Source organism: Artibeus jamaicensis, unplaced genomic scaffold, assembly GCF_021234435.1.
Source record: "Artibeus jamaicensis isolate MK-2021 breed Jamaican fruit bat unplaced genomic scaffold, CSHL_Jam_final contig_519, whole genome shotgun sequence".
Classification (NCBI taxonomy): domain Eukaryota; kingdom Metazoa; phylum Chordata; class Mammalia; order Chiroptera; family Phyllostomidae; genus Artibeus; species Artibeus jamaicensis.
The window spans coordinates 30,938,629-31,226,986 of record NW_026521871.1 but is presented as its reverse complement, the minus strand read 5'-3'; the positions used below and the strand labels follow the sequence as shown (position 1 = coordinate 31,226,986).

At 41.3% G+C, this 288,358-nt stretch overlaps 3 protein-coding genes across 10 annotated transcripts in view; 2 read left to right on the top strand and 1 right to left on the bottom strand.

The window, feature by feature from the left end:
- Nucleotides 1–35,370, top strand: part of COL6A5 (collagen type VI alpha 5 chain) — a 117,033-nt gene extending 81,663 nt beyond the window's left edge. The window contains exons 34-41 of the mRNA XM_037143925.2: nt 2,417–2,510; nt 3,052–3,711; nt 6,250–6,340; nt 11,201–11,412; nt 21,455–22,144; nt 24,053–24,149; nt 24,889–25,112; nt 34,265–35,370. Of these exons, the coding sequence (XP_036999820.2) occupies nt 2,417–2,510; nt 3,052–3,711; nt 6,250–6,340; nt 11,201–11,412; nt 21,455–22,144; nt 24,053–24,149; nt 24,889–25,112; nt 34,265–34,284 (2,088 nt within the window). The 3' untranslated portion in view covers nt 34,285–35,370. The remainder of the gene's footprint in view (nt 1–2,416; nt 2,511–3,051; nt 3,712–6,249; nt 6,341–11,200; nt 11,413–21,454; nt 22,145–24,052; nt 24,150–24,888; nt 25,113–34,264) is intronic.
- Nucleotides 35,371–70,747: 35,377 nt separating this feature from the next.
- On the top strand, nt 70,748–214,294 carry COL6A6 (collagen type VI alpha 6 chain). The gene is made up of 38 exons (XM_037144044.2): nt 70,748–70,793; nt 106,615–106,693; nt 106,817–106,914; nt 109,442–110,038; nt 111,298–111,918; nt 113,040–113,600; nt 114,399–114,956; nt 117,961–118,536; nt 120,692–121,261; nt 130,527–130,870; nt 130,955–131,033; nt 134,726–134,880; nt 138,452–138,544; nt 140,803–140,856; nt 142,579–142,650; nt 142,735–142,761; nt 143,087–143,131; nt 143,224–143,277; nt 144,302–144,364; nt 148,332–148,397; nt 149,669–149,722; nt 157,227–157,262; nt 159,059–159,121; nt 161,073–161,135; nt 168,952–169,014; nt 171,774–171,836; nt 172,666–172,716; nt 174,389–174,424; nt 175,641–175,703; nt 182,178–182,240; nt 183,698–183,733; nt 183,851–183,887; nt 185,692–185,703; nt 191,794–192,287; nt 199,370–199,466; nt 202,305–202,976; nt 205,674–205,770; nt 213,518–214,294. Exons 3-38 carry the CDS (start codon nt 106,848–106,850, stop codon nt 213,732–213,734), a joined length of 6,819 nt encoding a protein of 2,272 aa, XP_036999939.2. The 5' UTR covers nt 70,748–70,793; nt 106,615–106,693; nt 106,817–106,847; the 3' UTR covers nt 213,735–214,294.
- A 7,894-nt stretch (nt 214,295–222,188) lies between these two features.
- PIK3R4 (phosphoinositide-3-kinase regulatory subunit 4) lies at nt 222,189–287,893 on the bottom strand. Of its 8 annotated transcripts, none has more exons than XM_037143922.2 (22): nt 287,767–287,876; nt 287,395–287,514; nt 286,789–286,917; nt 285,894–286,670; nt 279,401–279,534; nt 275,888–276,470; nt 272,288–272,422; nt 270,439–270,660; nt 262,343–262,516; nt 257,950–258,095; nt 255,708–255,911; nt 247,024–247,225; nt 244,876–245,063; nt 243,692–243,902; nt 241,705–241,870; nt 232,443–232,607; nt 229,330–229,541; nt 227,601–227,732; nt 224,834–224,934; nt 223,959–224,047; nt 223,554–223,662; nt 222,189–222,757 (listed from the first exon to the last, which is right to left on the bottom strand). In XM_037143922.2, the coding sequence occupies exons 4-22, from the start codon at nt 286,624–286,626 to the stop codon at nt 222,587–222,589; spliced, it is 4,077 nt and encodes a 1,358-aa protein (XP_036999817.2). In that variant the 5' UTR covers nt 286,627–286,670; nt 286,789–286,917; nt 287,395–287,514; nt 287,767–287,876; the 3' UTR covers nt 222,189–222,586. The 8 variants fall into 8 exon arrangements, with proteins under 8 accessions (XP_036999817.2, XP_036999818.2, XP_053525320.1 ...); XM_037143923.2 differs by having other exon boundaries at nt 287,395–287,510; XM_053669345.1 differs by having other exon boundaries at nt 287,395–287,876.
- Between the last annotated feature and the right edge of the window lie 465 nt (nt 287,894–288,358).

Here is a 288,358-nt window from a genome sequence, read left to right as displayed (position 1 = left end):
GAGTAGGGGGAGATATATGGCCTCTTCCATCCCTCTGCAGTGTACATGGCTGCATTGTTGGCCTGCGAAATCTAGTATCAAATAGCAACAGAGTCAACAGTAATTGCAACCACGTTTGCTCAGCTCTTGCTATGTGCCAGGCACTGTCCCTAGAGATGGACATGCACACTCATACATTGTCATAACTCTCTGAAGTCAATGCCGTTGTTATCACCATTTTAAAATGAGGAGACTTATGCTGAGTGAAATAGGCCAGGTGTTGAAAGACAAATACCATATGATCTCACCTTTAACAGGAAGCTAAACGACAAAACAAACAAGCAAGCAGAATAAAAATAAAGACACCGACAGAGAGGACAAGGGAACAGTGACCAGAGGGAAGAGGGAAGGGAATTTAAGGGGGAAAAAATGGAGGGATTTGGAGGAACAAATAGGAAGGACACAGGGACGAGAACTAAGGGGGGTGGCAATGGGAGGGAGGTGGGAGCACAGGGCGAGGGGGGGGGCTGGGATGGGAGAAATAGACAAAAAACTGTACTTGAAAAATAACTAAATAAAATTATTTTAAAAAAATGAGGAGACTGAGACCCAGACAGTTTGAGTGACTTCTCCAATTTTGTACAGCTACTAAACGGCTACACAAGGTTCGACCTCAGGTCTGTCTGATTGAAAGAGCTGAGAATACGGTGTTCTACCAGCCCTCTGCTGATCTGTGTCTCCAACCTGTCATCTGCTCCCTGTATCTCATTGAACAGCTGGTCTTAACCTGTGGTGGATGGAGTTTAGGGAATCTTTGAACCTCCAATGTATGAACATGATTCCCAGGAGAGGCTCTTTCCCTTCTGGAGCCACAGATTCTTATGCAATCTATGCTTCCTCTCCCTACTCACCACACTGAAGAACTTCTCCATGTATTGTTCTACTATTTTTAAATATGTTCAAATTATCCATGAAATACATGATTCTGGACTTGTGTGAAGCCATCATGTCACACAAGAGATTATAAAGCTCTATTTTCATACAAATACTCATATTTCTACTGTAAAAAATAATGGTGATAATCAATCTGCTCATATCACATCCAAGAATTTTTTAGAAATAGGAGCCACTGGGAGAATCACAGTAGATCCTGACGGAAAGGACTTTAGGAAGTCAGTTTTTTCCCTGAATATAATTATCTTCCTATATAATAGATAATTGACTTATTTGTTATGTTATAGTATATGACCCCAAACAACCATGTAAGGTAGAGATTTTATCTGTTTTGTTCATCTCTGTGCCCCTGGCACCTAGAACAGTACCTATAATATTATAGGCATTCAATAAACATTTGTGCATAAATGAACTGTGGTTCACTCCTATGGATAAACCTCCTTGATTTACCAAGGCAGCATTCAGTCTTTACATGGGGGACCAAGAAGGTCAAATACAAAGCAACACCCAAAGCATCCAACTTCATAAAATTACTTTTATGAAATGTAGTAAATACTGTCTAACCATAGGGTGAAATGATTATTATATTTCCAAATGCTCATTTCACACTTCACAGAAAAACAGAGAATGTGCCTTTCCTAACCCTTTACTTCCCCAGTGGAGATGGAGAAAGAGCATGAGCATGTTTGTGGGTTGAGAGATACCTTCCTCACTGTCTGGGAATGATAGATTTATTTTACTGCAATAAAAGCTTCTGTCTTGCATCGTGCCTCACACAGTAAATGCCCAATAAATAGTTCTTGACTCAAGGAATGAGTGAATTAATTAATTAATGTTACATATTGTCCATTCCAGTGAGTATTCAAGCACAAAATGTAATCAAGAAACACAAAATCAGGCAGTGTACTAACAAGAATTTTGCATAGACTTAGTATCTGCTGTCAACTGCCTTTTGAAATACACTTAACTGGAATTTGTGAGTGGGAATTCCACTGGCCGTATAGAGTGGGATTGGGGTGGAAATGGTTGGAATCACTACTTTAAAAGGCCAAAGAAAACTTAGGAGTGTAAAATTTCCGTAGGACCCAACTTCAGAAGCTGGTATGTGGTACTCGATCAGCTGGCACATAATCAGAAGCATGCAGAAATTCAGTGCAGAGTCGCAGGCCTGGAAATAGGAGTGAGATCTTAATACCTGCCGCATCTGATGGACCTGGTGGTTATCCTGTGGCAGTTTTCTCATCATAAAATAGGGATGCTGACGCCTGCTTTACATTCTTCTTTGTGTTATGTTCAGGATAGTAGGGGGATTGTGTACATACGTGTAAACATGCACTGGATAGAGCAAAGGCTATAATACAGGATCATGGTAACTAGTGGGGTGTTTTTCAAATTAGTCCTTAAAGTGGGTGCACAATGGCTTCCCGATAATGACTAAAGAAAACGAACAAAGCAGCACATGCTTTTTGTTTTTTCAATACAGTTCGACGACACTGGGACATTTCAGGTGATTCCACCTCCTCCGGATGGGCAACATAGATCATCAGAAAGACTTTGGCGCTGCACCCTTTGCTATGGTGAGTCCAGTGGAAGAATTTACTGTGCTGACACACTTAAATGTCCCCTGGATGAGTTATTGAAGCTGGCTTTATCAGAGATTTCTCCTTTTCATTGCAAGTTTTGTCTTAAGTTTTCCTGCTTTCTAATACCATACATCAGGGTTTCAATCTCTGTAATGTTTGCAGTTTCCACAGAATGTGAAAATTGGCTTAGAAGCTTATTTCAACTGATGTGGGTTTTCTTGGAGCCAGTTGGGTAGTTTGTATCAAAAGCCTCTAAAAATTGAAAATATTTTCTGAGTTGGGACATGACTCAAATTTTAAGTGCATATGCTGCCCACATCTGCTTCGAACAAAGGCCTTCTCAAATTGTCTACCCATTGCTACAGAAGTGTTGGGAGGTGGAAAATTCCTCATTAAATCAAATGATGTGAGATCGAAGAAGTATTGGTCAGATTATTAATTCTTGGTAACCGGTCACTGAATCACTTGAAGATTTCCAACAACAGTCTTGTGCCAACATTAAACCAATGATGCCTCTCTCTCTATGTATTTTCAGATAAATGCTCTCCAAATACTTGCATCAAAGAGGTGCTTTTACCTGAAAATTCCCACATGGATGTAGCTTTCGTCTTAGACAATTCTCAGAATATAGCAAAGGATGAGTTTAAGGCTATAAAAGACCTGGTGAGCTCAATGCTTGACAACTTCAACATTGCTTCGGACCCTTTAATCCCAGACTCTGGGGACAGGATTGCCTTGGTGAGCTATTCTCCTTGGGATGGCTCTAGGAGAAAGAAGGGTGCAGTAAAAACAGAGTTTGAATTTACAACTTACAACAACCAAGTCCTAATGAAGAACCACATCCAGAATTCTCTCCAGCAGCTAAATGGAGAAGCCACCATGGGCCATGCCCTACTGTGGACCCTAGAGAATCTCTTCCCAGAAGCACCCAACCTGAGAAAACATAAGATCATCTTCGTGGTCTCAGCTGGAGAAAACCACGAGAGGAGGGAATTATTACAGAAGGTGGCCCTGAGGGCCAAGTGCCAAGGCTATGTCATGTTTGTGATTTCCCTGCGCTCTCCACATAAGGACAACTTGGAGGAGCTGGCCAGCTACCCACTGGATCACCATCTGATACAGCTTGGGAGAATTCATAAACCAGATCTGGATTATATTGTGAAGTTTTTAAAGCCATTTGTATACACAGTCAGACGTGAGTTGCTATTTTGTTTTTCCTGTTGGTTTGAATGAATTAGTTTGTTAATAATAGTGATAACCTAACTTGTTTTTGTATCTGTAGCTAGCCCAAATATATGAATTAGCCTGCCGGTGAGTTGGGGAAAGGGGTGGGGCTTATTTGATTATGCCTGTTTATACCTTGATCAACATGTGGTCAGGCCTTCCTTTTTCATGACAGGATGTCTCTTAGCCAAAAGCTTGGCACTTTAGAAAGCACAGGATCACTTGGAGGTCTCCTGAGCCACAGGTGCTCAACTAAAGGAATTTTAGCCGCTCTTAGGTGGTCTTCAGGATGAGCACTTAAATAAGAGTTTTCTCTGCTACAGCAGGATTTTTTTCTAGCCTTGGCCCACCCTGGAGACGTATGTGAGGGTGTAAGGACAGCCCAGGCCTGTGCTGCTCCCAAAGAGTGTGAGCATACAACACGTAGCTGTTGGAAGGCGGGTTCTGATGCAGTATGTCCAGGGTGGAGGCTGAGATTCTGCATCTAACAGTTTCCTGAGGGGTGTCAATACTCTTGTCCAAGAAGGACACTGAGTAGCAAGGCACTCCAATGTCACCAATAAATAGGTGCTAGTTCACAAACTGAGCTACGAAGAGAGAAATACAGAAATGGAGAGTAAGCATCTAGAAACTTTTAAAGCAGCAGGATTTGTCTTATTGAGTCGGATAACAAAATGTATCAGACTGCAAAGGATTAGAAATAAAAATACCTTGTCCTTCACCACAAGTGGCTTGAGAAACACTCTTTCTACAGCCGTGGTTTTCACCTGGGGATAGTTTTGCCTCTCAGAATGAGTTTGTAAAGGTCTAGAGACATGTTTGGTTGTTACAGTTGAGAGAGAGGATACCACTGGTACCTAGTGGGTACAGGCCAAGGATTTGCTAAACATCCTACAGGGCACAGTACACCCTCCCAGCCCCCACAGCAAAGAAGGATCCAGCCCAAAATTGCAACAGCAGTGAGGTTGAGAAACCTTGATCTAGAGGATCCCAAAGAATCTGAACCGAACCTGCTCTTTCTGGAGACCTGCCAGGTTTAGCATTATGTCCTGTTGAAACCAGTCCCACCCCCTAGAATTCCAAAGTTGCCCTGGGGTTTAAGGAATCTCCTACACCTCCATAGTGACTGTATCTTGGGACTTCATTCTTCATTGCAGAGAGAGCTCTACCTTTCTTCTTTAGCTCATATTCGATTGAAGAAGCAAATAATTGCCCACTTGGGAGTATCATGTTATTTCTTTAAATCTAAATGCCTTCAATTGTATGATGTATCATTACATTATGTAAAAAGAAAGCAAAATGCTTCCGATTAAATGTTGACAGTAACTTTCCTTTTAGAGCATTTTATTTTATAGTAATTAGAAGAGTTCTTTTAGACAGACCATCATAAATCACTTGTGCCGTGAAATAGGCAGCCCTGGAACTTCTTATTCAGAATTTGAGTCTTGTGAGCTGTTTCTTGACTCAGAGTCATTGCTGTTCACCCTTTCCCATTCATTATTGTTCTTTGTGCCATTAAGATTGATGTTGATGCAGCACTTTCAAAGGCTATAAAATAACTCAAAGCTGGGCTTGCTGGCCTCTTACGTGGCTTTGCAATTATGTAGCACTTGCTTACTTTTGATTTCCACCTGAATGGCATTGCTAAAACATCCAGTTCACTGCCCTCCCATAACCATTTGGTTTGCAGGGGTTAGAAGATTCCTTTCCTAATACTTCCGGGAATTTTTTAAATCACTGACACCAGTGCTGCAAGATTTGGTGCTGGCACGTTTGCCGGTCCCGCACACAGACAACTGCCTCATAACTCCTAACTCACTAACCGTAACTGACAAATGCAACTGATTAAAAGGCATAGTCTCATTTTAAGGAAATAGAGAAAAAACTGTTCGTCTTAGAACCAGGAAAATATGATTATTATAAAACTATAAACAAGGCTTCCTTTAACTAAAAAGTATTTGTTTCCCTGAATGTGGGGTGAAATGGTACACTCCTCAGTAGTTCACGGATTGTAGAACAACAATGGCAAGGCGTAAAGGGATGCATTTAGGTCAGTAAGCCAAAACCCTTTCTGTGTTTCTTTTCTTCTTTGAAATCAGAGTTAATTGGCACAGAAGTAGAATCATGTAATAAAAAAAAATACCTTTTCTGTATTTGATTCGTTAGCATATGTCTGAGTGGAAAAACTTTGCAGAGTCGGAGCCAGATCTACCCTAGATTCTGTTAGCCTGAGTGTGCAGAAGCCGTAGATCTCCACATCACAGTCAACTCTTGAATGAACAGTTTGAGGAGGTCCCTTCCCCTGATCCTGGTCACTCTAGCTTGCAAAACACTCTAAAATCAAGTTCTAAATGCTGTTTCTAGTTGCTGCTATTTTCTGTTTTCGCCCCAGCCAAATTTTGCTGAAATGTTTTAGTGACAATTGAAGAGGATTCCTGCTGGGGTTCTCTTTACCTAGCTTACACAATTTCTAGTTTAAAACTCTAACTATAACTTTGCTCTCTGCTAGGAGGATTCAATCAGTACCCGCCACCCATGCTTGAGAACGCCTGTAGACTCATCAATTCACAAGAAGAGCAAGGTCAAAATCTCCGTTTCCTGTGAGTTAGAAAGCTCTTGCATTTACAAATGAGGGTTAATGGACTGCTGGGCGTGTGACTGGCAGTTGGCAGGTTATTAGGTTAAGGAAGCTGATATAGTCTCTGAAGTAAAGGCTCTGCGTGCATTTCATTTTCTGTAGCAGAAGTTAAATATCAAGCACGCTTTCTGGATTGATGTTTTTAAAACAGCCTCGTGAGCCTTATTACAATGTTGCCTCTAAATTCATGGTTTCCTCAGAAATTCCCATGTTGAAATGTATCTGAGAATTTAGAAAGCCCAGTGTAGCCTCAACCCACCTCAACCTCACTTCCCATCTCTCCCACCATGAGCACTGAGTTTCAGCCACGCTGGACTCTGGTTTGCCTTGTGTGAACTATGGACTCACCTCCTGGGCCTCTGGTCCTGCTCCCTAGGACCCTGTCCCTTCCAGTGGAAAACCACCCATCTTTTATGGCCCCGACTGAAGCTGTCTCCACCTTGAGGCCTGTCTTTACTTTCAAACAAAATGCATAATTTCTCCTTGTTTGTGCCTTTTTAAAAAAAATCCTCACCTAAGGATATGTTTATTGATTTTAGAGAGAGAGGGAGGGGGGTGGAGAGGGAAGAAGAGAGAGTGAGTGAGACAGAGAGAAACTACAATGTGGGATCCCGTAAGCACCCCCAACCGGGGATTGGACCGCAGCCTTTCCATGTACGGGACATACTCCAACCAACTGAGCCACCCGGCCAGGGCTGTTTGCACCTTTTTTTTTTTTTTTTTTTTTAAGATTTTATTTATTTATCTTTAGAGGGGAAGGGAAGGAGAGAGGGAGAGAAACATCAATGTATGGTTGCCTTTCATGCATCCCCTGCTGGGAATTGGCCTGCAGGGAACTGGTCTGCAACCCAGGCATGTGCCCTGACTGGGAATCGAACCGCGATTGTCTGGTTCGCAGGCCCGTGCTCAATCCACTGTGTTTGTACCTTTTCATAAATGTGTTAAGCTTATTATTACAATTTATCCCAATGTCTTGTCTGACTAAAGTCTGGGGCTACAGGATTCAGTTTCATCCCCAACACAGAGCAAAAAAAAAAAAACCCAACCCACAATAGAGTTGTACATGTACATAATTTTCCTTAAAACTAGATCCTAAATACAAATAGAAATAACTAATCTGAATGACTCTTGAACCTCAAACAGAATGAGAGTGGCCCATCGGGCTGCTCTCTGCTTCTCTCTGTACTTCCCTGATCTTGGATGCCAGACTGGAGGCTTCTGAAAGTCCCAGGTTAGGGCCCTGACTCCTCCAGCCTCTCAGATGGCAGGCAAGCTAGAGCTTCTCAGAACAGACAAGGTCTCTAGCAGCCAGAAGCAAAAAAAACAAAAAAAAAACCGGCAGGATGAAAGTGCCTCTGAATTCCTGTGAGTCCACGTTCCTGTAATGCTTCCCTGTAATATTGTAATGCATTCCTGTAATATTTCATTTACTTGGCGGTTTAGCAAGGAAGTGTCTGACAGCCATCACCTTCTGAGGGACAATGTAACACTGGTGTCAAGTGAAGCATGATGTCACCTTTCCCAGCATCGGATAAGTCGTAAACCATTTAAAAGAAAATCAAGTCCTGCAGAACTCCCAACAAAATATTTATAATGTTATTTAAACATATACAAATAAACTACCCTATGCCTATAGTTCTTATGCAACTATTGGACCAAAACAATTTGTGCATCAAATCCAAGCCAATGCAAGAAGACACAATTTTTTTGTCTTTGTCTTATTTTAAAAATTGTTTTGTTGTTCTTCATTGATAGTTTTCCCCATTTTCCTCCATCAATCTCCCCTGCCCTGCCCACCCCCCAGCTCCCATGTTCAATCCTCCCCCACCCCATTCATTGTACAGGGGTCCTTTTTTTTTCTTTTTTTAAAATACATTTTATTAATTATGCCATTACAGTTGTTCTATTTCCCCCCTTCATTCCCCTCCATCCTGCACACCCCCATCCCCACCATTCCCCCCCTTTAGTTTATGACCACGTGTCTCAAGTTCTTTAGATTCTATATTTCCCATGCTATTCTTGCCCCCCCCATGCTACTTATTTTCTGTACCTTCTCCCCCCTTCTCCTTCTCCCACCCCCCTCTTACCCTCCATGTGATCTTCATTTCTATAGTTCTGCTCCTGATCTAGCTGTCCTCTTAGTTTGCTTTTGTTTTAGGTGTGGTTCTTAGTAACTGTGAGTTTGCTGTCCTTTCACTGGTCATCTTTTTTATCTTCTTTTTCTTAGGTAAGTCCTTTTAACATTTCATATAATAAGGGCTTGGTGATGATGAACTCCTGGAATTTGATCTTATCTGAGAAGCACTTTATCTGCCCTTCCATTCTAAATGAAAGCTTTGCTGGATAGATCAGTCTTGGATGTAGGTCTTTGGATTTCATGACTTGGAATACTTCTTTCCAGCCCCTTCTTGCCTGTAAGGTCTCTTCTGAGAAATCAGCTGATAGTCTGATGGGAACTTCTTTGTAGGTGACTGTCCCCTTAGCTCTTGCTGCTTCTAGGATTCTCTCTTTCATTTTAATCTTGGCTAATGTAATGATGATGTGCCTTGGTGTGTTCCTTCTTGGGTCCAACTTCTTTGGGACTCTCTGAGCTTCCTGGAATTCCTGGAAGTCTATTTCCTTTGCCAGATTGGGGAAGTTCTCCTTCATTATTTGTTCAAATAAGTTTTCACTTGTGGCTGTTCCTCTTCCCCTTCTGGTACCCCTATAATTCAGATGTTGGAACTTTTAAAGGTGTCCTGGAGATTCCTAAGCCTCTCCTCATTTTCTTTTGAATTCTTGTTTCTTCATCCTTTTCTGTTTGATCATTTTTTTTCTCCTTCTGGTCCACTCCATTGATTTGAGTCCCAGTTTCCTTTCCATTACTATTGGTTTCCTGTGTATTTCCATTCATTTCATTTAGTTTAGCCTTCATATGTTCCTCTAATTTGTGGCTAAAATCAGCCAGTTCTGTGAGCATCCTGATCACCAGTGTTTTGAACTGTGCATCTGAAAGCTTGGCTATTTCTTCATCACTTACAGTTATCGGCTTTGGGGCTCTGAGTTGTTCTTGAGCCATGTTTTGATCTGTTCTTGCCTGTTAGGTAGGAGGAGCGGAGCCTTAGATTTTCACCAGGGCGGGGCCACCCAGGTCACTGGTTTCTGATGCTGTATGTGGGGGCGGGGCCAGAGAGGACAATGGTGGCTCCCTCTGCCTCTTCCTGCCACTGGGGCCTGCACAGTCCATCTCACTGCTAGCTCCTTCACTGGTTTATCTGCACACGAATGTGTGACCGGGATCAGCCCTCAGTGGGTCCCACACCTTGCAGTGGGTCCAACACCTTGCGCTCTCAGTGGGTCTGCCCGCTTCTCCACACCTGGGATCCGTGCCCAGCTGCTGGTGCACCTGGGTCTCGCAACCGGGTGAGTCTGGTGGATCTTTCCTGCATGGCCCCGCTCTGCTGCTGGCTCTGCCCCTCATACCGGTTTGGCTGAAGGTTTCATTATTGTCGGACTTCCATGTAGTTCAATTTTCTGTGGTTTGGCTGTGTTTTTGTTGCTAAAACTTTGTTGTTTTAAACTTGGTTTTGGGAGAAGGCGCAGTGCTTCCACCTACGCCTCCATCTTGGTGGAATCCAGGGGTCCTTTATTTAGAAAGTTTTTAGTATTTTTATTTTTAATTTTTTTAATTGTTGTTCCATTACAGTTGTCCCACCTTTCCCCCCATTGCTCTCCCCTACTCCATGGATCCGTTATACACATGTTCCTTGACTTGACCCTTCCCCTTCTTTCCCCAATTTTTTTCCTCCCCCCACCATCACTGTCAGTTTGTTCTTTATTTCCATGTCTCTGCAAATTTAAAACCCTAGTTGAATGTAATGGATGATTCTACTTTGCCAGAATAGAATTCCTGAAAACTAAAAAATACGATATGGGTACAATGACGCATGCTGTGGAGGTACGTGTGCTTTTGGGTTGCCCACCTCTCTTGGGGAGGACTCAGCTCCTCCCCATCTGTCTTCACCTGCACTGCTGTGCAGTGACCGTTCAGCCTGGGTGTCCTAGAATCATTTGGCTTTTACTTGGTGTGAATGTGTTATTCATATACGTGTATTACACCTGACTTTTCTCCTTTCTTTGTTAACTCTGAAGAGTTAAAGTAATACTAGTGGGTGACATACACCAGTATCAAATACAAATGTAAACATGGACATTGAAATGTATAGCTTATTTACATGAATTAAATAACAGTAAGCTTATATTGAATATGGTTTCTATCATCATCTAAATAAAAAGTATTCTCAAATTATCATGGTGAACACTTAAATGCCTAAGAATATAAACATAGGGACTATGAGTATTTTAAGAGGTGTGATGTCAGTGAGATATATTTTACATAGTCTTATGCCTCTCAGAGCAGTTCTTGGTAAATTACGTGACTGTTTTTTACATGATGATTATTATCAACCTGAGACATTATTTGCTTGCTACAAATAACCTATCATTGACTTTCTTGTCATGTACCTAAAACTCTGTGGCAAATCAAACTTGGTTTATTCTGAAGAAGCACTTCATAGGCTATAAGCTGTTCATAGCCTATGAAGGATAAGCTATAGGATAGAAAAGGAAGGATAAATGGGAACTTTTAAATTTACCAGTTTATACTTTTAAAATGATAACTATAATCAATATTCATGAACTACTTGATGGAAATAAGTTTAGACTTTTACCAATCATTTTTCTAAGATATAACTAAACAGCTGCATTAATTTTGATGTGATATTGTATTTGTATTCTCCAAAGTTATCTACACTTATCTAAAGCTTTCCTTCTTATCTCCTAGAGTCACTCCGGAGCCACACCAGATTTTTCTAGAAGAGGAGAACATCTACACTGACCAGGAATTAAATGCTGAGGCAGACTCATCTTTCATGCTGGATGGCAATGGAGATGACCATGTGGTTCCCACTCCAAGCCAGGTGTTAATGCCACCAAAAGTAATGGTTAAATATGAAAAAGATCAGGATTCTGAAGAAATTGGAAGTCTCACTTCTGGTAAGAAAATGAAAAGTTACCATGGAAATTTTTAGATAACCAGGTCCTTGTCTTTTAACACTAGTAAAGAAACAAATACATTAAGGCTGGTCTCTAAAGCAACTATTTTCAGGTTCAAAGTGGTAGCTGCAACCACTCCTTTTATTGAAAGTGAACATTTAAATGGTGATATAAGCTCTAAGAAATGTCCCTGACATTTCTTATCAAGTTTAAAGTTTATCTGGATCCCATAAGCATTGATAAGAACATTAGGAGGTTAGTGGGACACAGAAGAAGGTAAAGTGAGAACATTAAATGACTTTAAAATTTGGCCTGGCCAGCGCCCCAGAATTCATGATTGTGTGATTTCATATGAGTTACTTTTGAGAGACCTGGCAATGACAAAGCATCAACTCTCCCACCGCCTCCTCTGCACACCTGAATGGCAAAGCAGTAGCACCTTTTGTCAGGATTCAATAGTCTAAAGCAAGTCGGATACGTAGGGTATTAGTATTTCTATGAAAAAGAATGACATACTAAGCAGACTATTCAGCCATTCCATCTATGCAAGCGGAATCTCCCAAAATGCTCCTTAGACCAGAAGGCCAGCATGTGAAGTACCGTGTCATCAGTGCCGTGCGTGCTGTTAGAATATGCAGGTTAAAAAGAAAGAAGGGCCACTTTCTTGCCCATTAGTCATAAGAATGAATAGTGTTTATTCTCAGTAGCTCCTGAGATAAATTTTCTTTTCCTTGGGTTCAACAGCAGGAAATATCCCTACTTGTCCCCCTATTTCTGAAGTATAAACATTTGAACTTTATCTTTAAAACAGTCAAACTTTCTGTAAAGAAATACATCTCTATAAAAGAAGCTAGAATTAAGAATTAAAAACTCAATCATTAGTTTAAAAATCAACCTTAAAAAAGAGGTAATGCAGTAAAACTGAGTGTATGTAGTACCGTGGCGTTAAGGTACTCCAGTGTGTATATTTTTTGTTAAAACGGCTTTTATTGTCATATAGACATAGTTTAAAGGAGAAAATAAAATATTTGTTTTTTTAATGGGTGTAGTTAATGCAGGTTGTTTATTTTAATGATATGGAAATAATGACAGGCCTGAAGGGACAGGAATTTGCAATGGTTCGGTTTAAAAGAAAGAGAGAAGTTGCTTTTGGCTGTGTTACAATAACAAACTGTCGTTTGTGATAGTTTTATTAGAGGTAAGCATTCTAAAGTCTAACCATCCAGAAATGTGAACCTTTTTAGGAAACGCAGATATGACTGGATATTTCACGAACTGTAGAAATGATCCCCGAAAGCACAGTCCTATGACTGGATATTTAAGAAAGTCATAGGACTATGCTTTAGTCAAAAAAACCCCCACAAAAAACAAAACAAAAACTCATCTTTGCAACCATCTTTAATGACCATTGTTCAGTAATAATAGAAAGACTTTTTATTTGGTTTTTCAGATGTCTGGGAATCAAGATACCCGTAGCTATCATAAGATCCAATTTGGCTGAAGAAGTAATTGTTCGTGGCTCTAATAAGAAAAAAATGTACATTATCAGTTACTCCCACCCCGCCCAGTTCCTTCTGGGTTGAAGTGTGCTGGGAGTTCCGTGAGGATTATGTCAGGTTGTGGCAGCCTGGAAACAGTGAGTCTCAGACCTAAGGATAATATATATTTTTTATCCTTTAAAATAAACCTTAGTCTCTGATCATAAGTATTGTCTAGGGACTTTGTGTTATTCCCCCTTTTTCCCCTTAAAATCACCTTTAGCCAACAGCCAAAATCTACTGAGAACTTTCTATATAATGTGCCATTCTCATGGAGGGTAAATTGTGGCTCTAATATTTTACTCAGTTGCTAACAGTTGAGCATTGATAAGTTCCAGATGTACTGCACAAATAAAAAGTTGTTAATCTGCATAAGTGCCTCCATATGTTCTGCTTACTACTCATTTATAATGTGATTCTTTTGGCTGATGGCTGATATTTCTGCCCTTGAACTGAAAATCTAGAGGGAAAGTCAAGAATTATAACCATTTAAGAAACCCAGAGTCCTGTGGGCTGGCAATGAGTTGGGTACCACCCTCTTTTACAAGAAACACAACTACTGTTTTTATGCCAATGCCCCATCTTCTTCTCTGCTCCGTTTCCCAAGTTCATCTTCAATGCCATCGCCTTTTCTACCTATTCAAACTCTTTACAGGAGCTCAAGGACAATCTCTGTCTAAATCACTTAGAATAGAAGTCTTTCATTAGCAGAGATTTCTAAGCCTTCCACAGAACTACTGCTTCACATTTAGAAGTGTGAGGGGGCAGGAAAAGCTACAAGCTTTAAAACCACCATGGGTAATTTCTGTATGTCCTCAAGTTCGAGATCCACTATCCCAGTGATTCACAAGGTGTGGTCCCTAAACCATCAACATCAGCATCTCCTGGGAACTCATTAGAACTGCAGGTTCTCATCCCAGACCTACTGAACCAGAAACTTGGGCTGAGGCTCAACAATCTGATTTAGCAGGCAGCACAAGTGATTCTGACACATGGGAGTCACTACTCATTCCACCACTTTGGTGTGCCGGGTTTGCTCTGTGTTCTCAATGGAGCTGAAAGCAGTTGGTATTTAGCATCACAAAACAGAAGAGAGAATTTGTTGCCCAAGGGTTCCAGATGCACTGCGTTACAATATCATTTTGCTCATCGAAGACCACTGAACATTTCATCCATCCATCCATCCATCCATCCATCCATCCAAATGTCTCACTCATAGTTTTAAGCAGTTGGAGGCCTTAGGATGACTTCAGCTGATATTCTTTTCAATGAATTTTATTGAGAACCAATTTTAAATTAGAAGCAACAACACTTCCCTCTTTGAGTGAAGCTGGGATTGAACTCAAGGCAATTTGCACAGGCTTTATTTTACATTTTTGTCTACCTTTAATCTGATTCTCATCCACAAATTAGCTCTTTTCTAAAAGCCAATATGTCTTTTGACTTTGAATGAATCATCGGGTATCAGAGTTGGAATGGTATTTAGTGACCACCTCTTGCAAATTCATCGAGGGGCACCTGCCCTAAGAGACACTTTGCAATGTCTAGAGACAGTTTTGTTGTCACAATTGGAGGGTGCCACTGGCTTCTAGTGGGCAGAGACCACGGATGCTGATAAGCATTTTGCAGTGCACAGGACAGCTCTCACAACAAAGAATTACCCAGTCCAACTGTCAATAGTGAGAGAAACCCTGTTTTGTTTTTTATTTAGAAGAAACTTCATGCCCCCACGGTAATGGAACTAGAATTGCAAGGGCGGAAGTGGTGGGTCCTACACCCTGTGGACTGTCTCTCTGTTATACTCTCAAAATTTGCTAATTTAAAAAAAATTATGAAAGTACCATTACACCATATAAAATTTTGGTATGCTGAGTCCCAAATCAAACAACTTAGCCAGCTGAGCTATTTGTGTGGTATGGAATATATGCTTTGCTTTTTCCCTTGGCATATAGGTTTACCTAGTTTTATTCAACTGCATATTGTGCTTTTCATATATAATATTGTCATACATTTTACATATTGCTTCAAGCTTCATACTGATTCTTCTGTGTGTTTATAATTTACTTTTAATAAATGTGTGTATTTAGCTATTTGCCTCTTGTTGAACCCATAGCTGGCTTCTAATTTTGCTGTCATGCAGTGAACTGGAATCTATAGTTTTACTTCTGCTAAATTTAAACCTGTACTGGAATTAAAGGCAGCAGAATTGGTGTCTGAGTCATCCATGGAACACCAGCCGAATGTCCTGCTCTCGCATCACCAGTGCACATTGAGAAGAGGTCAGCAATGGAAGTGCGGTCATGTCTAAGCTTTGATGACATGTGCCAAGAACTGTCTAAGAAGTCTCAACCCTCTCGATGATCTTTGGGAATAAACTGAGTTTCCTGTTCATTGTAAACTGTGGCCTGAAGTTGTCCCATTTACTTTTGTTGGGAATTTATTATATTGGGGGTTTGGGGGAAAGAGGGGTGGGCCTTAAGATTTTTGCTCTGTGTTTCTACTTCAGGGACGCCTCTCTGTTTGCTAATTTAAAAATAAGACATTGAGCCCTGGCTGGTGTAGCTCAGTGGCTTGAGCACGGGCCTACGAAGCAAAGGGTCGCTGGTTCGATTCCCAGTCAGGGCACATGCCTGGGTTGCAGGCCAGGTGCCCAGTAGGGGGCACAGGAGAGGCAACCACACATTGATGTTTCTCTCCCACTCTTTCTCCTTCCCTTCCCCTCTCTCTAAAAATAAATAAATAAAAGTATTTTTTTAAAAAGACATTGATAGGAATATAACCTAAAGTTTTTAATGGAAGTGACATTTTGTCATCTCATGCTTATATTTTTCTACCTTACTTCATAAAGCATGGAATTACCTCTGGGAGAAGTGGGCCTAGAAATCAGTGCCTTTGCCGTGTTTGCCCTCGAGCCTCTGGAAGTGTTGACTCCTCAGTACAGTGAGCATTGGTCACCTGGTTTTATTTGTAACAGCTGGGGTCATGTGGTCATTCCAGGATTGTTACATATTTACCATGTACAGGTTATATGATGCAGTTCTAATTTAATAGCAAAAGCTGTTTCCATTCCGCAAAGGGCTGTTAAAATCAGAGGAATCAGGAAAATCAGATTTATTTGGGCTTCTGCTTCTGCCCGAATTACCTTGTGGCAAGATAAATGCCAGATAATTTTTTATTGCTGGACTATTGCTATAGTTTATTTAGAAACTACTAAAAGTGTGGCATACCCTAAAAAACTGTTACAGAGATATAGTTCAATTCAGACTCCAAAAAAGGCGTCACTACTGAGTCTCCTCCCCTCCCGAACACTGCTGGGCCTTCCGTCTTCCCCTCCAACCCCTGTGCTCTTGCCGGGCCACTCACATTTTATTGCATATCTCATTATTAAATCAAAACTTATAGCTAAGTTTTATCATCCTAATAGTCCTTTATTGTTTGGGTTAGATTCTTTTTGGTTTGTTGTTGCTCATTAATGCAACTTATTTATGGATGAGCCTGTCTAGAAAAAGTCCAACCATTGTTAATATAATAAGAACGATTTGCACAACATCAATATAATCTGATAGCCAAGGAGAGTGGACTGGAATGTGCATGTGTGAACAGTGATTACTTCACTGTACTAGTCAGTGGCGGTGGTAGATGCCATTGAGTGAGCATGTGTGCTGTGTGGCCATCACATTCAAAATGACTGAGTGAGTAGAGCAACAAATCTGCATCAGATTTTGCATTAGGCTTCAATATTCCTCCATGGAAACTATTTGGATGAATCAGAAGGCTGCAGCTATTGACAACTGGTGACTGGCAGCTTCAGCACAACAATGTGCCCCCTCATGCATCATGTCTCCTACAGAGTTGTTTGGTGAAACATCAAATCACCCAGGTGACTCAGACCACCATAACCCAGATTTGGCATCTTCAACTTCTGGCTTTTCCCAAAACTAAAATCACCTTTGAAAGGAAAGAGATTCCAGACCATCAGTCAGATTCAGGAAAATATGATGGGACAGCTGATGGCAATCGGAAGAACTGCGTGAGGTCCCAAGGTGCCTACTTTGAAGAGAACTGAAGTGTCATTGTCCTATGTACAATGTTTGTTGTATCTTGTATCTTCTTCAATAAATGTCTCTATTTTTCATATTACATGGCTGGATACCTTCAGGACAGACCTCGTATTTATGTATGTATTTATTTATTTTACCTTATGACCCTCTTCTCTCATTCTTCCACTCCCAGTCCCCACCTCTGGCAACCACCATTGTATTCTCTATATCTGTGAGCTTGTTTGATTTTTTTTTTAAACTTAGATTCCACATACAAGGAAGATCATACAGTATTTGTTCTCTGACTTATTTCCCTTAGCATAATGCCCACAAGGTCCACCCATGTTGTTGCAAATGGCAAGAATGCATTTTTTATGGCTAAACATGGATGTTAACTGTTTCCGTATCTTGGCTATTGTGAATAATGTTACAAAAAATGTGGGGATGCAAATGGTTTTTTGAGTTAGTGTTTCTGGCTTCTCTGAATAAATACCCAGAAGTGGAATTGCTGTATCATATGTTTCTATTTTTAACTTTTTGAGGATTTTATTACACTGTTATTATAGTTTTGATTATCTTCCTTGAAGGGTTTACATGCGGACAAAACTAATATGAACAGAGAGTTCAAGGTATGTGGACTATTTGCATTCAAATCCACACTGCAGTTGCTTCTGTGTGTCTCATGCAATCATTTGTTGCAATTAATAAAGCCCTGTTCTACACTATTCAAGACATTTAATCATGTGGACCACTTCTACTGGGTGAAAGTTGGATACTTGAAGTAGTAAGTTGGTGATAGTAGCAATGGTGATGCTGGTGGATGGTAGTGGTGATACTGTTGGTCTGGTCACTGGATCGGTGAGGACAATGGTGGTGAAGGTGTTTGCTGCCACTGCTGGTGGCGGTGGGGCGGCAGGTGGTAGAGATGTTGGTAGCAATGATGTTGGTGTTGGAGACAGAGGTAGAGTTGTGAGGGTGGGTGGCAATGGTGGTCATGATAAAGGTCATGGGGGGGAGGTGATTGTGGTGGTGATAGTGTAACAATGGGGATGGGAGAGTGGGACGGTAGTGGCAGTGGTGGTAGAGGTGACAGTGGCGGCCCTTGCTGAGTGCGTATAATGTGAAAGGGCTCTACTAAGCATTCACATGGACTTTCCCGTGATTATTCCAATATCTTTTATGCAGGAAATATGTGTTTGACTCCTATTCTGAGTTAACCCATAAGTTAGCCTCTTAGGGGAGGTTAGAGAAGGTTTTTGTTTGTTGCTTGGGTGGTTGGTTGGTTTTGAAAGAATCAGGGGCCCTGTCCTCAAGGAGATTGTATTCTGACAGGAGTATATTTTGTATGTACAAAAAAAGCATCTAATACAAGTTAGAAAGTAATCAGTTCAATAAAAAGTACTGATGGAATGCTTCGGGGGCCAGTATTTATTTCATGCTGTCCAATTCTCAAAGCATTGCCGACTCTGTCTTGTTTGCTGATCGAACAGTGTAGGAGGGATCATTGTAACCACAGGAGCTGCTGCTTATTGAGTGCAACTGTGTGTCAGGTACACCGACAGGCACTTCATTACACAATTTCATTTCATCTTTACCCCCAAACCTATTATTATTATTATTACTACATTTTATATTTTACAGGTGAGGACACCGATGCAAAAGTTAAGAACCACAAGCAAAGCCACGTAGCTTGTAGTGGGCAGAGCCAGGATTCAAACCCACACACAAATACTAACTTTTAACTATATGCCATATTCCGTGGTGATGGCTTTGGCAGCATTTACAAATGAGGACATGTTTTCAATTGCCAAATTTGAGAATAGTTTGGGAGAGTTACTTTAAAATGATTCTGGCAGTACAATTTATTTTTATTTTATTTCATTTCATTTTTTTAAAAATCCTTGCTTATAAACTCATTCAGAGGCCAAAGCACAGAATAACACCATAAAACCAAAGTTCAAATCCAGGTGTTGGGTAGAAATAACCCCCAGCATGCACCACTCTTCCTCTGTACACTGGTGCCTCCTGCAGACTGCTGCTTCAGAGTGTGAAGTACACACTCTGAAAGGTGAGCATGTGGCAAGGTGAGTCTTACAGACTTCAGTGCCATGTGGAAAAGTCTAGATCAAGAAAGACATTCAAGTTTTGAGGGACAAGGATAAAAATCTATTTTACAATAGTTACTCCTACTTTTTCTGGCAAATGGGGGAAAGAGGACCCCATACAATAAAACAAGAGTCTAAATGTGTCTTTATTTCCCTTTGGCCTAAAATCAATGACATGCTGTCAGATACACACTCCCGTGCCTGCCTACCTTGCTGGCTGGCCTTAGAGCTTGACTGGTGACCTCACCAGACGGGAGAACAGGCCTGGGATGGCAGTGTTAAGTGGAGAGCTGTGAAGGTTATCGCCCACCCCCTGCAGTTATGCATAAACACAACAGAATGGGCTTCCTCGTTTCTGAGAGCGTGTGCGTGCTTGTACCTGTGCATGGAAGTTCTGTTCCGCTAATACCAGTTGTCTTTGTATATTTTCTTATGGAAATTCGGATTTTCAAAATATAGTATCACAGGCAGGATTTTCAGATGTCTGAGACTCATTGGAAGTACTTGGGATGCTCTAGGTACTGTGCAAACTTTATTTAATTCCCTAAAAGACATTATACGGTTGCGGTATATTACTACTATTTTTTAGGTAACAAAACAGGTAAGGAGCAGACTTTGGGTGACAGAGCCAACAAATAGCAGACAGGACTCAAACACTCTGTAGGTTCTGCTAATAACCATTGCTCTATAATCCCTACAGAAGAAAAATTACAAATTTAATTCATATAAACGGTCTACTTTTGGAAGAAAACTTCCTCTAGTGGTTTCAATCAGAAGTAACAGCAACTGACCAAGATACTCATTCTCCAAACAAGATTCCAGAGTCTTTGGTGAGGTGGTTAATGTGCCCCTTTTTGTATCTGTTCTACCCTCATATATGATGACAAATTCTTCTGAAGGTGTTCATATCCTATCTCTTCCACCAAGTGGTCATTTCTTAGCCAGGTCATTTACCCTCTCCAAGCCTCAGTTTGTTCATCTGTAAAATAGGAATGATGATAATTCCACCCTCATAGTGCTGCATGGAAGATTAGATGACAGAAGACATGCGTAGAGCTGAGCATAAGACCTGAAGTGAACTGAATGCCCAATGAAATACTCAGAACATGGAAAAGTGAAAAAGAAAGCATCATCAACCTCATGAGATGTCTTATTATAAAGATCAACTTGAAAAATATCTACTCATGTGGAAAGAAACATGCATATAATATAGCCTCAGTTGTACATGTGGCTTACCTAGGGCGACCACATGGATAATCTTGGCCTATGGACTAATTCCAAGGCAGATTGGAATTTGCATATCCTGAGGTTTCCCACAAATGCCATGAAAGGCAGCATAGCTACTTAACAGCATACTTAATCCCAATCCAAATGGTTTAGGTCCTGTAGACTCTATCTTCTCCCTAAATTCCCTTTCCACCCTGATTCTCCCTAAAGATAGTAGAGTGCCCTTGGCATTGTGGCTTCAATCTGGGCCAAAGTTAGGCTAATCTCTTGGGGTGCTTCCCTGGAAATTCAGCTGGAAATTCCTCATTTCTTCCAAGCCTTGTCAATAATAAAGGGAGCCAGCCCTTTCTCCTCTGCCATTCTGAGGAAATTCTTCCATAAGCTTGAAGACAGGAATTTGGCTCAGTGACATTTCCAGAAAATACACAGCAGGGCTGTGTACATTTTATCCACACTTCTGCCAGTTTTTTTGAAGGAAATATTTTTGAAGGCCCAGTCTCCTCAAATAAAGTGAATTTAGACTCAAAGTAAAATAATCACACCCAATGTTTCACTAGATTTTAGAGTTTTCAAGAAATAAACACCTACAGGTAGCTTCTTGGATTCTCATGCTAATCCTATAAGTAGGTAGAGAACCTATATTTAGATATTTTGTGGGTGAAATACACCTCTTTAGAAAATAGTTATGTTGGGTCCTTTGGAAAAGAATTAAGATGTTTCTCATATATAAAGAGAAAACTGGGGGAAAAACAATATTTCTGGTATGGGCATGCATGAAGAAGTATGTCACTAAATGGTAAGTCAACCCTCTCTAATAGGACACTTATGAAATACCCTTTCTTGTGTTTTAACAAAGTGTGTGGATCAGCCTTTGACAAAGATCTGGTGTGGGGTAGCAAATTTTTTTTTCACGTAACAACGCCTGTGAAATGGTAACGACTCTCCATGCACTGTATGAAGACGTAATTGGAGAGTGAATCTGGGAACATGTACTGAAATTGATTGGTGATGTCTGCCATGGGTGTGGGAGTGAAGCATGGCAACCGCATACTGTGTATTTATCTTCCTTGGCTAGGAGTTCTGAGTTTATTCTTTTACTAAAAGAACAGTGATTTGGGTTACTCTGTTGCAGGACATGAAAACCATGGCAGAAAAGAAGAACTAAATCCTGCCAACAAACCTGGAGATGCCTCTCTTCAAGACTATTACATGGATGTAGCTTTCCTCATTGACTCTTCCCAAAGAGTAGGAAATGATGACTTTAGGGAAGTGAAAGCTTTCATAACCTCAGTGCTTGATTACTTTCACATTGCCCCAGATCCACTGACTTCCACCTTAGGAGACAGAGTGGCGATCCTGACCTACTCTCCCCCAGGCTACACTCCCAACACTGAAGAATGCCCTGTTTACCTGGAATTTGATTTGCTTACTTATAACACTATATACCAAATGAAACATCATCTCCAAGACTCTCTTCAGCATCTCAATGGAAATGTTTTTATTGGCCATGCCCTGCAGTGGACAATTGACAATGTCTTTGCAGGAACCCCCAATCTACGGAAAAACAAAGTTATTTTTGTCATATCTGCTGGAGAAACTGACCCCCTAGATAAGGAAGTCTTAAGGAATGCATCTCTGAGAGCCAAATGTCAGGGCTACTCCATATTTGTGTTTTCATTTGGTCCTGTACACAATGACAAGGAATTAGAAGAATTAGCCAGCCACCCACTGGATCATCACTTAGTCCAGCTTGGTCGAGCCCACAAGCCGGACTTGAACTATATCATCAAGTTTGTCAAGCCATTTGTCTATTCGATCAGACGTAAGTCATAAAACTTTTACTCTTCTGATTTTTTTTACATTTTATTTATCTATCTGTTTATTTTTATTGAACTTATTAGGGTGTCATTATTTCATAAAATTATATAGGTTTCAGGTGTAAATTCTATAATAAATACATCATCAGTATATTGTATTGTGTGTCCGCCACCCCAAGTCAAGTTCCTTCCATCACCACTGATCCGCAGTTCACCCTCCTCTCCTCCTTCCCTCTACTGTTGTCTGCCTCTGAGGTTTGTTTCTCCTTTTGCTTAATCTCTTCACCTTCTTTCACCTAGCCTCCAACCCCCACTCCTCTGACAGCTGTCAGTTTGTTTTCTATATCTGTGAGTCTGTTTATATTTTGTTGTTAACTTATTCTGTTCATTAGATTTCACATATTAGTGAAATCATATGGTATTTCTCTTTCTCTGACTGGTTTATTTCACTTAGCATAATACTCTCCAGGTCCATCCTTGCTCCATGCTGTCGCGAAAGGTAAGATTTCTCTCTTTTTTATGGCTAAGTAGTATCCCTTTGTGTAAATGTACAACAGGTTTTTTTTATCCACTCATCCACTGACCGGCACTTGGGCTGCTTCCTTCAATTGCTTTTGTAATACACTTAATGTCTCTATGTACACTCTACCATATGGCATAGTAACAGGATCTTCACTTCCATCAAGTGTGGTAGAGTCTGAGATCTGAGTAAGAAGCTGTAAAAAAACCACAGAAAAAAATCTCAGCCTTATTGACCTTGAACTTTGCTGGTACATTATCAAGATATTTGTCAGAAAAGCCCTATTTGGATAAAAAGTGTCTTTTAAACCTAACCTATGAGTGTCTACTATATACAATGTTCTTTCAATGGATTTTATCCTTAGTACAGCCCTCAAAGAACAGTATCGTTTTCCAACTTTGAAAACTAAGGTTCAGAGACATTGAATAAATTGCTCAAAAGCTGACAATTAATAGTTGGCAAATTCTAGATGGAACTCCATGCATTCTGACCCAAGATTTGTGCTCTTGTTCACTAAACTATACTTCGGTTCCTAAACCCTTAACAAGAGATACTGCTGTAATAAATAATATTCCACTAGCACCACCTTCCACCTACTCCAAGGACTTTAATCTTACCTTGTCATTATGAATTACTTCTGGTTCTGACTTGAATTCTTATAAGCCGTGGGCACAAATCTCTTCTAGAGCCTCTGCCCCACACAGCAGGCTTGGGCACAGCCAGGCAGGAGAGTTAAGGGTGTCTTCACAGTAAGGCTTCAAGAGTGGCTGCCCCAGCCTCTGTCCATGTGTTATCATTTTAGACTTGTGCATAGGACAGTAGCATACCTAAGAACTTGCAGCAGCAAGCAAGTGCTGGCCGGTGCTGGGGATTAGGAGTGGGTTGGAGGCATTGTACGGTTGTCTGTAGCTCCTGCAAGTTTATGAGGGACTCTCAGGACTGCAGATTTTCTAGCACTCAGAAAGTCCTAGGAATCTTGGCATTCATGATTTATATTTACCAGCAGGCTTATCATTGGCAAAATATGGTGCCTCCTTCCAACCCTAAGATAAATAGGCCAGGCAATTTCAATAGCTTATGATGTTTTCTAGAAAGATCCTCCTTTTGTAGGGAGAGAAACAGATGACTGAAGAGCTTAGGAGCTGTCCTTGAATTGTACCACAAGCCTGTGACACACAGAGCCTGAGAATGTTTGACTCAATCACCGCTGTACCTCATTGACTTTGCCAATGAGGTATTGCCATGTCAGAGAGTGCCCACTTTGCTGAGTCCTTAATAAAATGAATTTGCCCTTGAAAACACGTCCAATCGCAGGGAGAGATGAACTGACCTTGGGTAATGCCCAGAACATGGAAGAGTAAGATTTAGATTGACCAGCCCACTCTCTTTCCAGGTGCCATCAATAACTACCCTCCTGCAGATCTGAGACCCAAGTGTGTGAACGTCACCTCTCCCAACCCAGAGGCCGCAGGCACAGGAAACACTGTCTTGTGAGTTGACAAATTCACAGTTTGGGTAACACTGCAGCTGGAAACAGCCCTACAGAAAGTAATTTGAAATGAAGGGCATTTGGTTTTCAGGATGCAAGAAGTCTGGTTGTGGGTTGTGCACATGTGCGCATGCGTGTGCAGTTAGTGCTCCTGCTTCGCGATGACAGCACAGATCTGACAGCACAGAAATCACATCTGACCCACGTCAGCAAGAACCGTGTTTCCATTTCTTTTGCTTTTACAAAAAAGAAGAGGCCCTTAAAATATCTTACTAGTAACCGGATATTACCAATGTAGGTTACTAGGGTTGGGTTTTACCAAACAAAAATGATCATATCCAAGGATTGGTGTGACAGCCTTAGAGCTGCAGGAGAACATGAAAAAGGCAAAGTCACAAAAGGTACAAAAACATTTGCCGTTTGATGAACAGAACCCCTGTGAAGACTGGCAGGAGTCTTTTAAGTTTGATTTCATGAAGTAAAACCCTAAGTGCTCAATAGAAATCCAGTGATAGCATAATATTGGCTTGGAGTCCTCAGTCACTGACACAAATGTCTAATTTTCCTTCAGAATATTAAAAAAATTACCCCATTGCCAAATTTCATCCACAAACTGCATTTGATCCATCCCAATCACATGTGTAAAATTGGTTCCTGTTGTGTTATCTGGCTGTATTGACATTAAATCTTGCAAGGGACTTGGCTAATGTATTTTTCATCTCTTTTCCCTGTTGCTTCAGCCTTATTCCTGAGGTGTATGAAATAGAGGCAGAGAGCGGTGAGCCGTCTGGTGAGTTTGGTTCCCAGGAGCAGCACCTCTTTGTATTAGGGAGCAATCACAGTAGCGGTTCTGGGATGGCTGCTGATTGGATTCAGAAGTTGTACATGCTCTTGTCAACGGGGGAACTGATGGTGAAAGACGAGGAAGAGGCACATTCTGAAGAAATTACAGCTCCAGAAAATGGTAAATAGTGAGATTTGAAAAAGGTAACCTTGAATACAATAGAACTGAACACCCTGAAGTATCTTTTTTGTGTGTTTGGATTTTTCCCTGGTGAAGGCGCGCAAAGGGGAACTCACAGACAGGTAGAGATGGTGGGATAAAGGGGCTTATTACCCAGGGCTACAAGGGGTCTCCTGAAATAAGAGGGCAAAGGAAGTAAAATTTCAGAAAGGCAAAAAGGGAGTCAGTGGTGCTGACAAAATTAGAACTCGAAGAGGTATAAATGTTTGGTGGGGGGTCAGGGGTCAGGAAATGGAGACGTAAAAGGAGCAAGATCAAGGACCGCGGGTGCTGAAGGAGGAGGAGACCTTCTGCCAGATGGATGCAGAGAAAGACTACGCAATGAGCCTCCAGCATTTGAACACTCAGGGTCTGCCTTCTACCCTAGCAACCAGGGCTTCCCTGGTCAGACATGCAGGCCCCTAGCTGACCCCCAACCTCAGTGGCATCTGGAGAGAACAAGGCTGCTATGGTTCTGAGATCTCTGTGGTGGCTGAGGGCATGAAGAAATGGTTATGGACCTACAGCTAAACAGAAATTGGAAATGGAGAACAGGAAGCTCCAGTAGGCTCTAGGGTAGCCACCTTTAGTCTTAAAATAGGGTAAGCCCACACTGCCTAGGTCTCCCCTGGATTAATTACAAAGAAAAATTCTGGACAAAACACAAAATGCAACTATTATACCTGAGGCCTCTGCAAAGTACACCAAAGCAAGTACATTGTGAGGGGGTTTGAGTTTCCCACTTTTCTTTTTTCTTTTGGAGTTTTGTGCAGATGGCAGGCCCCAGCAAAACTCATCACTGACCCCTTATCTCCGGGCAAAAGAACTAGGAACAGGGGCCCCTGTTTGTCTAAGACAGTGAAAGAAATTCCCAATTTTCCTCCTTTTCTCTCATGGTGTTGCACTGAAGGTGGGCAGTTTGGAGCCGAGTGAAAGACCAGGCAGAGAAACTGTCCTTCTGGCCAGAGGAACCAGGAAGAGAGGCCCTGTCGGTCAGCATGTGGGAGGAACCTCAGAGAGAAGGGAACATGAGAAGGGGACCCTCTAATTCTAATTACGGGAACTCTGGGAGTCCTGCACTCTCTCCTAAGTTGTACGTGGGTGGGAAAGACCCGAAACAGGATAGCAAAGGCTTCGGATGGTGAATCGAGATTGAAACACTGGCCCTAGAAGTGAGTCAGCACCTGAATTCTGAACCTATGTGGTTGATTTCCTGCTTAAACTTTTTTTTTATATTCTATAGAGAATTATAACAGGACTTAGAGCAGGGAAGTCAAACTCATTTTCACCAGGGGCTACATCAGCCTCACAGTTGCCTTCAAAGGGCCGAATGCAGAACTCCTTGACCCTAGTTAAGGGGTAGTTACATTTACACAGTCCCAAAATCACATTCGGCCCTTTGAAGGCAACCATGAGGCTGACGTGGCCCCTGTGAAGATGAGTTTGACACCCCTGACTTAGAATCTATACAACATAATATTCAAAATGTTCAGGATAAAATCCAAAAGTACGCAGCTTACAGTGAAGCAGGAGATGTGAACTATTTTCAAAGGAAAAGACAACAGATGCCAACCTCAAGCTGACTCAGAAGTTGCAATTATCCAAGATATTAAAGCAGCTATATAACTATCCTCCATGAGATAAAAATAAAGAACTTGACTTGAACGAGAGATAGACGTCCTCAGAAGAGAAATAGAGATAATGGTAAAGAATCAAAAGGAAATTTTAGAAGTAAGAAAATACAATATCTGAAATTAAAAAATTCACTGGATGGGTTCAATAGCAGAGTGAAGATGTCAGAGGAAAGTCATGAACTTAAAAATCGACTAATTATATAATCTGAAGCGAGAAGAGTTCTTTGAAAAATGAACAGAGCCTTAGGAACTTGTGGAACAATACCAAAAGGTCTAACATATGTTTCATTTGCATTCTAGAAAGAAAGTAGAAAGTTAAATTCATTCAGAAAAAAAAATATTTAAGGAAATACCAAACACCACATTGGTAAAAGATGTAACAACTTCCCAGATTTTAAAACTTAACACATCATAAACTGCTAAAATCAAAAGATAAAGAAAAATATTGAAGCATTGGAGAAAGACTACATGTACAAAAGAAGGGAACAAATACTCAAGTGACTATTGATTTATTATTTGAAATCATGGAGGCTAGAAGACAGATATAGATATAGATATAGATATAGATAGATATTTTAGTGCTTAAAGAAAAGAATGATGAACACAGGGTTTTATATCCAGTGAAAATAGCCCTCTGGAATAAAGGCAAATGAAGGAATTCTCAGCTAAAGGAGTATTAAGAGAATGTGTTTCCAACAGACATATTCTAAAGAATTATAATGGACAATCAGGGAATTGGATTAAGGGGGGTTAAATGACTGGGGACTGGAAGGGTAAGAAAACTGAGGAAGGCACTCAAATGAGACATGAAGTAGGGGATTGGAAGGGAGGCTGATGGAGTAAGAAAAAGCATCAGGCACCAGATACAGCTTACCTGTGTACAGAGTGGTACTGTTTGTAAGTAATTTCACACACATGAGCACATTAGGTTCCCACCAAAACCCTGTGTCGGGGACAGGAACTGATATACTTCATATGCAGATGGAGAAACTGAAGCTCAAAGAGGTTTAGTGCCTTACTGGGACTTCCTACACCTGTAGGAAGGAATCGGGGTAGATCAGAGACAGAGCAGCTGAGTATAAGAGTGGATGTCTTAGTGAGCTCAGGCTGCTGTAACAAATGCTATAGACGGGGTGGTTTAAACAGTAGTAACTTATTTTCTCACAGTTCTGAATGATGGAATGTCCAAGATCGGGGCACCAGTCAATTTGATTCCTGGTGTGGCTCTCTTCCTGGCTTGCAGACAGCCACCTTCTTGCTGTGTCCTTCATGGTGAAGAATCTTGATGTTTCTTCCCTTTTTTTTTTTTATAACGGCACCACCTTAATTAGGTCAGGGCTCCATCCTTATGACCTAATTTAACCTTAGTCACCTCCTTAAAGGCCCTCCATCCAATACACTCACAGGAGGGTTAGGGCTTCAAGATAGAAATTGTGTGTTTGGTGTAATCACAGGATAGAGCCCCATTAATTAGCATTTCCCAAACTTGTTTATACATTATAATTACCTAGATATTTGTTGACATTTCCATTGTCCAGCCCACACTTCACATCAAGTAAATCACATTCACTAAGGGGTGAGACACAGGCATTCATATTTTTTTGAAGCTCTACAGGTGATTCCAGTGTGCAAGTAGGTTTGGAAAACTGCTATAAATCCCATTGAATCGGTCCTCTGATCTATGTTAAGGTGGTTTGCTACTGAAATAAGATTGATAGAATCAAAAGGATTATTATCAAGTGAGCACTACCACTACTTCTCTGTTTAATATAATTCCTCATAATTCCTTTCCTTCAAACGCTTTCTCCATTTTCCTATCGATGTATCATACATCTCGAAGTGAACAATGTCTTTAATCATTCCCGGAGAGAGTGGTATTTGGTGACATGTGGCTGGCCCCACTCCATGAAGGCAGTCTGAGTATTTTCAGAAAATATCAGTGTGGCTTTTTTCTTGAAACCATGGAAGATTAGAATCTGAAAACTGGAATGCCTTTAGAAATCAGTGAGTTTTACTGTATCTTTTTACAGATAAAGAAATGGGAGCTAAAGACATCTGAAGTGTCTTAGCAAAGAATACTCACATCACCGGGTCCATGGCTCTTTTGTCACAACGATTCATTCTCTGTAATTATGTTTGTCGAACACAAGTTCACCTCGAAGTGGGGCCACAGGAAGGTGACAATAAAACCTATCTCTGGGTTGTAGAAAGGTTGGAGATGATGCATGGGAAACTCGAAATACACACTGTAAATATATGCCTGGCATATAATTAACCAGTGTTATTTCTATATAAATTAACCAAGGCTGGTAATTTATTTGACAATTAAAATAAAAATACATTTTGAAGAATTATAAGCCTTTATATTACTTTGCTTATCTTTTATTTTCCAAAAGAGAGTGTGCTGTTCTTGCCATCTGATAATTTTTTTAATATTTTCACTTTACCCATCTACTTAACATGCAGATTTTCTGTTTGGTTATTATAATGTACATTTGTAAGGTTTCAATGAGGATTTTTTAAAAGCGCAGCTGTATTTATTTCCCCATTATGCCCACCCCGGGCTTGTTTCCTAGTCTTTATTTCTCCAACATCAAGTGCATTGTCTCTCTAAGCGTGGTCATGGGACCAGCAAAACCAGCATTAATGAGGGATTCTTTGGAAATGCAGACTCTTACTCACTTAGTCTAAAAGGTATTAAATTTAAAGGATGTTTGTAAAATTCTACTATATAAATAAACAGATATTGCCTCCAAATACCAAGAGCTTTTGCAGGTAAGTATTAGGAGCTAGAAAGTACTGTGTTTGGAATAATAATACCTGTCAAACATGTATAAACATGTCCATTGGTGACATCCTTCAGAAAGGCTTTTAAAAAAATTTTTTAACTGGGTATTGTCATCTGCCCATTTACTTTGGAAAGAAATGCATGGTATAATTTATTGAGCAGAAATCTTTAATTTGATGTAGTCAGATCAATAAATAAAAAGTTTTGCAGTATGTTTTTGAGTTTGCTTAAAAAGAACCCTCTCATTTTGCATTGACTTTATGGTTTTGCTTTTCCCATTTAGATCTTTAATCTATCTGGTGCCCAACTCACCGTACAGTTTTTAGGAATTAATCTGCCTTTATTTCTATATGATAACAGCGAGTCAATCTATCACAGTGTCAGTAACTTTATAAATTTAGAGGCTCGAGTGTTTTGTGATGAATATTTTAACTTTTCTAAAAATCTTACCAGGTCATAACACCCACCTTCCTTTGTCTCATATCTTTTTTTTTCTTGGCATGTCTTTCAGATTTTTTTAAGTATATTTTATTGATTATTCTATTACAGTTTTCCCAATTTTTCCTCCTTTATCCCCCCTCTGTTCTGCCCCCTCAACCCTGCAGCATTACCTCCAGCTTAGTTCATGTTCATGGGTTGTACATATAAGTTCTTTGAATTCTTTGTTTCCTATGCCATTCTTAACCTCTCCCCATCTATTTTATGCCTGTCAATTATGCCTCTTATTCCCTGTACCTTCCCCTGCACTCCTCCCCTCCCCCTCTCCCCTGAAAACCCTCCATGTAATGTCCATTTCTCTGATTCTGTTCCTGTTCTATTGTTTGCTTAGTTTATGTTGTTTTTTCTTTTTTTTTTTTAGGTTCAGTTGTTGATAGTTGTGAGTTTGTTGTCATTTTGCTGTTCATAGTTTTTGATCTTCTTCAATTTCTTCAATAAGTCTCTTTAACATTTCATATAATAAGGGCTCACTGATGATGAACTCCTTGACTTGACATTATCTGCCCTTCCTTTCTAAATGAGAGTTTTGCTGGATAGAGTCATCTTGGATATAGGTCCTTGTCTTTCATGACTTTGAATACATCTTTCCAGCCCCTTCTTGCATGTAAGGTTTCTTTTGAGAAATCAGCTGATAGTCTTATGGGCACTCAAAAAGGCTTTTTTCTGTATGTGTGTTTTAAAGGAAAGATGGTATAAATGTAAGACAACTTGCACTAGGCTATCAAATAAAAAAACTAGTCTTCATTTTCTCTCTAGCTTCACTAACTTAATTAAAACCATAGATATTCAATAGAGAGAAAAGAAATACAGATTCTTGGATCCCACCAAAGACCTACTGAATCAGAATCAGAAACTCTGGGGTTTCAGCCCTCCAGGTGATTCTGAGGCTAGAGTTTTAGAACTACTGGCCAAGAAAGCTAAATTAGATTTCTTTAATGGGGGTTGTTATCTTGATATTAATAAATATTTGGGAAAATATAATTTTCCTGTAAAGCACTAATAAGCATGTGTCCTTTTTACAGGACATCTCAATTCCTTTGATAGGCTAATATGCATTGTGATTCTGAGAGAGGGACTCTGGTCAAAACAATTTGCAGATTCTTATACCAGGGAGCATCTTACCGAGTTAGTGTTGTATAGAAACCACTTTGAGAAATAGTAGTTGAAAGAGTGAATCCAGGGGTCAGACATGGATTTGAATCCTATTTCTGCAGTTACTGATCATGTGATCTTGGGCACATCACTTGGCTTCTCTGAGCTTCCATTTCCTCATCTGTAAAAGGGGGATAATAACAGAGTCTACATCATAGGGTAGTGTGAACAATAAATCAATATAAAGTGCTTCCAACAGCACTTTGAATAGAATAAAAGTTTAATACATGTTAGCTATTATTTAAAATGACGATTGTGAGGAAGAGGAGATGTTGATGATGACAGTGATGATGACAAATGATATATTAGAGCCTATGACCATGGTGGAAAGAATGCCAGACTGGGAATGAGGAAATCCAGATGCTGGTTTGGTTCTGTCACTAACTCTGTGATGTCCAAAAGTCATCAGGTTGCCCTGGTCCTCAACTTTCTTATTTGTATAATGAGAGCTTGGGCAAAGCCAGTGATATTCATACTGAGGCACACTGTGGGGGGCCGGGGGGTGGGGGGTGTCACACACAAAGACTTTCCAGTGCACAGATTTCTAAAAACTAACCTTAAAGGAGTCTATCTACCTGAGAATAGTTTGTATCTGAGGAATCATGGTCTCCTTTCTTGTATCCCCTTGTCCGGATGCCCCCCACCCCACTTCACACAAATATTGGCCCATTTTTCAATTACTCTGAATCCATTTATGGTACTTTGCCCAGGTGTAAATCCCTCCTAGGGAGGTGCAGGGTGGGGGTGGGACCTATTGTCAAACAAGGAGTCGGTTTAGACAATGGATCTCAGTCCTTTCTTAAGCCAGGTAAGACTTTAAGTCTTTCCTGTCCCCTGGTTCTGTTAAGGAAGAAGTCTGTTGCTAGAAATGGAGTATTAGAATTCATGTTTGAATGTTATAAATTCAGATATATTTATAGAGTAAGGATAATGGGAGTGGTGATGAATTTCACTTAGTAATCTGGCCTATTCTATTTTCTATTTCTCAATTCTTGTCAAAGGATGCATCTCTCCTGAGTGAGAATTCCATGGGAACAAAGCAAAGAGCATATAGGAGATATACTGATGGAGAGCAAGCATTGTTGCATGAGGCCCCCAGAAATCATAGCAAGAGCCTTAATCACTTCCCTATCTTGGAATAGAATCATAAGTAAGACATCATCACAGAGACCTTCAGTAACATGCTAATTTCAGTAGGAAGATGAAATCAGACTCTAAGGCAGAGGTGTTGATTAGTTTTACAGTAAGGACTAGTTCTGCCAATTAGGCTATATGGAGGGCATGTCCCAGAAAGCAAACAAGCTAAACTGCAGCTTCAAAATTCTCAAGAAAAAGTATATAACACAGACTATAAGAAATATTATTTGATCAAAAAAGATAGTGATGATTCACATGTCAAGTATGCTTAATTTAGCAATATTAAAATTTTCCAACCGTATTTTATTTTCTCCAGTTGAACACCACATCTGTGACTGAAAGAGTGCTATGATTAATGGCCACTTGATAAGAATGGTAAAGCATTTTTGGGTACATTTTTCAGAAAGGGGAAAATATCATCTAATTACTGGGTAACAGTATCTTTTGTAAAACTTTTTGAAAGGCCACTGGGTAGTTTTTCACACATGACTCAAAAAGGATTCAAAGAATTATTTGATATTGCTATAATAAAATTCCTTCAAAAACTATCTATAGTAAACAATATTTGTCAGTGCTTAAATCTGTGATAATATTTATTAATAGAATTGATAGTAAGCTTTGCCTTACTCTAGAATTAAGTAGGTAAACAATAAAAGATTGTAAAGCATATAAAAACATTACAGTTAGAGTTAAATTCCATGAGGGAATTACAATGGAAATAGATGTTTAAGGAAAGAAAGAAAACTACAAAATATCTGGTTTTTAACTGTGAGCATGTTTACATGGATTTTAAATGGATAATGACAATCTCAAACCACCATAATGTTTGGATTCCATTGGGTAAATCAAAAGATAAATGTGGAATTTTTATTTTTATATGTCACTTTTTGCAATATGTCAGAAACTACATCCTTTTCAACCACTTCAACTCATAATTTAAAAAAATTTAGATGTTAACTTTAAAATACGCAAGGCAAGAAGAGTACATGCTTTTTTTCCTTTGATGTGGATATATAAGGAAAAGTGTTTGAAGAGTAGATAGGTAGGAGCATCTCTAAGGTTCTGTGTGGACCAGGTTCCCCACCCACCAACCCTGAGGTAAGGATTTGTGTGCCCATCACTTATTGGAGGAACCGCTCATGGGGAACCAGGAAGGGAATGTAGGAAGAAAGACAGGGAAGGATGGGAAGCCAGACAGGGTGTTATCTGGGGCAAAGTGCCACAGAGGGCAGCTTTAGATTGCGCCTTTCAGCACTCAGGCATTTGAGTTTTGCCATAGAATCATCCTGCCCCAAGGCAAGGAAGTTGGGCGTTCTTACTCATAGATGTCTGATTGGTCACCGGGCAGGCTGCACCCTCCCAGGCACTCATGCTCAGTGATTAAAGCTTCTCCAGTGGCTCGACAGTGGCCCTGTGAAGAATAGCAGGTGTTGATGCTGAAGCAAAAGCTCACAGGAGAGTGGGAGTGGGGGGTTTGAGGGTGGGGGTGGCAGGGAGGAGAGAGGGATAAGAGGAGAAGGAATGTTGTCTAGAAGTTAATACTAAAAAAAGATCAGATGGATTCTGATCCATCAGAATCAGGGCTTTGCCCACTGCACATGTCTTCTAGCTTCAATTCAGTGATACCAGTTACTAAATGTGCTAAGCATGGAGTTTCAGATCATGGGCATATTGTACCAATATTCTTCAAGAAAGAAGTATATCTATACTAGTTGTATTCATGAGTTGCTCATTTATATCTATTATGTCATCACCCTGCACTGGACTTTTATTTTGACTATTGAAAATGGCAAAAAAAAATGTGTGTTTGTTTCATACGTAGCATATGAAGGGATAGGCTATAAAGATAATGTTCAAAACAAGTCTAGCAACATTAAGAGTGATCGTGTTTTGATGTGTTGCAGATGGTGAGGACACAAGATGATCATAGCAGAAAAGAAGAGCTCCATTGACATGTGTGATTCCCTGCGGTTCTAACCAGAAAGTATAAATAAATTATCTATTGAAGGTGTGGAGGGGTGAATTGCAGAAATTTTTTAAATCTTACAACTGGCTAACTACATGCTACATTTGCTGTTTCAAATCTGTGGGAAAGACTTTTTGAGTGGAGACATCAGCGAGCAGAATTGAGAAACTAGGGATGATTTAATTTCTCCTGAGAACTGAGACAACTGACCTTGAAGAGTTAGCTAACTGAATCTTTCCTTTGACAACTCTGTAGCATTCAGGACTCAATTCCGATGATATATTGGCCTAAAGAAGATTTTTGTCATAATTTTCATCACATCTATATCTCGCATTGGGCTCTTGAGTAAAAAGCAGTTAGAATTAGAATTTCCTATTGAATAGGAATGTCTTCTATTTATTCACAGAACTGGAAACCCATGTCCATGTCTTTGGTTCTGCTACGACCCTACTGTTGCCTCTCTTACTGGTTGCCCTGTGAAATCCACCCCCTTAGTCAATGCTTGCTCTTTCCCTGGGCATTTGCAAAAGAATGGAATTTGTGAGAAAGCAAAAGGTGAGATGAGGCTAATTTGATGAACTGCTATCTTGCATTCTAATCATTTGCTTTGCGTTTTAGCGTGCTTTGTGTGTACTTGACTTTGCTGCAATAAAACATTATGGAAAAGCATGAATAGTCTACAAGACCAGAGCTTATTCTGTTCACTTTTATTTAACTGTAGGCTAACTCAGACCCATGGGGACACCACTGCAGGATTAAACATATTTGGAAAATAATACATGAATGTAAAATAAATAAGTCCATAGTGAATTCATTTCAAAAATCATTCAATTTGGCTAAGGCAGCAAGTAATGACCAAGTTAATGAGTATATATATTTCATATTTTACAAGTGACTGTGTTAATGAGGTAAAACTATAAGGAGTTATGTACTTTTTCTATGTAATTTTCCTTAACATTACTCTAGCTGTTTGAACAATTTAAAAATAATCTAATCAATTATTTCTAGGCTGTCGAAATTTTTAAAGTAGCCATTGTATTGCTCTCTGGGAAGTTCAATTAATAAATTAAAGTTCTGTTTTTCTCTAAGAATCCTGGTGTGTGTGTGTGTGTGTGTGTGTGTGTGTTAATATATGCAAGAGGAATATATCAGATCTCTAAATTTGGAAGTAACACAGGTTATCAAAAATGTGAAGCCAGAATAATTCACACTCTGTGGATGGGGGTATAAACTGTTCCACTGTGAATTGAGCAATATCTAGCTAGCTTGAGAATGCACACACCCTCCAGCCCAGGAATTCCACCAGCGATCTCTGTGCCTACAGAGGCTGCCACATGTGTGCACAAGGAAGCAAGGGCAAACTTGTTCACTGCAGCACCCTGGGTTTTAGTGGAAACTCGAAACCAACCTAAATGTTCTAAGCAGGGTATATTTATACAATGGAAGATGATACAGCAGTTCAATTGATAAAAGAGAGCTACGTCTATAAATATGGACAAATCTCAAAAATAATCTTGAACTAAAGAGTTGCAAAAAGATACTTCATGCTATCATTTACACATTTTCAACCCTGAGAAGCAATTCCACGGATTGTTTATGAATATCCTCAATTACAGTAAAAACATAAATGGGATGATAAACACCAAATTCATGCCAGTGATCATCTGTCAGTGGGGAGGGGTAGAACACGTCATTACAGCGTTGCATTTCATATGCTGGGTGATGAAAATGGGTGTTTCTTATTTTTAATTTAATTTTTAAATACATTTCTGGGTGCTGACATATTTCAAAATTTACCTGCAGGTGAACAACAATACAAAAATAAAAAATAAACCAAGTCATGAAAATAAATGTAAAATTCAAGTAAATTCTTATGCTACATCAAGAAAAAAAGGAACAACGATATAATGAAAGCCTTAGAATGATATGATTATAAGTCATTTTAACAGTATATTAAAAAAAAGAATTGTGAGGAATTTAAAAATATATATATAACTATTCTCGCCTTTGAGTTTTCATTAACTCAAGGTCTCTAGAGTTAGGTAACATTCTAGAATAATGTTTCTTAAACCCCAGGCACCAGGGAAACTTGTCCCCTACTCTGGTATGTCACATGATTTTGATCAGTGCATAAAATTAGTGTATGTTACCACTGAGTGTACGTTTACTTTGAATGTAAATGTTCTGTCTCAGTGGTCACTTGAGGTCATACAGCAGTTTCATGCATAAGAGGTAAGGGGGGGTGGTATTAAGTGACGTTTCACTTGAAGAAATAATGATACTGTAAATATAGGGAACTTTTAAATAAATGTATTACATATTTAGAACATTCAAGCCCAAAATACAAAGCTTGAATGTTTGCTGTGGGTGTAAAAAAGTTGAGAACCAACTGCAGAGATGGAGCATAGGATGACAAAGTATGATAAAAATACTGTGCAGGAATTCGGAATAAGGCTGCTAAGTAGAGCCAGTAATTACTTTGGAAATCAAAGAAGAAGGGCAGGGAGGCACATGATGTTTACATAATTGGAGAAGACTTCAAAGAATAAATGAGATTCATGCCAGGTCCCTCCTTCCAGATCCTTAATACTCTCCTGCCACTTTTTTTTGAGATTATTCCTTCCATGCCTTACAACACCCTGCAAAATCTGATCTTTGCTCACCTTTCCAGGCTAATCTCTCCCCATTGCAAAAAACCTCTTCTCCTCTCTGCCTCTTACTCATTCTTTTAGGCTGGTTCTCATCTGCTCGGGGACTTCTTCCATAAACTTCCCAAAAGTGGGCAAGGTAACCCTCACCCCCCTATATGTTCTCCTAGTACTGTATCTTTTCCTCTGGGTCCTCACTAGGCAGGCTTATAGTGATTTGGTACATTCGCTTATCTATGTCCCCAAAAGGCACTGAAATAAGCATCCCTATTTTTTTTGTCACTCTATCCCCATTCCCCAGGATGGTGTCTGCCACTTACAAGGCACTCACCACCAAAGATTTGATAAATTAATGCACAAACTCACCTTGAAAGATAGATGTGCTTCAGTAGGGTGGAGAGGAGAGGAAGTGGCGAGGAAACAAAAGCAAGCTAGACCTGTGTGTGTGTTTGTGCACTGAGGGGAGTGGAGAGATCCAGAGTACATGATGGGCTTGGAAGGCTAGTTGGGGCTGGATTGGAAATCGAGGGCTTAGTGGAAGCTGAGTCCACGGCAAGTGTAGTGAGTTGCTGAAGACCCATCTTTTTAAAAAAAAAAACTTAAAGAAAACCCAGCAACTTGAAAAATAATCTCAAACTATTCCACAACAGCCAATCTATGACTGTGAAGTGATCTGTAAGCAAAATTTCACGACTCCCAAAGGGAGCCGTGGCACGGGCAGCAAGTGCTCATTGTTCCCAGGGCTCTGTGAAGAAATGGTCCATAGCTGAGCCACCGCCGTCCCACGGGACTTGGACAGTGCACTGCAGAACAGCTGGGCAGAATTACAGATGACTAAGAACCCTGTGACTTCCTGGAGAACGTCATCTGTCATTTTAAATCAGATTCCTCAATCTTCAATCTGAGTGTGGGGGGGCAGTGGTTGAGAATTTGAATAGTCACAGTTGAAAATTTGAACAGCCCCTATTGAACTTCCTAAATTGGAAACGTTTTAAAATCTCTAACCCAGAATCCTGGAATTTTCTTTTGACTAAATTCTTCTCCAGTTTCTCATTATCCACCTTGCCAACCCCAGTGCCTGTCACCGATAGTACTCTGGGAACTTAATAGGTGCTCAATACCTATTTTCCTTTGTGCACAAAGGAATGAATGAATAAGCCCCACCTCGCTGAGCTTGGCTGCTACCCTGTTGGCCTTCCTCTCTTCTCTCAACACAGAATCCAAAAGTGAATTTGGATTCTGTGTTGAGAAAAAGCCCTGTGACAGCTAGAAGTTGTCCCCTACACAAATGCTGCTGCTAAGGAAGTTTTCACCTCCTGCGGTGAGGACACCAGCTGGGTGGAGGAGACCTGGTTCATTAGACAACTGTTTGCAAATCTCTTACGAAAGACTGTATTAGACTCCAGGATGATGGACTTTATGAGACCAGTCTAGTTAGCTGCATAAATCATCTCTTATCCAGTTGTTAGCACTTCTGCAAAGCAAAAACATCTTTTCTAGTAAAATCAAATTGATCTGCAGGTGCCCTGTATTTTCTGGCTTTTGGAGGTAACAAGCACAGCTACTTGAGATGTAGCTGATGGACCATTTACTAGCAGTACCAGCATCACCTGAGCGCCAGTTAGAAATGCAGAAAGCTCCCCTCCCCTCCCCCACCCCCCTAGTCAATTGGATCAAAATCTACATTTTAATTATCTCCAGGTGATTCCTATGCACACGTCAGTTTCAGAAGTGCTGGCCTAGGATTCGCTCGCTTGAAACTCTGCAATTGAATAGATGCATTTTGCAGGTTTTCAGTTCAGCTTGGCACTGTACATTGAGCATCTACCATGTAGCGTGTATTATGCCAGACAGGGGGAATATAAAGACGCATAAAAGGTAGCATATGCCTTGAGCTCATGGTCCAGCTGGGAAGAGTGACTCAGAAAGAGATCATTCCAATTTACTGTAGCCGTGCGAAGGTGAAGGCATGCAGAGAGCAAGGTGGGAATACGGAAGGGGACTCCTTCCCCGAGACTGAGGTCCCAGAGAAGATGTCTTCAAAAAGAGGTCTTCTGATCTGAATGAAAATGATTGGATCCAATGTAGCCGGGCTAAAAATTGGGTAAGTAATCCAGCACAAAGTAGTTTTCTTGCCTGATTCTTTGTCCTTAAAATGAGTTTTTGTTTGCACCATAAACCCATCACGTTCACAGGGAGTGGGGGGTTAACTGAATGATTTGTATTGTGAATTGAGTGTAGGAGTGATGAGATGAGAGAGGTCAGTACAGCCAGCCACACAGGACCTTGTGCCAGGAAAAGGCGTGTGGTTAAAATTTCTTTATGGCTGCTCAGGAAAAAGCAAATTGAGAGGCAGCAGGGCCGGGGAAACTAGTCTAACAGTGTAGTTACCCAGGCAAGAATGGATAGTGGTGCTCAGATTGGAGATGAGCGGACATAAAGGGGTTCTATGAAAAAGGTAAAATGAACAGGACATAACTGATTATTTCACACAGAATAAGGGCGAGGACTGGATACCTACAACAGTGGTTCTCAGATCTGTGTGTGCTTAAAAACTTCCTAGGGGACCCAAACCCCCAAATTTCTAGTCTAGCAGGTCTGGTGTGAAGCCTGAGAATGTGCATCTGTAACGGGTTTCCTGTTGATGCCAATGCTGCTGGTCCTGGCAGCAGACTTGGAGAATCACTGCTCCATTGTAGCTCAGTGGTTCTCATTCATGATGGCTGGTTGGGAGCACCTGAGGAGTCTTTAAACTACTGATGCCTGACCCTGTAAGCCCAGAATTGCTGATTGAATTGGTATGAGGTGCAGCCTGGACACGGGACATTTTTAAAGCTCCAGGTGATTTTACTGTGCATCAGCTGAGTATCAGCTAAATACCACCTAATTATATCAGAAACACAGGGAAAGCTGCCATTTTGGTGTTTCTTAAATTTATACAAATTATGTCTTCATAGTCTTATTTTCTTGTTCCATCCAAATACTTCATTCCATGCGTCCTCAAATGTGTGCAAACATATAGTGGATACATTAGGAAGATCATTATATTTGGTGATTAATATCTAAAAGGGCAGACACTGTCCTGGAAGGGTGGCTCCATTGGTTGGAGTGGCGTGTGCCATGCACCAAAAGGTTACAGGTTCATTTCCTGGTCAGGGCACATACCTAGGTTACAGGTTTGATTCCCTGTCGGGGCACAATGGGAAGCAACTGATAAATGTTTCTTTCTTTCTTTCTCTCTCTCCCCCACCCTTTCCCTCTCCCTCTTACTCTCAAAAATCAATAAACATATCCTCAAGTGAGGATTTTTTAAAAATTTAAAAGGCAGATACTGAAAAGGCCAAATAAACAATATTTTCACACCTAAGGCAGGAGGAAGAGGGAGAAAACACCATTTGTTGAGTCCTGACTGTGTACCAGATGCTGTAATGAGTACTAGATATACATCATTTCATTTAGTCTGACAGCAAAAGGAAGAGTAAGATATCATTATCTCCGTTTAATAAATGAGGGATCCAAAACTCAGAAAAGGTCACACAGTCCCAGGTACAGAGGGATTTAGATCTGGATTTGTCTGGTTCTTCCAAAGACCAATTACTTCACACACATTCCACGGGAAGAGAAATTGGCTATAAGGCACAGAGAAAATTAGCCAGAATTAGGCATCAGGCTTCATTAGGCTTGAATTCTAGTCCTAATTCTACCCCTAACTATTTGTACTGCTTTAAGCCAGTCCCCACACATCTGGGCCTTGGTTTTCTATCAATAAAATGGGCGTAAATATTTGTATCTAGGTCATTAAATGAAATACCAATACTCAGCACAATGCCTGGCATATGGAAGATAAATAATTTTAATTCTTATTATCTTCCTCCTCTTTATCATCATGATCAGTAAAATAGGGCAACTGAGATAATGTTTCCTAAAAATACCCTCAGCATTTTATAAAATCTGTGATAAAGAATTTGCTACTTTCTTTGATATCTGGACCTTTTTTTTCTGAAATTCTTCAACCAGTGAGCTTGTCTTAAGAACTGATCTTTGCTCGAAAATCAGCCACTTCTTTCCTGTAACCCTCTTGCTCTGCTTGGTCCCTGGGATATCTAGCCTGCAGTGGGTTTCATTTATAACTGTGACAGAGGGCTGTGTCCCTGGTTTGGTGACTTTTGCAGGATCCCCTGTCGTGTCTTGCATGCTGCGTGGTTGTGTCCACCTCCCCCTGCAGCACCTGCGTGAGAGTTCCTCAGGCCGGAGCAGCAGGTTTTCTGTCCAGTGAACACCTTTGCAGTGATAAATGGGTCTCCCTCCAGAGCTTCAGTGCAATGATCTCATCCTGTTAACTGAAATACCGTAGGCCATTTGATGGTCCAGGATGCAATTGGGAGTCGTGGAGAGAATAAGACTCGTTCTACCACTGCTGGTTATGTGATGCTGGGCTTGTGGCTTAAGTTCTGGAAATTCCATCGTTCTCAGCTGTGAAACTGGTTTGGTGAGACTTGGCATGTGTCATGTGTATTACACAGTGTCTGGTTTGGGGCTGCTACTCAATAAAAGTGAGGGACCATCCCTAATGACTGTACTCGGGATGCTGGTGATAACTCTCAAAGTAAAGGTTAATGGGGTTGTATGGAACTTTCAAGAGGCCTAGTCATGGCTCTATAAGCCTTTGATAGTGGATTTGCTGTCACTGTGACACCACTGTCACTGTTTAAATAGCAAATTTCACAACAGCTCTCACTTCAGCATTTCCACTGGATACCTTTGTAAGATTCTTCTTGACACTGGCTGGGATGTGTCCTCAGATACCTTTGCACTCACAGCTCTTCCATAGCAATGTGCTGACTGCATGATGGGGATTAGAATCGATGGCCTTCCTTTTTGTATTCACCTTCCAGTACCCAGCAGGCTGAGTCAGCCTCCTCTAAATATGGGCCGGACTGGCCTCGGGGCTTCTGCCAATGTTTGCAACCTGCCTGGTTGGAAGATTGGTACCAACTGCCTGAAAACATCCCCTGACCTCAGCATCTAGGTCTGTCGTTTTTTCACGTACTCTGAGTTAGAGTAATTTTCTATCAAGTAGGGTTTAACATGCAGCGTAGTTTTATCCCAACACTAACAGGGAATGGGCACACCTCACGTAGGATCGCATTTGCTTAGTTTTTACCAAAAACAAATTGGAACTGATGTGCCAGCAATATTGCGACTGTTTCTCAGATGAGTGTTTCTCACACTAGGGTCCAGGGACCGCTTCCATCAGAATTTAAAGGCCTTGTAAAATGCAGAGTTCCAGGCCCCCAATCCTACTAAGTTAAAATCTCTGGGTGTAAACACAAAAGATGCATTTTTACATACCTGTTAGGTGATTTTTATGCTTATTGTATCCTACTTTTAAAATTTGAGCAAGTAATACTTTTACAGAAATTGTATGGTATTTGTCTTCTCTGACTGACTTATTTTACTTAGCATAATGTTCTCCAGGTCCATTGATACTGTTGCAAAGAGTAAAATAAAAAGACAATCAACCCTCAGAATGAGAGAACATATTAGCTAATACATCTGATAAGGGGTTAATATCCAAAATGTATAAAGAATTTACAAAACTCAACACCAAAAAACAAACAACCCAGTTAAAAAATGGGCAAAGGACCTGTGTAGACACTTCTACAAGGAGGATGTACAGATGGCCAGTAGACGTATGAAAAGATGTTTGACGTTACTAATCATCAGAGAAATGCAAATTAAAACCGCAAGATACCATCTCACACCTATCAGAATGGCCTTCATCAATAAATCAAAAAACCACAAGTACTATCAAGGATGTAGAGAAAGGGGAACTCTTTTGCACTGTTGGTGGCAGTATAGAGATACCTCAAAAAATTAAAAATGGATCTGCTTTTTGACCCAGTGGCCCCACTTCTGGGAATACATCCAAAGAAATCTAAAACACTAATTCAAAGAAACATAAGTACCCCTATATTCATTGCAATGCTATTTAGAATCACCAAGATGTGGAAGCAGCCCAATGTTCATTAATAGATGAGTGAATCAAACAACTGTGGTACATTTACACAATGGAATACTAGTCAGCCACAAAAAAAGAATATGTCTTTATTCCTGGTGTTCTAAAATTCATAAAGATCTTTCTTAGTGTGATTCTTTTTGTTTTTAATCAATTGAGATGGGCGTACAGAGAGCCTTTTCAATCTGGCAAGTCAAGTCCCTCAATTCTGGTGATTTTTTTTCTTTGAAATCTTTCTCTTCTCTATTTGTTGAATGTGAAAATTTCCAGATTGATGTTCCCAATTTCTTAATCCTGTTTCCTATTCTCTGCTTCTCTTTTGTCTTACTTTTCTGAGATTTTCTTGGCTATAGCTATGTCCTCTGTTAGCTCCATGTTGCATTTTCTATTTGTCTGGGTCTTTCTCATGCTGCAAACTCTCCTCATATGCCCAGTGATGCTTGACTTTCTGTATTTCTTTAATCAAATTTATTGGAGTGACATTGGTTCATAAAGTAATATACATTTTAAATGTACCATGAAGAGTGGGGCAGCAAATAGCTGGATGAAAGCTCTGTGTGAAGGATAGTGTTCTCAGTCGATGCTGGAGGAAGGAAGAAAATTAAAGCCCCGACCACCTGACATAAAAGATTTCTGTCGTCCCCCTGTGGCCTCTCACCTCATCCACATCTTTTGCTGCACTTGCTGCTTTAAATCCTGAGCTTTTCCAAGGTTCAGATTGCTTCTTGTACGTCCCTCTCAAAACCTAGTTTACAATTTTTCTCCACTCTGCTGCGAAAGTCCTTACTCTCTTTGAGAGATTTCTCTCTTTAAAAAATTGTGTCCATTCTCGATTGTTGCTGTATGTTCTCTGATTCTCTTTGTTCTTACATGTTAATATCCCCCCCTCTTTCTCTCTCCTTCTCTCTCTCTGCCATTTCAAAGGTTTTCAAGAAAAAGAAAGAGATGTGTGTGGTCATCCACCATGTTGAATAGGCAGTTTCCTTTATTTTCTAATATACGACACACAGCAAATATTTCTTATATTATTTTTTAAAAATAATTTTAATTACATTTATTGGGATGATATTGGTTAACAAAATTGTATTAATTTCTGGTGTACAACTCTGTAACAATTCTATACATCATTGGTATATTACATTGTGTTCCTCACCCCAAAAATGTTTCTGTGATAACACTTTGTTTAGTGATACCCCTTCAGTTCAACAAGAGTACTGACATTGAAATTAAAGAGATGAGTAGACTCCAGTTCTGACATTTATTACACACGTAATGTTTCTGAAACTCAGCTTCCTGTTTTTAAAGAGAGGTCGAAATACATATCTTTGAGTAGTTAGGGCTAATCCATAAAGGTCCAAGATACTCACATTGGGGATTAGAGTTAACTAAATGACAAGTAGGAAGAGAGCCACAAAGAGTTTAGGCTAATTCCTGCTATCCCTCCAGATCCTCAGCTTTTTGCCTTGTGGTGTGGAATAAGAGTGATAATGGGGAGTCATCATTTAATTAATTTAACACAATCATTTTGTTTCAGAAATCTTCTGATAGAGAAAATAAACTTACCCTGGTTGGCATGGCTTGGTTCTTTGGAGCATCATCCTGTAAACTTAAAGGTTGCAGGTTCGATTCCTGGTCAGGACACATACCTAGGTTGCAAGTTTGGTCCCCAGTGGGGGTGTGTACAAAAGGCGACCTATCTATGTTTCTCATATTGATGTTTCTTTCCCTTTCTTTCTTCCTCCCCTCTCTCTAAAATCAATAAGCATGCCTTCAGGTGAAGATAAACATAAAAAACAAAGAAAATATACTCAGAGATAACTTCACACAGTTACATCCCAAAAGAAAAGTAGAAAAATGTTGAAAATAGAAAGCTCTCTCTTCCTTTGTTGAAAGTGTGACTTCTCCACAAGAATAGAACTGATCAGAAAGTAGGGCTTTGGAAACTTTTACACGGTTTCCAAAGACAGTGTTTCCGTTTCAAAACTTAACTGTAAGCCCCTCAGGAATAAGAAAACATGAACTCACAGCCAGAATTCATAAAGACAGGGACATGATGTTTATGGCTCCAGAAAAGAGCTCTCAGAGAATGTTTTGAATAGTTCCATTTTATGTATCCGCAAGTGTTCTCAGATTCCCACACATAGATCCAGACTGTCTGATTCCCTCAAATTTTAGGTGCTGCTTAAGGAAATGTTATTTCCCCAACAGCCTAGAGGGTATTATTCATGAAAAGCATAATATGAATGTCATAAAAGGCATATTTTGAAATGTTTTAATTATTTCTTGCTGCTCAAGATGACATATTTTCTTTTTTAAAAGGATCTTTTTAAAAATATTTTATTTATTTATCTTTAGAGGGGAAGGGAAGAAGAGAGGGAGATAAATATCAATGTGTGGTTGCCTCTCGTACGTCCCCTGCTGGGGAACTGGTCTGCAACCCAGGCATGTGCCCTGACTGGGAATCGAACCGCGATTGTCTGGTTCTCAGGCCCGTGCTCAATCCACTGAGCTACACCAGCCAGGGCTCATAGTTTCTTTTTGAATGGATATGATTCTCCTTATAAAAATAATGGTTTCCAACATAGAAAACTTCAAATAAGAAGTTCACACTAATATCTGACATTATAGTTAAAGCTTATCTCAATTTAGATGTTCCACATTCATAAAAAATACTTCATCTGTATTTAGATTTCATAAAATTAAAGTTAAAAAAAGTAGATTGAGGAGGGGAATAGGCACGAGAGATTTATAGGACAGTGAAAATATTCTGTGTGATACCACAATGGTGAATATATATTACACATTAGTTCAAACCTATGGAATGTACAATATTAAGGGTGAATTTTAAATGTAAACTCTGGACTCTGGGTGATAATGATGTGTCAGTGTGGATTCATCGAGTATAAAAACTGTGTCACTCTAGGGATATCAGGAATGGGAAGTCTCTGTACTTTTATCTTAATTTTGCTGTGAACCTAAAACTACTCTTATAAATAAAAGTCTTAATAAGATAGAAGTAGACTGAAATACCCAAGTTGTTCCTAAACACATTTAAAAAGTTTTAATAACTGAATTGGGCCTAATTCAATACAATGTTATATTAGTTTCAGGTATACTTTTGATTAGGCATTTATGTGACTTATGAGTGATCACCCCAATAAATCTAGTGCCCAACTATCACGATACATAGTTATTATAATATTATTGACTGTGTTCCATATTCTGTACTTTACATCCCCATGACTATTTTTATAACTGACAGTTTGTATATCTTAATTCCTTCCCCTTTCATCCATGCCCCCAGGGCCCCTCCCATCTGGCAACCATCAATTTGTTCTCTGTGTCTATGAGTTTGTTTCTGTTTTGTTTCTTTATTTTGTTCTTTAGATTCCTCATACAGGGTGGAATAAAAGTAGGTTTATAGTTATTCAAATGGAAAATAATACAGTAATTAATAAATAATAACAGAAGAACAAACTTTCACATACAATTGTAAACCTGCTTTTGCCCCACCCTGTATAAGATAAATATATGGTGTTTTCTTTGTCTGACTTATTTTATCTGGCATAATACTCTTTAGGTCCATACATGTTGTTGCAAATGGTGAGATTTCATCCTTTTTTGTTGCTGAGTAACATTCCATTGTATATGTATCACATCTTCTTTATTCATTTATCTCTTGATGGACACTTAGATTACTTCCATATCTTGGCTATTGTAACTAACACTGCTGTGAACAGAGAGGTACACATATGTTTTTGAATTACTGTTTTGGATTCTTAAAATAAATACCCAGAATGGGATTGCTGAGTCTTGTGGTAGTTCTATTTGTAATTTTGTGAAGAACCTTCACACTGTTTTCCATAGTGACTACTACCAATTTACAATCCCACCAACAATGTGCAAGCGGTCTTTTTCTTCACATTCTTGTTGACACTTGTTGTTCGTTCATTAACTGATAGCAACCGTTGTGACAAGTATGAGATGAGACCTCATTGTAGTTTTGATTGCATTTCCCAGATGATGACGGATGTTGAGAAACGTTTCATCTGTCTTGCCATCTGTGTGTCTTCTTCGGAGAAGTGTCTGTTCAGGTTCTCTGCCCATTTTTTCAATCAAATTGATTTGTTTGTTGTTTTTTAACCCCTTATTGGATATATTATTGGTGAATATCTTCTCCCATGCAGTAGGTCATCCTCTCATTTTGTGGATGGTTTCCTTTGCTGTGCACAAAACTGTTTAGTTCGATGTAGTCCAGTTTGTTTATTTTTTTTTTCTGTTTCCCTGGTGCAAGGAGACATATCCAAAAGTTTTTGCTAGGAGTGATGTCAAAGATTTTACTGCCTATATTTTCTTCTAGGAGTTTTATGGTTTGGGGTCTTATAAGTAAGTATTTAATCAATGTTGAGTTTATTCTTTTTTGGTGATTTCAGAGAGAAAGGAAAGGGGAAAGAGACAGAAAGAGATATCTTTATTCCTTCCTTCCTTGTGCTCATTTTGGGGTTTCTTCTTCTTTTTCTAGTCCTTTAGGTATAAGGTAAGATTGCTTGAGATTTTTCTTGTTTCTTGAAGTAGGCTGGTATTGCTATGAACTTCTGTCTTAGAACTGCTTTGGCTTTGTCCCATAGACTCTGGGTCACTGTGTTTTCATTTTCATTTGCCTCAGGGCACTTTCTGATTTCTCCCTTGATCTCACTGTTAACCCATTCATTTAGTAGCACATCGTTTAGCCTTCACATGTTTGTGTTTTTCAGATTTTTGTCTTGGAATTGGTTTCTAGGTTCCTATCATTGTGATTAGAGAAGATGATTGGTATGATTTCAGTGTTCTTAAATTTACTAAGACTTGTTTTGTGGCCAAACATGTGGTCTATCTTGAAAAATGTTCCATGTGCACTTAAAAAAAAGTACATTTTTCTGTTTTTAGGTCCTAAAAATATGAATTAAGTCCATCTGGTCTAATGTGTCATTTAAGGTCACTGTTTATTTGCTGATTTTCTGTCTAAATGATTTATCTATTAATGTCAGTGGGATAGTAAGTCCCTTACTAGTATTGTTACTCTCTTTTATGTCTGTCAATATTTGCTTTACGTGCTTCAACTTTGGGAGTGTAGATGTTTGTGAGAATTATATCCTCTTGTTGGAATGATCCCTTTTTCATTTCTTGTCACAGCCTTTGGTTTAATGTCTATTTTGTCTAATATAAGCATTGCTAGCCCAGACTTTTTTCATTTTTATTTTCATGAAATACCTTTTATCATCCCCTCACCTTCAGTCTGTATATGTCTTTCTGTGTTTTTATTTTTTATCTGAAGTGGGTCTTTCCTGGCAGCATATGTATAGGGAACCATTTTGCATGGTGCTGGGAATGTGGCCCGGCCCTATCGGAAAACTGACAGGTGCGAGTCGGCATGCAGAAAGGCAAACCCACGGGTCAGTTTTCCCATGGGGAATCAGCCCTACATTGTACCTAGGCTGCTTTGAGGCTTGCTTTTTGCTAAAACTCCCTCACTCTGAATTGAGGCAGCAAATGTTTACTGCATATCTTTAAAATAATTTTCTAAAATCTGTGCTAAACCTCCCAAGGACTAGTGTAACCGCTTTTTCCTTTGCATTTGCAGATTTCTTTTTTTCTCTGTAATAATTAGCAACTTCCTGTTTTGTTATCTGGTTAAGTCAACCACCTAGAGCAAACCTGTGCATAGTAATTGAGGACCATCCTCAATGTAATATGCCCAGAAAAGCAGTAAAAACCTCTCCAGGCAGGGGTCAGGCCCTCTCTCACTCAGAGAGAGGCCATGTTGTCCCTTTTTCTACATAGGACTTGTGTAGTCCATGCGAATTTGTTTCTCACAGCCACAACACATGGACCCCTTCAGCCGGAGTCCACGTCACATATGTATGATCTTGTTTTTTTTATTCCATTCAGCCACTCCATCTTTTGATTGGAGCATTTTAATCCATTTACATTTAAAGTAATTAGGAATAGTTATGTAGTTATTGCTACTTTATGAACTGTTTTCTGATTGTTTTTGTAGTTCTCCTCTGTTCCTTTTCTATTGTCTTGCTTCTCTTTTTTGCATTTTTTAAATTTATTGATTTGAGAGAGAGGGATTTCTTGTCCACTTATGTATGCATTGATTGGTTGATTCTTGTATATGCTCTGATTGGGGATCAAACCCACAGCCTTGGTGTATTGGGACGATGTTTTAACCAACTGCGCTACCTGGCCAGGTCTCTTGCTGTCTTCTTTTATATGTTGATGACTTTCTATAGTGTTGTATTTGGATTCCTTTCTCCTTATTTCTTGTATATCTTTTGTAGATTTTTGGTTTGTGGTAACCATGTGCTTTCTATATGCCAAGCTATGTTTATAGCAGTTTATTTTAGGTTAATGGTCACTTAAGTTTGAACACAGTTTAAAATTACTACAGTTTTTACTCACCCCTCGTTGTGAGGGTATGTTTGTGTGTATCCCTTGATTTATTATTGTATTATGTGTGATCTTCCTACTTTTGTCTTTTAACCTTTGTAGTAGTTTTATTGTTGCTTGATCCACTGCTTTTACTGTGTTTGCCTTTGTCAGGGAGTGTTTTTTCTTTCCTATATTTTCTTATTCATATTTTAATTTTTTCTTCTTCACTTACAGAAGTGCTTTTAACATTTCTTATAATTCTGGGTTAGTTATAAAATTCTTTAGTTTGTTCTTGTTTGGGAAACTATTTATCTCTCCTTTGATTCTAAATGATAACCTTGTGGGTAGAGTGGTCTTAGTTGTAGGTCTTTGCTTTTTTCATCCCTTTGAATATTTTATGCAAATTCCTCTAGCCTGCAAAGTTTCCGTGGAGAAATCAGCTGACAGTCTTATAGGAGCTCCCTTGTAGGTAACTAACTACATTTCTGTTGCTACTGTTAAGATTCTTTCTTTATCTTTAACCCTTGGTATTGGAATTATGATGTGTCTTGGATTGGGACTCTCTGTGCTTCCTGGACTTGTATATCTATTTCCTTCACCAAGTTAAGAAAGTTTTTAGTCATTATTTTTTTCAGATATTTTTCAATTCCTAGCTCTCTTTGCTCTTCCTGATACCTCTGTGATGCTGCCTCAAAGGTCCTTTAAACCATCCTCATTTTTAAATTCTTCTTTCTTTTTGCTTTTTGGATTGGGAGTTTTCTGCTACCTTCTCTTTCAGATTTTTTTATTTGATCCTCTGCTTCATCTAGTTTATTGTTAATACCCTGTAAAGTATTATTACCCCAGTTACTATATTCTTCATTTATGACTGGTTCTTTTTTTTTTTTTCATGATTTCTGTCTTCTCATTGAAGCTGTCACTGAGTTTATCTATTTATCCCCTAAGTCTATTGAGCATTCTCACAACCAGTGTTTGGAATTTTGTATCAATAGATTGTTGCCATTACATTTAGTTATTTTTCTGGAGTTTTGTCTTTTGCTTTCATTTGGGAGATGTTCCTTTGTCTCTTTATTTTGGCTGTTTCCCTCCTTTTGTTTCTATATATTAGGTAGAGCCACTATGTCTCCCAGTCTCGGCAGAGTGACCTTATGTAGTAGGTGTCCTGTGAGGCCCAGTGGTTCTATCCCTCTATTTACCTGAGCCAAGTGCTCCAAGGGTGTCCCTTGTTTGTGTCCGTCTGTTGTGGTTGTACCTTGATTTCTGTTGGCACATCAGTGGATGTGGTTGACCCTCAGGCTGATTGGCTGTGAGGGCTGGGGTGTGAGTACAGTATACTATTGTATAGAAGTTGACCCCACGATATACGAGCCACTCTGGTGGGGCTTTGGTGTCAGTCAAGTCTGCCCTTTGGGTGTGTCATTTATGGAGCTGTTTGGTTGGTACTTCAGAAGGTCTAAAGTTAGGCACTGGGCATGTTGGTTCTGGAGCCTCTTAGGAGAGTCATTATGGCAAGTCACTACTGGTGCCTGGCTGCTTGGAAAATGCTACAAAATGATCTGCTATTGGTTGCCATTTGTGCTGGGCTTGGAAGCACTTGAGAGAGGCTATGCTGTGAACCAAGGCTGGATGCCACTAGTGCTGGTCTTAGAACACTTTTATGGGCTCCACAATGCACCGAGGCCACCCACCACTTGTGCCAGGCTTGTGGTCATCTAGTTGAAGTTATGTTCCAAGCTATTAATGCCACAGCTTATGCTAGGCTTAGGGCCTCCTGAAAGGAGTTACTATCCAAGGTGAGAATGGTCATCACTTGTGCTGTTTCAAGTTTGTGGATGGACCTTTGAGAGATTTTAGGGAAGTCTGCATTTGAGCCAAGGTAGGCAGCTGGTATGGAAAAGAGGTCGAAAGGGCTTGGGTAGGGTGGGACAGGGCCTCAGGGAATTACCAGGGTGGGGCAAATGGTGTTAACCAGGTTAACACAGAGCTCAGATTTGGCACCAGCCTGTGCCTGTTGGTTGGGTGGAGGAAGAGCTTAGCAAAGGAGCAATGGTGCCTTCCAGTACTTCTGTCCCCAGAGAAAGCAGCCCTGACCCTGTGTCCTGCAGCTAGTGGATTCAGTTCCTTCCAGAATGTCCCTGGCACTTTTCCAATAGCTTCCTGAGAGTGAGTTTGTGAGAAAGCAAATTTGTGGCACCCCTCAGTTGGTGCATCTGAGTTTCCAGCAGCTGTTTGTCTCACTTGGATGGAATTCCCACTGGTTTTCACAGCCAGATGTCATGGGGACTCCTCTTCCTGGCACTGACGCTCCAGGCTGAGAAACCCGGTATGGAGCTGGCACCCATTGCTCCTCAGGGGGGACCTCTGGAGCCGAGATATTCCTCCTGATTCTTAATAACTACACAGTGGGTGTGAGGCCTGCCTGTCCCACATCTCCATCATTCCTGCCAGTCTCCTAGTGGCTTCTTTATGTCCTTAGTTATAGGACTTCTGTTCAGCGAGCCTTCAGGTGATTGTCCACAGTGGTTGTGCTATAATTTAGTTGTAATTTTGATGTGGTCATGAGAGAAGGTGAGTACAGCATTCACCTACTTTGCTGTCTTGACCAAAAGTCTTATTCTAAATTCAATTAAAAGAAAATAAAGTTAAAAACTCAGTTCCTCATTATAACTAGCCACATTTCAAGTGCTCAACAGCCACATGTGGTTAGTGGCTACTGTACTGGACAGTAGATGGATAGGTACATACACACATATGTACATACGAGGATAAGAATATAATGTCACATGTGAGCATTTCCCCATATCAACAAACACTGTTCCAAAACATGGTTTTCAGTGACTTCACACTATATCATTTCTTTTATGAGTGTATACGGTATAATATACCTATTTAATGATAAGATTTTAGACATTTGTTTTTACTATTTTTTCTATCATTGCTATATAAATTTGTACTATTATTTATGATTATTTTCTTCAGATAGATTCTTAGAAATGGTATCACTAAGTTTAACTTAAGTATTACTAAGTATATTAGTCAGAGTTCTCCATAGAAACCAAACTAATAAGATCTATATATAAAGAAAAGATGTATATTAAGGATTTGGCTCATGTGATGGTGGAGTCTGGCAAGTCTAAAAATCTGCAGGGTAGGTCCGAGAACTGTTGACACCACAGTTTGAGTCCAAAGGCAGAGTAGGGAAGAATTCTCTCTTCAAGAAAGGTCAGTTTTTTATTTTGAATTAAAGCCACCCACTGCTTGGATGAGGTCAACTCACATTATGGAGCACAATCTGCTTTATTTAAAGTCCATTGATTTAAATGTTAATTTCACCTAAAAAAGTCTTCACAGAAACATCTAGAATAATGTACTGTGGCCTACTAATGTTGACACATGAAATTAACCCCTGAGTTTAATATTAAGTTTTAGATTCTTGATATGGGTTGCTGAATCTTTGGAAATGGTTTACATTTCCATCTGCACTATATGAGCTCATCGTATCACACCCTAACAAATAACCATTATTGTCCTTTTTTCTACTTGTTCCAGTTCCATGTGCAAAGCAACTCCTATCACTTTAAATCACATATTTTCGATGACTATGAGGTAAAACAGTCTCTTGTATATATTTACCATTTATGCTTCTTAGTCTGTTAATTGTTTATTCATTATTTTTTACTCATAAAATAAAGAAGTCACAAAGGAAAATGTATTATATTCAGTTCCACAAAATTTAATAAGACTCCTATAAAAATTAAAAACAAATGGTAGATTAGAGAGCCTATTTAAATAAATATGACATACTTATGATTGATATATTAGTGTTAAGTTTCCCTAGTCCAATAAGGTTTTGCAACTCAGTGAGTCTTCTTGCAGACAAGCTATTTAAGTCAAGACAGGGTGACCAATGTCAAGGCTAATCCCAAATGGGTTCCTAAATTATGAATCTCACACCAAAATATGAGACTACTCTTATTCTTTTTCTAACACTTGCCTGCTGTGCAAAGAACCATGTGTAGAACTGTGGTTATTTCCTAAAATATCCATTTAATATGGTTCTTTAGCACAAAACCTTTCCAATAATAATAGCCAGGCACTGTCCTAAGCTGTTTCCATACTCACTGAATGCTCACACGACAGCCTTGTGAGTGGGCACTACTATAATCTCCCTTTCTGAGAAGAGAAAACCGAAGTCCAGCAAGGCTAAATGATTTATCAGTCAGTTCCAGAGTAGTGACACATTACTGGCATTCACTGATGTATTATTTCCATCCAGTTGGCTGGTTATGTGTTTGTTTATGTTCAGACTACTTCTCAGAAAGGTCTGGGATGATTTTTACAAGTAAACATCCAAGAAGGATGTTTAAGAGCAAAATTTGACATCATTCCAATGGCCTGAAATGAGCACAAAGAAGTAAGAGGGAGCGGAGGGGTGCTGGGTAAGAGCTCAGATTAGAGTGGTGCCAACGACATACCTCAAACTGCAGGGATGTTTTTCAAGATACAGTGGAACTTCAGATCAGGTTCCAAGAAGAACCAGCACTGAATTTCCTTTCTCAAGAAACAAAAGGGAAAAAAATCTGGCAGCAGCAACCTCAGAGGGACAAATACTGAGGGTGAGGGGGAGATGGGATCATCAAATGTGAGTGCTTCCCATTCCATGGGTCAGTGCATGCCAAGTTGTTAGAGGTGGTGGATCTCAAAGGGCAAGCTTCTACGCCACCAATCTTGCCTGGCAGCTCTAACTTCCCATGATGTGAGCACTGAAGGGAATCACTCCAATTCTTGAAAGTTAATAAATAAAACACTCAAAAAGTTCATGAAGTTCTATAGTGAAACACCAGTAGAAAAATAGACAAAATGCAATAGAATCTGCAATAGAAAAATGAGCGTCATCATGCTTAATGATAAGATGCTAGAGTTGATGAACTCGGTATATACTTGTCACACAGGAACCAGGACAGTCCTTTACTAAGTGCTGCATATACCATTGTGAGAAAAAAAATCACACACGTTTCCAGATTTCCTGAAGTTTACAGGTGAGTGAGGGAGACAGTCATTAGTTACATAACCACACAAATAACCCTGAAATGACTACTTGATACTCTGACAAAATATAATAAGGATGCCTGGTCTGGTTAGGACCATCAGGGTTGGTAATCCTGGAAGAAGTGGTGAATTGAAATCTGAAGAAGTGGAAATTAGTGGGGGAAGGTGAGGAGGTGAGCTGGAGAGAAAGAGTAGTATCTGAGAAGACAGGGAAAGAGTGTCTTCTTATTAAAGTCAGAAATGAGTGCTAGTGACTGTCAATGCCAGTATTACCAAATCCCATGCAGAAAATACTAACAAATATAATGGTGCAATAAAACAAGTGGGGAAGGAAGAGGTAAAATTATTATTTTAATTAATTATCTACCTACAAAACCCAAGAACACTGTAATGAAATTATTATATTGGAAATGATGTTCAGTATGTTGATTGGTTATACACATACACAAAAATCTATAACTTTTTATGTAGCAATAATGAAGGAATAGTTTTATAATAACAACAACAATGTAAAATATCGAGGCATAAACATAATAAGAAATGTGGAGGAACTATAAAATTCCACTGAGCGATATGAAATAAAGCAGATACATAACCATATTCCTAAAAGTGAGAATAGGTAAAGATGTCATTTCTCCCCAAAGCATTATATAATTTAACATGTTGGGGAGGGTGGGCATAGAACTTGAGAAAATTGTTATAAATTTCACCTGGAAGAATTTTTTAAAATTCTAATAGCAGGTGATTTGCTTTATCATATATTAAAACATACCATGAAGCCATAACTGTTTCAACTGGGAACAAAAAAGACAGAGGTGAATCAATGGAGTGACACAAAGTTCCAGAAACTGACTCAAATAAATATGAGATTTTAATATACAAGCATTTCTAACGATGGAACTGGGTTCTGTTGTTTGGATGCACTCTGTGGTACCACCCCCCGACCCCCAGCTCACTGGTGTGTGAGGTGGCTATGATCACCCCTATTTGACTGAAGCAGGCCTGGTTTATGACTTTTGTCTTGGCATAATTATTAATAGGGCCCTCTTCCACTCTGAAAAGAGTTTTCTTTTGGGTGATACATTATATAGTCACCCCAGTAATACATATTATTTCTAATTTTTTCCCAATTATAAACAACACTCTAATAAATATCCTAGCAGCTCAGTCTTGATACAAAATTTTTATCAAAGTGTGTGTGCATTCTCAGTTTTTTAAATACATACTGCCTTGCCTTCTAGAAAGATTGTGCCAATTTACATTTTCACCAGCAATTATGAGCAAAGTCATTTTTCCCAAACCTGAGCAAAACTGGGCTGCGCCATTCATTTTTAGACTTTGCCAGTGTAAAAAGTAAAATTGTCTCTCATTGCTTTAATGTATATTTATTTCATGACTGTTGTAGCTGAACATTTGTATAAACCAGCATTCTTTCATTGCAAGCAACACAATTCTGGGTGGATTAAATCAAGAGGAAGGCAGGGGAAGGACATCAGAAGCCAACAGAATTGATGGGAGCTGGAAAATGAGGCATCGGTTGGGTAAGAAGCAGGCGTTTCTGGAGGAGAGGAAGCAGGTACCCAAGCAATGGAATCAGTATAGAAGGACATCGTTGGATTGGGTTGGCTCAGGACACCATCACAGAAACAAAGTGGAACCCCAATAGTTTGATCTCTATTCCTTGCATTAGATTCAAGTTCCAGCTGACTTAGTTTGAGCCACATGCCTGACCTCAGGCTGGGAATGCGCAGTGTCCTGATTGCAACTGCTGAATCACAGTTAGAGGGAAACCAATAACTTCTCCAGGGAAATCGGTGTTGATATCACAGGGAAGTGGATCTTGGGCAGCTAATTGCCGCATGACTCTGACAGTGTTTTTCTGTATTAGCTGTTCATTTCCCCTTCTGCAAACCCTCTATTCACAGTCCTGGTTCATTTTTATTCTGCAGTAATTTTTGTTTGTTTTCATTTATTTTTGTTGACTTACAAGAGATCTGCAAGTACATTTTTATCCTTCATTTCTTTTGTCCACTTTCAGAAATGGAATCAGACAGGAGGCTTATTTGGTACCCTAATAATTTCCAAAGGGTTGTTTAAACAGCATGTCTAAGCATGAACTAAACTACGAGCTAAATACCTCTTATTATTTTAAGTTAAATGTTTTGGGGGTGACATTGGTTAATAAGATTATATAGGTTTCGAGCCTGCAATTCTGATACATCATCTGCATGCTGGCATTGTGCGCCCATGATCCAAAGTCAAATCTTCTTCCGTCACCATGTAGTTGGCCCCCTTTACCCTCTACCCCCTGACCCCCCCCCTCTCTGGTAACCACCATAACGTTTTCTGTGTGTATGAGTTTTTGTTTGTTTTTCTTGTTTGTTCATTTGTTTTGTACATATATAAAATGGAATACAATATCAGCCACTAGAAAAGATGAGAGACTGCCATTTGTGACAACATGGATGGACCTTGAGAACATCATGCTAAGCAAAATAGGTCAGACTGACAAAAGTCAAGGATTATATGTAAGAACCTTATACATTTTAAAGCTAAACTCAGTTGGACTTTACAGAAACTCCTAAATATCTCTTCCTTTTGTAATTCATAAAAGTTAAAGGCCCCTCTCTGCAGGTTTTATTGTTGTCTGTTGGATGTTGACCTACAAAGGACAACATGTAAGACTGTTAAGAAGTTGGCACATTTTCTTCTCTCTCAGTGAAGCAATTGTAACACTAGTTGCCTCACCGTAAACAGCACAAAATCACAGTTTTTGAGGGATGATTTTAGAACAGGCCTGCAAAATTCTTTGACGTGCTTCCCCCTGAAAAGTCAGATCTGTGTTCTGAGAGATTCATTCCGAGTTTTATGACTATTTGATCAATAAATTGTGGTTTAAAGAACATGGCATCAGTTTCTGGGTGTAAACTTTACAGAAAGTGTCAGCTTCTATAATCTGCCTCTTGGGACACTTGCTCTTGGAATCACTACGCCTTGAGAAAGGCAAGCATCCAGTGGAAAGTCTGGCATGGAGAGAAATGGGAGGCCTGCATCCATTGGCCCCCGCTGAGCTCCTGGTTGACACCCAGCAGCTCTTACAAACCATGTGACCAGCCCATCTTGAAATAGGTCCTCCAGAAGCTCTGTCCCAGCCCCTGTATGAAGCAAGGGACAGATGTCCCAACAGAGCTGTATCCAAATTAGTTTTGTGAGTAAAATAAATGATTGCTGTTATTTTAAGCCTCTAAGTTTCGGAATGGCTTGTTGCATAGTAATAGAAGCCTGATAGAGTGTAACACATCAGGAGTGTGTTTCAGTATGGGACTACAAATGTCCCATACTGATGTTATGGTTAGCAAGCAGCCTTCTGGGTAATTTTGAGGCTTCAGGAAAGCATGCTCCCTCCTATCTGATTCCATGCTCCCCTTATGGATTCAGCTACTCTACGAGGAAAATGTAAGGGAGAAAGTCAGTGGGGAAGGCAAGTTTGTTTCCTAAGTTCTCTGGTCTGAAAATAACCTATCACCTTCACTTGAATTCTATTGGCCCAAACCAGTCATGTGCCCATGTACAGATGCAAAGGAGTCTGGAAATTTGTTTTTTTAGCTTCCCAGTAAAACGTTCACACTATGGAAGGAAGAACACAGATCTCTGGTGGAATAACCGGTTGCCTGACACTCTCACTTATCAAAGAAATTGAACCTTATTCTTCCTGAGACAGCAAAGGAAGAAGAGAACCAGGTGTTTTTCTTAGAAGAATCCCATTGTTTGCCCTGTGTGTTAATCTCCTGCAGAAGCGTATTGCTGGAAAAAAATGTGTAAAAACATAGAAGCCTGGTTGTAAATTGTGGTCTTTAAAATAAATAACAAAAATCTACACTTTTCTGGACTATGAATTTCTTTATGGGAAATTAGGGAATTTCCCAATAAGGAGTCAATGATAGGAAATGTAAGGGGAGATTTCCTAGGAAAGACAAACTGGTTTTGGTTTATACTTCTTTTTTTTTTTTTTTTTAAGTTTCAGTTTTAAATTTTTCTGCAGAGGCATTACCTAATATTTCAATAGATAAGGACATGATATAAGCTGTTCATATAACCACTGAGCCCATAAAGCTTTCCTTTTGTATAATTTCTAATAATACATGATTATGAAAATAAAGAAAAGCAATAATAAAAGGAGCTCTTGTCTATCACACTTTGAATACAGTGAATACTGTTCTAAGGGATAGAATGTACTTATTCAATTTTCACAATTCTAAGAAATATAGTAGTAGTATTAATAATTTATAAATGAGGAAATTTAGACATAGTTAAGTAATTTGCCCTATAAGGACTGAGGTAGAGTGAGGAAGGCAAATAAAGACTAAATACTGGTTAAATCCTTTCCCATTCTAACTCAGTTCAGGTTAATTTTAAAGAATTAGCTTGCAAATATTAACTGGATTTGGGCAAGATAGAAGAATTTGCTACAATTTTAGCATTAATGTAGCCTTTCTCAAGTATGAATGATTAAATGAATAACTTTTTAGCTAAATCAGATTGGTGTCCCATATACCAGTATATGACATTAATACTATGAATTCTCTGATTTCTCCTAAGGGCTAAAGGCCCCGATGTTGAGAAAGGTTTGAATGATTGTCTCTAACACATTCACCGCCATCCTAAGCCTTCCCACTTTCTTTACATTCCTGGAGATTTTCCACTTTTTACCCATTGAACTCTGATGTCAAATGAATTCTGAAACACAGCTCTCCCAATTCCTAACATTTATAAGTTTTCTTAGAAGTAACAAATGACGAATGCTGGTAAATTCTGACTCTTAAATAAAAGCTTTATATCCACCGTATTAAGTTGTTAACCTCAAACCGTTCCCCACATTCCTTAGTATCAGAGGAGTTTGATCCCAGGTGTTGAGTGCATTCTGAACCTCCCCACAGGTCTTCATTCACTCCTCCATCCTGTGTGAATTTTTGGATGTTGACTAAGTTCTTTGCACATTCTTTACCCTCTCCAGGTGTTTCACCCCTATGGCTCCTCTTGTGAAGGTCAGAAAGGAAGTTCTGACCTTCGAACGAAGGCCCTCTGACCTTTCGTACACATATGGGGTCTCCCACTCGTGTGAGCGCTATGAGGCTAAGTTCTGAGCTATGACAAATGGACTTCCCACATTCCTTACATTTAGATGATTTCTTACCAGTATAAACACTGACCACTGACGTCAAAGAAGATGTGAGTCAGAGATAAAGGCTTTCCCACGTTGCTTACGTTTATGAGGTTTCTCACCAGTATAAATTCTTGGATGCGGACTCAGTTGTGAGGCACAACTACATGCCGTCCCACATTCCTTACCTTCAGAGCGTCTCTCACCAGCGTGAATTATTTGACCGAGACAGTGTTTTATGTCCCAACAAAAAGCTTCACCACATCCTTACCTTTATAGGGTTTCTTGCCAGTATGGATTTTCTCTGATGTCAGAAAGGGTGCGAGAGACAGGTGAAGGCCTTCTGCACTCCCTCCATTCACGCACGGTACATCTCATCTGTGTTACTTCTCTGCTGTAAATTCTATTGTCCAGTGGATGGTCTATTGTCTTTCATACTCCTTACATTTATAGTTTCTCACCAATGCAGATCCTTCGATGTTTAATAAGTTGTAGGCAAGAATAAAAGGTTTTCCCACATTCCTTACATTTATGAAGTCTCTCACCAGCATTCATGCTCTGAAGTCTAGTAATTTAACAGTCACAAACAAAGGCACATTTCTTATTTTCATTAACTTTCTTGCTCCCATGCATCTTCTGATGCTTTCCCCCTTTCTCCACATTTAGAGTCTTGTTTCTGTTAGGACTGCTTTCATGGTGAATGTGGTGGGTACCTGAAAGCTTCCTTACATTCCTTGCACTCACGATTTCACTCCAGGGTGAATTATCGAGGTACTCTAGGAACTGTGTCCTGAATCCAAGCAGACCTTTCTTCCAAGGTTATTACTGCTGGTCTGACATGCACATCCTGTTGTCTCTCCAGCAGCATTTGATTTCACTCTTACCTCTGACCCTAGTGCATTCAGTGTTAGAGTTTATAGGGCTTTTCATCATCTTGGGTTGCGATGATTTAATTTCATAACTGTCCTCCTTTGGAGATAAATTCTTAAGTTCTCTTCTGAACTCCCAATCTGGGCACCATTCTTTTGTCTCCTTCCTTTTCACAATCCGGGGCTCCTTCCCTGCTCCAGTAAGGAGATTGCATCTGGCTCAGAATCAGAACGTCCCAGTGAGATCAGGTTGTTATAATTCCCCAACATGATATCTCAGTACAAATTCTTCTGAGCCAAGCACAAGCCTTCCCACTCCTTGTGAGGAAAGTAAATAGCCACGTCTTTGAACTTCAAGCCCTGGGTCTTTTTATTTCCTGAGGACAGAGAAGCCTGTCCATAGAGAGAAAAGCAGTAATAACCAGTCTAGCTCTGCCATGGAATGGGAGGCAATTGAGGGTTGTATGTTTCAAAGCATAGCACGTCTCAGAGTAAGAAGCAGCAGGTCATAGAAAAGAGAACGGTGGAATAGTAGTTTGGGGCTCAGCTCTGCCACCGACTGCTGCGTGACCTTGCTTGCCTCTCTGCACTTCCACTATTCAGGCAAAAAAGGAAGAGGTTGGACTTGATAAAGTTTAAGTTAATTATCTGTGGTTCTGAGCACCACTATAGGAAAAACTTCACTCTTGGAAACATGGAAATAATGCCATGATATATATATATATATATATATATATATATATATATATATATATATATATATATATATATTTCTGATTGCTAATTAATATCCCCCCTATTAAATAATCCACTCCTCAAAAAAGTTAGAGTGGGAACCATGGATTTTTCACCTTTGCATGGTGTTCCCTTAGCAACAATAGCAACAGAACTGCTCTGAACCTTAGTAACAATAAATGAAGAGGTATGTCTTAGAGTTCTTTCCCAGGAACAGAAATTACTCCCAGCTCAGGATTCACGAGTCCACAGTTTCAGTAGGAACCGTGTACCTGTACCATTTCCTCCTCTCTCCCAGGTTTTCACTTGAAGAGATCAGCTAAAAAGGTGAGAACAGAGTGTGCAGGAAGGGAGGAAGTTCTGCGAGCGGATTCTGTTCCCAAAGTTATAATTAAGAAGAGCTATTGCTCTGGGGCTCTGCTCTCAGGAAAATGTCGACCAGACAAAACCCACGCTTATGTCATAGGAAATAAATCTTTGAACCTTGGGAGCATTTACTGAGTATTTCAATCCTTTAAGAAAATTTTGATTTCGTACATAGCCATGATTATTTTTGCCATTGTTTTTGCAACTACTTTATAGAGGAATTCTGGCTTTTGTCTCCAGAAACTACAGCCTCAGCAAATTGGAAGAGTGCACATATGAATTTCTGCATGGTGTGTGTGCATGTATGTGTATTCACGTAGTGTGTGTATATGCATGTTCATGTGTGTGTGTGTGAATACATGTGACCCTGCACCACAGATCCCAGAGGATAGATTATTAATCACATAAATCTAAAATTCTTCTAAGTTTTGAAGGAAACGAGTGGGAGAAGAACACCATTTCCCAGAACACTACATCACACACTAACTCAGGCCCACGATGTTCAGTAACAAAGTCCAACATGAGACCTTGGAATAGAAATATATACAAGATGGGGTCTGTTTTGTGAGACTTTTGGAAAGAAATGCAAATTTTTCCTTAAAAGGGCTTTCCTGAAATAAATAAAAAACTAAAATGTTTATTCATATTTATTCAATAATCTTTCTTACAGAAAAAAATTAGCATTTGGAGTGATGTCAACTGCTCTGGCTTCCATAAAAAAAAGTTTATTGAAGTTTTCGGTTTATTAACTTTCTTCTTGGTCTTATTCCAATCTATTATTAGAGCATTCAAATTGCTAGAAACATAGATTTGCAATTTATATGTTACACCAAAAGACTCAAAATTTACACCAACACAAACTACAGTTAATTGTTCTTAAGAGGTTGAATCCCTCTTTTGGGAGAAATCCTGACTTATTATCATGTTTTCACAGCAGAGATGGGCCACTTCTACAGATGCCTAAACAAGGCTTTTGTTCAGGCAGTTTAGATAACAGGACCTGTCCTGCCGAATAGGAGTCCTTCAGGGCAGCATGTCCACCCCCCAACTCCATGAAAACCCAAGACAATATTTTAGTAAAACTTATCGGAACTCTTCTTACCACGTGCCTACCACAACAAGCTTCCTTCCAAACGTAACATTCTTTTCACTTGCCTCTTTAAAAAATGCAAGGTGAGCCCTGGCCAGGCAAGTCAGTTGGCTGGTGCATCATCCCCGGCACCAAAAGGTTGCAGGTTCAATTCCTGGTCAGGGACATACAGGAAGAAACCAATTGATGTTTCCCTCTCACATTCTCTATCTCTTCTTTTCTCTTTCTCTCTCTCTCTACTCCCACTGACTTTTCTCTCTCTCTCTAAAATCAGTAAAAACATATCTTTGGGTGAAGATTTAAAAACTAATAATAATAAAATGCAACGTGCCTGTGAATGTGCACGGGAACACGACTTCCCTACAATCGGCGATGCAGCCTACATCCTGCATCCCAGCTGCTGTCCCTCGCTTCCTTAAACGATGGTTCAAAGGCCCGTCTGCAGGCTGGGAGGCGAATCTCCCTGGCTGTTCAGTATTTAAGCCTGAAATTTAAATCCATTATCACTTATGTGAAACTGTAGCCTTGGAAAATTCAATATTTGTGGGACACTTTATAAAAACACAATCTGCCTCAGTTTAAACTCATAATGGAGAAAGGGATAAGAAACCTCGCATGAAGTTTGCTTCCAAAGAGTGTCGCGTATCTTCTTGAGGGGTTGCTTCAGACTCTTGAGGACCTCAGAATCACGTCATAAAATTTAAATAGAATAACATCGTCAGTGTTTTCACTTAAAAATAAAAAAGTTTGCAAAATGCACTGTGATAGATCAATCTACCTCTTTGTGAAAAGAAAAAATACATACTTTATATATAAATATAAACATATGTAAAATATATATCTAATGGCACTCAGAGTATGAGTTCAAGCCTTTCTCAAAGCTTTTAGGTAATTTCCAATTTGGACATATTTGGTCATCTGGGTTGGGCACTCAGCCAATGAACTGAATTATTTTACATGTAACCAAGAAAGCAGTTCTCATAAGGTAAAGGAAAATCACAATCTTGACTAGCTTTAGGTGTGTGCTTTTTCCATAATTTCCCACCAAGCACACCAGCAGCTAGAGTTCACCCTGACAAGCCCCTTTGTGCACAAAGTACATGATGGCCCCTCTGAACAACTCAGAGACACTTCTTCCACACAGGTGTTCCCCCCAGAAAGGTATAGATGCTTCTAAAGTGACACCTGTGCAGGCAGACAGGCGTTTGCCCTCCTCCACCGTGAGCCCCAGGAGACCAGCAGGGCAGATGGGAATCAAGTGAGAGAACACTCTGGGGCAGACAAAAACAGGGCAAAGTGACAGGAGCCAGTGGGGGAGCGTGCCTGCCCCCACCCTCAGAGCAGTTAACCTTGTATTCAAGCTGGGCGCTGCGAACCTTCGTCACATCTTCATTTTCTTAGCCGTTGCTGTTCTGCTCTTCTCTGAGTTTACAGGCTGACCCAGGCACACAGACTCAATGGGTCTCTCCAGCCCCAGGGCGTGGTGGTCTCTGTCTGTATGCTGATGGCTGCTCTGTGAGTTCCCAGGATGAGCCAGATGGGCTAGAGTGTTCATCCTTCTGAGATCACCTCTCAGCCAGCAAGACATAGGGATTTGGCGGATAAATAACTGAGGCATGTTTCTGTGCGATTTCCCAGCATGCCCCTGTGGGACTGAGCTCTAGTTGTCCACAGTGATCACTTGCCTGATAACATTTCTTCCACTGGCAGCCTTCCCTTTCCTGGCTCACTTTTGTTTGCAGTGTTTTCTAGGGTCACCTCCCCAATAAACTACTTGCATGTGAATCCTTGTCTCAGGGGTCTGCTCTCGCATGGGAGTGGGAGAACACACTAGCACGGTTTCCATGCCTAGCACAGGGGAGACAATGAAACTATGTATAGTCAAACTGTAGAGAGAGAAGCATGAAAGATATTGCTGCAGCCATTGTCAGAAACACAATCTGCCATCCACACCTTGTGTGACAGATTGCTTGGTTGGTTGTGTCCTACCCTGTGTTCACTTTGTGGTTTATTTCCTGAGTTTCAATCTCAGCTTCAATAATTAGTAGTTGTGCGGCTAAGCTGGGGCAGCATCCGTGAGTTTTTGTGTCTGGCTCCTCATCTGTGAAACATACCTTCCTCATGGGGTTGACTTATTGCTGTTGTAGCTGCTGCTGCTGCTGTTGCTGTTATTATTATTTCTCTGTTATTTTCCTGAGTTATGAGACAGCCCTTCAGCACTGTCTTGGCCTTTCTTGACTGTGAGCCTAAAATTAAGGGAAAGCTTGTGAGCCTCCTCTGGGGCCAAAGGGTTAAGGTGAAATACTTGGGAGTGATAACAACATCTATGAGGAAAAGTTCCCACAAAGAAGACAAATCTTGGGGTCAGGGGTCAGACTGACAAAGTCCAGCTGCCTCTCCCTTGATGTCCTTGGAGGATTATGGTTGGCTTGGTTATAGGACCTAGTGGGTTTCCTTATAGAACATGAGAAAAATTTCACTTCATTATGGGCTTCATTTGTTTTCCCTGTCTTTAAAATGGAGTATACACCATTCAGTCTTGAGAAGAGGGTTTTGGAAATTTCTGTTGAATTCTAATTACACCCTAATGGCCTATAAGAGTGAATTGACCTTTTACAGAACTGTACCAGAGGAGTGAATCTCACAATGAGAGCATCTGGCTCAATGTCTCTAGCTTTTTAACATTTATTCATGTGAATGGGGGAAGTGTTCCTCTACTCTGACGTCACAGCTGAATCAAACCCTCAGGATTTGAAAGAAGACATCTCTGATCGATTCAACATGGTCCCTAAGTAAGTAACTGTACCAGTAAACACCTGCCACAGTACAGGAAGCAAGGTCTGGAAATCAACTGCATAAAATTCTGGATAACATTATTGCAAGATTAATGAAAACCAATGTTGCTGGACATCCTTTAAGGTCACAGAGGACACAAAAGCAAAGATAGTGAAGTTTATACAGCCTGCAACTGACCATGTAACTGGCAAGTTTCCCAGTGACAACCAAACAGTCATGTCCTACCTGGCCTCTGTCTCCCTATCATCCATGGCAAGAACTTGTGCCTGCTTTGTCTGAGGATGAAGATGGTGGGGAACAAGAACTAATCACCAATGATGATAGATCCAAATTTACTTACTCAGCTTAGGGTTTTACTCTACTACTTTAGAATCCCTGAGGTACAGTTAGAGATTGTCCTATAATTCTCCCCACTTCCCAACCACAGGCTATAAGCCTATTTATTGTGCCCTTACAAAGTGCGGACTCAGAACTCCTGCGACGTGGACATCTGCATGTTCCTTTTCCCATTTCCAGTCTATTTAACGAGCACAAAAGTTCTCTTTCATTTGTCTCCAAGAAAGAAAACCTCTGCTATCAGCAGTAAAATGAACATCCCCTCAATACCAGGCCTTGGTGAAGTTCCAACCCTACTTCTTCTTTCTCTGCTGTATGTCTTAAAAGAGTCTGCTCTCTTGTGACTCCTTCATCTGCCGTTCACTCAGTGGGCCACTGAGTTCTGGCTCCCACATTCTCCTACTCATTGGTGTAGCAGCCGTCACGGAGCTCTCTGCACTGCCAAATCCCAAAATGCTCCCCAAGCCCTATCCTCCCTGACCTCTCAGTGACCCATGGCTCATTCATGGGTCTCTTCCTACACAGCTGTCTTCTCCTGGCTTCATGACAGGGTTCTTCCCTGGTCTCCTCTTGCCTCGCTGGCCATTCTTTCACAACTAGTCAGCATGTCCTGGAGTGTCTTAAGATCTTAATATCCTTAAGTTCACCTGGATATGACCTTTCAGCTGTATATTCCCATTGTCCTGAACAACCTCTTCTTCTGTTCATCCTTTAAACATCCACTATTTTCCAGGACACTGCTCTCTATCCCTGCCCCCATATAGTCTATTATCCTTTATGAACATGACTCATATCATGTCACTCTGTCTGCACAAAACCCTCCCTTGCTCCCCATGACCTGTCCACCTTCCCATTACCTCTCTGATTTCGTGTCCTTTTACTCCTTCCTTCACTTGCCCTGTTTCAGTCACACTGGCCTCTTCTCTTTGCTCCAATGTACCCGTCATGTACCTGCTTCAGGGCCTTTTGCACTGACTGTTCCTTCTTCATGGAACACTGTTTCTTTACATATCTCTCAGGACTTACTTTTCACCTCTACTCAAGACTTTGCCCAAAATCATGTGCTCGCTGCATTAAAATTATAATCTTCCCCTGCCACCCAAAAATGTGCTCCCAATCCTCTTTCCTCAAGCACCAGAAGAGCAGGAATCTTATTTGTTTCGTACCTTGATGTGTTCCTAAGGTCTAGAACAGTGCCTCCCACATAGCAGGTGCTCAATGAATATTTCAATAAATGAATGCTCCCTGTATTGCCTCACACACTCCTGAGGCTCCAACTATTAATTTTATGATGAACACAAATCCATGTCCCCAGCTGAGGCCTCACTTCCAAGCCCCAGACCTATAGTTCTTGATCTGAGTATCACCATCTGAACGACTCCCAGTCATTTCAAACTCAAAATATCCAAAATAGAGTTATTTTCTTCCACCTGCCTCCTCAGGTCCCCTTCTACTCCTCTGTTCACTGTCTCAGTAAATGGTGTCGCCCCCACATAGCTGCAAGCCAGAAACCTGAGAGTCATCTTAGACTCCTTTTTACTCACTCACTCACATTCACTTCGTCACCTACCCCACCTACTTCCCTCACCTCATGCCATTCCACGTCGTCCTGCCACCATCGACTCCCATGCTATCACATATGCTGCTCCCTCTGTCTCACTGTTTCTTCTGTCTCCCAACAGTCTTCACTCAACCCCAGGCCCAACATTTATCCCAAGTGTCATCTTCTTTCCAGAGCTCCTCCCATAGTGCCCAGGGCATGCACATCCCTAGCACATTTGTAACTTACTTACTTACCCATCTTCAACACTAGACTCTGAGGTCCTAAGGGCAGAGACTGTGGCTGATTGCATCCTGGTGTCTAATATAGTACCTATCACATATTAGGTGTTTAACACATTTGATAATCAAATGGATCTGAGTAAACAAAGTAATATTCCTGAATTAAATACATTATTTTAATTCATGATGATATATATATTTGTATATTATCATTATAAAAATGATTTCAATTTTTCATAGTGCCAGGTCCACAGTATTTAATATGTATTTTGCAGAATGAATAAATGAATGAATGAATAGCTTTAACATGTTATGAAAGCAGCAAGAGATCAGTCAGTGTGGGTCATCATTGGGCACGGGAGCTCACATTTAGTGGTGGGAATGGGATAGGTGGGAGTGGTGGAAGGCAAGAAGGAAGGATGGGCAGAGAGAAAAAGGGCATTGAGTTTGGGCTCTGCTCTGCAGGCAGTGGGGAGCCCTTTATAGTATTAAGTAAGCAGAGTGATTGGTTAGATGTTTGAGTGCAAAGATCACTCTGTGAGAAGAATGAAGAATGAATGCCCAGGAGTTGGGTAGGGTAGAGTGCGTAAAAGAGAAGACTGGACTTTGAAAGATCAAATAGAAAGTAACTTTTCTAGCTTAAGGTCTAAACCAGAAGGTCTAGCTTGCTAATGGTAGTTGACTTTTCCCAAAGACTGAATTATGAATGGACATGGCTCCAGAGCCCCAACACTGTCACAGTTGGCCAGCTCATGTGTATAGCTTAGGTTCAGGGTTGCCTTTGTCTTCTGCTGTAGTTCATGACTAGTTTCATGAGCTCCAGAAAAGCCATTCAAGCACATACAGCATCCACACTTCCACTTGAGTTACAGATGTCCTTTTACATGTCCCAGAAGTACAGCAAAGAACACTGGCTATGTGCCCATCATTTCTCTGGTCCAGAAATCAAGAATTGCTTAATGGGAAAAACTGAGGTCACTTTAGGCAACCACCTGTATTTACAAAATCCATGGACCCATCTTCTTTCTCTGCCGTTTTTGCTTTAGTCTGAGTGAAAGGAAGTGTAATTTTTTTGAGTGCCGGTCAAGTTTGATCCAGTGGTAAAAATTAGTTTGAACAGCAAAAATTGGTTTAAACAGCATAATAGAGTGTTTTGAGATGTCCTGAAACAATATGGCAAGAAGACTTGGCTTGTTGTTAAGGCAGTGATATTGGGCCTGCCAAAGCTGAACTGACGCGATCACTGGTGGCCAGTCTATGGGTCACAGGCTCATGACTCCCAGAAACCCTTCTGTCGGACAGGCATTCTCTATGGGGCTACCAAACAAATGCGCACTGTTTGTATGCGTGCTTCACTTTTAAAACCAGCTTTGGGTCAGCCGGCAATTGACTAGAAACCCTGTTACTGGGAATCGCCACTGATCCTGGGATGAGGAATGTATATTTATGTTTGAGGTATGCTCTTTAAAATTCTCATATTCTATGAGACTTGAAGTATATTTTTAAAATTCTCATACTATGCGAGACTATGAAAACATGAATGAGTTCATTTTAATCATTTTATATGAAAGCAATCATAATTTGAAATGTTCTGGCATTTGCTATTTTCCCTCCAATATTCTCTCAGCCTCCCTTGCACCGAAGCTAGTGGCCTCTGGGGGAGTCACCATTTCAAAGCCACCTGTCCGAGTGCTGCTGTGCCAGGTCTGTGAACATTAAGTCTCCTGATTCAAAACACTCAATGAGGGACATGAGAAAGTGTCTTTATTGCTTACACTCCACTGGGGGAGAAGCGGAGGTTAATGACCTGGTGACAGAAGCAGCTGGTGATTGACAGTCTAGCTGAGACTTGAAGTTATGCCCCATATTTCAGAGAAATTCTCATTCCACAGGAACCATCTTGGTTTTGAGCTCGCCATTGGCCAGGTTGACACCGTATGCTATAAAAGCCATCTCTAGGGCCATACAGCCGCATTCAGATCCTAGTCCTACCACCTACAAGTTTATCTTTCTTCAGATTTCAAATTTCTTTCTTTACTTGAGATGAGAGTAAATAGCAAAATTTTAAAAAAAACCACTTTTGATTCCGCTGAAAGGGGACAGTGCTCCCCGAGACTTCCCAGACTTTGCAGCTGCTGTTCCCCTCATCGGAGACACTCTTTGCCCTGATTTTATGCCTGGCTCGCTCTTCAGATTTCAGTTGGGACTTATCTTCCTCGGGGAAGCTTCTTTTGGCCTTCAAGTTGTAGTCAGAACTCTTCTCTGTGTTCCCATTGCAGCCCTTACCCAATCCAGCAACTACCCTCCTGTTGCCCGTGTCTATCAAGTCTCTCTAGTGAGACTTTAGGCTGAGAGCCCCACTTGGTTCTGGATCTCCAGCATCTCATAGTAGCACATAGTAGGTGCTCAGTATCTGTGAAATGAGTAAATGGATAGATTCATGAATGGAAAGTCAGCCAGAAAAGGTAAAAAAAAGAGTCAAGGATATTCCCCTAGGGACCCCTGCCATCAATGGCACTTGACCTCAATCATGAGGCGCGCAGTGGGTGTTCTCCCTTCATGGGCAAGAGGAAGGAGTTCCCAGCACCCGAAGACTCTCAAGTTCTGTTGTAGCCCCTGCCTTCTGCAAGGAGACTCCGGAACACAGACAAAACCGCCCAGCAACAACGGTTCGAACCCTCCCGTTACGGCGCGCACGTGCCCTGTGAGTCTGCTGGGTGCCAAGGAGGTGCGCCCTGAGGACACCCACATTTCTCTGTGGTCAACAGCCTCCCATGGTTGAGCTGAGGGTAGACGTTCCACGTCGGGGAGAAGCCGGTGGGGCAGTTTCAGCCCTCGTAATACCCCCAGCTCCCACTTTCATCACCTCCCTTCCGCGGCGCCCCCTTCCTGGTCGGGGGCCACCAGGGCGGGGAAGGGTCGGCTGGGGCGGGGAGAAGCCTTTATATAGCGTCAAGGAGGGGCGTGGGAGCTGCCGCCAGCCGTTAGGACGCGGAGAGGAGGAAGGCTGCCAGCGCTGCCTTCCGTCTGTCCCTTCCACGGTTCCACAGGTTCCGTGCGGTCTCCCTGCAGTCTGAGGCGTTTTGCGCTGCGCTCCAGGCGGTGCGCTCAGTCCGCTCAGTCCGCTCAGTGAGCCTCTGGAGGAAACCGGTCCAGGGCTCGGGAAGTGCAGGGCTGGGGTCCGCGTGGAAGTTTTCCCTAGGTAAGTCCTGGAGCTGAAGTCCCCTGGCACCGCAAGAGCCAGAACTAGGTTTCCAAGTGGTATTTGCATGAGAGGGACTGGCCAGAGAGAGGGGGCTGCGTGGGGACTGCGATGAAGGAGACAAGTGAATTTCAGAAGCTCAAAATCGCTCCTATTTCTCACCTCCCCAGGCTGAGTTAGTGGCTCTCACCCCATTCGTCCTTCTTTTACTTTTCTGCATCCCTCTGTGGGAGAATCTACAGTGCACACCGTTGTCATTCTCTGCTCCCTGCTCCACCTCCCCCCGCCGCACACCGCGGAGTGCCTTAAAAACTGAGAGGTGCCTTACCCAATAGTGTGTCCCCATGCCCAGCACAGGGACTGAGGTGTGTCAGGAACTCAGGACTACGCAGGGGACAGGGGACAGATGAATGAAGTTCACCAGCCTGGGTCAGGAAGGGTCACTCCCAAGCCTGTGCAGACCCAGCCTGTACATTTGCTCCTGCACCTCACCCAAATGTATTAAACATGGTTGGGATTTTATTGTTATTTGGGAGAAGGGGAGAAGACAGAAAAAAACGTGCCCTTTTATGAATGCCCAGGAACGTTCTGCAATGCGAGGAACCCCAGCTACCTGGCTCAGTATCACCTGTGCAGATAATTTTGATGAGGGGTGGAGGTGGGCTGCAAGAGGGAGAAACACTGAAACTAGGAAGTGGTTTCTTCTGTGTTCTGTGATAAAGAGTTCTCATGTCTCTTTTAGAAGTCTACGCCCAGGTGGTATTCAAAAATGACGGCTGCCTGGGGGGGGAGGGGAGTTTAGGTAGGGGAGACAGGTGGTGATATTGACTAGAAATATCTGAGGTGTTGGTGAAATCCTAAGACTTGAGGTAGAAAGGATATTAGAGGTCTTTTGTCAAGAATTTCTATAGTAACAGAAATAGCAGTCACATTGCTGTTTTCAAGACAGAACTGTCTGATGTATTTTTAATATAAAGTTTTTAAGTCTACTGTGTGAAGTTATACCATCCAGCTTATTTTGCAGCATCTGCACAGATAGGATCACCTACATAAGAGTCCTGTGGAGCCTAAAGGAAGTGTTTTAAAACACATGGTCTTAAAAGTTCTTTTTTCCTATGAAAGAAGTCATTGAATTCCTTTCTCCTCCCTCACTTTATTCCAAGCTATTGTAAGTGCAGAGGCGGACCTGAGAAAAAAGCTTGTCTTCCACTCAAAAGCAAAGCACATGTGAAGTCCAATTTTACGATGTACATAAAAGACTTTATGTTAAAACTCATTGGGGAGTCATTTTCTTAGTTTAAGTAATAAAAACTTTTCAAAAAAAATCTTTACCCAAGGACATGCTTGTTGGTTTCAGAGAGAAGGGAAGGGTTTGGGGGGGGGGGGGAGAAACAACCAGCACAGACCTGCAAACTTTCTCGGATGACGGTCCAACCGCCTGAGCCATACTGGCCAGGGCTGACGAAAACCTTTTCATTTGACTAAGAGTCTTGTAAAACAATTCTCTAAGAAAGACATTGTTACACATACTATACTTACGACTTCTACTTCTCCCATTCCATTCAGATAGTCCGAATTTCAGAACACTTTGAATAGTTGAAATGTTTGCAAAAGAAAGATTTATGTGTTTATTTGCAGACATTGTCAAGAACAGCTAATTAAGCCACCAAATGAAGGTCAGATTACACGAATGGCAAATAAAAAGTTGTTGCATTATTTATTCATCTATATGCACAGTATGCTACAAAGTCCTGCTAATATAGTGATCTTTAAAATGACTGGAAAAAATCTCCCATCAGTAAATATCACCTACCTCTGCAATGTCCCAAAAGTGTGCAACTGCTGCCTCTGCAGACAGATAAAAATGGTCTAGACTGGTGAGGATGTCTTTGCAACCAAAGACCGCCAACTCCTACCATCCCAAGAAATAAGTATGAAGATTAGATTTTCTATACTTCTACTTTTATGTGTCATGAATATAAAACCATTGTAGGGTGATCACATGTTGACCAGAATCTTTTCCCTTTCTTCCTGACCTTTTTGTTGTTGTCGTTTAAAGTAGGAAGTGGTTTAGTTTTGCTCTGAAACAGGTCTAGGTTCAAGTTAGAGACTAGTTTGGACAGTCACTTAACCCCAGTGAGTCTTTTCTCACCTGCCACATGGAGCAGCGATACCCACCTACTTCACAGGGATGGCGAGAAAAAAAATCCTTATAAAATGATAAAGGCTCAATACATAGGGCAATGGTGATGGCAGGGGTAAATTTTAAGCCTCAAGGCCAATAGAAGTGTTCCCAAAATTCAGTTAATGTTGAGCCCAGTTTTATTCTGTGTTTTGACCTCACTGAGATACCTTGTTTCCATGGAGTGTCGCACATGATCAACAATAATGCATGACTTGCCAAACATTTGTAATCTCCCTGTTTCCCTGGGAGTGTTCCAACTTGCAGAGATTGTTTAAGGAAAGACCTACCATGCGGGTACGCTGAGGTTCTAGAACAGATGCTTGGGCGTCGTGGCTGTGTATTTCGTGACATGTCTCTTCACATCTTATGCTTTACATTTTGGGGCAACTTTTCCTGGAGAAGTCAAAAGTGCACTCAGTGTTTTGGTCTCTTTGGATAATGGTTTTGTGATAACAAAGGTGTGTTTTCCTACTTTCAGCAGAAAGTTATTCTATTTGAATTTTCGGAATTTTAATAGAAAGGCTTCCAAAATAACCTTAAATTCTTCAAGGGAATAGAGAGTTAAAATTTTTTTTTAAAAGGAGCCTTTATAAAACAATGACTCATTAAAGGCTTGATTTTGTAAAAGAAAAAAATCATCCTTAGAGAGACTTGGTCTCACTGCCTCCCCTCATTCTTCACCCTTTAAACCTGTCTTTTCTTGGGGTGACCCCAAGGCCATGGCAGGGAATTTGGAAGAGATTGCTTGAATAAAAATGAGAACTGTTTGGTTAACATGAACCAGGAGCAGAAGAAAAGATCTCTTGTCTCTCACATCCCTGACACTTCCCTCAGTGCCTGGTACTTAGTAGGCAGTTAATACACACTGGATACGCGAATGATTTAAAATGTCAAGTCTGGCTGAAGTATGCTTCTCAGGTAAACCTGGAGGAGTTTCACTCAGAGCATCCACCTAGGTGCCAACTCTCAGGAAGAAAAAGGAGATTGTGTCTCCTCTACTTCTGTCACAACCTCTGACCTTCCGTTTGCTAAAGCGAGAAACAGCTGATCTGCCATTTACTGGCTCCGAATCTTACCTTTATGTGTTTGTTGTCTAAGTGGACTGAGATCATCTTATAGGCTAATACTTTGTGTGGTTCCAAATAACACGTCTAAGGAAATTTACAAATTTAATTTTACTATGAGTAGAAAGTTTTTTCCTAAATGATCTAATGGTAGAGGGGATAGGAATGTAAGCCTCAACATTCATCAAAAGTCACAAATACATATAAAATATATATTTGACCACTCTTTAACCACTTACAGTTGAGGACTGGACATTGATTTGACTCAGAAGGTTTTTGGCACGCTCTGAGGATGGTATCCCAGACTTTGGAGGGACAGACACTGCCAAGAGTGAGTTGCCAACGGCATTTGTGTTGGCTTGAAAAACACCATAAGCTAATCACTTAACAAGTCCTTTAAAAACAACTTGATTAAAGTTTGCAAAAAAATTCTGATGGAAAATCTCCAGTGCCTGAGTCCAAACACATTAAAACTTCGAAGATCATGAGTAAGTCATAGTCACTTTTGGCAATTATTGCTTGGTGGCCAAAATCCCAGTGTCAAGTGGTACAGGCACCATCTTTTGGCAGCTGGGTCTCACCACAAACCATGCATAGTCAACTCCATAACCACATTTACTTCCACCTTTCTCTGGGGCAGTTAAAATCTGTAACACCGAGAAGACGATGTTATATATTATAGCAGATTGCCCTTATGTCTAGGCTTTTCTCTTCTCTGCTGGCTAGCAGGTGATGCCAGAGCTCCGCCCACCTTCCCTGTGAATTCACTGTTTCAGTACACGATGGAACCTTCTTACTTCAAGCACCTGTGAAGGTCTGGGAACTTCCCTTGGCCTTGGGAACATGCCTGACTCATGTGAAATGGGCCTGAAGGGCCTGAGAGTTAACACCCCTGGGAGTAACCCTCATCCACTTACACGTGGAAGTTGGTGAATTAACAGCCCAGCTTTCTCCCAGTTTGTGGGAGGCAACTTTTGAGGTGGTCTTCCAAGAGTACCCAGGGTAATGAGTTCAGCTGCCCAGAAGGGTCATTGCCCTGCTCATTAATGATTCCCTGCCTCACTTCCCTGCTCTTCCGCCAGTGATCCCTGGGGTCACTGCCTAAATATACTAACCTCACAAATCCCTGCCCAGAGTCTGCTTTGGGGGAGACCCAGCCTACCTAAAGTTTGTTAGCTATTTCAGTAAATGCAGTGTTTTTGCTGTAATGGAAGTATGCTGTAGATTCCATTCCGGGCAAAAACCGAATCAGGAATGGAACTCTTGCTTCGCTCTCTGGAGAAGAGAGTTTTGTCCCCAGCCAGTGCTGTTTTCGTTGTGCCTGCGTCAGTTCGTTGGTTGGTTGTTGTGACCTGATCCTGAATTCCCATCAGCGGTTTGAGAGCTGTGTCATGGGGACATGGAGGGATATGTCAGCAAGGACTCAGGGTGACCTCAGCAGAGTGAGAGCTCGGTGCGACCCCATCATTAGAGAAAGAACACATTCTGCTGGTTATGGGAAGTGGCTCAAATATGTGCTCTTAAGGATGGAACTGGCCTCTCTGTATTTTTATTGGGTGTTCCTACCTCCTCCACTGGTTAGGTCACCATTCGCCTACTGTGTTCAGGTTCTGCAGAAAAAGAGAACCAATAGAGTGCACATGGAGGTATGTAAGAGGACATTTATCGTAGGAATTGGCTCACGCGATTAAGGAGACCTGTGATCCGCCATTGGCAAACCGGAGAACAGGAAAGCCAGTGGTATAATTCAGTCGGAATCTGAAGGCCTGAGAGCCAAGTGCCAAGGTCCGAGGGCAGAAGGAAACGGGTGCTCCAGCAGAAGCACTGAAAGCTAACTTGCCACCCTTCTTCTGCTCCTTCGTTCCGTTCGGGCCCTCCATGGATTGGCTGATGCCCACGTACTTACTGATCTCTTTCGAAACACCCTCACAGGCACACCCAGAAATAATGTTTTATTACTTAGCTCAGTCAAGTTGACACATAAAATCAACCATCACATTTACCAATTACTTTCTAATTTATCCCCCAACTCTCTGCCCAGGCCAGGTCTCTTCTGGGAACTCTGAACCCAGACATCTAACTGCGTACAAGGCACTTGAACATCTTCCATCACAAACCCAGCATGGCATTATCTATCCTCCCTGCAACCTTGCCCTGGTCCTGTGAATGGCACAGCTCAGTGGTCCCACTAGAAAACTCCTGAGTAGCCTTTAAGTCCTGTCCTTCCCCCCAGCCCTCATCAATAGTCCCATCTAATCAGACCCCAAATCTTAATGATTTTATTTGCTAACATTCTCTGCAAGCTCCTCTCCATCCTTCCTGTCACCTCGGCTCCTAGTTCCCAAGCACCATCCTTCCTTTTGTCCAGACAGCACTGCCTCCTGGTCTGCTCCCTGTCTCTGGTCCTCTCCTTGTCCAGCACCCTGCATGTTTCAGCCTTACTGGGCCTCCTAAAGCCTGGACCTTCCTTGGCTTAAAATGCTCCCAGGCCTTTGGATGATCTTCAGAATCCTTTCTGTGGTTGATAATCCTCCTGCCACCCACGTTTGCTTTACCCCTTCTGCCTTGTGCCTTCCTATTCCTGTCACCACTCCCAATCCTCCCGTTTTTGAAGGAGACCTTGGTCTCTCCTGCCATCTGACATTTGCATTTGGAGTTTCCTCTACCTAGAACAGTATTCTCTAGACTCTAACTCTGGCTAACCAACCCCTTATCTCCCATGAGGGCTAAGCTAATATGTCCATTATTTGGGGAAGCATTATTAAGCTACCCTACCCTGAGTCCCCACAATGCCCTGGGCTTCCCTCGCCACATTGCTCTCCTGCTAAACTGTGATGACTTTGCCTTTCATGTTTACTGGGCTATCTTCAGTGCTAGCCATTTAGGAGATGTTTGATACTTATCTGTGGTGCAAATAAGGGAGCTGAAATCAGGTTCCTCACTAGCTGATGACCATGAGAAGGTCACATAAGCTCTCTGAGTTTTAGTTTCCCCCTTTAAAGGAGAAACCGTAGGCACAGTGGGGGTTGAGAGGATTTGATGAAATAATGGATTTTGAGTTCCTGGTACATAGTTGGTACTCAATAAATGATAGTTCCTATGGATTTAGGAAGGGAAGTACTATGCTTGACTTGACCCTGTGATGTTTGAGATAATAAACGCCACTTACCAGGGCATATAAGTGAAGTGGGCCCTTTGATATAGGAGCTTGGGGTGGAGCCCAGAGGAGGAGTGTTGTTTAGCTAAGAATATCCTGATTTTCTGATGTCCTTCTGAACGGTGCATAGTGGGCGTTTTGGGGAATGTAAGCGACATAATGACGTATAATGGCATCTAGTTCCCTTGCACAGCTTCCTCCAAACAGTCCTCCTTCTTTTTCAAGCTTCAGCATCTGCATTTCCTGGATCAGTGCCACAATTCCAGTTTCTAAACTGAGGCACTTTTCCCCAAGAATTTGGCAGTAATAAGTTGTTCCCAACTGCCATTTCTCCTTGACTCCTCCCCTACTCCAGGACTACTGTGGTCATCTTGAAACAGCAGCATTAGTGCCTAATGATTGGGCCGTAAGGGCCTGTCACGAAAATGCTCACCAACATTTGTTGGTGATTTAACTGCATAGAGGAAAGCACCCAGCCAATTAACAGACTTACATGGGTCAGTGATGAAGGCAAGGCATGCTTTAGATTTTAACAGTGGGGAGTGAATCAAGCACATAATTGGGGTGGATATTAGGATATTAGCACCTCAGAGAGCTGTCACTTTGAAGACTTTTAGGTATTATTCAGTAAATTCGTGCTTTGGTGCATTGGCCTGAATCTGTGATAGTGTAGTCATCAAGCCGACAGGGCCAGGGATGCCCCCCCTACTTCAACACCCAAAGTCTGTAAACCCCCTTTTTTCTATATACCCCAATGTGGGCGCACATAGTCGTCTATACTTAACAGTCATTATACTAAGAGAAATAAGTAAGTGGGTGGTTGGTGGTGGTGCCTGTGTTAGAGACCCACCTCATACATCCACTAAATGTACTCCTAGGTGCATAGTGCTTTAGACAGATGCCCATTTTCTCCCAAAGGCTTGAGGGTTTCCATTTATCTGTTCACTTGTTTTGTTTCTCAATCCATCGTTTCCCTCCATTTCTTCATGCAATTAGGCACCGGTGTTCCATTGCCACCTCGGTACACAGCTATAGGCGTGGTTGATGGGGGAGGTGCACTGGACACTGAAGGAGAGGTTGTGATCTCATGCGTTGCACATCCGCTGAGCTCCCCACTGAATCTGCGTTCCGGGCTGTGGCCATGCCACTGGCTTCAGCCAGGAGGCAGGAGGTGACTAGTCAAGGACACCCCTGGCAGAAGGAGATGGCTGAGCCCAGGTCTCTTCACACGGTGGATCTTTGAATACTCTAATCCAGGGGCTTATGTCAATTAGTCAATTAGCTGAGCATTTATTAAGCCCTTAGTTCATATGATCACACTTAACCCTCCCAACAACTCTGTGAGCAAGGGACCATCATTATCGCCCCCTCCACATATGAGGGCCTGAGGTTTCCAGGAGCACCAGCTGCCGACCGGTGGAGGGATGTGAATTCAGGATGTAGTATCATCCAGGCTTTGACCCTGCTGCTCCTCCATTCTGCTGCGTACGTAAGCTGGAAAATGTGTGCTTCAAGGTCCAGAAATTCCCAATGCTGATGCTCAACTTAGATCCTCACATGGTTGTAATAATAGTTCAGAAGTCATATTTTTCCTATTAAGAGGAAATCAGGACAATATTTTTAGGGGAGGGAAGAAAGGGAGAGTGTTGAACTCAACATGAACATCAAGTCCCAAAGTGGTGATGCAGCTTAAACTGACTAAGGTTAGTATTTTCAAAAGTCTATTCTCATTTTGTATTGGATGTTTCATGGAATTCTAGAATTTCAGCGCAAAAAATGGGTCTTACAAATTATTTCAAGTAATTTTTGTAAACAACAGTGATTGGTTCTTCCCCTACCTTTCACCACAGCTAAAACCCTTTGACGAGCCCTGGCTGATGTAGCTCAGTGGATTGAGCACCAGCCTGCGAACCAAAAGATTGTGTGGTTCAATTCCCAGTCAGGGCACATGCCTGGGTTGCAGGCCAGTTCCCAGGAGAGGACAGTTCCCAGCAGAGGACACACAAGAAGCAACCATACATTGATATTTCTCTCTCCCTCTCTCCTTCCCTTCTAAAGATAAATAAATAAAATATATTAAAAAAAAAAAAAACCTTTGATGACTTCCCACTGATCTTGGCATAAGGACAGACATTATTAATAGACTGTGCAAAGCTGTGTACGGCCTGGCCACGTCCTTTCCGGCTTCACTGAGCATCAAGCTCCCCTTTGCTCTGACTGCCATTCATACTAGACTTCCTTTGGTTCCTTGACCACTCTGCCGGCCTTCCTGCCACAGGACCTTTGCACATGCTCCCGTCTCTCACCATTCCTCCAGACCCTTGTTTAAATAGTGGTCCCTTAAGGAAGCCTTCCCTGACCTCTCTGAGCTAATCAGTTCTTATTATATATCATTTTAGTATATAATAATTCAACAAATATTTATTAAGCCCCTTCTAGATATAAGCCTTATTTTAGGTGCCAGAAAACATCACGGACCAAGTCCCCTCTCCAGGGAGGATATGAACAGTAGAGAAGCCAACAGATAACTTCCGGGTGGTCAGTGTTAAATGCCAGGAAAAAAAATGGTTGTTTAAGGGGTAAGTGACTCAAGGAAAGTGACTCTAAGGAAATTTTTGAGGGTGTGATCTGGAAGGCTTCTCTGAGGAGGTGACATTTAAGCAGAGACCTGAGTGCACATGGTAGCAAAATGAGGCTCCCTGGGGAGAAGATGTTTCCCAGAAGGAACAGCTTTGGCATGTTCCAGCAGAGCAAAGAGGCCAGTATGGCTGCAGTAGAAGGAATGAGAGAGAGGATGGGATCACAGGTCATGAACATGGCCGGTAACATGTACATGTACCTTATAGGCTTGCTTAGGGTATTATAATTTAATCAGAACCTGATGAAAAGTCCCTACAGAGTTGGAACATGGGGATACTGATCTAATGTATGCCTTCAACGATCTAGCTCGTGTCTGAAGGGTACGTGAAGGAGGGCAGGAGTCCAGCATGGGGATCTGTTAGTGTACGAGTGCAAGGCAGCCGTGGTAGGGACGTGGTAGGGACGTGGGTGGGAGGTGGTGGGATGTGGTTAAATTTGAAACCTATTTTAAAGGCACTGCTGACCCGACTTACTAACAGATTGGCAGTGGGGTCTTAGGGAAAACTCTTCTTTATAGTATGTAACACATTTATAACTTTATGCTTATTAATACAATTCTTTCAAAAATACCTTGTCCCTCAAAGGACTATAGGACCAAGGCCACGTCTGGTTTTCCTGGCCACGGCCGGCCTGCTGCCCAACACAGTGGCTGGCACACAGAAACAAGTGGATAAGTAAGTGGACTAAAATCACCTTATTTTATAGACGAGGAAAATGAACTGCTGAGAGTCTAAGTTAAAGGACTGGCCTAAGGCCTCTCAACTTGAACTAGAACCCCTGTCTCCACACTCCTCACGCAGGCTACTTTCCCACGGACAGCGGAACCCCTTCCAAACACTTTTAATTTGGGGCAAGGGGGGTGCCGTGCCGCCGTTCGAGGCCGGGCAGGTTCACGTGGGGTTTGGGAAGATGGAGGAAAATTCACAGAGCCGTCAGGATACCTGACATGCCCTTATTCTCGGGTGGGACGATCCACGCACCCAACTAGCTGTGTGTTGCACTGAGGGAAGTCCCAACTCCCAGATAAACTAAGCGCACACGAAGCTGGCAGGGTGCCAAGATATCATATAAAATATTGTGATTCTGTGCATGCAGGCCCATACTCAAGGTTGTATGAGCAGTAGTACTACACTGGTTGGGCACCCAGGTGAGGGAGCCTGACTTCATTTTCCCTACAGGGGGCTACCGAAATGTACTTGAAACACCCCTAGTGGGGGACTGTACTGTTGAGCCAGGCACCCTGGCAGCAAGCATGGTTCCAGTCACCTAACTGGGGCACCTTGAGACCCTTACCTTCCTTCTTTGACTTTGTTTTCTTCCCCAGTAGAATTGTTGATCTCCGCTCACTGTTGGTGTTGGCCTCGGCCATCGGACTTGGATTCTGTTTGGGGAGACATCACAGCTTTAGACAAGAGCAGCTGGTGTGTTTCATCTTCCTATAAGAAGTCAGCCATTCAAAAATGCTCACTCCCCAGGGGCATTTTTGGAAAAAATAAAATAAAAACCCCACACCCAGTTGAGGCAAGTTGTGATTAAGAGGGGAAAAAAAGGATAGAATGCAGTTCAGAGTTTCCTGGTTTCCTTGGAAGGGAAAAGAGAGCCTGAAATGTAGCTTTCTCAAGCAGTGATCACATCCTTGGAGCGCTGCCTTTGTAATTAAACTCCCGATTTATATACGTGGATATTTCACATAAGGAACAGCTGGTGAAATTGGATTCTTGCTCTGCAGAGGGTCACCAGAGTGCTCCAACGTTTCTGTGATCAAATACTATTTAACCCTGAAAGGCAAAAAGAGAAAAATCTGAACGAGCGCTCATCCTCCAGGACCGTCTAGGCTGCGCCCTCCCTGCTCTGCATAGGCGTCGGCCATGTTCTTTCCCATCAAGTGACTCCCAACTAACCTTTCTCCCCTCTTCCCACAGCCCCTCCCGGAAGCAGCTCCCAGTGTGCTTTACACCTTATGCCTTGAGACGTGGTGTCCACCCTCCTGAGGTGTGCAGTCTAGTGGGCGGGCAGACATGAGTGAGATTGACACTCCAATGAAGGTTTAATCACAGATCGGAGATGAGCTATGAAGGAAAACAATAAGAGAAAAATCACAAAGTAGATCCCATTAATGAGGAACAGGAGAGGAACTCGGTGAGGAAGGAGCGTTGCAACGATGCCCTGAGCAGGGGAAGAGGGCAGAAAAGTGGCTGCAGTCAGAGGGGCACAGGGCAGGACCCCTCAAAGTTGGCTGTACACACAAACCTTCTGGGGGTGATGCTCCCTGCAGACCGATTGGTTTACTAGGGTTGGGATTCTGCGTTTCCAACGGGCTCCCAGTAGGGCTGAGCCAAGAACCACACTTGCGGTAGCAAAGGGATAGCACACCTTTTCTGGAGAGAGCCAGATAAACGTTCCAGACTTTCGGTCACACTGTGTCTGCTGCAGCTACTCCACTGTGCCGTGGTGATGAATATGTACTAGATAGTATAGTATGTACTCTGTGGGTGTGGTCGTGGCCCAGTGACACTGTATTTAGCAAAAAGGAGAATCAAACAAATTTGGCTCCCAGGTGGTAGTTTGCTGGCCCCAGCGATAGGGTCAGGTGGTATCAATTCTCAACCTTGGCTGTACATCAGAATTACCTGGGTTTCAAAAAGAAAAAAGAAAAAGTGCCCACCAGGTCCCTACTCCAGATTAATGGAACCAGAATCTCTGGGGAAGGGGCCGAGGCATTGGGAGAACTGAAAAGCTCCCAGGGCGATGCCAGGTTGCAGCCTGCATTGAGAACCACTGAGGGTCGTGATCTCAGTGAGAGCCCCGTATTCTCTTAGCCCTGGGAGACAGGTGAGGCAAAATGACTCCACCTTTCTTTAGTCCTGTGACACCATCAGTTGGCCTATAGCTTTCCAGAAAGAGGGGAAAAAAACAGCAAGAAATGTACAAGTCTGTAGTAACACCCATCCAGATTTTATGAATGTTAAATTGGGGGAAACGGGAGCTTTAAATCCAGGAAGTGTGGTATTTTCATACCTACTTCACAAGTGAGGAAAAATGAAGCACAGATGTATTGTACAGATTCTATGACGATGTACCAAGGAGATAGAAGAAAATGCGGTGACAACGCTCTAAACCGCCTTCAGGCCCCCAGTGTGCAAGCACTTCCTTCCCCTTCGGACCTCTGCGGGTGTCTGCCAGTCTCGCCGCCTTGGATGCCCTTCACTTCCCCCCTTAGAATCGTCCCGTGTCCAATTCCAGCTTCTCCCTCTGCTCTCAGTTTGGCCATTCACTCTTTCTGGGGTGTCTTCCCTGACCCCACACCCAGGGGAGGGCCCCCTGCTGGGAGCACCTCCTACCCTCTGGGAGGTTCCCCAGCAAAGCTAGACCTCTCTCTTGTTTGCAGACTAAGTCCTGAGGGCAGGGACCTTGCCTGCTTGTCATCAGTTTATCTCTATCACCTAGTGTGATACTCTGATTTATAATATATAAAGTTCTTGGTCTTTGCCCAGGGTTCCTGGCTCACAGCTCCCCAAACCCTTGGAATTTCCTAAAAATATCAGAGCAGCGACAGGATCTTTTGTTATCCTATTTTGCTTCTTGTCTTCGGTTCCTGAAAGAGTTTCAGGACCATAAAGGTGAAATTGTGTCTCGTCATTCACAATGAGCCCCTATTTACTGCACCTGGGTTTGTTAATGAGGTGACTTTTGAAAACATGTAAGGGTGGGACTGGTTGCCAGGGGAACCAACTGTTAATAGAGGGTTGGAAGTTCAGTCCCACCTTCTGATTTCCGGGGAGGGAAAAGGCTGGAGGTTACTCAATCGCCAGTGGCCAGTGATTCAATCAATCACGCCTATGTAATGAAGCTTGTATAAAACCCCCAAAGGCCTGGGTTTGGCAAGCTTCTGAGTTCTTCACCGTCTTGAGATGCTTTGTGGCGTGCTTGGAGAGGTCATGGAAGCTCTGTGTCCTTTCCCCACTCCTTGACCAATGCATCTCTTCCATTTGACTGTTCTGGAGTTGTATCCTTTTATAATAAGTTAGCAACATAGTAAGTAAAACCTTTCTCTGAGTTCTGAGCCACTCTGGTGAACAAATCAAAGACGAGGGGGCTGTGAGAACCTCTGACCTACATACAGCCTTTAGGTTAGAAGCACAGGTGACAACTTGGACTTGGGCTTGGCATCTGAAGTGGAGGCAGTGTGGGGGTCTTGTGCAGCTGAGTCCTTAGCCTGTGGGATTTGACACTGTCTCCAAGTAGTGTCAGAACTGAGTTGGATTATAGGACACCCAGCTGGTGTTAGAGAATTTTTTTGAAGGTGTGGACTCCCCACCCCCTGCCACACACAAGCCGGAGTTGATGACCAGACGCACTATACCTGGCGTGTCGCAAGGGCTCAGGAATATTTGTGGGATGCATGCTCTTTGGTGTAGTCTTGCTTATTGTTACTTACAGCAGAGTGATTGAGAGCGAGGGTTAGCAAAGTGTGCCCGGGCCTGCCCATTCGCATCACCTGGGAGGCTGTTAGAAACGCAAGTCTTTACCTCTAGCATTTGCTTCAACTAAGCCTCCTGGTGATTCCGTAGGAGGATCGAAGGTTAGGGTGTGGGCTCTGGGCTAAACTTTCTTGTTTTAAATCTGGATTCTGCTCTCTAAAAACTGTTTGGCTCTGGGAATTAACATTGCCTTTCTGCCTCTGTTCTTATCTATAAAGTGGAGATAAGAATAATAGCCACCTCAGTCGGATTAAGGACATAGTGTTGTTAGCACAGCACCTGCTCACCACTAAGTTCTCAAAATATATGAACCGTTAGTAGTATGAGTTGTGCAACTTTTCTCAATTTTACTTTCTTTAAAATGAGGATGAACTCTTGGCCTCACCTGGTTTTGAAGGTTAAATGTGCATCATGATTAATTTTATGTGTCAGCTGGGCTAGGCTGCCCAGTTATTTGGTCGAACAGCAACTCTGTGTTGCTGTGAAGGGGTTTTTGAGAAGTGGCTGACATTTAGACCAGTGGACTTTTTAAAAAGATTTTAATTTATTTATCTTTAGAGGGGAAGGGAAAGAGAGAGGGAGAGAAACATCAATGTATGGTTGCTTCTTGTGAGTTCCCTGCTGGGAACTGGCCTGCAACCCAGGCATGTGCCCTGACTGGGAATCGAACTGCGATCCTTTGTTTCACAGGCCCGTGCTCAATCCACTGAGCTACACCAGCCAGGGCAGACCAGTGGACTTTAAGTAAAGCAGATGACCCTTTTTTCTGTGGGTGGGCCTAGCCATCAGTTGGCAACTTTGAGAGAAGACTGAGGTGTCCCAAGTCTACAGGGGGAACTGCCTCTGGGCAAAACTGTGACGTCAACTCCTGCCTGCAGAGTTAAGAGTTGCCAGTCTCCACAACCACGGGAGCCAGTTCCTTCAAACTCCTGCTCCACAGGTCTATGGAGATTAGCCATAGATATGGTCTACATAGAGATATAGTATAGCTATAGTATAGATCTCTATATGTAGTCTATAGGTTTAGTGTATACACATAGCCTATAGATATATAGCAAAGGCTATAGATCCATCTATACATATAGTTTGTAGGAATATGGATATAGTCTATATATAACTCCTCCATATGTCTATATAGATACAGGTATAGATAGATATACAGATCTCTATAGAGAAGTCCATGTAGTGTGTATATGTATGTTTTTATGTAGGCATGTATATGTATGTATAGATACACACCCTGTTGGCTCTCTTTCTCTCGAAAGCCCTCACACAATGTGTTACAAATGTGCAGATTGTTATTTCTCAACCTATATAGTTTCCCAACTGTTGACGTCCTGAGCCAGACAATCCTTTGTTGTGGAGAGCAGTCCTGTGCATTGCGGGAGGTCAGCAGCATCCCTGATCTCGACCCGCTAGATGCCAGTAGCACTCACCTCGCCCCTTCCCCAGCACTAAAAATAAAAAACCTCTCCAGACATTGCCTGCTGTCCCCAGGGAACAAAACCTCCACTGAGAACGGTGAAAATGCACGAGCCTTTTCTCTCTAGCTCACGCTCATGAAACCAGTGCCACCCACGTGGCCCATACCCTTCCCTTCCCCCATCAAAACCAGCTTATCACTTTCCACAAATTCTGGCTCAAAACCCAGTGGCACCAACGCTGGTCCTGATAGTCCCGTCTCCCCTGGCCCAGGCCCGACTCCACTGCCTCTCGCTCTCTGCCAGTGGTCCTTTCACAGCCTCACCTCAGGTGTGTTCTCTGCCCACTCCCGCCGGGCCCCCTGCGGGGAAGGGCAGTCCTCGGGAGAGTAGATTATTTTATCTGGGTCCAAATCTCTTGTTTACCAGCTGGTGTCCTTTGGGTAGTTATTCATTCCTCCTGAATTTCTGTATTATCTAAAAAATGGCATCAGATGAGTTTATTTCATAGAGTGGTAGTGAAGTACACTTTTTTGACCTATAAATATAAGATTCCCCCCCCCAAAGCAAAATCATGGCTTTTACTTCTTTTGTCAGAGGATAGTAAGTACAGGGTGGTTTAGAATGAAGTATGACCTTGGGAAACGCCAAATAAACAAGTGAGTTTGCATATTTTGCATTTTGTTCTACTTTCTTCTAATATCTTTTAAAGTAATGTAGGCAGGATCCTTTCTAAGTCCTTCTGAGATTAATATATAAATTACCTAATGGGGTAGTTGCCAAGGCAAGGGAATTTGCTTAGTTATTAACTTTGAGTTCCCAGAAATGACAGCCCGCATCAGTAATTCTACCTACCTGCATTGTCTTTGCCTTTATTTCCTTGGGAGCAGCCATGCTTGAGACCAAGAATTTGTCCTTCAGACCTAGCTGGAGCAGACCTCTTCAAAAAAAATTATCTCTGAACCCCCCCCCCCCCGCCAAGGCATCAAGATGCCTTTCTCCTGATTTCCCGCAGCTTTGGGGGCTTCCCCCGCCCTCCAGCCTCATACACAGACTTCCCCACCCAAGAGACGGTGAGTTCACGAGGCCCAGGGCCATGTTTACTGGGTTTTGTGTTCCCAGGGGCTGGTGCACTATTTGGCCAAAGCAGGTGACTCCACTCATGAGGATGATGACTCACTAGGGCTCAGATGCTGTTTTTCTGGCTACAAGATGTCTCCACTGTTATGTCACGTGGACACCTCAGACACAGCATTTCAGAAAAGACTAGGTCTGAATCTTCCTTACTCTATCAGGTATCTGATATTGAAAAACAAACCATTCCAAAACAGTGAACTAAAAATAGCCATTTAGCTCTCTCATGGTTCCGTAGTTTGACTGAATTTTTCTGGACAGTTCTTGGTTGGGATCTCAGTCACATGGTCGATGGGGTCCAGAGTCATCAGAAAACTTTTTCAATTACGTGTCTGGTACCTCGGCTTGGATGGCTGAGTCATCCAAAGGCCAGCCAGGTATCTCTCTCTGTTTGTCCACATAGCCCCTTCTTGGGGCTCTCCCAGGTGTCTTCATAACATGGTGGTCCTGGAATAGTTACATGGCAATTAGCTCTTGCTTCTCATGCTCCAAGAGTTCCATGAGCCTCAGTAGAAACTGAGGCTCATGTTACATTGCGCTTAGCTCTTGCTTCTCATGCTCCAAGAGTTCCATGAGCCTCAGTGGAAACCACAAGATTTCTAATGACATAGTACTACAGGTCTCACAACATGGCTTCTGCCACGTTCTATTGATCAAGTCTTAAGGCCTCTCTGGGCTCAAGAAAAGGGAAGTTAGATGCCCCTCCCAGTGGAAGCAGTAGCAAAGAATTCATGGCCATATTTAATCTGCCACATTTTCTAGCAAGTGCAGTTTCTTGCTTTTAAAGAGAACACATTGGAATGATTCAGAAATTAACTTATTCACTTTCGGGAAATTTAATTTCCTTACCAAGTTGGTTTTCGTAAGGCGTGAACATCCCCTTTTTAAGAGTCTCTGTGGGTTCTTTTTAGTTCCTGTATTATATTGTCTAGCATTCTTGTTTCTTCCCTTATTCACGACTCCTTTAAAGTATATGGAAAACTACAAAGAATAATGTAATAAGTATCCCCTACCCAAATTTAACACTAACATCTTGCAATGTTTGTTTGAAATAAATATTAAGGGTAGGGCTGAAGTCTCCTTGATTCCCCTCTCTGGTCCTGTTTTCCATTTTGCCTTCCCAGAGGGGACCACTGCTCTTAAATTGATTTGTGTTTTTCCTGGCCAGACTCTAATATCCCTGTGCTTTGAAAGACAGCATCTTGGTGTGTTTTAATAGTTTTGCATGGAAGATATCATACTTTTGGGGGACATCTTTGATCCTCTCACACAGGAATGGGAGCCCTACTGTAGGTAAGTCATATCAACCCACTGTCAATTCTCTCAGTCTGTTTTGAGATTTCCCTGTGTTTTTCAGTGTAGAATGCATGCTTTTTTGCCCAAATTTTTTAGGGAAAAATAAGGCTGTGCATTATACATGGGCATAATGATCCCATGTATAATGCGTGTAAAATATGGGTACACATTATACATGGCGAAATACAGTACTCCTTTCAAGGCAACTACAATAAATCATTCATTTAATGCTTGAATAATATCTCCATCTATGTGTATGCACCAGATTTATTACTCCTTTTTCCTCTTCATGAACCTTTAGGTGATTTGCAAGTTTTATAAATGTTCATAGAAGTCATCTTGTGCACACGTACCTGAGTTTCTCTAGGGCATTTACATTAAATTAAATTTCTGGGTCATCTTTAATTTTACTAAGTATTGCCAAATTGCCCTCCAAAGTGAGTATATCAAATTATACTCCCACCAGCCTTGTACATGGCTGAGCTTCAATTTTCCTATATCCTTGTCAGCCTTTGGCATTGTCAGTCTCTTTAAATTTGCCAGTGTAATAGTAGGGAAGTGATACCTCATTATTGTTTTAATGTGCATTTCCCTGTAACTGGTAAGGTTAAGGATCTTTTCACGTGTCTGCTGACCACTCAGGTTACCTCTGCTGTGAATTGCCTATCTATGGCCACTGTCCATTTTTCTATTGAGTTTAATATTTCCTCATCGATTTGTAGAAATACTTCCCATATTCCGGGTGTTAATCTGTTGTTGGTTAAATATGTCTTATCTCTAGGCTGGTTGCTTATTTCTTATTTGTGATGTCTTGTCCACATCTAACATTTTAATGTACTTGCATGTATTCCTTTATGGTCTGTACTCTATTCTGTCTTCCTTAAGAATGTCTTCCAAAGTCAATGATTTTGGTTTCCATTCTGTCATACTGCTATTGTAGTCTTTGGTTTTTATCAGAGTTTAACCTTAATAAATATCTATGTGTTTCTTGAATAATCTCTCTCACCGTTCATGCTATTGTTGCTGAATATTTTAGCAGCACTGTATCTTAAAATGCCCCAAATTATTTTGTTTTTCCACAGTCAGTGCTGTCATGGGGATGGGAGAAGTATGTAAGGTGAAATTATTTTCAGTAGGGTGTCAACCAAAAGTCTAATGAAGACATGATATATAAACAGCTAAGCAGAGTGAGGAAGCAGATAACTCAAAGGCTCTGGGGTTGAGCAAGCTTGTCCTGTTCAAGGAACAGCAAGGTGGCTAGAGCAGAAATAATTTGGAGACAGGGAGAGAGGAAGGAGATGAGGTCAGAGAATTAAAGGAGCCAGACCACATCAGGCCTTCATGGACATGATAAGGAATTTTGAGTAGATGTGGGATATGATCTCATTTTTTAGTTTAAAATAAAATACATGAGGAAAATCCATAGTTGGGCAAGAGAGGGAAGCAGGGAGTCCAATTAATTAGTAGGCTTTTGCTAAAATCCCAGGTAAGATGATGGTGTCTTAGATTGGGGTGGAGGTAAAAACGGTATTGAGAAATGGCTGGATCTGAGATCTACTTTTAAAAATAAAACCAATGGTCTTTGCTATGGGCATGAAAAGAAAGAGAGGAAGCAGTGATAATGCCTATGTTTCTAGCCCGGGCAACATCGTAGTAGCCATGCCATTTACTGAGAGGGTAGCTGTAATTGGCTGTGCCTAATTTAACAGTTAATTGTAGACTTACACTTAATAAGCGAAACACAGGGTTTATTATTGAAGTATTGTACTATTTTTTGTACTACAACGGTAAACTTACTTTTGCCCACTCCTGTATTTGTTACAGCTCCGTAATTAGAGGGTGGGTTGAAGTCCCTCAACACAGGCCAACGTAGCTGGGCACACTATATTCACATTTGACTGATTAGTTGATTCCACTTCTAGCAATTAATGTGACTTCTGGCAAGCTGCTTAACTCTCTGAATTAATCTCATCTGTAAAATGAGTCCAGTATTTGTTCATACTCACCGGGTTGTTAAGGGGATTATGTAGCCCTTCGAACAATGCCTGGCACATGTGCTCAGTGAGTATTGGCTGTTCTTACTCATTTCGGCAACTCCTTCCCCAGCCATGGCCAGTCAAACCAGAGGTCTTCTGAGGAACTCTCTACTTCATTTGCTTCCTGCAAAGTCAGAATGTTTTTTTAAAACCAATAGAGAAAAATCCATGCCAACTTCAGAATGTCATTCCGTGTCCGAATCTCTTCAGTCACGTCTTGCTTTTCCAAGCCTGAAACTTAGGAGACCAACAATTAGTAGATATTTGTTAAATGTCTACTTTGGGCTTACCTGCCAGGATATTAAAGAGGACTGGTTACATCTGATTCCTATTTCCTGCCATCCTAAGCCATGTATGCTTTTGATTTAGCTGTAATGAATAAATATTTTATCAGAAAGCCAACATATTTTATTGCATCTCTGGTCCTTCTGGGTATTGCTGGACACATCTCAGACTAGCTGATGTCATTGTTGGCTTGGTAAATTGTGTCAGTATGGCTGCCTTTTTGTATTGTAGCTCTAGCCAAATAGAGAAAAACAGCATCTTGAAGGTGAGGAGCCTTTATTCAGACTTAGTGGGATCATCCTGCAAACAAATTCACAGCAGTTGATACTCATTGAAAAAGAAAGCAATTTAAAGAATCATTTCCATTAAAATATAATTACACGTATAACTTACCCACTGCATTCTAACCTGTTAGATAGATCTCCTTCATCCTCAGAGAACTGGATAGCATGCAAGGTTTTGCCTCAAGGAAAGCAATATGATGGAACTGAAAAAGCCATGAACTCAGAAAACCAGGGCGAGCTGGGACCTGGGGAAATGCCCTGTCTTGCTAAAGCCTCAGATGTTTCCTTTTGTAAAACAGGAATAGCAATTCCTACTTACCTCACAGGGGTGTTACCCAGATTCAGGGAGATGATGGCTGTAGAGGGACTTATGGAAAGGTGCAGAATGTTACACCTAAGCAAAATGTTATGCCTCGTTTCCCTGTTCTCATTCCATTAATATAAAGCTTGCCACAGAGGACTCTCATGGGGACATAACTGTCCCATATCTGCCCTCAACCTGTCACTGGGCTCTTGGGCTTAATTGCCTGATGTTTTTCCCTTTTCTCAACTGTATTTAATTAATCAAAAATGTAAGGCTTGGAAATATGTAGGGGAAAGACTTTAGGAGAGGACATAATCATAGTTCCTTTCCAGGGTATTTATTAGCCAGGGCCTTTTCTAGATTGCCCTCCTCACACGCTGTCCCCTTATAGAGGTGGAAATAACAAGAATGAAAATAACATCTGTTTACTATCTACTCCAAAGCAGATGCTGTGCCACCCCCTTTTTGTATATCAGTTCTTGTGAACCCTACAACACTTCCTCGAAGTGGGGATGGTTACTGACATCATTTTATAGCTGAGAAACAGGTTCAAAAACATTAAATTATCCACCCTGGTCACTCAGTTTGTGGGCCAACAGCCAGGATTTAATCAGGCCTGATGCCAGAACCAATGATTTAACCACTAGGCTACACAGTCTACTGCAGGATCCTAGTGTGATTGGGGTATGACTTCACTACTGGGGGTTGCCAAGTCATTTTCAGAGCAGTGATTCCCACTGAGCCTCAGAAATGTATTCGATTTCTCCTACATCCAGATTACAGTTCCTCCCCATCTCCACTATTTCATGCTCTCCTACCAACACAGGTGTTGGGTGGGATGCTTGCTGCTGTAGCAAGTGTGTACTGGAAACCCAAAAATGTACACTGGAAAATGCAATAGTACCATTGTTACTAAGTTAACAGCAGTAGGTGGATAAGCACCTGGGGCAGCCCCTCTCCACACCATTGTTCAGGTCCCCAGGTTGAGAGTAGCTCTACCATCTTCAACATTTGGCTCTTGAGGTTGTGTCCACTGTAGCCACATGGAGAGGGAAAGAGCTGCAGGAGCACCAGGTGGGAAGTGTGAGGCCAGGCCTGGAAGTGTGTGACAACAGTTCTGTGCATGTTTTACTGGCTGGAACTACTTATTCAGCCACTGCAAGTGCGTCTGGGACATGTAGTCCCCAGCCGGTAGCCACAGCTCAAGGACAGCTCTGAAGTGTGGAGGAGGCAGCACAACTTTTCGTGAGCAGCTAGAGATGTCTGGTACTGGAATCATGATGGCAGGAGGTGATGTATCATGGGTGAAATTTGATTTGAGTGCCTTTAATTGGGTTCTGCAGCATGCCAGGAGGGGTCATGAACTTGGGGAAAGTTCTTGACCAAAATACATTCTTGCATCCCTATTTCCCATCCCATTAATACAAAACTTATCACAGACGAGTGTCAGAAGACAAATTTCTCCCTGTGAATGTTCCATACCTGCCCTCAACATGTCACTTAATTAGCTGATTTTTCCCTCTTATTATATTTAATCAATCAAAAAAACTTTTTTCCTGTACATTTATTGGATCTCAGGTACACAGAATTGGATTCATCCTAACCCTTGGTCCATTACATACTCTCATCCATGGGTCCTTGCAAGACTTTCCTAAATATTAGTTTTCTTGCTTATTAATAATAAACCTATAAACTTCCCATATTAAAACTGGAAGATTAATAACATATTTATAATATGTTCTCTTCTAATGCCATGCCCCTGCCTCCCACATCCTATGTAACCACGATCCTGGATCCTGTGTTAATTATCCCTTTGCTTTTTAAAAAAAAACAGATTTCATTTTTTAGAGAAGTTTTATGCTCACAGCAAAAGCGAGGAGAAGACACAGGGCTTCCCCATATGCCCGCTGCCCCTGCCCAGCCTCCCCCATCATCAGCATCTTCCAGTACAGTGTACATTTGTTGCAATTAATGGACCTCCACTGACATGATTACCAACTAAAGTCCATAGTTTGCATTGGCATTGTACATTCCACAGGTTTGGATAAATCTATAATGACATGTATCCACCATTGCAGTAACTATTAACAGAATGCCGTTACGGTATCATACACAGTAATGTTACTGCCGCAGAAATAATCTGTGCTCTATTTACCCCTCCTTCCCCCCAACCCTGGCAACCAGGGATCTCTTTACTGCGCCCATAGTTTTGCCTTTTCAGAATGTTATAAGGTTAGAATCATATAGTCTGAAGCCTTTTCAGATTGCATCATTTACTTAGTAATAGGCATCTAAGTCTCCTCCATGTCTTTCCATGGTTTGATGGCTCATTTTTACTGTATATATTCATCTTACTGAATGTATTCCATCATCTGGATGCCCCACCGTTTCCTCATTCACCAGCTGAAGAACATCTTGGTTGCTTCCAGGTTATGACAATTATGAATAAAGCTGCTGTAATAAACCTATTTGCAGGTTTTTTGTGTGTGAAAATAAGTTTTCAACTTTTCTGAATAAGAACCAAGGAGTGCAGTTGCTGGACCATTTGGTGGAGTGTGTTTAGTTTTGTCAGAAACCGCCAAGCTGTCTTCCCAAGCGGCTGTGCCGTTCTGCATTCCCCCAGCAGTTTGGGAGGCTTCGGTTGCTCCGTGTCCTCCCCATCAGTTGTTGGAGTCAGTGTTTTTGGATTTTCGCCATTCTGATGTATGTGTAGTGGCCTCTAGTTGTTTTCACGTGCAATTCCCTGACGATATGCGATGTGGAATATGCCTTCATGTGCTTATTTGTCTAATGTAAGTCTCCTTTAAGGTGCCTGCTGAGGTCTTTGGCTCATTTTTAAACCAGGCAGTTGGTTTTCTTATTGTTGAGTTTTGACATTTTCCGTATATATCAGAAGTTTTTAATTTTAATGAAGTGCAGTTTATCCAAAATTTCTTTCATGGGTTGTGTCTTTGCTATTATGCCTAAAAAAAGCCATAGCCAGACTTGAGGTCATCTAAATTTTATTCTATGTTGTCTTCAAGTGTTTTATAGTTTCGCATTTTATATTTAGGTTTGTGATTCATTCTGAGTTACTTGTTGGGCATGGTGTAAAATCTGTTTAGATCTTGTTTTTGGCATGTGAATGTTCGGTGGTTCCAGCACCGTTTGTTGAGAAAGATTCTCTTTTTTCCATTGTACTGCTTTTGCTCCTTTGCTAATTATTTCCAATCCTCACCCCAGCCTCTGGCAACTGCCAATCTGTTCTCTGTATCTATAAGCCTGAGTTGCTTTTTTTGTGGTTTTTTTTAGATTCCAAATATCAGAGAGATCATATGGTACTTGTCGCTGTCTGACTTAGTTCAGTTAGCATAATGCCTTCAAACTCCATTCGTATGGTTGCAAATGGTAGGATTTCCTTGTTGTTTTTTATGGCTGCACAATCTTCCATTGTATCTATACACCACAATTTTTTTATTCATTCATCTATTGATGGACATTTAAATACATAAAAATATATGTATGTATTATTAACCCCTTATCAGATATGTGATTTGCAATTTTTTTTAAATATTAAAGATATTAGTTACTCATTTTTAGAGAGGGTGAGGAAGGAAGAAAGAGAGGGAGAGAAACATCAATGTGTGGTTGCCTCTTGCACCACCCCCACTAGGGACCTGGCCCACAACCCAGGTATGTGCCCTGACTGGGAATCAAACCAGCGACCCTTTGGTTCTCAGGCCAGCACTCTCAATCCACTGAGCCACAGCAGCCAGGGCTGATGTGCAAATATTGTCTCCCATTCAGGAGGTTGCCTTTATTTTGTTGATGGTTTTGTTTGCTTTACAGACGATCTTTAGTTTGATGTAGCTCCACCTGTTTATTTTTGCTTTTGTTGTCATTTTTGATGTAGGGTTCAAAAAACCATTGCCAAGACCTGTGTTTACTTCTAGGAGTTTGATTGTTTCGGGTCTTATGTTCAAGCTTTAATCCATTTTGAGTTAACTTTTGGGTGCAGTGTAAGTCAGTGGTCCAGCTTCATTCTTTGGCATTCAACTATCCAGTTTTCCCAAAACCATTTATTAAAAGGATCATCCCTTTCCTTTGTTATAAATTAATTGACTATGTATCCATGGGTTGACTTCTGGACTCTTTATTCTGTACCATTTATCTATCTGTCTGTTTTTATGCCAGTATGATACTGTTTTAACTATAATACCCCTGTAATAGTTTGAAATCAGGGAGCACAACACCTGCAGCTTTGTTCTTTTTCTCAAGATTGCTTTGGCTGTTTGGGTCTTTTGTTGTTCCAAAATATTTTTAGAATCATTTCTTCTGTTTCTGTGAAAATGCCACGGGGACCTCGATAGGGATCACATGGATATCAGGTAGTTTTTGTCTCACTGCAGTAGCCAGGGCGGGGGTGTCAAACTCATTTTCACCGGGGGCCACATCAGCCTGGCAGTTGCCTTCAAAGGACCGAATGTAATTTCAACTCCTTAACAGTTAAGGAGTGGGTTACATTTATACAGTCCTAAGATTCTTTTGGCCCTTTGAAGGCAACCGTGAGGGTGATGCAGCCTCCGGTGAAAAAGTTTGACACCCCCGAGCTAGGGCTTTTGGGGTGATGCTGAAAGACAGCAGTGAGAATGGACTTCCTCGCTTTATTCCTTGTCTTAGTGGGAAAGTTTTGAGTTTCCCGTCATAAAGTATAATGCTAGCTGTAGGTTTTTGCAGATAGTCTTTGTCAAGTCAAAGAAGTATCCCTCTGTGCCTAGTTTACTGAGAACTTTCATCATGTATAGGTGTTAAGTTTTGTCAAACGATTTTTTTCTGTATTTATTGATACAATGATGTGATTTTTCCTTTTTTAGCCCATTGATGTGATGGATTACAGTAAGTGATTTTCCAGGATTGCACTAGCCTTGCATACTTGGAATAAATGTAATTTGGTCATGGTGGATAATTCTTTTTATACATTACCAGTCTGGATTTATTAACATTTTATTGAGGATTTTTGCATCTATGAGTGCTACTGTTTTATAGTTTTCTTGTAATATGTTTGTTAGATTTTGGTGTTAGGGGAACACTAGCTTTGCAAAATGAGTTAGAAATTATTTTTTGCCTCTGTATTCTTAAAGAAATTATAGAGCATTGGTATTATTTCTTCCTTAAATGTTTGGTTAAATTCCCCCAGTGAACCCATCTGGTCCTGGTGTTTTCTATTGGAGAAGGTAATTAATTATCGGTTTAATTTCCTCATTAAATATAGGCCTACTGAGGTTGCGTATTTCTTTGTGTGAGTTTGACAGATTGTGCTGTTCAGGGAATTGGCCCATTTCATCTAGGCTATGGAATTCGAGGGCATAGTGTTGTTCATAGTACTCTCTGATTGTCCTTTTAGCATCTGCGGGATCCATGGTGATGTCTGCTCTTTCATTTCTGTTGTCGGAAATCTGCGTCCTCTCTCTTTTTGCCTTATTTAGCCTGGGTAGAGGATTATCAATTTGATTGACCTCAAAGAACCGACTTTTGGTTTTTTGACTCTCAGAATTGATTTCCTGGTTTTAATTTTATTGATTTCTGTTCTAATTTCTTCTGCCTACTTTGAATTTAATTTACTCTTTTTTCCTGATGTATACATTCAGTGCTCTAAATTTACCTCTAAGCCTTGCTGTTGCATGCCACAAATTTTGATAAGTTATGTGTTTATTTTTTTTAAGATTTTATTTATTTATTTTTAGAGAGAGGGGAAGAGGAGGAGAGAAATATCAATGTGTGGTTGCCTCAGTTGCCTCTCCCATGCCCCATATCGGGGACCTGGTCCACAACCCAGGCATGCGCCCTGACTGGGAATCAAACTGGTGACCCTTTGGTTTACAACCCGCGCTCAATCCACTGAGCTACGCCAGGCAGGGCTTGGGTTTATTTTCATTTAGTTCCAATTTTTTTTCAGTTTCACTTGCTGCGTCTTCTTTGACCATGTATTATTTAGGAGTGTCTTGTTTAATTTTCAACATTTGGGGAATATTACAGTGATCTTTCTGTTCAATTCCATTGTGGTTTGAGAGCAGACATTGTATATACGATTTCTGTTCTTTTAAATTTAAGGTGTGTTTTATGGTTGAAAACGTGGGCTATCTTGGTGAATGATTCATGTGAGCTTGAGAAAAATGTGTGTTCTGCTGTTGTTGAGCGAAGCAGTCTATAGATGCCCATTATACCCAGTTGATTGATAGTGGTGTTGAGTTCAACCATACCCTTACTGATTTTCTGCCTGCTGGGTCTGTCCATTTTTGATAGAGGAGTGTTGAATTCTCCAGTTCTAATAATAGATTTGTCTATTTCTCCTTGCATTTCTCTCCATTTTTCCCTTGTGTATTTTGAAGCTCTGTTGATAGGTACATATATGTTAAAGAATGTTATGATTTCCCAGAGAATTGGTCGATTCAGCATTACGCGATGACTTTCTTTATTCCTGATAACTCTCCTTGCTGTGCAGTCTGCTCTTTCTGAAATTAATACAGCTACTCCTGCTTTCTTATCATTAGTGTTAACATGGTATATTTTTCTCTGTCAATTTACTTTTAATCTATATGTGTCTCTATTTCAAGTGGGTTTCTCATAGACAATGCAGAGTTCAGATCACCTCTGAACTCTGATCCACCCTGATAACCTCTGTCTTTTAATTAGTGCATCAGGACCATTGATATCCTATTTCTGTATTCCACTCATTTTATGGTTTTTGATGTTTTGAACATTTTATATGATTGCATTTTCTTTCCTTTCTTAACATATCAGGTATACTTATTTTTTGTACTATTTTTAGTATTTACACTAGAATCTACAACATATCTTTACAAGTCCACTTTTAAATAACACTGTACCACTTCACTGTAGTGTAAATACCTTCTAATAAAACAATCCCAATTTCTCCCTCTCATCCATTGTAACATTAGTGTCATTCATTTCACATATAGACAAGTCTATGTAAGCCCATATATAAAGTATATGTATAAAATATATAATGAATATATTGTTCCTCTTATTTTGAACAAACTTAGATCAAGAATAACAATAAGTTTTTATTTTATCTTTACTTATTTCTTCTCCAGTGTTTTTTCTTTCTGTATAAATTAGTTTCTATCACTTTCCTTCTCTCTAAAGAACTTCTTTTTAATATATTTTTTGAAAAAAAATATTTTTTTGCAAGGCAAGTATACTGGCAACAAAATTTCTCAATTTTTATATGTCTCTGAAAGTCTTTATTTCTCCTTCATGTTTAAAGGAAAATTTCATAAGATAAAACAGGTTGTTGAATTTGCCTCTCAATATTTTAAATATTTCACACCATTCTCTTCCTCCTTGCATGGTTTCTGAGAAGTCAGATGTAATTCTTAACTTTGCTTTTCTATAGATAAGCTATTTATTTTTCTGACTTATTTCAGAATTTTTCCTTATCTTTGGTTTTCTGTAGTTTGAAAATTAAATGCCTAGGTTTAGTTTTTTGTTTGTGTGTGTGTGTTTATCTTGCTTGGTGGTTTTTGAGCTTCCTGAATTTGTGGTTTGGTGTCTCACATTAATTTGGGAAAATTCTCGGTCATTATTGTTTCAAATATTTTTCCTTTTCTCCTTCTTCAGGCATTCCCAGCACACATACGTCACACCTTTTGTAGTTGTCCCACAGTTCTTGGATATTTTGGTGTGGTGGTATTTTTTTTTTTTTATTTTTTTCAATTTTTCCATTTGGTTTTCAGCTTCGGAGTTTTCTATTAAGCTATCCTTAAGCTGATAGATTCTTTTTCATCTGTGCCTACTCTAATAAGTCTGTTGAAGTCATTCTTTATTATTATTACACAACTTTGTTATCTTTAATCTTTTCCTGATTCTTTCTTAGAATTTCCATCTCTCCCTACATTACCAGTCTGTTCTTTCATACTGTCTACTTTACCCATTCAGCCTTTAGCATATTAATCACGATAGTTTCAAAATCATAGTCTGATAATTCTAATATCTGTCATATTTTAGTTCTTGCTACCACTTCAAACACTGTTTTTTTTTGTTTGCTTTTTAGTATGTTTTGTGATTTTTCTTGATAGCCAGACATGAGGTACTGGGTGAAAAAAAAAATACCTGCTATAAATAAGTCTTTAGTAACGTGGTGGTAAGGTATGGGGGGAAGAGAAGTGTTGTCTGTGATTGGGTCTCAGTCTTTTAGTGAGCCTGTGCCCTTGGGCTGTGACCCTTACAAGTACTTCTTAGCTCCCCATTCTTAAATGGCTAGAGTGGGCTGGAGTTGCATATTTCCTTTCCCCCAGGTTAGTTAGGCTCTGGTTAAATAGACTTCTTAAGAGGGCAAACCTTGCTAAGAAGGACAGAATGTTCTGATGTCTCAACATCTCAAATTGGTTCCTTTTCCCTTTTTCCTGGCTGAAAAGAAAGGTAAATTCACAGAAGTGAGCCCTCCTGGAGTTTTTTAGGTCTCAGAACTGTCCACATGAAGCCTCCAGCAATTTGTCAATCGTGGCTCAGGTTTTCCTGCCACAGCACTGGTTCCTGCAGAGGTTCAGCGCATCAGTTTTTGTTCCTGTAAATTGTGATTCTCTGTATTCGTCTGTCTCTCAAACTTGGGGGGCAGCAATTTGCCTGGTGACCTCACTTCTCTTCGATATAAGAAGAGTTGTTGATTTTTCAGTTTTCTCAGTGTTTACCAGTGGCAACTTACAGGCTTCTTACATGTTGAACTGGAACATGTTGAACTTTTTGCTTTTTAGAATATAGCTTTGGCCTCAGCCTGTGTGGTTTAGTTGGTGGGAGCATCATCATGTGACTGAAGGGTTGCAGGTTTGCTTCCTGGTTGGGGCACATGCTTGGGTTGCTGGTTCCATCCTTGATCCACAATCCCTGATCCCTCATCTGGGCACGTAGGCAAACAATAAATCAAAGCTTCTCTCTTGCATCTCTTCCTCTCTCCTTTCCTCTCTCTCTCTTTTTTTTTTTTTTAAGATTTTATTTATCTTCAGAGGGGAAGAGAAGGAGAGAGGGAGAGAAACATCAATGTGTGGTTGCCTCTCATGTGTCCCCTGCTGGGAACTGGCCTGCAACCCAGGCATGTGCCCTGACTGGGAATCAAACTGCGATACTCTGGTTCACAGGCCCACACTCAATCCACTGAGCTACACTAGCCAGGGCACCTCTCTCTCTTAAAAAAAAAAAAGAAAAAAGAAAGAAATCCTTGGGTGAGGATAAAAAAACATTTTAAAAATACAGTTTGTCACATTTACACTTCGTTAAAACTATAACACTGACTTTTAGTTTTAATTTAAAGGAATATCATATCATATCTAGTTTTCTGGAACTTACTTTTTTACTCATTATATTGCTGTCATTCACATTTTTGTACCTAGCTATAGTTAATTCAACTGATGATGCAAGTGTGCCTTTGGGTCATCGTGCTACATTGATTTACTCAGTTTTCCTATCAATAACAAACTTTTGGGTTGCTTCCAGGTCTGTGTTATTGCAATCAGTGTTGCTGTGAAAATTCTTGAACATATCGCCTGGCATACATGTGAAAGAGCTTCCCCAGAAGTACAATAGAATTACCAAGTCAGAGGGCATGAAAATATTTAGTTTTATAAGATAATGCCAAACTATTTTCCAGAGTGTTAAGTACCAATTTACACTTCCACCCACCATGTGTAGGAGGCCGTGTGATCCACATCCTCTTCAATACCTGATTTTTTTCAGACTTTTTCATTTTTGCCAATGGGATGAATATAAAATACCTTGATGTGATCTTGATCTGTATTTATTTGATCATAATTTAATTTTAGCATTTTTTATATGCACAGTGCTCAGATGATTTTCAGTTTTATAAAACACCTGTTCATGGTTTTTTGGTCCATTTTCTTTTGGTTATTTAGTCCTAGAAATTCTAGGAATTATTTATGTCTTTTTAAAAGATTTTATTTATTTATTTTAGCCAGAGGAGAAAGAGAGGGAGAGAAACATCAGTGTGTGGTTGTTATTTGCACACCCTGTACCAGGGACCTGACATGGCCTACAACCCAGGCATGTGCCTTGACTGGGAATGGAACCGGTGAACCTTTGGTTCACAGGCCTAGTGCTCAGTCCGCTGAGCCATGCCAGCCAGGGCCATTTATGAATCTTTGATACTAATCTTTTGTCAATATTTTGAATATATTTTTCAAAATGTAACCTGTCTTTACACTGTCTTTAAGATACCTTTAAACTTTGAAAAGAAGTTCTCATGCTAATACAGGAAAATTTGTTGATTATTTTGTTGGCACTTTCAGTGTCTTGTTTCATAAATTCTTCCCTAAACTTAACCAAGGTCAGAAATAAATCTACCTTTGGTTTTGCTTAATACTTTAAAGTTTTTCTTTCAGTATTTAAGAATTGTATCCCTCCATAGATGACTTCTGTGTATGATGTAGAGGAGAGATCTGATTTCATCCATTTCTATAGGAGTAACCATCGCCTCACGCCCAGCCTGCTGGTCTACCATGGGAACAAGGCACAGCTATTTCTGGCTCTGCTCTCCATTCCTTTGGTCACTTCAGTAAAGTTTTATGAATTATTGCTATCATTCTTTTATATATTTAATGTTTATTTCTTGGCATCTGATATGACGATGTTACTTTAACTTGACCCTTCTAAAAATGCTTGATTTTTTGAGCTGCTTATTGCAGAAATGTGGAACTATGTTGACTTTTGTATCTTGGTATTATATGATGATACCCTGAATACTTGTCATTTTTAATAATTGGCCTGTAGAGGTAAGTAATGTCACTTGCAAATAATGGTGATTTTATTTTTTCTTGTTCTTTTTTTATTCTTTGTGGCTTGAATTTTGCTAGAACCTAGGAGTAAAAGGGCTACCTTTTCTGGTTCCTCATTTTAAAGAGAGTACTTCTAATAGTTCCCCATTTGAATGACATATATTAGAGATTTTAAAACTATATTCTGTGTCAGGTTAAGTAAGTTGCCTTTATTTCCAGTTTGCTAGGCTTTTTAAAAATTATAAATTAGCCCTGGCTGGTGTAGCTCAGTGGACTGAGTGTGGGCCTGCAAACCAGATGATCATGGTTTGATTCCAAGTCAGGGCACATGCCTAGGTTGCAAACCAGTTCCCAGCAAGGGGACTCATGAAAGACAACCATATATTGATATTTCTCTCCCTGTCTCCTTCCCTTCCCCTCTAAAGCTAAATAAATAAAATATTTTAAAAATGATGAACTAATGGGGTGGTTTTTCTTTTGGGCTTATAGTTTATCTCCTTCAGTCTGTTAAGTTATGTAGTAAGTTATATTTATGTGTTTTCTAATTTTGAAACATCTTTGCATTCCTGAGACAATACAGAGTTATCAAGATGAATTTATTTTTTTATACACCGAGGAAGTTCATTTTCTAATGTTTTATTTAGGACTTTTTGTATTTATATTCATGAGTAAGATGGGCCCTCGATTTTCCTTTCTTATCCTCTTTTTACCTGGTTTGCATATCAACATCGTACTGACCCTATAAAACTGAAATGGCTGGTGTTCATCTTTTCTAGTTGCTGAGATAATTTGTAGAAGATTCAAATGATCTACTTCCTGAAAATTTGATGGAACTTGCCAATAAAACCGTCTAGGCCGGGAACCTTCTTTCTGTGAATACTTTTTATAAAGATTTTTAACTTATTGTTTACAGAGAGGGAAGGGAGGGAGAAAGAGAGAGGAACATTCATCAGTAGCCTATCTCACACCCGCAACTGGAGACCTGGCCCCAGGCCCACACATGTACCCTGACTGGGAATTGAACTGGCAACCTTTCGGTTCACAGGCCAGACCTCAATCCACTGAGCCGCACCAGCCAGGGCTCTTTCTGTGAATATTTTTTAACTATAGCACTTATTTTTTTTTAAGTGTTTGGCTTTTTTATGGTTATGTCTCCTCCATTCATACAACTACCTACTTGTGTTTCTCCCTCTGATCAGTTTATTGTGAGGTTGATGTTTTAAAACTTAATTTTCTTTGTTTTTGTTTTTTGGTTTGCTAATTTCTGCCCAAATTTTTAGTATTTTAGCATCTCTATGTTTCTTCTGGATTTATTCTGTACTTTTTCTAATTTCTAAGTTGGGCACTTAATTCCTAGTGGGTCTGACTTTGGGCAGGTTTAGCCCCCTTAGGTTTGTGTAGTTGGGTCTGGACGGATTCCATCAAAGCTTCTGACCCAGAAAAGACTAATAGTCAAGACGTGCTCTTCCTTTTGCTGTTGTTCACCCCTCCAGCGGAAGACTCACCCAGGTGGTGGTCTGAGGGACAGTTTCCTTTATTGGACTGTTTCAAAGCATGTGCTCAGTATTTCAGTGTGTCCTTGGCTTAATTGTGCACACGCGTTTCCTCTTTTAGCACTGTCTTGTTATGTGAAAGCACACTAATGTGCAGAGCTGATAAAATTTAAAGAGAATATAACCCTTTGTGCTATAGATTAGGAACCCACCAAAATGAGGTGGTATTGTCTAAAGACACAGCATTTTCAGAATGAAGTGAAAACCAGGTCATGAGACTTTGTAGCTCGTTCTCTTTCCACTGCACACAGCACACCTCAACGCCAAAGAGTGTTCTGTTGATAACGTGGCAAGGTCACCTCCATGACCTCGTTCAATGTGATCAACAGAAACAGCGGCTGGGGTGAGTTGCAACATTAACAATGAAACAGCGTGCCTTGCGTGCACGCGAGCGCTTGTGTGTGTTGTGCTCACCATGACTGATTCAGTGTTTACTGGTTGCAGTTGTGCGCCACAGATTCATCCTGCAGCGTTTCAACATGAACTTAAGTCTGTCTTTGAATCTTGTTCTTTCCACCTGTTGACTTCTGACAAGCGGAAAGGGTTCGAGGAGGGAAACTAGTGAGGGATCAGAGGTTAAACAACCACTTATTTGAACTGTGCAGCACAGACCCAGTGTTGTTTATTCCAGTGTGGCAGCTGACAATATCCTTGTTTCTGAGGAAAAATAAAATTAGTATTTAGACATGATGTATCTTGCACGCTCATTTCAAAGGAAAGAAATGGCATTCGTTTTTAATTCTGCTGAAGTGTCTTTTATATTCCTTCTGGGCTCTAAATGTTTTTCTTGGAACATATGTACTAGATTATGAATTGGCTTCTTTGAGGCAGAGGTCTTCTTGAACAACTGGTCCTTGATAGCCTCGAGAGAGGTGTTGCACAAGTTCCAAATATTCTGATTTGAAGCCAAGGGTTGGTTGACTATGTCACTTTTGCAGCTGTAGTTTAAATGAGAAACATCCTACCTTCTCAACAGAAAGTTTACAGAGATCCATATTTTTCAAAAGGCTTTTTTTAACATAAAACTTCCAAAAGAGGTGTATTAGCTTTAGCTTGCTCGATTTAGAATAAATGCAGTAGAACAAATTGAGATTAGAGGTTCGTACCTTTGAGAATATTTCCTTAATGAGAAGCAAACACTCTTCCTGTTGTTCCATTGAGATGGAGTATAGTGTGAATTTAAATTTTATGTTACTTTAAGTAAATTTCTCCTTCATTCTCCCCTCATGTCTTCAAGAATTTTTAACATTTATTTTCAAAATTCCGTAAATCCCGGTGAGATCTAGTGGTAAAACTACATACAGGTTATAGGCAACTCATCCATCTTTTGATGTGCTAAAAATAAACCCAAGCCTCCCAAGCATGAACTTGGAGGTTTAGTCCCACCACTGATCCTACCACGCACACAAATCAGGCACCTGAGCACACGAACAGAAGCTTTCACTGGGTTTCCAGAATGTTGCACAGCCTTATAGCATTGCCACATATTGGATTCTGTTAATAGACTGCAAGAAAGCTGTTTTGCTAGATGCAGTCCCCTAGAACTCAACTTCTAAGGTACCAGTGGTATTGACCCTCTGCATGGGGGAGCTTCCCAGATGCTAACTGCTGCTTTGGCAGTGTCCTGGCCTTACCTAAAATCCTCACTTTCCTATTCAGCTTTTAACTTCCGTTCAGTGCTCCTTCCTTTCCATCTCTGACATTTCTCCTGCAGACTCTTCCTGAAGCATTCACTCCTTCTCCCACTTATAACTCCTAAAAATAGCATTTATAAAACATAATATAAACAGAAAAGTAAGTGACTAACATAAAGTCTTAGTTTTGAAAAGTAAAACTAAAAGGCCATGAAAACAAATATCAGTATTTCCTGATACTCAGAAAAAAAGAACAAAGAAACCTGGAGCCCCTTGCCGTGTTTATAAGACTGAGTTTAGGATGCAGAGTAACTGAGTTTGAAAACACAGACATTTGAGTCAGACAGATCTCGGCTGTCGTCTGAACTGCGGCCCGTGGTATCAATGTGCCCTTGAGTCAGTTGTGTCTCCTTTATGAATATCCTTTCTTATCTGTACAACTGGAGCAATAATATCACCTGCTACTAGGTTTGTTGTCAGTTTCAAGTAGGAGAACAAATGTCAAGCCATCTGCACAGGACATGGCACATGTCCTGTGTGCCACGTCCTTCACTGAAGGCACAGTGAAGGTCGAGCGTATCATTATTGTTACACACATTGGGGGAAACTTGTACAGACCTGTTTTTTCCTTGGAATGACAGACTTTGGAACTAAAATTCCTCTAAAATGATAGGGTTGAACTTAAAAAAAGACAAAAACAAAAACCCACCCACTTAAAGAGTCCCTTCCAGCTCACTGACTACCTCTGGACTAGGATTGATAAATTGATTTACAGCCTGAAAAATTTATCTCATCGAGGCTTCTTATGAAGGAATAAGAGTCACAAATTCCAAAATGTCAAGAGGGCTGATGAAGTAGGTGAGGAAACGGGGATGGGATTTCTTGGCAAAGGCACCTTTTCTGAAGGGGTGAAATATTAAGCACCAGGATCCTGCCTGACAAAGGAATGAGACGGTCATGTGTAACATTGCAAATACACATTTGGGTAAAAATAAAGTAAGAAACAGACACTAGTGTATTCATATGGATCAATTTTCTTTCATTCAATGGATGAATGAGCAAATGAATGAGCCCAACATGTAATTAAAATATTTATTTTCAATATCTTTAATATCCTGTTTTATTCCATGAAATGAAACATTGAAGGCCGCTGAAAATGCCTTTCAATTATTATGGAAAAACTCTTACCTCATGCAGTTCTGGGTAGCTGGAAGCGGAACAGTACAAATTGAGTCATTCTGAGGAGCAAGACATCAAATGGAATATGGAGGGTCACTACTTATTTTTTTGTCTTCTTTCATCAAGGATAAAGGGAAATGGTCACCTTTCTAATTAATTATGTAGGGAAAAAAAGAATTTTTCAAAAAGGACCACATCTACAAACACTTACAGATTCAGGTCTTAGACTATCTTGGCCATGAACTCTGAATTGTCTCGGTAAATGAGTAGACACAGGTTGATACTAGGGTACCGAGAAAATGACTGATAGAACACATACTCTTGTTGGAAGTGGAATGCTTCTGACCACCCCTATTGACAATCTAAAATCTTGTGTTTCTACAGGGTTCGGGGACCAGGAGAAACTGTACTTCTGTAAATGTTGCTGGTTCACTTTTCTCTAAGACACTTCACAGATCAGAAGGTCAGAGAACCATAAAGATTCCTTATCCCCTGTTGCACCCAACTTATTATATTCTTTCATGTATGTCTTTTTCCCAAATAATACCCAAAATAATTGTAGATGGTTTTCTTTTTACCTTTTCAGATTTCAAGTTGGAGGTTTTTCAGTTCATAATATGAAAATGCTGCTGATCTTGTTCTTCATAATAATTTACACCCATGTTTCTATAAACCAAGATTCTGGTAAGAAAAAGAGTGGAAAGAATTCTTAATTATCATTTTGGAAAATAGATAATATGTGATTTTGACTGACTTAAAAGTTGAGTTTTGTTTCACTTTGTTTTGACTTTGATAGTGGTCAGGGTAGGGATTTTAGCTCCATTTCTTTTGAAGATTATTTATTCCTTGTAAATTATAGAAAGATACAAGAGCTGTTATTTTGTCCTCAGTTTCAACCCCTTTTAAGTCTTCTGGGAGGCTGCAGAAAATTCTGTCTCTTACTATTAGGCTCAGTCCTGAAAATTTTGGAAGGTCTCTTCCTAACTCACTTGTGCCAAAACATTATCGGGGTTAAGCATCCAGATTTGACTCCAATTTAAACTGTTTATCCATTATTATTTTAAAAAGTACTTTTACTCTGAGGAGAAAGCACCATAGCTGCCTACTGTCTGTCAGCAATATACATCCCACGGACTTGAACTCAAAATACTGGCCTACCCCTATCTGCTTCAACCTCTTCTTAAATTATTCTCAGACTGATCACTTTATGTTCAGGGCTACCTACGTTGTTTTTTAGAGCTTTCTCAAGGACTCTGACCTTGGTGGCAAGTTTTCCGAAGAGCTAAACTAAGACTTTGCAGACATCTTCCTTTGATGTCTCAGTGGATTTGATATTAAGCTTTTTAAAGCTTAATATCACTTTCCCCGAATTGTTCCACAGTTCAGACATAGTGATGGCGTTTAGCAGAATCTGAATACAGCTCATGTGCCAATTGTCTACACTTCCTTTCTCCACACAAGATGTGGCATCTATCCATGAACAGGTCGAACTGTCCTGGGCAGGGCCTGCCTGACAGTCCTCAGAGGGGCTCCAGCCTTCTCTTCGAGGAAGATATTAAGTCACCTTCTCTTATTTCTTCCCTTACAATGCTGCAGACTATGTGACCATCAAAGGAAGCTCAAGCTGGTTGAAATTAGGTGACTTAGAAGGCAAGAAAGAGTGGTTTTATCTACTATGCCTCAGACTGATATAAAGAGAATGAAATAAGAGGCAGGGGTGCCCAAGCTGGTTGCCTAGCAGCTGTAGATAGAAAAAGATTGAAGTTATTTCCCTGTGTTAGAATCTATCTAGTAATCATTTCAGATAATCAGAATCTTAGAACAAGGAGGGACCTTAGATATTTTCTCATTAAATCTACTTGTGTTAAAGGTGAGGAAACTGAGGCCCAAGCGTATTGAATGGCTTGGCAGAACTGGCAGAGTTAGTCAGGACTTCTTTTACTTGTCCAGTTGCACCATATTTTCCTAAATATACACCACCCAGACTCACACAGACATTTCCCTTCCTTCCCCGAGTGAGAAACGGATCATATACTAAAGCGGTGAGACCTGTGAATTCAAACCAACAGATCACCCATAAACAGCATTTTGTGCTTGAACGGAGTGATTCCCTATCCCATTATATGTAGAAAATATAATTCTACATACCTGGCATTGAACTTGGCATCAAATGAAGCCTTAAAAGTTCAGCAAAGTGTTGTATTCCTATAGGAAAAGTATATGTTTAGTATCAATAGAAACTAAAACCATAACTGTTTTCCCATCTTAAGGTATATTGGTTTCTATCACATGTTACATATGTGAGAGTAAATTTACCAGTTGTAGTGCTCACTTACTCATATGATTTATCAAGAACTATTGTAAAGCCCTGGCTGGTGTAGCTCAGTGGATTGTGAACCAGACCTGGTATAGCGCAGGTCTGTGAACCAGAGGATCTCGGTTCAATTCCCAGTCGGGGCACATGCCTGGGTTGCAAGCCAGTTCCCTGCAGGCCAGTTCCCAGCAGGGGACACACTAGAGGCAACCATACATTGATATTTCTCTCCCCCTCTCCTCCCCCTCTAAAGATAAATAAATAAATAATTTTTTTTTGAAAAAAGAACTATCGTAAGTAACTTTAAAATAGAGTAAGGCAACCTCATATTTTTATGACTTTTGAGTGCTTTTTACACTTCATCCATTGGACACTGACACACAGAACTAATGTGTCTGTGACATAACCGGGTTATTTTGTTATGGAGTTTACACTGGAATCATACTGAGGGATTATCTTCCAGATACCTCCATTCAAAAAAACTTGAAGCAGTTTAGTTCTCAATTAAAATTTTCATCCTCTTGATATAAATTGAGGTCAAATTCTGAAAGCAAAAAAAAAAATGATACAAGGGTAAATTATCTACTAACAATACAAAAACTCAGGAGTTTTTACTCTTAATTCACCTATTTCTAATTAACTAATTCCTTACCAAAGTGATGCTTAATTTTGTAATTGGTTTAAGTGAGAGGATCTATAAAAGAATTAGCCTAAGAAACAAATATTTTTTCTTGAGAGGAAGTGTAATTCCAGACTATTATTTTCAGTTCATTGGGAAGGTATTTATGAAAAATACAGATAAAATAGGAAAATACATTTTTCCCCCTATGGTTCACATTAAACATGGTAGTCTGTTTTTAAAGTTTATGCTTCATTTGTTTGTGTGTGGGTTTGCAGACCCCGAGTATGCAGATGTCGTGTTCCTGGTGGACAGCTCTGATCACCTGGGAAATAAGTCCTTCCCTCTTGTGAGAACATTTATCAACAAGATGATTAACAGTCTCCCCATAGAGGCCAACAAATACCGCGTGGCCCTGGCCCAGTACAGCGACAGGCTCCACAGTGAGTTCCAGCTGAACACCTTCAAGAGCAAGAACCCCATGCTGAGCCACCTCAAGAAGAACTTCGCGTTCATGGGCGGCTCCCTGCGGGTAGGGAATGCTCTCCAGGAGGCTCACAGGACCTACTTCTCCGGCCCGGCCAACGGGAGAGACAAGAAACTGTTTCCCCCGATTCTGGTGGTGCTGGCTTCGGCCGAATCCGAGGACGACGTGGAAGAGGCTTCCAAGGCTCTGCGGCAAGACGGGGTGAGAATCATCTCTGTGGGGCTGCAGACAGCCTCTGAGGAGAACCTGAAGGCCATGGCCACGGGTCAGTTTCATTTCAGCCTCCGGACGGTCAGGGACCTCAGCGCGTTCTCCCAGAACATGACGCAGATCATCAAGGATGCGGCTCAGTACGAGGAAGGAGCAGCCGATGATATTCTTGTTGAAGGTGGGCTTAGGGTGCTGTATAGAAATTATAATAAAATGCTTTGTTAAAAAATTAACTTGGAGGGAGAATTAAGACTCGGTAACCATCCCTTTCCCCAAAACAGCCCGGCCGTATTTTTAGCTATTAGCTAAATGTGCAATGGGGCCCATTGATTGTGGCCGTTTTAAGTTTAGCGAACACCCCACATGCCTTGGTGGTGCATCTTTCTCTTCGTCCACGTTGTTTGTAATTTACAGGCTTCTTAAAATTCAGGGACGCTTTCTCCCGGCCACCAGCTGATCTCTGAGCTATCTCCCCCTGGGCTTTGCTTGCTATGTGGTTTTATTACCGGTTCCTTTAAAAGGTGAATTTTATTTCTGGAGAAATCCTTGACAACAGAACATCAGAGCTGGAAACAACTTTAAGTAGTCTAAACTTCCTAATCTGCAGGAAGGAGTCTGCAGGCATCCTCAGAGGTGGAGACATAACCTGGGCGGGGCAGACGGCAATTTGACCTCAGAGCTAGGTCGGGCCTATGTCGCTTCACCCCCACGCTGCCTCCCCTCCTGCCTCTCTGTTCTGAAAGAACTGCTCCACCTCCATCCTGCTGTCTGGGGACTTCAAACTATCCTATTAATTAACACAGGACAAGGGTTTATGAACATCATTTAAGTAAGGGACAGGGGTGAGCCAGTCAATACCAATTTGTTCAAAGTGTACAAGCAACATAGGAAACGCCCATTATTTCTGGTTAAATTGAATGACATGATATATAAAATGATCTATTGTTAATGGAGAATGCTTTCCTTGTGCTAATCTCTGAAACTATAGATCCTATTACTAGTCTCTTTGCCAAATAGATTAATGGAAAAGGTACAGTTGGTGTCCCCATACCATCCCTTAGGAATATTTGGATTATGCTGATTTGAACAGCGCTGATATTTAATGACTTTAATATGACAGTAGTAGCTGCTGTTCACTGAATGACTCTTCTACACCAGGCTCCACACTATCTCATTTAACTCCCATAACAACTCTGTGAGGTAAATATCACTATTACCTCCAATTCATAGAGGAGGACATGGAAGCTCAGAGTTTAGCTCAGGTTTAATATTTGCACCCAGGACCCTCTGATATCAGCATCGAAATCACTGTGTGTATCTTCTTCTTTCTTTAAGAGCAAAACAAGCTCTGGTAGATGTTCCCCACACTTTGTAATGCCGAGCAGAGATGCCGAGCCTCCAGCTAAATTTGTGCTCCTTCCTTCCTTGCCCACACAGTGTGCCAAGGCCCTTCAGTGGCTGATGTTGTCTTCCTGTTGGATATGTCCATCAACGGCAGCGAGGAGAACTTAGACTATCTTAAGGAGTTCCTCGAAGAAAGTGTATCTGCTCTTGACATAAAGGAAAATTGCATGAGGGTTGGCCTCGTGGCCTACAGCGATGAGACGCAGGTGATAAACTCACTGAGCAGGGGCATAAATAAGTCGGAGGTTCTCCAGTCTATCCAGAGCCTCTTTCTTCAGGATGGGAAGGCCTACACCGGGGCCGCCCTCAGAAAGGTAAGGGAGGAAGTGTTCAGCGCATACAACGGCAGTCGGAGGAATCAGGGGGTGCCCCAGATTGCCGTGCTGGTGACCCACCAGCCATCAGAAGACAACGTGACCGAGGAGGCTGTCAACCTCCGGCGCCAGGGTGTGGCCGTCTTCACCCTGGGCATGGAGGGGGCCAGCGAGAGCCAGCTGGAGAAGATCGCGTCGCACCCTGCTGAGCTGTATGTCTCCAAACTGAAGACCTTCTCCGATCTGGCCGCTCACAACCAGACATTTCTGAAGAAGCTGCGGAACCAGATAACACACACAGTCTCTGTGTTTTCCGAACAAACCGAAACTCTCAAAGGAGGTACAGTGTTTTGCTGAGAGAAGTACTATTCAATCCTTTTTCTTTTGTCTTGTCTTTTATATATTCTGTCTACAAAAGCAATTGATGGCCTATAAGATGGGGAGTTAGAATAAGTTCCTACTTTTTTACTTGAGCTTGATCACATGAAATGTAAGTGGGGAAAATAAAAGCTATTGTGCTGTTGGAATGGGTCACGAGGATTTCCCTTTTTACCTCCTCTTTGAGCAGCTTTGATTGGAATCTTTTCTGCTTACAAAACACCCCAGAAAATTCTACCCTTTGCTATTTTTCTCCCTTCACTTTTCCCTTCTCCTTTGCCTCTCATGTTCCCCTCCTCTTTCCTTCATTTCTTTTTTTGTACCTTTTCTCTCCTTTCTCCTCTCCCCTCATCTTCAAATTCCAATTTAGAGAATGAACAGGGGGTATAATTTGGGTTAAGGACATTGTAAGTAATTTGTTGTGAAGTACTATTCTAGTTTCTGTGAGTTTAGAGAGACAGATAATATATTTTATATACTTCATGTATATACACATGTATGCTCTAAATATTTTGTGTACGTATATACACATACAAGTATATTCTTCAACAAATATTTATAGTATGTTCAGGATAAAAGTGCCATTGTCTGCACATATAAGCCACTTGCAATACCCCTAGTTTTGTTAACTGACCAGGAGTGAATGAGGAGTAACTGGTTCAGGATTTCAAGAAAGAGAGCTCATGGGTCCACATGTTCAGTTAAAGACTTTCTCCATCTCACATCACACTGCTTGTCTTTTTTGTGAAGCAGTTACTCACTAATGAGAGGAGTGACTTCTCATTCTTCATTCATTGAAGGAGAAAAGTCACCTTCAAATTTTCATTCTAATCTTTTACTATGTCCCAGTTCACCTTGGTTCATGGCAGAGAATTATCAAAATAGTCTTAACCCATCAAAAAAATTCTTTTGGCTGAACTGATGCTACGATTCTCCTAGGAGAGCATGCGTTTCACTCCTAGGAGCTCTTCTTCCCCCTTTTTTTTGTTGGAAGATGCTCATATTTATTGTTATTACCATCTGCTCCCATTTCTTCTTCACACTTGTCCCGGTGCCACCCTCAACTTCTTGGTTCCCTTTCAGGTTGTGTGGACACTGAAGAAGCAGACATCTATCTGCTCATTGATGGATCCTGGAACATCCAGGCCACAGACTTCCAAGAAATGAAGACGTTCCTATCAGAGGTTGTAAAGATGTTCACCATCGCTCCCCAGAACGTGCGGGTTGGGGCTGTTCAGTACGCTGACAGCTGGGATTTAGAATTTGAGATCAATAAATACTCTAACAAGCACGACTTGGGAAAGGCCATTGAGAACATCAGGCAGATGGGCGGGGGTACGCACACAGGCGCAGCCCTGAATTTCACCCTGGGGCTGTTGCAAAAAGCAAAGCAGCAGCGAGGAAACCGAGTGCCCTGCCATCTTGTCGTCCTGACAAACGGCGTGTCGGAGGATAGCATCCTGGAGCCTGCAAACAGGCTAAGGGAGGAGCTCATCCACGTTCACGCCATCGGGGTCAAGGAGGCCAACCAAACACAGCTGCGAGAGATCACGGGCGAGGAGAAGAGGGTGTACTACGTGCATGACTTTGACGCTTTGAAAGACATAAGAAACCAAGTTGTTCAAGAAATCTGTGCTGAAGAAGGTAGGAGAATGGTGGCTTTCCCTGTGGACTGCCTGCAGCTCACAGGTTGCCTTCCTGCAATACTTGGCATGGCAGGTTTGGAGAGACAAATTTCCAGGTTGAAATTTGTTGACTTGTGTAGCTGTGTTTGTTTTCAGAATAAAGCTGAGGGCCCATTATAGTGCTGTTCTAACTTGTACCCGAGGCAAAAAGATACTTGGTGCCATTTGCCTTTATGAGTATTAAATAGCATCTTCCTACAAATCCCTACTAGCACAGACATTTGCTTAGGTACTGAATGTTTAAATGATCAAATGATTTCTTATTTTAAGGAGTACTTCAGGCTTATTTAAATTGATTTTTAACAAAACTTTTATGAATTCTTGTAGAGCTGTAGCAGTAGTTTCAAACCTGGGGCCGGGGGGATTTTGCCCCCTGAGGGAACATTTGGCGACGTCTAGCGACATTTCTTGTTGTCATAACTAAGCGAATGCTATTGGCATCTCAGGGGTAAAGGTCAGGGATACCGCTAAACATTTCACAGTATCCTGCAATGCAGACTACCCTCCATGATGAAAATAATCCATCCCAAAATGTCTAGTCTTGAGGTTGACAAACCCTGAATAATGCTCTACAGCAAATTACTAAATTACTAAATAACAAACAGAATAGTTTCACTTTACTACTGCCTCTACTGCTTTATTTATCTGCTACCAATGTTACCAATCCTTATCTTCAATATAGAATTTTTTGGGTTGGATTTCGCTGTTCACTCTTATTTTTTTTACACAAGTAAACATTTCACTTTTTTCCATGCAGCCTGCAAAGAGATGAAAGCTGACATCATGTTTCTGGTGGACAGTTCTGGCAGTATAGGAGATGTTAACTTTGAGAAAATGAAAACCTTCATGAAAAACCTGGTGAGCAAATCTCAGATTGGCGCAGATCGTGTGCAAATCGGCGTAGTCCAGTTCAGTGACATCAATGAGGAGGAGTTTCAGCTCAACAAATACATGTCCCAGAGTGAAATTTCAGATGCCATAGACCAAATGCAACAGATGAAACAAACTACAATGACGGGCAGTGCCCTGGCCTTTGTGTCTCAGTACTTCAGCCCCGCCAAGGGGGCCCGACCCAACGTCAGGAAGTTTCTCATCCTCATCACTGATGGCGAAGCTCATGACATAGTCAAGGACCCAGCAGAAGCACTTCGGCAAGATGGCATCATTATCTACTCTGTGGGGGTGTTTGGCTCCAATGTCACCCAGCTGGAGGAGATCAGCGGGAGGCGGGAGATGGTTTTTTATATTGAGAATTTCGACATTCTGCAGAGCATTGAAGACAATCTCATTTTTGGAATATGCAGCCCCCGGGAAGGTAGGCCTGGGCTTGTTCACTAGTGGGGCTATGCAGGTACCATATGTCCCTGTGCGTCATTATTTCTTGAGTTAAGTAGACTACTATTTGAACATTGGAAACTTTTTGTTTGATTGGAATGCTTATCCTAGGGGCTTTTGATTTCCATAGGAAATGTGACTTTCCTCAACTGAAATGTTGAAGTAGAGTCACTACGGAGCAATTTTGATCCACCTAGATTCTTTCCCACCTAGATTCGTTCATTTGTAGATGAAGAGCCCTGGGGTGATGGGGCTTCCATTGAAGAGAAGTGGTATCACAGTGGGTCTTAGGTCAAGTTTCCTAGAGGTGGAAGCTGAGTCAGGGATTCTCATGGAAGTGGTTTATTGAGGGTACGTTTTTGGAAAGCAAGGAAGGAAAGCAGGACAGAGCATGAGTAAACTTAGCCAGAAGGTGGTCTTCGTGGAATCAAGCTTCAGCTGGATCACGTGGGAAACTTTAGAGCATGAATTACAGCACGGAATCTGTTCCACTTTGAGATGAAAGGCCCCGGCTGAGTCCTTGGGCCGTGTGTGGGCGACCCAGGCAGGCATAGAGGGGCATGACCTGTTGGCAAGGTGGCTGCCCTTTGACCTAACATCTACTATGTGTTAGCATATTTTACAGTTTTTAAAAATTATTACTTATATGAAATGAGATGATGTTTGTGAAAATACTTTGAGGCTTCTTAAATCCTATAGAGGGGAACTCGAGCATGGGATGCTTCAAAGAAGTAAATAGTAGAGTCTCTGCCCTCCTCCCATGCAACTTCAGAGGAGTGAAAGTGACAAAACACAAGTTCTGTAAACATAAGGAATTTATTCATACTGTGACTCCTGGGGCTGAAGACAGAAGCATTCTGGAAAAATCTCTGTGAAGGAGATGGTCTCAATGGAGTTTTGAGGGAAAGGGAGAAACACTGTTCCATTCAAGTAACAGTTCTGTTCAGCGCCCACCGGAAGGTTGATTGTGGTCTGCATTTTGTGGTAAAAGGAATATGCCTGCAGTGTTTTTGCTGGTAGCTTCACTGAGATTAAATACATATTCTTTGAAGGGCGCTTAACGCCCAGGAATCTGCCCCCAGTCCTCCGGGTAATCCAGACTCCCCAGGGCAGCTGAAGGCCAGAAGGATGTAGTTTTTTTCTTTTGTGGCAGCAGCCTATCAAGAAAAACCTCGATTTTTTTCCTATATAGGAAAAATCCCAGTTCTTCCCTACTGTGTTTCTTTCCCATTGTCCTCTTTACTGTTCACATGGCACACTTCTGACACTTGTGGTCACCATATGTATAGAGGTTTTTTTCCCCATATCGACAAGCAGTTTTCAGATATCAGCAGGGTGTCCAAGACTTCAACTCAACTCAGACACCATCTAGCTGGAGACAGCATCAGGCCCCACAGACCGAGGGCCCAGTTCCATAAAACTGCCCCCAACCCCGCTTCAGACACCCGTCATAAGCTCAGGTCATCACCGGGGCTTCAGACCGACCTGCTATAGATGGGAGGCTCAACGACCCTCTCCTTGGGCTCACAGAACTTAGGAAAATGGTTACATATCAGTTACAGGATATGATAAAGGATACAGATGAACATCCAGAAGAAATGCGCAGGGCAGGTTACGAGGGAAGGGATGCAGAGCTATCGCGTGCGTGCACCACATCCCACGCCCTCTCCGAGCACCCCTCTCTCCCAACACCTTCCTGTGGTCACCAAACCCCAAAGCTCTCTGAACCCCAGGGAGGATCCATCATTAACTCCATTTTCAGCCCTTCTCCCTTCTCAAGAAAGTGGGGGCTGAGGCTGAAAACTCCAAGCCTGGTCTTTCTGGGGACCAACCCTCATGCAGGAGCCATTCCTTCCAGGAGACAACAGGAAGGAAACACACAGCAGGGTCCCATCCAGAGTCATGGCATTAAAACAAATGGCACTCTCATCACCTAGAAAATTACAAGCCTTTCAGGAGCTCTGTGTCAGCAACTGCAGAGACCAGTACATATTTTCTATCATCTTATTCAGCCTTTCTTGAAGTCAGGGGGGTGAGGGTAAATATACTGGCCCTTGGGTTTTCAACAGCCCTACCACACAGCAAGCAAATGGCTGGCAAATGAAGGAAAAGTGGTGAACCTCTGGTGGAGGTGTGGGCAAATACTCTCTCACTGTTCCATTTCTCCCGAGTGGATGGGCTAGCATTTGGAACCTACCTTGGGGAGGCCTGCAGAGACACAATACTACACAAGGGCTAAATCATTAAACACCTGACAATTCCACTTCTCCAGAACCTGTGAGTTGGCGTTAGACCTCTGCCCTTGTAGACAGAATACACGACGTACACGTGGATTTAAGTATTAGCTGGGTCTTTTCTGTTTTACTTTCCCATGGCTTGACCCAAGAAAGAAAAAGTCAATGGGAGTGTCATGCTAGGACAGCTTAGTTGGTCCAAGTGCAAAATTAGGTTATTTCTATGAGGAGGCCCGATAATGAGAACAGATAATGTTTCCAGAATGCCAAACAGGGAGAAAATGTAACCTTGAAAAGTCAGCCATCATATAACCATGAAAAAAATAAACAGTGTTGCCAAATTCATTTTCACTTGGTCATTTCCCCAAGGTTTATCTTAAGTATAAAATCTCATGAACCCTGTGGCTTAAACAGACAAATCTGTATAAATGAAAGCACATGTTGAAGGAACTGTTTATACAGGAAAATTTCCATAGTATTGTGATTTTCTCTTTCCATCCAGAAGCATGTTCTCCTTCCCACCCCAACAGAAGGCTTCACTTTACATCAGAGTTGTCCTAAAAACACACCCGAGTATTATTACATACAGGAGACAGATATATGTGTACTGTGTATGTTATCTAAGGAGTGGACATTCTAATATATGGCTTGATGCCATGGAGAGGAGACACAACTAAAAAGCAGGTGAGGGCAGGTGAGTCTCCCATGATGTCCAACGCTAATCTCATGGTTTGCCTTTTCTCCTCTTAGATTGCAAGCGATACGAAGTTTTAGACGTTGTATTTGTGATTGATAGCTCTGGCAGCATTGACAATAATGAATATAATATCATGAAGGATTTCATGATAGACTTGGTGAAAAAAGCTAACGTTGGCAAGAACCAGGTCCGATTTGGGGCTATGAAGTACGCTGATGACCCGGAGGTGCTGTTTTACCTGGATAACCTCGACACAAAATCGAAGGTGATTTCAGTGCTCCGGAATGACCAGCCCATGGGGGGCAACACCTACACTGCCGAGGCTCTGGGCTTCTCAGACCACATGTTCACCGAAGCCCGGGGCAGCCGCATGCACCAAGGGGTCCCCCAAGTCCTCATCGTGATCACCGATGGGGAATCCCATGATGCAGAAAAGCTCAATGCCACCGCCAAGGCCTTGCGAGACAAAGGCATTCTTGTCCTGGCCGTGGGGATCGCTGGTGCTAATCCCGTGGAGCTGCTAGCCATGGCAGGGTCGAGTGACAAATACTTCTTCGTGGAGACTTTTGGAGGCCTGAAGGGGATATTTTCAGACGTGTCAGCCAGTGTGTGTAACTCTTCACAAGTAGGTAAGGTTTGTCAATTAGATTTTTCTTAATTGTCAGCAGAGGTCCCAATGAGGGAGAAAGCAATGCCCCTCCGGAACAAGCTCTCCAAATGGGAGAAGCAGCGCCAATTGTTTGGTAGAACAGCGCATGCGCCCTGCTCCTCGAAGAGGAATGCATTGCCCTGTTTCCAAAAGAAGAGGGCATTCTACAGCATTCCTACCCACTTCTGCCTACACTCTCCTAACAATGGGGAATTCGTTGTTCTTTGAATAAGCTTTGTTTATTGGAGCACAAATTTGTTTCCATGTCATTTTCATCCATTAGTTTTTCTTCCTGCTCTTCACACAAGAGGTCAAATTCCATCTCTTCCTAATAATCAGTGATCATTTCCTGAAGTCTTCCCTCCTCCAGGTTGTAAGTCTCCAGTTCCTTCATCTATTTCTGTTATGACACAAGCTTATTTAGGACACAGAGCCCAATAACAAACCTTCTGTTCCAACCCCGGATGTTTCCAGGACAGAGTACAGCAGGACTTCCTTTGCCCCAGATGCTGTGTTTCTATTCCAGCATCTGGAGATTACATTGACACATGCATGTATGTATGTATGCATGCATGTATGTATGTATTCATTTAGTGTCATTTCACACCATTTCAAAAGGAGATTGTGATGTATTAAAATTCCTTATATTGCCCTGGCTGGTATAGCTCAGTGGATTGAGCGCGGGCCTGTGAACCACACGATCGCGGTTCGATTCCCAGTCAGGGCACATGCCTGGGTTGCAGGCCGGTTCCCTGAAGGCCAGTTCCCAGCAGGGGACGTACAAAAGGCAACCATACATTGATGTTTCTCTCCCTCTCTCCTTCCCCCTCTTCCCCTCTAAAGATAAATAAATAATAAAATATTTTTAAAAAAATTCCTTATATTTATTAAGAGTATTATACTAAAAATACCTAGTATTTTTATTAGATGAATTGCTATTAATCTAGGATTCCACCATCTTGGTACAATTCTTTTTAAAAATTAACTTTTCTGGTTTTCATATGCATGACCTCCCAAGAATGCAGCTACTGTCTTTCTCTTCCATGACACTAACAATCTTTGTGGGTCTTACCAAAGACTAGGACAGATTTCCTGTCTTCTGGTGGCCAATGCCTAAAATTTGATTTGTCCTTTTAAAGTTCACTGTAGAAGTTGATACTGCATTTTTTAGTGAGAAGTATTCCCTTGAGCAGGAAAAAAGTACTTTATTTCCTTTACTTGAATCTAAAACAAATTTAGTAAGTTACCCAATTCCTGAAGAACCTAGTTATCATATTTCTTATTCTCTCTCTCCTGCATATCTCAGCCATGGGGTTCCCAGACACCTTTACTTTTTCATGAGGCTGACATGAGATGTAAGTGAGCTAGGTCAGTGACGAGGGCTCCGGAGACTTCAGGGAAATGTTGATGCTTACCAGAAGGCTAAAGAAGACCCGTGCCAAGTGTGGCTCGTTCACCGGCCATGGTCTTTCATAGTCTTTCTTTTTCATATTTTCTGTGTCAATACCAAGGAAGCATCTCTAAACTATCCTGCATTATTTGTTCAAAAACATTATTCTCAAGTGGCTATTTTTACTGAAAGGAAGCTGATAAAGTGGAAAATGAGATATAGGTCAGAAGGCAGGATTTTAAAACTTCAGTTTGTCTTGATAAACAAGAAAGTATTTATTGGCTCCACCGGCCAGGGAGGCCAGGTCAATACTCCAGACCGTCTGTGTCTTGGTCTGAGGCTCTAAGTGGATGTGTGCTCTTTAGTTTTTCCTTGCTATACCACTGCTCTCACTGGGTTTTCCAGAAGGTTAGATTGCAGGTAAGGACAAATTTTCTGTAGCATGCTCCCCCTCCCCCCAGTTCTCTGGCACCTTGGGAAAGAAAAATTGTGGAATAAGGCAAAATGAAAAAGCTAAGAGCAGCACAGAGAGCTGGGCGAGCCGTTCATGCCTGGTGCCACCTTTATGAACTTATTGCTTTTATTTCTTTTCCAATTAATATGACCACAGGGTGGCATAAGATAAGAAATCCCTTTCAGAAATACCGTTTCTATATAACTATACACATTTCATTTACTCTGGTTGAGTGAAATAAAGAACAACAATCTAATCTCTTTTTGTTGGTCCCTTTCCTCGTCCTTACAGATTGTGAAATTGAAAAAGTAGATCTCGTTTTCCTCCTGGATGGTTCCACTAGCATCCAGCAGGAAGACTTCAAGAAGATGAAGGCGTTCTTGGTGTCCATTGTTCAAGACTTTGACGTCAGCATCAACAGAGTACACATAGGAGCCGCCCAGTTTAGCCATGACTATCGTCCAGAGTTCCTACTGGGGAAGTTCACAGGCAAAAAGGAGATTTCATTTCAGATTGAAAACATCGAGCAGATTTTTGGAAACACACATATCGGTGCTGCACTCCAGAATGTGGGGCGTTACTTCCAGCCCCACATGGGCAGCCGGATAAACACAGGTACCCCACAGGTGCTGCTGGTCCTCACAGATGGCCAGTCCCAAGACGAGGTGGCTCAGGCCGCCGAAGACCTGAGACACAAAGGCATCGACATCTACACTGTGGGCATTGGGAAGGTGGATGACCAGCAGCTTATTCAGATCACCGGGACTGCGAGTAAAAAACTCACAGTTCATAACTTCGATGAACTGCGTAAGGTCAAGAAGAGGATAATTCGCAACATCTGCACCTCGGGCGGTGAGAGCAGTAAGTATTTAAATGTGTCCTTCACATTCACTCCTCCCCTGTCTTCATTCACAGTGTCCTCAAGCTCTGTTTGCAGCTGGTGGGAGACTTCAGACTGGTGCCTCCGGCTTTCAAGTTGAACTTTTCTCAGTTACTAAGTGGGGTTTTTTTTGAGACTTGTGAATTGAGAAACAGGGCTTCTGAGAGACTTGTCTTTTTTCTCCTGCTGGGAGATCACATCCCCTTTGTGAATGGGGAATCTTTCCATTTCGGAAGGTGTGAGGAAAAAGCCTTTGTTTACAATATGGTTGGTTACAGAGGCTGGTTACCAAAGAAATAAACTATCTGACAGATTTCAGTTGCCTCGCAATGGGGCCTGAGTGCTGTGGTACAGGATGCAGGGGATGAGTTTAGAGGTTTATATCTTTACTATGAAACTCTACTGCAGAAGGTAGTAACTGTTTGAAAATCCACACATTGTGATTTTTCTTTTCCAACAGATGGGAAGAAAGGTTTTGAAGGAAAGATAACTTTTTCTGTTCTTATAAATGCACCCAGAATGTTGGCCATGATTCTGTGTAATTACCCATAGTACAGACTCTCCCTGGATTCTCGCCAGGGAGAGAAAAGCTTATACAGTTGCTAAGAGGAGGCTCCAGAGACAGACATTCTGCTCCAAACACCTGCTTGATGGCCACTTTTTCTTGGACAGGTTTCTTACCTTCTGTAAGTTTCATTTTCTCATCTGTATGATGTGAACAGTAGCAGCACCTAGTTCAAAAGATCATTGTGAAGCTTAAATGAGAAAAATGCCTATTTCAACTTTACAAGGGAGGACCCCAAAACCCCCAGGAATTTATTTATAAAAAATTGTGCATTTATTCTTGCATGTTAAACTCCAGTCACCTCCAACGTATTCTCCATTTGATGCAATACACCTATTGAGACGTTTTTTCCACTGCTCAAAAACAGTTTTGAACTTGTTGATTTTGATGCCTTTTAGTGCTTCTGCCATTTTTTGTTTCCCCTCTTCTACAGTGGTAACACATTTCCTTTTGAGGACTTTTTCATCCAGGGGAAACCAAAAATAAAAGTCGCTCAGGGTGAGATCGGGTGAATAGGGAGGGTGCGGCATGGGGGTCATGCTGGTTTTGTTTTTTTGTCAAAAACTGCTGAACACTCAGTGCAGTGTGGGCAGGTACTCATCTAAGTCACCCATCAGGAAATGGGCAAACGCATTGAAAGAGTCTTCAAAAGAAATCCACCAAAGCTACATGCCACCTCTCACAACAATGCCGAGTGGTCCACTGATACAGATGGGTTCCTAGAACACTCAAGGGACCCACCCTCCAGAAGATAATTCCAGTTTGGGGGAGGTTTCCCCCTCATAATTTGAATAAGCATGACACCAGAGGTATAATTATAAAGTACTCTATTTTTGTCTACCACTGACTCATTAAGTTTATTTATGGGGGCCAGTTTTCTCTTGCCCCCACTTACTTTTCGGAGATAAGTGAACCTCTTCTTGCTGGTTAATGTGTCCATCCCATTATAACTGTTGTAACTCTAAACTTCATTCAAGGTCACTCTGCTTTCCCAACCTGCCACAAGCTGCTCCTCTGTCACAGAGACAAGGTCACATGTAATTGGTGTTTTTCCATTGTCCCCACCTACCTCTTCTCCTAGACCCCGCCCTCTTCTTGCTCACCATGCTTTCTGGCCTCCCCAGAATGGGTTGGGGAAGGGAGAAGAGCTAAAGAGCAACAGGGAAGTTGGTGCTTGACGGTACTTGTCAGGAGTTCGTTTTCTTTGGTGATAGCCCATGTTTAAATCTGGGTCCATCCCTGGGTCCTTCTAAGATTTTCCCACCTGCCCACCATCACCTCCACCCTCACCAAAGCACATTTCTCATGGGATCTTTCCACCATAGTTTCCTCGAGGAACGTAAGCATGCCTCAATTCCAGATGTTCCCTTAGGCCTTTCTCAGCCTCTGGTCTTCTGGTGATGCCTTCAGCTTTATTCTGCCCCTCCAGGAATAGCCTTCCTGGACAGGAAATCAAGGAGCCCACAACAGCTTTTTCTTACACATAACCACAGCAGTTCCAAAGGAAATAATAGCACCAATTTCTCTGATAAACACTGGAAGTTATGTGCCCCCGACCCCCAGGGTGGCCACCTCTCCTTTGCAGAGAGAACAGCATGCCATCCTGTGTCTCGTTCTTTAGAATGTCAAGGCTTGTATCATCTCCAAGTTATCTCTTAAAGCTCCTCTCTATTGACTTAGAGGAAATGACCCCCTTTCCTTGAGTATGTGTATATGTGGTGGGAGAGCTCACTGCACATCAACGGCTCTCTCCAAAAAGACTCTTTTGAACTTCAAGTCTTTTATAAGACCCAATGTGTAGGCTAAAGCTTAAGAGTCCCATAATTGGCCAGGGATGATTGTCTTTCTAAATCCTGCTTTATGATCTCCTCATCCTTTGGAGTGTATCCGATGATCTCAGCCAAACCTACCACATTAACTTCCAGTTTCACATGCAGTACCCATTTGCAACTATTAGGGAGGGAAAAATTATCTTGGATCCATCTACTTAGTCTCTACTTGGGAGACTAAAAGAAAACCATGTGGAAAGTCAAAGCCAGGGGTCTATGCTCCAAGTAGTAAGTGAGTGAGCTTTAAAGGGAATAGTCATGAGTGCAAAAATAAATAAATAAGAAAAGTACTCTGAGATAAACTTGAAGTCATTACTGCAGCAAGCAAGAATGCGAGGCCTTTGTAGCCAAGCTGTGGGCTGAGGACTGATGAGGCCGGAATGAACACTGATAAAGCTTCAAAGGCATGTGAAATACATTAGAGGATGCCTGTTCTTCTTAAACTGTAAACTCTGAACTCAAGGAAATCAGATGGTAACTTGGTGTGGCTCAAAGTGAACCAGACTCACAGCCTGAACATCTATCTAGCTTTGCTGCTTATTAAAATATGCATAACTTTGGAGATGTCACTATCCCTTTTTAGTTTTTCTTATGATGGAGATAGGAGGAAAGTGACTAAGGATCAATATTTCTTGAGCATCTATGAAGGGTCAGGCATGGTGCTCTAAGCATTTTAAGTGCATTATCTCATTAGTCTCCCCAAACCTTATATGGTTTATATTTTTATTTTCAATTATAAATGAGGAAAATGGGATTCAAAGGAATACTGCTAACTTGACCCAGAACATACAGGAAATAACAGACTAAACAAATGTTGAAAGCTAGGTCTGTCTGACTCCAATCCAGTTTTTTGTTGTTAAACACGCTGCCCGTTTTCTTGATATGGTGGTTGTCTAGAGTGTCTGATGCCAGTGTTCTGAAGAAGTGCTTCAGTGTTCGGCCTCACCAGTTTATATCAGGAACTTGAGACATCATGGGTTTCTACCTTGACATTGTTTCCATGAGCTGCTGCTCCCTGAGGAAGCCACCCACTGTTAAGTTGTCACTTCCAAACTCACAATCTAGTAGCAGAACTAGGAACCTACCTAACCTATCATCACTGGCTACCCAGAAAGTGGTAAAGTCAGGTGGTCTGGCATATGGACTCTAGACAAACCTCCACACTTGGAATTCAGATCTAGTAATAACTGTGAGGCAGTAGTAATAACAACGGCGGGCAAGCTGTTCTGTCACAGCTGCCTCTTCAGCAGAAGAGTTCCTACTAAGTCTGTGTTTCATAAGGGTATGTGAGATCATGAACAGAAAGTATGTGGCAAGTGTTTAATGAGCATTAGTAGCTATCATAGAATTTGCAGAAGGCATACTGAAAGTGATCTTATAAATGAAAAATACATGGAGTGATGAGGTTAGTTCACAGGGCAATTGACCACGAGTCCCTTTATTTAGGAGCTTTAATGTTTTAGCAACATTTTAGAGCCATATTCAAATGTAATGTCTTAAGATCCGCCAAACTCCCCCAAGCAACTAAACTCCAAAGTCTGGGGGTTTTTCTGTTTGGTTTTTTAACCTTCATTCATGCTTCTGTTCCTGACTTATCTTTGAGCCTGGCTGTTCTGACTACCTAGAGCAAGCAGTTCTCAGGATGTTAAAGTCCTGGCGGGGGAGGAGGGTGTGGGCATGGAGACATAATTAGATAGCCAAAGAATCAAGACTACCTCTTGTCGGTTTGATCTCCAAAGTATATAAAGAACTCACATGACTCCACTCCAGGAAGACAAACAACCCAATTAAAAAATGGGCAAAGGACCTGAATGGACACTGCTCCAAGGAGGACATACCAAGGGCCCAGAGACATATGAAAAGATGCTCAACATCACTAGCCATCAAAGAGATGCAAATTAAAACCACAATGAGATGCCACTTCACACTGATCAGAATGATGGTGATTAACAAATCAACAAACAAGTGTTGGAGAGGATGTGGAGAAAAGGGAACCCTAGCGCACTGTTGGTGGGAATGCTGACAGGTGCAGCCACTGCGGAAAACAGAATGGAATTTCCTCAGAAAACTAAAAATGAAACTGCCTTTTGACCCAGCAATTCCACTGCTAGAATTATATCCCAAGAATCCTAAAACATCAATTCAAAAGAACCTATGCACCCCAGTGTTCATAGCAGCACAATTTATAGTAGCCAGGTGCTGGAAGCCACCTCAGTGCCCATCAGTAAATGAGAGGATAAAAAATCTGTGGTACATTTACATGATGGAATACTACACAACAGAAAGAAAGGAGCTCCTACCCTTTGCAACAGCATGGATGGAAGTGGAGAGCATTATGCTAAGTGAAGTGAGCCAGGCAGTGAAATACAAACACCGTATGATCTCACCTATAAGTGGAACCTAATCAACAAAACAAGCAAGCAGAACATTGAGATAAAAAACAAACTGACAGTAACCAGCAGGGAGTGGGGAGGGGGTTACATGGGGAGAAGGAGAAGGGTCATCAAGAAACATGTATAGAGGACCCTTGGGCAAAGCCTAAGGGAGGAAGGATTGAGGGGGGATGAGAGGGGGGTGTGGCAGGGGGAAGTGGTGGTGGGAGAATGGAGACAACTGTATTTGAACAACAAAAAAATCTGTCTTCTAATCTTATTAATATAGCCTACCCTTTTGACAATAAGCAACTGCCATCATCTCCAGTTAAGGACTTTCTTTGTAAGTCAGTTAATTAAAGTGAGCTTTTGGGTCTGGCAGTGAACCGTGAGACTGTAACTGTCACTCCAATCCATTCTTTTCTTTTGTATTTTTATTTTGAAATATGTAATCTAATTTTCATAGGAAAGAAAATTAGTGTCCAGAGAAGTTAAGAGAACTTGCCAAGTTATTTAGCAATAGCAGAGTCGTGACTACCACATCCCTAACATTGAACTTTGTGCCTTCCCACTCAAGGACCTCTCTCCCCCAGGCTTCCACATGCTGTTCGCAAAGATGAGTCGATTGCTTAGAACACTGGTTTTCCTTCTCCTTTTTATCATCTTCTAGAGACAGTTCTGTGGATTACCTTCCTAATTTCCCTTGTCCTTGTGACTACTATTCTCACTCCTGCGCTCCTCATTTAATCCTTCCTTTCTTTTGGACATCTAATTTTAGCCTGCAAACTCAATTCCTGAATGATCCCTGCCTCTTATTCACTTTGAAGGCTCCTAATTTCAGAGCAGATGTCTCTGTAGAGTTTGCAGGGCCATTATGTGGGAGTCCATATGTTTAGTATGGCCTCATCCATCCAAATGTATTTAGCATGCATAGCTGCTCACTCTGGACTTGCTCCCCAAATTCTATTCTTTGGATCACATTATTATGGAATTGTTTGTCAACTGGAATTAGTTAAAGAAACACAAGGAACTAGAGTTTGTCCTTTCAGTAATCCAGACAAAAAAAAAATTGAAATACTCAATTTCTATAGGGGACAGTCTCCAAGATTACTCAGTGATATTTTGGCATTCCTGTCAATGTTTTTTTTGCAAGAGGCTGTTTTCCTGGAAGGCAAGACATTTTGGTAAAACAATGCTCATTTGAGAGGGAAATTTTCAGTCTCAAGATAGGAACAAAAGGATCTAGATTCAAGAGGAATTTTGGAAAGGAGATGTTCTGATGCTTCCTCCTGACTAGTTTCTTTCTCTTCACCTTACTGCCTGAATTTTGGAGAAGAGATGTTTTCCAGTAAAGTAAGTACAGTAAAATAGGAAAATCTACCTTTCAGGTTTTCTTGATAACATATTGATTCACTTCAAATGTCATGGTGGAAATTGATTATCAATTATGGCTTTTATTTTCCCTCATCGGACCCCTTTTCCATTAAAAATGAGTCAGGTAACTGGCCCTTGTTTTAAGAATTGAAACTGACATTTTCATATCAAAGATTTGTGGATGTTCCACTGGCCAGTGTGTCTGGAGGTAGCCAAGGCAGCCATTTGTCCATACAACAAGTATCTGGAAAATTGCTTATCTAAACAAAGCAAATTAAAAATACACACTCTTCATCTTTAACTTACCCAGTTAACTTACCTTTAACTTATGGTGTTGAATTGATTGAAAAAAGGTTGAAGATTTTAGCCAAGCTACAAGTTCTTTTTTTTTTTTAATTTAATTTATTTTTTTAAATTTGATTATGCTGTTACAGTTGTTCTATTCCCCCCTTCATTCCCCTCCACCCTGCCCCCCATCCCCACCATTACCCCCCTTTAGTTTATGTCCATGTGTCTCAAGTCCTTTAGGTTCTATATTTCCCATGCTATTCTTGCCCCCCCCCCATCTATTTTCTATCTACTGTTTATGCTACTTATTTCCTGTACCTTCTCCCCCCATCTCCTCCCTCCCACTCCCCTGTTGCTAACCCTCCTTGAGATCTTCTTTTCTATGTTTCCACTCCTGATCTAGCTGTCCTTTTAGTTTGCTTTCGTTTTAGGTGTGGTTGTTAATAACTGTGAGCTTGTTGTTCTTTCACTGTTCATGTTTCTTTAACTTCTTTTTCTTAGATAAGTCCCTTTAACATTTCATATAATAAGGGCTTGGTGATGATGAACTCCTTGAATTTGATCTTATCTGAGAAGCACCTTATCTGTCCTTCCATTCTAAATGAAAGTTTTGCTGGATAGAGCAATCTTGGTTGTAGGTCTTTAGATTTCATGACTTGGAATATTTCTTTCCAGCCCCTTCTTGCCTGTAAGGTCTCTTTTGAGAAATCTGCTGACAGTCTGATGGGGACTCCTTTGTAGGTGATTGTCCCCTTAGCTCTTGCTGCTTCTAGGATTCTCTCCTTCATTTTAATTTTGGCTAATGTAATTATGATGTGCCTTGGTGTGTTTCTTCTTGAGTCCAACTTTTTTGGTACTCTCTGAGCTTCTTGGATTTCTTGGAAGTCTATTTCCTTTGCCAGATTGGGGAAATTTTCTTTTATTATTTGTTCAAATAAGTTTTCCACTGGTGGTTGTGCCTTTCCCCCTTCTGGTACCCCTATAATTCAGATATTGGAGCGTTTAAAGATGTCCTGGAGGTTCCTAAGACTCTCCTCATTTCTTTGAATTCTTGCTCCTTGACTCTTTTCTGTTTGGCCATTATTTGGTTTCTTCTGGTCCACTCCATTGATTTGAGTCCCAGTTTCCTTTTCATCGCTATGGGTTTCCTGTGGAATTCCATTCATTTCCATTAGTTTAGCCTTCATATGTTTCTCTAATTTGTGGCTATAATCAACCAGTTCTGTGAGGATCCTGATGACCAGTGTTTTAAACTGTGCGTCTGAGAGTTTTACTATTTCTTCGTCGCTTAGATTTATCTCTGGGGCTTTGAGGTCTTCCTGCGACATTTTTGGTCTGTTCTGGCCCTTTAAGTGGGAGAAGCGGCGCCTTGGACTCCCAGGTCGCTGGGTTGTGACGCTGTATGTGGAGGCGTGGTCAGAGCGGGGAAATGGCGGCGCCCTCTACCCGCCGCGGCCGGTCCAACCGCCCACTCCCTCACCTGTCCGCTCGCCCGCAGATAGGCGACCGCAGTCAACACGCAGCACCGCCTCCCCACTGTCTCCTCTGCAGTCGCTCACCTGGTGGGTTGCTCGGTCGCTCACTAGGTCCAATCCTGCGTTTGGAACCCGTGCGTGGATTCGCGCATCTGGATTCTGCACGTGGGTCCGTCCGACCGGAGTCCTCCTGTGCAACCCCTCACCAGACTCCGGTTTTGCCCCTTACCGGTCGGGCTGAAGAATTTGTTGTTAACGGACTTCCGAAAAGTTCAATTTTCCGTGTTCTGGTTGTGTTTTCTGATGCTAATATTTAGTTGTCCCTAAACTTGGTTGTGTGAGAAGGCACGGCACATCTACCTATACCTCCATCTTGGCGGAAGTCCGCAAAGCTATTCTTAAAAATTCACTGATGAGTATTCTGCGCCCGAGGGGAAGCTCCAAGCTACAAGTTCTTGAAAGAAGAGTGTATGCGATGAGCCACAAGACTTGATTCTTCTTTAATTATCTTCCCTTTATGCGGCTCAACTTAAAATATCAAGTCCCTTCTAGTTTCTGCAGTGCTTAAATGTCCCTGGAGTTAATAAGTATAGGAGCAAAGCATTTTAAATGTAATACCCTCTTTGAGTAGTTCTTGAACCCCAGAAGGCATTGGCTTTGCCTTTGCGAGTGGCTGAGCACTGAAGGCAGCACCTTCTTTGACAGGGTAAGTGAGGGTAATTGGGTGCCAGGGTCTTTACCTGTAGGACTTAAACCAAGCAAGATCTCAAAGGATCTGTTGGAGCACTTGTTTCTCTTTGTACTTTTTCTTTTCTGAGTGGATTTCAGAGCACAGAAAAAGGAAACAAATGCCTTTTGGCAAGATAAATCATCAAAATCATTCCTTAGACAAGTTTTTTGTGACTTCTATTCTAAATGACTTTCTCTATGCAAATATTTTTATATTTCTCTTATAACACAGTATTTGTTAAATGACCTGAATCTTGATAAGTAGCATGATATGAATTTGCTTTTTTAAATTAACATTTCCACAATATAATTTAGATATTTAAATGACTCTGCATAGCTTTTCCTATAACTACAAGAAAAAATTTCAGAACCTTGTTATAGAATCATCTAGATTTTCTACCAGTGAAAAATAATACTATATACTTTACACTTTTACAGGTTATGAAAGAGTGATTATGAGCCTCTTCCATGACTCCCTCATGTTCTTATTTTCCAACTTAGTAACTGGAATAGAAATAAGAATTCCAAATCCCTTGATTCAGACATGGCATCTAAGTTGAACATGGTGATTATTCATTCGATCTAACAACATATGCTTTTCCCTTGAACCCTAGATTGTTTCGTGGATGTTGTGGTAGGATTTGACATCTCAACTCAGCAGAAGGGGCAGACTTTGCTTGACGGTCAGCCTTGGGTGGAAACCTACCTGCAAGACATCTTACTCGCCATCAGCTCCCTTAATGGGGTCAGCTGTGAGGTGGGCACGGAGACCCAGGTTAGCGTGGCTTTTCAAGTGACCAACGCCATGGAAAAATACTCACCCAAGTTCGAGATCTACAGTGAAAACATACTGAATAGCTTGAAGAATGTAACAGTTAAAGGACCGTCTGTTCTCAATGCAAACTTCTTGAGTTCCCTGTGGGATGCATTTCAGAATAAATCGGCTGCCCGCGGCAAGGTGACTTGGTTTTATTTTTTGTGTTGTTCTGTGGCTGCAATGACCTCCTTTTCACTCACATGTCCTTTCTGAATACTTTCCTAGGTGGTTCTCTTATTTTCAGATGGATTGGATGATGATGTTGAAACCCTCGAACAAAAATCTGATGAGCTTAGAAAAGAAGGTATTGAACATGGGGGAGGTGTCGGGAAGGGATGTTTATTAACTTTTGAGTCTCAGAACTCAACTCTGGCTCTCCAATGTCCAGGCACTCAATCCTGAATTTCCCAACCTTTCCACTCCATTTACTTGACAGAGTAAATGAGTTCTCAGAACATGCTGGCGGCATCTTTCTTCCTCAGGTCCTAGGTACATGAAACAGCACTGAATACAAAGTCCTATTCTTTCTCTTGTATTACTATGTTTGTTCTTCCTAAGCTTTTTCGGAGAATGTTCCTGCCTGACCTTGCCTCATATTGTCTAATATTACTACTTCTTCAGTATCAGCAGAATGGAACCATGTGTTTCTCTTTGACCAAAGAACGAGAGAGTGGGATTATTTTTTTCTAACACTCCTAAACTGTTTAGAGTTGCACGCATTCTTGAATGAGTCGACTCATGTTTTGGGACTTTCTAATTACTTCCTTTCCTTAGACTACAGAGACACCAACACCATGGTGTTTATGAGTTTGTAAAGCTCTGGCGTGACTCTTTAGGCTTTAAGAACTGGTGTCCAATCTAGGTTATTATCATTCCTACTGAAATTTATGGGTCAGTGAAAAAAAAATGCACCCAAATGTTTGGGTCTGATGAGGAGGAGAAAATCTTTCCTTATAAGTGGGTGCTGTTGGTGCCTCACCCAGTCTCCCCCTTCCAACCAGGACCTCCCAACCTCCAGCTATGAGTGTCTCCTGCTAACAATTCCCAGGTGCCCCTTCTCTGAGGACTTGCCCTTGGCCAATGGGAGCCCCCTCACCTGGAAGGTTACTCCCTGTCCCTCCCCTGGGGAGCAGGTGGAATACAAAGGGTTGGATCTTTGCCTCTGTATAGCAGCATATGGTGCAATTTGTGCTCCAAGCTCCTCATGGAATCAGGCTGATGCTAGCTAGACTGCAGCTGAAACACTGTCTTGCTCAGCTCCCTCCCTGCCCTGCTTCCCTCGCCCCTTTGTTCTGAGAGTGTTTCTCAATAACTTATGTGCAGCCAAATTGCTATCTCGGGTTCTGTTTCTAGAGAATCTGACCTAAGACATCTGCCTCCGAGGTTATTGATTAGAGACTGAGTGGGTTTTGTCTTTGCTATTTGGTTCTCTCTCTCCAATCTTAAACAAATTGCAAAGTTCACTGAATTTACAGCTAGAGAATGAGAGTTTTTATTTTGCCCTTTATTTCCTAAAGCTGCTTTCTCTGTAGTCTATCAAGTCTTGGCATTTCTTTCATGAGCTGTAGTGGAAATTTTAATTAACAAAACCTTAGAGTGCTTAGTTTGGGTGGGTAGGGTTTTTTTTTTTAATTTCATCTTTTCTTTTGTGAAGAAAGATGTCTTTTCTCTTATAGATCCCATCAGTTTTCTCCAAGAAGTTTTTCTTAGAACACCTAGGTTTCTAATACCAATCTTTATTCTTCCAACTCCCAAGGAAAATTTAATAAATAGATTTCAACTTCAGAAACTAGATTTCTCGTAGCCTCAGAAATTCAGAATGTTTGGGGAGAGATAAAGGGATGATGGCCATAATGTTCTTTGGAAAGAGGAGAACAAGCCATAATGTCCTTGTTTTTTTTTTTGAACAAGGAATATCTCTGGCTCTGGCTTCCCATTTTTGAACACACATGATTTCAGGTGACGCTGGGACCTATGACTGATTGAGCTCAGAGCGCCTCCCTAACTTTAGGCCCTATAAACTGCTATATTTTACACATGTTAACTCTTTAATCACCATGAAACTGGAAGAGACCAGGAGAAAAAGATCCTCCATGGTGGATGTGGTTTTATAACTAATCCATGTGGATTGGGGGTTGAATTAGTCTCTTAATTTTTAAAGATCCAGCACTCTCGAATCTACTCAGTGATGATGTATCTTAGCAGTTTTTGAAGTCTTTTCTTCCTTAATATATTTTTAGGAATTGAAGACACTGTATTTAAGATCATATGGTTCATTTACTGGGTGACTCTGAAAGGAGCAGGATTGGAATCCCTATCCTGAAAAAAGCAGTTACAAATGATAGTTCTGTGAACATTTCCTGCAAATCAACAATTCCACGGTTCTCCTAACTTTTAAGTTTCCTTGGAACTTATAAATAGATGTGAGATCTGCCCCCCACCCCCGCCCCGCCCGCTTATAAATAAATTCACTAGCCCGCCTTCTCTTAATCATTTACTGCAGTTGACGAGCTCAGTATTCCCCATTGCCTCTCCCAGCCCTCCCCATCGTCCCTTTTCTCCTCATCTTCCTTTTTGGGACGGTAACGAACTGTCCCTGTTTGCTTGAGACAAGCCAGAGGCTATCAGCACAAAACCCAGGAAAGTCCATGCAAACCAGGACAGTTTGGTCACCCCCTTCTCTGGTGCTGCTTCCTTTATTTCACCCCAGCCGACCACTCTGTTAGCCTCTCCTAGCACTTGAGCCTCCTCAGTATGTCCCTGAAACTTTATTCTTTGCATTCTCCTCTTCATCTACCCCTCACTCCATTCAGAATCACGGGTGAACTTATGTCAGAAGGCATTCTTAGCTCTCAGTCAAGTCTTGAACGTTTCTTTATTCCAGTCCATTGGTTTCCATGTCCCATCCAAAGACTCTCTTACCCATCTGTCAGAAAAATGAGAAAACTTACACCAGTGGGATCAGGTTTTCATAAAGCTAAGTTTATTCAATTTTAGGACTGATGTTTATGATTATGCCCTTAGTACATTTTTGTTATTAAAATGTCCTTTGGGTCTAGGCTTTGCAGTGGGTTCTCTGGGTGTAAACCTAAAAATACCGTCTGACCCAGTCATTTAACCTCTGCAATCCTCAATTGATTGTAAAATAGAGCTATAATCATACACACCTATACAATTGTATTTGTTTCAAATAAGATAATGTATGTAAAGCACTAAAGTAACTTCTAGGTACATAGTAGCTGTTAATGAATGAGAGCACAGCTGTTGCTATGGTTACCACCACCATAATGATTGCCAGCTTTATTACTATCATTACGTAATGTTCCTACTTTGCAAAACACATCAGCCCTGCCAGTCCCTAAAAGTCATCTTTGAACTCTCCTGGTCTATACAATCCCAAAGCCTGCGAGCTGCAGGCTTTGATGCTTATGTGTCATTTGTTTCTAATTACCGGACAAGAGGTCTTTTACTGTCTTTTGCTACCTGCAATTTATTATCTGTTCCTTATGAGGTCATTTAGGTCTGTGCTCCTCCAACTTTAATGTGCCCATCAATCACCTAGGGGTTTTATTAAAACACAGATTCTGATTCCGTAGGAGTGACACTGGGCCTGAGATTCTGCATTTCCGATGCGCTCCAAGAGGGTGCCAGTCTACTGCTCCATGGACCCCCTCTGAGTGGCAAATATTCAGAATACTTTCTCGATACATAAGTTCCCCTGTATTCGAGCATATTCTGTGGACCCTTATAAACTCCCTACCCCACGGTTACCATTTCCCATCTCCAATTTAATTCGTTCTGAACAACATAATTCCTTTTGTGCTCTGATTGGTCTCATTACTTGTCAGTTTTACAGTGTGTGGTCAGGGGAAGTGGACAGTGAAAAGAGGGTTCCTCTTGTGACCATTTTCCTAGAATAACAGTTTGGGTATGTGTGCACAAAGATTAAAATAACAAGCCCTCCTCACCTGGAGAATTGTACATTGTGTTGGATAGGCCTGAATGCCCTCATAACTGTCGCTCTGGATGGAGCCCCAGATTCAGGTGACCTGGCTGATCTTCCCTACATTGAATTTGGGAAAGGATTTGAGTACAAGACCCAGTTCACTATTGGAATGGGGAATCTTGGAAGCCAACTGTCAAAGCAGCTGGTAAGTTGTTCAGAAAAGATAGGTGAGTTTACATTTTATATTTCTTTTGTGTCGGCTTGATATTGATGATTATGAATTTGAACTGATTTGTTCATTTGGGACTGAAGAAAGACTTTTCTGAATTAGTGGGCAGCTGAAATAAGAGGGTATTTTGAAAGAACTGTAAGATAGTAGAGGTGTGTCAGAGCATGTTTAATTTATCTACTTGGCTGAAAAGGAAGGAGAAAAAAGAAATTCAACAGCACCTACATTTGACTTTGGGTGATGGGCAGACAATGCAACATACAGATCATGTATCATGGAAATGTACCCTTAAACCTACATGATCCCACTCACCCATGTCACCCCAATAAGTTTAATTTAAAAAAATAGCAGCTACACTCCTCTCAAATTACAGTCAAGGAATATAAGTGCCAAAGGGAATCTGAGACTTGGGGGGCAATCGGAAACTCCCAGCCAGTTTTCACATCCCTTGTGGATCCTCAGAGCCACAGGTCGCCACCCAAATACGGTTCCAATGTCCTCAATGTATATGTTCCCCACAACGAGACCTGTACGTGAGAGCCAGCTACATTTAGGGTGTGATTATAGGAAGAGCAGTCTGCTCCAGTGTTGAGGGAAAACTAATGATGGAATGATAGACCTCTGTTGTACTTTGTGAGTGATCAAAAAATTTTGCTGTCTTGACTAACCTAGATTTTTGCCTTTATCACCTAATGTCTGCATGAGATGCCTTTCAATCATATTTCTTTTAGAAATGTACGAGAATTCAAACTAGAATGGTTAAGTGTTACCAGGTCATGTGGCACTACTTTCACCTTAATAAATGGCTAATAATTTATAATTTGCTTATAATTTATAAAACCCATAATCTGCACATTGGGACACTTTCCAATAAAGTACAAGCTCCTGCTATTTTGCACCTATAGAATTTCTGTATAAGTAGATGTTTGAACACAATTTATTCAGTGGAGTAATTATGTAAAAACAATTGATTAAAGAATATGGAAGTTTTGTTTGAATTTCTTTGTACATAGGAAAATTCTGTCTATTTTTTTAAATGTATTTTTCTGTCTACTGCTCTTTAAAATTTGTAGGGATAGGTTACAGAGGGAGGAAGTTAGTCCTCAAAACAAGACTGTCAGTTTTTAAATATTACATAAATAAAGCACTATACAAGAGAAACTTAATTTTAGATATATATTCATTTTAACATTAATCATAGGAGATTTGATACTGTTGGATTTTGGTGATCCAAAGAAAATTGATATCTAATATGAACTCAGTGAATCTGTTCATTGCTATTATTATTTATTCTTATATATTTCAAGTGTTATTGATTTCAGAAAAACAAGCGGTTTTCAGAAAAACAAAAATTTTCTGATGTCAGAACAGAAGCATTATATAAGAAACAAAGAGGAGAAATTGCTAAATAGTTACAACAGAAAATTTCATTTTCATCACACTTTAATTTTGATGGGAAACTTCTCAACGCAAAGATTAATTCTATCCCACTAAGGCAAATCATGGCATTTACTATAAATAGAATTTTCCTAAGAATAAATTTTGTGGGTTAATTATAAAACTGCTATGGAATCTGTCTATTATTTTTGGGATGATTAATTATGTCCAGGATGAAATTCACTCACATTTTAAAATATAGAATATGATTAGAATATGATTTGGGGGGCCAGAGTAGATAGAGGAATATTCTCCTCATGCCCCCACCTCTATGAAGCGAGTGCTTCTGAAGTGCTGACCATGCAACTGGTGTTTTTGAAATCCTGTTGCACGCAGACTGTTCTGGAAGTGTGTATCGGTGGACTCGGTTCCAAATGGTGTGACACTGGGCATCATCTAAATCCTTTAGCATACAAAGATTTCACAAGACAGGAAACAAAGCAACATGCATTCATTTTATTGGACAGAACACTGGCGGCAGAATTATACAGGGTGATCAGCAACACCATGGTCAATGCTGGGATGGTGGAAACAGGAAGTCACATAAATCAATTATTGGCTTGGCCAAAAAGTCTGCATGGTTTGTTCCATAAAAGACATATTTTTTATTTTCATCAATAACTTTATTGATTTGGATATTTTTGAGTATGTCGGCTGTCTCCTATGTGGTATAATGTTGATCGTTCTATTTTATTTATTCTTTATTCTTGTTTATTCTTTTACAGTTTTCCCAATTTTCCCACTTTGCCCTCCTCTGTCCTGCTCACCCCCAGCTCCCACAATCAATCCCCACACCATTGTTCATGTCCATGGGTCATTCATTCGTGGTTCATTGACTAATTTCTTTGCCTTCTTTCCATCATTCCCTCCTTTCCTCTGGCAGCTGTCAGTCTGTTCCATGTTTCCAAGTCTCTGGTTCTATTAATTTATTTTGTTCATTAGGTTCCTCTTATAAGTGAAATTATATGGCATTTGTTATTCACCAACTGGTTTCTTTCACTTAGCACAATAGTCTCCAGTTTCATCCATGCTGTCACAAAGGGTAGGAGTTCCCTCTTTCAGCTGTGTAGTATTCCATTGTGTATGTATCACAGTTTTTTAATCCACTGATGGGCACTTAGGCTGTTTCCAGCATTTGGCTATTGTAAACAGTGCTGCTCTGAACATAGGGATGCATAGGTTCTTTTCAGTTAATGTCTTGATTTTTTTTGAAGATTTTATTTATTTATCTTTAGAGGGGAAGGGAAGGAGAGAGGGAGGGAAATATCAATGTATGGTTGCCTCTAGTGCATCCCCTGCAGGTAACTGGCCTGCAGGGAACCTGCCTGCAACCCAGGCATGTGCCCTGACTGGGAATCGAACCGCGATCCTCTGGTTCACAGGCCTGTGCTCAATCCACTGAGCTACACCAGCCAGGGCTTTAATGTCTTGATTTGATCGCTCTCAGTTTCAACTAGTCTACCCAACCATGGAGCACCGTCCAGCAAGAAATTTCCAACACTGAACTTTACAAACTATTTTCAACACGTTTCATCAGTCACAGCACCTTCTCCATACTGCACAAATCTTTTTTGCATTTTGGTTGTATTTTTACCTCTCTTGAAATAATAAAGCATAGCATGCCATAAATGTTGCATATTTTTCTCCATCTCAATATTAAAATGACTATACAAAAATTCACCAATTTTGATGCTTTTTAAATGCATGCTGATATGACAGCTGTCACAATACAACTAAAAAAATTGTTTTGAATGAAGTTAAAGACAACTAAGCACTACTAGAGCCATCATATGGAAAAAAACAAATGATGTTTTTGGCCAGTAGTATACAATGAGTTGGCCATCACTAGACTGAAAACACTTTGGGAACACAAAAACACCTTTAAGTTGATTCTGAATCCCTCATGGTCCTCACGTGGTGGAGAATGCAGATCACAGAAGGAAAGATGGACAATAAAGAATGTCTCATGCATTCTGTTTAGAACACAGTCACTTTAATGGTGAATAGGCTTCTGAAACCAATAGAAATCTGAACTGCAGTGGTGAGCTTGTGTGTGTGTGATTGAGAAGCAATGCCACCTAATGTGAAGTATTTCCTACCCTCTCTCAAGGTCAATGTTGCCGAAAGAACATGCTGCTGTTTATTCTGCAAGTGCATTGGAGAAGATGGCACAAGAGGAGATCCTGGACCTCCTGGGAATAAGGCAATTTTCAGATTTATCACTCACTTTATTTGAATGTAGCATGGCTTTCAGCCATGAGTTTAGGTAGAAATAAGGGGTGATTTTAACTTCTAGGTAGAGCCTCTCAGATAACCTATTATTATACATCTCTTTGCATATGCCAAACTGGACAGTCACAGCTTGTCTTTGGTGTTCTAAATTGGAATCTTTCTAAAAAGTTTTGTTCAAGTCTCAGGAGAATCAACTGCTGAGCTCCTTGCTTACCCAGGGTTTCAGCATTGATGACGGTGATGTGGAAAAGTCGATTGTCATCTCTCATGTTGAATAATGAAAACCTCCCAAATCCCATTGTTCTTTCAATTTCCATTTTTAATGACTACAGTCATTTAAATCAGGTAGAAAACATTTTGTGTAGTCTGCTAAAATCAAGCTCGCTCAGCTCACCCTATCTTAGCAAAAGATGCCAAAATATTTCATTCAACTCTAACCAAACCAAAATGTTATCACAGATGTGTGGGGGCAACTTTCCTCGCAAGTCCCCCCATGTGTCACAGATGAGAGTAAACATGACTGAGACATGATGTGAGTGCAGGAGAGATTCAAGGTGTGGTAAAAAGTAACCTTTCACTTATTTCCAACACACCCGGGGGCTTTACCCACGGAGCTCCTGATCCCTCAGGGGATGAAGTGTTGATTTCTGTTTCACTTAAGCGTGCATCCGTGGCAATGGCTCCAAGCCTCTGGATCTAAGGAGGTCCCAAATTCGTTGGGTCCCTGATCTGGGCACCAGATGTGGGGGTGACTTTCCTCGAAAGTCCCCCCGTGTGCCACGGATGAGAGTAAACATGACAGAGACATGATGTGATGTGCTTGGGGAGGAGAGGTAGCCAGTTTCCCAGAGGAAAAAGGCTTGAGCAGTGGCCAGTTTCTCAGGGGAAAAAGGCGTTGAGCCCTTTCCTGCAAGGGCTTTTATTGGGATGTAATACCCAGGAATACAGGGCAGCAAGGATCAAACAGTAGATAACATTTCAAAGAAATCTGAGGGCTTAGTCTGAGTCAGTGTCTGTCAGGAAGATAATTTCAGGGTTTCTGGCTTGAATCCTTAACATATGAAAGCACTTTTAGCAGAGCAGATTTCACAGGTTTATCAGGAAGTCTTTGTGATACCAGATTTTTCCTCAGGACAGGCTCTAGCAAAGTAAGGAGCTACACCCCTCCCCAACAGGTATTCAGGCTTAAGGGGATTAGAGCCAGGAAGTACTTCTCCCAGAGGTCATGGGGACTCAGGCTTTGTCAAAGCCGGGGGTGGGGATGGGGTGGGGGTGAGAGTCCATTGCTCTTAGTTGCAGCCCCCAAGTCCTTCCATGATGGCCTCCCAAGTGATCGAGTCTGGCTTAGGTTGCTTCCTGCTGTGAGGGGTCTTACCTGTCATTGACTTCCAACCGTGCTTTTAGGGCAAGGGGAGAAAACTGAGGCAACATTTGCTACCAGAGACAAGCTTTGTCTCCTGCAGCTCACATTCCAAAGGTCACTGACTCATCCTTAGCCACAGAGGGTAGAGTTACAGTTGCTGAAACCAGTCAGAGTGGTCCACTACACAGATGCATAGACAAGAACAGGCAAATTATGCAAATGGTAACCAAGAGCAGGTACAGATGTTTCCTGACCAGAAGAAGTTTATGTACCCATATGTAAAACTATGATTTGGGAATTTAGAAAATGTTCAAATATGTAGAACATACTATGGATGTGTTTAATAATAATTTCAATACTGCTTGCATCCATTTTGACCCTAAAATAATTTATAGATAGAACTGTCATTCCCAAATCACCATGATTGTGTATGTAAAGGTTTTTGAACGAATTATTTTTTGATTATTTCAATTTCATGTAAAAAGAGTGGTAGAATTTTTTCTAAAACAGACAGTGCTCAGAAAGAATGGGAAGGAATGTAGATGGTCTACTTTTTTACATGTAGCATCAATCCTAGAGCTCATTTGAACATCTGTATTCACAAACACTCCAGCACTATGTATAACACCAGAGAGACTTGCGGACAATGGTTGTGATTCACCCCCACACCCCTGAGTTATCTGTATACTTGTCTCAAAATTTCAGCTATTTTTATGTGCATAAATGCAGCCTAGGTTGTGGCAGAGAAGTAATTTTTTCAAACTCTTTTATAAATTAAGTAAAACTGATGCTGAATATTTTTGCTTGGTTACCTCTGGATTTTGCTCTGTGGAGTGCTAATGGACTCCACCTTTCCTTATTTTCAGGGATCCACAGGTTTTAAAGGCAGTGAAGGCTACCTGGGAGAGGAGGGCGTTGCTGTAAGTCAAAGGTTTTTCTGTTTTGTTTGTTTGTTTTTTGTAGCCTCAATTTTTCCTAAGGACATCTCTACAATATAAAGTCGTGGTGTCAAATCAGAGACATGGGAAAGGTCAGATTCTCAGGATTTGTGTGCAGAATGAAAGGTCTTTCCTAATTGTCCTCAGGCTTTGCTTCTGGTGATCATTAGTGGTCTATTAACCTAATGTCTCCTCTTTCACGATCCACCAACACTGCACAATGAATCCAATGTGAAAGTTATCTTCCTCACCAGGAGAGTCAAATTGCTGCCATTTTCCCCTTCCTGATCCATTTTGCAGAGGTAAATGAACTTGACATATTGTTTATCAAGGATCTCACTGTTTCTTGCATCCATCTATCCCCTCTTTTCCTCTCTCTTTCCCTCACTTTTACCCTCCTTCCCATTTATCTATCAATCCAACCATCCAGCCAGCCAGCCAGCCAGCTAGCAATTATATATTACCACTTACCACAGTATTTACCACAGCCTTCACAAATTCATTTATTCATTTAAGATGTATATTAAAGCATCTTACCATGTGTCAGGCAGAGTGCTAGGCTCTAGAAATGAAAATAGATAAAAGACAAATATGGTTCCCATCTCAGGTAACTTCCAGACAAGTGGAAAGGCAGATGAGACAACCATGGTCCCAGCTATTATACACAAGGACTATAGTGGAGGAATAGATGCAGTGTGACAGGGTGTAGCAGAACAAACACCTAACGATCTCAAGTAACAGCCTTGGTGGCAGTTAGGGCTTGGAAGAAGAGTACATACACATACAGGCTAATGCTTGGGCAGATGCCTGTAGGACAAATAGAAACTTCTCCAGAAAGACCAGGGTGTTCAAGAGCATGTAACTGAGTCAGAGACTTGTGTGTTTGCAGAATAGCAAAGGCACCCAGGACACAGTGAAAGGTTATATGTCAAGCAAGACCTAGATTGTTGGAAGCCTTGAATACCCTGTGAATGGTTTGAATGGTGTCTTCCAGCTGGTGGGCAGTCATTGAATGATGTCATCGATAGAAGTAAAAATGATGGGGGTATGTATTTAGAAAGCATGCCCAGGCACTATTATGGATGATGATAAGGCTGTAATTACAGGTGGAAATCATGCACCTTCCACTTCTACAGGTGGAAGACAAAGTGGTCCTAATCTTAGTTTCAGACAGTAAGAATGGAGGTGGAATGAACATAACTTATTGACCACTTGGGAAGAGAGAAGCTGAGGATGACACCTTTGTTTCCAGCTCACAAGACGTATAGATGGGTAGGGTCATTGTGAAGAGGACTGTAGGAGTATTTATTTAAGAACAGTGGATTTTGGTCCTATAAATCATGCCTCTTGCTTAGATCATACCTAGAGCATCCTTTTCTGATGTCTCACCAATCTTCTGTTGTCTTTTCCTGCAGTACCTACTGAAATCTTGAGAATGCAGCTTAGCTGCCAGTTCTTTGTACGCCTGTTTTATTTAGATACTATACCACCCATGGCAGAGTGCACACAGGATCTGAAGCAAAGCAAGGTTGTCAACAGAGTAGCTCTGATTCACTTCCATTCTTAGTTTTTATAAGCATGAATTCTGGATTGTCTACTGTGAGCAGTCACACATTTGTTTTCCAACTTAACACTTGTCAAATTTCCAAGACAGATCCCAGATTGCCACAGAAAAAGTTCACCCAGTTCTGTGCTCTTTCTCAGGGGGAAAGAGGAGCCTCTGGACCAATGGGAGAGCAAGGTACTAAGGGATGCAATGGTGCCAAAGGTCCTAAGGTAAGGGTCGCATAAGACATTGTGGAGTCTTCCCAACATGAATTGTTTTCTTATACTAACTGCCACTGTCCTTTCTATTTTCAGGGAAGCAGAGGACTAAATGGACATCAGGTATGGTACCAAACATATCCATCTATCTCCTCAGTTGCTGTCTAAAAATATTTTATTCATGAGATTATTGGCCAGCAGATTGTGGGAACAAAGTTTCTGTTGACCTTTTTTGCTGTCAGTAATTGAATTTTGTTTATTTTTATATTTTATTGCAGGCAATGTGTACTATTTGATGACAGTTCCTATTACTAAGTAAACTTTGATATAACCCAAGGCCAGCCTAAGCAAGAAGCTGTATAAGGAACAAAAAGTTAGATGTCTTGTTTGATGCCTTCTTTCCACATAAATGTAACGCACTCCGTTCTGATTGCATATGTTTTTTTAGGGAGAAGCTGGGGAGAGTGGAATTGACGGATTGAGTGGCATACAGGTAGAGCGTTCTCTCTGTGCCATAAAGACCCTACTGAGCTATTTTCTCGTTTAAAAAATGGCGATTTGAATTTTTTCTTCTCTGTTTCTTAGGGTGACAGTGGTCTTCCTGGAAGAAAAGGAGAAAAAGGTGACGAAGGATCACAGGTAGGGACTCAATAAATAGACGACACGGAACCTGTACCGGGAATAAAAGGTGTAACTAAGGGTAGAAGAGCTGTCCTGGGTGTGTCTGTCGGCCAGTGCCTCAGGTTGCTTTGTGACAAACCATCACAAAACCTCAGTCACATGCAGCAGGAACCTTGTTCTTATGTGTCTGAGAGGCTCACCTGATCTAGGCCGAGCATGGCTACCCTTGGCTCCTGTGTGTCTGTGGGTTGTCTGGGGCTTTGTACCACATGTCTCTTATCCTACTCCTGGGCCCAGAAAGCTGCCTGTCCATGTTGACCATGACCTCTTCAAGGCCATGGCAGAAGCAGAAGAGAAGAAGTAGAAGCACACCAGGCCCCAAGTCTTCTTGAGGCCTAGGCTTTGAGCTTTCTCAGTGACATTTCTATTTCTTTCTGTTGGCCCCACTGAGTCATGGCCAAACTCAGGGGAGGGAATCTTACCTCCCCCTCGCCAGTGCGCACACACACACACAGTTGAAAGGCAGTGCACAGTTACATGGCAAAAAGCATAGATTCAGAGGGGAGTGAAGAACTGGGGTCACTAATGAAAAGCAGCCTATTCCCATCTAGAACAAATACCAACAACAGTTGTACTTCCGTCATCTACTTTATCCGTCTTTAGTGTGTGGACGGAGGAGTCAGAAACCCACTTTCTAGCTGATGCAACCACCTAGGGGAAAATGGATAATCCCTCTGAATCTCAGTGGCCTCGTTAAAAGCAAGATAGTAAACAATACCCAGTGTATAAGGTAGTGGTAAAAACTAAACAGGATGATAAATGTGTCTGGAACAGAGTTCACCACTGTAGCAAATAATTGGGGTCACTCTTAAATTATTCATATGATGCCTGAAACTCTTTCTTGGTTGTTTCCCTTTCTGGTTTAAAAATAACTTTGGAAAAAATTTAATTATTCAAATCAGGGAGGAGATAAACTCTTTGATTCTATTAATGTTATTAAAACTCCTTGTCTTGTCCCTCTTCTTATTTTCATTAACTTTAGGGAAGCCCGGGAAAGAAAGGGATTCCTGGAGACCGTGGAGCAAAGGGCCTGCGAGGAGACCCTGTGAGTGCCGGCTGCATGGGTCGTGAACTGGCGTCAGGGTTCAGCTCCCATCGGCACTTTCAACAGGGAAAGGCCTCCCCACTTTGAGGTCCTACAACAGCAATCCTGAGTTCAAATCACCACAGGCACAATTGTAGAATTTTAAAAGCAAGTTCATTACATTAGATCCTCATCACATAAGAGATGAGCATGGACAGTGAGAAGCCCTTGCACTTGACTCACACATGTATCTTTTGAGAGTACACATGCAGAATTGTCCTTGCACTTCAGAGCTGGGAAGGGATTCCAGTCTACTTCCTTTTCTTTCTCTGGCTGACTCAAAATATGGACAGAGGGGAAGAAACAATGCCATATCTTCTTTTTCTATTCTCCAAAAGCCTTTCTCAATTGAGAACATTATTTTCATTTTTTTTAATCCAAGGCAGCTGAGATTATATTAGTCCAAACATAGGACACACAGGTGCCTGCTCTCACGAGACCTACACCCAAAAGGCAGGGCCACACCAACAGGGAACCTGCCAAGTCAAATGAGATGTTCATATTGGACAACTTGCTTTCAGTACCGTGCTCACACATAAGGAAGTCTCCAAAACCTTGATGAGTTAGGATTTAGGTTTGTTTTTAAACATTTATTAAACATTTTTAGTGAGATATAATTGACATGTAACATTGTGTAAGTTTGAAGTATACAAAGAGTTGATATGATACATTTGTATTTTGCAATGTGATTAACCACGACAGCGTTAGCTAATTCCTCTATCATGGCACATGGTTGCCACTTATATTTTGTGGTGAGAACATTTACTATTTAGGCTTTTAGTATCTTTGAAGTATATGATAACATAGTATCATTGTCTAGGATCACTATCCTGTGCATTAGGTCTCCAAAGTTTATTGAACTGTAAATACATCAGAAAAGTGCACAAACATAAATACACCTGTGTATTCACCACCCAGGTGGAAAAAATAGAACATTAGATAAGAACAGAGCACCTAAGAAACCCCCTCCTGTCCACTGCAGTCACTGCCAACCCTCCCAAAGGTAATCACTGTCCTAGGATCATGAATTAGTTTTACCTGTTCTTGAGCTCTAAGTAAGTGAACCATTTATGATTCGCCCTTCTGTCCCTGGCCTCTTTTGCTCAAGTGTATGCTTGTGAGATTCATTTATGTTGTTGTGGATAATGATAGTTCATGCTATCTCACTGCTACATAGTGTTCCGCTGTGTGGCTATGCCATGATTTACATATCAGTTCTGCTGTTGGTAGGTATGTGGATTGTTCCTGATTTTTGCTCTTATAAATAGTACTTCTACGAACATTCTTGTATGTGTCTTTGGGTGCACTTTTGCACACATTTCTATTGGGTCTATACTTAGAAATAGGATGCCTAGGTGATCACTGAAATACCTATATTCAGATTAACTTTTTAGAGCCAAACATTTTGCAATTTTTTTTTTACTGATTTACACCCCCACTGGAATGTGCCCGAGCAGAATGACTAAAGTTGATAAACACTGACAGTATCAAGTGCCCATAAGGCTGTGGGCAGCTGGGAATCTCACGGGACTCTGCCTTTAAAAACTTCCCCCGCAGGACACATGGGTCGATCCAAGAAAGAATTTGGTGCAATACATGCTGACAAACGTAAATGTCAGGCATGCATTGAAGACAACTCCGTTTGTAAAGCAGTGGAATTTGCACTTGCTGACAGCATTGTTTACTAACTGTCATCTCCTGACAAGTCTGGTGACCTGAGGATTTTCAAACAACTTCAGACTAGCTAACTGAAAACAAAACAAAAAAAACTGTCCACCAATACAAATAATTCAGAAATAGTAGTTCAAATACAAAGGCATTTCAGTCATCTGGATACGACAGCTAAAAACCCACTTGGGGCATTACTATAAAACTGCCATTCACCATGGTCAGAGTTAACCCTAATTGTCTGCTAAATTGTTTGTGTGATTATGTAACACCTTTAAAGAATCTCAATAATGTAAAAGGATTTTTATTTAGAAAGAAATGTTCTGTGGTTTCAAGAGATGGCTGAAAATTCCATCCACTAGAGCTTTTCTGAGTTGAGTGGTTTGTTGTTATACTAACTTCAGATGGTTTTTCAACACATAATAATTCTTCCTAGCCACTTGGGAACATATATCTCATATTGAAGATAATTCCGTGGTTTTTGTGGCTGACTATTTTAGAAAAAAATGTTTTAAATGTTGTAAAAAGATTGACAAAATAAATAGAACACACAGAATCAGGTTATTTACAGGGACACGTGCAGATGACTCAAATTCTGGAAAAACCTATGTTTATTCAGCAAGAAGGTCCAATCATGTGAAAGCCAGCATTGCTGTTTGAAATTCCCCATTTGGACTGAAATATTTTTTTCAAATCTCATGTAACTTTGAGGGAAAGCTGAGCTAGATCATTTATCTGAGCTACAGAGTTTACCATTCCAAAACATGCCATTGTTAGAAGCCCATGTTTAGTCATAAATTTGAGTTATATGATGCTCTTATGTTGTTTCACAGAATTTGAAAGACTTGACCAGATACTACATTCAGACTAACCAAACATGAGAATTAGGATGTTCTAGTCTACAGAATGTGCTGGAATATGATTTTTTAATGTCATCTCTTGAATCAAATAGTTTAGAAGTTGGACCACAATAAGAAGTTTATACAGGCAGTGGAATAAAATTTTGGGCTTTACATTACCTCATTACCTTCCTTTCCCTTACGTACCTTTCTCACCAAATATAATTACATAATACTGTAATTTAAGTATATCCTGCTTGGAGAACTTAACAGAAAAATGTTTAAAGAATAAAACAGGAAATGCAGAAAACAATCTTTGGCTTCCGTATATGGAAGAGAGGAATAATTTTTATTTGTCTTAATAACATTGGTTATAAAGTAAATTCCAAGCCCATCTTTTTCACTCTTGTTAGCCTATAAACCCTGTAAGTGGACAAACTACTTGTTTAAAAAGCTTACTGACTCTCTGGAACAATCACATGTCCCTGTTGGTGATCACAAATTGCTTATTGATTGATGAAGGTAATTGGGCGGCTGTCAGCCAAACAGCCAGCAGCTGGCACTCAGTAGGGCTGGGTAATTGCTTTCTTTCCCTTCTCGATGTATTGAAGCACTGACTGTGCTGTCTGTCCCCCGCCCCCCACCGCCCATCGATCAATCAATCGTCAGGCACCGGCACCGAGTACTCTGTTTACGGTCCAAAACCATCCTCCCGCCCCCGCCCCGGAGGTAGAGAGCTCTCGGCTTGGCGCGCGTGGGGCAACACCCCACTATGTGTGCCTGTTTGGAACGAGTTTCTGTGGGAACGTCCATGTGACTGTTGGGAAAAATGCCCGGCTTTTTTGAAAACCAAAAAAGTAGGGGTGAGCATATGTGAGAAGAAAGCAGCCGGGCGCCCGTGCGCAGAAAGAGGGAGTTGGTGGCAGACGCTGCCCTCCGCTGCTCAGCGCGCTTGTGTTCTTGCAGTAGAGCGCGCTGCAAACATCTGCCTTTCCCAGTGGTCGGGGAGAGTCACGTCTACCAACCCTCCAGGTTAAACTTGCCTAGGCCCCAAGAAAGGAGAGCAAATGGTAAGAGAAAGGATTGCAGTAGCCAGAAAGGGGTACCCCAGACCCAGGATGAGTTCTTGTAAACAGGTCCTGCCACCCTTGCTTCCCTTGGCTCCGCCTTCTATGCTGACTTTGCTCCATATTCCACCCCACCCCCCATCCTGTCCCCTGCGCACACCTTGGGTTTCCACTCCCTTCTGATAATACAAATCACAGAAAGAAAAGAAAACACCTTCTTAACTCATTTCTGCTTTTCACCGAGTTGAACCTTTGTCTACTTTTGGGAGTAACTAAGTATGTTACATACAAGCCACATTTTTAAGGAGAAATGTTTGAAATCTATTAATTTTTCTTTTTATTTCCTATTTTCAGGGAGTTCCTGGACTTGACAATATCATAGAAGGACCCAAGGGCTTGAAAGGAGGACGTGGACAACAGGTAGTTACGGGAACATTTGAAAGTCAGCTTGTGAGGCTCAAGTCTTAGTGGCAGAATGTGAAATGCATAGAAAGAATTTCGAATCAGAGTGGATATACTTCATACAAAAGTTATTTTTAGGAACAAAAGGGTCTTGTAATCATTATCTGCTACTACAGGATTCTGGGAACATTCTCTTCTTCTGAACTTGGGGTGATGTGCTTCATTAAGCCATAACCTTGAGGTCATCATTTATGTATGTAAACACCCAAACTCCAACCTAAATGTAGGGCTAGCTAATGAGAAGAACCATCAGAAGGGTTGCTGGTTTTCCCAGGATCCAGAGGACACGCACCCTAAAAAGCCAGCGTATTCTTCATGGTACACGATACAAAAAGTACCAAATCTGGCACGATGGACTTGCCTCTAGTCCCCTGGGACTGTTCTCGTGAAGCTTCCCAAGTAGCAATTGCATCATCTGAAGTTATTTGTTTAGAATTTAAAAAAATTATTATCTGGCTAATGCTGGATCTTCTGGCCGAGGAAGTGTCCTCGGCCACCCCCACCTGGTGGGGTCTGATATGGTGGAAGGACTTTGTTTTGGGGACAGGATGGGCCCTGTTTCAGGACCTGTCCCTTACCATCCTGTGGCCTTGGGCCACTTTCTGTAAACCTTAATTTTCTCATCTGCAAAATAAGACAGAAAGCCTACTTTTGACAGTTATGGTGAGAATTCAGTGACTGACCCTGCTGTATGAGAACCCTTTGTAGGAAATGTCACCTACAATTTTTATTAAATGATAAACGTAAGTTTCACTGTAGACTCATAATTATTTCTTCCTTTTCTATCTTGGGAAGACTTGTGAGTACTGTGAGATACTCACATTTTTATTCACACCAGGGCATAATCTGCGTAGGTTAGCTAAACGGAACAAGAAGTCCAAAGGTAGAAATCTAAACCAGCACTGTCTGTACTAGGCATGTGGCATGCTTCAATTATCCACTCTGTGGGGATAGTTTGATTTAAATATTCTAACTGCACCGTAATTGCACATCAGGCAGCGGTGATGAACAGATGAAGCCATGTCATTAGCATTTTGTCCTGCAGTTGCTCATTAGCCACATTGAGATGATTTATGGCCAGTGGAAGCAGAGCTCCATTCCAAAAGGAGAATAATTCTCCAGTTGGTGGGTACCCATCCCGCCTCCCTGGAGCAAACCGGCTGAGGTTGAGGAGAAATGCGTCTGTGCTGTGTAATGACTGGCACACATCTGTTTTGTTCATTCGACAGGGTAGAAGAGGCGTGCCGGGCCCCCCTGGAACACCGGGCTCCCGAAGTGACACAGTAAGAGCCTTTCTAGACAAGGAGACCCACTGCTCCAGGAGGAGCCCATCTTGTGACGAAGATGGCTGAGTGGGGGGAGTGGGGGGCTGTTCTGTGGGGCTCAGTACTTTGGGGACACTGGTCAGAGAACAGAGCTGGAAGAGGGCTTGGGGAAGCCCCCGCAGCTCAGGCAGGAGGGGGCTGCCTGCAGAGGAAGTGACCGACCAGGAGATCAAGCTGGGCAAAGAGGACAAAGCAGCAGCCTCTCAGGGGAAGAGGTGTCGGAGTCTGGCCTCCTGACGAGGCTAACTGAGGTGGCCAGTGACGCCGTTTTAAGTCTAAAACTCCATTCCCTATCAAATCGTATAGCTATGCACTTGAAAAAGTGAGTCCTGGTTGAAGTCCTCTCTCTGTTCTTCCATTTTTTCCACCTCGTAAATATTTTCTTGATGGAGTATAATAGCTGGTTGTATCAACTTCAGCCCAGAAAATACAGTGTCTAATATATGTGATATATTAAACTAGTTTTTATTTGTGCTCAGTTTTGCAACATTATATGTTTTTGTCGAGATATAATGTTGTGTTCATTCCAGGTGTTCAGCACGATTGGGTATGTGTCTATGTGGCAAAACGGTCACCACTAGTCTAGTGAGCATCCATCCTTCACTACTCAGAGTTATTTTTCTTGTGATGAAAACTTTTAAGATTTACCTCTCATAGCAACTTGAAGCTATATAACACAGTATCTCTAACTATAGTTGCCATGCTGTACCTTATGTCCCATGGCTCATTTATTTTATAACTGGAAATGTTTATCTTTGACCGCCTTCACCCATCTCCATTCAGCCTCTACCCTTCACCTCCGGCAGCCTCTGTTCTGCTCTCTGTACCCATGAACTTCTTCTTCATGATTCCACATATAAGTGACATCACAGTATTTGTCTGTCTTTGACTTATTTCACTTAGCATAATGCCTTCAAGGCCCATCCTTGTTGTTGCAAATGGCAAAATTTCATTCTTTTTTAATGGCTGAATAACATTTATTGTGTAAATAAATCCATTGTGCATATATACACCACATTTTTTAATTCATTTATTCATCAGTGGACACTTAAGTTACTTTCATGTCTTGGCTTCTGTAAAGGATACCACATTGAATATGGTGGTATCTCTTTTGAGTTAGTGCTTTCAACTTCTTTGATAAATACCAGGGGCAGAATTACTGGTAGTTCTATTTTTAGTTTTTTGAGGAACCTCCTTACTATCGAAAATATTATATATTTTTGAGGCATAAAAATATATACCTGAGAGCAGATTTTGATTACTTGCTTATGGAACCTTTGGGGATTTTTTAAATGTATTAGTTTGTTTTTTCAGTGAGTACTTTAAACAAATGATTCTACACTTCTAAGAACACAGAGGTTGTAAAAGAAAATCTTTACCCAAAGTACCCAAAGAGATACTTTGATAAAATACACTTAAATGCCTGTATTGGATTCTAAATTAGACCTGCCTCTTCTCATTGTGTACCATTTTCTTTTATTTTTTATGTAGTTGTCTAACCCTCTGCAAATGCCTTTACCTCCCCATCCTCAAAATATATAATGTTTTTAAAATGAGCACAAATAAAAACTAGTTTAATATATTCATTTGTTATGCATTGTATTTTCTGGGCTGAAGTTCATAGAACCAGCTATAATACTCCATCTAGAAAATTTTTTTCTATCTTGGAAGGCACTCATTTGCAGAGCAGAGAGATGGAACTAAAAACACAGATTACAATTAAAATGTGCAGAATCTGATTGCTGGGCAAGCACTTTACTACTGCAGTTTAATGCATCTAAAGATAAAGGGATACATCTGTTATTCATTTTACCTTTAAATGGGTGTTGCCAGCTTACATACCCCAAGAGAATATTTTGAACTGAAAGATTATCATCCAAGAGACCCTGGCATGGAAGATGCACTTTTGTCATTGGACAGAGGCCGTCGTCTCTCTAGAGGCTAATGCCACGCGTGTCACCACGCGTCACCGTGCACAACTCCTGAGAAATACGGCATCATCTTGGGCTTTTAGGTTCAGCAGTGTCATTCATGAGTAAAAGTAGGACTTCCAGTTAAAGAAGGCGAAGTCAAGGTGTTTTTTTAATACTATTGCCCATTTGTGCATTTTACCAAAAACAACAAAAGAAACTTTAAATAGTTTAACAAGCTGTGACCGCAACTTTAAGCTGCGTGGGGTGACTGTTGGCCCCACTCCTTTAAAATCTGGTTCCTCATGTGGGAGGCTTTGGAGAGCTGACTCAGGCCGCCTCTGCCCTCAGGCAGGATTGAGGGTTTTCTAAAAGTAGCCTCCCTATTCCTGAAAAAGCCAGTGAACAAAATCCAGGGATACTATGAATTCTGAGACGATCAGGGAATATCCCGATGGACACCATTTAGCAGAGGAGACAGAAACAATGAGAAACTGAAGAGCATTCCAGCTGTAGTATCTGCAGCACAGCAGTCCGGGAAGGCCACAGAGCTCCAGAGACAGGGCAAGAAATAGCAACTATCATCACAGCGCAGAGAAGCTATGAGTTGAGGGACTTCGTGTGAGCTCCATGACTCTCTCAAAAAGGCAAAAGATTTGTATGATCTGAAGAGACACCACAGCATATCCATGAGTCTCTTAAATGTCAGTATGTCAAAGCAGAGGGAGCCATAAAGTAAAAGAAATAATTCATGATGAGAAAGTACCGGAGGCAGCATACCTATATCAAAGCTACGGACCCAAGTCTAGGTAGCGGTAAGTTATTCAGTAAATAGGTGACCCTGTTCAAAGGTGATTAATAATGAAAAACATTAATAATCTTTATTGCTAACCGGATGATTACTAACCAAGACCTATGCATTGAAATGGCAAGAAAACAGGAGGAGAGCTGGATAAGCACGGGGCAGATGAAACCTCGTTAGCGGAGGAAATGCTTAAGGAAAAGGCAAAACAACTCTGGCAAATTATTCTCCAAAGCCTCAAAAAAAAATTAAGACAACACAACTGCTCTAAAAAGAGTCCAAAGAACTGATAAGACAATAGAAAGTGGAAAAAGCAAGCTGGTAGTGCCTGGGGGAGCCGTGGGGAAGGGGAAAATGTAGAATTTAAGATGTATTCGAAGCAACAGAAAATGAGAATAAATATGACTGAAAAAATATAGGCAGGCATATGGTAATCAAGAAGCCACACAAGCAATAATTGAGATAGACTATCAACAGCGGAGAGCCAAAATGTAGGATTTGCATTACTAAATGAAACAAAATGCAATGGAAAAACATTCAGAAATGTAATAAAATATAACTTCTAGAAGCAGAAGCTCAAATATGCAGATAGAAAAGACATTCTTAGAAAAGATCCATACAAATATCTCATCACTGAGCCACATCCTATGAAAACTTCCACATTTATTATGTAAAGAAAAAATCATGAGAATTTTTTTATTAAAAAGGGATTAAAAAATTCTCATGATTTTTTTCTTCACGTAAGCAGAAAAGATAGAAAACTCAATCTGTTATCAGCTTTCTTCCCAACATTCAGGGACCAAATGAAAGAGTAGAATGGCCGGAGTTCTGAGATAGAATGGTCCGAGGTTTGTATTCTCACTCAAGTGGTCCCGAAAGCATGTAAGTTCTCAATACAATGAAGCTGTCAAAAACTCAGACAACGTGGCTCTCACGTTCCTTTCTTTAAAGTTTTATAATAATAAATTTGAATCCCTTTAGGTGGAGAAATGAGACTAAGTCAGAAATTGGGATTATAGAACAAAGTGTAGATTTTAGACATTTGACAATTACAGATCTCATGAAGATGAGGAAGTGGGCACCGTGTTGATATACTGAGTGCTCACCTTGCGTTGTAGGGACTCAATCTCGAAGCATATTCTTAAGCTAAAATGCACATTGCAGAAATATCCTCGCCTCCTAATTATTCTTCATGGTCAAGAAATGTTACCACCTGACATTCCCAGTCATTCAGTTTTATTTTTCCTCCTGTTAAATTCAAATACAATTAAATGTATGTTGACTTTAAAATAGCATGAGTAACATGATCCCTTTTTAATCAAAAGTACCATATTTAGAACTTCATCTGTAAACACTCATAAAAAGATGCCAAGAATCATGATTACTAAATGTTAACGATAGTTATTTTTAGATGGAGGATGTGGAATAACTTTTACATTTATATTCTGTGCATTTTTTGCATTTGAATATTTAAAAATCAACATGTCATTTTCATAATAATGGTGAAGTCATTATCCTTTAAGAGAGAAGAAATATCTGTAATGCTAAAAAAACTCTAAAATATGGGTAGGTCAGGAGCGTTGAGGATTCCTCAGTGCGAGGGATTTCTTCTGGACTGATCAGTGAAGGAAGGATGGCCAGTGTGGCACTCGGAGAAATCCCCGCAGGGGACCGAATCTGACCCTCATTGGTTTGGTAAACCCTACTGAACACCTACAGTGTACCACAACTCTACTATCTATTAGAGCTACAAGCTCAAATGAGATGTGTAACCTTTGCTATCCAGGAACTGAGAATCATGTTGAGGGCATGGGGTCTCAACATGGGGTCTCAACGCCATCTTGTGCGTTGTAGGATGTTCAGTGTCATCCCCAGCCTCCCTAGGTGCTGGAGTGGCACCCCTGACTGTGGCAACAAAAAGTGTCTCTAGATGGCACCACATGTTCCCAAGGAAGGAGGGGGTGGTTGCTAAGCACCCGCCTTGTGGGTAGGAACCACTGTTATGGAGGAGGGATGCAGACTTGTAGAGGGATGAGCTCTGTGCCAGGAGTCTGTAATGGGTTGGGTGATGGGGGAGGAGGAAGGGCCAGGGCCAGGAAGCTGCAATGCCAAGGATGGGGTGGGGATCGGAGTGGGAGGTTGGCTTTTTTTGAGCCAAACGTTTCTGAGAATAAGAACAGATTTTTGTGCCATGGCTAATGAGAAGCAAATGTAGCCTCAAACTAACACATGATCTTCAGTCCTGTTAAGTCCTGAGGGTCTGTTAGTTATGCTTTGCCCTTTTCCTCTTTCTCAGCACTGTTCACGGGGAGCTTGAAGTGCTATAGGACAGTCATTTATTATTGTGAGTGAGCTTGCCATTAAGATTTAGGACTAATGGGATGCTTTGCTGTTAAGAATGTCCTTCATTTTCCTGGGGACTCGGAGTTACAAATCAGTCCATACCTATTTGGGAAAGTGGGGCATGGTAACCAACCAGAAAGCCAGTCTGCAAGGAACCGAAGGGCTGAGGACTCCTCTGGGTCTTCTAACTCCCAGGTCTTCTTTGGGGAGATTTTCTTTCTGGCTCTGCCCGTTCACATTCCCTTTCACAGGTGAGTAATGCCGTCTGGATGTGTTGCCAGACAACTATGAGCCTGTAGGTAAGCCATTAAGATGTCTCGGGATTTAATGTTTCCCATCTAAAATATTTGAATATTTGAGGCAAAATTATAACAATTGCCTCCATATTTCCTTGCATTTTTTTTTCTTTTTCTCACATCTGCTGAAGGTATTTAAAACCGTGACCTTTATTTGGAGTTTAAATCGCCAGGAGCTGTTAATGAAAGCACTAGCTGATTACTTCTGGAAATGCTTCCGTTATTTCAGTGAATGTTCCATTAAGGCCTGTCCTTTCCACTAGGCTTACAAACTCCTGCCGTGGGACAGGAGGCAGGTTTTCTCAGCACCAGGTAGACAAGTGCCTTGGAGGAAGCCGGAGCTCAGTGAATATGTGTAAAGATACATCATTTTAATCGAGCTCCGTTGAGGTCAGACAAAGACAGAAAGAAGCATTCATGGGTGTTCCAAACACTGCGACAGTGGACCAGATTTTTGGATGTGGAAGCTTGTTTCATACCCTTTATTGTACAGGAAGCTCTTTATTTTGCCCAAATATAAGGTTCCATCTCATTGTTCCTGCACAAGCAGAGGTGTCCACATAAACCCCAGGTCTGGCCGTGTGCCAGTAGCAGGGCCCCGGTGGTTTCTGCTAGCAGAGTACAAACCCTTCGTCTTTGGAACCCCACTATTCACTTTTCTTCTCATGTCTCTGACCTGGAACCCCTGCTACGACATACACTCCTAGTTTCCTGTTTTTATTACTCAGTCTGGTATCCTCTGCTGGAAAGAGGACTTCCTATGTCTTCTCCCCCATAGAACTCCTACCCATCCTCCAAAACCCATCTTTAAAATCTCTTCTTCCAGGAAATTTTTTTCTGGTTTGACTAATGAAATTATTGCGTTCTTCAAAGCCTGCATTTCTGCTGCTCCCTTTTGCTGTGGTGTTGGCCATACTCTGCCTTGTAAGTGTTCATCTCACCTGAGGAGTGAGGGGCCCCTGAGGTCAAGGACTGTGTGTGTGTGTGTGTGTGTGTGTGTGTGTGTGTGTGTGTGATCCTTATGCTGCATGGTCCCCTCCCAGTGTGCTTTGCGGGTAGGAAACCCTTGGTAGATATTTTTCTTAATGGAGCTGAAGTGAAGTGATTCAGAACAGAAAAAGCATCTTTCCTTCCCTGTACGAAATAGGATTTAGACTTTCATCTCAAGTTGATTCATCAGGGTTTTCAAGGAATAGGACTCCAGCCATTTCCCCAGATGCAGAGTCTATTTCCTAGATAATAATAAACTTTGACTGAAATATGATTGGTAGAGTTTAAAGTCTGCAATACTGGCCTCTCAGAATTTTGACCTGAACATCCCAAATAAATGTCCATTAAGGAAATATAGTCCGATAGCTATTGAATTTTTCAAATCCTGGATGTCAGTATTGCTATTACCTCACCGAGAGATCCTCAGACAATAAAATGTCTTTGTCTCTTGATTTCCAGATCTATGAAGTACTGATCTGGAATATACCCAGATCTTAAATATGAGATTAGGAGGGGAAAACCCAGTTGATTATGTAGCACCATTATTTTGATTGGATATTTTATTAACAAACTAAATTGAGTAACTTTTGAATGATTGTAGTGATTCTTTCATTTTTTGACAGGTATTTGGCTTTGGGGGGATGGGATAAAATTAGTTTGGCTATCCTTCGCTTCTGAAATTAATCTATAATAAAGCACATGATCTTAAATTTCTCAGTCATTCCTTTGGCTTCCTGCCTATTGACCACTCTATTCTTGATTTTTTGGCTTATGTAGTAGCACTTTGGAAAAATAAAGAGAAATAAAATTCAAACCAGTCAATTTTGGAGCTTGTGTGAACAGCTCTAGTAACAGTTTAGTAGAGGATGAATTATCAACCAAAATCACTTCTCTTAAGTATCTATAGAGTTCAGTTGTCTATGATTTTAATTACCTGTTGCCTTAGAATAGAGATGGCAGCATTTTGCTTTCCTGGTATAGTGGATAATTTAATGTTTTGAGCAATAGGTGGAAACTTTTTTTTAATGTCAGTGCATTAAAGTGCCAATTACTAATTTAAATGACATATAAAAAGCGCTTTTTCCAGAACTTCTGATATATACCTTTTCCTCCCATTTTAGGCAGCTCCTGGCCGAAGGGGACATACAGGCCCACAGGTACAGTGATGTTTTTCCCCCTTAACTCCACATGTCCAACCAAAGAGCTGGAATGAAGACTCTAAAAGCTCTCTCTCAAGCCTGAAGTTCTCTTCTTTTTGATATTAGTTGCAGAATAATAAAATGTTAGAAAAATTTTAGGCTGCAATTTCAAATCTTAAAAGGAAATGAAAATTTGGGCGCTTAAATCAAAATCATAAAAATCAGTGATGAGACATTACTTGCCCAAACATTGTTAAATTAAACTTGGATTATGCATACAAACTCTAGTGACTCAGTAGGTGACTTTCCTTTCTTTTTTAATAAAATATTTATTTTTAGAGAGGAAGGGAAGGAGAAAGAGTGGGAGAAAAACATCAATGTGTGGTTGCCTCTCATGTGTCCCCCCTACTGGGGACCTGGCCTGCAACCCAGGCATGTTCCCTAACTGGGAATCAAACCGACAACCCTTTGCTTCACAGGCCCGTGCTCAATCCACTGAGCTACACCAGCCAGGGCAGTGGGTAACTTTTCTTTTAGATTTTTGCTCAGTTAACTCTGAAACCTTATTTAAAATTTACATACACCCCTTTTAAACCAAGAGAGTACAAAAAAAGCCCTAATATAAATGGGATTTCTGAATGTTTTGTTCAAAAGTGGACTATACCAAGTATCCCGATCTTATCCCCTTTGGATGTATTGGTGATACAGTAAACAAACATGCTTCATGAGCCTACAATACTTAAGAAAGCCTGGTTGTGACTTGGAATTTTTCAAAACTGAGAAAGCACATATCCTCCTATTGAAAATAAATAATAAATCTACTCTTAATCACATCATGGGGGAACTCCAGAATGTTAAAGAAAACATTTTAAGCACTACCAGCAAGAAAAGCCAGTTAGTTTTACCCATGAAATGAATAACAGATTAGAGTGCAGCAGACTTCTGTTCGCTAATAATAGATGCCAGAAGACGGCAAATTAATATCTTGCAGGTGCAGAGGCAAAATGGCCAGAAACCTAGAATTTTGTATGTAGCCAAACTAGAAGTGAGGAAGGTAGACCTTTTCAGGTAGACAGAGAGTCTACCATCCACGGACATCACCCCACCCACACACACTTCATGGTTAGGTTTCAACAACAACAACAACAAAGCAAATCCAGAAAAACAGCATAAAATAAATGAGATGGGGAGAGAAAGTGTTGAGAAATTTCCTCTTTCGGATTTCTCGGGACATCCGAAAGAGGAAATTTCTCAACACTTTCTCTCCCCATCTCATTTATTTTATGCCGTTTACGTTTAGTCACACCCAACTGTCTGACAACTGAGACGTTACCTTGGGCGGTCCTTGTCCTTGCCTGAATTAAGACTTCCTTAATCTGTTCTGACTCCTCTTGGAGTCCGTGTCTGTGGCAGAGTTTAAGGGCTATGTGAAGCGAAGGCTCAGCTGTTGATCCTTAGATATTTTAACTATTTGAACATAAATGCAATGTTGCAAGATGCTTAGAGTTTTTAAAATGCAAAGTAAATTGTGAGATTTTTCAAGCCCAATGCCCAAGGTAGAGATAGCATGCATGTTAAAGTGTTACAGGACAATAAGGGTGTGTGTGTGTGTGTGTAAAGACAGAAAGCTGTGGCTAATTCTGCCTGATGAGACTATAGAAAATTTTCATTTCCTCCTTTGTATTTTCCTGTATTCATATTTTTGCAAAGATCCTGTACTGTCATTGTGATTAAAAAAAATTTGTAATCTTGCAAGTAAAGAGGACAAAACTCTCAGGAAACACTGTTAAGAGGTGGATTCTCTCTCAACACAGGGGACAACAGGTGCTCCAGGCCCAGATGGACTCGAAGGCTCACCTGGACCTAAGGGCCCTCAGGTACATATTGAAACTAATCATGATGTGAGAACTTACAGAATCTGAAGTGTCGATAGAAGCCCCTGATGCGCCCCCTCCCACCTCCTTGCAGAATTGTAGTTGTTTAAAGGGTTTTCAGGGCTATAAAGTAGGGAAGCAACACTGTCCTGACTTGTACAGTACTCGGTCTCCTTTATCTGAGTTGTATTCCAGTCAGGAGGTGGCACGAGAATGAACCTGCTGGGCAGTGGTGCCTGAGCCATGGGTTCAGGCCAGCAGGGGTACTCCAAAGAGACCTGGGGCCAAGGAAAACATAGGGCCTCAAAACTGGGGATTTTGGTCAATTCAGCATTGTAAGTGTTCAATGTTACCTATCTGGGTGCCCGTGCTGTAGAAAAATTGGCTCTGCTGTAGGAAATAGTTACTGCAAATACAGCTGAAGTCTTCAGCAGGATGCTCTGCAGTGTGGCACTCGGCCTGTGCTTTCTAGCTCACCTCTCCTGGGAGCTGCCCCGGGCGCTTTTTCTTTACAAGGAACAAGGCAGGGCTGACTCTCATACCGATCACATGAGGGGGAGAGGAAGCCTGTGCCAGAAAAAACACAATGTGGCCTAAAATAATGAGAAGGGAAGGGAAGTCCTAGAAAAGGCTGAGATGAAAAGATTAAAAAAAAAAAAAAGGAAAAGTCAGGCTACAGAACATTAGAATCATTTTTCTTTCTCAATTTGAAATCTCAGGAAATAGTGTTGCTGTTTGGCAAATGCAGGACAAGCAAGGGCTTTGCAGTTTTTTTTCAATGTTTTAACCCACGTAGTTAAGAAAAATAACCGAAGTAACTAGTACATGTTGGCAGCTTGGTGCATGGACGTTGGGCGGAATATCCATAGATAGGAGAAGAGAAACTCGGTTCGCATTTCACCGGGATTTCAGAGCAGCCAACAGCCTGCCCCTGGGCCGCCGTCTCTCTCCAGCGTGATTGCTTTTCTTTGTCTCACTTGCCAGCTGAGGAAAGTTCACCTTTCCCAGCTTCAGATGAGAAATATTTGCCACTAGGGTCGTGGGGAAGCATTTCCGTGGATTGACTGGCTTTATTTGTGCTAAACAAGCAATACTTCTTCTTTTTTGCAGATTCACACTTTTTTCATGACATAATTTAAAAAGAGATGCAAAAACTACACACAGCGTGAAGGTTTCTTTTGCATAACGTGGAAGCCATAGTTAATAAGCAATATAAATAATATCCCAGAAGTAGAAATATCCAAATTTCATCTTACTGCATGCCCTATCTTATTTATGACCAGTTGTCACTGCAGTTACGGAATAGAAATTCATCTAAATAGTTCATTTGCAGGCTTATATAATTAAGGATTATTTTGTTTTTTTGGTTTTTTTGTTATTCTCTCTTATAGCCTTCTTTTCTACTTGATTTTATTTCACAAATTATCTAAATCATTATATATTCTTTTTTTTGTTTTGTTTTTTTTAATTAATTTTATTTAGTTATTTTTCAAGTACAGTTTTTTGTCTATTTTTCCCTTCCCAGCCTCCCCCGCCCCTTGCTCCCCACCTCCCTCCCATTTCCACCCCCCTTAGTTCTCATCCCTGTGTCCTTCCTATTTGTTCCTCCAAATCCCTCCCCCTTGTTTTTAGGATTATTTTCTTTTCACATAATACATGCAATTGGAGTATAAAGATGCTTAAGATCATTAGAAGGCAATACTGAACGTTTCCCCTGCTCGGTATTTCTTCACTTTGAATGCAGCTGCCCAGCTGCCCAGCTGTCAGATCGGACGCCTGACTCCCCGCACAGAGGGACAGCTCAACAGGTCAAGGCAGAACCAAAGTCATGCATGGACTTCTCGTTCCAGTTTCTGGCTATGTCACTGACTTAGCCTTTCCGTTTTAATATTCAAGTTAATATTCAAGTGTATCATTTTAGGGAGAAAATAATACTTTCATTCCCTCTACCTAGGGCCCAAGAGGAGAGGCTGGTACGAAAGGAGAAGCAGGAGGTCTGGGGAGTAGGGGTCCCCAGGTACGTACTGACACACAGTGACTGCATCCGGCTTCGGTCTTGGCTTTCACTTGGATGCCTTTGTGGTTTATTTATTACCTGTGAACTAGCAAATGTGTATGGGGTTTGACTTCCTTGCTTGGTATGGCAACACCCCGTCCTGGCCCCTCCCTTCTTACTAAGCAGGCTGTCCTTCTGTCCCACACAGAGCTGGTTTCTAGCCCTTCACCTCGGCAGCTTAGCCACTATTGTGAGGTTAAGGACTCCTCCTCTGTGTAAATAGGGTCATGTTACTCTCCCTCACTCACTCCTCAGGCGCTTCCCATGAACCCCAAATACAACCCACTACAAACACAGTCTAGCTATACCTGAGACTCCCCCGACAGACTGTAAACCATTCCACCCACTGGGACCTTCCCCGCACCACTGACATCAGAATCTCTGGAGGTGTGGCCAGGGTCTCAGTAACTTTAATTCTCCCCAGCTGAGCCTAACACACACACCCAACAGTGGGAATGACCAGCCCACATCAGCACTCTCAAACTTCAAAGTCCGTCAGAATCACTACAGAACTTGCTCAAATGCAGAATCGGATTCAGTAGGTCTGCAGTGGGCTTGAGATTCTATACTTTCAGCACACCCCCAGGGCATTTTGAGTTGCTGGCCCCAGCCACACTTGGAGTAGCCAGGTCCTACATGATTTGGCCCTTGCCTACTGTCCCTTCTTCTAGATTGTAAGCTTGGTGGAGCCAGGACTTTGTCTTATTATTTTGGAGCCCACAGCGACAGTGCTGCTACATGGTGGAGCTCAATGCATAGCTGCATAATGAATCCATTAGTAAATGAATGAATGGGAATAGGTGGGACTTGGGCTCTGGGCTAACAGGAGGATAAAGGGAATCTGCTACTTTGTGTCCATTAATTACACTGGGCAGTGGTCCAACACATGCGGCTGTAATCATTGAATTAAGTTAGAGGCTATTTGCATAAACTTGTATCTCATGACACAATATTTTAAAGCATATTAATTACTGCTCATGGGTATATTTTTCCTGTTTTTTTTTTTTTTGTTGAATGTATGCCTTCAAAAAAGCATGAAAAATTAAAAATTTCATGGTAGGATTCAATTTATGAAAAGTAACTATTTTGCATTTACATCTTTGAATCATTAAAAGCTTGGCTGGTGTCACAAGTGGAGATTTTTTTTAAGTTAATGCCAAGGGAAAGATATATCTGGTGATTATCTCATCTGTTTATATAAAATATTGAGATGTAGATGGGTTGAAATTCAAAGAGTTTAGTAATTCCCTTGCTCTAGAATCCAAAGTTGTATCCAAATGACTGTTAACACCAGTAAATGATTCCATGTGCCCTGTAGCAAACTTCTGAGTGAGTGCCCTTTAATCTTGCCTTGGCAAGATCGGTCAGTCATAAATCATTCAGCCCCATGGCATTGCCAGAGGTAGTCAGAAGGCACCACTACTCTTTGGTATAGCTCTTCCATTGATCTGGCAGGAAAGCAGGGTTTTCTTTCTTTGCTTGCTTGCTTCTAAAGACCCATGTCAACACAATGAAAGTACTATTTCAAAGATGTGCAGACTTTTCGATGTTCAGGGCGTGATGAATGAGACCTCGTTGTTGTTGTTTCCAAAGGAAAGCTACAGAGACGAATACAATCAGGTGTGTACAAGGGGGTGTTATTCTTCCCTGGCTCTAAACCCACTCATAATAGGCTTCGTATTCCCTGAGAGCAGCAGGCCAGCCACTCGGGCGGAATCATATGAGTGTTTTCTAATCGCAGGCTGGAAAGTTGTTCTGAAGATATACATTTAGAAAAAGGGATGTGATGTCTGTTGACAATGTTCTGAAGGCTTGTTAATTTATGGGGTGTTGGAGCATTCTGCACAAATCAAACATAGTAACCCAGCCTAGTAATTGGCTGTGATATAAAATCCGGGGAAAGCCATGGCACAATGAAAAAGAAGAAAGTACTTTGAAAGTTATGGCATATTCTTCTGTACCTTCCTTTGTTCCTTTCATGTTTGGTTTGCCAGAAGGTCCTACAGGCATGTATCCGAGGCCTAGAAAAGGAATGGAAAACGCAGACACAAAATGCCGATTCCAATTAGACCTGGAATTATTCTTTCAATCCATAAGGGGTTTTGTGAAACAATCGCTGGTAGCATATGCAATATCAAGGAAGTTTGAAGTTATTTAGGGCAAATTTGGGATACAGAGTATAATTTCATCTTTACACAAAATAGCATAGGGGTCAAGGGCAGAGAGTGTAAAGCCCTTCCTGGGGGTGACTTCTTGGGGGCGACTGCCAGCCTTGTGCTTTCAAAACTGTGTGGCCTTCAGAAATTTACTTAGCCTCTCTCTGCCTCAATTTTCTCTGCTGTCAAATAAGAATAGCAATACTAGCTACCTCATCAAATTTTTGTGGAAACGAAACCATTTAATATATGTAGGTACTTAGAATAGTGCCTGCTTTATAGTAAGCACTGTACAAATGTTTATTACTACTATATGGCATTAATAGCAGGGACATTTTTTACCCAAAGCATGCTCATAGCCAATCCGGGGAAAGCCAGAATAATGACGACAACATAACACTATGTATTGCAAGCCCCAGATTTCATCGTTCTGCCTCATCCGGGTTAGATGACGCATCAGTCATTCCCTTTACCCATTTATAGACCTTTCCCGCGTGTTTCCTGCTGTCAGGCCCTGTAGCAGGATAAAAGGATGAGTCAGACACAGAGCTTAGCTTCACGTGCTCCCGGGCTCACCAGGGAGACCCATGCAGACACACGGTTGAGAGGTGGTGTAATAAATGTTACAGTAGAATTATACCCCGGCAGGATTTTCCGTCTCTCCTGCATAGACCCTTGCTTAACTCTCATGTGACATTTGTAAGGTTTTTGATAACAAGAGTTATTTTTGGAAGTTCTTAATGAAAGAAATAAGTGCATATGATTATTGAGATGATGGGTGTTTCTATCAAGCCCTTATGACACTAGTCCAGAAATAACTATTCTAACCATCTCATGTTACATAGGATGCTTATTTTTGAAATAATAAAGTTTCCAGCCAGAAAGAAAATAGAATTCTACCCAAGGTAGAGTGGTGGGAGAAGGATGGCGTTATAGGAGGGGAGTGTGGCTTAGCTTTTGCGGGATAAGGAGGGTTTCTGTAGGCGACCAAGGGAGGGAGGCAGGCATGCAAGGAAAGGCACCGGACTGTAGACAAAGAGACATTAAGGTGAGTTCGGGGAGCCACGCCCGGCTCCATGAGCGCGGAATGCAGGGTGGACCAGCACTGTCAGGATCAACATCTTCTCAGGTGTGGTGGAGGCTGGTTCTTGCATTAGCTCACCCCTTGCTGGCCTCTTGATTTTTTTTTTTCTCAGATTTACAGAAGCTGAGCATTTAATCTCCTTGGGTTGTTTGATATTTGCTTATCAGGTTTGATGTCACAACCTGATATTTGCTGGTGGTCAGTGTAGCCAACATTTTACCTCCATGAATATAATTGCTAACAGGATTCCTTTTAAAGGTGAAAAGAACGTGCACCCCGTACCCCGCCCTTGTGTATTCCATCCAAAAGGGAGGTGTCCTTGGCAATGCCCCAGCCACTAATCCCAATTAGTGCAGTCCCTTCTAATATGGTGCTACCTAAGGACAATTTAAAAAATTCTAAGCCTTTTTCTTCTATCCTCACTTAACACTAAAGCAGTTGCCGCTGTCATGAACCAGTGACCCCCCAGCCCAGGTCACCTCATTTGGGGATAGATCTGGCCCCACCCTCCTGCATGACGTTTGGAGATTCACATTTTTAAAACTCCAGTCTTAACCGAAGCATGGATGGTAAGAGTTTAGGAGTCCTGCCCAAGGACTCGGGCCTCAGAATAAGAGATGGGGTGGCTGGGGGTTCAGTCTTGAGGGTCAGAGTCAGGTTTGGTTCTTACCTCATCCTCCTATTAACTGAGCGATTTGGGCTTAAACACTTCGAGAATCTGTTTTTGATTGGTGAAAAGGTCTTAATACTTTGTATCTCACCATATTGTTGTAAGGACTGAAGAAGCCACATATAAATATCTACCTCTCAGTGCCTTGCACAAAATTAATGTTCAATAAAAGGACACCACGACAAAGCCAGAGGAGATTTGACCTCTAGCGAATGCCCTTCCTCTTTAAAGGCCCTGAGCTGCTATTTTAACTCAGAGTGACTCTTGATCTCTGATCGAGGCAGCCTTTCGACTCTTTGATGTCTTAGGGGTAGCAGAGTTTTTCTTACTTCCTTTAGAAATATGGCCCCTTATATAACTAGCGGTATTTGTGTAGGTGATTTATCTGGGTAACAACTCCCTGAAGCGTGTGCTCCATTCAAGGAGCCAGAACCCCCAGTGTGGAGCTTTGTGCGGTGCGCCACAGGAAACAGAATCAGGCTTTCTGATGTTCTCAGGAAAAGGTCCTGTCTGCGCCCTTCCATCCATCCGGGAAACCCTCTACTTCAGCAGGCTTTCAGACGGGCTGATCTCTCATCATGCTCATGTGCCCTTGAGGTGCCTACACATGAAGTAATCTCCCAGAAATATTCTTCACCTCGTGGAGCTTATGGTGTTTGAAGGAAGCACAGAATGTGGGCTCCCAGGCAAGACTTCCGGTTTGTCCCTGAGTGTCAAGAGCACTTAAAAATCTCTCTACTTCTTCCATCTGTGATCTACATGAAAATTTCCTAGGGAAAACCAACAAATCGAACACAGGATTTTCTCTCTCCTGGGAACCATTGCTGGATAGGTGGTTGGATGAATCAGTGAAAAGGTGGGTGAATGGATGGCTCCAGGTACTCTGCATGGGTTCTGGAGATATGAAGTCAGTGGGGTATGTGTTTGCCTTTAAGGAGCATCCAGGCTGTTCTCTAGTGGATGAGAGAGATGGTGAACAGTCACATACAGAGTAGAGGCATCTTTGGGACAGCCGAGAGGTCCAGCACAGCCAGGGGGGTCCTGGGATTCTTCTTGAGACAGTGATGCCCAAAGTAAGATTTTTAGTAGAGGGAGATTCTTCTTCCCGAGATGGAAAAATGAACCTAAGCAAAGGGAGCAACTTGCACAAGTGTGGGTGTGTAAGGCACAAGAAGTGTTTGGGACTCAGGTGTTCAATGAGCAAAGAATGATTGGAGTAGTCACAGATGACTACAGAGGCAGGCATGCCACCAGTTGGAGGGATTTTACATGCTAAGGAAGTACTAAAACTTTATTCTGAAAGCTATTCAGAATTCAGAATTTCAGGCCAAGTGACAGCAGCAGCCTGACATTTTAAATCAAAAGCAGAAAGGAATGGAAAAATGAGTTAGAGAGAAGCCAGGCCACAGCAAGGGAAGCCAGGAATTCAGGAGGGCCAGAAGGCAATGGGAATGGAAGAGAGATGGATAGAGAGAGGGGATACAGTCTGTACGGATTGTAAATAATAGCTGATTTGTTTTGAAAGGTGAGTGAGAGGGAAGGGTCTGGATGATCCTTGGGTTTCGGGCTTGTGTTTCAGGGGGCGTAAAAGTGTCACCATTTCTTAATGAAAAAAACATGAGACTAAGCATGACTTACGGTCAGTATGAGTATCTTTGGTAATCACTTCCTATGGGATAGCCACTAGGACTTTGAGTGTGTGAGTCGGGTTTGGACTGCAGACCTGTCTGTCTAGGAGTCATTGTGTGGAAGTGGTTTGTGGATCTGTGGGGCTGCCACTCGGCAACAGGGGGTGAAGTGAGAAAATAAGGTAAGAGGATGGGTCCCTGGGGCTCATGGAGATTTAAGAGGCAAACAGAAGATGAAGCGTCTTCAGAGTTTCCTGAGAAGAGACGAGAGAGGTTCCGGGAAGACCATGGTAACTTGATGATACAGAGTTAGTGGAAAAATCCCCCACTATACATAATTAACCTCAGATAAGGTCAGAACAAAAAAGTCAACTGGGCAGAACGTGCAGGCCGTGGGAGCCCCGTGCAGCGGTGGACGCGGAAGGACACAGACTGCGAGCTATAGAGAGAGACAAAATTGAGTGTTTTTTTTTAAGACAAAGAAGAGAGGGGAAAAGATGAAAGGCTGTGGAAATATCACATTATCTTTCATAGTAACCAGTTCATTGTTCAACAATCTTCCATACTGGGAAATGTTTTATGCCCAACTTACTGCAGTTTTAATTTTTCTGAAGATGAAAGATTAATGTCCATTTTTTCCTTCTGAACACAATCTGCTAAGTACCATGCTTATTATACAGATTTTATTTTTAAATTATAGTAATCATGGTAAAAAAATTATAAAAATGATTTCAATTCACCAATATTGGGATTATTTACAAGTATTCAGAAACAATCTAACCAAAAGACATTTTTGTTGCCATGTGTTTTGATAACCCAAGGGAAAACTCTAATCCCAAATGTCAATAACATAAGAAGGCATTTAGGCTGTTTCTGAACTGGGATTTTTGAATGTTCAGGTTTAAAGCTATTCCAATAAAACATTCTTCTAGACTATCAGAGAGACTTCTATCATATTAAATAGATTTTCCATATAGATGTGTGTCTATCTTTTTAAATTGTGTTATATTCTTCAATAAGTTCTTAAAGCTTTCTTTATGTAGGTCTTTTACCTTTTTTTAAAAGTTCATCTAAGAATTTTACAGTATTTTTCCCACTGGTAAATGAAAAGTCATTTAAATTTCTAACTTATTGCTAGGAAAGAGAAAACTATTTCAGAATATTGTACTACCTAAATATATCTTGTTATTGTAAATTATTTTCAGTAAAGTTTTTTGATCCTTCTGTTGCTCAAATAATATAACAAGGGGGAACATGGAAAAAAACAGAATTTTCTGCTGGAGGGCAGGCCCCTTGTGGTTCAGGCTTTCCCCACTAGGTGAGTGTTCTCAGAACCCATCTGTAGCAGTGCACCAGCTGGCATTGTTGTGAGAGGCTGCATCAGCTTCAGTGAATGTTTTTTTAAAAGTCTTTCAGCATATTTGTTTCTTTAATGATGGGTGATTTACAAGAGCACCTGCCCACACCACACTGGGTGTTCAGCAATTTTTGACCAAAAACAGCCTAATCCCCATATGCCACCCTCCTTATTTTCCTGGTCTCACCCCAAGTGACTTTTTTTGTTTGTTTCTCGGATGAAAAAAGTTTTCAAAGGAAGATGTTTTGCTGATGTAGAAGAAGTTAAAAATAAAAAAACAGCAGAAACACTAAAAGGCATCAAAATTAACAAGTTCAAAAACTGTTTTGAGCAGTGGAAAAAAGTCTTGGTAGGTGTATTGCATCAAACAAAGAGTACTTTCAAGGTGACTGGAGTTTAAAGATGTAAGAATAAATACAGAAAATTTTATAAATAAATTCTGGGGTTTTTGGATTCCCTCTCCCCTTGTATTCACAAATAAAGATGTTTACCTTAACTCACACACACACAATGTGTTTTCTACCAAAGCAAGGAACCAAGAAGAATATAGTTCAAGGCACATGTCATCTAGGACACCTACAGTACATGTTTGACATTTTAGCAACATCTGCTCTAACAGCAGAACAGTGAGAACCTAACATCTCTTTGGAAGAGAAGACTCCCACTCATTTAGGCAACATCTGGCATGAATTACTTTATTAATTTTCCTTTATTTGCTAGGCTTCATTTGACAGCTGGGATACTTTTTTCCAAAGCAGGAATCAGTGAAGCCATGTGTCTTTTTTGCATCTGGGGTTCATTTTCCTCTTAGAAGAGACACAAATGGTTTCAAGGAAAGTTGCTATATGTTCTGCTGTATTTGCAATTCTTGTTTTGTTTCAGGGGCCTCCAGGACCAGAAGGAAAGGCAGGGAGTCAAGGCCATTTGGGAAGCCAAGGAAATAAAGTAGGTCACATTCTTTGTACCCACCAAAGTTAAGGCCTCTTCCTCCAGGGAAATGTGTCTGGTTGGATTAGCCAGAGCCCTTTCAACAGAGAGAACATATCCCATTGCCCCTATACCTTGGCTTGATTCTTAGAGAGACTGCAGTAAGTGAGTGAGTACACGGGTGTGGACCAGGATGAGATCAGGGATTCCAGGTCAAAGAATTTCGCCAGGGGCTACTCCTTATCTGAGCTGTGGAACCTCAGGGAAGGGGGCCTCTTCTGGGGGCACGTTCTCCTCCCTCCCTCCTTCCCTCCTACCACCCGCCCCTCCTTTCCTTTTTTCCTCCCTTCTCTTCTCCATACATGCAAACCTTTATTTCTCCCATTATTTTTTTCTCCATTCATAGAAATGTTTGCTGAACACCTTTTAAGACAAAAGGCCCTGGCCTGGCACTCAGCTAACCTGGAAAGTCAACTCCAGGAGAGCAGAGATCTTTGTTTTGCTCACCGATGCATCCCTCGTGCCCAGAACTATACCTGGCACATAATAAGTGCTTATTAAATAGGTGTTTCCTGGAAGAGTTTCTGGGTTGTATAATTACAAATACGATGTGGAGCCAAGTCCACAGAATTTGGGATATTTTCAGGACAACAATCTATATTACAGAGTCGGGAACAGGGAACTGAAGTGGAGGTATTAATATTAGTGCTAATAGCGATATTCCGGACTCGGGAAGGAGGCAACTGAGGGGCTACAGACTCTGAGTGGGCCTTAGAAGATAAGCAGGACTTTGGCGAGTGGAGAGGGAGCGGGGAAATTTCACAGAGAAGAAATAGGGTGAAGAGAGTATAGGGCTGCAAAATCCTGCAAACGGGTAGTTGGGTTGAACAATGGCACGTAAAGAACAAGAAAGTCTGTGGTGACTGACTTTATTAAGTAGCCACTACAGTGCTATTTACAATTTTTTATTAAAGTGTATGAAAACAGCCAGACTTTGGAAGACTTTTAAATAGGCAACTCAGCGCAGAAATATTTTGAAGGCTGAGACTGGAAGCCAGGAGACTAGTTGGTACGTGCTCACAGTTACGTGACCGAACAATGACTGGGTGACTTAACAGTGGGGGACTCTTCCAGGAGGAAACGGAATCCAGGGGAGATGGCTGGTTGGGGACTCACCGACTTCCATCGTGAGTGGTGACACCATCGCGGGAGTCAAAGTCATGAGGGAGAGCGGGTACAGGAGTGAGGAAGCTCATGCGGTTTGGGGGACAGAGGAGAGGCTTCAGAGCTAGTTGGAGATGCAGATTTCAGAGTCATTTAGACTCTGGGGAAATGTCTTTTTGTAAGACAGGGAAGAGAAGACACACAATGACTTATTAGAAAGGAGGGGAAGAAACCAAAAAGCATACTGGGTGCTGAGAAGAAGCATCCAAGGAGAAAAGGTCAAGAGCATCCGCTGATGCACGCTTTGAGAGCCACTGCCCAGCAAGAGGCCCGGAGGCAGATGGTCTGCTTCCCTTCCGTAAAGGCCTCTTTGGTGTCTCCCCGAGCTCAGTGCTGGCAGACATGCATCCGTGTGCACTTCTCACATGCACTCTGTTGCCTTTCCAGCCCTAAAATGAGTTAACCACTCCACTCAGTGGGGGCTACACCACTCCCATGTGGTTTCTTCCAAAGGCTGCACGGTGCAAAGGGCAGGGGGAGGGGGGAGGGGGGATGATGAGACAGTGGGAAAGGCCCAGCACGGCCTCAGCCGATGATTATGGTTAGCATCAGCAGTGAGAGCCACGTCGCTGGGATATACCCTTGACATGATGAGATGAGAATGGCACTTGACCGCTATGGTCTTTATCCTCCAAACCATAAAAATCAATGTAATTATGAGGAAAAACATCACAGAAACCCAAACTTAAGGACATTCTACCAAATACCCGACCAGTACTCCTCAAAGCTGTCTGCACCATCAAAAACTAGGAAGAGTTAATACACTGTCACAGCCTAGAGGAGCTTAAGTAGCCGTGACATGGGATCCTGGAACAAAAATAAAAAAGCACATTTGGTAAAAACTAGGAACATCTGTACAAAGTGTGGACTTTTGTTAATAATGAATCAATATTCATTTATTTTGAAAAATGTGCCCTATTGATGTAACTAGCGTAATGGTCGATAGGAGCATATCGGAACGCTAGGTACTGTCTTCACATTTCTGTAAAAAAAGGGGTTTGTTTGTTTTTTAAGAAAAGGAGGTAACCTTTTGTCAACCTGGGCCAACTCTCCCAAGTAGCTGGAATTCCCTCAACACAGTCCTGAGGTTGGCTTAGAACCCACACTGGATGTTCCAGCCATCAGAGGTCATTGCCAGGGATACTTTGTTGTATTGATGGGCACTTCTAGATTAATAAGTCTGTCGTCTTTGCAGCTGCCAGATGATTTGCGTGGATCATCATGGAAAATAGTTCTGTTCATTGTCTTAAACAGTACAGAGCTTCCTCTTCAACTTGTGGCAAGGGCCTCCCACGGGTGCAGTTCCTGGCACTGAGTGGCTGGGATGGCAGCTTGCACTAAACACGTCAGACTTGTTGAAGCCTCGTTTGTCACTAGAGGAGGCCTCAGTAGGCAGCGGCAGCAGTTGCACAATTCTCAGTCCTGGCCACACACCCAGTGTCACTGTGTGCTACACACAGATGCAGTTGAAAGTATTGTCTCTGTGCCATCACTTTTAATTTTGTTTACAAAAACAACCTAACGAGGATACATTTCAATGTTCTGTGTAACAGGGAGAACCTGGAGATCCGGGAGAAAAAGGAGCCATGGGCCTCGCCGGCCCCCGGGGCTTGCCGGTTTGTGTTTCGTCATTACTTTTCGCTTTGAGAGGAAAGCATTGCCCTCGCAATCTTTTCGTTCAGTGGATGTCAGGTGCGGTTCTCTGAAAAGGGGGTTAAAGATACCATCCTAATCCAGCCTGATAACTTTCTAGAAATTGAAATGTTATCCTCATTTTGGATGAGTTCCTTGGCCAGCTTTTCCAAGGTGGCATCTTCCCAGGTATTGATCATCCTGGCCAGGAGCTCTTGAAGCCAAAGGATAAAATGGACCGAACTTGCCTTTTGCATCCCTAGAGCCCTTCTTCCATCCTTGCCCACCCTGACCCCACCTTGAGAACCCAGTCATCAGAAACCCAGCCCACACTCCCCGCCCCCCCCCCCCCCAGCACAGGACAGCTCACTAAGGCCTTCTACAAGGGTCCAAGAGTAGCCAGTGCTCAGGCATTCAGAAGGTCTTATTTTTATCTGGCAAAGGGAGAATGGATTAGTGTTAAGGGATTAAAATGCCTGCGTTATCTGGAAGACAAAACACCACTACTGCCTTTTATTGAAAGTGCTACGTGCCTGAGATTTTCTCATTTAATCCTCATAATAACGCCAGGAGTAGGTATAATTATTATTCCCACTTCATTAGATGCTGCAGGTGAGGCTAAGGGACAGCGCTGTATGTGTTATTGAGAGATGTCTTTAGTGCCGCTGTCACCAAATGTCAGTGGCCTGCCATTGGAGAATCCTGCTTCCTAATTTCTCAGTCACACCCCAGAGCTGGCTGTTTTGTTTTCTTGTAAATAAGCCTGCCTCTGTCTGTAGTCTGGGCATTTGTAATTAACTGCTTGGTTTACAGGGTGATGATGGCAGCCCAGGTTATGGTAGCGTTGGAAGTAAAGGAGCAAAGGTAAGACTCGGCAGCAGCAAGCTGGACATTTTCCACTACTTCTTTGTTGCTTGGGGGTTTGTTTGTTTGTTTGTTTGTTTTCCACACTAAAGAGAGAAAAGAAAGTGAGCAGGGCAGTTTTGGACTTTTTAGAGATAGATTTTGGTAGTTTATTTGCTGATATCCTGTGGGGAATATGATAGAAGAAAAAAACCATTTGGTGGTTTACGGTGCAGGCAACAGCTGAAACTTGAAAGCTGATGTCCTGGTCTTTGCAGAGCCGTGCAGCCAGGGCCTGACATGATCCCGCCCTGTGCTTGAGTGTATTTAGGGTTACAATCCCAAAGGTGTCCTCGTTTTATTATGTTTACTTTAGCCATTAGTGAGAGGTTTGGCAGAGCCTTTGTAAATGCACTGGGCCAAGCAGTAACTCACAAAACTTTTAACTATATCAGAAGGATAGTTTTATATGTAAGTGTCTGGAAGTAAGCTAGAAAAGTTTATCAAAACCAGTGATTTATATATACATTAATAGTGACTGCCTAGAAAGTATAATAACAGCCACGGAAACAATAAAGTTAATGTCCTTTGTGTAAAGTGGTTGAGACCTATGAGAAAGAATTACTGAGATGACATAAAAGAGAAACTGATGATTAAAAAGACATGCCAAGTTCATGTCAAGAAGTCTAAAACATTATAAAGAATCAGTGTAATTCCAAATGAAATACCACTGGGAATGATGCAAGAGGCTCTCTGGGAAAACAGACAAACAAAAACAAAAGCTAAAAGTTCTTTGGAAAGAAAGAACTTGGAATGAGAGATTTCCAGTGAAGTGTGCTTTACAATAGAAAATAATTGAAAACAACTTTACTGTCTCAAAAAAGGGAAGTATTAAGTAGCCTACAGTGTTGGAATATTACCATTATTTATAGTGTATGGATGTGATGTGTATAATTATGTGAAGACATCATTATGTAACATATCAAGTAAAATATCAGAATGGAATCAGGAAAATCCATTTATCCCAATTGTACTCAAATAGTTTCCAAAAAGCTACAAGAAAATATAACAAAGTATTCATAAATGGGTAATGAAATTCTGGGTAATGAGATTTGGGTGACTTTTCTTGTTTCTATTTTTTTTTTTGTATTTTATATATGTTTGAAGAGATACTCTGCTTAATAATCAGGAAGTAAACTATATTTTAAATCAAATATTTTTTCACCAAATGGGGCTTATCACACTTCTTCCACTATAGTCTGTGATCAAAGTAAAATAAGCAGAGAACTGAAAAAGCAGAGAACGGAGTCAGGTTGAGACTCCAGGCTTCCCAAATTTCCCCACTGAAATCCATTGAAAAGGACGATTTCAGGAACACATGGCCCAGCAGTGACTGGCTTCCCCCGGCTACACCAACAGTGGAAGGAGAGCTGAACTGTAATTCCTCAGCAGCATGCAGTTTTCCATTTATCTTAGCTTGCCATGATATTCTGGTGACATCAGTTAGTAGTTCAATTTAGAAGTCAAAGTCAGTTTCTCAAATGGTGCTTTACAGTTTCATCGTCAGTTGTTTTGGTCCTTCCTTGGTTCATAGGCACTAAAAACAAGGTAAGTCAGCAGGTAAAATTAAAGTCAGCATAAACCTACCTTGGTGATCTATGCACATATTAATTTTCTGTACTGTCAATTACAGGGACAAGAAGGATTCCCTGGAGAAAGCGGGTCTAAGGTACTGTGCACTTCACACTAACTGCAGACCAGGCAGAGACGCTTCAGGTTATGGAATGTGCCAGGGGGCAATGGGGCAATTCATTATAAATGAATTTCTAAAGTCATTAGGGGGGAAAGGAGGGGAGACAGCAGGCTTTTTTAAAATAAAAAAATTTAGCTGTGGCTAATGTAACTCTGGATTTAGCACAGGTTGAAAACCGAAGGGTCACCGGTGTGATTCCCAGTCAGGGCACATGCCTGGGTTTCGGGCCAGGTCCCCAGTGGGGGTCACGTGAGAGTCAACCACACACTGGTATTTCTCTCCCTCTCTTTCTCCCTCCGTTCCCCTCTCTCTAAAAAGAAATAAATAAAATCTTTGAAAAAAATAAATTTATTTTTAGATGTTGAATTCATAGGTAAAGGAAGAAATTATCCTTGTTTTCCCGAGCACTTGTGCTGCTGCTCCTCTACCGTATCTATGTTCTTATTTGTTCATAGCAAAGTGAAATGTAAGGAACGCCAAACTTACCTGACCCCACCCGGCCCCTTCTTCCCAGTATGTTTCTAAATCGCCTTCGGGTACTAAGTGAGCCATGCTGTCACTTTTGCTAGAAGCACTGACTGAGCTCAGTAAACGCCAGCTCCTCTACAGGATCAGGGGACAAAATAAGGACAGAGTTCCTGTCTCCAAAGAGGCTGTGTTCTGACTGGGGAGGCAGAAGTGAAACAGTGAGCTATTAAATTGTGGGGCTTGGGGGTGTACCTCAGAGAAGACTGTTAAAAGATACAAATGTACATGAAAATGTCTTCAAAATACTGTATGATCTCACTTATAAGAGGAATCTAATGAAAAAAACAAACTAATGCACAAAATAGAACCACAGGCATGGGAACGTGGAATAGACTGAAAGTGACAGGAGGGGAAGAAGCGGTGGATGATGGTGGAAAGAAGGGGCAGGGACGAGTCAAAGAACATGTATGCATGACCCACAGACGTGGGCAATGGAGCGGGGACTGACTGCGGGAGGGGGTGTGGGCTGGGAAGGGGAGGGCAAATGGGGGAAATTGGGATGAGTGTAATAAAATAACAGGAAAAATATTTGGAAAGGAGTTTTATAACTCTGATTTGGAATTTAAAAAAGGAAAGGAAACATCTCTATGTTGGAATTAGTTTAAAAGCACACTGAGGTATCTCTTTGATTTTAACAACTGTTTATTTTTCCAAACTTATTTAGGGTGAGGTTGGCGACCCTGGTGGCCCAGGAGAAGTTGGACCCAAGGGAGCGAGAGGCCTGACGGTAAGTTTGTTCGATGCTCACAACATCAGCTACTTTGGGAAGTCCTTTTCAATGTTTTTCCAATCATCTGACGTGGCACTTGTTCCCAAAGACTTGTAAAATGTATGTATTTTTTATTATATTTGATTGATTGTGCTATTACAGTTGTCCTGATTTTTCCCCCTTTGCCCCCCTGTACCCAGCACCAGCCCCCACCCCCTCAGGCAATCCTCCCACCATCGTTCGTGTCCATGGGTCATGTTCTTTGGCTACTTCCTTTCCTATACTGTACATCCCCATGACTACTCTGTAACTACCTGTTTATACTTAATCTCCTTCCCTCTCATCCATTCTCCCACAATCTCTTTAACCTTTGACATTTTAATCTTGAAGTGTCTTGGTGCCTCTTTGCACCCATCTTGTTTGGGACTCTGTGCTTTTTCCTGGACTTACATGTTTATTTCCTTCACCAAATTAGGAAAATTTTCTTTTATTATTTTTTCAAATAGATTTCCAATCTCTTGCTCTTTCTCGTATCTTTCTGGCACCCTTATGAAGCTAACGTTGGATTGATTCAAGTTGTCCCACAGACTGCTTATATTATCCTCACTTAAAAAAAAATTTTTTTCTTCTTCTGGTTCTGATTGGTTGTTTTTTGCTTCCTTATGTTCCAAATCACTGATTTGATTCTCAGCTTTGTCCATTCTACTGTTGTTTTACTGTAAATTGTTCTTTATTTCAATTAACACTAATTGTACTTCTCATCCTGCACTTCTCACCAGGTCTTTTTTATGCTGCTGAGGTCCTCAGTAAGTTCCTTGAGCATCCTTATAACCGATTTTTCTTCTGTATTTCATTTAGGTCTTCTGGATTTTTGATTTGTCTTTTCATTTGGGACATCTTTCTTTGTCTCCTCATTGTGGCAGCCTCCCTGTGTTTGTTTCTATGTATTAGGCAGAGCTGCTTTAGCTCCGTGTCTTGGTAGCATATCCTCATGTAGTAGGTGTCCTGTAGGGTCCAGTAGCACTGCCTCCCCTATCACCCAAGGTGGGTACTCGAGGCGCCCTCTGGGTGGGCTGAGTACACCCTCTTCTTTAGTTGAGTGTTGATTGCTGTAGGCAGGTCAATGGGAGGGATTTGCCCAGGCCAGTCAGCTGCAAGGACTGGCAGTGACCACTGACCACAAACCTCCACCCTCAGTGGAGGATCAGTTGTGCAGGGGCAGGATGGTGGTGCTCCATTGTGGTCTGTAGCTGTCCACTGGGTGTGCTGGCTCTGGGGTTTCCCTGGGAGGTGCAGGCCAAGGTCAGCCCCCACCTGTCTCACCCAGGGTACCCTGCCTGAGCCATAAAGCAATCTGAGATGGCTGCTGCTTGTGCTGGGCTTGGAAATTCCCAGGTGAAGCCAAGCTGTGAATCTAGGCTGCTAGTTCTGGGCCTGGGGCTCACTGAGGCCAGCCGCTGCTTGTTTGTTCACATGGAAAAGCAGCTTGGGTGGGCTCTTAAGTCTGGTGGGGCGGAGTCTGCCGGAATCTCCAAGGCAGGTCAAACAGTGTTAGGTCAGGTTGATGGAATCTTAGATAAGGTACCAGTCTGCCAGCTCCGTTTGTGGAAGGCCCAGAAAAGGGACAAGGCCTCTGCTCACTTTGATGCCAGGTGCTTCAGTTCCTCCCTGTCTGCCAGTGGTGCCTTCCAAGCTGCTAACCAGTGATGGATCACAAAGGGAGTGAGTTTGAGTAAGTTCATGTGAGAGTTCTTTAAGAGGAAGTGCTTGGGGCTCCAGCAGTTTCTCCACCAACCAGTCCCTGCTAGTTCTCACAGCCAGGAACTGTGGGAACTTGTCTTCCTGGCATTGGAACCCTAGGCTGGGGGACCTAGTGTGCGTCCGGGACTCCTTGCTCCTGAGATATCCCTCCTAAATTTTTATCTACCATGCGTAATTGTAGGACCAGTCCCTCTTACCAGTCTTAGTGGATGTGGGTTCTTTAATATCTGTAACTGTCAGACTTTCATTCACCTTGGTTTCTGTTGGTTCTGAATGATGGTTCTGTATTTTAGTTCTGTAATTTTGTTGTAGTTGTGTGAAGAGGCCAAATGTGTGTATTTTTTTTAAAGCAAACTTGGGTAAGGAAGTGGATATGTTGCTCGTCCTCAAGGCCAGGAACAGGGCAATGACCGTTTGCTTTTAGTGACCAAGTTTACCTCTTCTGGCTGCCAACGTACTATAATTCCTGGTTTTTAAAAAATTTTTAAGGAATTCCAGTGGCCCAAAATGTGTTTTTAATAGAATTTATTGGGGTGACATTGGTTAATGAAACTTCCAAAATATGGTCCATGTAATCACGTCTCCCTGGCAGCGTTAGTGCAACCTAACACCCTCTGGGAACTCGTCCTCACTGCCCAGGCTTTGTTCACGGTTGTATCTTAGTGAGGTATGTGCCCTGAAAGACCCTCTCTTTACTGAGCTCAAGAGGGTATCTCTTGGGCTTTGAGAGCCAATTTCCGTGTATTATGTAACTGAATATGCCTTTATTATTCCTGGAAGGGGGTTAGATGTTGCCTAATGCTGTGACTCACTCAGACCGAACACAAGTCTCCATTACATTTTGCAGGCAGCAGGGGCCTTGGGTTCCAGGGGCTTCATTCAGAATGGATTTTTGTTTGCTGACTCTTTCTACATCTTATACTTAGTGTGAGACAGCTGTTTTACAACGAGAGACAAGGGTAGTATAATTGTCTCCAGATGTGTTCTTTGTCTCATTGGGACCTGCACTGATCAGGTGGGCTGACCCGAACACCAGGTCAAGCAGGAAAAGAAAAATACAGAATGTGACTGAACTTGATACTTGAGGTGGTTTCTCGTTCTTGTCATCAGAGTTGATTTTATTCTGTATATGTGTGTGTGTGTGTGTGTGTGTGTGTGTGTGTGTGTGTGTGTATATATTTACATTATATAGCAAGCACTTTAGGGATTATTTATGTGGGTTTTAGGGCTGCAAAATAGAGAAACTGCTCTTTTCTCCCTTCATCCTGCCTTTCCCAAGAGAACTGCCTCCCAGCTGTAATTCTTTCCCTCATCATATTTTTGGATCACTGTCCTTTAACATTAGGCTCTTTAAAAGAAATTGAAGGCTGATGTAATTAGATAATTGGAAAAGACTTTCGAGTTAATCTAGATGTCATCTGCATTGAAATATCTCTGTATCCTCTTTCCCTCTGCTTGTTAATGAGGCCTTTACCCTTGAACATTGGGAACCTTCTAACGAGTTCAGCTGCTTGTTGGTTTCCCTCTCTCCCAATGGCACATTAATCATTTTTGAAATAACAATAAACTAGTGGGTAATACATTAACTTTTCCTCTTGGCCTTTGGTTCCTTGAATTTTCTTTTTTTCCTCCCACATTGGGCAATTTGTCACTGTTTGTAACTTGCTAATTTCATCTGCCAAGCTGCATTTCCATCTACATGAGTACTGTTGAATTGGAAGTGTAGGCACTGAAAACTTCCAGGTTTTCCTTCTCAAAGAGTTGATGTCTCTACTGGAGGATCGTGGTACAGTGGTGCCTTACATGTGCAGTGCCTCTTTAGTTCCCTCGGAATGCTTACATTCCTAGTGTAAGTCTTCTGAATCTTCACCTTGGGTTTTTTTTTCTTTCACTAACTAAAGAGTTTTATTTTTAATTTGCCTCAATATTTAATCTGTCTTATTTTGTGTATTCTTGTGTGTTTGTAGGTACTTATATTTTTATTAACTTTAAAAAATGCACGTACTTCAGGGCAGGGACTCTCAAACTCAAGAGTGATGTGTTGGGCCTGGATAACTCCTTGTGAGCGGGCTGTCCTGTGCACTCCAGGAGATTTAGCAGCATCCTATTCTGCTGATCTATCCACTAGATCAGCAGTTTTCAACCCTTTTCATCTCATGGCACATATAAACTAATTACCAAAATTCTGTGACATACCGAAAAGATATATAATATTCTTTGCCAATCTGACATAGATAGGTATAATTTTGATTTGTTCACACTGGATGGCTATTGTTATGTTGGCTGTTGTCATTTTTTTAACTTGACAATCTAAGGAAAAAGAGGTCAGTGCCCCTGACTAAGTGGTCAGGTATTGCCTGTTTTAAAACTTCTCGCAGCACCACACTGGGTCGTGGCACACTGGTTGAAAATCGCTGCCCTAGATGCCAGCAACAGCCACCACTGTCTCCGTCCCCCTTATGACAGCAAAAATGTCTCCAGAGATTGCCAAGTGGCTCCTCCAAGGGATGGGGGGAGGTTCAGAATTCTCCCCAGTTCAGAACCACTGATTGAAAGAATCAAGTAATTTCACAAGATTTGTTAGGAAAAAGTGGCAATTCCTCTGCCCCCCATCTCTCTGCTCTCTTAATTTTTTAGGTTGTCTTTTTGCTCTATTTCCTGGGAGAGTTCATTGACTTTACCTCACGATGTTCTATTTTAATTTAAAAGAGCATTTATTCATTTTATTCTGTCTGAATATTACTTTTTTATACTATTTCTTCTTGTTTCATGGCTAGAATGTCTTCTCTTACCTCTCTTAAGGATCTAAATTAGCAGTTTTTAGTCTTCTCTGCCACGATAGTCTGTTTCCTGAAGTTTGGGGGTTTTCCCTCTTTTTCTCTATATTTCTCACATGTCTGGAGAATACAGTATTTCTCCCTATTTCAGAATTGAGGACAAAAAGGCTGATCAGAAGCCTCAAGGACAATGGGATTGGTCAACCACAAGTTCACTGCCGAGTGGTCTGGCTGAGTTCTTAGCAGACCTCTGATACCAGCGTCTGAGGTCGTCTTTGTCTAATCTGAGTTTCCTGAGAAGATTCTTTTCCATTTTCTGCCTGGGGCGGAGGTCAGACTGCCAGCTTTCTAGGGACCACATGGAAAAGAAGAACTGAAGGACCTTATATCTACTTCACATAACTTCATTCCATCTCTCTGTTTTCAGAGTGGTACCAGGGGCCTTCAACTCTTCCCCGAGATCCCTAGAATAGACACCTCGGTTTTCCTTCTGTCTGGTGTTGAGGTGGAAGAAGGAACAGTCATACAGCTGTAGAGAATGGAGAGGAGATGGTGGATTCCTCAGATGATTTTCAGCCAGTCCTCCTTAGTTAGCGTCTCCCCCTCTGCTCCGACAATGCTTCTAGTGGTACCTGGGCAGACACTTCCTGAGCCTCCTGGGAATGCGCTATAAAACACATGAATTCTTGGCTTTCCCTGCTGCTGACTTAGGATTCAGCTCTTTCAGATCTGCTAGGGCATTTAACACACTTATACATCTGCCTTCTAGGTCCCAAAGGCTACGGCTCTTATCTCCTTTCTCATTCTTTCCATACTTGGATTTTTTTTTCCTGTTTAAAGGTCCACTTACTATTATTTCAGTAAGGCACCAGGAGGGCTCAGAAGTACATGCATGTGCTCAATCTACCATTCTTTCCAGAGGTTAGGCTGTATCTTCTAAATAAAAAATGATAGGTGAGTTTTTTTCTACTCAACCCAGCATGCTGTGAATATTATCGGAATACCCAAAGGACATCAATAATTATTTGCTGTTCCTTGGGAAATGCTTCTACAAATTATGTTGGTTTTAGACAAGTTTGTGTTTATTCCTATAAAGGTTATAAATCCTGCAGCATTTTGGCTGAACAAAGGAATATGGTTCTAATTTTTAAACTGAATTCTAGCTTTCCTTTGTTAAATTATATTGTTAAATGAACACGGAAAAATTCCTGGCATAAAGTAAATGTCGACAGTGGTTGTTTTTATGATCACTGCTGTTCCCCATTTCACTAGAGATTTCTGACCAACTGTTAATGTTTTGTTTTTGTTGTTTTAAGGATTTTTTTTTCGTTTGTTTTTCAGGGGTTTTTTGTTCATTTGTTTTTCATTTTAGTCACTAATTTAGATAAAAGTTCATTGAGATAAAATTTTCCTTTACCCATCAGTTCCTGTTCTAGCAGGCTTCTCCAAGGAAGTAACCAGAATTGCATGTGCAGCTTTGCAGTGGCATTGCTTATTACCGCAGCAGCAAACTTAAGTGCCGATAGTAAGGGATTGATTAAACGGACCATGGTATATCTAGGTATGGGGATACTACGCAGCCAGGAAGAGTGATTTTGTAAAAGAGTACTGAGTAACATGGAACTGTCCAGAGATACCATAGATGTTTAGTTTAAAGGGCAACATAGAAAAAGTGTAAAATTATATTAAGGAAAAGCATATAGATTAATACTAAGAGAATAAATAAAGGACTAGAAAAAGACACCAAAATGTTAGCATTATCAGGGGGAGGAGTGGTTCCTGAGGACTTGTTTTTCTTCTGTGTGCTTTTTATAAATGTCTCAATTTTCTTAAATGAAAGTAACTTTGCAACTTAAATCACTGAAACCCCTCACATATATTTGTATATGTGTGTGTGTGTGTGTGTGTGTGTGTGTATACATACAATTTTAAAGTAAATAAATTCTGCTTCAAGATGTCCGCTGGGCTTCCAGGAGAACCAGGACCCCCTGGGGAGCTGGGACCCCCTGGACGCAAGGTAAGTTGAAAAGCCATAAATCACACCAGATCCTTTTCCAAGTAAAAAGTCAGTGCACAGGATCTTCATTGTCCAAATGAACATGCTTTCTGTCTCTGCAGCTTGGCAACTATTTTCCACCCTGATGGGCTTGGAAATAGGAAACAAAAATTGCCAGTTAAATACCAGTTGCCGTTTCTTGGGAAGTGGGGGGAATTGAAGAAGGAAATGAAGAGTATTCAGACTAAAATGAGACTGAAATTATCAGTAAATTTTATTTGTCTATTCAGTCCTTGTCCTCTTCCTATGTTCAGTGACCAACAGATGAAGGCAAGAGAATATTAATAACTAGTGAATAAGTGATTGAAGTTGCATTCACATTAAACTTTCTTTAGGAATTTAGGTGGGCTCCACTGCATTTTTTTTAAAGACTTTGTTTATTTTTAGAGGGGGGGGAGAAAGAGACAGAGAGAAACATCAATGTGTGGTTGCCTTTTACATGCCCCCTACTGAGGACTTGGCCTGCAACCCAAGCATGTGCCCTGACTGGGAATCAAACCAATAACCCTTTGGTTCTCAGTCTGGTGCTCAATCCACTGAGCCACAGCAGCCATTGCATTTTTCTTTGGGTGTCTCTCTTAGCCAGACTCTTTCTGCTCCAAAGATGGGATTGAACACATGGATTTCAAACCAGTTCCACTTCGTTCTTTTTATCCTCACCCAGACAGACACACATTTGCATATACATATGTTATACGAATGTATATTCATTTTGGAGTACAAGTGGGATTACCTTTCAGATGTTCGAATTGAGTCTGGTCCCTTTGTCATCCTAACCGATGATGGGGACAGATTAAGAATCAGCTCAGCTGCTGCTCAGTGGCCAAGGCGTAATAAGGAATTGAGGAACTTCAATATCTCTCTTAAAGAGGAGTAGTCACATGGCTGGTTCAGCCTTACCTAGTGCTACCAGGGTGTCCAGACTTGTGGCGTCTCTGCGCCACACCGGAAGAAAAGTTGTCTTGGGTCATGTGTTAAATACATTGTGATACTTAACCACAAAAAAAATCTCATGCTGTTTTAAGTATATTCATGATTTTGGGTCAGGCTGCATCCACAGCCGTCCCAGGGTGTAGCCCGTGGGTGCAGGTTGGACACCCCCATGAGCCACAGGCCTCCTCCAAAGCTTTTCATGCCAGCATCAGCTGGTCAGCTTCATCCTAGATTCTGGGCAGCCCTCACCCAGACACGGGGCTAGAGGAAATCGGTCTTCGGAGGTTTGTGCTGCTGCTTATAGGTTATAATTAATTAGGGGATGGATGTCTACATGTATTCTTTCTTTTCCTCTAACTTAAGAAGAATAAAAATCTTTACAAAGTTATCACTTTCTCAGAGTAAGTTGGTACGCATTCTGGCCTCTGAGGTGTGTGTCTAGAGCAGTGAAACCACGTTTTTTGTTTGTTTGTTTGTTTCTCTAGGGTGTGAAGGGGGCCAAAGGATTGGCTTCATTTTCCGTATGTATCTCCTGGCTCCCACGGGATGTCCCAAGCCCTCCATTAAGTTTGTTTTCTTTAACTTCAGGGCCTGGCAGTCTGTTGGTTAATTCTCTCCGTTTTATTTTTGAATCGTAGATGTGCGAGCTCATTCAGTATGTGCGGGACCACAGTCGTAAGTACCCTGCTGAAAACGATCACTCGAGTTGTCAGCAGTCATAGCAGAAACGCAGCAATTTCTGCACTTGAAATTGAGATAATTTACCAGCCAATCTTTTAAAATTAGAGATGTCACTGCATATATTTTGAGTCAGCACAGACTGGTGACGATGAACTAACTCCCTCTCTCAGTGCCGGTGTGTCTAATGGAACCTGTTCTAAGCACTAGGTAATAGTATATCTAGGGATTTGAATCTGGGGGACACTGAGATAAGAGGTCAGAACTCTCCTGAGGGTGAGCTCTTTAAAATGATGTTAACCCCTGACCCTAAGTGGCAAGATTGCATTCACCTGGTGAGAGAAACGCCCTCACAGGTATCCTGGTGGGCAGGCGGGAGTCCAGAGTCTGGCTCATAGATTGGAAATACCCGGAAAGGTATGCTTGATTCCTGTGACATTTTTCCTCTTGAAATTCTGTAAGCAAGCAGGCATTTTGATTTGGAAAATGCTCTTTGGAATTTGCTGTAAGGCCCGGGTGGCAGCTTATTCTGTCAAAACACATGCTACCACCATCGAAGGAATTCCTTCCATGTACAAGATCAGGAGGGAGTTGACTATTTAACATTCATCTACAAATGCTCATTCACTTCTAAAATAAATGCTATGAATGATGGGAAAAGTCAAAATCCCTCATGACATTTTGGAGAAGATAAATAGACAAATTAGAGCCCCTTTCTGCAGACAGCACTGGTCTCAAAGACACAGACTGAAAAGCTCTGAATGCAGGGCCGATCTCAGCCCCGCCTGTGTGCAGCGGAATGGACTCACCTGTGGCGGGAATCAACATACACATTAGGGCCTGAAGACCCGTGCTTTGGGGCTGCATGAGCACAGCAGGCTTTCTGACATGCAAGCCTTGTGAACTATAATGACCCAAGGGCACATCCAAGTATGATGAGGCCTGATTTTTTTAAATTGGAGGGGCTCGATACAAAATTACAGATCCAAAGGTGGGTCCAAAGTTATTTCAAAAGCAAGTGTTCTTTGGAACAAGAAAGGAAGTCACACACAATGGTTTCTGCATTTCACAAAAGCGCGTGTTCACGTGAGCACGCGGCTGCGCACCCTCCCAGGGCCTCCTCGCAAGGGGCCCTGGCAGGTGAAAGTCAAAAGCAATGCCACCCAGTCTCCTTTCTGCAATAACTGAGGTGCTCCGACGCACTGTCCAGTGTAGTAGCCATGGGCTGCATGGCTCTGAGGACTGGAAAACTAAATTTTTTATTTCCTTTCATTTTAATTAATTAAAATTTAAAGTCACATGCAGCTCATGGCTTCCATATTGAACAGTGCAGACCTAAAACTTAAGCTTCATTATCCTCAGAATAAATCTGTCTCTGATGTTAATTCACACACACGTGTGTGTTTGTGTGTATATATAATTAATAGCTATAAAAATCTGCATGGGGAAAATTCAGGGTGAAAAGAGGGTAGGACCTTTTAGCTTTCCAAATTCAGTGTGCCTCTCTGCAACCTAATACTCCCTCACAAGCAAAAGTTCTTTTCTTCTGACAGCAGGCTGCAGGCTGTTGATTTATGGCTGTAGATTGCCCCACCTCTCCCTTGCTATTCCCTGCGGAAGGAGCAGTGTTTGAACCAAGACGCTGGGCTGCATCTGCATTTTCTCTGAACCCTATCTGTTGCTTTGAGAGTTGAGTCATCTACAAAAAGCACACACTGCAGAATCTCAGCTGCCCTGATTTTCCTACACAGAGTTCTGTTCTACCAAATAATAACCTAGTCTCCTTTGTTCTTCTCCCCAGCTGGCGGATACGGTGAGTAACCTTTATTTATCGCACATTCTAATCAAGCCCAAAATGTCATACATCTGGAAAGATGAGTTAGAATAATATATTGCCTGCCAAGCGATGCAAGTTTTACCTGGGCCGTCTTTGCTGTTTCATTCTGGTAGCACAGACAAAGAAATCACTCAGCTGTAGCTGAGTCTCATGGCTGTTTCCCCAACCAACTGGTTTGATTTTTTTATTATTAATATTTTAATGAGTAACATTACCATATCTTACTGGTGGGTTTTTTGTAATAATATCCCTTTCCCTTCATTTTCTCTCTCTCTCACTATTTATCATATTGTGTCTGTATTTTGGAAGTTAGGAATTAAGATCCAGAGGGGGAAATGTGCAAAATAAAAGTGGAGATAATCAGATAGCAAGCCAGCTGAATGTGGAAGCTCAGCTAATGCTACAATCCGTGAAGTTCATGCCTCATGGTAATTACCAAGTTGGCTTTTTTAAAAAGATTTTTGTTTATTTATCTTTAGAGGGAAAGGGAAGGAGAAAGGGCGAGAAACATAAATGTATGGTTGCCTCTCATGTGTCCCCTGCTGGGAACTGGCCTGCAACCCAGGCATGTGCCCCGACTGGGAATTGAACTTCAATCCTTTGGTTCACAGGCCCGCCCTCAATCCACTGAGCTACACCAGCCAGGGCCCAAGTTGGTTTAATATCTTTCAGTGCTAGTTTTTTAAGTCTTTTTAGAAATGCTTGTTACCTAATTTTGTACAAATTCATCATCCCCCTCTTACACCTTTATATTCTTATGCCTTTTATGTAAACCCACCAATCTCTGCCCTCAGATTGCTTGTTCACCCATTCAGCAAACACTTTTTGAAAGCATAGGATGTGCCAGTCTGTCCCAGGAACTCAGGACATGAGGCTGAATAAGATAGACATGGTTCCTGTCTCTAGAAGTTTCCATTCAGTAGGGGCTCCAGAGAGTAAACAAATGAAGGAATCACAGACTCACGGGTGTGGGAAAGAGGTAAAGAACAGGAGGCTGTGTCACGCACAGAATAATGTTAGGGGAGGTGCGAACCCCTTTCAGAGGGAGGACTCCTCTGTGAGGCAGTGACATTGAAGTCACTGAAGAGTAAAAAGAAGCCAGCTCCCTAAGAGCCAGGCAGAGAGAAGTGCAAGTACAGAGGCCATGAGCCAAAACAGACCTAGGCATTTCCTAGCAACTGATGGAAGCCCCATGGGACTGAGACATAGGGAGGCGGCAGGGGCCAGCATTTGAAAAAATGGAGCCGCAAGCAAAAGCAGGTCAAGCTGAGCTTTGCAGGTTCTAGTAAGGACTGTACTTGAATTGTCCTGGGAGAGCGTTAAAGGTTTATTGAAGGTATGAAGGGAGGAGCACAAGCTGGTGAACAATATTTTGAAGCATCCTTGGGCTGCTATGGGATAAGTGTAAAAGCCAGAGGACTAGTTAGGAGGTGTTGCGGTGTTTCCGGCAAAGATGACTGTTCTGCACGAGGGCCACCACTGTTACGTGTCAGTTCCATGTTGGTGGTGTGGTTTGCCTCTTTCTGTCCCCGTGATTACCTGCTCAGTGTCCAGCAGCAACTGTCAGTATATGGTGCGTGACCACAGAGCCAAGTTGGGCTCAGTGCGGCAGTCCCTGCCTGGAGGAGGGCCCCTCGGTGTCCCCACAGTGCAGCCCAGCATCCTCGGCGGCCTCCGCTCCCTGGCAGCTGGATGGATTTCAGACGATGTGTTTGGCAAGTTGCATTAGCCCTTTGGTGTTTTTCCAGAAAAGCTGAATTTGTTTATATCTTCAGCTGTGAATCTTTTTCCCCTTTATCTCTAAATTACATCTGAAGCTGAGTTGTTGTCATTCCCATATGCAAGGAACAGCCCAAACACAAAGCTGGTGGAATCACTTCTATGTTTGGTCATTTCCACTCAGTTTTATTGTAGAATTGACATGACCTCAATTGTTAAAAATCAGCTACCCCACTAAATGAGACTCAGGGACCACTAAATTTTGTCCTGTCTCCATTGAGATACACAGTTTAATTTGGGGTCGAATGTTTATTCTTACTGGACCTTTTGCCTGTGAAGGTCACGAAGTCTAGGACCAGGAAAAGAGGACAGTCTGGCACTAGGGGCTGGGGCGGTGAGGCCCAGCTGGCCACCCGAGAGGGACTCCCTCCTCTGCCAGCCCAGGCGGGAGCCGGCAGGTCTGAGTTCCGGAGCTCTGTGTGAAGACCTGGTGGCCCTCATGGTGTTCTTACTGTCTTTGAACATGACTAGATGGCATATGAAGAAGCACACCATCGAGATTTCTTTTTACCAACCCACATCTCAACACCAGGCATCTCCCCCATTATTGAAGTTTGCTGTTCTTTTTTTGTTTTTGTTTTTGTTTTTAAATATATTTTATTATGCTGTTACAGTTGTCCCATTTCCCCCGCCCTTGACTCACCTCTGCCCTGCACACTGCCTCCTACCCACATTGCCCCCCTTTAGTTCATGTCCATGGGTTGTACATGTAAGTTATTTCCTATACATTTCCTATACTATTCTTAACCTTCCCCTATTTTCTACCTACCATCTATGCTACTGATTCTCTGTACCTTTTCCCCCTCTCTCCCTGCCCCACTCTCCTGTTGCTAACCCTCCATGTGATCTCCATTTCTGTGGTTCTGTTCCTGTTCTAGTTGTTTGCTTAGTTTGCTTTTTTGTTTGTTTGTTTTAGGTGTGGTTGTTAATGATTGTGAGTTTGCTGCCATTTTACTGTTCATATTTTTTATCTTCTTTTTCTAAGTTCCTTTAACATTTTATATAATAAGGGCTTGGTGACAATGAACTCCCTTGAACTTGACCTTATCTGAGAAGCACCTTATCTGCCCTTCCATTCTAAATGATAGCTTTGCTGAATAGAGCATCGTGGATGTAGGTCCTTGCCTTTCATGACTTGGAATACTTCTTTCCAGCCCCTTCTTGCCTGTAAGGTCTCTTTTGAGAAATCAGCTGACAGTCTTATGGGCACTCCTCTGTAGGTGACTGTCCCCTTATCTCTTGTTGCTTCTAGGATTCTCTCCTTCATTTTAATTTTGGCTAATGTAATGATGATGTGCCTTGGTGTGTTTCTTCTTGGGTCCAACTTCTTTAGGACTCTCCGAGCTTCCTGGACTTCCTGGAAATCTATTTCCTTTGCCAGATTGGGGAAGTTCTCTTTTATTATTTGCTCAAATAACTTTTCCACTTGTTGCTGTTCCTCTTCCCCTTCTGGCACCCCTTTAATTCGGATGTTGGAGCGTTTAAAGATGTCCTGGAGGTTCCTAAGCCTCTCCTCATTTTTTTGAATTCTTATTTCTTCATTCTTTTCTAATTAGATGTTTCTTTCTTCCTTCTGGTCAACACCATTGATGTGAGTCCCAGTTTTCTTCCCATCACTATTGGTTCCCTGTATATTTTCTTTTATTTCACTTAGTGTAGCCTTCATTTTTTTTCCCTCTAATCTGCAAACAAATTCAACCAGTTCTGTGAGCATCCTGATTACCAGTGTTTTGAACTATGTATCTGATAGGTTGGCTATCTCTTCATCACTTAGTTGTATTTTTTCTGGAGCTTTCATCTGTTCTTTAATTTGGGCCATTTTTTTCGTCTTGCTGTACCTATTATGTAGTGAGGGACAGAGCCATAGGTATTCACCTGGGCAGGGTAACCCACTTTGCTGTGTTGTGACACTGTGTGTGGGGCAGGGGTCTGAGAGGGAACAGTGGCACTTGCTCTGCTCTCTGCTGGATTTCAGTCACCTCCCCTACTTCCCACAAGCAAACTGGGCCCTTCTGGTGCTGGTTCCTCGATGGGTGGGCTTGTGTACATTCTAGAACCCTGTAGGTCTCTCCAGCGAACTCTCCTTTGAGGCTGGGAGTCTCTCCCAGCACCTCAGCCCCCACAGATTCTTTCAGTCAGAAGTCTGAGGCTTTATTTCCCCACACTGGAACCCTGGGTTGTGCAGTCTGTCCTGCTCCCCAGTTGTTCCTCCCAGTTTATCTACTCGCAAATGTGGAAAACCCAGTCCTCAATCCACAGCCTTGCTGGGTCCACCTGCTGCCGCCTTGCCAGCCAGCTGCAGCCTTGAGAGCCCTGCTCCACAATCTGCTGCCTCACTGGGTCCTCCACCGCCGCTTTGCCTACACCAGTCTTCCAGGTGTTGCCTTGCACTAGTCCTCTCTGCCCCACTGCCTGTCTCCGCCCCTCCTACCGTTCTATATGAATGTGTCTTCTTTAACTCCTTTGTTGTTGGGCTGCCATACAGTTAGATTTTCTGTCAGTTCTGACTGTCTTTTGTTTTTAAATTGTTGTTGCCCTTCTTTTGGTTGTGCAAGGAGGCACAGTGTGTCTACCTATGCCTCCATCTTGGCCAGCAGTTCCCGTTGTTCTTTTTTTTTTTTTTTTAAGAGTTGGATGCTTTACTTTTTTTAAATGCTTTTTGAAAGGCAGGAGCAGTTTATTTTTATTTATTTATCTATTTTTAGAGAGTGGAGAAGGGAGGGAGAAAGAGGGAGAAAAACATCAATGTTTGAGAGAAATGATTTCCAAGAGAAACCTGGATTGGTTGCCTGTCTCATGCCCCCCAACCGGGCACTTGGCCCACAACCCAGGCATGTGTCTTGACTGGGAATCCAACTGATGACCTCTCAGATTGCAGGCCGCCTCTCGGTCCACTGAGCCACATCAGCCAGGGCAGGTTGTTCTTCTTCCCATCCCTGTGACAAAGAGCTGTCCTGTGGTTCTTTTTTATTCAGTCAACATTTATTAGGCCCCTGATATATGACAGGGACTTAATAACTTGGCAGATCGAGACACAGTTCCTGTCCCCACACTTCCTAAATTAGTGGAAGAGGCAAACATTAATCAAATAATCAGACAAGTAGAAAATGCCAACCACGATAAGTACAGGGAACTGGGATTAGAATGAAGGAATTAGGATCATTGAATGAATCTGAAGGTAATGCTTACATTTGAGTTTTAACCATCGTAATTCAGAGTTTCTCTAAGTGATGAGCTATTTATTGATTAAACTTGCATTTTAGCTGCTACATAAATCAGCTAAAGTGTTTCTTCTTCTTTAAAGTGATAGAGTTCTCCATCACAGTGAGAAAGTCTATAATACTAATTATTACAGTTAGTAATAGCTAACATTCATTGAGTGCCTACTATGTGCCAAGCACTGTTATCCTATGTGCTTTACCTGTGTTGATTCATTTAATCCTCAGCACAGGCCTATACAGTGGGCAGTATTAGCACTGACATTTCACAGATAAGCAGACTGAAGCTCAGAGAAGACGGAGACACCTGGACAAGGTCACATGGCAGGAGTTGGGCCAGGGCTCCACACCCTCCCCTGTAGTGCCCGCTGTCTCTGCATCTACTGTCTGTTCTGCATAGAGCAGGGGTGTCAAACTCACTCTCACCAGGGGCCGTATCAGCCTCATGGTGCCTTCAAAGGGCTGAATGTAATTTTAGGACCATATACATGTAACTACTCCTTAACTGGGGGGCCCTAGTTACCTAGTTACTGTTGGCACTGGCGCCAGATAAAACAAGATAGAGGGCCAGATTCGGGCCTTGTGTTTGCCACCTGGGGGCTTAGTCACTTCTCGTCAGAGCTATCGCACCCATTTCTTCTCATCCCCTGTTACATTTCCTCATGGAGTAATAAAAATATGTTTCAGTTCATTTAACTGGTGAAGTTCCAGCAACAAACATGATGCCATTAATCCAATCTCTGTCAGTAAAAGGAAGGGCATATCCAATATCCATGAGCTCTTTATCATTTACAAGGAAATTGGTAATAAATTTACAAATGTCATTAAAACTCACATTGAATGATAGACTTTTCCTTGTGCTTTATTTAAAAGAGCAATTTCAGATTTTAGAGTAACATTTTTAAGTATTCAAAATCTAAATATTTAGTATTTTGAATGTTTTTATATTTGAATTATTACTATTTACTATTTAAATTTGAATATTTAACACTTAAAATTACTTTGCTTTCTATGTATCTTAAAGAAGAAAAAAACGCTGCACGGTCAGAGACGTGTGCTTGCCTTTTAGGAAAGCCAGAGTGCCCCGTGCACCCGACCGAGCTGGTCTTTGCCTTAGACCAGTCGCAGGATGTGACCAAGCAGGAGTTCGAGCAGATGAAGGAGGTGATGTCCTCGCTGGTGAGCAGCGTTCGCGTCCGGGACAGCGGCTGTCCCGTGGGAGCGCGCATCGCGGTCCTGTCCTACAACTCCCGCGTCCGACACCTCATCCGCTTCTCAGACACCTACCAGAAGAACCGCCTCCTCCGGGAAATCGAAGCCATCCCCTACGAGAGGTCCTCAGACGGCAGGGAGATCGGCAAAGCGATGAGGTTTATCTCCAGGAACGTCTTCAAGCGAACCCTCCCAGGCACTCACACGAGAAGAATCGCCACGTTTTTCAGCAGCGGCCAGTCTGCCGATGGCCAGTCCGTCACCACGGCCACCATGGAATTCAGCGCCCTTGACATCGTTCCTGTCGTGATTGCTTTCAGTAACGTGCCCTCCATCAAGCGTGCGTTTTCGGTAAGAGGATTATGCCTTTTACGTGACTTGTTCTTCTTTTCCGGGGCGGAGGAGGGACTCTAATCAGAAGCCTCTATAAGAAAGGATTGAATTATACTATGTATTACTGTTACCAGGCCCATGCCAAGCCCTGGTATGCATTACCCTGTTTATTCTAAAAGGTACTGTGTGTCTGTCACACAGCAAAACTGAGTCTGGAGAAGTTTACTGAAACACCCTGGGTCGCACAGCAAAGAAGTGGCAATGTCAGGACTGGAGCTCAGGCTTGCTCTTCTGCTGCTAATGCAGGGTGTAAAGAGACTCAGTCGGAAGGGCCAGTAAACCTTCCTGCATGTCACTCTATGGCCAGAGTAGTAATTGTTACTCTACCTTGCAAACCAATTGACTTATTTTATAACTTCCTTGGTCGTGTAATTACCCAAATGTTACAGAGGAAAAGCCATTCCAGTTATAGCTTCTCAGGTTGAGGATTAAATTCTTACTGTATAACATTCTGAAGTAAACCTGGGATCAAGATGACTTTTTTTTTAAAGTTGTGGTACAATTGATGTATAACATTATATTAGTTTCAGGTGTAGAACATAATGATTCAGTATTTGTATATATTACAAGATAGTTACCACAAGAAGTCTAGTTAACATCTGTCACCATAAGTGGTTATGGAATTTGTTTTCTTTTGTCATGAGAACTTTTAAGACTTACTCTCTTGGCAACTTTCAAATGTACAATGTAGTATTAACTATCATCATGTCGTACATTGCATTCCAATGATGTATTCTTCTTCTTTTAAAGGTTTTATTTATCTTTAGAGGGGAAGGGAAGGAGAGAGGGAGAGAAATATCAATGTGTGGTTGCCTCTCATGCGTCCCCTGCTGGGTGATGTATTCTTTTTAATCCTCATTCAAGGATATGCTTATTGATTTTAGAAGAAGGAAGGGAGGGGGAGAGGGGTGGGGCAGAGAGAGAGAGAGAAACACTGATATGAGAGATATTGATCAGTCGCCTCCCACACACGCGCCCAACTGGGGACTGAACCCACAGCCTAGGTATGTGCCGGCCCTGACTGGGGATCAAACACACAGTCTTTTGGTGTACAGGGTGATGCTCCAATCGACTAAGCCACACTCAGGGCATATTTATGTAATAACTGGATAAATGTACCTTTTGATTCCCTTTACCCACTGTACCCATCTTCCTACCCCACACCTCTGGCAACTATCAGTCTGTTCTCTGTATGGGTTTGGATTTTGTTTTTGTGTTTAGATTCCACACATAAGTGAGATCATATGACATTTGTCTTTGCCTGATCTGCTTCACATAATGCCCTCAAGTTCTGTCTATGTTATCACAAATGGCAAGATTTTATACTTTTTTATGGCTGAATAGCAATCGCTCATCCATTTCTCATGGGCGCACACACTTGTTCCATCTCTTGGCTATTGTAAACAGTGGCCCATGAACATAAAGTGCATCTATGTTCCAAACTGGTGTTTTGGGTTTTGTGTTGTTTCTGATAAATACGCAGAGGTGGAATTGCGGGATCACGTGGTAGCTCTATATTTTACTTCTTTTTGAGGACCCTCCATTCTGTTTACCATGGTGGCCGAACCCATTTGTGTTGCCATCTATTCTCCACGCCCTCACCCAGTCCTTGCTACTTCTTGTCTGTGTTGATAATAGCCATTCTAGCCTTCGAAGCACCCTGCCAATGGTGGCTCAGTTACAGAAGACCTGCCGGACCCAGTGAGTGTCCTTCCAGTCACGTGTGCTGGCCCAACATGGTATTTTGTTCTCTGCTCACGTGGCAGCCGTGAACAGGGGCCCCACACAGCAGCAAAAGGGTCCTGGAGGATGCCACCTGAACAAAAGGCCAAGCATTTGAAAGTTATTTCATTTGGAGGAAGGAAAGTAAGAAGCACCCAAATCACTGTCTTTGGGTATGAGAAAAATTCTTACTGGAGAAAATTTGCCAGCTGAACTCTAATTTAGCAAAATTCCATAGTAAAAAAAACTGGGATTAAGAGCAGTAGGAGACTCCAGCTTAGAGTTCAGAAAGAATTTTCTGAAGGCAGGGCTTTCTGTCAGCACGGACGAAATGGCTCAATGTAGGAGGTTGAGACGTCACCTCTTTCCGAAGGCATTTTGTGGGGGCAGTCACTCACCTGTCAGTGACGTCTGTCTGTCTTCCCTGAAGGCCGGTGGCTAGTATTAAGTAGGCTTTTGACCTTTCTTGCTTCATAATTTTCTGTGAAGACATTCAAATAAGCAGAAGGGAGTTGAAACAGAGTACTTGTCTACAGAAGGGAGAAAGCAGTGCCCTTGGTCTGGAGCTGCTGTGCAGATGAGTTGATGGAATGCTGTGCGTCTGTGCTTAGCACATAGTATACACAAGAGGAGGTAGCTTCTGCTTTATTGTCGTTCATTTGCTTGATACTGAACTGAAGTCTGGAACAGTATTGAAGTCTGGGTTGTAAAGGAACTGAAAGGGCTGTTAGCATCACTGACTCAGAATTATGCAAATGAACAGGCTGGCACTGCTGCCTCAGAAACGAAAATGCACATAAACTAGGAAAGATTGGGGCCAGCCGTGCAAACGAAGCTGCTGGGAGATGCTGGAGCTCCAAATTCTGTAAGTGGATGTGCTCACTCCCAGAGTCCTCATAATTCTCTGTTTATTGAGGGTCCCTATTCTCCCTTGGCTTTATTTAGTCAAAGAATAAGAGATAAGTTAATATCCTAATGCAAATAAATAATCGAGCATACTTAAACTGACATGATTCCACCATTCGTTCACACAAAGGTATATTCACAGCATATAATGTCAAGGAAACACATTCTTGTTGCTTTATTTTAAACCTTCTTTGTGTTAATAATCTCCCTTAAAGACTCTGCCCAAATACCAAGAGACTCTTTGCTTCTTTCTTGAAGGAGTTCATCTCAAAAGGGTACCAACGAAGGTTCAAATTCTTGACAAAGACTCTCATAAATCTGAACAGAATTGGCTCCAAACACCCCTGGGACTGGAGAAAAGTGAGAGATGTAGATAGAAGTCAGCATTGGTCCCAAAGTTCATTCATCCAACAAATGCGTGGTGAACAGGTCATAATACCAGGTGCTGTCCTGGGCTCTGTGGATACAGGAGTGAGGTAAAAAATCAAGGGTCCCAGTTCCTGGAGGACAGAGTGAGGAGGTTACGCAGGAAGGCTGAAAACAGAGGCACGTGCCCAGGTCAGTGGGAGCCCAACAGCTGACACTGCAGAAGAGGCATCATGTTACTACCTCTCCCCCTGCCCTGTTTTTCTTTCTTCTCCTATTCGTTCTCTTCCGTTGTGCTTACCTGCACTCAAACTGCACTGTATTATTATTTTAAGAATAGCCCTCCAAACTTTCATGACAACACATCTTTATTTGAGGGCTGTATTTTTAAAACCTGAGGTTATTTCATAGCTATGGTGGCTTTTCTAAGTCTCCGCTGACCTGAGCGTTCAGCAGTCCTGTGTGACACCTGGGGCCAGAGCAGACGTGTGTGGCCAGGCTCAGAAGCAGCTGCCCCAACAGCGTGGTCCAGTGTCCCTGTGGTCCTCAGCAAATGGATGTGGCATCAGCATCTTGGAAATTTTCCACGCTGGGTCAGAACTGAGTGACCAGCTGCTCATCCCACTGAAATAGACGGCCATTTTCACCTAGAAAAACTTCAATCTCAGCTTTGTTTTGCCATTAAGGCTTTCCCTCTAAATTTTCTTGGCAGTTAACCTGTGGTAAAATGATACTTGCTCTACATTAAGAATTCTAATAGAGGATGGTCTCCCTGCCTAATAAGCTTATAAGAAATGTCTCTTTTTTTAGCTGGCCTATTTTTTCTTTACTCTGCTGTTTGGTGTTGCAGGCGGGGAAGGACTAAGAGTAATATTTGACATTACAGATGATCTTGGCGATTGAAGACAGACCATGAGTGCGGCAGGACTTTTCATGGGAAGCGTTAGCACTCTGAGCACCCGACTTTTTACTGTATAAGGATTTCCTTTATTAATATAGAATTATCTGAAGAAAGAATATTACTCATACTATTAATTGTATTTTTTTCCTGCATGCCCCTATTTACAGAGCCCCATAATGTTTAGGAAAGAGAGAATGGAGTGTCCCCCACAGCCACTTGCTGAATGCCTCATTGTGCCCGTCTGTGGGCTGCATCGCTGCACTGTTATCCAAGCCGGTGCTTCTTGGAATCCTTAGAAAAGCAGGAAGAAATGTGGACCCTTTTATTTTAAATAATTTTACATAGGACGCTTTTATTTTAAATTCCCAACCCACATTCAGTTCAAGGAGCTTTCTGTAACATATGCTAACTGCAGTCGCTCCAGTGACTCACAGTAGGATGGGTGATCTCCAACACCACCTCTGGAAAGCCTTACTGATTAGGAGATTACTCGATCAGGGAGGGTGAGGAGCATGGACTCCCCGTGGACTCTCCCCGTGAAGCCGAGCAGTGGAGTCGATGAGAACAGTGATGTTTCAGGTCAACCCTGACATGTCGGTACACGATTAACTATGAAGCCTCAATTATCAATGAGTGCCAGTGCCATAAGCATGACACTGTCGCATTGCAGACGTGCAGGATGCAAACTAGTTCAATGGTGGCAGTCCCTGCATGACATCGTGGGAGCGCAGCTCTGAATTAAGGCAGAAGCCCTGACACAACACTGTGGTCATCAAGGTAGCACGTGCAGAGGTTGGGAGGCAGCCTGGTGTGGGAGAGAGCAAAGCTTAACCTGCAGCTTCCCTACCCCGCCCTGTCCGGCCCATTTCCTCATCTGTCAGAGGTGGGTTTGGGTCACATGGTTTCTAAGATTTCTTCTAGCTCAAACATTATGTGATTTTTTTCCCCTGGATCCTGATGGTTGGCAATAAGACAGCATTCTTCCCCCACCACGTGCTCTATCCACTCTCTCTGGGTTTGGTTTCCCCATCACTCCTCAAGATCGAGATGCAGCAAAGACACGATTCACTCACGACATTGCCCAGAGACGTTAAAACCATTAACAGTACAGACTAGTTGTTTCTGCTGGTGTGTTTGCCAAGACTCTGCTTACAGGTCACCAAAAACAACTGAAGCCAGCTCGAGTACACACAGGTACACACCCCGAGAGAGAATGTGTCATGAGGATCCAGATATAACCCAGGTGTCCTCTGCCTCTGAGCCAAGTGGGCAGCCTCTGTTTTTCTGTTTTCACCCTGTGCCCCCCTGGACACACAGCTCAGCATTTCCTCAAAGGCAGCCCTTGCACAAAGCACCGGGAGCAATGCAGAGCACTGCCCTCCCCTGCAAACGTCCCCTTTTTGTCATCACCACTGCGTCCTTTCCCCACCGCCCTACCGTCACAGGGTCTTGTCTTCCTTTCTCTTCTCTCATTCCGCACAGTGCTCCCCTTTGCTGCTCTGGCTGCTCTCCCGGTCTTTCCAGGGCCCTGCACGTTCTGTCCACCACACATCTGTGCCTAGGAATTTAGCGAGAAGCTCCCTCCTCTGGCCCAGATGGCAAGCACAGTGGTCTCTCAGGGAGCAGTTCCGGGAGCAGAGATTTCTCTGTCTCTTACACACCAAGTAAAAATAGACAGAAACAGAAAATCCTCAGAGAAATCCTCCACCTCAACCCTCCTTCCCATTTCCCTTGCTCCTCGGTCCACAAGATAAAAGATGGTGAGCCCGCAGCTCTCTTAGCACTTACCTTGAGCACAGAGAGACCTCAGGATGCCAAGTCCAAACACCTGAGAGAATGGATCTGATGGGCTCAGATGTCCATCCTGGTGCAGCCTGCTTGGAGAGATGGAGTCACCCCTTGTAAACTTGGCTGCCAGAGTCTGCCCTCCACAGATAATATTCGAGTGGGAAGCTTCCCTGAGAAACGTGGGAAGAAGCCAGTAGGATTCACAGGGAAAACTAAGTGCCGCCTGCCCCATCTCTTGGGCGTTAGGATCACACCCATCATTTTCCTTCAGCTGTCCACGATCCCTGAGTCGGTTAACCGACGAGCTCATGGTTCTTCATTGCGTGGAGCCGTCTTATTTTCTCCCTGCTCCCCAGCCTCGAACTCCCCAAGTGGGTCACTAATACTGGGGCCACATCAGAAGAGGTCAGGAGCTGTTCAGAGGAGAGCTGCCTGGACATGGATGAGGGCTCACATTGCAAAGCCAGCTCCAACGTCTGGTTCATAGTGCAGATCCAAGACCGCTGCAAAGCGCATCGTGTGATTTTTCTTGGTTCTCTGGGGTGCGGGGCAGTGGGGGGTGGGTTGGGGAGGGACTCTGATCCTGCTCCTCAAAGGCTTCTGTGTCCAGTGTCCATAGATCAGTCCTTTTCTTATGAAATGAAGGACTTTGCTGCTCCGGGTGTTCTATTAAAAAATAAGACAAGGTCATGGTTGTCCTGAGGTGGTTTTATTTACTGTCAGCAAGTAACAGAGACTGGGGTTCACTTCACAAGCTCTGCCCCCCTCCAAGGGAGGCTTAGCCATTGCTTATATACACTGTTTGGTTAATTATACATTGATTTCTTCTTTGCAGTTGGCTACACCTAGCCAGTTAGGTTCCAGTCGAGCTCATCCTGTTTAACTTGGGTCTGCAAAATACTCTGCTACATTGTAACATTTAGCAAGAACAGCATTTAGTAGGAACTGCCCAGACCTTGAGGCCATCCTAACACCTAAACTTTCTTTGAGCTTCAATTTCCTCATGTGTAAAACGGGAATGATGAACATGAGAAAAAGCTCACGGGTTGTCGAGGGAATGGATAGGAAAGTGATTTGTGGTCTCTAATGACCCACGTGGCACCCACCCTGTGCCAGTAAGTGCTTTGCAATTATGAACGCATTCGGTAGCCCGGTTAGCTAACGGGTGTGATTGTTTCATTTTACAGAGGAGGAAGCGGCCAAAGCCAGCGCCGAGGTTCACACCCAGGCGGTGCTCTGACTCGCTGCTCCCTGCCCTCCAGCCCTGTGACCTCAGAAGCAGCCCCGTAGCTCCCCTGGGAAGGTCTGGCAGCCCCACCCACTAAGCTGTTCTTTCTCTGGCTTCTGCTTCTTGCAGATCGACGACACTGGCACATTCCAGGTAATAATGGTTCCATCCAGGGCTGACTACACGCCAACGCTGGAGAGACTGCAGAGGTGCACGTTCTGCTACGGTAAAGACCCCCGGAGAGAACATAATTTGCCCAGGTCTGTTGAGCACATTGAGTCACCCTTGGCAGGAGCGGCTGGGACTTGGCGGCAAGGACACGTGTGGCCGTGGGAGAAACTCCCCAGGGGCTCTGGGCTCACCTCATCACACTGCCTCATCCACAGATGGAACCTTTCAGCCATGACCAGGGCCCGCTCCTAAGTATCACAGCCGGGGGATCACATTCCAGGCACTGATTTTTAGAAAAATGTAGCCTGTCTCACTGCCAAGTTGTTCATGCTATAAAGTGTATTTATGCGTTTCCTAAATCTCAAATGTTCACAATCCCAAAGAAATGTTTTACAAGTGGCAATTAGCAGAAAGTCATGCATTTCTCTTTGGAAAGTCGCTTCCTGGACTCCCAAAAGTTAGGCATCAGCAAGATTTGAAGAGCTGGTTTGTGCGATGGTGTGTTTCGTACCGTCTGCAGGTCTAGCTGGAGCATTGGCTCGATCTGTATCTGAGTATTCTAATAATGTGAGCATTCTGGTAACTAGGAAATGAGAGACAGCCACTGAGATCACTGGAGGGTGTGAGAGCTCAGTTATCAAGCATTTATTAGAATAAATAAATTACTGTTCTCATGGTTTTATAGGACACTGATGCTGGTGGTGATGACAGTGAGTACTTACACTGTTGTGTTTATGGTATTCCAAGCACTTTTCTCATTGCCTCCATTCAGTCACTGTAATCCAGACACTTGAACTATTAATAGCTCCATTTCGCAGATGAGGAAAATGAGGCTTAGAGAGATGAAATCATTTGCTCAGGGCCTCACAGCCAGATCAAACCCAAGAAACTAGCTTTGAAAATCCTGCCATTGAAGAGTAACCCAGATCCCATTATTCTGCTTCTTGAAACTGTACTTGGCCCTAAAGACATGCTTGATTCCTCTCCTGCTCCTCCACGTGTATCGATGAGGTTCTAATGTTTGCCATGGAACTGACCTCACAGGGAGATGGGAGCTCTGGGGGGGAAGCAGGATTCCTTCTACTAACCCTCTCGTCTTCCTCTCCTCCCCCTGTTTCCGTCTCTCTCTCCTCCCATCCCCACCTTGATACCGCCTTCTCTCTCTCCCTCCTGACCCCTCTCAATCGCACAGAGCTCTAGGGGCTGGCGTTCTTCCTCAAAGCACTTAAAGTGCCAACCACACTGTAGCACTTCACGCCACAGCCCGGCCTCTAGGTTCTCAGCTGGCTCCCACCCTTGTCCGTCACAGCAGGGCGCTGGTATGTTGCACAGTCAGAAGTTGCACATGTGTGGCTGGGGATAGATTTTGGCTTCATTTCTTGGCTCAAGCCCTTGTTTTGTCTCAGAGGCATATAAGGGAGGGTATTTTGGCTGCTGTTCCCTACAATTAAAAAACTCCACAAAATTGAGCAAATGGGGCAGCCTGCTGTCCCTGATTTCAGAAACTGCCTTGCACACAGGTGACTGTTCTGTCATCTGACCATTAAATGTGGTCGTAAAATTTTACTGGGTTTTAGTTAGGGAACTATAACTTGTCTAGAGCCATATCGAGTCCATGAACCAGAATGAAGTTGGGAGGCTGGCTGCATCCCCTCGGATCTGCATTCCGGGCATTACCCTTCCCTCTAATAGCCTTTATCTGCAGCCCAGGCCCCTGTCTAAGTACCAGCTGTCCACACACATGTTATTGCGTCTCTGTCTTCTCTTAGAGTCAGGGAGGCCGTTCTCATCCTTAACCACTGTTACTGAACACCCAGGGTCACGGAGTGGCAGTCCCAGAGGGCTCCCCTGGTGAATCTGATCCAGCCACCTAGCTGTGTACGGGAATTGGGCAGAGCCGAGGCCCAGGGGTCACTTGGATAAATGTACAGAGCATGTTACTGGGCACAGTGAGGCCAAAGCCCAGGTATCTTGGTCCTCAAGCCCAGGGACCTCCCCACCACTGTACCACATGGCATGGTCTCTTGCCACAGAACATGCACTTCATAGGCAGAAACTTCTGGAAATACTGCTGTATCCTTGGACAAAATTGTTTTATTGTCCTGCCCTCGGTGTCATCTGTAAAATTAGAAGATTAGGTGACCTTTAAGATCTTTTTAGTTTTTTATTTCTCTGAATATTCATGTGGTCGGAGTCAATACAATTTACTGTTTTTATGACTATGCATTTTTTGCCAAATGAGATATGCATATTTATTAAAATGACCTCATGCTCCAAAAGCCCTTTAATATGCATTCTTTATATTCATTTATTTAATAAACAAATATTGAGCTTTCAACTACTAATCACTGTGGAGACAACAAACATAAACAGTAGCCTTGTCCTTCATGTGTAGACACAGAGAAACATTGAATTGTAACCCTTTATTCAAACTGAAGTAAGACTCATGCTTTCTTCACTCTGACTTCTTAAGCAGAATACTTCCCACAGAACAGTGTGGACATAATAATAAAGTTCATTGCTTTAACCTGTATATTGTCAACTAGAGAGAAGATCAGCTTTAATATCATGAGACAGTACACCCTTTCAAGCATGCGATAAAGTGTCCACTTCGATTTTTATAAACTTGGAAATAAGAAACTTCTGTTGAACACAGCTGAGGTTTCAAAAGTCCGGGAGTGTCAGTGAGGGGAACTGCAGACCCAGGCTGGGTATAAAATTTGCAGCAGGTGCAAACCATGGACTGGGGAGTCTTCCTGGTGCTGCTGTCAGTCATTTAGGGACTATTTTAGGATCAAAGACTGCAGTTTCCAAATGTTGAAATATCTGGGATGCTGCTTCTCCTCTTCCGTCTCCTTCCATTTAGTAACCCAGAATGACTCTTGGTCTACAGATGTGTGCAGGCCAGACGCTTCCTGCGATGAAGCCAGACCGCCCCCGGTGCAGTCTTACATGGATGCGGCTTTCCTTCTGGACGGCTCCCGGCATGTGGGAAGTGCCGAGTTCGAAGGCATAAGAGACTTCCTGGGAGCACTGTTAGATCACTTTGAAGTGACCCCAGAGCCTGAGACCTCTGTCACTGGAGACAGGGTGGCCCTGTTAAGCCATGCTCCCCCCAGCTTCCTACCCAACACACAGAAGAGTCCCGTGAGAACCGAGTTCAACCTCACCACCTATGGCAGCAGGCGCCGCATGAAGAGGCATGTGGAAGAATCTGTCCAACAGCTGAATGGAGACGCTTTTATCGGTCATGCCTTACAGTGGACCCTGGACAATATCTTTCTGAGTGCCCCAAATCTGAGAAAAAACAAAGTCATATTTGTGATATCAGCTGGGGAAACCAGTCACTTGGACAGAGAAACCTTGAAGAAAGAATCTTTGAAAGCCAAATGTCAAGGGTATGCCCTGTTTGTATTTTCCTTTGGCCCTACTTGGAATGACAAGGAACTGGAAGATCTAGCCAGCCACCCCCTGGATCACCACCTGGTCCAGCTCGGTCGAGTTCATAGACCTGACCACGGATACGGTGTGAAGTTCGTGAAGTCTTTTATAAACTCAATCAGGCGTAAGTCGTAAAAACTGTTTTTTTCTTGCACATTTAGAGCATGCTCAGTATTCCCAAATGAAGGGTTGACATGGATGCTTGGAAGCCACTTGAGTGCCTTCCAGGGCACTTCAGGGTCAGAAAGGAAAACACGTGGTGATGAATGGTGCAGGGAGGAAGCCTCTGATTCCTAAGCACTTCGTTTTCTGGCTTATCTTTTTTTAATGTCTCTGGTTGCTAGGGAGAAGCGATCAAAACAAAACAAGCAGCTGCTCACATGTCTGAGTGCATGCGACAGCTAGTCTCAGCCCGTACTTGAGATACTAAGTAGAAACCCGCGCCATGTCACATTACAATGCCGCCCTTTGATGGAACGTGTTATCGGTTAACACATCCAAAAAGAGAGCCAGAGAAAAAGCAACAGTTCTGGGCTTTGCTTTTACAAGATCAAAAGGCAGAGGTTGAAGTGTTAGGAGATGCCATTTTACCTGTCAGAAAGTTTTACGAGTAGGAAGATACCTACTCGCGAAACTTTCTCAGCCTTGTTAGTGACCTTCTTCTGATGCCAGTAATTAGTGTAATTAGTGATGCCCGTGTTAAAAAAAATTTTAAAGCATGGCTATATTTATTGAAATGACCTTGCCATGAAAGAATGCAATTCATTTTGAATGCAACGCGATGCATAGCAAGAAGCCCGGGCCTGACACCGGGCGATTCTGGAGGCTGTAAAGCTCTCGTTTGAATTTCTGCGTGCGTTCCTGATAAATGAACCTTGGAGTTGAGATAAATACAAGTGAACGCCCAGGCATCAGATCATCTCAAACTTGTCAGACTTGAGAGCAGCTAAGGCTGCAAAGATACCGACTAGTCAGGGCAGGTGAGGTCTGAGGGAAAGGGCTGGCGGGCTCTGCTGCTCTGAGCGTGAGTCCAGGACCAGCGGGACCAATGGCACTAGCATCCCCCAGGAGCTTGTGGAAAATGGAGAACCGCAGGCCCCACCCCACACATGCTGAACCAGAATCTGCATTTTATCAAGATCCTCAGGGGATTCCCATGCACATTTGGGGTGACAAACACTGATACGGAGCAGCAAGCTCCCAGAATGAAATGTATGCGGATGTGTTCTCGAACCCGAACCAAAAAGAGGAGCTAGGAAAAAATGGCAGCTAGGGGCTGTTCTGAAGGAAGCAACCAGCGGCACTTGTGAGGGTAGAACAAAAGAACATCTTGAAAGACTGAGAAACTTGTAAAGAAACAGTCCTTAGGAGGTAAAAACCTGAAAGTTTAAGATGGAATTCCCTTCTCGGCCCCACCCCCCCAAATTTCTTAGTTGTGTTTCACGGTAATCAGTCACACTTGCAGGCACAGCTTGGAGATATTGCCGGCTTGGCTCCAGACGACTGCAGTAAAGGTATATTTATATTTATTGCAATAAAGCAGACCATAATCCTATTGCCCGAGGAAGGTCTTGCCTTCAGTTTGTAAAATACACAATGTCTATGAAGCACAATAAGGGAGGTGTGCCTGTTCATGATCAGAGAAAAGGTGCCCCGCCACCACCCAGAGAAAGGGGGAGAGATGTTTTAAGAGTGACTTGAGGCAGGCGAGAGAGATAGAAAGTGCTTTTTGGAAAACGGTAACCATGACAGAGCCATATGCCACTTTCCCAGAAATTCAGTACCTAGAAATCCTCAGTCTTGAAACTGTGGCCATAGAAGTACAAGGAGCTGAGAGGAGCATTGACAAAGTCGTGTGCGAGCCTGCCTGCCTGACTCACCGCCGACCCCCAGACTCACACCCACCCACTCAACACGAACACGCAGTTGTCAGGTGTAAACGCCCTCCCGGGTCCCAGGCCACCTCCCTAAGCTGTGGCTCTTCTGTCATGCACTGCTATGAGTGACAGAGTTGGCTGTTGAGCACAGTCTGCATCAGCACCAACATATTTTCTAAGAAAAGCAAAATGACTGCCCTACAACCTGATGCTTGGAGTTAAGACAGGTAAAAAGTTAAAATTCGGACGCACGGCCAGGGAAGCGTCGCAGCCGTGGGCCATTCCGTCTGGAAGCACACCCCGCAGTCTGCGGCAGGGCTGCCGACCGCCCCGGTCGCCAGGAAGCAAGTCGGTTCAGTTTAATGCTGCAAGGAAATAAATAATACATTTTTTAAAGTTTCCCATCAAAAAATGGCTTTTAAATGTCTCACTGGTGTGGTTAGAGGCACACTTTATTGTCATGAAAAAGTAATAAGCTTCCAGATTAGATGAGCCACTAATGAATTAAACCCAAGATGGTGCTATTGTTTCTGTTGTTGGTAATGAAAGAGACCATCAAGGTAATACTGTTTCCCCTTCACATTTTGATATTTCAAAGGAACAAATAAAAGTAACTATTCCGATTAATTCATGTTAGTCAGAGGCCAGACTCAGGACTGGCTCATGATAACTCCTCTAATTTTGACCAACTTTGGAAGCTAAGGGGCATCTTATTGAAGAGCAGGTTGAATTTTCCACCTATAAATTTGGCAGAGATGTGTTTTTAAGATGCAGTTTTAGAGATTCCTCTGAGAAATCTCTCATCTCATATGGCCACCTAGTGGGTCTCTTCCTTTGATGGCTGTTGAAAATGGTGAAGTGACACTTGGCGTACAGAGCGTTTTGCTGGGATGTTAATAGCCGTGAATAAGGGACTGACTCATCTCAAATTTTTCTCTTCCTAGGTGCGATCAACAAATACCCGCCAGTGAACTTCAAAACAAAGTGCAACAGACTCAGCTCTGCAAATCTGCGGCAGCACCCCCAGCAGCAGCTGCGAAGGTACTACCTGCTTGGCAGTATTTGATAAATGAATGCATCCCCTTCTTCCTCCTGCTTGTCCATCATTTGCTCCCCCTCCCCCTCTTCCTCTTCCTCCATCCTATTTGGACAAAAATCTATTGATAAACCATATGAAAATAGCATTTGAGGGAATAAGAGGTAATCAAAAGTGACCAGTTGATTTGAAAAACAAGAAGTAGAGGTTTTTAAAGTGGAAAGTCTAATTGTTGAAGTAAAACAATTGATGGGACTGCCCCGTAGCAATGACCATCCCGAAGGACCAGACCTCGGTTTCTAAGTATCATTCCCCAGTAAAAGGAACCAGGGGTTCGTAGAGAAAGAACTATTTCTAGGCTGTAGCACGGACAGTACAGTGTGAGCCTGGAATATTTATTAAGCCAGGAAGTCGTCAAAAACACAATCATATCAAAATGACAGAGGACTGTCTTGAAAGGATTCTCACAGGCCCAAATTTGGGACAATTCAAACATCAAATAGAATAACATTAATGGACTGAAACACACAGATTTTTTTTAAAAGTTCACAAGTCTATCGAGAGACCCAAAAAGGGAAGACAGGGGAAAAGCTCTTTTTTAATATAGAAGTATGCTCGCTAATAAATGTAGAAGAAATGGTAGAATTAGAAAACCACCTATTTGTAATCCCAGATATAATAACTGAGTCGGCAGGGATCCAGGAATGCTGAACCCACGGGGCGACAGGCTGCTGCGGAGCAGGCTGTTTGCACAGAACCACAGAACCACTCACATTACCTACTTACTCATTACGAAGAGGGAGACGCGCCTGCATGTGGTGAGGTCTGGCGGTGGGATCAGTCAGCACCCTTTAACCAAGATCTGGTGTGATGTACCCCCTGAGTGAGATTCCTGCTGGAAACGTTTGGCCCCAGTCTAATAATGAGGACACTCTCAGGCAGTTCCAGAATGTGGGGTAGTCTTCAGAACAGCTGGCCTATGTGCTTCATGGCTTTCAATGTCATGAACTGCAGAGCGATGTGGGGCTCTGTTCCAAGGTGGGTGAGACTGAAGTGCTGTGATAGCCAAATGTGACAGTGTTGTAAATCTTGCCTTGATCCTAGTTCAGAAAGAAGAGCTTATATAAATGACACTTGGGGGACACCTGGGGAAGTTTGGGCGTGAACAGTATGCTGGATGATGATACTGATTCATGGGGATTTCACTGGATGCATGTGATCATGGTATCACAGTGCAGGGATGCCTTTGTTCTTCAGAGAGGGGTGCTAAAGTGTTTGAGGGTTCACGTGCGTGGTGGTGCAGCTTGCTGTCGGGCGGTCATCCTAAAGGGAAGCAGGATAGTGTGTGTATGCATGTGTGTGCATGTGTGCGTGCACATGTGTGTGCACGCACATGTGTGCAGATGAGTGTGTGCCTGTATACATTTACAAGTGTGTGCATGTATGTGTACAGACACATGTGTGTGCATACACACAGCAAGATGGGAACAGTTGGAGAATCCTGTAGGTGAAAGGTATACAGGTATTTATTCATGGTTCTGTTCTTTATAATGTTCTGGGAACTTGAACATTTTCAAAATAAAAAAAACTTGTAAAAGTCAACGAATGGGTTAAAGAGAGTATTAGGCACATCTGAAGAAAAACAGTCAACTGAAAAGTGAAGAAATTACTCCGAATTCAGACAAGATAAATATAAGAATTTTACAGACAAACAGTGAAAAGATTTACCAGGGGTGTCCAACCTTTTGGCGTCTCTGAGCCACCCTGGAAGAAGAGCTGTCTTGGGCCACACATTAAATACTTTGCAACATGTAATCACCAAAAATAATCTCATCATGTTTTAAGTAAATGTACAGTTTTGTGTTGGGCCGCATTCACATCCATCCTTACTGCATGCGGCCCATAGGCCACAGGCTGGACAGCCCTGAACCTACCTAATTGGAATTCTAGAAAGATAAAATACAGTACTAAACAAGGGAATATTGAAAGGCAAAGAGATGATCACACTCAAGACCTTATGAAAGATATAAATTAAAAGTTGAAGAAGAGACAAGATAAAGAAAATGAGGACAACAGGCACGGTGTAGGGAATGCAGGACCCCATGACGGAGAGAACTTAGGGCCCCTGGGAGGATCAGGTGCAGAGAGACTGTAATCGGGCTGACAGCTGAGTGAGCAGGGCACTGGTGGAAGGCACAGTCCTGAGAACCTCTCAAGCAGTGGGAGAAAACTGTTGCCAACTCAGAGAAACTGGTAAAGCAAAGACAACTTGGGTAAACCCAAAACAATAGCTTGTCACAAGAAGACGTTTGCTAAAGGAACTTCTAAAATATGTTACTTGAAGGAAAATAAAAATGACCACAGAAGGAACGACTTGAGATGCAAGAAGAATGAGTGATAAAAATTTGTCGCTATTTAAATAAATCTAAATAACTGTATTTTTAAGTAACTGCAATATCTAACGTGGGGTTATGAAATGGCTGTGCTTGTTTAAGGAATGGAAATAAAGCATTTGGCACCTGGTGATTTTAACAGGAAAAAACAATTGTACTAAGACTACATATGTTAGTAAATACTCATTGATGTCAATTACTTGAACAATAAGATCATCTTTTGTTATTAAAAACAAACAACACAATAAATATTTTTAACAAAAAGGCAGGGAAGGGTCCTGGTCTGGTTCTCAGTTGGTTAGAGCACCACCCCAATACGGTTGTGGGTTCAGTCTCTGACCAGGGCACATGGAAGAGTCCACCAATAAATACGTAATTAAGTGGAACAACAAATCATTTTTTCTCTCTCTCTTCTCCCATCCCTCCCTTCCCTTCTCTCTCACATAAAATTTTTTAAAGGCAGGAAAGGGGAAAAAGGATAAGTAGAGGGCAAAAAGAAGACAGCAGGAGAAAAATGCATAAACCAAATATGCCAGTTACAATCAGAGACTGATGGATTTTAAGAAGCAAAATAAAATCCAGCTATAACTGCTTTCAAGAGACACAGCTACAGAGTAAGAAATGTGAAAGTTCAAAGTAACAATCACAGGAAAAAATATTACAGGCAAACATTTTAGAAAGAAAGCTGGGATAGCTCTATTAACATCGGATAAAATGTACTTCTAAACAAAACCATTTTGTGGGAATAAAGAGGATTACTACACGATGACAGTGTTCAATCATGAAGAGAATACAACAATTCTAAATTTATAAGAGGGCAATAAAATCTAAAAATACACAAAATGGAAATTGAAACACTACATGGAGAACTTGCCACAGAACTGTCATCAAAGTTGGAGATGTCAGTATACCCGTTGGAATACTGGAAGGTAAAGTAGACAAAAATTAGCAAAGAAGTACAAGATTTAATCAGCAGTGACAAACTTGATTTAATAGGCTCATTTGGAACCCCGCACAGAAAAACGAGACCTTCTTCTGAAGGAGTCGTGGAACACTGACAGCTGTTGAACCGAGGTAAAGAGTTCACAGTTGTTCTCTGGGCAGCGTTTAACTTAGCAAGCAAGCGTCAGCACGCCTGTGCGAACCGGTGCCGTCGCCCAAAATGATCTGATCACACACAGTGCGGTTAAGATAGAAAGTAATAAAAACAATGTTTTTACAGCCCATACACTTTTCAATTTAAATCGCAATGTAAATAATGGGACAAAAAATTGTAATGAAAGTGTAAGCATGCTTAAAACTGTATAATAATCAAAATGTCATATGTCAACACTTATGGGATATGTCAGAATTCATAATTTAGGAAAGTTTATAGTCTTAATCATTATGTTAGGGCAATTTTTTAAGCTCCAAAAGTTAATGAGTTAAACATGGCTCTTAAGATGTTATAGAAGAAAAAATGGATTGTACCCAAAGATAGGAATAAAGTAGAACTTAATAGGTTTAATTAAGGTTAGTTAAAAAGTATCAATAAAGGCAAAAATTAGTTCTTTTAAAACTTAATAATAAACATTTATGTCCTATCTTTTGCCTGTATGAATACTACTTACATTTTTTTTAATTATAAATAATTTAAATCAAGTTAAATCGTGCTGTACTAACACACCCCTGCCCACATGGCCCTGAAATCAAACGTGCACCGGCGGCTGGGAATCACACCTAAGCAGATGCCTTTGACACTGTGCCCACTTTTATTGTGCCGCGTGTGCATTTCTGTGTGGTGATCAGTCCCGAATCCCAATCCCGCAGCCCCTGCTCTGAGAAGCTCCCTGAAGCCTCTGCTGGAGCGGAGCTCCTCACCTTGCTGGGAGGCAGGGAACTGTCCAGCAGCAAAGGCCGCCTGAAGTCAGGCCTAAAACGTTTCCCTGCGGTCAGTCCACCGAGAGCGGGGCTCCCCCTGCTGCAGGTGCCTGGAAGTGTGGACGAGGGCTTCCGAGCGCCTTTGCGTTGGGCCCCGCGTTGGGCCTGGAAGTGCGGGGGAGGACTCGGTAGTCAGTTTATACAAATTAAAAGGCACTTGGGAAATGACTCCCTCCTTGCACTGTTTGAAGAGTAAGGAGTCAGGGAGGGCATTGGATGGGAAGTTCCTTTCCCCTTCTCCACATTGCCGTACACCTGGAGGCTCAGCTTCCCCTGTGTATCCAAAATGGTGAATGTTAGGAACTGACCGGGGTATCAGAAATTGACATGAAGCCCAAACCTCTGTCAGTGAACTCCCTGATGCTGTGTTAGGCTGGGACACCCCAGGCCTTCTCTAAGTGACCAAAGACTACAATGAAAGGTAACAAGCCACACAGCTGCTTCTGAAACTCCCTGCAGGAGCCTTCCCAGGAAAGTGAGGCAGCACTGAGCACGCAGAATTGTGGGAGATGGCGACGACTTGCCGAGTCCTGAGAATGACCTGCATGAGAATTGGATCATTCTGCTGTGAGATTTTAAGAAATACAGATAGAAGCTGGTTCTTATCAGATGGAAAAAGAAAGAAACTGGACCAAAGCACAGTCCACCAAGGACACAGATGGCCAGTGAGGGTGAGATTGCGGGGCAGCATCTTTGTAGGCACTTAGATCTGCTCAGAGGCAATAAAAAGGCAGAGAGCCACCTGCTTATTGCTTCATTCAGTCAGGCACTCGTGCCAGACTTGAAAGTGCCAGACTTTTAAAGCGCTGACAGACCAGAGCCAAAAAAACTAAATTGTAAAAAATGGACACAGTCATCAATGCCATGTGAATAATACATCTGTTGTAATTCTGCTTTCCAAGGGATGTTTTTTGGAGACACAAAATGTATGTTAAAGTAAAAAGTAAGAATTCTTGAAATAGAAGCCATCTTGTCTGCGTTTTCTGCGGCAGGGCGTGCCGTGTGGCTGAGCCCCCAATTGTCTGCATAGAGGGAGGAATCTGGGGTCACAGAGGACCGAAGTCTGCCACGAGTCCCATCCACCCGCCTCATTTTATGTAGCTGCCACAGAGTTTGCCGGAGGTTGCAGAATGAATTGGCTATTTCATTCCTGTGCCTTTAACTTGACTATCTGTTGTCGAAGTTACCGATCAGTAAAGTAGCTGAACAATGTAGAGTAGGAGAAAGAAGTATAGAAAGTAAATATGATTTCCAAACAAGGTAATCAAATGATTCATATCGAATGTTTATCCAATACAAGCTCCTATACCCAACAGAGCGACAAATGGGAATTCAGAGATATGGCATTTATCATGTTCAACCCTTTTGAGAACATAAATATTTGAGTGAAGAGAAAGATAGCAATGCTATGCTAAAGAAGCAGTTACCAGTGTAACACCCTTTTTTCTTAACAAAGAGGGAAGAATATAACAGAGATAACTAAACTTTCCATTGGCATAAAAAGTGTGCAGTGAGAAGAGGGGGGCTGGGGGACAGAGGCGAGAGACCAGTACAGATAAGATAAACTCAAGCCATGAAAACAGTGTGTTCCAGGCTCAAAAGAACGTAATCTCCACAATCAGTGGAGCCATGTTTGGTGCAGGTGGACAATTACAGCTTTGGGGAATTTGAGTCCATAGTATTGAGTCTGGAATTTAATAAGAAATAGAGAAGAGCAAAAACGTGGGGGGTGTGAGGACATTGTGTTGTGTTTGCACTGACATTCAGGCACGACAGCTGTTCTTGGCGACCGGGAGAAGCTTGTTGATTGACTTGGTCCATTCCTGATGGTGTTGACGGAGGCGACCTGGGGCCTGGGGCACAGGCTGGGGTTTGAGTTTCAGAAGCCCAGACGTACAAAGTGCAGAGGCTTCCGGGTTTGTGTAGCCTCTACGTAGCCCTGCCACAGGCCATCTGCCTTCATGTGGTTCTGCACCCGTATCCAGGTGCTTCAGAAAGTATCACATTTATCATTTCAGTGTCTTATTCATTCTCTTGATGGTTCTTTATAGCGTCCCAAATGAAAACCTAGTTCACTGGCAGTCACATTGGACTCAGTGTCAGAAGAGTCGGGTTATAGTCTCAACTCTGTCATTGACCTTCGACCCCTATTTACCCTCTGTTTCCTCACCCGTAACCGACAAGGCGCCATGGTAACTAGTCTGGGGACTTTCGCTGTTGCTCACAAAAACAAAGGTTGTTTTTATCCCCATTTTACACCTGAAGAAACAAGGATCACTCTAAATGATTTGTTTTCTCGAAAGTTCCCAACTAATAAGAACTCAGAAAAGGAAATAGAAAATAAGAGGAAACTGAATATAAAAATGTCTTCGGAACCCAAATTCTTCGTACCATTTCCCTGTAAAACAGTGTCACCTGAGACGGCTCCTTTCCTGTGCTGTCTAGTGCAGGAGCCACTACCTTTCAATTCGTTGAAATCAAAAATTCACATTCTTGGTCACATTAACACATTTCAAATGCTCAATAACCACGTGGCTATTGTCTGCTGTACAGGCCAGTGAAGATTATGGACATTTCCTGCAGCACAGAGTTCCCTGGATAGGGGAGAACTAGTCTGCACTTGGCTTCTGTGGTTCCTTGATTTCTCAGGGCTGGTGTTCAAGGCACTTCAGAGCTCGAGGCCCTGTCTCTCTTCACTATTGGGTTCCTCTTGACTTTCAATCACACTGTTTATGTGCCTGTCAGATGGGCTCTGTTTCTGTTGCCGGCTGTGCCTAACACAGTGCCTTCCGTAGAGCAGCAAGTAAACATTTGGGTGGGTGGATGGATGGATGGATAGGTGGGTGAAAGGGAGGGAGGGATGAAAGAAGGGGATGACATTCAGTTATGCTTTCATTAGACAAATACTTAGTGTTTACTATGTGCTTCTTGGTTCCTGGGATTACTATGGTGACCAGACATGGTCTTGTGAAATTAAATTTCTGCCTGGGAGTGTGGAAGAGTGGAGAACAGATCATGAAGAAGTTTACAAGCAAATAATTCAGATAGTAATAAGTTATGAAAAAATAGAAGAGTGTGTTGTGTGGATTGACTGGAAGTGGGAGTGGGACTGGGAAACGATGGGTGTGGTGGACTCTAATGAGATACCATTTGGGCCCAAATGTGAATAAGCAGGAGCCAAGCATGTGAAGTTCTGGGTGGAACATGTTCCACGAAGAAGAAATTTTGCTGTTGAAGTTATAGTTGTGCACACTTTGACAAGATGTCTTATCAGCTTCTGGTATCTCTGCCCAGTTTAGTCATCTTAATAAAATTACCTTGAAAGAAGGCTGCAACAAGAAGTGGGTGCAATAATTAATTTAGGGAGGAAGACTAACGTAGGGCCTGTTAAAGTGGAAGGGGCCTTTATCTTCTATGATGTTTTTCTTCTGTTGTACAGCTTTGTCCCTGGACCACATAAAACTGCCCTTAAAGAAGACGCATTACGAAAGGCAAAATTCTTTCAAGATAAAAAATATGTTTCAAGAACAGCAAGAGAGAGCAGAGGTAATTCTGTTCGAAATGTTACGAGGAACACATCTCGTGCCTTTAAAAACTGGAAAGTGGTAAAAACTATTCCCAAAGGGCATGATGAAGGAGGTGCTCAAAGAATTTAACCTGAGGAAGCATGGTAAGACCCTGGACTCACTGCCAGACTGTGGGTGACTTGTACTCAGATGTCCGCCTGTACCTGGAGGTCCACTCCAGAGGGCTGGACAAACCACAGGGCGTGGGGTGTGAGGCAATGTGCTGTGTGCGCTCACTGGTGTTAAGATATATCTGGTCCATTTATGTGACCACTCTGGGTAATCCCAGTCTACTAAGACTGATATATTACAGAACTGTTATCATTAAGAGATGGAAGAATGAAGAAATATTTTGAAGTCTAATGGCCATGATAATTTGAAGGTAAATTTTATATAGTTATACACGTGCGTACGTGGGCCGGTGCTAATTATTCTGATCGTCAATGTCCGTCCAGCCCATTGTCCGCACACCAAGCTTTCTTTCTCAGTTTCGTTCTGTTTAATGCTCACCTGCTTAAGCAGAGGTTGTTTTGGGAGACCCCAAAGTTTACCTTAGAGATTGATGCTGTTGGCATGCCATCATTTTGAAACCGCGGCCTCCCACGACGAGTCTGCTTAGACACGTCACCATCCCTGTACGGATGGAGTATCTTCCCACCGGGCTGTGCTGGAAGGTTCCCCCCCCCCCCAACCACCACCACCACCATCTTCCGTGGTTGTTGGCTTGGACCGGTGAGCAGCAGAGGGTCATTTTCCCCCAGCTCCAAGTCCTCCCTCACTGATAAACTCATTAAAGCCCCCAGAATATAAATTACTTTCTTTGAGCTGGAAGTTCCCTTTTCATTAGAGCTTCCTGCCTGGCCATTTTTGTGGACTTTCGTTCTTTCTGTACCATTATTGTCTTTTATTATTTACTCATCCATATACTCTTTAGGCAAGGAGAGTAGAGACTCAGCCTGTCGTGCGTGGGTGAAGCTCTGAGTTACTCTTGCCCATCAGGTAGCTACTTCATAGTGAACAGCACCAAACGGGACTGGCAGAACTCTAAAAAGAGCCTCAAATGCACACTGACTGGAAAAGGTAAGGGAGTTGTTCATGTTTTAATCTTCAAACATACAATATACAGGGTTGCAGAGATGCAAAAGAGGTCAGGAAAAGTCTTCAAAGTGCCTGGCCTCAGCCAGCATGGCCTGTCGGCTCTCTCCTTACGCCCAGCCAGACCATGTAACTAACTAGTAATCTTATTTTGGTGCTGATATAACTGCATTTAATTTGGCACAATGTTCAGACCTCACCTCACATGGTAAGAGCTGGCTCCGCAGCGGGCAGCAGTGGCCCTGCCAGGCAGAGTACAGCTTTCCTGGGGAAGGGAGCCAGGCCCTGCTTGGACGGATGGGGCAGGTGGTTACGGACACCTCACACCAGTAGGCGTGGTCTGATTTTCTTTTCTATACCTCTGTTCATAAAATCCTGGGGAAGAGGGGCTGTCCGCAATGTGTTTTTAAACCACTTCTGCCGTCCTTACTCAGGCAAAACCACAGTGATTGCTCCCAGTATTGCTTCGGCAGAGAGGCAAGGAGTTCAAATGTCATATTCGTACTCAGGTAATAGAGAAAAATAGAGCACATCAGGTTTCTTCATATTTTATGTGGTCTCAGAGGTTTGGGGAAAATATCTTCTAAGTACAGGATATCGATGAACAATATTTAAAAGGTATTTTAATAGAGGGCATTTTTCTGTTTAACTTTGGATTAAGCACAAACTACTTTCTTCCGCTTATTGCTGGAAATACTTCAAAAGTGTACTTGCCCTCTCTCTGTATTGATAAGTAGAGTGTACCAAACAAATATTCCCTTGGTAATTGCGGTTATTTTAGCATTTGGGGGTCATCCTTATAATGATTTATAGGTGAAGGAACTGAAACATACTACAAATATTAAATTCTTTTTAAAATAAATCCCTGGTGTTAACTGACTGTAAACAAGATGCCTCCTATTTTCTCTGCACTGAGTTACGAGTCAAATGTGTTGGAAAAAAATGTAGAAATCGAAAGCAGATATAAGTCAACACAGCATCAGATTGTAATACTTAGTAACGACTCGCCCAAATGACGCCCTTTCAAAACCCGGGAGAGTATAAAGGGGAGAAGAGTGGATGGCAGGAAGGTAAGGTGAGAAAAGAATTCTCTCCATCAGCCCGATCGATCCCTCACCTTCCCCAGCGTTTCCCACGTTATTGGTCCTGCTTTACCCAATGGCTTCAGGCTGGCAGCCCATTCTCCGCATAACAGTTTAGTTCTCAAAATTCCCCCAAACTCTGCAGACTCAGTAGCTAGAAACTGTGAGTATGGCCTTAGCAGACTGTAAGGGACACAGAGGTAATGCAACGTAACAACGTTAAAAGCCCTTCTGTTTGACGTAGTCCCATCTGTTTATGCGTGATTTTGATGCTCTTGTGCAGGGAGACATATCCCAAAAAATGTTGCTAAGATTTTGACCGATGTCAAAGAGTTTACTGCCTGTTTTCTTCTAGTTGTATGGTTTCAGGTCTTACTTACATTTAAGTCTCATCCATTTTGAGTTGATTTTTGCATATCATGTAAAAAAAGTGGTCCAGATTCTTTTGTTGCTGCGCTGCTGTTTTGCATGTGTGTATACAGTTTTCCTTACACCATTTATTGAGAGACTGTTATTTCCCTATAGAATATTCTTGCTTCCCTTGTCATAGATGAATTGATCACGTATGCATGTTCCTATTTCTGGGTTCTCTATTCTGTTCCATTGATCCATGTGTCTGTTTTTGTGCCAACACCAGACTGTTTTTATGAATAAAGCTTGTAGTAGCATAGTTTGAAATCAGGGGGCATGACACCTCCAACATCATCTTTCTTTCTCAAGATCGCTTTGGCAATTCAGAGTCTTTTGTGGTTTCATATACATTTTGGGATTGTTCTAATTCTGTGGGAAATGTCACTGGCATTTCCATTGGGATTGCATTGAATCTGTAGACTGCTTTGGATAGTATGGGCCGTTTTACACTGTCAGTCCTTCTGACCCGTCAGCATAACATATCCTCCCATTTGTTTGCATTGTCTTCTATTTCTTGCATCAATGTCATAGTTTTTCAGAGTACAGGTCTTTTAGGTCCTCAGTTAAATTTATTCCTAGGTGTTTCATTCTTTTTGATGCAATTGTATCAAATTGCATCAGACTTGATGTTTCCTTAATCTCTCTTTCTGAGAGCCTGTTACTAGTGTACAGAAACACACAGATTTCAGAATATTAATTCTGTACCCTGCATATTTATGTGCAGGTATGTTCCCTCTATAGCCACTCAGTTAAGAATTTTTGTCATGAGTGGATATCGAATTTTGTCAAATACTTTTTCTCTCTTGAGATGATCATATAGTTTTCATCTTTCATTTTGTTACTCTTGGTTTTGTTGATGTGTACCATGTTTACTGATTTAGAATGCAGAACCGTCCTTGAATCCCTAGAATAAATCGCACTTGATCATGGTGTATGATCCTTTTAATGTAGAGTTGTTTGCTACTATTTTTTAATCCTCACCCAAGGATATGTTTATTGATTTTAGATAAGAAAGGGCAGACAGACAGATATCAATGTGAGAGAGGAGTATCGACCAGTTGCCCCTGGTACGGGCCCTGACCAGGGATCAGACCTTCAACCTAGGTGTGCGCCCTCACGGGGGATCAAACCAGCGATGTTTTGGTGCACAGGATGGCATCCCAAGCAACTGAGCCACCCAGCCGTGGCCTGTGTGCTAGTGTTTTTGAATTTTTACATCTGTGTCCATCAGGGATATTGGCTTATAATTTCTTCTTCTCTCTCTCTCACACACACACACACACCACCACCACCACCACCACCCCCCCTTCGTCTGGTTTGGTATCAGGGTAATGCTGGCTTCACAGAAACAGTTTGGAAGTGTCCCTTCCTCTTGAATTTTTCAGAATAGCTTGAAAAATATAGGTTTTCTTTTTTCTATTCATGCTCAATAGAATTTACCTATGAAGCTACTCCGTCCTAAACTTTTGTTGGTTCAATTTCCTTACTAATATAGTCTGTTCAGAGTTGATTTTGTTACTGATTCAATTTTGTTACTGATTCAATTTCATTACTAATAGTCTGTTCAAATTTTCTATTTTTTCCCTTGTCCAGTCTGAGAAGGTTGTATTTTTCTAGGAGTTTGTCTGTTTCTTCTAGATTGTCCAATTTGTTGGCACAGTATTTTTTTTTAGCTGTTTTAAAAAAATTTTATTTATCTTCAGAGGGGAAGGGGAGAGGGAGAGAGAGATCAGTGTATGGTTGCCTCTTGTGTGTCCCCTGCTGGGAACTGGCCTGCAACCTAGGCATGTGCCCTGACTGGGAATCAAACCGTGGTTGCTTGATTCCCAGGCCTGCGCTCAATCCACTGAGCTACACCAGCCAGGGCCTGGCACAGTATTTTTATGACCCTTTGTGTTTCTGTGGCATCAGTTGTAACTTCTCTTTCATTTCTGATTTTATTTGGGTTATTTTCTTGATAACTCTGGCTAAAGGTTTGTTAATTTTCTCTTTTCAAAGAACCAGCTCTTAGTTTCATTGATCTTGTTTTTTAAGTCTCCTTTTTATTTATTTCCACTCCACTCTATTTTTTATTGTTGTTACTTTTCACCTACTTTGGGCTTTGTTCTTTTTCTAGTTCCTTCAGTTGTAAAGCTAGCTTGTTTATTTGGGATTTCCATTGTTGTATAAGGTAAGCCTGTACTGCTGTAAGTTTCCTTCTTGTAACTACTTGTGCTGAATCCCAGATTTTAGAAAGTTTTGTTTCCATTTTGTCTCAATATTTTTTTCTATTTCTTCTTTGATCCATTGGTCTAATAGCACTTTGTATGTTTCCTTCTTATAATTGATTTCTACTTCAGTATGTTGTGGTCATAAAATATAGTTGATTTGTCTTCGTGAGTTTATTGAGACTTATTCTGTGGCCCAATATGGTCTATCCTGGAAAATGTCCCATGTCCACTCGTATTCTGCAGTCTGGGGATGAAATGTTCTATAAATAGCTATTAAGTTCATTTGGTCTAACATGTCATTTAAGGCCACTGTTTCCTTGATTTTCTGTCTGAATGATCCATTGATGTGAGTGGGGTATTACAGTCCCCTACTATTATGTTCCTGTCAATTTGCATTGAGTCAATGACCTTTATGGTTGGTAATATTTATCGAATTTAGGTGCTCCTGTACTGAATGTATGTATACTTGTTACATCCTCTTCCCTTTATAATGATAAAAGGGACTGACCCCTTTATCATTATATAGTACCCTTCTTGATCTTTTACAGTATGTTTTAAAGTCTATTTTATCTGTTGCAAGTATTAGATTATTTGTAATACTGCTGTGGGAAATGTCATTGGCATTTCACTATCCCAGCCCTCTTTTCATTTCTATTTGCATAGAATATCTTTTGCCAACCCTTCATTTTCAGTCTTGTGTGCCTTTCGATCTGAAATTAGTCTCTTGTTGGCAGCATATAAATGGGTCTTATCTTATTACCCATTCAGCTACCCCATGTCTTTTTATTGGAGCAGTTAGTCCATTTACACTTAATTATTGATATTTACTTATAGCCATTTTGTGCATTGTCTTTAGTGGTTTTTGTAGTTCTCTGTTCCTTCTTGTCGTGATTTCTTTCCCTGTGGTTTGCTAGGGTTTTTTTAGTATTGTTTGGGTCCCCTTCTCTTTATGTTCTGTGTAGACCTCTTGTAGGTTTTTGGTTTGTCATTACCATGAGGTTCATATACATCACTCTGTATCCAGTGGTGTGTTTTAAGCTGACGGGCACTTACGTTTGAATGCACTCTAAACACTTCATTTTGACTGCCCCCGCCCAGTTTTTGTCGTCACAGTTTGTATCTTTTTACAGTTTTGTGTCCCCTAACTACATTTGTAGTTAGACTTGACTCTTCATTTTTCTGCTTAAAAAAAAAAAAAAAAAACCCTTTAATATTTACCATAAAGCCAGCGTGGAACTCCTTTAGTTTTGCTGTCTTGGAAATGCTCTCTTCTTCAATCCTGAACAATAACCTCCCCAGGTCGAGTATTCTAGGTTGTCGTTTCCTTCCTTTCAGCACTTGAAATGTCTGTATGTCATGCCACTCCTTTCTGGCCTATGGTTTCTGGGAAATCAGCTGAGAGCCTTATGGCACAGGTGGCAAAGACAAGGCCTGCGGGCCAAATCCGGCCTTCCACCCAGCCCAGCACCTTGTCTCCCCCCGGCAGCAGTGCCGAGCTCCTCGCCCCTCGTTAAGGAGTAGTTACGTTTATACAGTCCTGCGATGACATCTGGCCCTTTGAAGGCACCCGTGAGGCTGATGTGGCCCCTGGTGAAGACGAGTCTGACACCCCCGCCCTACGGGATTCCCGCTGTACGAGACAGTGCCTCGCTGTGACTCTCTGGGTTCATTCTGCTTGGAACTCGCTGAGCACTTTGCACCTGGAAATCTGTTTGCTTCCCCAGGTTAGTAAAGTTTTCAGTCATTATTTCCTCAAATAAGGATTGTGCCCCTTCTCTTCTCTTTCTGGGACACTTCAAATACAAATGTGACTGTGCTCAATGTTATCCCAGGTGTCCCTTCAACTATCCTCATTTTTTAAGATTATTTTTTCTTTGGCCGTTTTGATTGGGTGATTTCCACTATTGTGTCCTCCAAGTTACTAATCTGTTTAACTGTGTTACCTGCTTTTGATTTCCTCTAGTGTTTTTTCAATGCATTTCAGCTGTTACACTCTTCAGATCTGATTCGTTCTTTATTAAAGATTTTTTATTTATTTTTAGTGAGGGGGGAGGGAGTTGTGCACCCCCTAACTGGGGACCTGGCCTGCAACCCAGGCATGTGCCCTGACTAGAAATCAAACCGGCGACCCTTTGGTCGACAGGCTGGTTCTTTATTATATATTCTAACTCTTTTTTGAAGTTCTCCCTAAGTTGCCGTATTCTCCCAAATTCAATGAGCATCCTTATGACTGTAACTTTGAATTCTTTATCATGCAAAGTACTACTCTTTGAGGGTTTTTATGTTTTTCCTTGTTCCTTTTGAAAAATATTGTCTTTTCATTTTACTTAACTTTCTGTGTTTATACTTCGAATCAGAAAAAACAACTCTCTCTCCTGATCTTGAAGGAGTGGCCTTGTGTAGACGCAACCTCTGTGTAAATTGCGTGCTGGGCAATTTTCACAGGCTGGCTAGAGCTATGCGGGCGAGTGAGGTGCCCTCGGTGCCAGAGGTACGGGCCTCCGAGGGCTGGCACAGGTGCCCTGCAGCAGGCATTCTGAGGTGCAAGGCCCTGGGGGGCCGCTGGGCAGCAGCTGCACAGTTGCCGGCCAAGGGGACCAGGGAGGCATCACAGGGCTGCTAGAGTGCGTGGACCTAGCTCCCTCCCGTATTTAGGTGGAGGGGGAAGGTAAACAAAGGCGCCCACTGGTACCTCTGATTCCCAAGTTCCCACAGTTCCACCCCTGTTCAGCAGGCACCTTGGGGTAAGTAAATGCTTTTTGGTTTTTTCCCCCATGTACAATCTTGGTGCCCTTTAAATCGCTGTTTTTATCACTGTCTCCCAGGGCAGGCAAGCCTGCTGCTCACGCAGGCCCCCCATCAAGGTGGGGCTCCTGTATCTAAGTGGTCCCTTGCTCATTTGTTGTGAAGAAGCTAGAACTGCTCTCTGTGTAGAGGATACGGAGGTATTCCTAGGCCACCGTCCTGGACCCTCCCCCTTGCTGACCCTTCTGAATGACAGGATTTTCTGATGGTCTGTTGTTTGCCTGTCTGAACACTAAGTGCACCGACGTGTGAACCCAGACAAATCATTGAAAACTGTCATGTCCCATTACTACGGTATAGATTACAGCAATTCAAATTTTTGGATCATTTCTTAAACCAGTAGTATTTTCCCCAGACTCAACTACTCAACTTTTTAGTTTCACAGACTCATGTAAGTAATTCCAAACTAAAATATTTTGAATGCCACAAACCCTCCTGCAAGTGGATGACAACTAAATGTGGAAAAGAATCAGGTTCGTGCACAAACAATAATCAACCACCTTGAAGGCTACAGCTTATGGGGAAAGACCAATTCCAGTCTTTTAAAAATATACATTTTGGCACGTTAACAGCTTAATGCTTTTATTTTTTGTCTTTCTCATGCATTTAATAAATAATCTACACTGGATAAAAGCAAGCTGTTGGGCCAAGTTTTAGAAGTTACAACAGAGCCTGTAAGAAAACAGTAATGAGGGCTGAGGAGGCTCATTTCGGACGCTGACACTCACGTCTATGGGGTGAAGTAACTTACAAGGCGGACCATGAACACCCAGGAAGAGCACGATGCGGACAGTTCGCAGATTTGAGGGGAAGGCCTAGTCTTGTCACTGATTCTTTGTGACATCGAGTCCATTTCTTCAAAACAAATGCTGCCAGAGGGTTTAGACTTCTGCCAAAATTTTCTGTTAAAATCACCACCAGAAACAAATTAGAACCCCCAAGATGCTTGAATGCAGTTTATTGGCTGCTTTGAAATAGCATTTTAATAGCAAAAATGTGTTAACGTAGACAATAGATTATAACCCAATAGATTATAACCATCTTTTTTCAATACAAAGTAAACTGAGATCATATAAGTCTTAGCATTTTAAATTCACCTCTGTGATATATACAATGAAAAGTCCAAGAAATCTGGCTGAATCTCACAGAGTTATGCATAAGTGTACTAATGAATGCAACTTCTATAAGTACCTTGAGTGGGATTTATTTTACTGTGAAACATTAATATAGAGACAGGATTTTGAAAACTAAGCCAAGGGATCAATTCTCACTTCTTTTCTCTAAATATACCTTTTCTCTAGAGTTACAGTTTATACAAATTATATAAGTTGCTGGGTTCTCATTTCCACACCTTAACAATCCCATCCCTAGAAGCAGTTACAATGAAGCCCTGGGTTGTCTGGAATGTGGCGACGTCTGTGATGATGTCGTGATGTCTCACAGGCAGAGACTCGGGGCCCCTCCGCGGGGTGTCATCACTCGGTCCCACCTTCCGCTTATTCTGAATTTCCTGTTTCATGGTTAAAAGTCAAGGGGAAAGCCAGACATTAAAGGCCTATACCACATTCTACCTCTCGTAAGTATTCTTGCTCTTGGGGTATCCTGTATGTTGTTGGAGCTGACAGCTCTTGGTGAAGCAGCCATTCTTTCACAGACACACTGAGCAAAAGGACTACAAAGAGTCCAACGTGACACTCTAGGCTTCCGGTCATTAGATTCCATGAAGAGCCACTTAGAAACAGGCTAATCTATGCACAATACCTTTGTCGAAAGCACGTATTAAGAGGTATAAATGAACAGAATGTGGACATGAATACAGATCGGACGGTTAGCATTTCTGAAGCTCATCCTCATCTGTCGTGAGGAAGCACGCTCTCCTGTACTGATTGGGCACTTACTCAGACCCAGGCCCTTTCAGATAGGTTAACCTCATTTGAAGTGTTTGTCTGACTCAAGTTTTAGAGTGCCAAGAGCCAGATTTGAATTTCAGCTTTGCTGTTTACTAGCTGGATGAGTTTAAGGAAAATAATAACTTTACAAGGAAGCAGCTTTAGGGACTGAGCAAGGTATAAAGTGCTTACTTCAAGTAGTATACTTACATGTGCACTTTTTTAATTTTAAAAAATTTACTCTTTAAATTGAGTGATTTATAGTATAATAATTACTCTTTAAATTGAGTGATTTATAGTATAATAAAGAAGTCAAGAGAAAATAAACATTCCTTAAACCTGAAGAAATAGTGCTACTCAGTTTAATCAACTCAGTGTTTACGAAAGTCGAGCTACAAGAAAAAAGACTGCATGTACCTGGACGACCTCGGTGCCTTCGATGATTTTCCTGTAGTAGGACACAGACGGAGAACTAGTACTTCCTGCGACAACGTACGACCTCTCTGGGTACACCAAGTCCCAGAACCTGGGGAACAGAAAACAAACAGTGAGACTCTGAGGGAGAAGGGAAGGAACCAGTGATCACTGGCTTCCATTTACCAATGTGCAGCTTATTTTCTCTCGCATTAGGAAAAGAGGTTTTACCAGAACAGCATACAATTAATTACAAATGAAGTACGAACAGCTGTCCTGGCAAGATGTGGATGACTTTAAACATTATTGCTAATGTGAAAAATAAGTAACACCAGTGTCAGTATCGATCCACATTTTACCACCCTGCTTTTAGCTGCCGCATAAAGTATTCTTTACCAGACACCATACCTTATTTTCATGTCTGAGCCAGCTGTGAGCAGGATAGGGTTCCCATCTGCAGGACTACAGTAGATACCATGAACACTGTGAGGAGAAGGCTTAAAAGGAAGAAATGAGTCAAATAAAAGGCACCAGTGTATTCCACGGTGCCATTTCTAGATATAAATCGATTGTCAGTGGCTTTATAGGCACCTGGTTAACAAAAGAAATGAGAGACTGATCATATATGTCTTAAAAATGTCTTTCCTTGGGACTTTAAAATGCATTTGCTTTGTATTGTTCTGAATAAAGAGGCAAAGACGATTCAGCTTCCTAAAAGTTTCTACTTTGGATGAAGAGGACCCCACCCCAACAAGAGGAGACAAAAAAAAATCTTTCCTACTTTTCTTGGCAATATGACAATTACCGTATTTTCCAGACTATAAGATGCACTCCCCACCCCCCCAAATTTGGGAGGAATAATGGTGGTTAATGCTGCTGTTGAGTTTACATTTACATTGGTGAAATATTATGTTATGAAATATTTTACCACATTTTTTGCTTCAAAAAATTTTTTTCCTATATTCTTCCTCTAAAACCTAAGTGCATCTGACAGTCCAAAAACTGCGGTAAAAACAAAAGTGTATGCAAGAGTATCACATTCCTTTTTTTAAATGATCTAAACATCAGCCTGGAGCTCTAAAGAGACATGACGAATGTGACAGAGGGAGCGACCGAACCTGCCACGGGCAGACACCGGTCGGCCTAAGGAACCGGCAAGCTCCCCGCTGCCACCTCAAACTTACTGAGAACATAACCAAAAAGCCCAGCAGACATCACATTTGGTAAATATCTGAAGGGAGGTGGGAAATTTATTGGCTTTTATAATAAAAAATGAGTCAAACCTGTAACTCAGAAAGTGGCGGCGCGCTGCTGGCCCAGAGGGTGAATCTTCTGTCGCCGGTCTCCATGTCCCACATCGACACCTCGTTGTTGCCCTGAACAGCTGCGGGGGACAAAGGCCGGAGCCCACGCTCAGGTGAGAACTCTGCACTCACATCTTGGCAGATAATCCAGGTCAGTTTATACCCACTTCTATTTTCTCCAACCCTGCAAGAAATGCTCACTGGTACTTTCAAATAACATGTGACCCTGTCGCACCACACTGGAGTGCAAAAAAAAAAGAGGTGTTTTTAATAGCCTACCAGTCTCCACTGGTGTCTAAGTGGAAAGAATTGTGGAGTGGAAAGTGAAATCATAAACGGTCTTCCCTCAAGAAATCTACAGTCCAGAAGTAGAGAAAACATATAAAGTGTAAGACAGTGAAAGCAAAAAGGGAGAACGACAAAGGTCCACCTGAACTCAGGAAAGGAAAAGATCACATCCAGTGGGTAAGGGCTGCCTCATGGAGAGGTCTGCACCGGGGCTGAGGGGACGAGTCACGCTGGACAGGTACGGGGGGGCAGACAGAATGAGCAAAACCCCAAAATCTCTGCATGTTTTGGGGGAAGCACAGGTGGTAGCCGGTCTGACTGAAGCACATCTTGAGGAGGAGGAGTGGGAGATGAAGGCACAAAGAGAAAAGATGGGAGAAGGCAGATTACACAACAGGAAGCTGCAGGCCTGACAGAGACGGATGTTACCCCTGTTTTTGAGCATCAGGAGTGACAATACCCCAGGCTTCATTCATATTAATCAAACCACCAATATTTTCTAGGAGAGAGTCACTGTCCTAGGCACTGAAGGAAAAAAGGCAAACAATTTCCCAATAATTTTGTTTCATGGCATTTACATACCAGTGGGGACAACAAACCAAGAATATGCAAAGGCTGTGAAGGAGAAACATGCTTTTTGTCCAAGGAAAGAGCCAGGCCAGCCTCCCTGGGGCAGACTGAGTGGGGAGGCAGCAGAAAAGGGGCAGCGGTGCCGTCACACCCACTGGCCACTCTCAGGCTGACCCACGTGAACCACATCAATAGGCTCCTAGCTTCTAGATGACTCTGGCCTGTAGTAAGCTAACTGACCCCCAGCCCAAATAACCAAGTCTTCGTCTCTAGAGCCTGTGGATGTGACTTTTCAGATGTGATCAAGGACCTTAAGACGGAAAAGGGGGGTTTATCCTGGATGGTCCAAGTGAGCCCTACATGCAAACAAAAGTGTCCTCACAAGAGGGAGGCGATCTGCCGACGAAGCACGATGCTGTGGTGCTAGTTCAGAGGACAGCAGGAGGGGTCATGAGCCCCGGCTCACAGCTTTAGGAGGAGGAAAGGGCAAAGGAATGGATCCTCCCCTAGGCCCTACCACCACCTGGATTTCGGTTCAGCCAAACTCATTCCAAACTTCTGGCCTCCAGTACTGTTAGAGAATAAACTTGTGTTAGGCTACCAAATATGTGGTCATTTGCTACAGCAGTCACAGGAAACTAACATAGTCCTATGGCGGCCCCAGTGAGAGATGAGGGAATGGATGGAAGTCAAGTCAGTGACTGTCCCCTCACAGAATCACTGCTCCTCCCACGGCAGGCTTCTCTACTCAACTTCCACATTCCAGTCGCCACCCCTCCTGCCTTTCTACTGCTGGCTGATCTGCCGGTACTAGCCTGTTTTACTGCACAATCCTTTATGATGCCCGGCACCCACACCTTTGGAAACAAATCCTCCTCAAACGATCCTACCTTGGGTATACCATCTGTTCCCTGCTGGAACCCTGACTTTATCAAGGTCTCAAAGGGGCAAATCTCAAAGCCTCTGGGCCACAGGGAGGAGTTTGCCTGTTACTTAGAATGAGAAGCCACTGGCAGGCCTGAGCAGAAGAAAGAACAGTCTTAAGAGGTAAGGATGCCACACGAATAGGAATGAAAGATTATGGTGGTTTGGACTAGGCAGAGAGCGATGGAGACAGTAAAAAGTGGTCAGATTCTGAACATATTTTAAGATAAGATACATATGACTGGCTGCTGGGTTAAGAAAGAAAGAAGAATCAAGCATGACACAAGCATGCCCTCTGAGCACCGAGCATTAAAGAGCTGCCACTTCCTGAGATGGGCTGTGTGGGTGAGGAGGGACCTAGATTCGAGAGGACCATGGAGGAAACCTAAGACTAACTCGACCTGTATTTAGCAAGCACTAATTCTGCCCGAGGCTATGTGCTTACTATGTGTTATCTCAAATTCTTACAACTCCGCTAGGTAAATATTTTTAACTACATTTGGAAGATAATAAAAGTGAGTTTCAAAGACCTACCTAAGAATCTGTACAAGAAAATTCTAATGCCCAGTGAGGAGAGGGGAGAGAAAGGTAAGGAAGCTTGCCAGAAACAGATCAAAAAGAAATGGCAACTGACAGGGATGTATCAAGGTCTCTAAGATTTATAGGAAGGTGGTGGCAGCTTTAAAAAGATATGGATATAAGAGAAAAAAACAAATGAAGGGGAAAGGGCGGCAGACAGAACAGAACATGATGTGGTGACTGATTTGATCACTTTGAAATACAGTAACTATGAATTGACAGAGAGATATCAATGGCAGAAACTTCCATAATCAAAACAGAACAAAATCAAACACTCTGTTCATATGTAAAGTAAAAATGCTAATAAGGACATGATTCTTGGCAGCAGGGTATTATGCACTAAGAAAATCTCCCCACAGCTGAAAGCCAGCCAGGGTGAATTTACCTGCAATCACCCAGGACTGATACAGTGGGTGCATTGAGAGGCGCCTGATTCGAGCCCTGGAAGGATGACAGTGACTGGAGATTGGCAACTGGAACCTCATATCCCAACACGCCATGGTACCACTGCTTGTACCTTGAAGGGGAACAAAAAAAATTACCATCTAATAGTTAAAGCATATTAAGCTACATTGATACAAATAGTAAAAAGCATCAGCTTTGTATGAAGCTAAAAGACTTGGTTCTCAAAAAGGTGTCTCCCAGTTTCAAGTAGCACCTTTAATTATTAAATAACAAAGAGATAAAGTACTTATCACAATACTACTACAGAAGTGTCTAACAAAAGTAAAATTGAAAATGAATAATTACTGACACTGTCATAGACTGCCAAAGGCACTCACAAACCGCCCCCCGCCCAAAATCTAGAGAAAATAAATTGAATTTGATGCTCGAGATGTTTTACTGGCATTCGACGATCATTTTACCAATCCCAAAGTGGCAAACAGCTTTGCAGCTATCCCCAGATTCAATCATTTCCATGGGCCCTTTTCTATACCACATTCTGGGGACAGGTACAGGTGTCCAATCGCAGCAGAAACTGGAGTGAGTCCCTGCACATCTGCCCACAACTCGAATCCCACAGCAGAATGCCCCCACCCCAAAGGAGCGATGTCCACCCTACTGCTCGGCAGCGAGTCCTGACAGAGGCCCAGATCGTGTTCCTGTGTTGGCCTCCAGCGCCAGTGGAGAGACTGGGGGTGGGAAAAGACAAAAGCGGCAGTAGGGTCCCTGTTTGTCACCCTGGCCCATTCTAGGACAATGGCTCAAATAGCCACAGGTGCTTTGGCTGCCCTCCTCACAGCTGGTCAGGGTGCCTGAGAACCATCACTGCTGTTTGCTAATATGCTAAGTGGTTAACATCCACTCTTCTAGGCCTGGCATTACACCTCCTTGTACCTGTGCAGTTGATTCACACAAAAGGCAAAAAGCAATGCCTTCCATATAAGCTCTATAAAAATGAAAGGCAGATATTCACAATCATAAATGCAAGTTAGGGAACCTAAAAACCAAAATTTAGGCACTCTTCTGAAAAAGAGTGCCATGTGGGGAAAAAATAAGAAGTACCTCCTCAGGAAGCAGGTTCAAAGCCCTGAGGGGGAGAAACTGTAAAACTGAAACAGAGGAAAGAAGCAATCGAGACCAATCATGTGGTAAATCTCCAGCCTCTGAGGAAAAGGAGGGAGGAAGGAATAACAAGGCAAGAAAACCACCCTTTTGGCTCGCCTCCTGTTCTAGGCCCAGGGATAGACGCTTTCGCTCATTAAATCCTCACAGCAGCCCTTGAAAGGACCAACCCCTTTTGAAGATGAGGACGCTGAAACTCAGGAGGTGAGCAGTGCCTGAGGTCACCGGAATGGAAAGTGAGTCAGCCTACACTGAAACGCTCCCATTCATAAACCGAGCCTGCTGCTTCCCTGGCAGAATGAGAGAATGCCAGCAAATTGATCACTATCACGAGCATAAAGAGGCTCTTTTAAGAACAAAGAGAAAGGAAATTGTTTTATGCATTGGGATACTAATTTCACTCTTCCAAATCTGTCTTATAATGAATAAAACCTAAATTGCAAGTGAGTATAATAGTTACGAAGAAAAAGGAAGAAAACTTTCACAAAGAGGCAAGCCAGACATTAATGGCATTCAAACCTTGGCCAACGGTTTGAGAATAAGCGTACCAATGCAGAGCCAGCACTGGTAGATGTCCACCGCGAAGGAGGTTATGAGGCCCGACTTCAGATCGTGCTTCAATGTCCACGCGTTGCTTGAAGACCTGAGGTCCCAGCCGACCAGAGAGCCATTCACGGTAGCATAGGCCAGGACAGACTGCGCCCCTGAGTTGAAGTGGTGCATATCCACGACACAGCCGTCCTCCTTCTGGTCCAGAATTCTAAACAATACACAAAAGGCACACACTTTTCCAGTTACAGAAAACATGCCACTGGTCTCCATTAAGATGAATTTATAATCTAATCATGGTCAAGAAATAAAAACTCTGTGGTCTATCAGGACAATGATAGAGAAGGCATTTTTTAAAAATTATTTTAATCCTGGCTGGTGTGGCTCTGTGGTTTGAGTGTGGGCCTGCAAAACAAAAGGTTGCAGGTTTGATTCCCAGTCAGGACACATGCCTGGGTTGCAGGCCAGGTCCCCAGTGCAGGGCAAGCCACCATACATCGATGTTTCTATCCCTCTCTTTCTCCTTCCTCTAAAAAATATTTTAAAAATCTTTTTAAAAATTATTTTAAACTTACAGAAGAGATGCAAAATAGCACGCTAAGTAACTCTATACCCTTCACCCAGCCGCCCCCCTATTGGAATACCTTACAAAACCACAGACCTTTTACTGAAACTAAGAAATGAACACTGGTATAACACTAATACAACAGATATTGGAATTTCCTCGGCTTTGCACTTGTGTCCTTTAGCGGTGCCAGGATCCAAACCAAAATACCACGTGGGATTCAGTTGTCATATCTGCTTAGTCCACTCCAGTCTGACAGCTTCTCTGTCCTTCACTTTATCTCATGACCTTGTAGAAGACTACTAATGGGTTATTTTACAGAACGTCCCTCAGTTTGGGTTTGCCTCCCATGTTCTCACAGACAGACAGAGTTTATGCCTTATGGGGAAGGAGACCACAGAACCACAGGGGACAACTTCACGCCCCCAAATTACCCTGTGCAGCCCCTTTGGAGTCGACCCTACCCCAGCCTGTGGCAACATGATGATCTGTTTTCCTCTTTATAAGTTTATGTTTCCCAGAATTCCATATAATTGGAAATATACAATATATAGCATTGTAGGCCTGACTTCTTGCATTAAAACAAAAAGGATTTTAAGATTCATTGATGTTGTTGCTTGCGTCAATAGTTTACTCCTTTTTATCACTGATATAAAAGTAACAAAATAATGATTCCTTTTTATGTATTAGTCCATTATATGGGTATAAGTGTTTTTAAGCTTAGGCATTATTACACTAAAAAGAATATCAGACTTACTGGCCAGCCTCCTCTATCAATATATATCATGCTTTTGCACACACTGATTTAGTTTTATCTCTGCAAACACTAATTTAGTTTTATCTCTTAGATTAAGAGTCAGCAAATATTTACTGTAAAGAGTCAGACAATTTATATTTTAGGCTTTGCAACTCACACACATCTCAATTACATGTTCTTTATTTTTTTTAACAACCTTTGAAAATTCTTAGTTTATAGGCCATACTGCAAGCTTAGTTTGCTGATCCATCTTAGATAATTATATCCACAATATTCTAATATGCACATTCATATGAATTCTAATATTCCTATTCTACTATGAACTATATCCCCCTAAAGCAATTATGAAAGTCCGAATGCCAAATACAGTGTGAAATGGTGTCATCAGCTGTAATCGCTGAAAGCCATGACCGCAGCCTACCGGACTGGATGAGGCAAACAGAAAAGGAGCCTTGGTTGGTTGTGGGGCACATGCCATGGCCGGGCCCGATGCCACCCACACCTGCTGGCACGACCTCCCGACCAAGATGGCCGGCGTGCATCTGCAGAGCAGACTAGGCTGAGAGGCACCCAACACGGACACTGAGCGTGTCCGTGTGCATGTCCTGCCAGCACCCAACATGTTTTGCCAATAGCTCTTTGTTAATTTACACAGAACTCAATACATAGCCCGCTGTATATTGCTGTCACCCTCGGCTGAAACAATTTTAAAGAAAACTGGCAGATAATGCTTTTAGTTAAAGGCCATTTACAATATGTCCTGGATAAAAGCTACCCAAATCTCTTTAGTGAATGTGTCAAAAGTAACACATATTTTTAATTGAAAAGGCAAAACAAGTAAAACATACAAACAAATAATGAAAACCTTGGTGATCCAACAAACATCTCTTTCTGCCTCAGTTATGCCAATGGCCTTGACTTATCATCCACTTAGTGATACGCATCTGCTCATTCTGCCTTCCTCCCATGGGGTCCACCGCCTCTGCCCGCTACGCCCGACTTGGCTGGCTAGCTTACATCTGGCCTCCTCTCCGCCAGGCCTTCTTTCCTATTCCCCAAAGCTGTCTCCACCTCCCTGTGACAGGGCACATGATCACACTGCACCGAAATCATCTGTTCACTGGTCCGCTTCTCCCACTAGACTGTGGTTCCTTAGAGAGCAGAACATATTAATTGTCTCGGGAATCCTGTGTGTAGCAGCATATTGGTCAGCTGAAAAATCATTCTGCTTTATCTTTGAATGTCCTACCTCATCAGTGTTTAATCTGTAGGCAATAGCGATATGTAAGTGATAAAGGAGATTCTCAAGTGCAACTAGCCAGTATTTTGTTTTTAAAGGATAAGCTAATCATCTGAAGAAAGTATATTCCATGTTCCCATAAACTTCAAAGGTTTTAATGCCAAGTGACAAACTGCTGAAAACATTTGAGTTTTCTTTAATGAAAAACATTCATATTCTCAAAATCAGCCAGCCAGAGTTCTGCTTTTACTTGAGACAGAAACTGTAACTGATAATTAGATTATTCAGACACATTCCAGACTGGGACGAGCCCCAAGTTCAAAGTTGTTCTTCTGATCTTTTGACAAACTGGCAGAAAATAAAACAAGCAGACACAGTTTTCTGAAACTAACTACATGTGGTAGATTTGAGTTGGAAACACAGCTTATTTCATGTGCTTAAAAAAAGAAATGTAATGCAATAAGCCCTAAAATGATTCGAACTACGTTGGAGAGGGAGGATTAAATTAGCTAGTACACTAAATGCAGTTTAAAAAACACAAGACAGATACCTGCTTTGTAGAGGATGAATTTTAGGAGACTTGGGAAGCTTAGAAGCCTCAATTCCAAGAAGCTGGACAGCACCGTTGTCAGACGCTACAGCCAAGTAGTGAGAACCCTGGCAGAATGTGAGGGTCTTGACACGTCCTCCAATTCGGCTATATGTAAGAATAGATCTGCACAAAAGGAAAATAAGATTGCACTTCTGAAAGGCCACAAGAGTATTATTATTGCTGTTTAAAATAAATGTCCACAGGAGATTAACAAAAACATTACTACTTTGAGGTCCATTACATCTCCCTGACCTCATTAACAAAAACAAAAACTCCCCCCAAGAGCACTGCCACAAAATTGCCTGTTCTTCTGGTATTTTCGATCTGCCATCTTCACACACGTCTCTCCCATCACAGGAAGGCTGGCCCTCCTCCTTTCCAACGGGATCTCCCATACTTGTGGTCCTGATCCAGTTCTCCCTCCACTCCTGCAGTACCTTACATCTACTCACACACCCTTCATGACTCTCTGATCCCTCAGATGCAGCCTGGGCACAGCAGGGAAACCACTGGCATGGAAGCAAGGAAGCAGAGCTGAGTCCACTACTGCCGACCTATATGATCTTGGTCAAGCCACCTAACCTCCTCTGTGTATCTCAGTTCACTCAACTACAAAATAAGGACTACCCAGACCTAACTGGGACACAGTGAAACTCAAACTATCAAACATTCATAAATGCTAAATATCATTGTAATAGTCAGTCTCTGCCACAGACATGCTGACCTCTCAAGCTGTCCTCCTTCCTTATTTCACGTCCAAAGTTGTGAACATCTGACTCACACAGGGCCGCTCCCATTACTACCAACTCCCTCCTTCACTACCAGGCACTGAGGCTGCACACTCGCCCTTCCAAGGAGCTGCACTCTAAAAGGTCACAAGCCCCTAATCACCAAATTTATTAATCTCTATATTTTGTAATTTTGTTTTACTATACAAGTTAATACATATTAAATGTATAAAGATTACTGAAATACAGAAAATAACATAGAAAAGTAAAAACAATTACAATTCTACCACCCAGAGAAAAACAATATTTTGTTATACATCCTTTCCATTATAACTCTGCATATTTGCTTTTCAAATACAAAACTGCATTTTATATTTTTAATTAATCACGTCTCTCTAGTTTACTTTTTCTTAACATCAGCTTGGCTGAGATACAATTCACATACCATAAAGTACAACTTTTAAAGTGTGCAATTCAGTAATTTTTTAGTATATTAAGAGAATTCTGCATATATCATTAGTATCTAATTCCAGAATATTTTCGTCATTCCTAAGAAACCCCAAAGAAAGCCACCTCACACCCACTAGCAGTCACTCCCTTTCCCCCCTTAAATTTTCTATGAATTTGCCTATTTTTAATATTTCACATAAATACAATCATGCATTATGTGGCCTTTTATGGTTTTTGTTTTATTTTTTAAGATTTTATTTCTTTTTAGAGAGAGGGGAGGGGGAAAGAAAGGGAAAGTAACACTGATGCGAGAGAGAAAAATCGATCAGCTGCCTCTCGCACGTGCCCAGACAGGGGCCAAACGTGCAATCCAGGCACGTGCCCTGGTGGGGAATTGAACCTTCAACCTCTGCTTTGCAGGATGGTGTCCAACCAACTGACCCACACTGGCCAGGGCCATTATGTGGCCATTTATACCTGGCTGCTTTCATTTAGACTGTTTTCAAAGGTTCATCCATTTTTTATGGCCAAATTATTATTCCTTTGTATATATCACATTTTGTTTATCCATTCATCAGCTGATGAACATTTGTGTAGCTTCCACTTTTAGCTACTATGAATAATGCTACCATAAACATTTATGTGTAAATCTTCCTGTGGATATATGTCTCAAACCAGTACCTACAAGGGCTCACCAGTTTGGCAGACAAATAGAGAGAGCCAGGGATAGGTAATGGGAGAGACAAATGCCAGTGTGCTCAGTCCCTCTCATTTGTTCTCATTCTCTCTCCCCCTCTTCCCTAACCCCTTCTCTCTTCAGTATGTCTGTTCCCTGCTCCCTCCTCTGTACTATTTTGTCATATAAATTACATATTTACATAAGCTCATGAAGGCTTATAATTTTTCTTTATAGGCCACCTTTTAAATTAGCAGGTAAAAAGAGTTGCAAAAAATAATTTATACTGCATTTGTTATACCTATAGCAATGCTGTTTATTTCTTCACGTGGATTCAAGGTGCCGTCTTGTGTCCTGTCCTTACGGCACAAGCTCCTTTTAGAAAAAACCTGCTAGCAGTAAATTCTGTTTTATTTACCTTGGAATGTCTTCACTTCTTTCTCTCTTTTTCCAGATTAAAAAAAAGTTGACAGTTTTTTTCTTTCAATACTTTGAATATACAATCCCACTAACATCCAGTTTCCATCATTACTGATGAAATGTCAGCTGTTAACCTTATTGAAGATCTCTTGTATATGATGAATCACTTTTCTCTCATTGTTTTCAAGATTCTTTCTTTGTCTTTAAATGGTTTGCTTATCATGTGTCTGGTGTGTTTCTCTTCGATTTTTATCCTACCTGGATTTCACTGAGCTTCTTAGATATGCATGTTAATATTTCCCATCAATCCTGGGGAGTTGTAAGCCGTATTTCTTCAAATAGTCTTTCTGTTCCTTTTTCTCTTTCTTTGCCTTTTGGGACTCCTATTATATGTATGTTGGTACACTTGATAGTATTCCACAGGTCTTTGAGGCAGTGTTCATCTTTCTTAACTCTTTTTTAGTTTTTGTGCCTCTGACTAGATAATGTCAACTAATCTATCTTGAAATTTCTCACCAGTAGAAATCTGCTATGAAGCCTCTTGAGTGAATTTTTCATTTCAGTTATACTTTTCAAATACAGATTTTCTATTTCTCATTTCTATCTCCTCATGGATATTATCTATATGGTGAGACATTTTTCTCACACTTTCAATTCCTAATACAAAGTTTCTTCTACTTCTTTGAACATATTTTAATAGCTAACTTAAATTCTTTATGTAGTAAACCCAATGTCTGGAATGATAAGGTACAGTTTCTACTGACTGCCTTTTTCCCCCTGTGTATAGGCCATACTTTCCTCTTTCTTTGCTTCACTTGTAAATTTTTTGTTCAAAATTGGACATTCTAATTAACATGTATCAAGTTTGGAAATAAAATTCCAATGCTGTTGCAATTTACTTTGTGCCTTCCCTGTACTAAGTATATATAATGCCTGTATTCTTTCTAATGTGTGCACTCTGAAGTCTTTGTTCAGACAGCTCAGTTGTCAGCTACTGACTGGACAACTTTTCTTTGCATGCCTTGAACTGAGGGTTCCTTTGTGGAGGCTGTGTCTGTGTTGTGGCACAACTTGAACAACGCCGTTCACAACTCTGCCTTAACCCTCATTTCTCGCTTGCACAGAGTCTCAAGATCAACCTGAAGTGAGAATTCAGGGTCTTCTCGGTTCTTTCTCAGGCATGTGCACAACTTTGCATGTGCAAGTGGCCTTTCAGACAACCATGAATAACATCAATATTTCAAAGGCCCCTATGCATCTCATCCCTCGTTCTTCCCTTTAGATTTTTTGTGAGCCTCTTGTTAGCTACAACTGGTAATGCCACCTCAAGCAGATACAACGTTAAATGAAAAGCACTGATAATTTCAACAAATGTCCTGTGTATGGAGTTTTTCTCAAAAAACAAGGCACAGGTCAGATTAAAAAAAAAAAAGATATACCCAGAAAATGGAGGTTTTCAGCCAGCTGTTGAAAAGGTCAAATAGTGACAATTCCTTGGAAATGGGACTTTCGGGGACTTCCGAGGACTTATAACCCCTTGAGTAGCTACTAAGCTGCTTGTTTTTATGGCTATTATAGTTGTGGAACTGTTAGTTTTCAAAAGCTACTGTAGAGGGGATAAAATTTAGGACCACATGACTCGCTGTTCTGAGAATCAGCTATTTTCCTTAAATAACATTCTGGATTGATGCAGGACTTTAGTTAATTTACAGACTTCTGAAAAAGTTGATTTTGGTTTGTTCTGGAGGAGGAGATTTTTAGAAGTCCTTACTGTAATTCCAAAAACAGAAACCTTACATGCTCTTCTTAAACCTACATTTATTTCCACAATATCAATTTTATACTTGCATAGTAACTTATTTGTCTAATTTCACTGCTAAACCTTTAGTTTGACTCTAATTTTCTACTATTATAAAGAAAGGCAATCTCAACAGCCTTAAAACTAAATCTCTGAGTTTGTTCTTAGTTATTTCCTTAGGATATGGACTCATAAAGGGTTATGATATATACTGGCAAAAAGCCCTCAGGGAAGATGAATGCATTTCAACTATGTTCCACCAAAGGCACTGCATGAGCATGCTCAAAACTTCACTAGGTTTTCATGCTACTTGGCTTTTTGACTGCATTACAGAGCTCCCTGTAAGTCCTTTTCTTACAGCTCTTTGTTGCAGTCTAATGTAACATAAATGGCTGCTTCTCTCTCCTTTTCTAACCCCTCTTTTCCCATTCTCCAAGTTCAATTTCCTAAGACTCAGATCTCAGGCCTTCACAGGTCTTTATAACCCTTTGTATTCCCTTTTTTCCATGGTAGTCGTACAACACAAAAACTTCACCTTTAAGCACTAGCAGTGACTCTAAAATATGTAACCTTAAAACCCATTAACTTTCTTGCACACCTCTCAATTGTTTCAATTCTTCATTGGGCCAAAACTCCAGTTAAATATTTTACCATCAAATTCAGTAAGTACCAAATGCATCAATCTCCCTAAAACTGAGAAGCTAAATGAGTCAAAAAATAAGGCAGAAGAAGCATATATGGAAAATATAATCTAGAATACAATAAACTATTAAGTTAAAAAATCTATGTGAAAGTTAAATAGCAATTTTTCAAGAAGCAGTCTTTACAGGACAAACAGTATAACTCAAAACAAAGAAGAAAATGGCAGAGCCGAGATCCAGGTGACTTAAGTCACCAATCATAATTCAATTAGAATATTATGAGTGGGAACTGGGTAGTCAGTCGGCCAACATAACACATGAGGGAAAAGCCTCAGTAACATTTCCTAAGGAAACACAGTTTTACTGCTCTATCCCAGCCACCTGCTGTTTCCCACTTGGTTCTGGCAATAATAATGGCCTCCTCCCCCCTCATCAGTTCATGAAGGCATGTGATACAAGCAACACATTCTGTTCCCTTCCCCTCTTTCCCACCCTGGACCTGGAACAAAGCACCTTCAAGCCAAGGTCTATCGCACTGAACAGCGAGAACAGGTGTGAATGGCAGATCAAGAGAGCAGATGCATCCAGGGGAAATACAATCTCCTAATCATCATGCAAACTTCAACTGTACAGTCAGCTAAGTCACCACATTTCCTGGGAAAGCACTGTCTGAAATGTGACACTTAGATACCACTGTGTAAAATACGACGCTGGCTCTGTGACAAAAACCCTTTGGGAATTACCAAGTGAGGTTGTGCATAGCTAACAGATGATTCCATGCTCTTACTTGAGAGGTTTACTCATATCAATTAAATTTATCCCCCTAAATAAAAGATACAATGAATGCAAATGGTGATGACAATAACAAAGACCATTTGGGAAGTAATTATCAGAAGAGATGTTTAAAATACTTTTAAAAACGCTCATCATGGTGGGGAAAATACTTTTTTAACAGCTGTAAGGGAGGGAGGAGGCAGGAACTGTCTGTGGAGGAGCACGAGTAGAACATTCTGCTGTGGTGCTTTTGTTCTGCACCTTTAGAGCAGTTTAAGTCACACGGGGGTACTTGTTAAAACCCACGGAGTGCTTCACTTAACACCCTTGTGCTTCCTAACATGACACTGAGCCCCATTTAACGATGCGCATGCTGGGTTTTAGGGAGGTGTACTAATGTCTACACCTTACTTGAAATACATTTTTAAAAGATGAACTGATAGGAAATTACTAATCGTGGAATCTGTGTGACAAGTCTACGGATGTTCACTGTCAGATTCTTTCAACTTTTCGTATAGGTTTGAAAATTTCACAATAAAATGCTCAAAAAATTGCTACACAGAACCAGGATTCTTTTAACATTTTCTGATTTATGTTCTGACCAATGCAATGCCAAAAGAGAATGAATATGGAAACAATAATTAATCATGATAAAATCCAGAGTTCTTAAAAAAAACAAACAAAAAACTGTACCTGACTAGTAAGGAGTAACTTTTAGTTATCAAAGTTATTTGATTATTTTGTGGTAAATTATGGTCAATGACATGATAACAAGAAAAGTGCCAAAGATTTTCCACATCATTTTGGGTACATGAGATTCCATTTTAATTTCTACTGGTTTTCTTTTCAGACCCAGACCAAACTAGGCACAGAATATGAATGTGGCAAAGTTGACGGAAATAGGGGAACTGGGGGAACAGCTGGGGTGGCCAACAGACTATCATGTAAGGACGTAACTATAAAGTAGTAGAAATCTAAAATACTTCTTATAGTCACACTTACCAAAATCACATCATGTAAATGGCAATGGAAAAAATACAGTAAAAAACTAAGCTACTATCAGACAAGCAACAGCCAGCCTCAGTGAGCTACAAGCCCTCATACCTCTTGCTGATTGGCCCCAGGCCTGGCACAAGTAGCAGCCATCTCAGACTGCTTTATAGCCCAGGCAGGGTGGCCCCGGGCAGAACGCATGTGGAAGCCCGGGGCCACCGGGCTGGCCACATTAGCTGACCTTGGCCTACACCACCCAGGAAACCCCAGAACGTGCACACCCAGTGGACAGCTATAGACCATGTTAGAGCACCACCATCCTGGCCCCACACAGCTAATTTTCCATGGAGCGGGGAGGCCGGTGCTCAACGGTCACAATCAGTCCTTGCAACTGACTGGCCTGGGTAAATTTCTCCCACTGGCCTGCCAACAGCAATCAGAGCCCAACTACTAGAAGAGGGTATACTCAGCCAACATTAAGGGCACACCTACTACATTAGGACACACTAACAAAACACAGAGCCAAAGCAGCTCTACCTAATACATAGAAGCAAACACAGAGAGGCTACCAAAATGAGGAGACAAACATGGCCCAAATGAAGGAACAGATCAAAACTCCAGAAAAAGAGCTAAATGAAATGGAGATAAGCAATCTCTCAGAAGCAGAGTTCAAAACACTGGTTATAATGATGCTCAAAGAACTTAGTGAGGACCTCAACAGCATAAAAAAGATCCAGGCAGACATGAAGGATACACTAATTGAAATAAAGAACAATTTACAGGGAAACAATAGGAGAGTGGATAAAGCCAAGAATCAAATCAATGATTTGGAACATAAGGAAGCAAAAAACAACCAATCAGAACAACAGGAAAAAAAAGAATCCAAAAAAATGAGAAGAGTGTAAGCAGTGTGATACAACTTTAGAGGTGCAACATTTGCATGATAGGGGTGTCAGACGGAGAAGAGAAAGACTTAGAAATTGAAAATCTATTTGAAAAAATGAAAGAAAATTTCCCTAATTTGGTGAAGGAGATAGACATGCAAGTCCAGGAAGCACAGAGTCCCAAATGAGATGGATGCAAAGAGGCCCACTCCAAGACACATAATTAAAATGCCAAAAGTTAAAAATAGAGAATCTTAAAAGTAGCAAAAGAAAATAAATTAGTTACCTACAGGGGAGTTTCCATAAGACTGCTAGGTGATTTCTCAAAAGAAACTTTGCAGGCTAGAAGGGATTGGCAAGAAATACTGAAAAGTCATGAGAAGCAGGGACCTACAGCCAAGATTGCTCTACCCAGCAAAACTATCAGTGAGAATCAGAGGGCAGATATAGACCTTCCTGGATTAAGAAAAAACTAAAGCAGTTCATCATCACTAAACCATTATGATATGAAATGTTAAGGGACTTATTTAAGAAAAAATCAAAACTATGAACAATAAAATGGCAATAAATATATATCAATAATTTAATCTAAAAAATAAACTAAGCAAGTATGAAGAACAGAGACAGAACCATGGATACAGAGTATGCATTTTGATGGTTGCCAGATGGAACAAAGTGTTAGGGAATGGGGGAAGAGGCAAGTGGACTAAGAAGTACAAACAGGTAGTTACAGAGTAGTCATGGGGATGTGAAGTACAGTATGTGAAGTACAGGAAGTGGAGTACCCAAAGAACTTATATGCATGACCATGGACATGAACAACAGTGTGGGGATTGCCTGAGGGAGTGGGGGGTCCTAGGTGGTAGGAGGGCAAGGGTGGAAAAATTGGGACAATTGCAATTTTTGACTGTTTTGGCATAATCATTAAAATGTGATTTTTAAAAAAGAAAAAATAAACAATAAATAACAGAAAAAAAGCACATCGTGCATATTTAAAGATTTTGGCATTTCAAGTCATAAATTATCTCTACTTCGACCATAACAGTGAAGTCATGGGAGTATGTGTTTTCCTTGTCTAGCTAGCCATTCCACCATTTTCTGACTTTTTTCTTGTTCATACTCCATCTAATATACTCAACAAATCGAGTTGGCTCTACTATCAAAGGATACCCAGAATCTGATCATTTCCCAATACCCCCAGCCCTTGCTTGAATTATACTGTACAGGCCTAACAGCTTCTGTCCAGTCCCTCCTCAGTCTGTTCTCAACAATCTAATTCAGATCATGCTTCTCCTCTGCTTGGAACCCTCCTCAGACTCCCCACTGCCCTCAGAGTCAAAGCCCAAGTCCTTTACAGCAGCCTGCAAGGCCCTGTATAACCTGGCTCTTCCTGTCCCTCTCGTCACTCTGCTCCAGCCACACAGACCTTCCTGTGGTTCCTCAAACACGCTAAACATCTTCCTGCCTCAGGGCCTTTGAAATCCTGTTTCCTCTGCCTGGAAGGCTTTTTCCCGAGATACCCACGTGGTTCTCTTCTTCACCTGTTTCAGGTCTTTCCTCAAATGACAGTCTCTCTGTAAGGTATTCTCTCACCAACCTACTTAAAATTCTCCCCTACCCCACCCATACTGCATTCCCTCTCTTTCCTGCTGTACTTTTATAACATTTGGCCACCTAACATACTGTATGTTTTACTTATACTGTTTATTTTCCATCACCTGCCACATAAAAGATGTTTTTGTCCAATTATCATTGCTAGATCCCTGGCACCTGAGACAATGTCTATCACACACAATGTGAACAACCAATAATGCGTTAACCCAACGAATGAATGGACTCTCCGAAGCATATTTCACCTGGTAGTAGTTGTCTTCCCCTCCATCTTTTGACTGTTCCAGATTTTCACTGTACCATCATTTGAACATGTTGCAAAGAGTGAGTGTTCATCAGAGACTCGAATTCGATTCACAGCAGATTTGTGCTCATGAAGATGTGCAACCAGTAGCCCTTTAGGACGCCACCCTAAGAAAAAGCAAAGGAGTGTACCTTTATAAATACAATCTTTCCCTCCCCCCTCCTGTAACCAACAACCAGCATGAGAATAATAATAAGAATTAAATGAAAAGTACCAACAGACAGCCAACACAGAGTGGTTTACTAGACCACGAAAGATACTATTATCTACCAGGACAACCAAGACTATCTACCAGGACAACCAAGACAGCAATTAAGTGTTGCTCAAATAGCTTTAGAAAGACCTGAGTCCTTCTCCAGTGTTTGAGAAGACACAACGGTCACTTGCTACCCAGAAAAAAACTGACTACCTGCTCAGTAGCCGGAGGTAACGACTGTCCCGACCTGGAGGAAACTGGATGCTCGGAAGGCAGCCTGGGCCTGAAAGTCTCAAAGACCCAGATCTTCTATTTTACAACAAAATAGAAGGCTATGCTGAAGACCATACCATATTAGGAGTTAGTGCTGTGCCTACTTAAGTAATTGTAATGTCATTTTAGGATGAAATTATTTTTTTACCAAGAAAAATAACTGAAACCAACACTATTTCCAAACCTGGCTTTACTGTAAGATAAAAAATACAATGTTTCCCACTGGATTTCTAGCCCACATGTTTGGGAAGAACAGCTGCACATGATTTTTAGGGAGGATATGCTGGATTTGAAAATGATCAGAAACACTTTGTCATGAAGTCTAGATAATCTCCCAGGCTAGGCCGAACACTTCCCTCTAGAGAAAATCAATTTCACACAACCACTCAAGTGTGGAAAGAAAAAAATTGAGAGCCCCACAGTCGCTGCACAATTCTTGAACCACAAAACTTGACACCTTTTCTGTGATTACTATATAAGATGCGTAGCTCCACTTCCGTAAAATGCCATTTAAAAAAGATTCTATCATAAAAAAGATAGTTCACAGTCAACTTTTTTTTAAAGCAGGATTGGTAAATAATACTGAAGTATATTACAGAAACAACTTAAATATTCGAGGATATTTATTTTGATAAGAAAATTTCTATGACCTGACATGTCACTTACTACTTAACAATGTTTTCTAAATCTTTAAATAGTTTGTCTTCACACGCATGCTCCCTGAGTTCACAACAGAAGCCCATGGAAATTCACATAATTTTTAAATCTCTACACATAAGCACATGATGCATTTCTCCTCAGTTTTCAAGATGAATTTTTATTATTAACATCTGTACATAGGAACTCATTAAAATGTTCTCCACAATCTGCCGATCTAGTATCAAAGACCAGCTCTACCACATCAAACCGGGCAAGTCTGTCGACACAGCTGAGCCACACTTTCATCTGCAATATCTCTAAATTTCTTTTAAATCTTCTCAGAATATAGGAGTGTTTCCCCAAAATCTTAATGTGGATAACTGTTGAATGGTAGGGATACTAGTGATATTGTTCTCTTTTCAAAGTATCCATAATTTTCTAGTTGTTTTTACTATTTTTGAAAAGGAAATTATGTTAACCCCTCCGATGTTAAAAGTTGAGGTTTACGCCAAGAACCCCGATGACGCCCACTGAGAAAGCGGCACGGCACTGACGCTGGCAGGCAGACGCTTACGTGACAGGTGAGGAAAGTGGGCCACAGACAGGGTACCGTCGTAAGTGGTCGAATAAACGAGACACTACCAGTTGCCCCTACAGCTAAGAAGATCCAAACTCCACAAACAATGACGTCCCCCACTAGGCTTCCAAAGCAACGGTTTGTTCTTACCCCCTCTGCCTGGCAGTTAACTATCAGTGCCCAGAATGAGATTCTAGGCTTTGGCGGGGGCTGAAATCCAGCTCCCCAGCCGCGGCACGTTACCGGGTGGTGGTGGTTTACTCTCCCACTCGGCGTTTTCCATCATCTGCTTGGCTATCCGCTCAGCGTTACACTGCTCCCGCTTTTGCTGGATGAGCTGCTGCAGCTCCGTTTTACAAGTTGTGATCCGAATCTGGTAGGTGGATGGTAAGATTGTGCTACTTAAAACCTGTACTGCTGGTTTTCTACTTTGGACATTTGTCACTTCTGGAACCTGTAAAACAAACAGAATTACAGGTATTTATGTCATAAGCAAAGTATATTTGATAACAACCTATATGCCCTTTATTCATTATATCAGCTTTAAAGTCCTTATTAATGTACCAATTTTTAAAATCCACTTAAATCCATGTTTTCCATGAAAACCTAGCTAAGATGAAGTTTAACCACAAATATTACATTTCCAAACTTCTCCGTTAAAAAAAAAAAATCAGCCCTGGCTGGTGTAGCACAGTGGATTGAACGCAGGCCTGCGAACCACAGGATCACAGTTCAATTCCCAGTCAGGGCACATGCCTGGGTTGCAGGCTGGTTCCCTACAGGCCAGTTCCCAGCAGGGGACGCACAAAAGGCAACCACACACTGATGTTTCTCTTCTTCTCTCCTTCCCTTCCCCTCTAAAGATAAATAAATAAAATCTAAAAAAAATCAGTGCAGCAGTAACATTAAACAAAAATCCTCATTAAGTAAAAAGAAGAAATAGAATTTTATCAGTTTGTTCAGTTAATATTTTTATTTAAAATAAGACTGGCTAGGGAAGAGTTACCTTCAATTATAAACTTACTTCACATACATCAAAATCAGCATGACATTTTCATACATGGCTAACTTGGGCCTTTTCTTCCCAGAAGTATTTTTGTTATTTTACAGATATAACTATGTTATATTAGAGGAAGAACACAAGGAGACTTAAAGGGTTCACTGCAGACTAATTATAACCACAGTTCATAACGGTGTCTTCAATTCATAATTTCAGATCACTTTAGTAATGAGGGCTCTAAAACAAGACTTCTCTGGTGCTTTCAATACCTCGATTTCCTCTTGGCTATCAAGTTAAACATACACCTGTCTTAAAAAGAAACATCATCTCCTGGAGGACAAGTCACTATATTGACACAAAGCCTTGAAACATCCCAAATAGAATGGGACAGAAAGACAAAAGGAGGACTATGGCCTGAGGACAGTACCTGCGGAGAAGTTGACAAGGGGACACCAATGCCCGCGGAGGACTCAGAACGAGGAGGCTTCCCAGTCTGAATCGCCTCCTGGTCACTCGCTTTAGGCAGAGCCTGTGGGATGTTCGGTGGTTCCAGTGACCCAAACATGCTTTTCCATTCTTCATTTACATTTGAGTCTTGTTTCACATGTTTTCTAGCTATGAAAACAGATTCAGAATAGATTGGAGGAAGCCTCTAAAACCAGTATGTGCTTTCATTCCTTTTTCTTTTTTATTTTGGTGGGGAGGACAGCAATGGACTTCCCATCCTATTTGTCCTTTATGGTCTCTAATTTATTTATATTTCTGTAACAACCCATTAACTCTCACTTCATCCCTAGGGCAGAGGGAACAGATGCACTTTCAATGGTGTTAATAATTACACTTAATTGCTTCCTAGCTTCCCAAGGCTAGCTCATTTCAAGTAACCACTTCATCTGAAGAACCAATAATAAAAAATTTTCCAGTGCCATTGACCACACTGCTAAATATTACCTATTTCTAGTATCAGTTACTTAGGAAAACAAAGTAAAAACAGAAGAAATTAAAAAATCAGTTGATATACAGCTACCTCCTGACATAAACAGATGAGAAATCCTTTTTTAAATCGTTGTCTGATTACAAAAGGTATATAAAGTAACACAGTTCTAGCATTACCAAAATATTACATGAATTACCCCTGTAAGTTTGTATACCTCATAGCTATATAGTTTAATAATACACTGCCATATTATTCTACAAAAATAACTTGCTTTTTCTCCTATTTAACTAAATATGTTGAATATTTATTTCACCATTCCCCTATGAATGAATACTTCAATTATTTCCTTTTCCCCTGCCCTGAGAACACTATCATACATATTTCTTCACATGCACGTCAGTTTTTCTTAGGAGAAATTTCCAGAAGTGAGAGTCAAAGAGCAGACGTCTCTTCTAACAAGAATACGTTCAATTTATAATCTCACCTACTGTGTGTGAAATGCGTTTCCGCACACCCTGCTGACACTAGACATCATCAGTCTCTGCTCTGGCACAAAGGCAGAGACTGGCACGCCACTGTTTTAATTCACATTTCTTTATTTACCTGTCCAAACACAGGCATTTCTATTCTAGCAATTATATGTTCAAGCCCTTCACTATTTTTCCTGTGGGGGTGCATTTTTCTTATTAATCTGTGAGTGCTTTATGTATTATGGATGCAAACCACTGATAGTCATAAATACTTTATCTCAAATCTGGCAGTTAGAGGTCTACTTTGAACATAATTTATCAGCTGATACTTGAACAGAGGGATTTTTAAAGTCATGTACTCAGAAGTGAGTGCATCCCCAAAAAGGGTTAAGAGAAAAAGACGAGATCTTGAAAACCCTCATACAACCAATGTCACTGTTACCGCTACAAGAGCTGATAGTTCTAAATCTCCAGGCTTCAAACGGTTAAGGCTGCTCTGGTCTCCACTCCCTTGTAGTTATTTCATTAATAACAAGACTATTTCTTTCAGTTCTCTGGGCATGACTTAATAATAACAAACTAGAAAACAAAATCTCATTTTATACAGACTGTTGGCTTCGGGTTAGAGTTCCAAGGATTAAAAATTAGAGCCCTGGCTGGGTAGCTCAGTTGGTTGGAGCGTCATCCAGATTCACTAAGGTTGCAGGTTCGATCCCGGGTCAGGGCACATACAATAAATCAACCAATGAAAGCATAAGTAAGTGTAGCAATAAATCAATGTTTTGGTTTTTTCTCTCTCTCCAAAATCAACGAAATTTTAAAAATCATTAAAAAGGATGAAAAATAGAATTTCATCTTCAACCATACACCTCCACAGAGGCAATACTTTTATTACAAGAGCTTTTATTACAAGGGCTTTGGAGTCAGGCTTTGATTTGAATCCTGATTCTGACACACACACACAGCCATGATTTTGGCAGGTACTTAATTTAACTGTTATTTCACTTCCTCACTTTTCCTCCCCCAAATCTCCCTGCTACATAATGGAGTCACTCACTGTATGAAAGTTCTGTATCTGAGATATGTGACTAAAAGCTAAAAGCAGGTTTATGGAATAACTAACAATACTAATAATATGTGCTGAACACACACACACAAACGCACTGACCCCGCTTGTCATCTGGTTCCTGTTTGGTTCTGACAAGATCGACTTGTCTCCCGGTTATGCCCAGGGCTGCCAGGTCAATGACACCTTTCTGACTGCTGTCATGGAGATGGCTCTGGTCCACTATGTTCGCCTTCGCCTTGTTAGATTTCATCATGAAGTCTTTCAACGCCAACAGTTTGTCTTCCTCTTCCTCCGTCATTCCCTAAGACCACATAAAACCACACGTTACAGACTATTTTTGCAAACAGTGACAATAGCCCTCGGAATGACTCACAACCGAAAGGTCAGACCACCCAATTTAAAATTCTAAGAGTCGGCCCAGTGAAATGAAGCAACAGCAAGAGAAAAGGAAACTGTCGATACAGAGCAACATCCCGCAACTCCTGTCTGCCAGCGCGCACTCTCTCCAGGGGGGCACTTTCTGCACTGTATCATGATTTACATTTTAACTTCTTTTCTAAATTGGAGCCCTGGAGTATAAGTCATCTTTGATATCTCCAAAGAACTGAATGCCTAGTATCTAGCAGACCTTTAATATATAACTAAATAAATAAACATTTCATACTACTTCCACCTTGCTCCTGGAAGTGTTGAGAATATTACATGAGACATTGTGTGGGGAAGCACTTTCAGATACAGAGAACATTCTACACACCTCTGGGATTCAAGACACGGTGGCTGAACTGCAAAGGTGAGCGACACACCCACCAGCATTTCAGACTACATCTATGACTGGAGTCAGACCGTCTAGGTTCAAATCTCAGCTCCATCACTTACTATCCATTACTTGTGACCTTGCACAAGATACTCAATTCCTATGCACCCCTGCTTATCTATAAAATAAAGATAATTGCTAGCACCCATCTAACAAAATTATTATGAATATTTTTACAGATTAATCTACCAAAGACACTTAGAATACTTGAAACTGTCTAACAGCTAATAAATACTAAATAATTAATTCAATGTGCAACTTCAGTATTCAGATAAATGGAACTATTCTGTATGTTCTTGTTAACTTTCCAGCTATACACAGAATCCTCAAGAATGTTTTTATTATGCAAATAAAAAATTAACAAAATGGAAATGGAAATTCCCAAGGTGTCAATCTAGAATCCCAGTAGAGTTTAAGGCAATACTCACAATCCGCAGTCATAATAAGACAAAAAACCCTAGAAAGTTAGAAAGCTAAGAAATAATAAAATTGCATTAAAGTATAATAATCATGGAGAGAACCTTGACTTTTTTAATAACCTGAAATTGTTTATTTTTAACTTCTCCTCAAAAATCTGCCTAAAGTAGACAGTTTTTTCGCTACAGCAAGAGTTCCACTCTTTTTCTTCGTCTCCGGTTTAGTTCACGAGAGAGGGAGCTCTGTTTTAGACCACAGGAGGGCAGGCCATTGTAAGGGCCATTAAAAGGACCGACCCACTGACATGCCACAACATGGAGACGCCTTAAAATTATTTTGCTAAGATGCCCTGGCCAGGTGGCTCAGTTGGTTGGAGCATCGTCCCATACACCAAAAGGTTGTGGGTTTGGTTCCTGGTCAAGGCACATAGCTAGGTTGTGGGTCCGATCCCAGGTCTCAGCATAAATGGATTTCTTTCTCACATCAACATTTCTCTTTCTCTCGCCCCCCACCACTCTTCTTCTCTAAAATCAATAAACATAGCCTTGGGAAAAGATAAAATATATGCGTATGTGTGTGTGTGTATAAATATATTTTTTAAGAGAAAGAAGCCAGACACAAAAGGCCATATATTGTATGATTCCATTCACATGAAATATCCAAAATAGGCAAATTTGTAGAGACAGAAAGTAAATTTAGTGGTTTCTAGGGGGTAGAAGGAGAAGTAAATGGGGAATGATTGCTAACAGGCATGGGGTTTCTTTTGGGGATGATGAAAATGTTCTGAAATTAGATAGTTGTAAGGGTTTCACAACTCTGTAAACACACTAAAAACCACTGAATTGTACCTCAATAAAATATGTTAGGAGTGCACAATTTTTAAAAATTTGACAAGAACACTATCAAAAAGAAAAACTGAAGGACAAACTATTCATGAACCTACCTACATGCAAAAAATTCAATAAAGTATCAATAAATTAGATCCAGACTATTTAAAAATGCACTGTATATAATACTTATATTACTTTATATTATATATTATATATTTATATTTATCATTTTACATTTATACATTTTATAATAAAAATGTACTTAAATATAAATATAGTTGTGTTTAGCCCCAAAATCCAGGAATAAAACATTACTATCACAGGAAAATCAATCAGTGTAATTCACATTATCAGAATGGAAGAGAAAAAACATACAATGATCTCAACAGATAAAGAAAAGACATCTGATAAAAACTAACATTCTTCTGTAATAATCCTCCTGGCAAACCAGAAATGAAAGGATTTCCTTAATATGATAAAAAGATTGTATTTAAAAAAATTAGTAAACGTCACCCAAAATGGTACAATGTTGAGAGTTTTCCCAGTGAGAAAGAAAATAAGACAAGGATGCCCTATTACTAATTCCACTTAACACTATACTGAAGATCCTGGTTATTTAAATAAGGCAAGGAAAATAAAGTATTTAGATTGGAAAAATATATAATACTGTTACGATTCACACACAATATAACTGTGAGTGTACAAATTCAAAAGAAACATACAAGCAAGTTATTAGAAATGATAATTACGTTTTACAAGGTTGCTGGATACAAGATCGGTATAAATATTTTTTCCATATATCAGCTACAAAAATAGTGTTCAAATATATCAATTATAACAGCATTAAAAATCAAACACCCCAAACATTTATAATAAAAGATATATAAAACTCTACAAAGTAAACCATAAAACTTCACTGAGATAAAGAATAGCTAATTAAATGAAGACACACACACACACAGCATGTTCATCAACCAGAAGACTCAATATTGTCAATTTTCTCCCACAGGTTCCAATGCCATTTCAATCAATATACCAACATTTTTTTCTAAAGTGAAGGCAATCTTGAAAAATAATAAACTGGGAGATTTTGCTCTAACCAGAGATCAAGTCTAACATAATGCAATACTATGTAAGTCCCTAAACATACCCAAGATTTCTGCTTCTGGCCATGATGTAGTAAGAGACTAGATTTACTACCCCACTTTAAATGACTTTAAAACTGACAAAAAAAAAAAATATGAAACAATACTTTCCAGGCACTGGAAAATACGCAGCACAGGACTGTGATCTCCAAAATAAAGATGAGTCCTACAATTCCCCCAGCATACTCTCCAGAAGGTTACCAGGCCATGGGACAAGGAGGGAAAACTCAAGCAGAGTTGAGTAGAACAGAGTTCAAGGTGAGGTGCCCAGAACTGGATCAGAGAACGGATCTGGCAGAGCGGAAGGGCTGCAGAGGTGTCTGTCTCCCCGAGGCGTTGACTTAGTGCGGGCGTACCTCGTTCACTGCACTTCGCGGACAGCATTTTTCACAAACTGAAGGGCTGCGGCGATCCTGTGTCAACACGTTTACTGGTGCCATTTTTCCAACAGCGTTTGCTCACTGCATGTCTCTGTGTCACAGTTTGGTAATTCTCACAACATTCCAAACTTTTTCATTACTGTATTTGTTATAATGATCTGTTGTCAATAATTTTTGATGTTACTAATGTAACTGCTTTGGGGTGCCACAAGCCTTGACCACAAAGAATGGCAAACTGAATGGATAAAGGTTGTGTGTTCTGAGTGTTCCACCAACCTGATGTTCCTGTCTCTCTCCCTCTCCTCGGGCCGCCCTATTCCCTGAGGCAAACAATATTGAAATTTGGCCAATTGATAACCCTACAAATGGCCCCTAGGTGTTCAAGTGAAAGGAAGAGACTCATGGCTCTCACTTGAAATCAAAAGCTAAAAATGATTAAGCTTTAGGGAGGAAGACGTGTCCAAAGCTGAGATGGGCGAAAGTCAAGCCTTTTGTGCCAAGCAGCCAGGGTATGAATGCACAGAAAAGTTTTTGAAGGAAATTAAAGTGCTACTCCAGTGAACACACAAATGATAACAAAGTAAAAGAATCTTATTGCTGATATGGAGGAAGTTTCACTGGTCTAGACAGAAGATCAAACCGCCACAACATTACCTTAAACTGAAGTCTAATCCGGAGTAAGGCTCTAACTCTCTTCATTTCTGTGAAGGCTGACAGAAGTGTGGAACCCGCGGGAGGAAGGTTTGAAACTAGCAGAGATTGGTTAATGAGGTTTAAGGAAAGAAGCTGTCACCATAACATAAAAATGCAAGGTGCTAATAATGTAGGAGCTGCAGCAGGTAACCCGGAAAATCTGGCTAAGATAATTAATGAAGGTGGCTACACTAAACAATACATTTTCAATGTAGATGAGACAGCCTTCTATTGGAAGAAGATGCCATCTAGATAGAGCTTTCAGAGCTAGAGAAGAGAAGTCACTATTTCACTTTAAAGCTTCACAGGACAGGCTGACTCTCTCCTTAGGGGCTAATGCCGCTGGTGACTTTAAATTGAAGCCAGTGCTCATTTCCCTTCCGAAAACCCTCAGGCCCTGAAGAATCATGCTAAATCTACTCTGCCTGTGTCTGTGGAAGGAACAGCAAAGCCTAATGACATCTGCCACAGGTAGTGATTCCTCTGGCAGATTTAGGCTAAGTCAATGGAAAACCTTCTGGAAAGATTTCACCATTCTAGACGCCATTAAAAACACATGTCACTCATGGGAAGAGGTCAAAATATCAACAGCAGGAAGTAATGCAGAGGTGGTGGAAACGGCAAGAGAACTAGAAGTAGAGCCTGAAGATGTGACTGAATTACTGAAATTTCATGATAAGACTTTAATGAATCAGAAGTTGCTTCTCATGGATGGATGAGCAAGTAAAGTGGTTTCTTAAGACGAAATCTACTCCTGGTGAAGATGCTGTGAAGATCGTTGAAATGACAACAAAGGATTTGGAATGTTACATAAACTTAGTTGATAAAGCAGCAGCAGGGTATGAAAGGACTGACTCCAATTTTGAAAGAACTTCTACTGTGGGTAAAACACTATCAAACAGCATCACAGGCCACAGAGAAATCATTTGTGAAAGGAAGAGTCAACTGCTGTGACAAACCTCACTGTTGTCTTATTTTAAGAAATGGCCACGGCCAACCCCAACCTTCAGCAACCACTACCCTCATCAGTCAGCAGCCATCAACATCGAGACAAGACCCTCCACCAGCAAAAAAAATGACATCTCACGGAAGGCTCTAATACTAATGCTTAGCATTTTTTAGCAATGAAGCATTTTTTTAATTAAGGTATATACAAGTACATTTTTTAGACATCATGCTATCACACAGTTAATAGATTACAATGTAAACAAATTTTGTATGTACTGGGAAACCAAAAATCTTGTGAGACTAGTTTTATTACAACATTTGCTTTATTGCAATGGCCTGATGGAACCCACAGTGTCTCCAACGGATACGCCTCTGCTAAACAACTTATGTTTGAGAGAAAATGACCTGAGGTCAGGAAGAGCAACGAGAAAGCAGTGAGCCAAACAATCCCTAGATCTCACCGAGGAGTGACAGCCGTTCACGTTCCCACCAGCCAATGAGAAAAGACCTCTTACTACACAAAACAGCATGTCCTCAGAAGTCCTTAGTATTTGGACTAAACTGGCCATTAACTGAAGGTTGCTCTGAATCAGAGCTAACAAAGCTTAAAGGCAAGGCTTAAAAGGATCAAATTGACTCTAAGTAACTCAACTGTGCAACGGAACAAACCTAATTCTATCTGAAGTTCAGCACCCAACGACATAAATTTCCCACCTGCAGGGAAACAAAGAAACTGGGTGGCTAAGGGTCAGAGATTAGAGGAGAACTTACAAATTATGTATCTTCTTATACCTTTCCAATGTTCCGCCTCGTATATATACTATACAGTCAAAATGTATTAGAATAACAATCATTAAAAAGTTTAAAATGTAAAGTATCTGTCACTTTTAAAGTAAGGAGCGAACTCACTCTGTATTCTGTATTAGTGCCCGATCAAACGGACAGGAATAGAACTGGGCGCTCTTGCAGACGCGATCTGCCTGAAACAGCCCGCCATGTGTCATCTCCAGATGCTGAGTCCTACTGAAAATCTGCAGCACAGACGGATTCCAGCTCCCATGTGGGGAATATTCCAAAAGTGTATTTAAGTCTATTATCTGGAACTCTGAACATATTTTCCCATGGAAACAATGGCAGGCTGGTCTAGAAAGACCTATTTTACCCATGCTATAGCTTAAGTATAGTTCTGTAGAGAAGAGCACTGTAGAAAAAAAAAGTTAAAAAAGAATTCTATAGGAGTGTTCAGAATTCCCACTTCTGGAGGCTATAAACATGTCATTTCCCTCCGCAGCCCTGGCATTAGGAAGGACTCAATTCTACTAGTAACCCGGAGAAACTCAGCTGGTACAAGGACCACAAAGACGTGAAGGCAGAGAGAAGACTGGCAGGAGGCTGGAAGAGATGAGCTGCACGAGACGTCTTCCTAAGCCCACACAAAACCCACTCAAGCTTCTCCGCCTCCGCTCCCTGCCCTTTGTTTCCTCTGTGAAGCCAGATGGCGCGGTGGAGGAGCATGGGCTCTGGAGTGAGACAGGTTTACGTTTAAAACTCAGCTTCGAAACTTCGAGTTGTGTGAACATAGTCATCGAGTTGGCCACCTCATTGATTCTTAGCTTCCCTATCAACAAAATGGGGACAACATCTGTTGTTCAAGCTCTTTTTAAGAACACACAGAAACTATAGACAGTGCCAACTACAGTGGGAGACTCACAGGTCCTCAAAAAATGAAAGCTAGAGTTTTTCTGCTGTTACTTCTTCTGAGGATCTCTGAGATTCTGGCTGCTCCTCCTTCTGCTAGCAGCCCCTGTCCCTTGAAACAGAGTACCCACCCTTAGGAGTCTCCTAAAACCATTATTAACAGGGAAAAAAAAAAGGAGATTACATGTTCCTCTTTCCCCACTCATGCAAATGAGGGAATAAATGAATAAATGACAGACGAACACCTCGAGCAAACATGCAGAGGAACAGAAGTCAGTGAGTTTCAGCGATCTCATCGTGGAGGCTGGCACTGAGGGAGCAGCAACGGTGGGAGGGGGAGAACAGCAAGCAGCAGCAAGGCTACGGAAACTGCTCCTTCCCTCGCTGTCCTTTCGCCCACGCCAGCGGCAAAACCTACACCCAGAGCAAGAAGAAAAGCAAGAGCAAGAGGCAACAGTGGCTCCACGAAGGAACTAATGACTTACAATGAAAAGGAAATTTCAGTACAGAGGCTTTTAATATACAGGATTTGCAGGAGAGAAATACAAAGAATCACAGCATCCAAGCCCAAAGAAATATCTAAATTGGGGTGGTTTCCATTGCATGCTAGAATTTTTGTGTTAAGAATTACTTAGGAGAAACAACAGAAAAATATGATTCACTATCCAATTTTCCCTATTTTGCTTTCTAAAATATAGAATACATCTACCACAAGACCCAAGGTTAAAAGAAAACCCAAAGAAAGAGCTCTTTAACAATTCAAGTCATATCAAATTAAGGCTCCTAATATACAGAAAAAAGAACCTCTGGCCTGGGAGAAACACTCAGAGGCAGCCGTAGCCTCCGGCAAAATTTAGACCTACAAGGACCAAAATGGTTACTGACGGGCCTCCCACAGGCCACTGTTCACATGTTCAATCACTCAGACCAACGCCTAGACATCAAACTGTACCGGACATCAGTGACAAGTACAATAAATGAAAAGACTGACATCCCAAAACTAATCAAATTCTCTCTTGCATCTGAAGCATTTTCTTATCATCTTTTCTCATTAGACAAGATATGAGTGACAAGCATTCTCTTAACCAAAACACAGTGCAGACTTAAAGCCAGTCATTAAGATTCTCTCTCAGAATTCGTTTTATGACTCATGGAGCAGTTATTCAAAAATTGTATTCTTTATTTCTAATCATTTTTTTCCTATCTTGAAATCTCTAGGTTCCACCCATCCCTCTTAAAACAGGATGCTGAATCTAGACTTAATATTTGTAAAGAGGCCCTACTAATACCAAGTATAACACACAGATTACTTCATAGTTCTCACAAGATTTGTTAATTGATCCAAATTCAAAGGCATTTAAGACAGAGCAGTAAACTGCCGGTCTGTTCAATTTAAGATGCATTACCAATCCCAGTTACAGCAGGTGTTTGCATGCAGTGAGAACTCTCTGAATTTGAACTGAAATAAACCAGGAATTTGAGGGATTGTATCTGTGCTTTGTAATGTTTCTTCTAATTAAATTTCACTATGTTTTTAGTGAAATATGAAAATGAAACAAGATCATTACTTAAATCTAAGCTTATACCTACTCTGTCCCTCATTTATATAGCCAGTAATCACCAAAGAAACTTATTAGGTCTCCCATGATTCCTTATATTTAGTTCAACTCAATGACTTCTCATCATCCTAGTAGCTCCTAGAATCCAAAGCAAATGCATAAAACAGTTGCCAGACTTATTTACTTCCTTGGTCTGATGCAACCTAAGCAACCAAAAATATCTGTAATAGCTAAATGGATGCTTTAGCGTTTTTATGAAATGCGCATTTAGATGTAAGATTTCAGGAAGGTGATACAACCTGGGAGAGCAACTTCTTCAGAAGCTGTGCAATGGCGGGATCCTCGGGTGGAGGGCAATCAGGAAGAGACCCATTTCGTTTCTTCTGACGCATGTGCAGATGTCTGAACAAGCTAGTAATATCTTTAGACCTCAAAGCATAATCAAATATAGAACGACTTACTGGCTCTTTTAAAACACTGAGTAGAACAAGTTTTTTTTCAATCTGTAGCAGAAAAATAAGAAGAATCAGCCAAAAATACAACACTTTTACAGTTACTTTCACATTCTATACAACCTGTGCAAAGCTAACATAGGTATTTATTTTCTATGAAAATGTAAGATAGGAACATCTGCAATTTTCGCTCAGAAGAAAAAAAGAACACTAGTGACCTTTACAGAGCTAAAGTGTTTCTTCTTTTTATTGTTAGCATCTGAGTACACATCTGTGCCCATGATATTGGAAGACTAGTAATAAATATCTAGACTAGAATGATTGGAAAACGAAAAAGATTCTTCTAGATCCCAAAATGTCAGAAGACTTCCTAGGTCTAAAAAGTGCCTGCAGTTCCCAGGTCTAACACCAAGAAGTACTGATCCTGAAAAGCTGCTCAGTAGTCACGGGGCTTCCCTTCAGCCACCAGGATTTCCCAGTAGCTTCAACTACTTCTAAAAAAACACTGCTCTCTCCACAGAGTTCATAAAACCCTTCTTTTTATTATCCCCAAGAATACTCTCCTTGTCAATGCATTTGTAATAAAAAGGATGAACACTACTAAGAGCAATCAAGAGGACTTTCTTTAGATATATTTAACTATCTGGTGAGTTGGCCAGTGGAAACCGGCACACAAGGGTATCTTTTGTCTAAATCAAACCGTAGAAAGGTATGATTTATGAAACACATGGGTAAACACATGATATTGGCCTTGCAAAATATAAAGCAGTAATAAAAACAAAAGAAATTACAAAGAATTTATGAGAAAACAGAATGGTATAGATTTCTAACATACCACTTACATGTCAGATTTATAATAAATCATAATTAAAAGTTATTACAAAAATGCATGTGATTCTTAAATCCCAGAGACATTTCACATTGTGTCATAAAAACATTTTCTAAACAAACTTCTAAATAGTATAAGTCACAGGTAGCAAACACAAGGCCCTCCACCTTGTTTTATCCGGCCCAGCAGCAGCATTGAGCTCTCACTTAACTGTTAAGGAGCAGTTATGATTATATTGTCCTAAAATTACACTCGGCCGTTTGAAGGCAACTGTGAGGCTGACGTGGTCCCAAGTGAAAATGATTTTGGCACCCTGGAATAAGTGGTCAAAAGTAGCAGGAATTTCTAGACCTCATTCTCAAGGAAACTAATAAACTTCAAAAAAGGGGACATATTTTCTAGTAATATTACCCATCTTTCACGTCTAAATAGTTCTTCGAATAAAAATAAAAAATTCTACAAACTATAAAGAATGATGATCCCCAAAAATGGATGACTCCATGGGGACAAGTAAGAGCTGAAGGGACAGGCAAATCCTCCTCATTTCCAGAGAAGAACCAAGGTCGCTTTCTCCAAGAAAAGGGACGCTACACGGGATATGTAAGTAGCAGAAAGCCAGAAACATGAATTTGCAAAAGATAAACACAGTTTTAGTAAAAAATAGTATACTTCAGGATGTTTTAACAGCCAGAACTATCTATCAACAGTGCACTCAATTTAAATACCTATTTTGATAGTCAGCTGTCTAGCAAGATAAAAGGTATAAACACTGACAAACCAGGTAACTGCCTTGTGCAAAGCAAAGACCCAGAGTTCCTCATCAAATGCTATTCTGCTAGGTGGGAGAGGGGTTGTCATCATTAGATTGAAAAAGAAAACCAGAACCAAATAGTGGCCCCCAAAACAAGCATTTGAAAAAGGCTTTTTATAATTTATTATAAACACTCACTTGGACTGAAATGTTATACTTTAAAAAATAAAAGCAGAGGTCCATTAATAATCATTTCTGCTGTATTTCTCTTGAAGAGCTTTACATTTCACATACGAAAATAAACTATGAACCACTGGGTGCTATATTATGCATTACATGATACATAACATAATAATCTCCTGAACTTTTCTCGCCTTCAAAAGTGTCTGTTCCGTTAACTAGCTTGAAAGAGCTAGCTCTAGCCCAATTTAAATAAAAAAGGGAAGCTCTAAACTTTTTTTTTAACGCAGTTTGGAGGGAGGACTGATTCCGAGTTGAAACAAGCGTACCTGTATTATTGGTTGAGTAATATAGGGGTCCAGGTAAGGCATCAGCTTACAGTACACGTCAGCTGTGCTTATCTGATGAGCTACCACCGTGATGAACCCCACAGCACCATAGCGTATCCACAGATTGGGGTGGCACAGGAAAGGGGCTGGGGAAGGGAAACGAGGAACGGATTAAACCGTGTTCACAAACAGTGTCAAACTGTCAAGATAAACAAATTTTCACCTGTAACACAACCGATAATAAAGATTATACCACGTGTTACTATCGGGTGCCCTCACACACTCAATCATCCTGAGGCATAAACTCAACCAAGTCAACATACTAATATAATATGCAAAATTCAGCAATAGCATAAAAGAATAAAAACAGCTACCTCCTTTCTGAGAATTTAAATTTATAGTTTTTAGTCAGGGCTGAAGATGGGTGGACATCCACTCATTTAAAAGATTGGATTAAAAACTACTAGAGAAGCCCTGGCTGGTGTAGCTCAGTGGATTGAGCATGGGCCTGTGAACCAAAAGATTGTGGTTCCATTCCCAGTCAGGGCACATGCCTGGGTTGCAGGCCAGTTCCCAGCAGGGGATGCACCAGAAGCAACCATACATTGATATTTCTCTCCTTCTCTCCTTCCCTTCTAAAGATTGAAAAAAAAAAAAAAAACCTACTAGAGAGACATAAAAAGTCCCAAAACTATCTAGCAAACTATTATTCCTGTTGCCACTTCCCCAAAGAAGTCCAAGGACATGTCCTCTACCACATAAGTAGCAAAGAAATGAGTAAGTTGTCTCTTCTCTAAGCCGTAGCATTAAGATTAAGGAAACAATTTTACCTGACATTCCTTTTAATTAAAAGGTTTGATCAAATCTAATACATCACAAGGCATTATAAATGAAAGCTAAAAAGCAGAAAACATAATGCCCATTCTCAAAGAATTCAAAATGTGAGATTAAACAAGGGAATTAAATTAAATATCTTTTCACCCCTTTTAACTACTTTGTGTACTATTCCTAAAACCAGTGGTTTCAACTAAACATAGGCTCAGAATAAAATTCAAACTTCCAAAAGCAATAAATAAATAAATAAATAAAATGTATTAATTCTGAGCATGCAAAAACACCAGCATTTAGAGGATATTAATTTTATAAGAAGTTCATGCCAACAGAGAAATAAGAACAATGTCACATGCTAATATTATAGTATAAAAAGGGGAAGGAGAAAAACACTTCTTCAAAATATGTCTTCCAAGTTCTCCCATTCCAATTCTTTTCACTGCACATGGAGGTTTTGACTGTTTCATAAACATCCTGCAGCCTTTGATACCTCCCACAAGGGAGAGCTAATAATTTCCCTCTGACAATGGGGAAAACAAGGAATGGAAAAACACTGAAAAATCTCCAAAAAGTAAGTAAACCCAAAACGACTTGGCAGGAGTTGGGCACCGGATGAGGCTGAATTACCAGTGCCAATTCTTTGTGTTATCTGTATTACACGCTTGCCTTGTATTCATGCTTCTGTTCAGTTACATTACCTGCTCTGACCAATGGCATGTTAATACAAACAGAGGCTTGAATAGCCAGGCCTGCTCCCGTGCTTCTGCCATTACCCAGAACATGACTCCGGAATGAGACAGATCGATCACAGTCACCACAGACAATCTGGAGATGTAAACCCTAATGCACACAGCTTACAGATGCATGATGAGAAATTTAATGGAGCATTTACTGAGAATTTGTGGTTGACTGTTATATAGCATTATTGTATCAATAAGTAAATAATAGATACAAAGAACCTTAACACTCAAAAAACTAGAAACCAGAACCAAGAGGATTTCCTGTGAAACAGTGTCCTCAATCTCTTCTCCACCCAACTTATTCCACACATCCGGGGACAGGCATGGGGAAAGGTGAATATTCAGAATATCTAAGTGGAAAGAATACAGTTTTTGAAAGAACTGCCCCAAAATCATGATAATCACCATCACTCCCGTCACCATTCCCTTTAAGAACCACTTAAGCCAACAGAGATCTGATGTGTACAGTTTATCATTTGCTTTAGTAGGTGTTTTAAGTCACTAAAAACCATTTTTTCTTTTAAATTGTTTAAAATGCCAATAAATGACTGTTTAATTATGCAACATTTTTTTTCTTTTTCCTCATAGCTGGTCCTAAATTCAGTGCTACAATAATAGTTCAAAGGGATTTCCCCATCCAAAAAGTTGTAGCACACTGGACTTATTCTATAGCTAAAGATAATTTATTTTGATGTAAAACTAAGGATATATGAATACTCCATGTGTTCATCCTGTGATCAATGACTAGGAACAGCAGAGCCTAGTAAAACCTCTGCAAAATTTAAGAGAAAGGGTAAGAAACTCTCTGTATGATGATTTGTGCTTAAAAATGATTGGCCATCCACTTTTCAGATAAATAAAATGCCAGTTACAAGCTACACTAAATATCAAAAAAAACATTTCCAAATAATTAGTCAATAGAAGAAATACATTATGTAAAATGAAATATGCCATCAGTACATATTTATATATAGAAGTTATTCATTAAAATAAAGAGAACCAAAGTAAAAAGCAAGAAAAATCCAACTCTTGGAAAGTAATGTCACTCTTACAGGAAAAAAAAGCACCGATATTAGAATTCAGAAAATGAGAACGAGCAGAAAAATATTCCAGGTACTAAGATGTTTGTGTTAACACAATACATTTTAATACTACTATGAAAATAAAATGGGTGCTTTCTGTATCTGCCTTCCACTATACAGGACTAGAAATTCTGTAGCTCATATAAAACATCAAATCATCTCAATAGAATGGAGATTTTTATGATGATTGTATTGTTAATACTCAACAATTTTCTATTAAATTTCTAATTCTTTTTTTAAAATACTTTATTTATTTATTTTTAGAGAGAGGGGAAGGAAAGGAGAAAGACAGGGCAAGAAACATTAGTCTGCAAGAGATACTGGTTGCCTCTTGCATGTCTCCAACTGGGGAGCTGGCCCACAACCCAGGCATGTGCCCTGACTGGGAATGGAACCAGCAACCTTTCAGTTCACAGGCTGGCACTCAATCCACTGAGCCACACCAGCCAGGGCTAAATTTGTAATTCTTTTTAAAATAATAATTTAAAAATTCAAACCAAATTAGTTATAAACTAAAAGAAGGATTATAGATACTAAAGTACAGAATAAGAAACCTACGTATACTTAAATTTTACAAAAAAAAATTTTTTAAAGCTACATTCATGTCTTTCTAGACATGAATTTTCTGGAATTTTCCAAAAATTTCCAGAAATTTTATACACCCCTACTCTCTACCATCTCGTTTCCCAACAATTAAAATAAGTAACTCTTCTATCTTTCTTTCCTCTGAAGAGTGCCTCAAAAAAAAAAAAAAAACTATTAACCATTTCTAACCAATCTGGGTTTCTACTAATTTTTCTCAACAAGGCATTTTTAGCAGCAATTAAGTATTTTATCTAGAAGCAGTATTCTCAGATTTCACATCCTCTGTGGAGAGAGCCAACCTGCAATCTTACTTTGTTCACTTTCTTAAAGTAGACTGATAAGAAGATTGAAAGTTGTGGATAGTCTTAGTTTTAAGATGTGTCCAACTGACTTGCTTGAACTTACTCTCAATTTTCAGTTGAGGTAAATAGGTACTTGCTGTACAGTAAAGTAATTAATTCCTTTCACTGGCTGGTAAAATTACTAACTGTAGTAACTTCAATACTAAGAGTTCTTAACTGGCAAACACACGAAACAGACCATCTTCCACACCCAATTTCAACTTGACTAGTAGTCCGGTGTCCGAAAAAATAAGTTGATTCTTCAGAACAGTAAAAGACTTTATCCATAGTATGCTTAACAAAAACAAAATAAAACAAAACAAGTCTTCATTTTTCAAGGATCACAAAGATAACTATAAATAAAAACAAAAAGCCCTGGCCGGGGGGCTCAGTTGGTTGGAGCACTGGCCCTATACCAAAAGGCTGTGGGTTCGATCCCCAGTCAGGACAGATATTGTCAGGCTACTGACTAATGTTTCTCTCTCACATTGATGCTTCTGTCTCTCTTCGTTTCCCTTCCTCTCTTTCTAAAATCAACACACACACGCTGGGTAAGGATTAAAAAAAGAGAGAGATTTCCCAACCTGGGCTGCAGAACGAAATGATCCTTTTTGCCTGCCTGTCTCTCACACACATGCAAGCATGTGTGCACACACATGCAAATGACACACATATACACGTACACATACAATACGGGAATAAAGTAGCAAACCTGACCCTATATTAACTAGAAATTCTACAATGCTCTATTAATTGTTATTTTTCTTCCCATATCCTACTTTTCTCATCCTAATTTTCACAAACAGAAACTTACCAATGTCACTGGCGAATTCATAGACATGGGGTTTTTGTAGCAGCCCTAACTGGCACATACAGGTAAGGGCATTAAGAGCTTTCACAATAACAAATTCCTCAGCGTCACTAAGACCTTGTTGCAGCAGGGGTTTGAGAATTGAGGAGCTCTGCCAGCCAACATAGGCGGCAACACCTGAAAAAGAGAAGCAACGCTACATGATTACATTATTTTATATCTGGAAGTGCAAATGCCATCCAGTAAAACAATAAAATTAATCAAAAAACAAATATTTTGAGTAACCACCAAGGAGACGACATCGCACTTCCTATCCAGCACAATAAATGAAAAGCACCAATCCAAAGCAAATCATCAAGAAATTCTGGAACCCCCAAGAGAAAAAACAAGACCCTAGGAACTTACAAAAAGAAAAGTATAGGTGCCCTAAAAATGAAAGAGAATGAAGGGCATCACATTACCTTCAGCAATAATGGAGCTAAACTGTAACAGAGCAAGGCCTTCAGAAAAGTTACAAAATATTATACCCAAACTGTCAATAAAATAAGAGAACAAACATAAGTTGTTTTGAGATATGCAAGAACGATACAGGTCTGCCTCCTGTGCAATCACTTCTAAGAAAGTTACTTGAGGATATACTCTAGCAAAATAAAAAATATACGCAATGTACAAAATAGTAGCTATAATCCTGTAATTCAAAGGGGGAAAAATAATACCTAGCAAAGATCCAGAAATTAATTAGCCAAAATTAGAGCAGAAAGCCAATAATTTTTTAAAATGTTATCAAGAAGAAAAATGGAGGGAGTTACAAACAGATAAAAATTGGTAAGAAAAAGGCTAGATAGTATAGTTAAGATGAAGAAGGTGTATCATTTTTCTCTATAAAACAAAAGCAAAGGAATATGAAACTCCAAGACAAACAATAAATTTGTCAAGAAAGTCATGGTATAAATATGAGATAAATTAAAATGTGCAATGTATTTCTTAATTAATAGAGGTCAGGAAAGAGAATCCATTGACTTTGATGCTAGAAATATTCTCATCAAGGATAAAGAAGTCACAGCACTGGAACTGTGGTGAAGCCAAAATAATCCACTACTTGGCTCTAACCTGTAGACGTTCATAATCATGTACATTTTGTTGTACATTTTTAGAACCAATCTATACAAAGCACCAAAGACTATTATAATTACAATGCAGAATGTAATTATCATCAACTATGACAATGCAAACAATTAGTTGAATGAATTATCAACCATCAAAAAAAAAAAGAAAGAAAAAGTAGAAAGAGAGAGACACTAATATTCTTGTAGTCCAAATCAGAAGAGGATCAATAAGAAAGTTTAATTATTCAAAGTTATACAAATAACAAGCTAAAACACTGAAAATAGTGACCTATATCTCAAAAACAGAAAGGAAGAGGAAACTGGCATGGAGAAATAAATCTAAAGTTTATAATTCTACAAATAGCAATATGAAAGCACTATTGAGAGTAATGTCAATAATCACCTGAAGATATCAAATCAAAATCACACACCAGAATAGCTGCCTCTAGGATGTGAAACTACTGCTTTTCATATACTACTTCATACATTTTGAATGAATTTTAAATAATTTATAAATGCATATTTCTCTAGAATTCATAAATTTTAGATTTTTTTGTAATAAAAGGAAAAGTATTCAGTTGGCCAAAAAGTTTGACTTTTCCCATAAGATGGCTCCAGTAGTGCTTAGTTGTCCTTAACTTCATTCAAAACAATTTTGTTAGACTGTATTGTGACAAGTATCAGTGTGCATTTTAAGAAAATCTTAACGAAACATGAATTTTTGCGTAGCCACTACAATACTGAAGATGGGAGAAAATTGCACATTTGCGGCATATTATGCTTCATTATTTTAAGAAAGTTAAAAACGCAACTGACACAAGCAAAAAAACCTGTGCAATATATGGAGAAGGTACTGTGACTGATCAAACATGTTAAAACTGGTTTGCAAAGGTTTGCGCTATAGATTTCTCACTGGATGAGGCTCCACGGTCCAGCAGACCAGTTGAAGTTGATAGCCATCAAATCAAGACTGACAACAATTAGTTAAATCACGTAGAAGACAGCCAACACACTCAAAATATCCAAATGAATAAACTTATTGAAGATTAAAAATGTATCTTTTGAATTTCCAGCCAAGATGGAGGTGTAGGTAAACACACTGTGCCTCCTTGCACAAACAAAATAAGGACAACAATTTAGAAACAAAAGAACAACCAGAACTGAAAGAAAACTGAACTGTATGGAAGTTGGACAACCAAAGATATAAAATAGACATATTCATACAGACCAGTAGGTGGGCCGGAGTCGGCCAGCTGGGCAGAGGGGTCTGAGCACAAAAAGTGGCGGCACCCAGCGCGCAAGGCACCCCCGCGTGCAAGACGGCACGCAGGCGGCTGGCAGCCCCCAGGCATGGGGTGGTAACGGGCAGACCCAGTGCAGCAGCAATTGCCAAGCGAGGCACTATGTGTAAGGCGGCTGGCTGACCAGGTGGTCCCACATTCATGCACAGATAAACCAGGCAAAATTGGGGAGCCAGACAGACTGCATAACCCAGGCTCCCAGTGCCGGGAAATAAAGCCTCAAAGCATGCACTGAAAACACCTGTGGGGGTTGAGGTGCTGGGAGATACTCCTAACCTCACAAGAGAGTTCGTTGGAGAGACCCACAGGGTCCTAGAATGTACACAAGCCCATCCACATGCGAATCAGCACCAGAAAGGCCCAACTGGCTTGGGGGAAGCTGTAGGAGGGATTGAAATTTGACAGAGAGCGGAGCAAACACCATTGTTCCCTCTCAGACCCCAGCCCCACATACAGCATCACAACCCAGCAACTGGGTTGCCCTGCCCTGGTGAGCACCTAAGGCTCTGCCCCTCACTATGTAACAGGTGTGACCAGACCAAAAAAATGGCTCAAACAAAAGAACAGATTAGAGGTCCACAGCAAATACAGCTAAGAGACCAAGAGAGAGCCAACCTATCAGATGCACGGTTCAAAGCATTGGTGATCAGGACACTCACAGAACTGGTTGAATTACGTCGCAAATCAGATGAAAAAATGAAGGCTACACTAAGTGAAATGAAGGAAAATGCACAGGGAACCAACAGTGATGGGAAGGAAACTGGGACTCAAATCAATGGAATGGACCAGAAGGAAAAAAGAACCAACCAAACAGAAAAGAATGAAGAAACAAGAATTCAAAAAAATGAGGAGAGGCTTAGGAACATCTTTAAATGTCCTCCAGGACATCTTTAAATGTTCCAACATCCAAATTATAGGGGTACCAGAAAGAGAAGAGGAAGAGCAACAAGTGGTAAAGTTATTGGAACAAATAATAAAGGAGAACTTCCCCAATCTGGCAAAGGAAGTAGACTTCCAGGAAATCCTGGAAGCTCAGAGTCCCAAAGAAGGTGGACCCAAGGAGGAACACACCAAGGCACATCATAATTACATCAGCCAAGATTAAAATGGAGAGAATCCTAGAAGCAGCAAGAGATAAGGAGACATCACCTACACAGGAGTTCCCATTAAGACTGTCAGCTGATTTCTTTCTCAAAAGAGACCTTCCAGGCAAGAAGGGGCTGGAAAGAGGTATTCCAAGTCATGAAAGACAAGGATCTACATCCAAGATCGCTCTATCCAACAAAGCTTTCATTTAGAATGGAAGGGCAGATAAAGTGCTTCTCAGATAAGGTCAAGTTAAAGGAGTTCATCATCACTAACCCCTTATTATATGAAATGTTAAGGGGATTTATCTAAAAAAAAATAAGATGAGAAACATGTATACTTAAATGACAGAAAACTCACAATTACTAACAACCATACCTAAAAAAAAAAAGAAACAAACTAACCAAACAACTAGAACAGGAACAGAACCACAGAAATGGAGATCACATGGAGGGTTAGCAACAAGGGAGTGGGAGGAAGGGGGGGAAGGTACAGACAATAAGTAGCATAGATGGTAGGTAGAAAATAGACAGGGGAGGGCAAGAGTAGTATGGGAAATGTAGTAGCTGAAGAATTTATGACACATGGACATGAACTAAAGGGGGGAATGTGGGTGGGAGGGGGTGTGCAGGGTGGAGGGGAATGAAGGGGGGAAATGGGACAACTGTAATAGCATAATCAATAAAATATATTTTAAAAAATGTACCTTTTATTTTACAGAAAAAAACTAAATGGACTTTTTGGCCTACAAAGTACTATCTAAAATTCCAGTGGATTATATTTAGAAACTTTGCAAACTGAAATGTATGAGCTAAGAAAGCTCAAAATATTTTTTTGGAAGAGTGACACCTGGGGAACTCACCCTACCAGATATTAATATTAGTTATAAGTATGTAAAAATTAAAAAATTATATAGCTATAAGAATACAGTACAATATTGAGTACAAGAATGAGAAATCAATGAAATAAAACAGATACCCAGATAATAATTGAAGCTTCACGAATCAATGGGAAAAAAAGTAAAATGCTTAATACATCATGTTGGTAAAATTACCTATATTTCTGAGAAAAATATGGATTGCACTTCACACTATACTCCAAAGGTATGTGTGAAAAATTAAACATTTGGGGGGAGAAAAAAACAGAAGACACACATCTAACAGATTATTAACCTAATTCTGGAACTTGAAGGCACAAAAAATAAGAGCAAAAATCAAATAAATTGACAACATAAAAATTTGTTTTTAGGACATAAAAATAATCATTATGAGAAAAAAATATTGCCATACTAATAATAAAAAGTTATTTAATGTTCTTAACATAGATATATAAATGGCTCAAAAATACCAACAAAGTACCATAAAAAAACAATAAATTAAAAATGAGAATAAGAAATTAACAGGAGAAAGTTTTGATAAGTAGCATCATTTCACTTCCGTATGGAATCTAAAATAATGAATAAACAAAAAACACAAAACAAGTTAATATAAAAATAAGAACAGACACAGAGATAGAGAAAACAAGCTGATGGTTACACCAAAGGAGGGAGATGGAAACTTTTTTGAAGTGTTAACAAAAAAATAAGCCCTAGCTGGTATGGCTCAGTGGATTGAGTGCCAGGCTGCAAATCACAGAGTCTCAGGTTTGGTTCCCAGTCTAGGGCAAATACCTGGGTTGCAAGCCAGGTCCCCAGTGGGGGGCGTGCAAGAGGCAACCACACATTGATTTTTCTCTCCCTCTCTTTCTCCTTCTCTCCCCCTCTCTAAAATAAATAAAATCTTAAAAACGCGCGCACACACACACACACACACACAAGAAACTTTTTCAACTTCACTAATAAGCAAAGAAATATACTATATTGAAACAAGTTATCATTTTACCCAACCAACAGGGAGAGTAATTGAAGCCTATTTCATACTGGAAGTATGCAGTACTGTCAAACAATACTGATCAGAGTGAAAAATATCTTTTTGAAAAGTGTGTAAGATGTCAAGAGTGTAAAAAATATATTCCCATGCTTTAACTCAGAAGTTAAAATTTGATTCTAGCCTGAAAAAATAATCAAAAACAAGATATATATAAAAGATTATCTGTATAATCTATGATAGAAAAAATTTAAATATACAACAGAAGAGTTTAATAAATTTTGGTCAAACTATATAATGGAACAGTTTGATTTATTACTATAAAGTATGGTTTCGAAGAATTTTTAGAGACATGAGAAAATGCTTAGAACATACATTACTAGAAAAAGGTTTAAGTAGTAACATTAAGAAGAAATACAGCCCCGGCCAGGTAGCTCAGTTGGTCAGAGCATCCTCCTGGTACAACAAGGTTCTGGGTTCAAATCAGCCAGTGACTGCGTAAATAAGTAGAACAAAAAAAAAAATCAACATTTCTCTCTCTCCCTTACTCTTCTCTAAAAGCAATCAATAAATATTTTTTAAAAAATATAACATCACATATGCACAGCATTTATATACCAGCACTACTACATGTTAATTTATTCTATTTTCATAACAACAGTGAACAACCAATACATAGGGAACTATTATTATTCCCATCTTATGGATAGGGAAACTAAGGCATGAAAGAGAGTAAGTAATTTCTGCAACAACCACGAGTAAATGAAAAAACCAGAACTTACACCCAGCAATCTGGCTCCGGAATGCCCACTCTTAACTAGTACACAACGGTGTCTCTCAACATATACAAGGGAATGGGATAGATGGGATGGAAAGAGAAGGGACGTACCTACAGGAAAAGACCCTGAAAACATTCACAGAGGTTATGAGTTACAGGGTTAGAGATTGTTTGCTTCTTGGTTTCTCAATTTTCCAAATATTCTACAGCAAGCAGGCATTACTTTTATAAACAAACAAACAAACAAACAAACTTCCATGAGAAATATTTTTAAATGAAAAAAATATAAAGCCATGTTTCAAAATACACATGAATTGACCAACAGATGGAGAAAGTTCTATGAACCACCTTTTCTCAAGAAAAGGAATAAAAATAAATTGTCTGAGAAAAGACAAAGATGTGAGAAGCAAAGTACTATATTCAGAAACTGAGTTAGATGAAGTCTGAGATGACTCAATAAATGCAAAAAAAAACCTGATGTATGAAAAGAGGAGGTACAATAATCCTCAACAATAACAAAGCAAGAACAGCAGGCAACTGCAAAGTTTTCAAGAGTAGGAAGCACCCTTTTCTATATAGCATATGTGATAGCATTTGCAGAAACATTAATACTATTGCCATGTTTCTTTCCTTCAAAAAAGAAAAAAAATACAGCCAACAGCAAACCTTTTAGCAGTTACTTTTCCAGACTACTGGGAAACAAAATCTACAACCTACAGCTTTCTACTACTACATGAGAAAGTTTTAATACCAGCAAAGCTTTCCAAAGTATAGAAGAGTCTTTAAACATTTGAGTTAACAGACAAGCCAGCAATCATGTCCAAAATGATATAAAGGGGGTTAGCAGGTAATCATAATAACATGGCTTTAGCATGTAATATTTCCAAATCCAAATTTCCTAATTATTGGGCTGGCCAAAAAGTGTGTTTAGTTTTTTTCTGTTCAATGGTTCTAGTAATGCTTAGTTGTCTTTAAGTTCATTCAAAGCAATTTTGTCAGACTGTATTGTGACAGCTGGCATAACAGCATGCACTTTTTAAAAAACTCATCGAATTTGGTGAATTTTTGTGCAGCCATTTTAATACTGAAGATGGAAGAAGATACACAACACTTCCGGCATATTACGCTTTATTATTTCAAGAAACATAAAAATGCAACTGAAACTCAAAGAAAAGATTTATGCAGCAGTGTGTGGAGAAGGTGCTGTGACTGACCAAAGATGTCAAAAGTGGTTTCTTGGTACTACTGACATTTTGGCCAAGTAATCCTTTGCTGTGGGGCTGTTGTTTGCATTGGAAGATGTTGAGCAGCACCTCTGGCCTCTACCCCCTTGCTAGAAGCCAATAATGGGAGATAGCCGGCATACTCAAAAAATATAAATCAATACGGTTATTAGTGAAAATGAAATATGTGTCTTTCAGTTTACAGAAAAAAAACTAAACAGAGTTTTTGACCAACACAACAGATTGATTTTCGATCACAATTACACTTTAATTGATTTTTTGATCGTTAAAGTTATGTATGTTTACTGTAAACAATCACCCAAAATCCCAGCCCCAGGGATAATCACCATTCACACCTTAGTATATACATTCCAGACCTTTTTTATAAATACATATGATTTATTATTGTTACCTTTACACAACTGAAATCATACTTTAAGTGGATCTACAATCTACTTTAGTCACTTTAATAATATTTCATGATACCTTCCAGGGTCGTGAAATATTTTTTAAAAACATAGTATTTAATGATCACATGGTATTCCTTCATCTGGATGTATCACAGTTTAATTAACCAATTCCCTGATCGGCTGAGATATTCTTATCATACAAAAGCAGCAGGAAGACAGAAATACTAGGAACTCATTCTATTATTAATAAAATTCGGTAGTATTGTCACCTTTCAGATTGCATGCTTTTTTGAGGTCAAAATCTTAAAGATGAATTTAAAAAAAACATACCAACTATACTATCAAAAAAAGCTCCGCGGAGATGCCAATCATTCTTATCATTTAAGAAAGTAATCATGTGGGACAATAAAACATCATTGGCTTTCTGACGTCCAAAGAATACACACAGCCGTGTTATTCCATTTTCCATTAAGGTTTGTTTCACGATATTTTCAGGGTCACTTAGCAAAGTGACAACTTTCTGCTGAACCATTTCATGCAAGGCCTGGAGCTCTAAAAAGGAAAAAAAAAAAGTAAAGATACGGTCCACAATATTTCCCCATATGCGTGGGCCCAGTCTTCTTAGTCCTCAGAGAAACAGAATGGTTACAGAAACCACTGTAGAAAGTCTATAATCACTATGTTACGTTTTTCCACTATTTGGAGCTCTGAAGGATAGATGGAAAGCTGAGATACAAAACTGAAGAACATCCTTAATAAACTGATTTCACAAGCCTGGTTACTATCACTAATTCAATAACTCTATTTATGAGGTTTAGGAGAAAACTGTGGGGAAACAAGAAAAGGAGCTCATACCGCTCCAATAAGATCAACTTAACCAAGCACATGAAAACCCTAGACTAGTTCAGGATACAATCTGATGGCACAGGTTGATACTCTTAGAAAGCATTTCAAAGGCCAGATTATGACATCTTGGAAAGCCACTGCAAGTCCTGTCGAGCCTTTACACCATCTGGCCACTGCCACCTTCTCTGACCTTACCTCCTACCACCATCCCCTTTTATTTATTTACTTAGCTGCTTATCTTTCCCTTACTATCAATAAAATATTAGCTTAAGAGGAGAGATTTTTCTCTCATTCACCACAGTGTCCCTAGTGGTTAGAGATGTGCTGGCAGAGAATCGAGTGACCCGGAGCTGTTCCTAACAATTATCTGATGGCTAGATGAGGGAGGGCAGAGGCCCCTCCAGTCCAGCACTGTCGAGGGAAAAAAAGTCTGAGATGCAAAATTATAATACACACATTAAAAAAACTTTAGGTTACCTCCCTAAAAGTTTTAACACCAAACTTCGTCATCTAAAAAGATTCAATTGCACAGTTATATAGAATGTTGAACAGTATTTTCTAAGTAATTCTATGGAAAAAGTGAGGATTTCCTTTCTGATATATTCTCCTATAAGTTCAAAATTATTTCATTGTCTTCAACTCAAATAATTATGCCATCTAAAACGATGTCATTTCAACAAGTAACAGAGCCACTGCAGCTGTCTATAGCATGAAAATCTGGAAACTAGCTTCCCTAGTTTTTCTCAACTAGAAAAATATCTTAGAATAGACCTAAGCACACTATTTTACTTCTGAGTCTCTAACTCAATAAACATTAACTGTAAGCCTGTTAAAAGCTGTATGGATGTAAAGAAACAGGACAGGAACTCTGACCTCAAAAGGGTTCACCATCACATCTGTCCCTTCACAGTAAACTGTGTGTGCTTTACTATGTAAATCACAGACAGCATGAAAAAAAAACAAAACACAAGTTTATGACTGAGGATACGCAGAATATACTCACATAAGGAGAAAAGGTTTAGATTCTTTAGCTATGATGTTTCCAATGGTTTTTTCCTCTTATCCTAAGACTGATACGATTCAGCTAGCTTTACTGTTGACACAAATCAATTCTGGCTGGAGAACAATTGAGCTTAGAATCTGTGGCAACAAGCTGATCGTTTGACTAGATAAATGTTCGAGAACAGAGAGAACAATCAGAAACCTGGGACCCTTCCTATTTACGCATCTGGTATTCTTTCATCTTACATGAAAAACAGAAATGATTTGCTGCAAGTTCACAATAGTAATTCGTTCTAAGTAACAGGAACTCTAGAACAGAAAATCATAGTACCTGTGTCATAATTTCCATTGGGATGTGTAACTTCATCGATTTCCTCACTATTTGGGTCATTTTCCATATTGAGATTTTTTAACTGCACTAATTCCAGGAATCTTAAAGCTGTTTCCGCCAGCAGAGCTATGTTTTCTATAAAAGGAAGAAAAATTATAATTATCTTCTTAAATCTCTGTAATACTTACAATTTTTTCTCACTAACCCTTTATACATAATCACAGAACTAAGAAGAAAAAGCAGAACTTTTAAATTTACCACTTAACCTAATCATATGTCATTAACTAATTTCATAATCTACAACTAACCCTAGACTACCAGTTTTAATAACAAAACATAAGCATCTTTAAAAAAAAAATGAAAATAACCCAAAATATAGCACTCGGATCTACTGAGGAAAAATTTTTTAAAAGTTCCTTCTACAAAGTCCTACCCCTTCTTTTATAAGATATTTTATTGATTCCAGAGAGAAGGGAAGGGAGGGAGAAAAAGAGAGGGAAACATCAATGTGAGAGAAACATTGATCAGCCTCTTGCACACACCCGGGCTGGGGACAGAGTCCGCCACCCAGGCGCGGGCTCTGACCCGGAATTGAACGTGGGACCTTTCTGCTTGCAGGGTAACACCCAACCGAGCCACACCAGCCAGGGCCAGAGTCCTACCCCAAACAGTATGCTGACATTGGACTAAAAAGCATTAACATGAAAAACAGTTACAATCAAGCTGGGCTTTGGAATCACAGAGACCCTGGCTCACATCTCTACTCTGCCACTTAGGCGCTGGCTGCTTTACCCAACGTGAGCCTTGGTTTCTTCACACATACAGAGCCATTACCAGACTGAATCAAGCACTGCTGGACTGCATTACAAGCAATACTCTGAAGCTCTTAAGGAACGAAGTGTGAGGCTGTTTGCCACGCTTCTGCAGTTGTCTGTATTTCCTCCTTTCTCTTTCTGATAATCTAGTAAGACTACTGATACTCCTCACCACTTACTTCTAAGTTCTGTGTCACATTTGCTATTAATTATATCTACTCTATCGTTTATACCTTCTTCCTTATGTTATTTATTCCTGTCTCTACCCTTCTTTCTCTATTACTTCTGTGCTTCTTAGCCAAAGACTGCACTCTTTCCCTTCTTGGCAGTAAATAGCACTGAACATTAAGTTTAACTACTTTATTTTATTGATTCTAAAACTCACCGTGCCTTTAATTTTTACATCTCCAAAACTGAGATGCACTGTGCAATAATATGATTATTCGGTATACCAAATGCAGTTAAGTCCCTTCACCCACCTCCCCTAGGTTCAAGATTCCTCTGAACAGAACTCCACGTAAGCAAGACAGTAAGGCCCTTCAATGTCTGCTCACCCTAAAGGTGGGAAAATGTGAAGCATCCTCTGATAGTAAGTAAAACAACAGGTGAATATCCTCACTTAAGGAACATATCTTTAAGAAAAGTCTCTTATTTTTCTGAACCTCCAAAGTCTAAGTAGATCTATGCTTATTTCTCCACTTATGTTTATACACCAGGATGTACTTGTAAGTTTACTTCAGACAAGATACAAATTGTAACATCTCTGAGCTCATAAATGATGTGAAAGAAATTTACAAATGGATTTTAAACTTTTATAATTACTGGCCTGTGGTTTAATTAACCATAAAAGTTCAAACAGACTTCTGGCTCTATAAAAAAAAAGGCAGCTTTCCTCTGTGCAGAGCCATGATGAAGGGAGACTGGAAGTACTGGCACTCACCCTGGGTCATCCTGGACTCTCATCAGAAAGACTGAAAGACCAAAGACAAACAGGGTTGCTCCAAGATCACGGTCTAGACCAGTAGCTCTAAGAACTGAGAGGGAGTTAGGCCGGATATGTTTGGGTTGTTTTTTTAAGACTGTCCCATTTCCAATTTCCTCACTGGTAAAATGAAGGTAATATAAGTCACTGCTCAAGGTTTTTGCAAGGGAGAGTTGTGAAAGATATTTAGGTCTCAGAATCTTAAAATCTGGAATTTATCTTAGAATTTAGAATGTACCTTAGAATCTATGTATCTCCTGCAACTAACCCTTGCAACAACCTTGAGCAGCAGATGCCCTGACACACAACAGGTTTTTTGATAAATAGTAGCATTATTTTTATGCTATGACTGTTAGTAACTGAATGTCAATATGTTACTATGACACCTACACATCAAAATCTTACCTATTTAACACAGTTAAGAAGAGACTAAGATACCCTGGGCCAAAAGTAGGTTACAAAACTCTAAAGGTACATCTTGTTTTTAAAACCTAAAACCTTTTTTTTTAAAGATTTTCTTTCTTTTAGACAGAGGGGAAGGGAGGGAGGAAGAGAGGGAGAGAAGCATCAATGTGTGGCTGCCTCTCATATGCCCCCTACTGAGGACCTGGCTGGCAACCCAGGCATGTGCCCTGACTGGGAATCAGACCAGTGACCCTTTGGTTTGTAGGCTGGTACTCAATCCACTCAGTCACAGCAGCCATGCCTAAAGCCTAAAAACTTTAATTTTTATCTAACTCAATGAGTTATATTTACCAAGTGAATGATAAATGTGCTTTGTTACAAGTCATAAACTCAGATCTATCTTAAAGAAATCCTGGATTTTCCAGGCCTGAAGTTTATACCTATACAATTATGAAAACCAAAAACCATACATAAGTAAATAGGCAGATGGATTAAATATAAATAAAAATCTACATATAAAAAAAGAAACAACCCAACAATCACCAATCACTCTGTGGATGAGCCTAAAAGAAAAGGCCAGGGTCTAACAACCATTTTCTGTGCAAGTTCCATTAAAAAAGTGACAGGCAAATTGTAAAAAGAAGAAACTAAGCAAGTATCTCACAAAAGGTGACAATATCACCACCACACAGTATGTACTTCAAAAAAGAACCACTGATTTCCATCAGATTATATTTTACAAATAAATTATGGAATTACGTAAATCTTTCAATGACATTTCCACGCAGAAATAAGTGTTTGGAATTAATCTGGGGAGCTAAAAACATGAATCCCTGTCACTTGATTTTACGAGTGAGAATTACAAGTAAAAAATGCAGGTGTGTTATGCAACACACCCACCTCATCAGAGGAGCCGCACGTCCTTAGCACTAGAGTAACTGAAAGGACCTTAAGATTCAGTAACTTAATAGGGAGGATCTCTCAACACCAGACTGATTACCCAGCAGAGTAAATCTTTTTCAATGAATTGTTGAATATCCTAAAATTGATATTCAAACAAGCTAATGTTTCACAGAAACTTCATAAAGGCCTTAAGACACTACCTCAAAAGCACATACCTATAAACATTAGTCTTATTTCAAAGTAAATGTAATACTCCCACTAAAATCATAACATTCTGTTATATACTTTTTACTTGATAACTCTGATCACTTCAAAAATGAAAGAACACACAAAAGTTGAGTCTTAGGAACAGACTAGCTATATTACTATAATTTATACAGTTTAAAAACCAAAGTTCATTCTTGGAATTCCCAGAAGAAATCAGAGAAACAAGAGGTATTATAGTCACGAACTTCAAGAACATGAGTGGCTGTCACTTGGACAATCATCTCTTACCAGCATAGGCTAGTCTGACAATGGTAGCATCATCTTGGGCTAGGTGGGCTATGCCCGGCAGAATATACTCCGGATAGATATTGACATCATTGCGAGGAACCTCTTTGACAAGAGCTAGAACTTTGGTCAACGTCCTCAAGGCTTCGGCCCTTACTCTAGGAACAGAGTCATTGCTGAAATGCAAAAGGTATGGCGTGATACGATCCAAAAGAATTTCTACGCTTAATCGTGGGGCCAAATGAAGAATAAGTTCCAAAGCAGCAAGTTTGGAGTCACAGTATTTAAGGGTCTGCAGACAGGAGGTAATGACAGACACCAGGATAACCAGCCCATTTTCCTTTGGCTCTTCTTCCGATTTTTCTGGCAGGTCATGTCCACAGAGATTGTTAATAATGTTGCCCAAATCCTTCCGTATAACCAGAATGCGCTCATCTGCGGATAGAAATGTTTCCTTGGCAAACTGGGCCATGTAGGGCTGAAGGAAAGTATAAAATATTTCAGGAAAGGCATTGCCACGCTGCTGCTTTAGGTAATCTTCTGCCTCTAACCGTTTATCTGGCTCACGGTGAATCATCTGTGTTACCTATACCAAGGGGAGAAAGGGAGTTAAAAAAAATACATTTGATAACAGCGAATTAAATCTGATGAAAGTTATAAGGGCATCTTCACCATTATTTAAAGGATTTACAAGGTATCTCTGACTCTTCTCAACCTTTACCATTCAAACTCCTTTCAGAACCTAACCACTGAGTAATACGTGACTCTACTATTATCCTAAAAAGCAACAAGAAATTACATCCTAACGTATTACAAATGGCCCAGACACATAAAGAAGAGGTGTACTCTGTTCAACATTCGCTGTTTATTAAGACAGAGGAATAATATATTAATGCCCACAACTCAAGGATCCTTAAAAGTTTTTGAGCAGGAGATGCCACCAAAATTTTGTCCTAAGAGAAAAATGTATACACAATTTTTCCACACAAAATTACAGACAATTCTGAAAAGAAAGATAGATCCCCTGACATCTATTTACACACTAGAGTTCTGGTTTGGAGACTTATTTTCACAAGCTCAAGGAAATACATGGCTTAAGTGCAGCCCTAGGATCTGTTCAAAAAGGGAATGAGTGGTTTAAACTTTTTAAGTAGGTAAAAGAGATGTTAAACCCTGCAAACACTAAAAATGACATACCTAATTGGAATATATTTCTAGTATCATAAGAAAATAGTTTTTTCAACATACAGAGCACATTTCATCTTTCCTAGACCCTCACAGTGTATCAGTTATTATTTAAATACATGAAATATCAGAAACACATATTTAGTTATTTGAGCTTTCTGTTTATAGTCTAAATAAGAGCCTCTCACTGAACCTGGGGGAATCAAACGTACTGTAAACACCCAGATTCATGAGTGCCATACCCAAAGATGTAGCCAAATGTACCAACTCCTAATCTAGTACACTGCTCATTGAACATGAACTAAACTGGCTTCCTCCGAAGCATATTTTTTAACATTTGCCATTTGTAAGAAATTAAAAAATATATTTTCCTACCTTACTAAAGGATACTTTGATTTTTTTTTATGCTTACCCATGGGTGTGGTTTTTTATTGATGTTAGAGAGAGAGGAAGGGCAAGGGAAGAGAGAGAGGAGAGAGGGAGAGGAAGGGAGGGGAGAGGGGGAGAGGAAGGGAGGGGAGGAGGGAGAGGAAGGGAGGGGAGGGGAAAGGGGGAGAGGAAGGGAGGGGAGGGGGAGAGGAAGGGAGGGGAGGGAGGGAGGGAGGGGAGAGGGGAGAGGAAGGGAGGGGAGGAGGGAGAGGAAGGGAGGGGAGAGGGGGAGAGGAAGGGAGGGAGAGGGGGAGAGGAAGGGAGGGAGAGGGGGAGAAGGGAGGGGAGAGGAAGGGAGGGAGAGGGGAGAGGAAGGGAGGGGAGAGGGGGAGAGGAAGGGAGGGGAGAGAGGGAGAGGAAGGAGGGAGAGGGGGAGAGGAAGGGAGGGGAGAGGGAGGGGAGAGGGGAGAGGAAGGGAGGAGAGGGGGAGAGGAAGGGAGGGGAGGAGGGAGAGGAAGGGAGGGGAGAGGGGGAGAGGAAGGGAGGGGAGAGGGGGAGAGGAAGGGAGGGGAGAGGGGGAGGGGAGAGGGGGAGAGGGAGGGAGGGGAGAGGGGGAGAGGAAGGGAGGGGAGGGGGAGAGGAAGGGAGGGAGAGGGGAGAGGAAGGAGGGGAGAGGGGAGAGGGAGGGAGAGGGGAGAGGAAGGGAGGGGAGAGGGGAGAGGAAGGGAGGGAGGGGGAGAGGAAGGGAGGGAGAGGGAGAGGAAGGGAGGGAGAGGGGAGAGGAAGGGGAGAGGGGAGAGGAAGGGGGGAGAGGGGGAGAGGAAGGGAGGGGAGAGGGGAGAGGAAGGGAGGGGAGAGGGAGGGGAGAGGGGGAGAGGAAGGAGGGAGAGGGGGAGAGGAAGGGAGGGGAGAGGGGGAGAGGAAGGGAGGGGAGAGGGGGAGAGGAAGGGAGGGGAGAGGGGAGAGGAAGGGAGGGAGAGGAAGGGAGGGGAGGAGGGAGGGAGGGGGGAGAGGAAGGGAGGGGAGAGGGGGAGAGGAGGGAGGAGAGGGGAGGGGAGAGGGAGAGGAAGGGAGGGAGGGGGGAGAGGAAGAGAGGGGAGAGGAAGGGAGGGGAGAGGGGGAGAGGAAGGGAGGGGAGAGGGGGAGAGGAAGAGAAAAACACTGATCACCCTCCTCCTGTGTGCGCCCCAACCAGGGAACCAGGGATCGAACCTGCAACCTAGCTATGTGCCCTGACTCAGGATTAAACTTGCAACCTTCTGGGGCATGGAAAGACACTCCACTCAAATGAGCCACCAGGCCAGGGCAAGGGATGTTTTAAATATACCATTCTTTCTACAACTCAAGAGTCTTCATCATGATGAACATGGGTTCCTACACTGACTCACTGACGGACTGACTTTAAAAAGACCCCCTCAAACAGTAATGGCTTATACGACCTCCCACAGAATTCCTCACATCTGTTCAGCTACACTAATTTGTGCTTCTGTATCTCCCCTCCCAGAACTGCCCTCAGGGCCAAGGGAGGTAAACAAAGCTAATAGCTTCTATTCAAAATGGCCTTATACTGCTGCATTATATTCAAGTTGCTGTTTCCTGTCTCCTTCATTTAGGTGTGTCTTCCTCATTTCTTACTACTAGGTTCTATCCCGGGTAACTTCTCCAGTCCCCAGGCAGGCCTCTCCTTCTAAACCCCTCCAAAGCAAGAGCTAAAGATTGTAATGAGCGTGGCAAGAGGTATGTGTATCGTGCGTGTGTGTAAAACATTAAGTCAAATGAGCTCTGTCTGAGAAGGGGGAAAATTGTACAGTTTTCCCTAATAAAGTAAAAACAATAAGCCATTTGTATGAGTCTATAGGGCTCTTTGTTCCAAATTTGTAACATTTTAGAGAGTGGACTAATGCAAAAGAAAGAACACAATTCTATTAAAATCTTTATGGCCAATATTTGTAGCACAGTTACCAAATCTCTGATACTGCGATCTTCAATTTTATTTAGCACTTGTTCAGGGAAAAATTGTCCATTTCTATAAGCCAAAAGCTGAGAGAGATCAAATAATGGTACACCTTCTGTGAAAAGCTCGGCTACCACACAACCTGGAAAAGAGCAGATATAATTCCATTAAACACAAAATGCAAGATATCAGTAAATACAGGTCAAGAATTCAGAGAACTCAAAATGTAAAGCCAAGTAAACTCAACTAAAAATTTTAATGCAATGTACAACTACAACCAATCAAGATCAAGAAAATATCTATTGCATAATCAATTCTAAAAGGGTAAAGTCAAAAGGTCCATTTTATTGTTCTCCCTCTTAAAAAAAAAGTTATTTCCTAGTTCTATAATTAAAAATAAATGTGTACATATAACATATATATACCATATATTTAGCAATAGATACTCGTAGATCAATTACAAGCCACAAGAAATACACTATTTTTTTAAAATATGGGTTTACAGAAATTAAGTTCATTAGAAATTACTGTGAAATCATAGCTGAGAATTTTTATCACTGAACAAAAAAATCATTAGGCATCTACATTAGGTTCTCACAGAACAGAAACAGACAAAACCCTGCCCTCACAAAGCTTTCATTACAGGGAGGCATAAAATAAACCAGTGAGCAAACATAATAATTAAGTGAGAAGTGCTAAGAAGTGTGACTATTAAGATTAGAGAGGAAAGAAGATATAACCCAATCATTTTATACTTGCATAATATTCAACAAGGAATAAGAAAGAAAACCTATCTACATTCCAAAAAAGGAAAAAGTAGTTTCACTGAATCATTATGACATGCATTCAGCAATTCTTTAAAAAGATTCTTAAACAGCCTTAACTCGCCACAGCCTTTTCATTTGCTATCCTTCTGCCTAAAATGCCATTCCCCCAAGTATCCACGTGGCTTATACCTGCGTCTCCTTCAGATCTCTAATCAACCGTCATTTCAGCAGTAAGGCCTTTCTTGATGGCCTGGTTTAAAATCACAAGCCCCAAAACTGTAACTCCCCCACACTCTTCACTGGGCACATCCCCTTTCCCCTTTCCGGTTTTCCCCTCATCAACTGCCAAATTATATATTTCATGTATTTTTTCTTTATTCTCTATATACCCACTACAAGGCAAACTCCACGAGGAAGGGATTTTTGTCCATTTTGTTCACTGCAACATCTCCAGCAACTAAGACAATCTTGACACATATAAACAATACATTTCTCCCATTAATTTCTACCTATAGAATATCAAGTTTTAGAATAAAAGACTTAAAAATAGCTATTACAAACATCATAACCAAGAAGGAAATAGAATTAAACACCACTACGGACCAACTGGATCTCAGACATCGAAAGAACACTCCGCCCGACGACAGAATACAAAATTACTCTCAACTACACATGGAATACTCTCCAGGTTAATCCCTATGCTAGGCCATGAAATAACCCTCAATAAGTTTTTTAAAAAACTGAAATGACACAAATTATGTTTTTCAAATCACAATGGAACAAAGTAAGAAATCAGTTAACAGAAAAAAAGTTCAAAAAATTCTAATATGTAGGAATTAATTATACCCCAAAATAACCAATGGATCAAAGGGAAATTATGAAATACTTCGAGATGAATGAAAGTGAAAACACAAAACACAGAAACATATGAAATGAAACTAAAGCAGTTTTTAAAGGAAATGTGAAACTATGAACATCTCTATTAAAAAGGACAAACTCAAAACAATCACCTTACCTTCACCTTAAGGAACAAGAATATACTCAAACCAAACAGAAGGAAGAGAATAACAAAGACTGGGGTGGAAAAGGGACATTACTACCAACTACCAACTGTACAGAAATGGGAAGAATTATAAGAGTTGGCAACTGCATGCCAACAAATTAGATAATCTAAATGAAATGGCCAGATTCCCAGAAAGAGATCACTAAAGCTGCCCTGAAAAAGAAACAAAGTCTGAATGAGCATTGTAAGAGACTGTTGGTTACGAAAAACTTCCCACAAAGAAAGCCTAAGCCCAGAGGGCTTAACAGGTGAATTCCATCAAACTTTGAAGGACCTGACACTCACCCTTCACCACTTCTCCCCCCCGCAAAAAGAAGAGGGAACACCTCCCAATTCATTCTATGACACCAATACTATCCCCATACAAAACCAGATAAAGACATCATAAAGAAAAACCACAAACACCCCTGATGAATACAGATTTTTTAAATTCCTCCAAAAAAAGTACTAGCCAAATGAGTGTAGGAATCTATACCAATGATAACATAAATGGGAAAGTGGACACCTGAGTGTAATAAAATGCTGGGGACTGAGGACCTACTGGTAAATGTGAAGGAAGTGCTGGAATTGGTAAAGCATCATTTTAAAGCCATTGCAGTAAAGACTGAATCAGGTGAGAATCATCAGTGGATGCCAGGTCAAGGAGTAAATTGTGAAAACTGCCAGGGTTTTTGCATGGCCTTAAAGTTTCTTCCTACTGATTGCTTATTAGTTGCAAGGGATTTTAAAAATTAACTATAAAGAGAAGAAACAGGACAAGATCTTGACCATCCAACACCTTGCGCCTGCAGGAGTGATACTGTAAAGACACATCGCCTATGCACTATTCCTACTGAGAATGAATAACCTGAATCTAATCTCAAGGAAACAGCAGACAAATCCAAAATGAAGAACATCCTGTTAAAAAACAAAGGGGTGGGGTGGCCCATACACACAGCGATGGGGGACTCAAGAGCTGGAAAGTTTTAGTTCAGGGAATAGCTAATAAGCTTGGCAGTCCATGCATGTAAAAAGCTATTGTTTCAGGAACTGAAGGTATGACCTACATGGACTCCAGGACACCATAAGCAGTTCCACCTTTGTGCCTCAGGAGGACTGTGAGCCATCAAGATGGCATTCGAGCCATTGTGCTCCAGGGTGAGTCGCCCACCACCCAGGACACAGATAATAAAGACCACCTTGCCCAGGACACAGATGAAAGAATGCTGCAGTTTTCATCTGTATGGCTTTTGTCCTTCAATTCCAAATCTCTCCCCTACACTTTTTCCTCCTTATAAAGAGGCTGGCTTGAAAGGAAATGTAAGCCAGTTTGTTAGGGTACATAACCCACCATCTGGAGACAGGACCTTTAAAGAGGTAATTACGGTTAAATATGGTCGTACGGGGGGCCCAACCTGTGCAACCAAGGAGAGTAGTAGCCCCAGGAGAAATCAACCCTGCTGGCACCTTCATCTTAGACTTCCAGCCTCCAGAAATGGGGGAAACAAATTTTTGTTTAAGCTACTTAGCCTGGGGTAGTTTCTCATGGCACCCTTAGTCAGCTAACACAGAGGTGAGTACAGGATTTTTTGTTTTCTTGCAACTGTAGAATGTTATTCTGGAAGAGGTGTTATTGGGAGGTTTTTGCCTGTGGAGTTATCTATCATCACTGAGTTCTCCTCGTCACTCAGACTTCCACTCAAATGTTTAAATTCTAGGAGAGGCCTTATGGGACCATGTTAACTAAAGTAGTCACCTACCAGGCTTCGTCACAGCACTTATCACTAACTTGCTTACTTATTTACTTGTTTATTTTATCTCTTCCTCACTAGAAAGCAGGCTCCATGAGGGCGAAAACGTTGTTGGACTTGTTCACAGCTGTATTCTCAACATCCACACAATGCAGTGTCTCTCACGTAACAAATGTTCACCCAGCCAATGAATGAAAGCTCTCCAGCAAGAAAAGCTCTGCCCGTACATTTGGTCAGACACAGAATATACACACTTCTCTCAAACAAGCGGCCAAACACATGGATGTGCACCAAGATGGGGAAAAGTAACATTCAAAACCCAAGGAGCCTAAACCAAATCTTAGGAACCATGGGAGCTGGAGAGACCCCACCCCCCTCTTTCAAAGGAGTAAAAGGGCCTGTCTTCAGCCAAAACAATGGAGGGCTCTTTTAGTCTGAAAAAACAAAATGCTGAGCAAGAATTTTGTTGATGTTCACAAAAAAGATACTTTCATCAACCCCTGAAATTTAAAACTCTAATAGACTTCCAGTTCTAAGTCATAGGGATGTACTGTACAGCATGGTGACTATAATTAATAATACTGTATTGCATAATTGAAAGTTCCTAAGAGAGATTTCAAAAGTTCTCATAACAAGGGAAAAAAATTCTTGACAGATGTCAGATTTACTGTGGATATCATTTTACCATGTATACAAATATTGAATCATTATGTTGTATACATGAAACTAATACAATGCTATATGCCACTATACCTCAAAAACAACAAAACCTATAAATGACCCCCTAAAGCTAGAAAGTAGCCATGTTTCTAAGCTAAAGGAGTCCTATTTACAAAACAGGAAGTGTAATGTAAAATGTAATAAAGGTTCAAGAAAAATTTAGATAAATTCACTGATCAAGAAAGTTGGGACTTGGATAACATTTTTAACAGTGTTAAAGCTACAGCACAAAGGCTAACCCTATCTCACCAAAACACCCCTTGGTATTATCCTGGGGCACAGATCAGTCAGTGGACTGAACCAACAGAGGTGCGATCCTGTGTAACAGTTATTCATTCTACCTATATGTGATATACTTTTTCCTTAATTATGTTACTGTATTTTTCTGTAATCTAACACAGTTTAATTCATGTTTTCTTTGTAGTAAACTTATACATGAGAAAATGATTAAACCCAACTTTTCCAAAATTTACCAAAAAGAAAAAAAAAATGGTCCTGATGCCAGAGTTCAGATAGTATTCTTCGGGGACCCGACCCTCAGCACACGTCCCCTCCCAGAAGTTCATAGACAACCTGGAATTGTTTCATGTGGTCTGCGTGTGAACTAATGCACTGTACTTATTTCTAGGGAAGAAGGCCACTAATTTGATCAAACTTTCGATCACTTCTCTAAGAACTCTCACTAGCTACAAATTCATTCCCTTGACTATAATTACTACCTATATTTCCTGATAACTACCAAATCTCTCTCTCCACCCTAAATCTCTATGCATCAAACCTTTATAACCAACTGCCTGTTATATTCTTCTCCTAGACATCTCCAAACCCCTTCAATGCAACATATCTAATACAGACCTTAGCCTCTTCTCACCCCCTAGTTGTTCCTCCTCTTGTGTCTCCCAGCTCAGTGACCAGCATCACCACCCACCATGTTTCCCAAGAGGGGGCAAAGGGAGGGTGTAGGGGGTGGGGGTGCTCTTGACTTCATCTTCCAATCAATCACCAAGTCATGACAACTCTACCTACTAATTATCTCTTAAGCATTACAGCTGACCCCCGAACAATAGAAGTTTGAAGTGCGTGGATCCACTTACACAGATGTTTTTCTTCAGTAAATACGATGAAAAACATTTGGAGATTTGCTACAACTTAAAAGAACTCACAGATGAATCTTATGATTTCCTTAACATTTTCCTTCTCTAGCTTACTTTAAGTATATAGTATATATTAGATATAACACATAAAACATGCTAATTGACTGTTTGTGTTATTAGTCAATAGTAAGCTATTAGTAGTTAAGTTTTGGGGGAGTCAAAAGTTATATAAGGATTTTCGAATGTGCTGGTGCCCCTAAGCTTTAACTGTACCTCTCTCTGTTCCCTCTACAACTTTGTCACAACTTTAAGCCAGTCAGGCTCATGTCTTACCTGGACTGGTGGTAATTTACTACTAATTGGTTTTCCCTTCTCCAGTGTAGTTGCCCTCAATCCACTCTCCATGCTATAGTCTGTGTTTTATCTGACAATGTCTCTCAAGACTAGCATTGGCCTGAGACCCTTTCTGATCTGGGCCTTGCTTACCTCACACTCTATGTTCCAGATATACTATACCACTTCGAGTGCTCTTATAAATCAGTGCATCCATCATGCTCTGGTCCTCAAGTCTTTGTATAAGCAACCCCCTAAGCCTGAAACAAACACCCAATACCACAGCTGGCTTCCCAGTCATCTTTCAGATCTCAGCTTAAATGTCATCTTTCCAATAAAGAGGTCTTGCCTGATCCTGCCTCTCTATCCATCACCACCATGGAAACTAATTTAAGTATCTATTAAATACATGTTCCTATAAGCACCCTATGTTTATTACCATCACAGCAGTTGCATTACATTGAAATGTCCTTTTTCAATCATATCTATCTCCCCATTAAAGGATAAGCACCTTAAAAAAGGGAAATCATTACCCATCTATGTCTCCAGCACATAAGAGTGCCTGACACATACAGAACAAGTCAAATACTTCTCAAATGTTTGAATGAATGGCTGTTGCATTTTCTAGGCACATGAATGCATCCAATGAAAGAATACGGCATTATATTTAAAATCGTGTAAGAGGACAAATGAACTTTTCAACATAATGGAAAAAATTTTTTAAATCTATGTTTCTATGTTCGGGTTAAAACACATGCACATGGTCCCTTAGCAAATTTAACCAACCCAAATACCTGCTGAAAAGATGTCCATTGCTCGCTTCAACTCTCCTCTTGTTCTCTGATTGCTATTTAAGTCTACAAGTGGAGTTGAAGGATCTCTCATATATTCCAACTCAGTGGCAAACAATCCACCATCAACGAAACGTTCAGGAGCAATATAACAAGTTCTCCTCCGTGAAGTGTCAAAGAAATAGTTGAAATCTGCTGGGTTGTCCTCTGGAAGATAAGTGGGTTTAAAACTGGCAAAATCAGTTAGAAGGACCCAGTTCCAACTGGTGACCATTACATTCTCAGTCTTGATGTCCCCGTGTCGGACTCCAGATTTGTGTGCTTGGTCCACAGCTGTCAGGATCTGGAAAGCAATCCAACGCTTCTCAATATTATTTAAGAATGGACGGGTACTGATGCGATCATAGAGGTTGTCTCGCACATATTGCCTGAAGAGCATGGCTGCTTTCTCAGATGCTTTTTCTGCTGCTTTCTGGAAAGGTAGACAGTTTTGTGCCGAATGCAGGCGGATTTTCAATTCCTCTAGCTCTTGTTTATAGCTAGTTAAAGGCAATGTGGGATCCTGAATTGCAAAGACCTTCACAACCACCAGGCCTTCTCGGTGCTTTGCTCGAGCAACTTTAAAAAAGCGAGTACTCCCCAGGCTTTTATCATATTCAAAGTCATGGATGTCTGAGAAATAACTCTCCACAGAAAGGATCTGGGAAGGAGCAATACCAGCGAGCTGATTTCCCATAATGGCAGCACACGCCTCTGAGTCAGTAAGTTAAGATACAACGCCTATTTAAAACAAAATAAAGCAGAAGAAAAAGAAACAAACAAACACCATTATTTATTTGGTCTCCTCCTAAAAGACAGATGCACTATACTTCTCTTCCCCTGAGATCATTGTACTTACCCTTCCAGGCAGCCTCTAAATGTCAGACACATTTATCTAATGAGATCTTGTTACTTTATCCTTTCCAAGATAAAGTTGTCCTTTATCTTGTTGTCCTTTCCTGGAGCTGAACTGTATTTAAACAGGCCCCTTCAATATTAAGTTGAAGATGTTAAAGCATGTATTTTCGGATTTTTAAAATTACTAAACCTTTACTCTCTGTTCAGTATTGTGCTTGGAGCTAGGACGGTCACATCAGTACAACATAAAGCAGTCTTTGTCCAAGAACTTGTAGGCTTGCACATAAACACATTAAAACTTAAAACTAAGAAACACCTAATGCAAAAAGTACATTGAACACCTCAAAGGTCACGCTAAGATCCAAAAATCGGTACCTCCTGGGTCTTTCCACATTAATTCCAGTGTTCCTTCCCACCCAGCTAACAGAAGGCACAAAGTTGTCTGGTTTGCTACCACCACAGGGGAGACCCCCTGGCAAAGACGCTTAAAAAAAAAGTAAACCAAAACACACACTTGCCAAATACAGCCCAGGGTTTTCTCCTAGCTGATTTTGCAGGAAATAAAAGACTCATACACACACAGCTATGCGCCCATATAAACATTTACCCTAGGACTCTGCAAAGTATCACAGGTCGGTCATTAGCTCACACTAGGGTCATGGTGGGTCGCTTCGCGGCAGGGAAGGAAGTCGGCAGCCGGGTGAGTCTTCTCTAGGAGGGGGTCTTCCTTCGAAAGCAAGAGGTGGGATGTTGGGAGAGAGACGCAAAAAAGTCCCAACCTCCACAAACCCCAGTTGTCCGCCGCGTGGCACTGGGGGAAGCTCTCAGGGACGCAGAACACAAAAAAAGCCAGGTTGAAATGATTGCACAGATACCCAGGGAGTTGCCCCCGCCAGCCCCCCTATTCAGCCCTAAAGGCCACGCATTCTCGGGTCTTGTCTTCCTCCAGCGCGGACTTCCAGACCCTCGAGGTCCTCACCACCAGGCTGCAAGGTGAAACTCGGAAGAGCGAGGAAGAACCCCAGATCCACGGAAATAACTTCAGCAGCTACACACCTCAAACGCTGAACTCCTGGGAAAGCCGCGGGTTATGACCACTTCCTGCGCGGAGCGGAAGTTACGAAGAAACGGGGCTTGAGGAGGAGTCCCTCGTGGGTGCTGGTTGCTAGGAAACGGGGAAGGGGCGTGGTCTCGCTCCGCGAGTCTATAGGAAGGAATCTAGTCCCTAATCTTGATCTTCCTATTCTTCCCTAAACTCTGGCGCTTCGGATTTCCTCCAAACTTGTTCACACACCCTCTTTACCCGAAGTACACAAGAACAAAGTTCTATAAGAGAATTCACATGCTTATTTAGGATCGTTAATATAATTTACATATTATATAGTTCACCTGTTTAGAATATACAACTCAATGTTGTTAAAATGTATGTAGAGTTGTTCAATTATCCCTGTAATCTAGTTTTTGAACATTTCGTGACCCTCAAAATGAACCCCTGCAACTATTAGCAGTCACTCCCCGATCTCCCTATTTCTCCTTTTTCTCCCTGCCCAAGACAATCACTATCTACTGCT

Coding starts and splice junctions, on each gene's coding strand:
- COL6A6 (XM_037144044.2), top strand. CDS start 106,848: ATGAAAATGCTGCTGATCTTGTTCTTCATAATAATTTACACCCATGTT. Junction 143,278..144,301: donor AAGGTGACGAAGGATCACAG/GTAGGGACTCAA, acceptor CATTAACTTTAG/GGAAGCCCGGGAAAGAAAGG. Junction 149,723..157,226: donor CGGGCTCCCGAAGTGACACA/GTAAGAGCCTTT, acceptor CTCCCATTTTAG/GCAGCTCCTGGCCGAAGGGG.
- PIK3R4 (XM_053669346.1), bottom strand. CDS start 286,626: ATGGGAAATCAGCTCGCTGGTATTGCTCCTTCCCAGATCCTTTCTGTG. Junction 241,871..243,691: donor GAGTAAACCACCACCACCCG/GTAACGTGCCGC, acceptor GCTTTTTCTTAG/GGTGGCGTCCTAAAGGGCTA. Junction 232,608..241,704: donor GGGAAGACAACTACTACCAG/GTGAAATATGCT, acceptor CCTTTTGTGCAG/ATCTATTCTTACATATAGCC.